Here is a 288,358-nt window from a genome sequence, read left to right on the forward strand (position 1 = left end):
TGAATGGCTGCTGCAGAGAGAATGTGTAAGTGGCCAATAAGCACACGGTGAAATGTTCAGCATCACTAATCATTAGGAAATGCAAATCAAAAATACAAGTACAAACATCACACCCACTAGAACGGCCACTAGCAAACAACAACAACAAAAGCAAACAAACAAGATAACAGGTGTTGTCTTGGGAGTAACTGAAACCCTTGCACATTATCAGCAGCCATGTAAAATGGTACAGCCCCAGTAGAGGATTTCTCAAAAGATTAAACAGAGTTACCATATGATCCAGAAATTCCACTCTGAGTACCTACTCAAACGTATCGAAAGAAGGGCCCAAAAGAGATCCCTGCATACCTGTATCCACAGCAGCATGAATCACAAAGCAATCCAAGTCCATGAATGGATGAATGTGTGAGCAAAGTGCGGCGTACGTGTACGATGGGATATTATTCAGCCTTAAAGAGAAAGTACATTCTGACTCATGCTACAACGCGGACGGCTCTTGAGGAAATGATGCTAAATGAAATAAACCAGTGGGGGGAAAGCAAATACAGTATGATTCCACTCATACGAGGTTCCTGGAGTGGTCAAGCTTACAAAGACAAAAAGTAGAAGCGTGATTCCCACGGTCTGGGGGAAGGGAGGCATGCAGAATTATTGCGGGTAGATGAAACAGTTCTGGGCGATGGTTGCACGGCAGTGTGAATGCACTTAATGCCATTGAACTAGACACTTAAAATGGTTAAGGTGGTACATTTTACGTTACATCTTTTACCATAATTTTTAAAATGAGAGGGAAGTGGGAATCCACAATAGGAGCCTGGCAGCGTCAGAGACTGAATCCTACACAAGGGGACAGAGCTGCATTCCTCATAGGCCAGGATCCTTAAGTTTCAGGCAAAAGAAACCAATCTCTGTGCCTAAGGGAGCTTTGATGGCACCAGTAGATGGGGGCCAAAGGTCAGGAAGGAGATGGAAGAGAAGGGAGCACCTGCGAGGTGTGCACTAGAGGAAAAGGAGGAGGAGGAGCTGGAACCCCGAGCCCTCGCCTTGCGGCAGGCCTGTGCCAAGCAAGCTGCATGCACTGCATCGTTGATCTGTGCAGTCGCCACGGGCAGGATCTGTGTTTTCACAGGCGAGGCTTCCAAAGCAAAAAAAGAGTAGGATTTTCCCAAGTGAAGGACTGGGGAGATGGGAACCCAGGCTGTTTGACATCACAGATGTATGCCTTGGAGTTCACATCTACCTGCCTTCTCAGGGCAAGCACGCCCTGGCACTCCTGGCCTTGGCCCAAATAGACTAAGCCCTTTTTTTTCCAATTCCTTAGGGATTGGGGAAGTGACCAGAGACAATAACCAGCCACACTCTGTTAGGCTGATAAGATGGGAGGTGGGTGTGCGTTTCTAGGCAGGGAGCCTGGAAGGAGGTGCTGTAGCTGGAGGCTCACCCCATCATTGCGGGCGTGGACAAGGAGAAAAGGTCTTCCCATCGGGCCTTATACTGCCGCGCCTGCCTCCTGGGGCCCCTGCTGCAGACCTCGCCCTGGGAACAGGGCAGTGCAGATAAAAGGCCTTCTCCTCTGATCCTCTCTGTTATTTCTGGAGCCTCCATCACTTCTGATCTCTGGCCATGCTGGGAGGTCCAGCCCCAGCAACAACTGATGAAGGTTATTGCTCATCTTCCCTTCCCGTCGCTGCCCTCTGTGTTAGCCCTCCCTGCATTTTTAAGATACTAAAATACTGTATGTCACAGCATTTTCTTTCAATAATAAATTTACAGCAGCAAAATTGGAACAGCCTCCAGAGCACATTCTTTGAGATGAACCTTGGCTTGATGTATTAGAACATTTGAAGCAGGCATTTCACACACAAAGGACTCGTCGAGACCTGAAATGATTAGATACATATGAAAAAGAGCAGTAATGGGGAAAGACAGGCCCCGCTCTGACCTTTGCTTGCCACAGTCAATACTAACCTTATTCTATTTTAATAACACCCAACAGCTCCTGCCTGATGGAAATTTCCCCACGATGAGCTTCTATCAGGAGCGGAATGCACCACAATAACACATACGTCTCTATCTGGGTACATACAGGGGTGTATTAGCACCGCTGAAAGGAAGACAAGCCTTTACAACGACCCATGCTTCTTTTCCAAACACTGATGTTCGCTGTTCCCAATCTGAGTTTTTGTCAAGGGTAGTGTAAGTTATGGCACGTTGGCATCAAGAATGTGGTGCTTTGTCCCTGAATTAATCATGCGGGGGCATCTTCAGAGGCATAGTTCTATATTGCCCTTTCAGTTTACTTTAATATAACCCGTACCATCAGACGTGGGGTGGGAGTGGACATAATCGTCACACTTTTACACAGTTCTCTGGCTGACACCAAGATTGGTGGTCCTCGTGAGCAAGTGATGGTTTCTTAATGTGCTACTGCAGTTAAGGCACCTTTGACATTTTCTAATAACTAATAAATGGGTCAGTTTAGTGAATTGCATCTTAATTGAGACATATAATGTCCAAAAGCAATTTCAATTGGCCCTTGTACAGGCATCCAGCAGCTAAGCTGCAGCAGATACAATAAAAATAAATAAACAAAGGAATGAATAAGTACGTAAGTGACTCGCCCGCTCTGTCTGATGCCAGCGTTCCATTTCAGAACACAGAGTCGTGACCTGGGGCTCAAGGAGGAGTTACAGAAGGCTGAAACGATGCCTCTTACACGACTTAAATTTGGTCCAGGAAAAAGTGATTTTTCACCCTAGTCATCATACCCCATTGAATTTACCCAGCTGCTGTTTCAAAAATAAGGTCTTCTGGACAAGGCTTATTTTAGGTTTGGAATCGTGGGTTCTTTACAAAGATTTAAAGGATCATGCTTGACAAAGGATTCTTCTACATCATGGGGGTTGGGGGAGCTGAAAGACTATACAAATAATGCTGCAAACTCTACTTTTAAAAAATTTTAATTTCTTTCCATTTGGGTGACAATTACAGCAGTATACACCTGTGTCAGAAGTCTCAACTCTACCTTAAAATGTGTGTGCTTCCCCTATGTAAATTCTATCTCAGTTAGAAATAAACACGTATTAGACAGAAGAACTTCAGTTTACCTAGATGCCTGCCCTGCTTGATGATTTTAACGTGGCATCTGCTGAGGAAGAGAGCCGCTAATTGCTGGCGAGGACACAGCAATTTTGCCACTTAATATTTAAAAAGGATCGTTATTATATAAATAATACCTTCCATACTCATGGCATTCACTTTAAAATGAACCAGACAAAAAGGTCTCACATTTAGGGGGGGACATAATTGGAAAACTCTTGCCAAGCCAAACGACATGAAATCACCCAACTTTAAGCCTGGGCGACACGAAAATGAAGGGAAAAGAGAGGAGTGGGGAGTAGGAAGCTGGACCTGTTTACAATGCCTTTAACCAGACAATTAGACTGTTAGCCCACAGTGACAAATTTCCTTCAGAATACCAACTAGCTGCTCCTTGTTAGTGGCACCAATTTTCTTCCAATTTGCCACTGTTTCATAAAGTTTTGTCAATCATAAGCAGTTTTCAGAAGATTGAAATAGCAAGCTAATGGCTTACTCTGAAAGAGACCCACACCGGGAAAAAACAGCTGCGGCATTTAAGCGTCGATGGAGAGCGTCAGCGTAAATGAAGGCGCAAGCGGGCGATGAAAGAGGAGGAACCGCTCCCAGAATGAAATTCGCTTGTGCGGAGTTCTCCAGTTTGTGGATCTGTTGCGGGTCGTCTAAACACGCTCCTCCTGATCAATAAAAATCCCAGTGCCATTGGCACTCCCTCCGCACGTCTCCAACCGCGCATCTGCGAATTCAGCCGAGTTGAACGCATGGAATCTGGCAAACCCCGCATGCCGGTGGGCCGCTCCTGTCAGACTTCGACGATGGTGAATTAAAAAGATGAGACAATGGAAAAAGTGTCGTAGAAGAATTCTAGTCCAGAATTTTCCTGCTGTAGACGTTTTTTTTTTCCCTTCAAAACCTGGAGAAGGATGGAAACCCAATATTTAAGCCTCTCCGCTTGGAAGCTTGGCAGGCTGGAAATAGATTTGGGGAGAAGGCTCTGCCACACCATTGGCCGGAAAAAGGCTTTACCTGCTCTTTACAAACAATAAATTTGGAATCCCTTAAGTTACGAAGTCTGTTCCCACTGGATCAAATAAAAGACTTCCTCTGACCCTGTGACCTCTGCTACCCCAGAGTGCTGGGACATTGGCTCTGTCGTTTGCATTAGCCTAGTCCAGGCAAGGTTTACTCTCCATGATGGGGGCAGACGGGAACTCAGGACTGTGGGTGATGCCTGTTGTTTATTTGTTTTAAGAAGAAACTTCAAGAGCAAACACATGTACAAGCCGCACACATTTTTGTATGAAGTGACTTCTCTTGACTTAACCTGCACAGTATTTCCAAACCCTTCTCATTCTTTCTGTCACTTGATGGTCATGTGTGCATGTGTATTTGCATGCGTCCAGGTGTGCATGCTCTCAATAACAGTTTTCTTCTTAACATTGCTACATTCTGCTATAATACCCCACTTCACTTCTGAAGTAAGATTAGAGTTCCACTGAATTCCACTGCCTTCAGCTGCCCTGGATAAAAAGTTCTGCTCTAGTTTTACCCTTATCTTTGCCCAGCTCCTTGAAGGGACTTCTCGTGTTGGTGAATGAGAGTATAACACTGCACGAGGACTAGTTAAAATAAAGCCAGTCGCGTCCTCTTGGAGTGTGAAGGGGAGGTAGGTCAAAACGTGTGGGCAAGAAGGACAGTCTCAGCCCACAACTAGGAAAAGCTTGGCTGGCAAGACAGTTATAAGCCCCGAAAGCGGATGACTGGGGGTGGGGGAGGGGGCTCTGGGGACCCTCTCAAGGGGAGAACGTGGCACCGGCAGCCCCAGAATGCTGGGGCGCTCGTCTGCATTGGCATAGTGACTGCAGGCTTTATTCTCTGTCTGGGGGCAGAGGTGGGAACACAGAGCCGTGGGTCACATCTGTGGTTTACTTATTTTTAAAAGAAACTTCAAGTAAAATTTACTAGGTAAGCAAAAGTTCTTCACAGACTATAGACTAATGAAAAAAAAAACCTCATATCTGGCACTTTATAGCCTGGAAAACTAAGGACTTTGGAGTCTAAATGTTGAGGTCTCGATTATACATCACGTTGGATAAGCCCACACTCATTATGAACACAAACAAACAAACAAGACCTTTTTCTTTTAGGACTTCAGTCCACGCCGGTCCCTGCACTAGGCACTAGGACACAGTGATGGGAAGATGAGGCCCCAGGGAGGCCTACGGGTTCCTAAGGGAGAGAGTCACTAGATGGCCGTGTGGTGGGGGTGTGGTTTGGCTTGGGCCCTTGTGTATTTGTATTTTCAAAAATCAAGGCATAATCACTTTTTCTGATTGTGGAAGCAGCGCATGCTCAGCTCGTACGCATTGCATCACACCACGCACACGGCGCTCGAACCGCTCCTGTCACTCAACAACATGAGGAGGCCGTTTTCCACCATCAGAGTAGGCTGTGCTGTCATATTTTAAATGTCTGCATGGTACCTCATTGCATGGATGAGCCGTTTCTCCTGGTTTTCAGTTCTTTAACTCTTGAAGCCATAATATCATCCCTCTTTATAGCAGACTTCATATATGGTTCTTTGTGGTTTTACTGTATGATTTGGATGCCCGGTCAACAAAATGTTTGAGAACATTTTATAAGCTATGAACATAGTGCAAATTGTTATTTTTCTGTTTCTTTTCTATTTCAAAAAGAAAAAAAGACTGGTGCTTTTTGCTTCACATAAACCTTGATCAAATCCTGGCTCTACCAGTCAAAAGGCATTTCCTTGTTTAGTTTTTATCTCTATCAAAAATATTTTTTTCCATCCAAAATAAAGATAGTTACATCTCAGTGTCCTCCCAGGGACTAAAGGTGTCCATTCAGGTAAAATGCTTGGTCCTACCCCCGATGTGTAAATGGCCAGTCCATGTTAGGAGTTTCCACTCCTCCAGTGTGTACTCTCCTCATCACTGTTATAATCTGCTCCTATCTGGACTTTCTTCCTTGCCCAGTGAGCCTCTCCTCACTATTGAGAGCTTCAAATGCTCATGAGCACTTTGCATGCATGCATTTGACTGGACTTCCCACAACCCCTTAGGTGGGTCCTACTGACAGGTACTAATAGGTCCTATCGGTAAGGGGAGGCTCAGAGACACTAGATGAATTGTCTAAGATCACTCTGCCTACAGGTAGTCCTCTCTGGTGCTGTGCAGAGCAGTAGGAGGGAAAAGTCACAGTTGAGGCTGAAGAGATAGGCCAGAGCCATTTAACACGAAGCATGCTTCACATTGCCATATAAAACGTGGGTTCAGAGAACTCAGCTCCAGGACAGGAGCAGATAATGGGATTCAGTCAGAAGAAATTATCCAAAAAGGGCCACTATATAAGTCAGATGCAGCATGGAGGGGCGGAGGCTCAAGTCCATGCCCTCCAGCCTTGAACTGGCCTGACAACAGTGATAGTATCAGTGATAGTATTCATTGAACACATTATAAACCAGCCACTGGTAGAGTTAGAGGCAAGATAGCCTACCAGGATTGCGCAGGATTGCAAAGCTCACCGCCTTTCTGAATTATCTCCATATGAATGGGACTGCATCTGTGATTCTAAAATGAAAATGTCCACTGAAGTCCCTTTGATTAGAAATTACTGCAAAAAATGAAAAGAAACCAAACTCCTGGTTATTGTTTGTATTCTCATTTGAATTCATAGACTTTTCAGAAAAAAGAAAAAAACCTTTCAAACAGACCATTTGTTTCCGAACTCTTCAAGAAACACAAGCGGTGATACAGTGCAGTCACACGTATGTGAGTAGCGTGACAGGCAGTAAGGGAAAGGCTATCTATTACAACAGACAGCAGTGTGTGAAGAAACTCCCCTTGCCACGTGATAACATCTGCTTTGATGATACATTAAAACCCAATGAGAACTCTCTCAGGAGGGTGGTCTGATGGGTTGGGGTCGAGGAGAGCCCAGCGCAAGGAGCCATTTGTAGATGAGGTCACACACCAAAGTGGTGTTTCCACTGAGACGGGGATGGCTAACCAGGAGCCCACCTGACAGCGGGATGGACCGGCCCTTCCTAATGCATGCGTGTGAGTAGGGGCACACGTCTCCCGGGGACGCCGTGGAAATGGTGCTGATGTAGCTTCCGAGAAGAGTGGTGCTCCCTTATCAGGACAGCGCCCAAGTTCCAGAAACTCGGCTTCCCACGCCACCCACATTATTCTCATCAAAAAATGCCTTCATGCTTGATTGTGCTTCAAATGAGTGGTCAGAGCTGGGATGAAAGTTTTAAAAATTATACCAGTTTCTCTTATGATGGACATGGTTGGCAGAAAAGCATTCCGTTAATCTGAAGTTGCTTTCTTAAAAGAAGATTCTTTAAAAAAAAGGATGATTTTAACATTGGTGTGGAATGGTGGGCCTTGTAATCCTATATTCCTCACCCAGCGTCGTCTCTGCCTGACACTAAAAATTGTCGTGGCTGAGAAGATTCAAAGAGAGAAGTTAAAACTTCTTTGTAAATCAATTCAGCAATTCGAATACATGCTCATGTAACAACTGTGTGAAGAGCTGGGGATACAAAGACGATGAAGGCCTTGTTCATGCTCTCAGGAAGACCCATAAATTGAGAGTTATGTTGCAATGTGATTACTTCTAGAGTGTGTGTGTGTGTACACACAAATCTTATAGAAATGATAAAGTTTACTTAAAATGCAAAGGATAAAAGGCAGTAAGACCACAGACTATGGAGTCACTGAGGTTTTGGCTAGAATGAACCAAACCTCAGAGCATCAAGACAAGGATACTCAATCAATGTTTTCTAGGACACATGAAAAGAAGGCACATGTCACAAAACACTGAGCAATTTCTGAAAACATGCTTTCCTCTACAATGTGATGCTTCCTGAAAATTAAAAAAAAAAAAACTTCACAAAACACATGCTTGAGTTGTAAAGACACAGGGAAGCTTGCACCCAACCCAAGCAGACACCTAACGTGCAGTGCACAGCCAATGCGACATTCTTCACTGTCCTGCCCAGGATCGTTCCCCCTGTTATGCCGCTGGACCACAGGGAGCAACTAAACCTGGAAGGATGGGTCTTTACCCAAAGAGAGCTGAGCTCTTTCATGTCTTCCCACCCTCCAACATTCCAAATCTATAAAACTCAAATTCTATCGACAAGAAATCCCTTGCAACCTTGTAGTCCACACGTCAGTCTGTCCCCAGCTCACCATGTGCACCACGGAGACTCGCTGAGCTCCAAACACTGCTGCCCCTGAAACGTGAGGCCTGCTACTTCTCCACACGTCGGTTCCAGATGTTTGTTTCCTCGTCAGATTTATAAAATGGACAGACAAATATGTAAAACGGATGTTTCTAGCTTAAAAATATTATCTGTGGTTTTCTTTTTAGCCATAGTTATGATCTTAATAATTAATAATGAATCAGCACTTAGTCGACCCTATCTCAGGGACCTATCGAAATTATTGTAGTATCCGTTGGGACCTATCAGTGTTGACTTGTTGGAAGCGATAGGTATTATCACTTCCATTTTACTGATGAGGTGCCAAATCCAGAGGTAGGAGGTCAAACTAGAATTCAAATTTCTTGTCAACAGACTCCAAAGCCCGTGCTCAAGCATTGTGTTGCCTCTTGTGGCTCTAAATCCCAAACGCTCTCCCAATAGCTTGCCTGTTCTCTGGTCGGTTCCTCCCACAGCATCCTGTGTTGTGTATGGCACCCATGACCTCTGCATTGGTGTTGCGTGTTTAGGGAGATGATCCAGTTCAACAGAGAGATAGAAAAAGAGAGAGACAGAAACAGAGACGGCAGGACAGGTGAAAGGGTCAGGGGCACCACAGAATCTGAAGGTGCCCTCCCTCTCACCTGTATACTGAGAGTGATGTCATTTCATTAAAAAAGTTTTTTGCACACTTAAAAGTAGCCAATCATAGTAAAAAGTAGGCACTTTACCTCTCTACCTAGAGTTATGCAGCTACTTAAGTTTGTAGGTGACTTTGCTGAACCGAAGTAGGAACCTGAGGAATTAGGCATCTGCACCCCCTGGACCCTACTTTTAGACCTTTTGGGGGATGGAAGCACGAAAGTGTTCTATGTTATAGAAGAATCATGTCCCGCAACGGGACCCTTGGTTAAGATTCCATGAAGGAAACATCTGCTATCATTGTAAGAGATTCAAGCCTAAAATCATCGATCCTAAAATATTATCGATCCTAAAATATTATCAATCCTAAAATATTATGGGTAGAAAAATGGGGAGGGCCCAAAGGGCATAAGAAACTCCTAGAATCTTGGATTTTAAAGAGTCCTTAAAAATCCCGTGGGCCCATACCAAAGAATCCCCTGTTGTTTCTAAGACAGTCTTCGAGCATATGCTTAAAAACCTCCAGATACACGAATTCCTGTTAGCTGCCAAGACAGGGCACTTGACTTGGTTGGCAACGGCTTTGTTAGAAAGCTCTTGCCTCTGTTGAGATGAATTTCGCCTCTCCCATTCCAAGCTCACCTGGGAGCAGCAGGGCCCTTTTCTCTCATGACGCACATTCAGCAGGAGAAGGTGGGCACCGGCCTCCCTCCCCTCCCCCTGGAGTGTTCTGTGAAGTCAGGTGGCTGGCTCTCAACCATCTGGGGAACAAACTGCAAAGGGCAGCATTGTACTTCAACGCATCTCGAAGAGAAAAGAGATTCCGAGTCTTTTGCAATTGCTTGGATGGAGAAGCAGCTCAGTTACCTAATCTGATTGCTCGAAGCTGCACAGAAGTGCGTGGAGGTGCTGTTCCTTGGAGGCCAACAGTGATGAGAGTAATGGGCGTTGCTCCGAGGAACCACAGTGCTGATGTGGGTAATGTTTCTCCAGCAAGCACATGCACTTAAACTCCTTTCTTCCTGTGCCATTCTGGTCTTCCATCCATAAATGTTTAATTCTCCATTTTGCCATCAATCAGCTCGCTGCTCTGGGAAGGGTCCGTGGATAAAAGCCACCCAGTGCGGTCTGCCTGGACCTCCAGGGGCACTCGGGCACCGGAGAGATTCTAAAGAGCTGATGTCAGGATGGGGCCCTGGATTGATGGTTTCCTGGGACACTCTGACACCCCTGCATGGATGGCGGAGATAAGAGCCTGGCCAGGGCTGCCAGAAAGTCCTGCTTAGAGGAGTGAGGCCAAGGTCAAAAACATTGGGAAGTCCACTGCAGACTGCAGGGCTCAGAGTTTCCTCTGGGGCACGTGTTGGCCAGGAACAGAGCAAAAGACCATTCTGTAGTCCTCAGAGACAGAGAAGAGACAAAGCAGATGGTTTTAAAGGGAGACCGGAGCCAAGAGGAAGGACCCGCAGATAACTGAGGCGGGAGGCGCCAGGGGATTTGCTCTGGAACTCAGGATAGCTTTCATCAGAGGAGGGACTGTTTTGTGTCACCAGCCTGCGGGTCTGCTGGCTTGGAAGGGGGGTAATATGTTAAATGCAGGAACGCCTCAAATTACAGGACTTTGTGATACATTGCAGCTCTAAGTTTTCAAGAGCTGGAAAGAATGTCTCCACAGAGTGTCCTCACCCAGGAAGGCCCCTCTGGTCTCTTCCATCGCGTGTACGTCTCAAGCCAGAAGCAGGGCTGTCACTGACCAACTCAAGGTACCAGCTCCCAGGGGGGGAGAAACACAAATCTGTCTCCTTGACTCCATCCCCTGAGTGCTCCCCCGCCCCTCTCCCCCCATCAGAGCTCTTCTCTCCATGCCGCCTCAGCATAGGCTCTGGTCACTCACAGCCTGGATCAATGGGGTGGGCCTCTGGCCGCCTCCTGACAGGCGTCCTAGCATCCTCAGAGCCAGGGTCTGCACCCAGGGATCCTCAGAGGTTCGCAGAGGGTGTGTGGACAGGGGAAGGGGGTGAGTGGGGAGAGGAAGGTCAGCATATGGTGAGCATTCTTTAAATGCAATCCAGTTTAAACAAATGTGTACATGTGTGTGCATGTGTGTACATATGTGCAAATAAATGTGTGCAGATGTGTACATGTGTGTACATATATAAAATATGCATTATGCAATATACACATGCATATATAAATATACATATATATGCAATATACACATGCACACATGGGACATAGAAGCACATGTGTATGTTTGGATTTATAACTATATGTGTGTGTATTGATTTTGATATAGAGGGACAGTATCTAGCTAGCTATCTGGCTGTCGCTCCAGTGCACCCTGTGACTTCAGATGCTTCTCGCCATCGTCCTTAGACAACTATAAAAAGAAAGGTCCCAAGCATAGGATCTCCTAAAGGCCTGCCCTAGCTATAAGCTGCTCAGACTTGTTTGTTTGAGATTACATATTTGTCAGAGGGAGGAAATGTTGACCTTCAACTTTATTGCCAGAGGACTGGAATGATAAGCAAGGTCTCATTGTGCATTCATTCATTCATCACTCAGTAAATACTTATTCACAGATTAGGTGCTGCGTGAGATGCTTGAGTTACAATGATCAAGACAATTGAGTGTCTACCCGAGAGGCTCACAGAAGACACAGGCAAACAGATGGGCCGATTGCAATGCAATGGGGCAATTTTTGTAGTGGGGGTCACTCAGGATATGTATCACCCCCACCCCCCAAAACAGAACACACCCTCTTGAATATGCCACATGGGATATGGGAAAGCAGAGACTGATTCTAGGAAGCAGCTTTGTTCAAAGGAAACAGGCACTTAAAAGTAAATTTTAGCAGCAGACAGCTTCAACCAAACTACTGAATGTCTCTTGATCTTGCTTTTGAATAATTCCTTTCTTTTGACTGAGTGGTCACCATCCCAGCTGAGCCTCCCTCCGTTGTAGATAAACCTGTGAAGGTGGCAAAGTAGCTGCCCTTCAAGTGTCCTGAGCTCCCTGTTCAGAGGCCCACGGGTGGTAAAAAACCAAAAACCAAAAAAACAAAAACCCTGTAGCGAGCACACAAGGTGCGGGGAGGGGGCGGTATTAAAGCCTAAGAGAGTAAGCGTGTGATTGTTTACTGCGCCACCGACAGCCACTGCGTGGCAAGGAAAGGCCAGCTCTCACGCATCCTACAGGACACAGCCCCGCCCCTCCGCCAGCCCTGTGGCGATCTTGCTGCCTTGGCTGGAGAAGAACTCCCAGCTCCCACCCCAATGGGGTGACAGTGTGGGTGGGGAGGCAGCTGCCAGCTCACACACAGCACCCATGTTTAACCAAATGGCAGGACTCCCTTCTAGCTCACGGAGGAATAATATTCTACTGTATATCTCTATAACACATCTTTTCATCCATTCATCCACTGGCAAACATGTATATGTGTCCATATTTTGGCTAGCATGGATAATACTATAATAAACATGGGAGAGCAGATACCTTTTCAAAATTCTGTTTTGATTTCCTTTGGATACGTACCCAAAAGTGGGATTGCTGGATCATATAGTACTCCTACTTTTCATCTAGTGGGAACCTCCATACTGTTTCCATAGTGTCTGAGCCAGTTTGCATTCCCACCACGAGGGCCCAAGGGTCCCTTTTTCTGCACACCCTTGCCAGCGTTTATCTTTTGTCTTCCTGAGGATAGCCTTCGCAACAGGGGGAGGTGGTGCTCATTGGGGTTTGGATTTGCATATCTCTGACGACTAGTCATGTTGAGCATCTTTCCATGCACCTGTTCACCGCTTATATATGTCCTTTAAAAAATGGTTATTCGGTTCCTCTGTTCATTTTTAAATTGGATTGTTTATTTTTTGTTATTGAATTGTATGAGGTCTTAAATGTTTTGGATATTAACTCTTGATAAGGTATGTAGTTTGCCATCAAATAACTTCCTTAATATTAATTCTTTGGTTGGTGCTTCAAAGAGCATGAGCATTTTTATGACTCTTGACTTTTGTGTGCTAATTTCTAAAAGGTTTCTGTAGGTTTTCACTGTCTCCCATAGCCTAACCAGTTCACCACAAATTTCAAATGTCAAATTACTTCATATTTCTGTAGTTGGTTATATAACAGATGAAAACATCCTCTTTTCTCATTTCTGATTAGAATTTATTGTGAGTTTTTCTTTACTAACATACCTATTATAAACTGGGAGAGTTTTTATTATAAATATGTATAAATCCTACAGTTATTTTAGATATCATCTTCACTGATGATTTCAAGAACTGTTTTCTGAATCTTAAATTATTTTGTTTTATACTACCATAGAGAAAATTTCATTTTATGAAAGATAAAACAGTTGGATCTTATTCCCTTAAGATTTTTTCTAGCACTTCAAAATTTGCTAGTATTTTCCCCTCAAAAGATCTCCTAAAGTGTTGATTTTATTTCAATTTTATGTGCTTAGATTATGTTATACATCAGCCCTTTATCCATCAGGAACTTTTATTACCACGTAGTAGTAGCAAAGTACTTACTGAAAATTTTATTCCCTCAAAAATTAGTGAATTTTACAAATGTCATTTATAAAGTGGCCCCTTCCCTTCAACTGCACAATGCTATGCCGAAGTCACGTGGGTAAGGGCACGTGTAGGTTTTCCCACGTCTGGTCCATCCATTTGTCTGATTTCCGACAGGATGCATAATAACAGTTTTCTATCCAAAGGAGCTAGCCTCTCTAGTTCTTTATATCATGATTTAACATAGATATGTCCAAATATATTTCATAATAATTTTACTTTGTTACAGGGCATTTCCTTTTGATGTTCTGTTTAGGATTCAAGGGCTATAGGAATTCACTGGTAGACCAAAGATACGTTGAGCAGGTGGCTTTTGTAGACCCTTGGAGCCATCCCATAACACTCACAGCCACCCCTCCGGGCGCACAGGAGAGGGCAGTCGCCCTGGGATTCCACTCGGGACGTCATGTCCATAGCGCTCCCTTAGGACTGAGTGTCTCGCCATCCAGCGGTCCAAGTGTGTGTGTGTTCTGAGGAACAATTGTGAGATTGTTATTTACACTGTCCGCCTGCAACATTAAACAAACAGAGCAATAACAAACCAGCGGCTGACACTGGATTTAGATTTCACCTGCGAACAGAGCGAGCGGCGCCGCGCTGAGCTCGGGCGCGCAGACTGGCCTCGGGAACGGGGCGAGGGCCGAGGCGATGACGCAGCAGCGCGGTCACCCCAGGCGCCGGGCTCTGTCTGCACTCCGAGCAAACATTATTGCTTTGAAATGTCAGCATATCACCACTGTCGGCATGTGCACTTATTAAAACTTCCTTCCTGAAACATTTCAAGTGGACACCACAGAGGGCAATGCATATTTGCATTTTAATCACGACTCCCAGGACAGTGAAACTTTGGTTCTAGCCAAAGTCTTGGTAAGAAGAGAACTCACTGTCACTGGGGGGCTCCCACAGGTGTGCTCCCGCGGCAGGCACGGCGCACACAGCGCCACATGCGGTTCTCTTGCATGCTCTGTGAGGGAGGGATGTTTCTAAATTCCCACGTTACCGCTGATGAAATCAAGCTTTCGATTTGGGTGATGGACATGGGCCCTAAAGGACACCCAAGCCACCGCCTTGCCCATTGCTTGCTCACTGGCATCTTTAATAGCTTGATGACATTGCAGAGAAGCCTTTCTGAACAGGCCCGGACCCCTCTGGAGGAGAAGCGGCTCACGCCTCTTTTCTGAAAGGCGGTTGGGTCTGCTGTGGGGGGGACTCCCATCTGACCATTTAAAAACAAACGAAAACAGCACCCTCCCTGGCAGAAGAGACCCAGTTTCCTTAGCGTTCTGACTGGAGGCTCTGTTTGAATCTTCTTAAGTCAGAAAAGAGAAACTTCTTCTCTCTCTGCTGAGAGACGTCTCTGTGGGCCAAAGGGACAGATCACTGCCACTGAGTGACAATGTCGGCGTTTCATGAGATGGGAAAGGGGCATCGCTGGCGACCACACAGTGAGGAACTCAGAGTGCCCCGTGTCTTTTTCAAAGGGCCACATCCTCATGTGGCCACCTCTGGCTTTTCCCCAGCTGTCAAGGTGTTCCCTAAAAATCCCCAGGCCTCACCCTGAGCCCAGGGGGAAGCTGGGAACTCAACATTGAATTCTAAGACCTGTGTGTTCCACGAACATGTCATCTTTCCTGTTTCTAGAAACTGGAGAGAAGCCAGAGTTTCAAATCACTGTTTGTTTGGTTTTTTTTTTTTATCACCTTTGCAACCTCCCAGGTGACAGCATTTCAGTGTCTTGTTTGATCCATTTTTTGAGTCCCTTGGAGAATGGATGGGTGACATACCCCTTAGCTGGTCTTCCTGAAACCTCATTCCTCTTGGCTGTGCTTCAGAGAGGAGTTAGAGGCCCAGCCTTCCAGGGTTATGCCCCCTAAGGCGGGTCTGCAGTGACAAGATCCAGGGTATGGGGTTTGATATCAGCAACGATCAGCATCCAATCAGTATGGAATTACTTTCTGGCTCCAGCTGACCGTGCACTTTTCTTTGTGGCTGCAACTTCATTAAACAAGGGAGTGAGTTTCCAACAAGAAAAGGTCAACATTTCCATTCGGGCATTCAGACATCTCCAGGATGGGTCTGAGGCTTTAGAGTTCTATCGATTCCGCCATCCACATGCTGCGCACAGAACTCTGCCCAGAATAGGTCAATGGAAGCTCACCAGCGGGGCTATTTATTTTCCATTTGATTCACAGGGCTATCAAATATTGAAGTTGAAGGGGACTGAGGTAATTCCACTTCACCATCAATTTGCAAATGAGACTTGACTTTCACAGCTGATACATTACGGAAGCTAAAATTCAGGAAGAGCACTTTGAAATGACCAGGTTTTTCCCTGTGTTGCATTCGGTCCATGTTTGCCCAACGCCCACCCGCCATGAAAGCGCTACGGTAGAGGTCCCCAGAGGAGACACAGATTGTGTCTAACGGAAACCGTTGTGAAGAAGTGACATAGAACTATAAAGCGCTGTTGATGGGGGGGAGGGGTCTTGGATTCAGGACGTGACAGACTGGTAGCATTTGCACACACAGATGAGGGGTATTCTCCTGGCAGAAAGAATCGTCCATCCATGACTGGTTTACCTAAGTTACATTAACAATGAGAGCGACTCCCCGAATTAATTGCATGCTTTTTGTAACCTTTTATGGCATGCCATTGCATCCTGATAATGTTTTTATTTAAAGAGGCTATTTTTGTATTAGGTAAGTTTCTCCATTCCAGAGCTTAAGTTAGAGGATTGATGTTGTTTATCCATTTTTTTATGAATCCCATATTTTTAGAATTTTGTTTTTTTCTTTGCACTTTCCCTTTCTGATCTCCATAAGGTATGTTTGGCTGTCTTAGTGGATCACACCCACTAGACATAAAACACCCCCCCACAAAAGTATCAGCTTTTCTGATGTCTTAGAAAGCCTGTTCTCCGTGTTTTCCTATGTCTTTCCATTCCAAGATAATTTGCTTTGTTTTTAGACATACTTAATTAGCAGTGAATGTATCAACTTAACAGTGAAAATCATTCAATTACCTATAGTCAAATCACCCTAGTTCAAAGGCCATTTATAAGTCTGTTAATAAAAGCCTTCATTTTCCTTTGTAAATATGTTCACATCTGCAGCTTAATTTACATCTCCAGCACCTTGGTTAATTGATTTCATAGGTTTCAAGTTTGTTTGTTTTTTGTTTTTATTTTTTTATAAAGAGAGAAGAATCGATTTCTCCCTCTTTAAGTTTCCTTCTTCTTCTTCCTTTCTGAACTTTTCTCTAAAGATGACCAGATTTTGACTTCGCTGATTCAGCATTTAATATCTGTGTTTAATATAAATTATATACGCCATCTTTCCTTGAAAACAATGTATGAACATCCAGTGACTATATAAGGTACATGCGAGAAATCACTAAGTCTGCAGAGACGAGAGCCACGTAGCAGGAGGAGGGGGCTCTGGGCAGAGTGACTCCTCTGGTCCCTGCTGTACGGCTGTGGGTCACAGCAGTAACCGCTCCTTCTCCCCTTTGTGTCCGGACACTGGGCGTGCCTAATGCAGCCACGAGCTGGTCTCGACTGCTCCCCAAGGTCATGCTCCAGGTGTGCTCAGGAGCAGGTCCTCTGGCCTTTTCTGCATCTCATCATTTATCTGACCTTAGCTCACTGTGTGGCAATCACTCTGGGGAAGTCACCATTTGCCTGGGCAAAGCTGTGTCTTGATGGTGACTCCATGCATGCCCCCTCCCCCACCCCACGCTCCTCTGACTTTCTTTCCTCCAGCCCTGAGACAAGCTCCTTCCCTGAGGGCCACGTGGGGCTGCAGAGACATGTGAGCAAGTCATGCGAAGGTCGCCCTGAAAATTTTACTACATCGGAAGGACGTGCCGCCTACCTTTCCCCTCTGTGAGAACTCAGAAGATTCCCTCAGCCCGGTTCTTTCCTGCTAAAGATGTCTTCTTCCCAAGGTGCCTGATAGCTGGGGTACACATGGCGTTTCAGGAAACACAGTCCCCACCTCCATCTTCAGCACAAACAACAGGAGTGTGATCTGGCTGTGACTCCCAGGAGACCTCACCACAGTCCCAGACGTCGGCAGGCACATTTCTCCAAGTGTGAGTACTCCGCCTTACACCCCCACACGTGAGATGACCTCTACCCACCCGGTTCTCTCTGTCTCTCCTCCCTGACGGCTTCAGAAGATCTGGATGCCAACATTCTCCTCATCGCGATCAAAGAGAAAGCCAGCTTTGCAAACTGATTTGCTTACTTCATCCTGTCTCCCCAGAATTAGCCAGTGCTCATCTCTCTTCCTACTTTCTCTCTGTCCATATGCCCATCAGCCATGGACATACAAATTACATCTAGCAAACACTGCATGAGTACCTGTGATGCACCTGAAGTTGAGGAGGCACCATCGGTGGAACTGACTTTAATAACAAAGGTCAAAGGGAGGACTGTCCACAAGGAAACGAGTAGCCTACTTTGAATGGAGAAATGTGGGAGGGTGGCATGAAGGTGGTGTCACAGCCGTTGGCTCTAGAATAAAGGTGACTATCTGGAGATAACCACCCACTTATTAATTAGGTATATACCAGGAATAGTCTCTATTTGTACATTATTGATGTGATCTTATTTCCTGTCATCTGATCCCATTAATTCCCACCTAAAGAGTCTGGCATACTCTCTCTGTGTCTTAATATTTATTTTTCTAAGAATTCCCATACACTGCTGAAAGATGTAAGTGGATGAGGAAGTCTTCTTGCAAAGCAATTTGGCATTAATGGATCAAGCGTTTAAAAATGTTCATACGGGGTTATGATGAGCCAGCAATTTCACTTCCGGAAATCCATTTAAATGAAATAACCTAGGACAAGTGGGAAAATAAATACACATAATATATTTGCAGAAGTATGTTCATCATACTGTAGTTTCCCATTCCATTGATATATTAAAAAATAAAAAAAAAAAACCTAAATAGCTTCACTTCCGGGAATCCATTTAAATGAAATAACTTAGGACATAAGGGAAAATAAATGCACATCATATATTTGCAGAAGTATGTTTATCACACCGTAGTTTCCTATCCTATTGATATAATAAAAACGAAATAGATAAAGAAATTATTAAATGATAACATCCATCGGATGGACTGTTATGCAGCCATTAAAACAGTGCCTATGGAAAGCTGGTAACATAAAAAATACATATGATACAGTGCTAGGAGAAAGATGCGAGTGCGGAAAGATGCATAGATTATGATCGCGACCATGTAAAACTTGCACATGGTGAGGCCAGGAGCAAAAGGAGTGAGGGGCGGGAAAGGGGCAGAAATGCGGGCCGTCAGACTCAGGGTGGAGTGTCTACCCCTTTGTGTCCCCTTTCCTGAGCAGTCTGGGAACTCTTGAAGTGGAAAGGCGTTCTTTTTTGTTAAATACGATGTTTACAGTGCATTTTCCAAAATATTTTAATTATTTATTTGAGACAGAGGGGAAGGGAGGGAGAGAAACATCCATGTGTGGTTGCCTCTCATGTGCCTCCACCGGGGACTTGGCCTGGCCCGCCATCCAGGCACGTGCCCCAACTGGGAATCGAACCAACAGCCCTTTGGTTCATAGGCCGGCACTCAGTCCATTGAGCCACACCAGCCAGGGCTGCAGTGTATTTTTTAAAGGCATCTTTTAAACGAAATTTCTCTTCCTCCTTGCCAGAGCGATGTTTTGTGTATGAGACATCCAGCCGGACGTCTCCATTCGCCTCCCTTCATTATCAGGCTGGGCCCTCACTAATGTCGCGTGTGTTTGAGGCTTCTCAGTTCACATGGGCAGCATCAGACACAGAGGCCAGCGCGTTCCCTCGCTGGTCAGGGTCACTTCCATCCAGCCCACCCACAGAATACAGAATCCGGCTTATTTTAATGTACAGTAAACATACATATTTCTGTAACTTGCCCGGTGCTCTTGACCCGTGCGCTGGGCTAAAGAGAAAACTCCAATTTGTTCAATACAAGCTTTGTTCTAATCCAGCTGGTACTCCTGTCTGCCACTGTCTTTGGCACACCCCGTGGAGGCAGTGCTAGCTCATTCTGGAAGGTGTTGTGCCTTCCACGATCCCAGAAAAGCTTTGCATCAGGATTTCTGTAAACGCCTGCAGTGTGTGTTGAGCAGTGAGGGTGCGCTCTTCCCCCATTAGATGGCCTCTTTCTTACCTATAGGGCTGGGGTGCTCGCTGCTGCCCAGGTCTGCCGCCATCTGCAGCTCCCATGCGCCCTGATCATCCAGTATGAGCTAGGATAGTCCAAGGAACTGCGATTGCCCGACAGCCTCCGCCACAGTTTGCTGTGCTGCCTAAGCACGCGTACAGACATAACCTGAGGCTGGTGTCTTTCTGCCACTTCCTCTCTACCTCTTCTTCCTCTGGGAGAGCTCCAGCAAGTTCAATGTCACTGTGTGTAATTAATCATTAAACGGATATGAGTGGACTGCCTGCCACATGAAAAGAATAGTGCGGGCTCTGTGGGAAACTCAGGGAAAGAAAAATGGGTGCCCTCACCCTCGGGGACTGAGTCATCTAGCAAGGGAGATAAGATGGGTTTCTTTAGCACCTAAACCTAAGGCTTAGCAGGTAGGTGCTGCAGGGGAGGGGAGGAAGGAAGGAAAGAAGGAAGACTAAGATCTATTATGTGTCTTTCGTATGCTAAGCACATAGACATCTGCCACAGATAAATAAAGCCAAGGATCTGAAAGAACTCAATAAACACTTGCATATAAAGAACAGGAAGCTAAATGAAAACTGAGTCTGCGGGGGGAGGGGTGAATTTGGAGCAGAGTTGCAAACATCCAAAGTTAGGAGGTAGAAGTGTATGCAGATAAATCACAGTGGTAAGGTAAGCAAATTGAGACAAGTGTGGACGAGGCATCCACCACCACCCGATGTGACAGATTGTGCACTTGCAATGGGGAGACGGCCGTTCCAGGGCTTCGGGAGTGATGGAGTAAGGGACTCCATGGACGCTTTCCCCAGCAAAAGAACAATTTAGCCGGTGAAGTTATAAAATAGGACAAAACAAAAAGCAATTATTTAAAGTGTTTGGAAATTGTCCCAAGGACATTCTCGGGTGAAGAAATATGTATTCACGAAAATTTACTAAATTTCAGTAGGAAAGGCGAGAGTCTGTGGCAGGGGCACCCCAGCCCCACATTGTAGCAGCTCTGCCCTAGGCACTCTACTCCGGACTGTGCACCCAAGAAGGTGCAGGCGCCCCTGCCGCAGCTCACACTGTGGGTTAGCAGCCATCTAGGAGGGGCAGGCTGCCATCAGCTTGTATCCCGCAGCCCCAGTCCCAGAAGCCCTGTGCCCTGCTCCAACAGTGGCCTAGAGGTGCAAGGCTCTCTCCACCCACCCACCCCTCAAGCCTAGGGGGAAGACTTAACTTTAGAGGGGACAGATCAAGAGCACTTCCCACCCTGACCCTCATTAACTCCCCCTCACTGCCCCAGTCCACCCATAGGGAGGAGGTGCATGCTGGGAGAGGCCAGTTGGGAAGACCAGGAGCGCCCACCTCCCCGCTAATGGAAGACTGGTGTCACCCAGGGAAGAGTCGGTCACCTCCCCAGTCCCTGTGCAGTGCCTGGGGGAACAGCTGGCCTTGAGGAGAAGAGCTTCACACTCTGATACCTGGCCTATGGGTGCTGTGGCTGAGTAACTTGTGCCCTGCCCCCAATTCATATGTTAAAATCCTGACCCTCAAAGACCGTAGTCCTAGCAGGTGGGGCCTTTGGGAGGTGCTTCAGTCAGGAGGGCAGAATGGGAGTAGTTCTTCGGAGAATAGGCTGGAGAGAGAAGGCTAGCCCCTTCCACTGCTAAGGACACAGCGAGAAGATGCCATTTATAAATGGGGGCAGAATCCTCTCCAAACTCTGCTGGCACCCTGATCTCAGACTTCCAGCCTCCAGAACTGTGAAAAATCAATGTGTGTAGTTGATAAACTATCCAGTCGGGGCTCAGAAAGACGAAGACACTGACTGGGTGTTGTGAAAGCAAAGGAGGTCTTGGTGGAGAGCGGTTAAGGGGAGGCTCGTAGCTCCGTGGCAGAAGCAGATGGACAGCGCTCACAGAGTTTTCTAGAGAAAACCAAGAGACAGACACGGGAGAAGATCACAGTCAACTGTGGGAGGCAGGAAGGCTACGCACATGCCCGGGGCTGGACCTGAGCCTATTTTCCAAACTGCACACAGACCCATCAACATGGAGCAGAAACCTCTCGAGCACACGGAGCTTAAATACAACCTCTGACCTAACACCGACATGGGAACCGCTCGTAGAAAGCCAGGCTTACGGAGGACACCATGCCCATCCTTGTCAGTCTGGGGGACCATGCACGCCCCTGGCTGTGCCTTCTCAGGAGAGGCCAGACAGGGAACCCCCCACCTGCTAGCCCATGGCTGAATGAGGGCAGCACCGTGAACTCCTTACACTGTGACAGCAGCCTCCAAGCCATACACATCCAGTGGTCAAGGGTGAAAATATAAGTGGGCCGGGGGCTTTAGCACAACCTCTGACCAATAAGAGGCTTATGTGGGTCCCGAGGTGAGCACAAGCAGCCAGGCTAAGGGTTAAGAACCAGGGAAAACATTTGAGCAGGATAGCAGAGCCTGCACCAAACTCTGTTAGTATATAAAAAAAAATCGAGTTGTGTGTACACTCTAAATACATAAATTCTGTATGTGAATTATACATCAATACAGTTGTTTTTGCAAAGCAGGCTATAATTTCTGCTGGTTGCATTATAAGGTGGCCCCATAATTCACTGGGCCAGTGGTGGAGACCGATTGTTTTGGGGAAGGGATGATTAGGAAAAGTAAAATCAAGCACAGCCCTTTAATAACTACGTGTTAGCAGCAAAATCTTGTTCTGAAATCGGGGGGTTGAGACAAAGAAACACTAGTGTATTCCACATTTAAAAAATGTTCATTTTAGGAGAAATATTTCTTCTCACATTAATTATTTAGTTCAATGTCCTCTTGTATTTATGCGGTGGAAGAGAGGAGGGTCTGAAACTGAGGATGCCAAAGAGCACAGAAGAGATTCCAGAAGAGAGGAGGCTTTGGAGTGAGAACTAAAGGAGGAGGAGAAGATTGAGGATCAGGCAGAGACTTAGAACACCCCGGGCAAAGGGATCGGTAGGTCCAAGGACATCAAGATGCAGTCAAAGGAGCCTGGACTAATGTGAGGACTTCTAATAGGTCGGCGTTTCTTGGTGCCCAGAGGGGGATGAGCATGGAGGAGGCTGACTCAAAACCGTGGAAGGTCTCCAATATCTGGTTAGGGATTGGGTTGCATCCCATCCCGCACACAGCGCAGAGTCTTTGAGTTTTAAGCGAGGGGCAACCACAGCCAGACTTGCAATCCAGAAAGTCTCCCTGCAGTACAGTGGGGAAAGGACTGACGAGAATAGACTAGGGGTAGAAATAGTTCAGGAGGCTGTTTCAGCAGTTGCTTCACGTAAGAAAATTATCAGCCATTGTATGGAGAAGAGGCAAGACGCATTTCTCAGGTCAGAGCAATACTTTGGTGACCAATTGTGTACAGGAGGGAGAAACAGGAGAAAGGCAAGGTATGTCCCAAGTCAAAGGCAAGAGCTCGTCATAGCTGTGACCCGAGATCTGATGGACGATAAAAGTGAGAGCTGAGTAAGAAAAAGTATTAAAAGCAGCAAAACTGGAGTGACCCAAATTAGTTGCAAACTCACTGAGGTGTTTTTCTCCGGACATATCTTGAATGTAGATGACAGCAATGCAGCCCACAACAGTGCTTTGTCTCCCTCCACTCCCTTTACGTGTGGTCTCACTCCTCCCTCGCGTCTCTCTTCAACACGCACTGTACCCCATATTCCACACGCACCCCGGTTCCGCCCAAAGAGCCTCATTTCTTTTCACTCTCCCATGCTTCTCCTTGCGTTGTACCTCAGAAGCCTCCAGAGATCAAGTTTGGCCACGCGAGGTCTGCCTTGGGGCATGGCCAAGGTAAAAATAAAAAAATAAAAAAATTTAAAAAAAACCCTAAGTAGTGTCACAGGTTCGATTCCCAGTCATGGCATGCAAACCCAACATGCCTGGGTTGCAGGCCATGACCCCCAGCAACCGCACATTGATGTTTCTCTCTGTCTCTCTGTCTCTCTCTGTCTCTCTCTCTCTCTCTCTCTCTCTCCCTCCCTTCCCTCTCTAAAAATAAATAAATAAAATCTTTAAAAAAAAAACCTAAGTAAACAAAGACAGAACCTATTGACTGACATAGCACGGCACCAATTTGCTTTCACTGCACAGGTTTCGTCACACAGCTGCAACCACCCTCCCTGGACCTAGCTAGTGCTCCCAAGGCTCTGAAAGATGACCTGGGCTGGTCACAGAGCAAAGTCTCAAACTAAATTTAAGAACAGTGTCCACTAAGATGTGAGATCGAAGGCATCAGTGAGGGAGCACCCCTTTCCGCCCACATTAGGGACAAGCAGCACCACAGGGACCAGCCTGCGAGTCCCAGGGACCCCGCCCCAACGGGTGATGGGAAGATGCTTTTATCAACTGCATGAAGGGAGCCAGCAACCCTTCTGCACCCCCACAAATGCCAGGTCCACCCAAGAGTTATGAATGGACACACCAAGAAAGTGTCCTGTCTCACCCTGAGACCGAAGGAGACCTCCCCACTCGCCAGAGGGTTGGCACCGTCCTCAACTGTCCGTTTCCCCAATGTGAGTAGTTAATTCCTCTGCAGGAAGAGTTGGCCTCGCTGCTGCTCAGACTACGAAGCAGATGGAGTGCAGTTTATAGTTCAATCAGGAATCCAAATTAAAGTCATTGGCTTGTTCTTAATGGGATTAATGGGAGTTGAGGACTCTATCCTAACAGCTTGAGGAGCTGCCTGGCGTTGGCAGGAGGCCCGCCCTGTGTTAAGTGTGCCTAGGTACGCCAAGCGGCTCAGTCCCCGCCCGGTGGGGTTTCGGGCCCGGACCGGGAAGCCTGCTGGGACCATGGCACCGGAAGGAGGTGCTCTCCTTCATTAAGGCCAAAAAGTTCTGCAGCCTAATACTTACTTGTCCCTTTATTTTATCAAGCTGTAAGTTATATACAGTAAAATTCACACTTTTAAGTGCATAGTTCTGAGAGGGGTTTTTTTGGAAAAAAAGTACTTCTAGCATCTCCTTTCATGTTTAAAGTGGTCTCAGTTTGGACCGTCAGCTGATTATAAGTGATTATGTTAAGGTCATTGCTTTTCACTCTGAATGATATTGGAAGCCATGGGAGGTTTTAAGCAGAGGGGTAATATGATCCATTTATTTTTACTTTTTCATTTTTAAATTTGTATTCAATTTTTCAAACTAGAAAACCTTCACCCATTTATCTCTCTCCCCCCAACCTTTGCCTCTAGCAAACCACCAATCTGTTCTCTTATCTGTGAGCTTGGGGGGGGGGGGGGTGTATTTGTTTCTTCTTGTTTTTGTTTTTTTTTTAGATTCCACATATAAGGCATATAAGGGAGATCAGACGATATTTGTCTTTCTCTGTGTGACCTATTGTCCTTAGCAAAGTGCCCTCAAGGTCCATCCATGTTGTCACAAATGGCAAGATTTCATTTTTTATGGCCAAGTGTATTATTCATTGAAATAGTATTCATTGTGTATATGGAATATATATATGTGTGTGTGTGTGTGTGTGTGTGTGTGTGTATCACAGTATATACACCACAACTTCTTTATCCATTCACGCAGCAAAGGGCTCTTAGGCTGTTTCCGTATAGAAGCACTTGGCTATTGTGAATAAGGCTGTAATGAACATGGGGGGTGCATGTATCTTTTTGAAGTATTGTTTTCATTTTCTTTGGATAAACACCCAAAAGTGAATTGGTGGATTGTATGTAGTTCTATTTTTAATTTTTTGAGGACCCTCTATGTCGCTTTTACAACAGCTGCACCAGTTTACAATCCACCACCAGTGCACAAGGGCCCCTTGCCCCACATCCTCACACACGCTGGTTACTCCTCGTTTTTGCTTGTTTGTTTCGATGACGGCCATCCTGAAGATGTGAGGTGATACCTCAGTGTGGTTTTGATTTTATTCCTTTGGGAAAATGTCTATTTAGCTCCTCTGCCTATTTTTTAATCACTTTTTTTTCTCTGCTGAGCTGTGTGAGTCCTTTCATGTTTCAGACACTAGTCCATCACCAGACCCATGATTTACGTTACTTTCTCCCGCTCCGGGGGACTGCCTTTTCATTGCGTTCTTAGTTTCTGTTGCTGTGCAGAAGTTCGATGTAGTCCCGCTTGTTTACTTTTGCTTTTTTGATGCTTTTCCTTTCGGTGTCACTTATTTCTGCTCCTTTTGACACATAGAGACAGTCATGTGACTGCCACCATAATTAAGGTACAGAAGAAAATCCCTCCATCCCCCTGTGTAGTCAACTTCTTGCCCTCACCCCCAACCCTTAGCTAACGCCGGTGTCCCAGTTGTGTTTTTTGTACATGCAGGGAGGTCATAGAAGTGGAAGCAAGCACGTGCAGCCCTTTGAGCCTGGCGTCTCTCGCTGCACATAAATGCATCTGAAACTCACTTATGTTGTTAAGTGTATCGATGGTTCAATCTTTTTATTGAATGCACCACAGTTTATCCATGGGCTTTCACATCTTGAAAGAATTCTATAGTTGTGCTGCGACCAGGGCAGACAACTAATCTCTTATCTTTCCCCTTATTCTTGAACAAATAAAGGACGGTGCTTGAAAATTAAAAAGATTATACAGAGAAGATCGGACTGACAGCACTGTAGGTCGGCTAGGACAATGTCTGCGGTGAAGGCTGGTCAGAGCCTCTTCCCGCTGAGTGTGCCTATCTTGTCCTTCCCCTTCTTTGATCTCTTTTCTCTGATAAACCCATTCCATGCAGCCCAGTCGGGGCTGTCCCCTCTCACACCCGCTGTGCAGCCTAGACTTGTCCCACCGTCACCCCCTGCCCCTGTCCCTGCCCCTGGGATTGCTCAGGGTCGCCACATACTCCGAGGCCGCCTGATCTTCTCTTGGATTTTGCTGCAACCACCAAGAAAGGGGGGTTTTTCTTGTTCTCTGACCTAAGGAGTTTGGCACATTATGTAAACCTGGGGGTCTTGCAAGCTTTGATGATTAATTGTATGTGTCAACTGGGCTAGGCCACCGTACCTAGTGTTGATCACGCTAATTATTATTCATCCTTTTATTCATTCAACAATGATTTATTGAGCCTCCTCTGCCAGGCACCGGTCTAGATTCCGGTTGTGTGGAAGTGAACAGCGCGGAGCCCCTGCCCTCATGGAGTTTTCGTGCAAGTGAGACAGGGTGTTGGCATCAGAAACGTCCAAATCCAGAGAGAATTTTTATGAGTTTATTTAAGCCACACTGCTGACAATTGCCGGGAAGCCAAATCTCAACAGGTTGAGAAAATGGTCCAGAAAATTGCAGTTTTACCACTTATTTTATGCATCAGAATCAAAAGGGAAGACATAAAGGGATTACATGAAATCCATCGGAGACATATTAGGAAGGCAGGAGAAACCAGAGGGGGAAAACTCTGAGACTGGATACAAAGTAAAACAGACACCTACTTCTTTTACCTTGGTGGGTGCAGGATGGTTAATAGTCAGCGATGAACACAGTGGCAATGATAATGAGGGGCTCCAGGTCTGTGTTCTGGTGGGAGGTTGTGCCCTGAGGGCTCTGGAAAAAGGAAATTACCCCAACATTCCAAAGTATGTCATCAAAGATGCAAAAATATGATAGACAGGCTCAGTGACAGTAAAGATTGACCTTTGTGAACTGCTTTGAGTTAGAAAGTTTTAATTTCAGACCATCCTCTGGGGTTCCTTTCAGTCTCTGAGTTTGTAGGGCCCACCAGGCAGGCCTCCCCTGAGCTTGTCAGATCTAGAATGTGGCCCCTTTTTGGTGCACAAGGGGGCATGAACAAAAATCAAATGCACAGTGTCAGTGAAAATGTCAGGTAGTGGCGGGGGCAGGAAAAGAAAGAAGGGAGTTAAGGGACTAGACGGACACTCGGAGAGAAGCGGTGTTGTTTTATGTAACGTGGTCCACAAAGGCCTTTCCGAGGAGGCGGCATTTAAATAGAGCGATCGTGCACACGAAGGGAAAGGCGTTCCTACATCTGGGCAGGAAAAAATAACACCTGTTCAAGTGAGAACTGCCTCGCTGGCTGTTCTTGGACTCTCTGGAGTTCAAGTGTCCTAGAACCGAGAGTTGGGTCACAAGTAGGAGACTTGCATTTTCGTTCTAGAGCCTCTTCTTGGTCCCCTGGTTCTTGAAGCAAGTTAACTCGTCTTCTGGGACTTCCGTTCTCTCACCCCTAAACGGGCTCTTCGGGCACCACCCACGCTGCCCACACCCCTAGGGCACCACGGACTTCAGCACCACCCCCCTCCCCCACACACTCAGCCAAATCAACGTATTTGCCTGACACACGTACTATTTATATACTACTACTAACTTATCTTTAAATAGATCCTTTTTTAAAAATCTAAACAGATGTATTTTTAAAGGTTTCTATACCCAACTCCAGTGTGGGGGAGGGGCGGGGATTTCCCCACCAACGAATGATTGCGGGACACCAGCTGGGTGTGCCGCTCAGTTCTGACAGGACTCGGACCTGAAGGTGCCACCATATCCCACAGGGTAAAGGCTCCGTTCTACAAACCTGCCCCTGCCAGTCCAAATCCCGCTTGTCTCCTGTGCCTCTCTCTCCCTGGGAATAGCAGATCAGGGGTTGCAGTGCCCTTCTGCGGTTTGATTCCTGTGCTAGAGCAGCTCACAGAACTCAGGAACATCTTATTTACTACCTACTGGTTTGTTATAAAAGGGTGTAACTCAGGAACAGGGAGATGGAAGAGATGCAGACAGGGAAGGATCGTGGGGATGCCATGCTCTGTCTGTGTGAGCCACCCACTCCCCCGACATCTGGACACGCCCACCAACCCAGAAGCTAGAGCAGGCCAGCCTTTGGGGTTTCCTTGGAGGCTTCCTTGCACAGGCGTGATTGGTAAATCACTGGCTGCTGGTGATACGTGCAACCTCCAGCCCCGCCCCCTACATATCGGTCAGCAACCAGCCCCGTGCACACACGTGGCCCCCGCAGTCAGTGGTCATCGTATTAACACAGCAAGACACCTCCATCGCTCTTGTCACCAAGAGTTTTAGGAACTCTTCTGGAAAGGGGAAGAAGACCAAATATTTATTCCTTATTATAAGTTGCAATATCATAATTTTAAAAGGAATCATTATGTTATTACTATGAGTGGAAAACTCTCCATGATAGTGAAGAAAACTGCACAGATAAATACCTGGGAAGAAAACCATTGTATTAAATTCTAACTAGACATTTGCTGCTGAAGACTTTAATTGTGTGGCCTTATTTTCTTTTCCAAAATGAGAGTTTACACGAACTAGACGTACAGTCCCACACTAGGCCTTACCCAATTGGAGAGAGCAATAAAAACTTTACCAACACCAGTAACTGATCAAAATTTATTTAACGAACATCTATAGCAGGTACACCAGGCTCTGAAATACGTAGTGAAAAAGTGGAATACATAGTGAAAAATAGATTTACTGAAAATAAATTGAAAAGAGAAGAGAATCAGAACGTGATAGGTGCTCTTGTTAAAGAAAACGTCATTCACGGCCCTTGTTAAAGATGGTGGGCAAGGCACGCTTTACAGTCATGTGGCTCTTCTACAGCGGGTGTTCCAGCTGAGGAGAGAGGTGGGACACAACTCCAACCCCAAGGAGGACCAGTGGGGATTTACATCCCAGGAGCAGGTGGGAGTCAGAGGATGCAGAATTACTCAGAGGAAATGTCGGTGGTCAGGGGATTCTTGCTACATTGCCCTGACAGAAGTCTTGCAGAAGGCAGGCCAGCCAGGGTGATTAAGATAAGAGGCCAGAGAGATGCCAAGGGTGGGGATTTTCAGTAAACGGACTTGGCAGGACTCGCGCTCAAACTGGCTGCCGCACAGACCGAGAGGGAAGGCTGAGTTGGAGCCTGCTGGAACAGGGAGCTCAGGGGAGCCTGGTTACAGTGCGGCCCCAGGAGACAGGCCTCGTCTGTCCGTGAAGAATGACAGAGAACAATATGGCCGGCAGGGACTAGGGGCCACCTTAGCAGTGAAATGGATTGCAGACGGAGGGAGAATTGGGTGCAGATTACCTGCTTGGTAATTGAAGAAGGACAAAGGTTTGCCCTGGAAAATGTGTTATTATTCGGTGTCACTGAAAACCATTTCTTCCGACCACCAAAGAGGCAGAAATACACTTTCCACACTTGAAAAACAATAGTCTCCTGAATGAAGACTCCTCCTAGCCTAGGCCTGGAAGTTTCCGTGCTGGCGATGAGACTGCAGTGAGTCAAGGGGCTAGGCTGTGAGGACCGCTGGAGCTGCCGCCCTGACACGGCGGGCTGCAGGACCCACCCCCGAGAGGCAGCTTAAAGCCTGCCTGGCAGCTACGGGAGCAAAGTCTTCCAAGAGGCGAAGGAAGCCAGAGATTTCCTTAAATTTTCTTTGGATCTGAGGTTCTCTTCGGAATTATTTGCAGATGCTAGAAAGATCCAGTTTACAGCAGGAAAAAGCCCAGAGAAACAGCAAAAACAACAGTAAAATCATTCATTTGTGCGGCAAGTTATAGATTTAGTTGTTTTCCTGTTCTAGATCAATCTCTTCTAGAATTCTTGGGGGAGTGCCAGGCGGAGGTTGCCTGTGCCGCTGCACAGATGAAGCAAAGGACGCTCACAGGAATTAAGCAGACTGTCCAGAGCCAGCAAGTCAGATCATCTGATGGCACTCCAGTCTGCCTAGTGCATTGGGGTCCAGCTGGATCTGAGTGTGTATTAGGGGAACATCCAGGGAGGAATGTCCAATCCCATCAAATCTCGATGCAGAGCGTTATAAAGATACCGTCACAGCCTGGGGGTGGGGAGCGAGGTAAGGAAGCCAGAGGCATTCCCATGCATCTCTGGTAGTTTGGAATACTCTACAACATGGAACATGAAATGAAGAATATATTTATCTTTTATCTATTATACCTATATTCCTGCTCCGAGTGTTTCCTCTGCTCTGACTCCATGTTGGATCCCACAGAGGAAAAAAGGAGAGGTGCGTGCTGCCCAGGAGGGCTGATCGGGTCTGTGAGGTCTGCACCGTCGCATGGACCTCTTCACTGATTCATGAGAGAAAGAAATTTGAAAATTATATTTCCAAGCACTACTATTTCTTTCACATCCCAGTTAGTGCTTGAAAAAGAAAAGAAAGAAAATTATCATAGCATAAAATAATTTCCAATTTCCTGAGTGCTAAATGAAGCAAAAATGTGGTTAAATTACACTCATCAGAAATGTTATTTAAAAAGCATTCTAATGAAATTATATGTCTGTCTTCAAATCTAAATATTTTCAAAGAATTATGTTTATAAAAGGAGCACCATTGTTTCAACAAATGAGCAAAGATATATCAAATCTAAAATTCCTTATATTAGAAATGTCAGCGTCTGTGCAGTTCTTGACAAAGTGTAAATCAAAATTAATCTCAGGCTGCAATAAAGAATACAGAGCATTTATTTGAACAGGAGGAGCTGCAGCCCAGGAGACACAGACTCAGGTAGCAACCTGAACTCTTGTTCCATCGAGACCAAGGGGAGCTGCCTTTTCTAGTGAAAGTTCCTGTCCAGGCTCCCCATTAGGTCCACTTTATGTAAATAAGGTATCTAAATCGTGCAGTTCTGATTGGCGGGAGTAGATGCAAATGAGGATACAACCTGTGTCTCAGAACCAATTGGGTGGAACAGAGCTCTTTCTGTTGGCAGACAAATGAAACTGGGGTTTTCCTGAGGTGGCTGACTCAATTATGTTACCTGTTGCCGTGCCACTGTTATTCTACATATCATAGTGCATGTCAGTGAATTCATTGATCTGATCATTAGTTTTATTTAAAAAGAAAAATGTTTTGGTTGCAGGAAACTGCCATTAGCAGTTCCCTGAAACTAAGCTACCATGTGCTGTCGTCTTCTACTGTTGGCTCAGGAGAGAGAAATGGGATGGTGAACCGATGAGACTGGAAGAGGAAGAGGGAGTCAGGAGGTAGTAAATTCTTCCCTTACGTTTGTTCTGCATCCTGGGCTGGGAACAGAATATAGGCACGGACAGTATCATTTTTATCTTATGTCACGTGGTTCGCCTTCCTAGGAACTGTCAGTGGCTCTAGAAACACGAGCTCATCTATTCCTTACCACTGCTAGCAGCGTAGGAACTGTTATTTGCATTGAACGTTTGTGGAAAAGGAAGTTCAGAGCGATCAAGGCACGGGTCCAAAGTCACACAGCGACTAAGTACCAGAGCCAGGCTCCATACATAGGGATGTATTGAATGTGATGCCCAACAAGGGGTGTGCTGCTTTCACTCTTGAGCTGAAGATTTGAGCTCCTCACAGGGCGGACCTTAGACTAGTGTTTTGTGTGTGAGCCTGTGAGAGATGACCAAGTAATGGCAGTCACCCGATTCAAGTGACAGAGAACTATGAATCATGTTTAAAATGTATAACAACACCTGGAGTGAAGAAGGCCCTTTTAAGAAGATGGTAGCCTCTCGTCGTAAAAAATGACTAGATGAGTGAGCCTGCAGGATGCAAAATCAGTTCTGACTCCCCAGCCATTGGGACCCCAGAGTCTCCCGCCATTGACCACATTTTGTTTTTAAAAACACAATTTAAATCCCGTAAAGAAAATGAAACATCAAACTTTGTCTCCATGAAACATAATACAAAGAGCTATAAAATGCCTCATCAGTTTCTTTTGTATTTGATTGTCAACTTGCGTGTTGTGGAAAGATGCAGACCCCAGCAGAAACCAGGCACAGTCCTGTCCCGTGTGTTGCCTTGGACGTGGAGGGCGGGCTGGGCACTCAGATGTGTGATTAGATCTCGTCGTCCAGCTCTGTGAACGGCCACTCAGAAAATAAACTGAACCCACAGAGGCTGGGCAACGTCCATCCCGAGTTCTTACTGCCAGCGCCTCAGTGAAATCACTGACTGTGAAGGATACGCATTGCTGTTGGCTCTTTCATCTAAGTTTAAAGCGTAGGGCCCTTGACCACGTTTGGGGATGTGGGATTCTGGGGATGCTTCTGGGGGCTGCTTGGCCTTACTGGTCCACAGTGTCCTTCAGGGTAACGGGGAATGTAACACACACTCATTCTTGTCAGAAGAATGAGGTCAGTGTTTCGTATACAATACATTCTCTCCTACACAGTAGGAGCTCAAAGAAGTCTCACCAGTTGAAGAAAAGCATCAGTGCATTAATTACATTCCCTCCTTATTTTTCAATGCATTTGACATACAAGGATAAGGTTTATGCTTACTAATTATGCTGATTAATAAAATTAAATTCAGTGCTAGTCTTCAAACCCGGAGGCACTTACTTCTCCACTGAAACACTCGCTTACGGTTGGGGGTGAGCAGCAGAACCCAAGCGGAAACACAGTCACTCCTGAGACTTCAACCGCCATCTGACGCCGCCTACTCCACAAGCCCGGTCCCCCTTCTGTCGTGAGCGAGCAGCAAACCCCCGTTTCTGCCGAGCTGCCCAGCAGCTCAGACTCGCTGTCCCTTGGGCGCCCCCAGTGTACACACCCGATCCAAACTTCATTCACCTTCCTTCCACCAAAACCACTTCTCCATTCAAATTCACAGTCCCAGGTACCGAGATCACCATGCACTCAATATCTCAGCTAAGGAAGCCTAAAAACCCCACTGAAACCCTCTGATCAGTCATCAAATCCTGATAATCCTGCCATCATTCATTCTAGGAGCTTCAACTGTGCACCTGTTGGGTTTCAGGCACCATGTAAAGAACTGGGTGTACAACAAGATCCCTGCCTCTTGTGCTTTTTGGGGGGCCATTTTATAACTTTATTCGGCAATCAGCAGCTAGTTCTCATCCACATGAACTGTGTGTAGATTCTTCACAGTGGTGACAGGTACAGAGGTGACCAATGTTTGGAGCTCGTTTGGTAAATCTTCGTCCTCATCGCCTTTTCTGGGCAACCGCACCCGGATGTGGTAGGGACATTCCTTACTCCTTCAGCCCTGACAGCTGTGCTGAGCCTGGTGTCGGCGCCAACGTCTGGATTCCCGTCTCCTTCATGGTAAACTTCTGCATCTCTCTGAGTGCCTGAGGGGCATGCTTCTTGAAACCCAGTCCCTGGGGGAGCTTGTGGATTTCGATGGTGTATTAATCTCTGGTCACTTCCTCGTGGATGGCCGAACGGCCCTTCTTCTTCTCGCCACCTTTGTTTGCGGGAGCCATTTGGCTGGGCCCCCCTTGGGAAAGCAAGAGCGCGAGGTATTGTGGGAGAAAGCTGATCCCTGCCTCTTGAAGCGTACCTTCTGGTGAGGCCGTCAGACCCACAGACACGGTAAAAGTCAAAAAGCAAAGTAAGTTTAAAGAGTGGTGACTGATACAGGAGAAACCAACAAAGGGTGACCCACTTTGGATGGAAAAGGGGCCGAGTTTTAACTGCATGAGGACCCAACAGACAGCCGTGTGCCTTGGGCACAGGGCTCGGAGGGGAGACTGAAGTAAGATGACTCTGGAGAGGTTGGCAGGGCCCTGGTCAGGTACAGCAATGAAGTAAGAGAGCTGGGATTTACACAGAGCTGTGGGGTGTCAGTTGTGGAGCCGCGGAATCTGAGTTGTGTGTTCCTGTCCCCCCCCCGGCTTCTCTGGGAGGAGAGGTTGGGAGGTCGGCAGCCGCTACGAGGCTGCTTTGGTCTGACGGCAGTGCAGGCATAGAGAAGCCTGGCCTCTTTTCCATCGTCGGCTCACTGAACTATGTTACTCTCCCCTTGTATTGCATTTTCACTTCCATTAGACCCCCACTGCATTGCCTCTAGGTTCATATGCTTCCAGTCTGTCCTCCATGCTGCCTGCCAGGTAGACTTGGCCACTCTTCTGCTCAGAGACTCTAGCTCATTCCTCACTGCCCTACAGAGGTTCTCAAAGTTGTGAAGGGTGCTGCACAATTACCCAGGAGCAGTTTCCAACACTCCTGACCAGGTTCCACCTGACAACCAGAGTGACACTCTCTGGGCATCATGTGTATTTTTAATAAGTTTCTCCAAGGGATGTGGATAAGCTGCTCTCCTACCTTCCCACCATTCCCAGTAGTAATGGCCCGGGGGGTATAATTTAGCTCAATGCAAGATCTCTCCAGGAACTGCGGCAATTGGCCTGCCCTGCATTCACAGTCAACGTCTCTCCATCTCCTGTTGTAACTTTTGTTCCTTCAATCCCAAAGAGGAAATACCTGTTATTACGTTGTCCGGGGAGGCGGGTAACTATAGAGGTAAATAGGTGATTATAAGACAACAGTATAGATCTTTTGGGACAGGTTTTAGAAGATTGAAAGATCTCAAGGAAGGTAGCCGGATTCATTCTGCATCCTTAGGTAATTAGCACAGGGTCTGTGAAATAAGATTTTGATGAATGAATGAATGGATGAATGATGAATGCAATGGTGACAAGCAATCACCATTATTCAAGGACAAGAACAGAGCAGTGCTCCTTTAAGTTGAATTGCTGTCATAAAGCAGTGATTACTTTATATTGAAATGAGGAAGGACCACTTAAACTAAGATCATTTTTAAGGCAATATGTTCCAAATGAAAAAGGACTCCACTAGTCAGAAAAGACATTTTATTTCCAAGCTTCTAAGAGGGTTCTATGAACAATAGAGGCTTAAAATAAAAAAGAGAGAGAAGATAGAAAGAAAAACAAGTATTTTTGACTATTGAAAGTAGACAGCCTTTTTTTAAAAAAAATTTAAACATAAAAATGTGAAAACATATTTGTCAAATCTAATCCAAATACATTTATAGAAAAAGGATCATCCACGGTGACAGGGTTACTTATAGCTGTATACTTGTTTAAGTGCTATTCATACTCCTTTTGAGTTATTTCTTCATTTCAAATTCAATTGGAGAGCTGTGCAAATCTAGCAAAATATTCTTTGGATTACAAAAACTATATAAAAAATGAACAAAACCTGCAATTACGGAAGCATTGAGAATGTGCAATCCTTCACTGAAATGAAAGATTCCGAAGTGACACTGTCCACAGAATTTATCCCACTGGCGTGTTCAGACAATTTGATTTCAATGCAAAGTAAAGTGGAAGTGAGCGCTTTCACAGGAACATTTTTCTTTGTATGCATTTTGACTCAGTCATAAAAATAGTATGTAGCAAGATATCAGGAAATGCTTAAAAGAAATTTCCGCCATAAAGAAAACACATCAGTCTAAAAAGTGTCTGCAATCCAAGAGAAGGCGTGTGCCCTGTGTCTGGGGGAAGCACTGGCTGTAGGACGTGGTGTGGTCTGTCCCCGAGTATTGCTACATTTTGACCTTTGACCCAACTGAGCAGGGGAAATGTCCTTTCCGAGAAAGTCCCCGTCCCCAGGCAGCTGGAGGGGACTGCGGGAGACTGCGGGTGTTCTCACACATCAAACGCATCAAATGGCACTGACCCTCAGCATCCACCATGGTCCCTGCCCTCATTCTGGGCTTAGGGCCCAAAGCATATTGGAAAACAAAGGTGTGGAAATGAATTGCTCTTTCTTTTATCGAAATGTAAAACTCTGCCTCATTTTAAGAGAAGTTAAATTCCGGAGAAAAAGTAAGCAGTTTTAACTGTCAGAGTCACTATGATCACCTGGCAAGATGAAAGTAAGGAAGAATAGAATAACATTGGAGGTCTGATACCTACCCATGGCCAATTTATGTTTTTGACTCTCCAGACTCCCAACCCCCAGATGCTCAGTGTGGGGCGTACAATCTACATCTTGAACTTGAGAGTTCTGATGATTTCATTCCCTCGCGGACTCATCTCTCATAACCACTGAATTACTGATAGACAAGATAAATGCGTATCATATAACAAGTGTTGCAAACTCATAGACTGGGCTGGATCTTCAGCATCCCACTTTCTCAGATGTGTGCGAAGAGGAGCCAGGAAGCCAACACTGAGAATGTACAAGAGAGCTTTACACAATGTTACAGAATCTTATCTGAAAACACATTGGCAAAACAGACTGGATTTTAAATAAACAATAAAAGCAGCAGACTAGTAACAGTTCATAAATAGGGCTACTAAAAGACCACAATATCTTGAATTAGAAATATAAATGGGTCATAAGAAACAATTTTTCCAATGTTAAGAACCAAGCCCAGAATTAAAAAAGAATCTTTTTTTTTATTTCAAAGGTTGCTTCTTATATTGAAGCTCATATTAAAGCAACAGTACAATGTTCATAAAATATAAGTGTGATGCCGTAACATTTCTTACATGTCAGAATACTGATATTTGTATGTATACTAAAATAAGAACTTTAAAATTGTACAAATAGATACATTAAAAATGACATAGAAATAGGGCGCCTCTCACCGCAACAAGACAGTTATATCTGGCACGTATTAGTTTAAGATGAAAGGAGAAGCAAAAAGATTTACAAGAATCAGCAGTAACAAGATCGATGCTCAAGAGACAGAATTGTACATTGTATTGTACATACATCGCATGGGTGTAAGCTGGCTGGATATTATATATTTCAAGTTTAAAAATGCACTACATATAGAGTGTCCATAGTTTAAGGCGAAATTACAGCTCGGAACTGTTGTCCTTTCTAATTTTGTGGAAGCTTCTTTGACAAATTAAAAAAAAAGAAGAAGAAAGAAGGACTCAGATGTTCGTAACACAGAAACAATTTCCCTTCATTGTAAGTTCACCGTTAGACTTTTCCTTCACTTAAATACTTTGTATGCCAAGTGGTTTTCCTCCAGCGAAGCCGATAAACTTCAATATTTGCCTTTCCGCGAGAAACGGTACCTCCCAGTACTTACCACTTTGATGTCCTTGCAGGTTTAGTAAATGTATCCTCTCTGTAAAACTTTGCTTGTTCGAAATGAGCCTTTCCTTGATTTAAAAAAATACCTGTTTACATATCTTCTAGATTCTTCAGAACGCCAGACACAGTTCTTAAGGCCAAATTTGTATCGTTATTGTTAAGAGTCGTCATCAAAAGTGTCTTTGGAACCGTACAAGTCTGCCAGTTTCTTAAAACGAGGTCCCCAGTTCTGTAGGTAGTCGTAGTCCAAGTCTGAATCTGTGGTGGCAGACTCTAAGGAGCTCAGGGACCCGGCCACCGAGCCCCGGCCTTCGTAGCCGTAGATTTGGATGGAGTCATACGGAGGGGCGGTCGGGTCGTTATCCGCCTCCTGTATTCTCGTGTTGATGAAGTCGTCCACGTCCACGCTGTTGGGCGCTGGCCGCAGCCCGGGCCGCGGCAGGTACTGGTACTCGGGTTTGATGTCTTTGCGAGGGATAAATCCGTTGATGCCGTCCGGGTTCTGCAGGGTGGCGATGTCGAAGGCTTCGGTGTCTTCCTCCCCACCCCCTTCATCGTCGTAGGTAATGATGTTCTCTCGGACGTCTTCCTCTTCAAAGACGATGAGCGGTTCTTTCTTTTGCCTCCTCAGGGTCACAAACAAGACTACGATGACTGCCAGGGCAGGAAAGGAGAGGGGGAACAGGTTAAGCCCAGTATTCCCGGACTCCCCTCCAGGGGGAGGCCTGCTGGCGTCAGGCACAGGGCGCATGCGCGCGTCAGGACCGGGGCGGCTCTAGGACCTGAGAGCGTCACCTGGAATCCCCAGCGGGGCGTGGAATGGCCCTCCACCTGCCTCCGCCGCTGCGGAATGCTGCCAGGACGATACTACATCCACACAGACTGGCACCTCGGGGCTATTTTGAGCTTTTTACAAATGCAGCTGATGCTATTTGGAACTCACCTTCCTGGGAATTAGGAAGATTCTAAAAATGCGGCCTGCAGCCTCTTAAAAATGGTAGACGGCAGTTCCTCTGGGCAAAGGAAGACAGCCGCCTCCCCGGGGTCACGAATAAGCACACTCAGTGACCTCGGGTCCTACCTTTCTATAGGAGGGGACGGCCAGCTCCTGCCCAGAGCCCTGGGGGCGGGGTCAGCCTTGACCTCCTCTGTCTTAATAAGCAGTGTCACCATGAGCATGCCTGGACCCCCTTCAAACCACCATAAAGAAGAGGGAAAGTTTATGAAGACCCCGAGAGACAAATCTTCTCTTCTCTGTTTGAATATAGAAAAATAGCATCAGCTGGGACTCCAGATGAAGCCGTTCCGTCTCCCCCTCTCCTGGAAGGGATCCCACACTAAGCTCAGGCAATCTGGGATGAGTGCGCAGAGCGACTTACAAGGACATTTCAGACAAGGCTTTCTTCTTTATCTCTCGCCTCCTCACAGGGGGCTTCTGCGGCGTTCCCTTAGAGCACTCCCCACATGCTCGGCAATGCCGGGCAAAACTTTGGCGGCTGAACTTGGCAAGTGGTCTGAGAGCCCCTCTGGGCCACCATCACTGAGAGGCAGGGGCGAGTGCTTGCGCCTGCCCCGACTGGAGCCGGCCCCCGCGGCTCACCCAGCAGGGCCCTGCCTCTGCGCCTTGCTCTCGACAACATGCTTGCCTGGACCACCGCCTCTCACTTTCCCGCTCATCAACCCTTTCCCCAACTCTGCTCTAACTGCTCCGTAAGTTGCCTGCCCCTGCAACCACCCCCATTCCATAAAATGCATGAGAGCAGGAAGTATCTCTGTCCCTCACATTTTACCCACAGTACATACAGCCTAGTTCTGGTAACTAGCCCGGCCGTGAGAAGTACCCATATCTCTAAAATGGGCATCTACAAGGGCCCATCCTGCAGGTGCCCGGGGGGGGGGGGGGGGGGGTCCCTTACCCAGGAGGATGACGATGCAGGCCAGGATGGCGATCAGCGCCCCCGTGCTCAGGCCGGCGTTCAGGATGTAGGCCTCGGCATTGCAGGACAGCAGCCCCCCGTTCACGTCGCACCCACACACCTTGATGGTGAGGGTGTTGGTGCTGCTCATGGGCGGGATGCCACCGTCGCTGATCACGATGGGCAGGAGGTACAAATCTTGCTTCTGCCGGCTGAAGCCCCCGCGCCGGGCGTACACCCCTGCGGTGTTGTCTGTGGGAAGAGGGGAGACAGGGAGTGCTCTCAGAGTGGGACCGTTCGAATTGCAGCCTGGACATGTTTGCGTTTGGCCTGGCGGATCTGAGGGGGCCCTGGTGCACGCCAGGTTAGCAAACAGGGTCTTCCCCACCTGGTCTTTAGTCCAGGCGTCCTTAGAAACTGCAGTCAGTGGGTGTCACAGGGTCACAGAATCACCTCTCTGCATTTTGGAACAAAACTCAGAGACTGGCTCTTTTTTATCTGGTGGACACACAACGCCTTCACTGGCAAGACAACCCCACCGTTTTCCATTAGGGTGTTGTCCATTTTGCCAAATACCAGCAAGCCTGGGCTTCGATCACATGCTCCGTGTTAGTGCTGGATGTGGATAAACACATAGGAGCGTGTGAAAAAGAACAACAAACCCTTCTTGTCCTCCTTTGCACGTTCCCTACTTCATGACAAGCCTTGGGCCAGGTTTTGTTTGTTTGTTTTTTTTTCAGAGATTTCCTGTCCACCTTCCAACCTTGCCCAAACTATGAATCCAATCACGAGTCCTAAAGGAAAATATCTTCTTTAAGAGGAAATGTCTTATGAAACCCAGCAGCAGATTGCTAGTTTCTCTGGAATTCAAGCACCATCAGGCACCTAGTTGAACACGCCACAACCTCCTGCTTAAAACGGTTCTGAGTCTGCTCTGCGGCCCACCCCCAGGCCCTGCCCACACGCCCCAGACCAGGCGGGCGCGCAGAGGGACCCCTGTCCCCGAGCACGGCGCCCCTTCCTAGGCCCTGCCTCTTTACTCACTGCTCCAGTGCCTCCAAAGCCCTTCTCCTACGCGGCAGGTGAACTCCTCAAGCCGCGAAATTGAATCCAAAAGTCATCTCTTCAGGGAGGCGCCTCTAGACCTTTCCCATCACCTCCTCTGTGACCCACATGACACCGCATACTCCTGCAGAAATTGGCAGCCCGCTCTTCTGTCATTATTTGACATCTCCTAGACCGTGAGCTCCCGGGAGAGTAAGGGGATTTTCTCTGACTCATCTCAGCTCTCCGGCGCTGGACACACAGCAGATGTGCCATCAGCAGTTGCCGAGCACATCTGGTCACTGTGTTCCGGGAAAGGCTTAACCAGAATTCCAGATGTTGGCTCTATGCACGTCTCAGTCTTCCGTAACCTATGCCCCCAAATGTTTCCTCATCACCATTTCTGCATATCTCTACACACCAAATATATTTTTCCCAGGCCGTATGCTCCAGAGGACAATGGAAGACATTGGTATTATAAAACAGTTGACATTTTGAATGTGCTCCATCAAATTCCACCCCCCCGCCAGATCCTCGCTGTGGCCTGCCTCCACTGTGAGTGAAGGGTCAGGCATTTATAGCACTGTGAGTTATCGCCAACACAATGGCCCACGAGCTAGGAAGCTCTTGGGATCTTGCTGTGAATAGGGAGAAGTATCTTAGAATCTCTCAGAAATTATAATTGACATATTTTAGATGAAAGGCAATGTAATATGTTCTCTGTGAGAGAAAATACACATATAAAAGTCAGATTCGGTCTCCTTTAGGCGTGAGCAGATACGTCGAGTAGCGCAGAGGGTAAGGTATATACCGTATTTTTGGACTATAAGATGCACCTTTCTCCCCCATGCCCCCCCCCAAATTTGGGAGGCATAATGGTTGTTAATGCTGCTGTTGAGTTCTGTTTACATTTACATTGGTGAAATATTATGTCATTCATGTTATTAAGTATTTTACCACATTTTTTGCTTCAAAACCTTTTTTCCTATTATCCGCCTCTAAAACCTAGGTGTGTCTTATGGTCCGAAAAATACGGTACGTGCTGCCTTTTGCGAGCCTTATAATGGCAGAGTCTCTGACTTCGCTGCAACATCTCAATCAGAACAAGATGGAAGGACCAGCCCTCATTTCTGTATTTTCTGACTTTTGTGTGATTGACATCTATGGTTCTTATCACCAGAGAAAAACCATATATACTATGGAAAGTTGTGAAAAAATAAAAATAAATGGGCCAAGTAAAATGGTAACTGTAAATTCAGTTCCCCATTTTTTATGTGTTCTAGGCCACACCAGTATTCTACGCTTAACAATTAGAAAATAATCTACTTATCTATAATAAATTATTTCAAAATATGTTATTTTTTTTTCGTTCTCATAAATTCTTTGGAGTTCTGTACGACTTCCACAAATTAGAAGTTACGATATCAACCCCCGTTTTAATGATCTGAAATGCCACGAACAACATCATGAATAAAAATGAAAAGGAAGATTTTAAGAAGGAAAGCAAATTAGTAAGAACTGCTTGGTTAAATATCCGTCCCTGATTCAGATGACATCCCCAATTTATCCGCGGGCCCCACCCTATCCCCCCCGGGGCTGGTGTGGAGGAAGTGTGAGCGGAATGTAGAAGCCGTGACTTAAACTCTGTCTGTCCTTCAGCGCGCCGTGCGTGCGAGACGGCACCTTCCCAGCACAGCGGGCTGGCTGCCACGTGACAGCAAGCGACAGTCAGGCGCTGAAGGAAAACTCGGATCTGAGCACGACACCAGCCGGGGGGATTCGCCACGTTCCATGCCCCGAGCAGCCGAGTCCTCTCAGCCACGCTGCGACTCTTACATGGGGGCTCATTAACGTGCCCAGCTGGCGGGAGCATTTACCATCTCTGAGGGAGACAGCAGTAGCTTCTCGAGAACTCTCTTAATCTCTTCTCGTCAGAGATGCCTTACCTGTGGGTTTTAAGAGAAGCTCAAGAGGTGGGGAATAAATGGACGGAGGGTCTCTTCTCGAGCGGACACTAATCACCTGCTTTGGAATGAGTCACTGGTCCCCTCCGGAGCCTCCCTTGTTCGTTTTTAAAACGAGGGCGCTGGTTGAGATCAAGCACGCCTCCTCATGGGATTGTCGTTGGAACCAACTAATGTAACAAAAGCCAGTGGCTGTTCTCCATGCTGTGCTTGCAGAGGGCTCCGGAATCCTACCGGAAAGATTCATACTAGCATGGAGACCCTCCGGGGCTGGGGAATCGGTGAAGGGTGCCCGTGGGGCGGGAAATGTGTGGAACCAGCCAGGCTCAGCACGAGGTGCCTCGGCTGTTTCAGCGGATACAATACGTTCCCTCTAGAGCCACGTGGCCCCAGCACCCAGGGGAGGAGCATTTTCTTCCAGGATGGACCCTGAAGAGGATCCAGGGCTGTGGCCTGTGAGAGTCTTTCTAGTGGTCCACTGTGGCCGCTGACCTTTCACGCATCAAAACGGTCACTATGGGCAGGCACGTCATGAAAACCAAATGGAGAAAGAAACAAACTACCAATAATAACAAGACCTCTATTCGGGAAGTCAGTTTTGCATTTTAAGTTTGATGACCGAGTCCCTTTCATCTAAATTATTTTAATCAGCCAGCCATTGTCTCTCCTTATTGAAGAGAGTCCCTTCACTTGGGACATGTACATTCCTAAGGTTTATGGATGGCCGAAGGGAAAAGGGAGGTTCCCTGGTGACACATTTTTAGGGACATGCAAACTGGCTCCATGGTTAATAAGATCAGGCAGAGGAAGAAAAATGTGTCGAGTTTTACATTTGCATCAAGAGATTTCTTAGATCCTTCTCTTTATAAAGCTTCCAAAGGGCAAATCTCTTAGTATTTAGGGTCTGGCAGGCCTGGGTTTGAGGCCTGAATCATCTCCACATTAACTGTCTTACTTTAGACACATTAAGTAAATGCCTCGAGTTGCTATATTCTCACCTAAGAAAGTAGGAATTTTAGGGTCAAATTGGATTATATTCATACAGGTGGTTAGCACAGTGCCTGACTGTTGGAGAGGTGCAGTAAATATCAGTTCTTTTCTGGAATCTCTCCTTTCAGAGCAGCTGGCGAATGAAGGAGAGAAGCCTGTTGGCAGAGAGGAAAGTGAATTCCTGGAAATGTCATCGCAGCTGGGAAAGCAGTGAGCCGCCCCCGCAGACGGGCTCGCCATCCAGAGGTAAGAAAAGCCCTCGCCCTTCAGTCCCGGGCACCGCATCTCCTAAGGTAAGAGAAGGCTTCTCAAACACCTCGGTTTTTCCTCGTGATACCCAATGTGCTCATCCTTGGCTACAGGCAGGTACCCACTTCTAAGTCTTCCCCCCACTTAGGCAAAAACACGCCAACGGGGCCAGGAATTACTAGTGTATGTTGTGCACAAATTGTAGTGTTTTACTCAAGGAAAATAAATGCAAGATTCAAAATGTTATGCCTGCAACCTGCACCCCTAATGGCCGCTGTTTTCACCTGTGCACTTGGTCACTATACTAACAAAATGTAAGGGTTCCTGGTGATGATGGCGCCATGGTACCAGTTTGGGGGTAAAATGTGAGGATTACGACGATGATGTGGCCCAGTGGAAGGATGTGTGCACCTGACTTAACAAGGGAAACTATGTTTGAGTAACCTGGGGCCTTTTTGTGATATAATGATAAGTTTTAAAAAAATGAATGAAAATCAGAACATTAGTATCATGGTTCTTCCCCCCGTCTTCAGAACTTTCCAATGTTATTAAATTTTACCAAGAAATTCATCAATTTCTCTACAATATAACATTCCACTCGGGTTCTTACATTGCTTACAGTTGTTTTCAACTCATATATAAGGGTGACATAATTTGTTTTTTACTGAATGGTTTCAAATTTCAGGCTCTTTTCTGAGGTAATTGTTTTTTATGATTACTGGTTCATCGAATATGATCTTTTATTATAATTACTGGTTTCTAGGATACAACCCTTGATATTAACTGCCAAGTTGGTCTCCATAATCCACAAAGGTTTTTAAGGCAATATCTTCCATTTTTCTTAATGTCCTTGGTTATTAAAAGTCATTGGTTATTCAACAGATTTTTTAAAAAATAAATTGATTAATTAAAAGGAAAATTACAGTGGGGAAATAGCCCTCAACTGGGTACCACACTTCTGTTAGCAAAAAATAAAGGGGGGGGTGGAGCAGAGCGAAATGGACCGTACGTGGTGTGTGGGCACAGCCCCTGTGTGTGAACAACTTGAAAGGAGGAAGCACTGCTACAAAGGCCTGGTCCGCTCTGCTCTGACCCTGAGGTCAGGACGGAGGCTTGACCCAGGGTGGAAAGCTCCCCTAAAGCTCTTAAAATGCCCTTCCTTACCACCTCTTCTCCTCCGTTCTTCTCGGTCGGGGCTAAAGCTCCCCCATTGCTGGACCTGATCAGACACTTGAGCCTGTGGAGAAAGGCTCTGGGGGCCCCTGGCCTGGGCCCTTGTTTGGGGCCCTGAGAGATCCGAAGGGTCTAGGCCAAGCCTTGCTCTTTTCTGGTTCACTTCTCGCCTAATCTACCGACCCCACCCTCTCCACGCAGACCTCGAGACAAAGTAGACCTGTCTTTATGAGCCCCCACACCCTTGAGGATAGTTAGTTATGCCGTCACCAGCAGAATAATCCTTATTTGATTACTTTCTCTGGGGCCTCTCTACTTTCCCTAGGAATGCAGCAATGCATTAGCAGGATAATGGAAAATATATATATATAAGCACAAATGTGAAAATATACACATAGTGTGTCTGCCCCAAAAGTCTTGGTAGAGTTTTAAGCTTTAATAATGTTGACAGTAGACATGCTAAACAGTGACATTAGATATTGTTGGGAAGTTTAATTATTTAGAACTTTTTATACTCAGAGTTGTGATGTTTGAAAAAATTAGTGTTCACTTTTGATGCCAATATTGGCCATCTTCAATCTGAGGGACAGAAAGATGTCAAATAATATGTTTCAAGTTCGTATTATTTGTACTTGACATTACTAATGGTTAAAGATGAACATAACGGCTTGGGTAGATACCTTTACTTTCTCGCCTTTCGGAACAACACGCGAACTCCCTGTCTGCCGGCAGTCCCTGCGCAGAACCGCACATTTCATTCTGTGGCCATTGTCTGCGTGCCTCCCGCCTTCACCCGACAGTCACCTCTGGTGACTGGGCAGCAACTTATCTCGCTCGTCGTGGTGCGTTTAACAGTGTTTTGTGCGTACGGAATGAACAGCTGAATGGCAGGCCTTCCACTACAGCTCAGCGTCAGCCTGGCTTTTCCGCAGTCCGCTTTCACGGATTCCTGAGCACACAGCCACCTCCCAGTCCCCACCCCTCCCCCACTGCTCACTCCGAACCCAGAGTGTGTGGGCCCACGCCTGTATCATGGATTGTGTTCCTGCTCCATGCATGCATCTGTTTATCTCCTTATTCTTTTTCGTTATTTAGCTTGAGTCAGATTCCCCTAAGCAATATTTATGGAGCTGCTAATATGTGCAAGCCTTAGTCCTTGTTACTTCTTCACACCTTATCCCAAAGATTTCTTGAAACTGTGTGTAGAAAATATAACGACCCTTATTTTATAGGAATGGGCGTTGAGAAACAAAGAGGAAGGCAGTTACTCACAATCATATGGAAAACACAAAACTAGGCATGAAACTCCTCCAAATCTCATGGCATTCTTGTTAGCATATATCCGACCACAGAAACCTGATACTACAGCATGCTAGTTACATTGGTTCTTTTTGTTTTTCACCAAACTCCCCCACTACGGTTATATAATTATTTGGGCCCTATAGGAAGATCCAGGTAGACTCAGGTCCCTGATAAAGAGCTGCTCTAAGAAACTTAAGAACTTTATGGCAAAGACACCTACATTTAAGACCTCTTCCCACAGCATTTCCTAAAGCACATGCACACCCCCCTCAAAAACAAACCAATAGGCAAGAGCCAAAAAGAAATCCACTATTTTCCCAGTATTTTGCAATGAAGGAGATGCTGCAATGAGGGGAATTTTGGAAGGGGCTAGCATTTGCATGTATCATGAGGCAAAGTGTTTGACCCGAGACTCTGACAGCTGGAGTATCTCCCCGCCGAACCAAGGATCCGCACGCTACCGGGGAGGGTGATCGTGACCTTTTAATTAACACCTTTGATATTGAGGGGTGGGCAACACACGAAATACAGCAAACAGCATCGTAGGAGCAATCGCTCACGTGTTTGTGGATAATATACCTCAGTGTTGTGCCCCGTTTGTTGGCATTCATAGATTTTTCATTGTTATAATCTGCTACATCCCTTGGAATCAACTCTCCCTCCACTTTTGTTTGGGATCGATTTCTCCTTGGTGACAGGGAAGGAGAAAGAAACATAACTGCCTAACTATTTCTTGCTTTGAAACCTCTAGAGAATTCAGTGGGATATAAACATTCAGGGTCTTTTAAGTGAGTTGAGAAATCCCAGGAGTTAGTTAAGTCAGTGATGGGAGGAAGCCTTGAACGAATAACGTGTCTGATCCTTCATTGGTTGGGCAGGGGGCGGGTTCCCAGATAAACCGTGCTCCGTGTCGGGCAAACTGCAGCAATGAATTCCAGGCAGAAAAGGAACATAATTATTTACCCAGCGAAAATGGCAGGGCATTAAAAGACATCTGCCATTTTGATCTGCCAAAAGCAATTAAAGGGGAAAAATAGTTCCAGAGAAATCTGTTTGGGTATCTTTAAATTATAAAAGTAAAAAACCAGAAGCAGATTTGAATGTCATTTGGTGCTGCTCATAGGGGAGAAAAACGTACTTAGTTTAGACAAAAAGAAAAAGAAAAAGGGGAAGAAAAAAAATATGTTTTCCAATTGGTTCAGTTGGGGTGAAACTGTCCTGACTTTCTCCCTTACACAGCTAAATCTGCTTTTCATGTGAACTTTTACTTTTTGTTATGTTTTGTTGTGTGTGTGTGTGTGTGTGTGTGTGTGTGTTTTAACAATTTAAAAGAAACTTTGAATGTGTCACATATCAGAGCTCTTCTGACCTATTTGCAACTGCCCACCTTAGAGAATATGCTTGCAAAGTGAATGCCTGTGACAGCCATCCTTTCCTGCACCCAAACCCCAGCTCCCAGGATAACTCTGTGGGATAATAAATAATACATGGGTGGAAGGGGTGGCCGATGTGACAAAGGCTCCCTCAGAACATTCCAACAACAAAAGATGGGTTGTCTTTTTCAGCCTGAGGCTTATGTCACAATATAATCATTTTTCCCATAAAAATAAATAATCCCTGACATTTCTGAAGCACACTGCATGTTTTTTTCCCAGCCACTCTTTATTTTCATTCATGTGTTTGGTCAACCCACTGTTCTTAATGTTGGGATAACGTCCCCACAGAGCTCACATTCTCGTGGGGGACACACAGGGAAATAATCGCTTGGAGGGCAGAGGGAAGAGAAAAGGACCGAAGGTTAGGGGAGCATTCCCAGAGCCCAGAGGAGGGTGCGTCTAAGATGCACCGGGGCCGGGGCTGCCTGGCCAGGCCTCGCCTGGGAGGCGTTATTTACAGTAAGACTTGGACAAGGAGGAACAGGCAGGGGCACTTTCCCATCCGAGCCGGAGCCTGGACACGAGTGAGCATGGCATATTTTGGGGAGCAGAGGTGGTTTGAAGATTCTGGAGCTTAAGGTTCAAGGTAGCAAGGAAAAGGAGGTAAAGACAAAGTCTATAGAGGTTGGGGCAAGAGCAGGTAGGTCTATAATTCCTTGCTATGAAGCATCCATTTAACCCATAGGAGATGGAGAGCCAGAGAAGAATTCTAGGAAGAGAGACATCTTCGGGTATGTGTGTCAGGAAGGGCCGATCTCAGTGGTGGCGAGGCTGGGGTCAGACAGGCCTGTTTGGGGGCCGCCCTGGGAGTCCCAGCTCTGCTTTGCACAGGTCATGGATAGTCGTCACCCAGACCAGCTGTGCTTTCACAACAGAATTATTGTAACTTGGCCCCGTGTGCCTCGGGGAACTCCCGGCCATCAGGGACTATGTCTTAGTCACTGCAAAAGCCCCAGTCTTAGGACACTTCCTGGCACACGGGGCATGACAACAGCTCATTTGTCCACGATCACGGAAGGATGGAAGGAGGACACTGCGACAGAAGAACTAGGAAATACCGAGATTACAGTGAAACTCGCACTGGCACTGAGTATGGCAGATACATCAAGGGCAGAGAAGGTCAAGTGAAATAGGGAAGGTGTTTCAAGATGTCTAAAGGGCCAGTTACACTTTCGATTTGTTGACTTAAAAATCCTAAGAGTATTTATAATAGAAACTTGTCGCACCCTCTAAAAATTGCCCTCTGCTGCTCAAATTAATAAACAGTGTTCTAGTAGCCAAGTAACGGCATGGGCCTTCAACTTCAGGTGGAATATATTTATTTGGTATCGGGCAGCATGCAGTCCGGGGGTTCTGGGAACTAGGGATGTGTTCCAGTTCCGCCTTACCGCTCGAAATAGCGGCTCCATCCATGAATTAGAAGTGAGGTAATAGTTGACAATTTTAAAAATGAGACAGTACTAGAGTTAATTATGTGCCAGATATTCATGTATTCATATTAAGACTGATCCCCTTCCAGGATAAAGAGTGAAGACACGCATTTCATCTCGAACCCTACCCCTTCCTCTCCACTTTGTTCATCACTGTTCAGTGCAAGAGCTTTGGAAATTTAAAACATTGGGTTCAATATTCAGATGTTTCAATTTAATTACTTTATCAAATCATTAGCTTAAAAGACAAAATCATATTATCTTATTGTTAGGATCCAAAAGTTATAGTAAAAATTGGACATCCATGTTTTAACAAAATAATGCAAAGGAAACTCCCTCAGCACACACAGAAACACATATATTCCACAACACAAATCTTAATTTTAAATGGTGAAACTCTAGACCAAGTGAATAAGTCCATGGTCATTGGTGTTATTTAATATATATTCTAAAAGTGCAAATTTATCCAATTAGACAAAATTGTTCCTTTTGTTCCAGAGTTGGCTAGAAGGTGAGGGAATGGGACCTTACCTACTTAACTAATGGTCATTATAAATATTTCTGCTATTATAAATATTTCTAATGGCAATTTGTCAATTAAAGTATCAAAAGCTTTTGATCCAGTAATTCCACTGTAGAAATTTAGCCTCAAATAGCAATTAGATATTTGGCAAAGGTATGTGGAAATGAACTTATGCAACAGTATTCAACTGGTATCAGATATTCTTAAGGTAGAAATTAGGAAGCTGTTTAGAAGAAAATGTTGAGAAAAGTGTATGAGAAAAACTGGACGTGTTCATTATAACTACCTTTTTAAGATCAAAATATGTGTCAGGAACGAGCCTGGAAGAGCATGCAAAATAGCAGTGCTTATTTCTGGACAGTATATTATAGTCATTTTATTATTTTAAATTTTATTTCCGCTTATCTGTACTTTCTGCTTTTCCTTTAAAGAATGTGTATTAATCATACAGTAGGAGAAAACTATAAAATTCTTTTCAAATGTATTTTGCCACAATTATGATAGCTGTGATTAACATTGAAATCAAAGTATCATTTGTCCTGCTCTGCCCACGCTTTCCCTAGAAACCTAGGTTGATGAATTCAATTGAATTTCAGGTTTTTCCTCTTCTGAAGACAGTTATTGTTTGACTACAGGATAAACAAAGATTTCGCAAAAAGAATCAACTAAAACACACGAGCTCGATGTTGACGATACAGTGCATTACGCACAGGAGGCAGAACCCTCCCAATACTCCGACTTCCTAGCTGTTTCCACTCACTGGCAGCAGGACCTTGGGCAAGTCTCTGAAGCGTCTGAGGCCTCCCATTCCTTCCTCGTCTAGAAAATGGGGGTAAAAACATTCAGCACGCCCACCTCATAGGGCTGTTTGCGAAACTAAGTGAAATGATGGCCGTGAGAAGGTTTTATAAATTAATTAAGAACTAGCGAGGCGAGAGCGGCTAATTTCGGCATTTCTGTTTTCTGGGCACGCTTCTTTTCCATCACACGTTTCTTGTGTCTTTAGAGATGCCACTAAGTCTGATATTTTCAACGTGAATGCATCTCAAAACCTGGGTGGGTTAGCTCTTCCTCTGCCCAGACAGCTCCCTCCTCCACATCAACAGTCTAAGATGGGCTTAAATGTCGGGGAGCCGTCCAGCACGCTCCTCTCCTGCCGTCTGCAGACCTGTCTTGGAAGCCCGGGTTGTGGGATGGAATCAGATAGAATGAACTGAGAGATCTGTGTGTATGAAGGACGGCTTCCTCCCTTACATTTCTAACGAAAGACAAGTACCATATGATTTCACTAATGAACAAAGTAAAAGAAAAAGGGAAATGGGCCCTGGCTAGCATAGCTCAGTGGATTGAGCTTGGGCTGCGAACCAAAGTGTCGCAGGTTTGATTCCCAGTCAGGGCACATACCTGGGTTGTAGGCCATGACCCCTAGCAACCGCACATTGATATTTCTCTCTCTCTTTCTCTCTCTCTCTCTCTCTCTCTCTCTCCCTCTCTCTCCCTCCCTTCCCTCTCTAAAAATAAATAAAATCTTAAAAAAAAAGAAAGAGAAATGGAAACAGACTTGTAGATACAGAGAACAGACTGACAGCTGTCAGAGGGGAGGGAGTTTGGGAGTCTAGGTGAAGGGGTTAAGCTAAGGAAAAATCTCACAGACAGACAACAGTGGGGTGATGGCCGGAGGGAAAGGGGGAGGGAAGTAGAAGAGGGAAAAGGGGGCATAAATGCCAACGGAAGGAGACTTGACTTGGGGTGGCGAACACACACGATGTATTTATAGAATTGTACACCCGACTCCTACATAATCCCATTTACCAGAGTCACCCTGATACGTTCAACAAGATAATAAACTAAAGATGCCCAGTGCTGATGCCAAGTTCAGGCAAACACCATCCTGATTCTTTCCACGGTGTGAGGGGAGTAAACACGGAGAGAGGAAGAAACCTGATGCTTGTACTCAGCACTCTGCAACCCATTATCTCATATTTTCTATGGAAAACAGCCTCGGCCGAGAAATTCGGTAACTCGGGAGGCTATTAATAGGATGTGGAAAGTGATTACTCCTTTTGGATTACTTCAATATGTAATTACTTTTAGGAGCTCGTAGAAAGAAACGCTATTAAATGATAATTATAGGACCGTATTTGCTTTAAGGTTCTGTAATAGCTCTAAACATGGGAGTTTTCATTAACTGTTTGCCATAGTTAATAAAGTCATTCTTCTTAAAAAGTAGCAATTTCCTGCAGAAATGGTGGCTCCAGTGTAGGATTAGCCTCTTACAGGAAAGGGCAGGGATGCAGATCGCGCAGTAGGCTGGCTCCTCCACGGTGATACCATCTCCTTGAAAACATAGATGGCGTCCTCGCAGTACTGTGACAGCGTGGCATCCTTATCACTCCCCAGAGAACAGTCTGTCTGGGTATAATGTTTCAGAGGGTCAACAGCGACTAAATATTATTGCGCACATAAAAATAAAGCAGACGAGGCTGACGAGGGAGGTGACGCTGGCACAGTGAGGAACTGGGGACTCGAGGAATACATGCAGCATTGAGTCTCAGATCTCAGTTGTCGATAAATACGAACACACGGATAAATGTGGGGCCACAAGCACCAGAGAGGACAGATCATAAAGGAGGTGGTAGTGTGAGAGGCATGTGAGAACCCCAGAGCTTTCTGGACAGCCAAGTAGATCATCTCACTATTAATAAAACTAGTTGTATGCTGAAATTTTTGGTTACAAGTATTTTTTTTCATCATAAAACTGACATCAGCCCAGGCTGAAACAATGTAGCCACCCACCAACCCACAGCAGATAGAAAATAATTTGGGAATTAGGAAAATTCCAAGAGTGGAGGCCGGGACTCTCGTAAACTCAAAGATGCACATGTATCTTGGAAAGTACTGTGAAAGCGCTGTCTATGCCATGTCACCCAACTCGGGGCAGTAAACACTCATGTCCGCTCCTTGCCGGGGTCTCCCTGCTGCAGAGAAACCAACCTTTACAGAGGGAAATGCCTACAGTACGTTTGTGCTCCGTGGAGGCTGGGAACCGCTCACCTGTCTCAGGGCTTTGCAGATTTCTCTTCAAGGGGCTTAAGGCCCCTTGCACACGTGTACGTGAACCAAAGCCCACGAGTACAAGAGAAATCCTCGATTAAATGTAAAATTAAAGAGCTCTGAGTAATGCTTCTATTTAGAAATGATCAAAATCATTCACTAAGTGAATCAGAGGTTGTTTCGTAGGGTTGCTTTAAAATACATTTCTCTCCCTGTAACTTCCTGCACACCCAGGCTTTCAAGACATCGTCCACTGCAGAAAGCAAGGCACCAGGAGAGAAGATCTCTGTTGTAGCACCTAGGATGCTCTGCCCCACAGTCGCATTTAATATGTGCTGATTAAACCGGTCATAATTACGTGCTGAAACCAGGACAAGAAGTGGTAATAAAGTAGGGCAGGGCATATCCCTTCAAACCCAAGTGGTGTGGGGACCACTCCTCCACTTTCGTAATCAACCCAGACCGACAGCGACCAGAGTGGGTAGGGAAGGGGATAATGCTGGGAAGAAAGGGAAGGAACCAGACAAAGACCATGAATGAATGACCCACGGACATGGACAACGGTGTGGGGACTGACTGTGGGAGCAGGGGGTGGGCTGGGCGGAGGAGGGCAAAGGGGGAAAACAGGGAGAGCTCTAATACAATAACAGTAAAAAAAATTAAAGAAAAGATCAACCCAGCAGTTAAGGTTATAACCTCTAATCTCTGAGTGCCTAAGTTTAAAATCTAGGGCTAACTCCTGTTTAGCTGATTGACCTTTAACTTCTATTTTCCAATTACAGGTGACATCCCATATTATTTTGCACTAGTTGCAGGTGTACAGACAGCACAGTGGTTGGATGATCGTATACCTTACAGAGTGTCCCCCTGATATTCCCAGTACCCACCCGGCTGCATGCACAGTGGTTACGATATCGTTGACCCTATGGCCTGTGCTTTGTTTTACATCCCTGGGACTATTTCCGTATCTACCAAGTTGTACTTCTTAACCCCTTCACCTTCTGTAGCTGACTGACTGACTTCCAACAAGTTACTGGAGAATTCTGCACCTTATTTTCCTCATCTTCAAAGTGGGAATGATGACAGCCCTTAGCCAGGGTGTGTGAGAGCATTCAAGGGACTGAGTATGGGAAGAAGACTCTTGGCTGGTGTTTGAAACATAGCTGTTGGCACTGATGATACTTACTGGTCGCAGTGATAGTGGTGGTGAGGAAAGTCATACCACTTATTAGATTAACTTAAGATCCCATAAGCCTGCTCCCAGTCACCAAGAAAGCCATCAACCTATCACCTAGAGCACAGTTGCCACGTGGCTGGTGCAAACATATGCACCCAGGAGGACCAGTGTTTATTCCTGCATCAGGTGATGGCACTGTCAGCCTCTCCTTACAGACCTGCACGCTCACGGGTTTATAGGAAGAGCTGCAGACCAAAACGGTCTTCCCTGGCGAATCTGCAGTGGGACTCAGAAAGCACTTTACTCTCCCATGTTTCTGGTGGCCATAGGATGCTTTCCTCATGCCCGTCGGGCAGACACCCTGCAGGCACCCTCAGGTGCCGGGCTCTGTCAGCCACGGCGCATGCCAACTGCACAGTGGAGGACAGTCCAGCTGAAAAATCATACCGCCTTACAAAGTTGAACTAATCTCCTTTAACGCTCTACTCCATATCAATATTCATGAAGCCGCGCTTCCCCCCAGGGGTTCATCAACCTCTTTAAAAAAAGACAAATGAAGCTGTTTGCATACTGACCCCGTAGGCTTCCCCACTCGGTTCCCCACTGCTTCATGAATATCAAAGCCGACAACAACAACAACGAAAGGTAAAATAAAATGAGACCCACTTATGCTCAGGCGCCAAATGAACCCCTGTCTCAAAATAAAGATCGCATTATTATTTCTTGTTTGCGCTGTGCAGCAGAAAGGCATTATTGAGATTAGGGAAAATACTTGTGCTCCGCAGTATACAAGCCGTTCACCTCCCATTCCTCCTTCCCATCGTGACGTCCCCGAACGCGCAGGACCCTCGGTACGAACCTCTGTTGTCTCTGACTGTGAAGTTTGGATTGTGAATGATTTCGGGGGGCAGACTGAAGATAAATCTTGGTCCATTGGCCGTGTCATCCTTGTCATCTGCACTAATTGTAACAATTGGCTGGAAGAGAAAGGTGGCCCATAAATAAATCATGCTGACATCGGCACATCATTTGTTTTAAAATGTCCTGGCTGGCTAAGAAACCTGACTGGAATTAGAGGACATGGTTCCAGAGCTCAGCTAGGGCTCACGAGCTTTCTTGGGCAGTGGGAGGGATCACCAGGTGACGCTCTCAAAATCAAACTCACTTCCAAATGACTTTCCTGGCTCACGGCCGGGGGGGCTGGGGCCAGGGCCGGGGAGAGCACGGTTACCTGGCTAGAATGCGGCTTGGTCTGGTCGCTCTCACAGATGAAGCCTTCATACGGGGCGGCAAACTTGGGAGCGTTGTCATTGACATCCAGGACCCTGATGGACACTGGGACTTTGGCTTCCTGATGCCGGTTGTCTGGAAAGAGAGACTTCAGTCATTGCCGGGGCGGGGGGCAGTGGGAATTCACGTGAGTCCAAGGTTACTCTTAGGAAACGGTGAGCTCCAGCCACTCCTCCGGGGACCATAGGCACGGCTGGCACAAAAGAGCTGAACTACACAGATGTCAACATTAGACCCGTGAGAACTAAACTACTTTTCCATTTCCACCGACTGGAATGCTGAGGTTATATTGCAAGTGCTGATAACAGAGCCTGGCACCCCTGAGTGAAGTCCATAGCAGTGGTTCTCAAACTGGGGTTCCCCAGAGCAGCAGCAAGACCAGCTGGGAATGTGTTGGAAATGAAAAGGCTCAGGCCCCAAACCCGAATGCACTGAACCACAAGCTCTGGGAATGAGATCCAGAAATGCTTGATACGACGAGCCCTCCTTGATGTTCCTGCTGGTGCATGATCAAGTGCATGAGAACCACTGGTCTCCAGGTACACAGGAGCCGACAAAGCTCGGCTCTGGGTTTAACCAACACTGAGTGACGGAACGCAGGGGGAAACCCTTCGGTGACGGCCATGGGTTCAAGCTTCGGAGGGTGCTCAGCTCACTTGCCGAGTCTGTGCCCCGTTCTGCCAGAGAAAACAAAAACATCTCTACGTTTTTACATACATGATGTCCTAGACAGACAACCAAAAATACATGTTTAAAGACTGAACAACATGTTTCACACGGAAACATTTATTCTCTCTCAGCTGTCTGTCACTTCCCACAATGGAGAGACTCCGGAAGAGTAAGATTTGGTGAAGCAGAATCAAAACCCTGAGGACACTTACGGATTTCCGCGGCAAACACGGAGATGTTGAGCCAGGCTGTCTCCTCTCTGTCCAGAGGTTTTGTCGTTTTAATAAAACCATCCTCTGGATTAATAGTGAAAAACCTGTCCAGGTCAGTGTGGCGATCGATCGAATACCTAAGCAGAATGCAAATGAGGCCGTTAGAGGAGACCTTCCAAGCAGCTTAATATTTAACTGTTTTCTCCATGCTATATTTAAAAGCAACTTTTTCAGTGAGTTTGCTTGAGCTAGGTCTTCTTTTTAATCAAATTTACTTTTCAAACTTTGTACATGAATCTTTTATAGAAATCATTTTGCCACACTGGAATTCTTTCTTCGGTACAATGAATGAAAGGGCTGTTTAGCATATTTGATTGAGAAGCGTAATAACATGTTGCATATTTCTCCATACTTACTATAATCACCCACCGCCTGAATATGTATGAAGTTGCATTGGGGAAGTTGCTTTGCCTTGCTCCCAGACTATTCAGAGAGTCATAACTGTATCAGACCTTGGCGAGGGTTTTGCATATGAGATATCAAATAGTTTCAGGTTTATCTAAGTTTATCATCAAGGATCGTTTATGGTCCTAAACAATCAGTTTTCTCCTTATTTAAAGAAAAATGCTAACTACGTTTTGAGTGAATTTATCTAGTTTATGAACTTAATTTCAGGGGCTCTCGTGGTAGCTCGGTGGCGAATTCCAGGACGAAGTGGGCAAAGCAGGCTTGGCCATTCCCGGGTAGTGCCTTCTCCCCACACTTCGACGGCTCCAGGCTGTGCCTGACATCACAGCCAAGGGGTTTTAGCTACTTCTGTCCACTAGAGAATTTGCTTTCTTCAAAGAAAAGACAAAATCATTTCCAAAATGTTACTGGAGTGTATTTATGGTGAGGTGAGGTGGGGACGGGGCAAGAGGAATGCCCTTACTGAGGTGCAAGGTGAAGGGACTTGCCCAGGACACGCAGAGTTGTGAGCGGCAGAGTCCTGGCCTTCAGGAGTCTGTTGAACTCTAAAGATCCTTTGCTTTCACTCCGCCGCACGGAGTCCAAATGGAGAACTAGCAAGGATGCTTGTGTTAATGCAGGGAGTGGGCTGGGCTTCATAATTGGGGGTTTTTCCTGTTCTTTGTTTTCCTAAAGTTTGCAGAATACATAAGCCGTAGGCTTTCATTGAGGATCCTAAAACCAAATATTAGAGGTAGCAAAGACCGTGGATGTCACAGGGTTTAATGTGCTCAATGTACAAATGTTGGGTGGTCTGTGTTCTAGTTTCTGGGGGAGCCACTATGAGACCCTGGATCTCCCAGTTCCAGATCCCGTTCTTTGCAGGAAAGAGGGACCGTGTGCAGCAAGCAGCACCTCCCAGTATGCAGACCATGAGCTCGCTCAGGCTGTCGTCTGACTTCGCAGCTCCCGTGGGAGTGGAATGACCAGTCCCTTCTCCAGGGGGAACTGGAGATAAACCATGACGTGTCTCATAAATGTCAGTGGAGGGCCAGTCTCTGAGCCCTCGGCAGACAGCCCCACGTGCAAAGGCAGCAAAGATAATAGAAGACCTTTTGTCTTGTCCCCAGGAAGTTTACTATCTAGTTCACATGACAAGACACACTCATAGGAAGAAATATAATAATTCAAAACACTGTTCTATAGAAGTGACTTGGTCTTGTAAAGTCTTAGGTGTAAATTCATGTTCTTTGAATCTCAGCTTATTTATCACTTTTAGCTGGAACATGAATAGTACCCAACTTTTGGGTTCTCTGTGAGAATCACATGACATAAGACATGTTTAAATATACAACCTAGTGCCTCCCACGCGGCCAGCAGTCCAGCCTCCATGCCGTTGTCACTGCTGTGACACGCTGTGGCTAGATCATGGGGACTCTCAGACCACTCCACGGAGTGGGGCCTTCATCCCACTGCCAGTGAAAATCACGGAAGGCTTTTGATCAGAGGAACCAATAAACAGAATCACGTTATCAGGCAGAGGAATAAGGGAGGGTGGGCAAGACAGCCTGAGCAAGGAAGCGTAGAGGAAGGGACAGAGGACACTTACAGATCCGACCCAGGATTTAATGAACGAGGTGAGAAGAGAGTTGGATGTGGGACTGACAGAGGCAATCAGAGCTGATGCATTGGAGAGAGAACCAAGAGGACTCAGATGGTATCCGATACCTGGCGGAGGCTGGGAGAGTCAGAGAGAGTTTCTAGGCCGAGTGTCAGAGAGAAGGAGGCCACAACAAAGTCGACTTAGCAGGGACAAGGGGCTGAAATTTCACGAGGGGTATCTTGACACTCGAACGGAGCAAGGATTCACCTCTGTGCCTGGGTTCGGAGTCAGAGGAGCCAGGCTTTGCTGTAGGGATGTCACAGTCAGTGTAAGCTCAAAGTTTTGTTTTGAATGAGTGAGCAAGCCAGTGTAGGAAGAAGCAAGTGAGTGACAACGCACACGGCACCCCATGGAGAAGCCCAGAGTTCCATCAGGGAGAAGGTCAGCCTGGAGCCAGAGACTCAGGGCACAGATTCAGTCCAGTGATGCCTGGGGGGAGGTCTCCACACGTGAGTGGTCAGAGAGAGAGAGAGAGGTCAAAGTCAAAAGGCTGAGCCTCAGCGAGGGACAGGGACCAGGGACCAGGGACCAGTGACGACACCAGGGGTGTGTGCTGAGACGTGTGATGTTCCTGCCGACAGTGCTAAGAGAGAACATTTCAGGAAGGCAGTGGTGAACACAAGTGTGTCGAATGCTACAGAGTCTGGGGGAGAAAGGATACGCAAATGTTCATGCAGCTGAGAGTTTAGACGACACTATCAGGTCTTGCCCGTGTGTCCAAGAACACCGGCTCCTTTAGAGATGAAGACAAGAGCAGGCAGTGAGGACAGGAGACCCAGTGAATAAAGAGACTGAGTGGGTGAAGGACAACACACAGTCTGGGGTGTCACGGTGATGTGATATGCCATGGTGAGAGCTGGGGTGAGGGGGGGTGACACCTAAGTGCCGTGTAAGCAAGGTGGAAAGACAGGGGGACAAAGACCCGGGAGGGAGGACATGTAAAGGTCCGGAACTAGGAGGCAGCTGGTTCTACTTCAGAGGACAGGCGGCAGCCCAGTCTCACTGCCACGGAGAAGGGAGGGGAAGACACACAGGGGAAGTCGGAGACCAGCGGGGCGTCAGAGCCGCTGGGGGAAGAGGCTGGAGCAGCGGCCTCAGGCTGAGAGTGCTGAGATTGTCTTAGGGGGAGTGGTCACTCGGGGACAACTCAGTCGTCGATTGTTTTGTTGCTGTTTAACTGAGTAGGAGGCGATGTTCGGCTGCTTTAAACCGACCACTCGGGACTACAGGATGGACACAGGAGAGGTGGGGGGAGACTGGAGGCAGGGACACCATGAGGAGGCGGAGAAAGGAATTCGGCAAGAAGAGCATTAGGGACACGGCCTTGGGAAGAGCAGCATCTGCCAGAGTGCAGTCCAGGACAGGGTTCAGCGACTGAAGTTCCTGTCCCGTGCATGTCCCGGACCTGTGGCTCGGGCCTCCTTAGCTGCTTCATCATCTGCTCATCGCTCATTAACTCAGGTCGGGACGGGGCTTGGGGGCGGGGGGCTGCATCCTAAATCAGCTTTCTAGCTTGCTCTTCTAAGTCACAAAAAACGTTCATAATAAACAAAGCACCCTGTATTTGCTTGGCCCTTTGTTACCTCTCCTAAGCGCTCAGCAGCAGCTAGACACACAGCCTGTTACAGCCTCCTGCTCACTGGCCCAGTCCTTCCGGGCAAGTCACCCTGCCATACAGCACCCGGACCTCCCCTCCCTTTAAGGAGAACAATTGCCATAAAAAAATGCAGTGAAGGAGATAAATGAGACTGTGTGTCTGCACACCCAGTAGAGTAACTGCAGCACAGGAAGGTGTTCGATGAGTTATAATTACTATACTTATTTTACAATTAGTATTTACACCTCCCCACAGTTCCCGGAGGGACGCAGACCTGGTGAAGGGTTACGTGGCTGGGGAGACATCACGTAGCTTTAACAAGCCTGTCCGAAAAGGGAGCAGCAGATGTGAAGCCGACTGGCTGTCTTCTAAATCTTAATCCTGTTTACCCTGCTTCGGACCTGATTATCTTGGGCCCTTTGGAAACTCAAGGATGTGGTTTCTGGTTTCTGCCAGGCTTTCCCCAAACCTCCTGCCTCTCTGATTCCTCGTCCAGGCTTTTAAAATAAATCTCCCGGTACCTTATCGGGCTGTTGGCAGCATCGGGGTCTTTGGCATGGACTCTCCCGACCACGGTGCCAGCGGCTGCATTTTCTTGCACTTCATGGATGTAACTCGGGGCCAGGAACATGGGGGGCTCGTCAGCGTCTTCTACTGCGATCTTGACCGTCACGGTGTCCTTGAAAGGCCCGTTGTTGATGAACTTGGGGTCAATGTGCACGTTGGCTGCCTCGACCTTCAAGCTGTATGCTCTTTTGGTCTCAAAATCTACGGGCTGACAGGAAGGAAGAGAAGACTGACAACCAATTCCTTGAAAGAAAAATGAAAGCGAAAGACCTGTTTTACAGGGCAGAGTGTGCCGTTCCTCGAAGCGAGAGAACCCGTGTCTATTCAATATCCAATTACCTGAGCCATTTGGTCAGAAAATCAGACAAATCAGTTGCTGACACCTGGAATATGCTTCATGGGGAATTCCAGGAGCACGCCAGACACAGAAGGACCTCAGGGCCTACAACGGACCTCCGTGTGAACACCACCACTAAGGCTGCCCAGAGCCCCTACGCATCTCCCAAGGAGGAGAGGGAACTACAATACCACACAAATAAATGTCATCGACTGTTCCGTGAAATACTGAGTTATCTCGGTAAGAAAAGTAGCCCCTGAATTTCAGCCAGAGGTGTCTTATCAGATGATGGCTCCCCTCCACACCCACACACACACCTGGCTTCGTCATCTGACAGCCTCACTTTGAAAGTTTCTGACCGTGTAGCCTTTTCCAAAGTCTGGGACCCTGACCAGCAGTGGCCCATTAAGATGACTTAAGGCGGTTCATGGATAGTTTCGGTGGGTGGGTTTATTGAGTCACATTAACTTACTTATTGACACAATTATTCCTTCTCCAATCCTGCCACTTCTGAACACATCAAGAGTATCTCCGTGTGGTGCTGATTTGTTACATATCTGTTCTGCTTCTTAACCTCCCTTTTCAGAGGCTGTGCTACATAGCTCGCTAGTCAGATTAGAATAATGATATTTTGTTTTGATTGTGTTCATTTTTAAGATACCCTCTATAGCAAGTGACAGGGAAATAAGAATAATGCCTCCTTGTTATAAGAATATGTAATATGTAGCCCTGGCTGGCGTAGCTCAGTGGACTGAGCGCAGGCTTCGAACCAAAGCATCGCAGGTTCGATTCCCAGTCAGGGCATATGCCTGGGTTGCAGACCACAGCCCCCAGCAACCGCACATTGATGTTTCTCTCTCTCTCTCTTTCTCCCTCCCTTTCCTCTCTAACAATAAATAAATAAAATCTTTAAAAAAAGAATATGTAATATGTAAAAAAAAGTCCACTTAAAGAAAAGCAACGATGAACTATATAGATTTTACACAGATATGAAACAATGGGAAGTAGCTTTTGAATGGCTGCGGTTACTGGGAAATGGGTGGCGAATGCCCCTAATTCTGAACGAGAGGCGCATCAACGGGCAACGGGTGAAGAGCCAAACTGCAGCAGAGAAACGAGTCCTCGTGCCCAGGAAACAGAACTTTCCAATTAGCACTCTGGGTGACTCGCAACTACCAGATGTTCGGGAAGACTCGGTCTTTCGGGGCAACCATCTGCCCGCCACGCTGTCCTCGTCTGCCTGGCAAGCGCTTGGTTCGAACCTTGGACGCCACCCTAGGGCTGAGTCTTGCTCTAAGTCTACAACGGCAGGGCGATTCCGGTTTCAGGAACGTTAAACACATCCGATGCCCTTGACGTGTTCTCCATCATCTTCCCACCCTCACGCTCCCCAGAGTCGGGGGACACTCCCGTTTCCTGAAGCAAAACCCGCCCCCAGTGGCTCCCCTATTCTAGAACTCCCCAGAAGTTTCATCCTTTGCTGTGTTACGAAGCAGCAGAAAGGGATGATGTTTACAGGCTGAAGGTACGAGACTGCTGAAGTGTCTCAAAAATCTCTGATTATTAGATAAAGTTAAAACCTGAAACTGGACTCTGATCATCCTGAGACCTGGTCAGTGGAGAATTTCCACCTTCAGGTGGTCTGAACCTTCCCAGCGCACAGCTGCTCTGACCTTGGCTGAGGCCCGAGCCCACAGCCACGTCCCCAGTGGAAAGCCCCGTTCACATTAACCCTACTGCAGTGCTCGTCAGATCTCATGCAAAAGGGCCCAGATCTTGGCCCACATTCGTCTGAAATGCCCTTTCCTATTTTGGGGAGGTTTTACTAAATTTTCTTGCAGCCACTCAAGCCTCGCCGCCTTGGAAAGTCCTCCTCACCTCCCCCCGACAGTCAGTGTGGTCCACCAGCTGCCCCTCTGCAGCCCCCCATCTCTGGCCCCGGGAGGTGGGGAGCATCCCCAAGAACTCGCCCGAGTCTTGTTGATGCTTGCTGACCGTTGCCTCCCCGATGCCCAGGACTCCCTGTTCCAAGTGGCCATTCTGACCAACTGGGAGGCAGGGCAGATGGGTAACATTTAAACAGGGACCTAAAACACATCCCCTGCCTCCTTCCAAAAAAAGATTCCAGGTCGTCTCCCATGTGGACAGTTACAGCCGTGTTAGGAGTAGTTGAAATAAAAACTAAATGAGGCAACACCATATAAGCCATAAAAATCTTTTTAAAGCCCCCTTGGTAACTGATCCCACCTCTGAGAAGCCTCCCTGAGGGACGAATTCAGGAGAATACCAAAACAAACAATATTCAGAAATGCACGGTGTTTGTTGCGTACGGCAGAGGGCTGCCTCTAATCAGGGAAACGTACACACGAAACACCGAATCCAGCTGTGAGATTTTATTAAGGAAATAATGGTCCATCCACAAGACGGGGCGTTATGTAGTCATTAAAAATGATTATGTATATTATGTAACAGCATGTCCAATGTTTACGATGTGACATTAAGTTAACAAATCAGATCACCCCACGATGGCAGCTGTGTTGAATGTGATATACCCACATCCATAATCGCGTGGCCAAGGAACGGAAAGAAATAATTAGACATAAAAATGACTTTATTAAAATGCAGAATATTTAAAATGTTTTCTAATGCTGCTCTCACGCTGTTTTACAAGGAGTTTATTGGGTGGGAAGTAAATAACTCAGAAATGGCACCAGGGTATCGCTACGATAAGTGAGAGTCCCACTTGGTCAAGGATGTTTATGGTGAACAGGTTGAATTCCCCTCCAACCGTCAACCAAGCCAGCCATACGTTTCATCCTTGTTGTTCTTTGGTTCTTCTTTGGCCGACCACACAGAGGGGGTCTGACTATCTGGGGGGCAGCTCTCTCTCTCTCTCATGCACCACCACACACCCGACACCCCCGGGGTCTCACACAGAGCCAGCACTCAAATATCAGTTGCTTCCTCGGTTCTTCAATAAACAAACAGCTCTCCCTCCTCCGTATCTCTTGAATTCTCCATCCTCTCCTTTTCTTCGGTTCTTCATGACTTCTTCCTTGAATTCCAACAACAGTGTTGCAGCTGGTCCCACTGCCTCCACGTCAACACCCTCAAGACTGAACGTACTCAGGTTTCTTAAAGCTCTCCTGTTTCCACTGATGCCTGGTTCCACGGCGTCCTTCAGGAGCTCTTTCTTCCTGCCCTTCCTCTCCTTCTCTGTCTGGTAAATGCCCACCCATCTATGGGGACCCAAGAACTGCCCCCGTAAGAAGTCACTCACGTCCCTATTCACAGATGCCATCGCACTGTGTCATAGTTGGTTCTCAACTGGGGAGTGATTTCGAGTAACTTACCTGGGGTGTAACTAGCAATGTGCAAGCTATTTATCGTCACGATTGGTGGGGGGGGCCGTGTGTAACTGGCATCTGCCGAGGCGCAAGTGAGCAGTCTGCTGCACGCCGCCCGGTGCACGGAGCAGCCCCCACCCCTGTGAGAAAAGCGGTCCGGCCTGAAGTGCCGTTCGTGCTGGGGCTGAGGAAACTGCTTTGCTCAACTGTCATTTCACTTCACTGTCCTGTTAAATTGGGATCTCTCAGTGGCCGGAACTGTCTCTTCAACTTTTGATGTCCAGCCTCTCACAATGGGCCTGCCTGACAAATAATTACTCAATAACTCTTGGTAGAAAAAAAATGAGTTAATAAATAAAGAAGAGAGTGGGAAAAAACTACATTAAAGAATATGTTTAAAAGACATACATATTTCCATTATTCCTCCATGCCCCTTTATGTTACTAAATCATATATAATGACTCCCGCCAGGACCCATCTTTTCATTCTGTTAAAGTCACCTCTCAATTTTTCTTTCTAATGGACATTTGGAACTTTGTGCTGCAAGTTTAAGAAATGAAACAACATCTTACTCTGTTTTAAAGCTAAGCAGCAGTATTTTATACACTATGATCCTTTTGCTCGGAATAAACACACCGAACTGGGGAGAAACGTGCAAATTCATCTTCTGCAGGGAGCTCATTTGCGAAGTGTGAGTCCCACGGGGCGATTTAAATGTTTCAGGCTTTCAGAGACACGGTGAGTGTTTATGCCCTGAATACCTGAAGACAGGTGACAACCTTGGCATGACCAGCCGCCCAAGGACGTGGACAGCAAGGACAGGAGGCTGCTGTCAGTGCTCATGTGTCCCTGCCAAGCACGAGGGACAGGGATGTCAATGAGGGTGCCGCGATGACGGTTCTCTGCACACAGTTCACACAGCAACCTTTCCGGAGGAGAAGCCCAGGTCTTGGGGCTGGTGGTTAGGGTTCCGTGGCCGCACCGTGCATGGTCACTACTGTTGACCTTCCCGCGTGTCTGAAGCTCACCCCAATTCCATGTCCTCGTACAGCAGAATCACCCCTCTCTTCTCTCTGTTCCGTGTTCCGTCATATTTCCCCCAAACCCAACAATGCTTTCAGGTGTCGGGGCAAGTCAGCTTCCCAGAGCACGCCTCTCCCTGCCCACCTGTTACACAAAGATTTCCCCCCACCCCACCCTTGCTTTCTCCCCAGCTACTGGCCTCTATTGATTCTTCAAATTAATTTTTTAGCAGTGTTGCAGCCCTATCTTTTCCATCACACGGAAGAGCTTAATATTCATGCTACAAAACCAAGTTGAAAATGAATGCTTGATTAAAACCAAGGTAATCCCATCATCCAATTCAGATTTAATGCTCCATACACTTTGATGATGGAGAGATGTTGATTTCTCAAGTGGTAAGGCGGGGGGCTGGTGGAGGGGTCGTTGTAGAATACACTGTGGCTGTTTCTTCACTTCAGCGAATTCCATCTGGCGCCCCTTTTCAAGCCCTTTCTGGCCCAGCGTTTCTCAGGAGTCTTGAGGGGCACGTTTTTCCAGCATTCTCTACATTTGGACTCCCTGCCCGTGAATTGCTAGCTGCATGCCTGTGACAGGGGCAATTTATTTAATGTGTCTGAGTCCCAATCTCCTCATAATTACATTGAGGTCTCACTGTCCACAGGGATCACGCAATCCACCTTTTATGCTTTTCGTGAAAAGTAAGCAAGAGAATGTTTGGAAGAGGCTCAGGCTTTCTCAGGCCAACATTTAGTATTGGGGAAATGTTAGACTTTAGAAACAAAGCAAAAAAAAAAAAAACCAATAAACTCCCCATTGCTGTGGGTTAATCCCAAGGACCAACTGTCAGTGACAGTTCAGCTGACGATGGGAGAGGGACCATTATTGCTGCTTCTTGGGTTCAGTTTTGAGAGACAGTCACAGCAACGTGGTGGGACGTGAATGCTGGAGACAGGGAGAGTTCCGAGCAGCCTGTGTTAACAGACTAGCCTGGTGAGGTGCAGGGGGGGGGATGTCCATGCCTGCTCAGGGCCGCTTCTCCAACATCTAGACGTATCCAGCTGTCTGTCCGGCCATGGCAAAGCTGCACCAAGAACTAACTAGCAACCTCAGGCAGGCACCGTGAATCTCTCTTGCTGGCTGCCCCTCTGGAACACAGTCCTACTCTTTCCCCAGAGTTCCGAGCTCAGCTGCAAAATGAGATCGGCCCCCAGATGCCCACATTTGCATGTCTGAACCTTCGGTTCCCTGCTTCGTGCAGTGCCGCCCGCCAGAGCAGGCCATACCACCGACGCCTCGGACTGCTCAGCCTAACTCACCTTTTTCAGCTTCACCACGCCCTCCTGTGTCTCATAGTCCGTTGTGATTTCAAACAGCTCCATGCCATCTCCATCCACAATGGTGTACGTGACGAGGCCGTTCTCCCCAATGTCCGGGTCCTTAGCCTTCACTCTGCCCACTTCCTCCCCGGGGACGGCCGCTTCCGACACAGACATCTGGTACACGCCTGAAAGCAGAAGACACCTATTTTTATTCCCCCCTTTATTTGTCGGCTGTAAGGTGGTATATTCCATTGAATCCCCACAAATTTCTCAAAGGGTTTGAGAGTGAACTTTCTATTGACTGAAAACATGAAAAGAAGAGAACGGGTGGGAGGAAGATCCCGCACGGCCGGCTTGTCCAAGAAACGTGTTCTACCCAAGGACGACGAAACAGGGCTGGGGTCCGAGGTGATGTGGCAGGGTCACCTGCCCCGGGGAGGGAGGAAGACAATGCTCGGTTGCATTTCCCATCGGCAAGTGAGGGAGGGCCACATCCTCTCCACACATTCAGGCAGCCAAGTCTTCCCTCACGTCTTTGGGATGGTCCAGGGGCATGGCACCGCCAGATTCCCAAGGGGGGGAGCAAAAACCCCAAAACCCTTCTGTTTAAAAGCCTGCCGCTGCTCCATGTTTATTTTAAAATCAAATGCAAATCTTTATCTTTCAAGATCACGACTCTTCTAACTCCAGCTCCACATCTGTCTTTCCTCTTCACCTCCTTCACCGTGTGGTCAAACACTAGCTCACCTGGGAAGATTCCTACAGTGTGACCCTCTCAGACATGTGCATTTGATATTTTATTGGGAGCTTAATGTGTGCCGGTCACCGTCCTCGGAGACTGGACAGTAAATGAAATCATCAAGACCTCGCCCTGAAAACACGACATGCACACACACTCTGATGTCACTGCTGGGAGAAAGAAGAAGATGCTAGGATAAGGGGCAGATGGTAACAAGGTGTGCTGTGTGTGTAACTGTGAGAGAGCAGGGCGTGAATGTGTGTGTGCGACTGTGTGTGTCCGTGCGTGCGGCCATGTACACCTGCATTCCATAAGTGTGGGTGAGAAGGAGAAAGCTGGAGAGAGAGAGAGAGAGAGAGAGAGAGATTGACTCTGGCTAGGGTGGGCCAGGAGGACACGCCTCAGAAGGAGGCACCTGAACTCCCTAGAAGGGGCTGAGAAAAGCAGGGAACAGTGAATGGCAGAGACCCTGGGGAGGGAACACACTGAATACACACAGAGCAGCAAGAAGACAGGTGACTGGAGCCTTCGGTGAAGAGATGAGGGTGCAGAGGTAGAGGGGGCTCGACTGTGTTAATAAAAAGGGCACAGCGGGTGCATTGTAGGAGATGCCCTACAAGCTTTGTTTAATCATGGTGGGAAGCTGCTGGAAGGTTTTCAGTAGGGAAGTGAGGCAGGAGATGATCTTCCCGGCATTTCCACATGTTAAAGGACATTCTATATGACACACTATGGTATGGAGAAGCAAGGATTGGAACCTGAATGGTTTGGGGCAAGTTTCTCAACCTCTGAAAGTGTGTTTTCCCTCACATCAATTTTTTCTGTCCCGGGACTCTGTAGATAGGTACATCATTTGCCTTTGAATACATTCAGTTTGGACCCATATTGAAGCTCATCAAGCCACGCCCTCCCATTAAAGGACAAAGGGGAAGTGGTAGTCTGTAGATATTGGCCAGCGTACGTAGGAGGTTTAGAAACCCCTGCTGTGAGCTGGTTTCCTCCAAATCTCACCGGCCTTCATGGCTGTGAACCTGGGGACTGCACGGCCATGAGGAGCCTTTCCTACTCGGTGGGGTGGGGGTGAGGGCAGTAAGGGCCGCCTGCTCATGGTCCTGCTTGGCCTTTCCTTCTAGCACGTGGGACCGGCACGGTGCGGGTGGTGGAGTGTGCGGCTTTCAGAGTGCTACTGAGCACTGAGCTTATTGGAGGTGCTCAACCCTGCGTCAGGTCGGGCAAAGCAGTCTTTTCTCATCTCTTGGGATTCCAGGACAAGCGGTGCCTGTAACCCTCCATCTCACTGTCTCCCTCGCCCAGAGGGTTGTCTTTGAAGGCAACCGTGTTGCCTCTGTGGGTCCATATTGGGTTGCCTTCTTTGCTCGCTCATTTGGGAACAATGTCACCTTTCTGGTGATGCACTCCCAGGCTCTACCGGCTGCTCTCCGAACCTGTGCAGGAGACACCTACACAGCATCGGTAGCACCTGTGGTCAGCACCAGCACCAGTGTGACCACACTGTACCTCTGTCTACCCCTAACCATACGGAAATGGATTTGTGTTCACATGCTGGCTCTGCTGCGTTCTTTGGGCAACTTCTGAACCTTGCATGGAACCCAGTTTTACCTGTCAAATGCCTGCTGTTAGGGAGATTTGCAGTAGTAGTGACTATTCATTAATGATGGTAATTGTAGTTATAGTTATTTATAGCAACCTATACAAATCTTTTTTTCCTTTATTTCCCTCAGCAACCCTATAAATTTTGTAGAAGGATGGGCCGTAATCCCTCAATTCAATACTAATCATGGCTAACATTTGTTGACAACTTATGCCAGATATCACTGTTAAGATTTAACATCAGCTCTTTTAGTTCTAACAACATCCTATTAGTTAGGTCTTAGGAAAGACTGTTTTCTCCCAAAAGGGCCAAACAACATCTCCCACCCCCATGCTTGTTCTGTAACTTGACTTTGCCCATCCTACTACTGAAAGGCAGGGTCTACGAGCACCCGCTTAAACTCGGGTGGTCTGAGCACTACAGTGAGAGCGATGCACTGGGTCACAGCAGGCAGCACGGTTCCAGCTTGGTGTCCCCGGGGTCTCCCTTTCGGAGCCACCCAAGCCACTCCATGGAGAGGCCCCAGCGGGGAGGAACCGGCAGCCTCCACCACCCCGCCAGCCGAGTGCACGGCAAGCACATCCCCCAGGTCCAGCCCACTGTCCCCCTTCGATGCTACGGAAACAGAAACAAGCCATCCCCTCCACGTTTTGTCCGCACTGCAGACTCATGACAAAAATAAACCCTCACTGTTCTAAGCCACAAAGGCTCTGGGTGGCCTGCTGTAGGGCAATCGATGACGGACCCAGGTCCTGGTACACCCAGGTTAGAAAGGGGAACGCTGCGTCCGAGATGGGTCCGTCCATTCACTGCTGGAGCGCGTCACTAGCATCTGGTGCGACCCCTAGCAGGACAGACTTCCTGTTTCCGGAATTGTGGGACTTTTTACAGTGCCTGTTTCCCCTGCTGGGTCTATTCTGTTTAAACTTGTTTGGGGTTTTTTTGTTTGTTTTGTTTTATTTGTTGTGGCTGCTGCTGTCTTGTTTTTGCTTGTTTTGCAAGAATGACACAGAACCTCCATTTCCCTGGATTTTTTTTTTTCTTCCAAGTGGAGTGGAGCAGGGACGGAGCCAAGAAGGTGCTGGCTGGGGTGCCGCTGCACAGGGAAAGCCGAGCCCACCTACTTACTCTGCGGAAACTTGGGCGGGTTATCATTGACGTCGGTCAGGGTGATCGTCACTTTGGTTGTCCCTGAGAGTCCACCCATGTGTCCCCCCATGTCCTTGGCCTGGATCACCACGTGGTACTCCTCCTTGGCTTCCCTGTCCATGTTGGGAAGGGCCGTTCTGATGATGCCTGGCCAGGGAAATAGGAAATGTCACAGACACTTATTTCCAGCAACAGTTGAACAAAAACAGTTCCAGGCCCAGGGATCACAAAGGTGAATGAAACAGCACCTTCCCTCACAAAAGAGTTACTCCAACGTGATCATGACAACCCAAGGCAGCGACGCCTAGAGCATCATGGAGATGAATTTTCCAGCAAACTGGCATAATTATTAACATAGCATTAAATTTTATATGTTTTATAATGTTATATTTTTAAATGCAAGTATAACACTTACAGATCCTAAATACTGAAGCATTTGAGAGACTGCTACAAGGGTGTCCATGATGGAAACCACGCTTTTGCACATATAAAAGTCTGTCCCTGGCCCTGACCAGTGTGGCTACACTGGCTGGGCGTTGGCTAGCCAAGTGAAAGGTTGGTGGTTTGATTCCTGGTCAGGGCACATGCCTGGGTTGTGGGCTGTCCCTGGCCGGGGTGCACACGAGAGGTAACCGATCAATGTTTCTCTCACATCGACGTTTCTCCCTCTCATTTTCTCCCTCCCTCCCCTTCTCTCTAAAAAATAAATTAAATTAAATTCAGACCAGACCAGTCTGGCTCAGTGGACTGAGGGCTAGCCTGAGAACCAAAGGAATCACCAGTTTGATTCCCAGTCAGGGCACATGCCTGGGTTGCAGGCCAGGTCCCCAGCAGGGGCCATGTGAGAGGCAACCACACACTGATGTTTCTCTCCCTCTCTTTCTCATTCTTCTCATCCTTTCTGTCTAAAAATAAATAAATAAAATCTTTTTAAAAACTTCTTCAAAAATTTTAAATTAGGAAAAAAAGTCTATCCCTGCATGCAATCCTTAGAAACATTTCTATGCTTCATATTAGATTAAAAGCAGAAAGCATATATTTCATACAGTACATTAAAATGTTAAAATTAAAATTTAGAAGCGTATACCAGATGGGTTAAAAATATACACAATAACAATGATAGATTATTTAATTTGACACGATCCCTGATTTATATAAAAACCAGGCTCACTTAAATCTCTTGGGAAGATGTGCCAGCTTTTCCTTCCTGTACCCACGGCCACGTTTACAATGGAAGTAAATGTGAAGGGCATGGTGGATGCCTTGAGCCCTGATCCCGCCCCCCCCCCCACAACATTTTACATGTTTCTCAGAAACACCCTCGGACTCACTGGGCCTCCCTTCCCTGACCTGTCAATAATTCGGCAGGTTCACATTCTGAGTCTCCGAAACAAAGACAGTAGCAAGCAGAGTCCCTTCACTAGTTCTGAACATCCAAAAAGACAGGCTCAAGCCGATGCTTTTTATGGAACCAAAGCAAGTAGCCCCGTAAATCGTGATCTGAAGCCAAGTGGCTCCAAATAAATGATGACACAGGTAAGCAGAAATAATACCAAGTAAATGAGCAAAACAGCTGATCAGTAGTCTGTGTGTATAATATAAGCAGAGGTATCTTTGAGAATATTTTCACTGGAACAATAAATGTGAATTACTTGTAAACATCTGGCAAATATATGGGGCATACTGCAGAAAAAGGAAGGGGCTTGGGGGGTAATACTGTGGACGAGCAGTTTCACAGGATTTTAGTGTATATTCTAATAAAAGGATCTTCGAACCAAAAATTGATATAAACGAAGCGAAACACTTTGGGTTTGGTTGTTATATTTGTCCATTCTCTGGGTTTGCTATTTGTTTTCTGTAAGGAGTGAGCAGAAGCTTCCATCCTGGACGCTAAGGCCCTCTGGGCTTCTGTCAGCTCCTCGGTGAGACTGGGAGTGTGGCGAGACTGGGAATGCGCTGCCTCCCAACCCCCCTGAGCATTATTAACACCCCGCCCTCTGCTCTGCACCGAGGGCTTTGGGAGCTGCCGGTTTTCACGTCGGTCCTCAGGTTCCGTGGTCTCTTAATTTGGATCCGCAGTTAAATCTTATGATAAAATGTAAATATTTTGAGATAAACGCTTAAACTGAAGTTGACATCTATGATACCCTTTTAAGATATAAGTTGTGTTTTAAGATTACATTTGTTATTGGGACATGGTGTGAAATACAGATGGAGACAATAATCAATATGGCCCACCGGATGTCGGGCTCGTGTGTAATGTCCAGTGTTTGCACCCACCCTAGGAGGCGGCCCTTTTCATATCTGAGAAAGCAGGGAATCAACTAGGGTGAGTGGGCAGGTCTGGGCTCCTTATCCAACGGTGTGTCTCGAATCACAGTGACACTTCACGGTACCTGTCTGTGCTTCCACCGAGAAGTAGGGCTGGCCTTCGAGGATACTGTACACCAGCTTGGCGCTGTTTCCGTAGGTGGGGTCGTCTGCGTCCGACGCTGTCACCTGGATCACTGACGTCCCTTGAAAGTGAAATAAATCCGTTAGCAACAGTTCCTCGGCCTCTCACCTTCTATTCTAGTGTACAGAGTTTCATCTTAAAATGAGAAACTGAGGAAAGATTAGTTAGCGTGCGTTCATTCTCCTGGGTTTGAAATGCAAAATAATCTCCCTCCCTCCCTTCCTTCTTTCCTTCCCTCTTGATTCCTACACCTTAAAAATGAACTTTTTGTATTCATACATCCCGTTATGCTTGGTAGTTAAAATAATACTATGCACATTATTGCAAAAACATTCTAAGACCCATGCAATTAAAATGTTCAACCTATCAAATAATTAAATAAAAATCTTCCCAAAGAGCATAATAAAGGATAATTAATGATGAATTACTTTTCTTGAAAAGGCAAAATACAGTCTTCCATCTGTAGCAGAGCAATAAATACATCATTTTATTGTTGCTTTGCACGGAATAAAATGGCTGCTAATACCACATTTTAATTAATTTATGGCTATAAATATCATACAGAATGCCGTTCCCTCCTGGCACGACAGCTGCGTCTCCCCGCCTCGAACGGCCCAGCAGCCGCACAGCACGGCCCTCCAGCAGACATCTGCTGAGGTGCAAGGTGCGCGTTGGTGGGTCAGAAGGGAAGGAACCCAGGGAACTGAAGGAAGATGGGATTGTGTTTTTCCTAGAAAAAACTTCTCCTCCTTGACGGTCCCAAGAATCAGAGGGCGGGAAGTGCTGGGCCCCAGATGGGGGTAGAGATGCCAGCCGGACCAAACCAGCGATCCTCCAGTTCCTGGGTGCAAGGCGCTGTGTGGGGCACGCCCCACAGGTGCTGCCGGGGTGACCCGCTCGGCACCGTTTCACGCCCACTGCACTTGTGAGACACTGGGGGTGGGACGTGTGAAGTTTTGCAACCTATTTTGAAAACTGGGTTGTTGCTGGTGTCGAGGGTCTAAGCCCCATCCGGCAGACAACTGAACCCCAGTTCCTTCCGTGGCACGTTCGGCAGAGGGGCAGGGCTGCACTCCATGCAGGAGGCCGGGGCCTGTGGGCCAGCCTCTGAAAACCCTGTGACACACAGCACGGCCAGGGGTTCCCCCACCTGGTGTAAAGGTAAACCTCACTTTCTCCTGAGTCCTCTCCTGTGATTCATTTTTCGTGCAGCTTTCCTGAGCCCTCCCCACAGAGCCAGGCCCGATTCTAGCTCCTGTTCCAGGCAGTGGAGATTCATAAAGGAGAACAGGCTCTAGTTGCTGCCCTCCTGGTACAGCTGGGGAAATGATTATTCTTTTCTGCTTTATTTGCATCTAAAACTCCGCTAAATCTGTTACAACTCTCTGTATTTTGCATCTATGTTATTTAACCCTCACTATGGTTTACGTTATCCTGATTTTATAAATGGTAAAATGAAAGCCGAGACAGATACAAGAAATATTCCGGGTTCACCAGGCTGGCCAGAGGCCTGACTGTGGTGCACACCCAGTCCTATCTGACAGCACACGCCTCTCACAGGCCTTGAGGGGAAGCTGGGTGTCACTCCTTAGCATCAAGGAGCCCCCACAGGTGGACACGTGAACATTCCCCTGGAGAACCCTTTATGGTGACCCGCCTTTCCCCCCAGCTCAGCTGCTGACACTGCTGTCTCCTCTTTACTGATTTCATAGTTGTGCCTCCTGCTTCTCATTTAAATCCCCAGGAGACTCTGGCAAGGCTAAGGGACTGGGCAGGACAGAAAGGGAAGAGAAGGTGGCAAGAAGGGGCTCAGCCTGGCTCTGGTAAAGTGCGGGGAGGTCTGACTTCACTTGGAAGAGGAGAGGGAGATTATCCGAGCTACCTCAGGGTGGCTTGACCCTGAAGACCCTTGAACTCATTCACCCTCTTACTCAATCTCTGCTTCAGGGAACCAGACTCTGTCCCTGATCAGAACAGCCCTGCTCGCCGTCTGAAAGGGAGACCATTCTTGATATGAGACGTGTTTCCCAAGAGACCACAGCTGCAGGCCTTCTGCAGAGTCCCAGGGAAGTCCCAGCCGGGAGAAGGCGGCGGGCTGAGGGGCCCTGCAGGGAGTCCGGCTGGAACACTGCAGGGCCTCGATGCAGGATGACAAGACACGCCTACTTCAGAATCACTCTAATCGACAGTGACAGTGTCATGGTTAAGAATGTGTTCTGGGTTCACCTACTAGGTCAGGTGACCTTGGATAAGCTAGTTAACCTTTTTCTAGCTTGGGTTTCTCGTATTCCTGCAAAATATGTCAAATAGGACCTCCCTCACCACAAAGGTGAATCGTTGCAAAAATGAAACGCGGTACTCCATGCATATATCATTAGTTAGCACAATGCCTGCACGCAACCAGTATCACCGCTGCTGATGCTAACTGAACGTCAGCGCGCGCCTGTGACTGACGCGTGTATGGTCTCCAGTCCTGCGGGACTAGGGATTGTTATTCCCGTCCCACAGAGGGGGAAACCCAGGCTAAGGGAAGAGGCCATCAGACAGCTAGTAAGCTCCAGAGCCAGGATGACCTGGATTCAGTCATCTTCTTCCCCCTCCTCCACACTCCCTCATATTTTGTAAGTTTAGATTTTCAAATCTCATGTCCACCTTAAATATCTGAGACTACACACATAAAAATTGTATCTTGTTGTTCCGCCACTGAGACTATAGCGTACATTCTGCTTCCTGATCTGGGAGCATGGGCACTGGCCCACCCAGCCCCAGAGACACCCGCCTGGTGGGCAGAGTGGGTCCCCCCCCGGCCATACGCACCCACATTGGACCTCTCGGGCACGTTGGCGTGATAGGTCTCGTGCAGGAACTCGGGGGGGTTGTCGTTAATGTCCTGGACCTTGACGATGAACTCCGACGGCGGCTCCAGCGGTCGGTTGGTGTCCCTGTCCACCGCCTGAGCCATCAGCGTGTACTGGGCTCTCTCCTCTCGGTCCAGTGTCTTGGTGGCATGAATGTTCCCTGATTTGTCATCAATCACAAAAATGGTTCCGGCTCCTTCACCTGAGAGAATGTATTTAATGTTCCCATCACCAGAGTCAATATCGGAATGAAGCTAGAAAAGGAGAAATTGAGATTTGTAATTCCATGAAGGCTGCATGGGGAGACAGAGAGCCACGTATGTGCTGTTTGCCACAACACGCTGTGTATACGCACATGCACACACACATGCATGCACACACACATACACACAGGTACGATGAGGGGGGACGTGCCCACCCCGTTTCACCAATGAGGAAATGGAATATTAGAAAAGACAGCCGCCTTCGCAGCTGCGAAGCCAGGGCTCAAACCTGAATTCTAACTTTTTTTAAATTCCAGGTTTCACGCTCTCTCTCCCTCCTCCTCACGTACAGGCACACATACGTAATACATACACACACACAGCATTAATGGAGTTATTTTGAAAAAAATATGTGCATGTTACAAATAACTAGAAACGATGTTTCTGCAGGAACAAGTTGTCTCAGCTCCGATTCCCACTGCTTCGACCCCCACTCACTCGCACATGGCTGCCTCTCCAGCCTCCTGTGACCCCGCCACGGCATGCCCTATGTGTGTGCCCCAGTACCTCTGCAGACACACACATACGCCTTGTTTATTTGTGTGCAGTAAAGTGCTGCAATGCACACACCTCTTTTCACCCCTGTTTTCCTCGAAGGAGGCCCCATTTGAGGGACCCTTCCCCACGAGAATACACTGACTGACCTCACCTATCTATTCTATGAATATTGTTATTTCTTTTAGCAGTTGTCTTCCCCAAACACTAACTGTTTCCGGGACTTTGTTTCTCCAAACAATTCCCCGACTAGACCTTTCCAGAAGACCCGCTGTGTGGCACCTGGGGCTGAGGAAACGGCGGGTGGGACGGCGGAGACACAGGCAGCCTCTCGGGCCACAGGAAGAGTCTTAGACATCCTTAGTTCCCCGCCCCCACATCCGTGGACACAGCCCAGGGGAATTGTGGTCCCTGCCTAAATCCACAGTTGCCAAGGCCAGGAAACTATCTCCCTGCCACCCCTGTGACTCTGCTCCGTGTTCCCTAAGACGGGAACCCCCCAAACGGCATGTCTGAACTCATACCCCTTCTTGCCCAACCTCAGTTTCTGCAGCTTTCATCCTAACCTGAGCTCCTCTGCTCTCCTCATGCCCCTTGTGGGAAGAGAGAAGCAGTCTTTTCACCCTGCTCAAGGGTTTCAAGAGCAGTGGGCAGGGCAACAAGCCCTGGGCTCTGCCGACTACACGAGACACACACAAGAGAACCCAGTATCAACAAAAAGGCTTTAGCTCGTTATTACATAATAACAAGTTATTATATTATGCTAATTTACTTATTATCAGTGCCATTTTAATTATTATTATGGAACCAAGGCCTCAAGAGCTTGCTTGTCCAGAGTCACAGAGCGAAATTGAACACAGTGCTTTTTAAAATGTTCTCTAACGATTCAGTTTTTCAAAAAAACCATCTAATGCCGCAGTGAAGCACCCACTATTTCAGCTCAGGGGGACACCTGTAGGTGCATGTGAATTTGGCAAGACTCTCGGGAATTAAATAACGTTATTTCATGATCAACAAACTGAACAGATTTTAAATATACTGCTCATAGTTTTTCTTGCTTTCCAATTTCAAAACCACAAATAAATTCCTTCTTTCTTTTCTTGCTCACAAAGACGACCCATACAATTGACAACGGTATTTACTAGGTTTGACACAAAAAAGCAACTTGGGAAACCATTCAGTGCTACTGGGGTGGGGCGGGGTGGGTGGCAGCTGAGGCGAACACAGCCAATTCCCGACTCGGAAGACTCATGGCTTCCCCTCTGCACAGCGCGGCGTGGCGTGCTGCGTGCTTCCCGCAAGAAATCCGAAAGCCCAGGCTTTGCAAATGCCACCTTCTCAGAGCATCTCACATCCCTCCACCTTGAATGTCGTCAAATCAAAGCTGTTAGGGAACCAGTCACCTCGTCTCTTCCCCCTGTTCATGGGAAACTGTAGATCGGCAATGTGTCGAAAGGAAGAGCCATGGGATCCAACCCCTGGGATTGCTTCCCCCCCTTCCAGCCTGACATCACACTCATTCTTGGGTGCCTAGATTTTAGACGCCACTCACTGCTTCACTCCCCACCCCCTTTTCCCCGTGCTTCCCTTTAGTGGGCATGACAGCCGCTTGTCCCAGAGATGCTGGGATGGCTCTCAGGTCCTCCTGTCCCTCCCGCAGCAGCCCCGCCCCCGAACACACACACTGCTCTGCATGGCAGAGGTCCTGTTTTCCCGGGACAGCTCACACACAGCATTCCCCGTCACCCAGTCCACACAGCCCCTGCCACAGCCGCAGCCCCTTTCCTCTCCGGGCACCGAGCCCACCTCCTCCACACAGGGAATTCTACGTGCCAACAATTTCCCTGGGTCCCCGCTTCCCATGCCGGCTTCTATTTTGGGTATAATCGTTCCATTTAGGGTATAGATGAATGAAATTCTTTAGTATATCTCTTTAAAAAAAAACTCTTTCCCAAACCTGGACAATATTATTTGAGACAATAACATTGACCGCCTCCAAATATGTCCATTTTGTAAGTAGGGACGACTGGATTTCGATGTCGAGGAGCAGCCGAGATAACTCGGCTGGAATGTTCGAGGCTCAGAAATGAACACCCTCTCATCTGTCCTTGTCCCTTTGCCCTCCTGCCCATCTTTCGGGTCACAAGCTATTGTCACGGTCTCCATGAAACCTCCCTCCCTCCCTCCCTCCCAGAGGTTACCATGTAAATTCAAAATCACGTGTGTGGAGTTTCACCATTACCCTACTCCTCGGTTTAGTTTTTATTTTTGGAATTGCTCAGGTGAGACCCCTTTGAGGTCAGGTACACCTGACCCTCAGGTGTCATTTGCCTCACTCCGCACCTGCGCACGGTAAGCGGGTTTTCCGTTCTCAGGTGCATGAGCCCCTCTCTCCTTGTGGTTAATGCCCCTGTTCTTGGAAAGACAGCTGCATGTTTTGCCGTAACTGATAGCAGGCAGGCAGTTTCTCAAACACGCTCTGGACTCTGCGCTGTTTCAGAGGAGGCACGCAGAGATGCTGAGTCTGAGTAGTGCTGGGAGTCCCCAGCCACCCCCTCTGAGTGTTGCCCTGCCTGAGCCAAAGCGCATAGAACCCCACCCCTTCTTGTACATCCATTAATCCCATCAGACATTTGCAGAGGCTTCCCCGAAGCTGGGCTTCAGTACCAGGTGCTGGGGGCCCAAGGATGACACCGTTCCTGTGGCAGACAGCTTAGGCTCCAGTGAGGGAGACAGACAAATAAGTAGACACGTGTAATACAGCAAGGGAAGCTGGGATAAACAGGGTCAGAGGGTTATGAGAAACGGCATCCAAGTGGGGTGAGGTGGGGGGTGGTTGGGGAAACGCCCCCAACTGGAGAATGGTTGAACAAATAATCACCATTTCATTCAGTAGACTAGTGTGCAGCCATTAAGAAATGTAGCTATGATGGTGTGATATTAAGTGGAAAACAGAGGTGTTCTCCACATGGATGAGTCTATGAATGTGAAAAGGAAAGGCTGGAAGCATGTGTGTACAGTGGTGGCCAGACCATCAGTGCCTCCCCTCCTAGGTTTTTTCTCCATGATTATCAACCACTGGGGTGGGGGGAGGGAAATCTGCACGGAACACGGCAGCTTACCCTGCCCACGAGCACGGGGTCCGGCCCGGTGTACTCCTCTATCACGAAGAACTGGTTCCAGACCCAGCCCCGCTTGGAGCGCTGCAGCACCTGCCCCTCCTTGCCCTTCTCGTGGTGCCCGTGGAACGAGGGTCGCAGGTGGCTCCTCCGCTCGGTGCTGAAGGCCTGGCTGTGGCACAGCATGCCCAGGCACACCAGGGCGGCTTGTAAACAGTAGTTCTCCTTCATTTTTGGTTACGTGGTAGGCACAGGAGAATGCGGCTGTCGCCCCTTCCGCCGACCGTGCGGCGGCCTGGCCGATGGTGGCCTCCCAGATGCGTCACACAGACCTCTCCTGGAATGGATTGTCTCTGCTCGCCGAGCACATCACGTCAGGGCTGTCCACTCCCCTGGGCGGCTTCTGCAGGCAGAGAGAAAGGTCGCGTTAGCCGCAGGCTCCATCCCCACCTTATCTCTACTCCAACGCTAGTTGTTACCCACAGTGGACCATGTGAGCACTTCACTCTGCGTGCTGAGGAGGCAGGCATCAGAGATAGTCCCTCCCCTCTCACAGCTTACCACATGGTGGGTGGGAGGAACACACACACATAAAGAAACCCTCAGGGCTGTACGAGGATGAAACGTGTGTGCTGTGGAAGCCAGCTGCCCGGATCCGCGTGTCAGCGTTACCACTCACTGGCTTGGGGTTTGGGGTAAGCTAACCGACTTCTTTTTGCTCAGCTTGCTCATCTTTGAAATGGGGATGAGACTTATCATGCTCACTGCAAGGTGGGCAAGGGGATTCAGTGAGTCGAGGTCCTAAGTGTCAGCGTATGCCTGGTACACAGGAAGCACTCCATGCTCATGTTGTTATTGATCATATTTGCGCTTGGGCATGTGTTTGCAATAGAAAAACCTAGGGCTTCATGGGAGTCCAGGAGAGGAACAAGTGACTGGTGGGGACTGGGAATGGAGATGGTAGATGGTGGAGATAGTGAAGAGACTTCCTAGAGGATGGGATGGCTGGGCTCAACCTGAGTGAGAGTTTCCATGATAAGGAAAGAAAGGAGCAGATGGGAGGTCCGTACAGAAGCAGCAGCATGTCCTGAAGCCCCCGAGCTGGTCCCAGCACAGCAGGCCCCGAGACACCCAGCACCGCTGCAGAGCACAAGGAAGGAGGGAGGCAGCAACGGGCCCTGGTAGAGAAGGGAGGTCAGGGAAGGTCCTACAAGACCACTGACAGTCACTACAGCGTTTGTCAGTAAAATCAGGGGCTGGGTGCTCCATGATGGGCCCTTGAAGGCTACTGTGTCAATCCAATGGACAAGAGTTGCTCTTGTTGGTCAAAGCTCCACCCAAGAAGCTGAAGATACTACTCGAACCAGGCAGGTATCAAAGATACTTTACAAGCTCTTTCCAACCACGAGAATCAAAGTAAGACAGTACACCCTACCAACTGATCCAAAAGGCTTATTCCTGGCACCCAGCTGTGACTCAGCAACTTATCAATAGGAAGGATGAGCCACTAACACCTTCCCATGACCCTTGTAGGTTTCTGATCAGTGGTCACTGCAGTCCTCCCCCCATCGCTGTGGTGCTTCCACGAGTTGCTGACGTCTGCTTCAGGTTCCTGGGCTTCTTCTCTGGGCTTGGTCTTTCTGGTTCTGGAAACTTAATTCTCCCCCAAGGAACTTCCATTGCTTGTGTTCTTCACCTGGCACCCCACTCTTTCTTCTGGACAATCATCATTTCCCCCGGGAAAGTGACACTCAGACTCCAACTGGAGTCTAGTTCCCAGAGCCAGACAGTCCCCACTACCAGCCCTGCCACCAATGTGAGGGACTCTCAGAAAGTGGTTGGGCATGGAGGATGACACATCGATACTGAGGGCGACACTTCATTTCAGCAGGGGGGTCATGGGAGTGGTTACATGAAAGTGGTGAGATCCCTGAGTACTGTACAAATAGAAACCATCACCTGATTCTTTGTTGTCTAGGTCAGATGAAGTGGTGGGGGGAACAGGAAAAGGAGTGTGGCTCTTAGCATAGTGGGACATTTGGAAAGCAGATAAGCCAGCCTGGAATACCATTTCTCTGTCTCACCATCTGGGTAACCCTGGGCAGCTCATCCGGCACTCTGCGCCTGCGTGCTTTCGTTGGAAAGCAGACCTGACGGGCACTCCCGCACCCATGCGGGGTGGACACTGCGTGGGCACTGGGCACACACGGGATCTCCTCCTCTCTTCCTAGACGGCCAGCCTCCCTCAGAAGAAGGAGATGATCTTAACTTGTAGATGAGGAGGCCCAGAAGAAGGTGATGAAGTGCTTTCCCTAGGAGAGGAGCTGAGGAATAAGTTACATGGAGATACCGCAGCCAACTGGCCTGGGTTGTCTAGAAAATAAGGGAGTTGGTGGACTTCTAACTTGTTGGTGCAGAACGCCTTTCCCTCTAATGGTCTTTAACTTCAGCAACCCAAGCCTTTCTGCTGCTTTCTCACTGGGCAACGTGGTACCTGGGGAGGCCCAGATGTGCCGATAATTTCTAGTGCCTGTCACTGTCCCCAGTACCACTCTATGATGGGTTATGTTAGTCTCTTTTCGAGGTATGAGGACTTTAATATTTATTGTGACAGACACTTCGGAACGTGTAAATGGTTGTGTGGAAAAGAAAGATTTAAAAAGGCAATGTCATCATTTAACAGCCTCACCCTCAGAGTCAGGCATTTAGTGACATACCAAATGCTATTCCTTGTGTCAAATGCCATTCCTTGCAAGCCAGACTGGCTGTGTGCAAAGAGTACAGAGAGGGACCCAGGAGGGGTCACATCTTAAAACGAGGCAACGGGAAGCAACAGGAAGCTCCCTGGGGTTGAGTCTGGAAGCTGGAGGCAGAGTGGAAAATCTGCCACTGGCTTGTCACAAGACCCCACTAATTCCCCTTTTAGGGGCCCTGCCTCATTCTCTCTAAAATGAAGCCATTGTGCACCATCTTCTCCACGTGGCCTCCAGTTCCATATTCATGGTTGGAGCTCTGGTAAGAGACTGTGGGACATCCTTCTGATTCATACACCGTCTCCTTCCCAGACTGAATGCATCTTAGTGGTGAGATTTTCTCTTATTCGTGAGTTTATGTCCAGTGAGTGAGCGCTTCAAAGCAGGCGGTTCATAAAAGGATGAAGGATGATTTGAACCACACGCTTCAAGTTCAAACTCGATTCTGCCTCCTTAGAATCTCAAGAAGAAACAGAAAGAAAGGAACATATGGTGCAGCAAGATTCCTGCCCATTTTCCACCCAGTATTTCCACGCCAAGTATTAAGTGTTCATTCACATGGTGAGAAATTATTCTTGCATATAAACTGTGAAGTGGCTTTGAAGGAAAGGGTTTAATTAAAGTTGATATTTCTGCACCTCTTTCTTCTGGCTGCCATTTTGCTGTAAAGCACAATTATTTCTGACACTAAAAGTGTTGCAACGAGATGACAACATTTTTTCTTCTTCTTTGTAAAAAACACTCTAGCTTGATACTAATGAACTTAAGAGCTTCCACATGACCAATAAATAATAAACCCTTTGTTGGAAACGTGAAATTGTCTATTTTCCTCTGTTGGAAATACCAGCAAAACCAACTTGCTTTTAAAAGCAATTAACCAGGCCCATTATTTGTAAATGCTTATATGACTATGTGATATATAAAGTTATTTTAATGATCAGTCTCATATATGTGTAAGATTAATTGCAATACATGATTTTTAAAATTTATTCAATTTCAGAATGTAAAATTTACTTAGCAAAACCTTGTTATGGCCATTGATCTAAAAAGTAACTACAAATGGTAATTCACCTAATTTATATAACAAACTATGAATAGGTACTATGAATATTCTTTTTTTAAAGATTTTATTTATTTATTTGTTTGTTTGTTTATTGAGGGAAGGGAGGGCGAAAGAAAGAGAGAGAGAAACATCAATGTGCGGTTGCTGTGGGTCATGGCCTGCAACCCAGGCATGTATCCTGACTGGGAATCGAACCTGCAACACTTTGGTTCACAGCCTGAGCTCAATCCACTGAGCTATGCCAGCCAGGGCTGAATATTCTTATCTTAAAGGGTGAGAAAACTGAAGTCTAGATAAATTAAGCAACTCGGGAGAGGTTATGTTTCTGATAAATAGCAGAGCCAGAACTTGAACCCACGACAGCTGGCTCTGGAGTCTGCATTCCTAACAAGTGGTCAACACCGGCTCTTGCTGTTTGTTGGAGGTTCACCAGGAAATGATATGGACACTGTGATGGAAACAGCAACCTAGAAGCCACCTAAAGTAAACCAAGAGTAGGACCTGATGCCCATTAAAATATGACTATGATGAGATAATAATAATGAATGAATGATACTCATTCATTCATTATTGTCTGCCTAAGAGTCTCCTAAGTGCTTTCAATGAGTGGAGTCATTAAATTGTCACAATGACCCTACAAAGGAGCAGGATCCCCATTTTACAGGAAAGGAGTGTGAGGCACAGAGAGATTAAGGAACTTGCCGTGGTTACAGAGTTGGCGGGTGAAAGGGCTGGGATATGAGCCCAGGACGGCTGGCTCCAAGACCTGCAGTCTTACCCCTTGCAGCCCTAGTATAATGGTGCCCCTCTAAGAGACAGCTGCATCTCAACCACAGACACACATCTGCATACAACACACGCAACAGTCTTAAGATGAAAACGATTTAAGTTTTGGTGACACTGGTGATGGGTGTGGGGTGAGAGGGCAGGAGTCATGCTGTAAGTAAAATATTAAACACAAACCAGAAATAGGGAGATAAAGTATTTCACAGCAGTGATCAAACTGAAGACGAATAGAAGGCACTCACGTCAGCCCATCACAACACAGTCACCGTGCAACCAGGTCCTTAAACAGCACCATTCACCGAAAGCTAATCTTCACTATTTATCTTTAAACTCATCTCAGAATTTATAAATGTATAGGTTAAAAACAATGTGTACAGTGAGAGTCATACAGGGCCTCCTTCCTAGACTGAATGCATCTTAGTGGTGAGATTTTCTATTTTTTTTTTTAGGAATGCTTCTAAAATCTAAAAACCTGATTGATGTGTTCAATGGTAGAGAGTTTGCAGGAATCACGCATAAAAATTAATAGGAGACCACCCTCCTAAGAAGACCTTGACATTGGTAATAATTAGGGAAATACATCAACGTTCTAACTGGGTTTATTAAAGACCCCCAAGGCGGTTCTTGAATAACCCTTCCATTAAAGCACTTTCTAACAGTATGCCGGGATGCCTAAGCATTGGGGTTCCACTAAAACATATAGGGGGACTTTATTTTATGATTGGAGCATATCGCTTGGAAGGAAAAATAAATGTTGCTGAAAGTCACGGGAGTAATAACACGATGGAAAATGGATTTGCAAAACCACCAGCTCTTAGTGGAAGGCTGGCCTTTCTATCTTGAGAGCAGATAGCCCATCATAAGCTACTGTGCCTTGAGCACAAAACTCTTGCTGTGCCTGCTTTTGTCTCCGTAAAAGAAAATGACATATATGGGTGTTTAAGTATATTTGGACTCCTGGTGGAAATTGTTACCCGGCACAGAAAGACGAAAGTGCTTAGCAGAAAGCAAGTGGCTTTGGTTCTACAGCTTCCTCCTCCCCACAGAGCTGGAAGGATCAGACAGGCTGACCTGTTCTTTTTATTTCCAGTGAGCTAATTTACAGTTTAAGACATGTTACCATTACATTAAGAATATTACTGAGGCCCACACCAGAACTTGAAAATCCATTCTGCATGTGCTGCATCCCCTTGCTGGGAGAGCTAAGGGGCTCTGGTCTCCACTTCAACAAACACAGCTTTGTAACCAATCGGATTCTATTATGCAAATTAATTCAAGCATATTTTATTCCCCGTTCAGATCTCATCACTCAGCACTGAGCCAGTCTCTAGTTTCGACTCAAATCACAGGAATTATGCCATGTCTGTGGAAATCACAGAGAATGGGAGAGGAAGTATTAAAAGACCTCCTGAATCACATTTCTTTTTCTCCGATTTCTACACTTGGAACAAAGCATAAGTTTGGGATAATAATCACTTCTGCTCAGGTGCCAAATACACAGCAGAGACGCCAGAAGGGTCCTGGCATATGTGCTGTGTGCTCTAATATCAAATTCAAATGTTAAGATATGCGGCATATAGGGTCTCTTATTATCGATGACCACGACATTCTCTTAGGTGGAAATTTTAAAATTGCTCCACCGTAAGTTTGACTCTCAGCTTCTGGAGAAAGGGAGAGCCACCAGAGGTCAGCTTGGAGGTGCAGAGTTCGCTCATTGCCTGGTGTGGGGCAGACCTGGGTCCAAATCCTGGTCCTATCACTTACAAGCTACATAAATTAGGCCATGACAGTAAGGATTATCCTTGACTTTTCGAGTGCTGGACAGTCTGCTCAGGGTTTGGCACACACCTTTTGTTGTATTTTCACCGCCTCCCCATGTAAGCACCACCCATGTTTTATGTAGGAGGAAACTGAGGCTCAGAGTAGTTAAGTAAATCACCCATGGATTCACCCTGACTCACTGCAAAGGATGCCATTCAAATTCAAGTTTATGTGGCTGTAAGACCCATGCATTGGCTTTGCCTGGCTCCCAAACTCCGGGATCCATGTTCTCATCTTCGGTACAAAGAGACTTCATGATCTCCAAGGACCATGTCAGCTCCAGAACTGTCTTGGGTGCTGAGTATATCACTCCGTTAGGGTGTGACTGCCATTCTCAGGCTCTCGTGGCCACAGAGGACCACAGGAATCCCACTGAAGTCTGCAGACCCCAAGATATGAAACCAGTCAGTGGTTATTTATTTATCTCTTCAGATAATTAAATCATCTTCCAATGATAAGATGGTTAAATGCAACATGTGTGACTAAGAATTCATTATTTGTGCTTTACTCAACCCGTAAGTACATTTTTCTCACCATGATACTTTTCAATGTTAATCATTAAAATGAATGACATATACCAATGCGTGCAGCAAGCAATGCTGTCAGCAGCGCCATCTCAGACTAGGAATAAACACTCTCTGAATGTGTGGAAAGAGACGTTTGATTTTCAGTTTTTCTTCTGCATGAGCTAAAACACCTGAGGCAAAACCAGGGGGAAAAATGTCAATGATAAACAAGTGTTCAACATAGTGAATCGCCATCCGTGCCACCAGAGCCTGGATGCAGATTTCCCTTTGTCTCAGAGCGGTGAATATCCACAAAGCGTTCTTTGTTCACCTCTTTATTCAACAATAGCTTTCCACAGAGCCAGGCCTGGGTTGGGTCTTGGGGATTCATGGCCACCATGAATCCCTGACCCGTACACTTTGCTCAAGCAACGACGAGACAGCTGTCTAAGCAGATGAATGGCAGGATGGTATGACCGGCACAGAGAGGACTGTGGACAAGACCACAGAATCAGTGGCCGTCTCTGCAAGTGAATCTGTACCCTCCAATTCCGGGTTTCCAGTACGTGCTCGCTCCAGCCTTTTCCAAGTAAACAACTGTATCACAAGCTCCAGCATCTAGTCCAATGATAACCAAGATTTAAACTGGCCGCTGCTTTGTTTCGACCTCTGTAACCTGGTGCAATGTGATAACCTGAATGAGCCAATCGAGAACTTGGGGGAAGAGGAACTGGGCAAAAGGGAAAAGGGACTCATGGACGTGGACAACAGGGTGGTGACTGTCCTGGGTGGGGAGGGGAGTACAAGGAGACTAAATGGTATTGGAAAAAAATACAATAAAAAAAAACTTAAAAAAAAGGAACTTGAATGAAAAAAATAAGCATTTGCCAGTTGATGAAGGAAGATTATGAGGTACCTGGGGGAATGGAGTAGCCACAAAGTTACATCCGACAGCCAACAGTTCAGAGAAATCAAAGTTCTGAACAAGCCAGCTGGAAACCAAACAGAACAGGCATGGCCTCTGTCCCACGAGCCGTGTGAATGGCAGGAGGCATGGCCTATTGCCTATTCTCTGAAGACCTTGGCAATCAAGGACTGCCCCCCACCCAGTGGCTGTCACCGTGGGGCCCAGCCCCACTGATCTTCTGCCCTAAATTTCCATGCCATTGGCAATGTCCTATGCACCGAATGACAATAACCCTCCTGTAGAAGCGCTAACTCGATTGCTCCCTTTTATCATCCAACAGCAAAACTGGTAGATAGACTACGATAATCAGGAGGAAAAAAGTTAGGTGGTTCTTTTGGCCAAGGGCGAACTACTGTAGCTGTGGAGATCATGTGTTCGGATGTAGAAAATGCCTTTTTCTCCTCTGACTTCCCAAGGGACGCTGGGGCACCAGGGAGATCCTTACAACAGAAGTCAAGAGACATGTGTTCTGGCAAAGGTTCCGCCACCGAACAGCTGTGTAGCCCCAGAAAAAATACACCTCCCTCTGGGCCTACGTTTCTCCTTCTATAAAAGAGGAGGCTGGCAACACCTTTTTAAAGGTCCCCCGAGTCTACAGGAGCCTGCGAGTGTGTGCTGTGCTGAGGAAGAGCAGCCTTCCCCGGATGAGGTTTTCACCTCATTTCCTGACGGCAGGTCTGGGTGCCGCTGGCAGGCCTGCTCCGTGCACAACTCCAGGAGGCCCATGCCTCCTAGATACAGTGGCCATGGTGTCCTATGTGTCTAAGCAGCACAGAGCCCTGCTGATGTGACAGGTCTGAATCCCAGCCTCAGGCATCAGGAATTCCTCTGATGGATGACGGGAATCCACTGAGGACTCTGGCCGGGAGACTGATGGAGTCCGAGCTATCAGAGGTATATGGGAGAAACTGACTTGAGAAATGGCAGTTCTGACAAAATGATTGAGAGCACGAGCTCAGGAGTCAGATGGACTTAGAGGGTTAGAGCTCAAGGGTCACTACTCACTAGGCCTGTGACGCAACTTCCCTGAGCCTCCAGGCTGCCGCGTTACAAATGGGAAGAACCCTGGGGCCGGTCTGACCGAAGGAGAGCCGCCATGAAAGGGGAGGGTGCGAGGAGAACGCTCGGCACAGCCTCGGACTGACCTCACACACTGTGGGTGGTCAGGAGGGTAAGTGAGGGGGTTTGCTCCTTCAACAAGAATACCAAAATGTGTACTATAAGCCCTGGATACAGTGATGTAACATGCAATATGCATACAGTATGCAATACAACATGCAACGTGCAGTAAGGTACGAGCCTTCCCCAGGACTCCAGGAGGCTGTCCCTTGAGAGGAGACACGCAAAATAATACTGTGACAGCAGTTGCTAAGTGCAATGATATAAATATTGGGGGGAGATAAGATACAGTAGACCAGTGTCGTCCAACAGACATATGAGTCACATGTACAATTTGAAATTTTCTAGATGCTTCGTTTTTAAGAAGTTTTTAAATGTATATTTATAGTTAACCCATTATGCTCCAAATCATGTCATTTCACTATGTAATCTATCTACAAATTATGAGATACTTTGTCTTAAGTCTTGAGAAGCTGGTGTGTACCTCAGACTTAGGGACCGTCTCGGTTTGGACTACCACATTTCAAGAGCTCACTCCATAGCCACAGGAGGGCTAGTGGCTGCCGTGGACGACGGCACAGAAGCAGAGGACTCTAGAGTATCTTTGAGAGGAAGGCCTGTGGTCAGGGAGATTCCTGGAGTTGTTGCAGTCACTCAGGTCAACATGGTTCTGAACTAGAAAAATGAGCCTCGGGGGAGAAACCGGGGTTCTCCCAGGAACCAGGCAGATGCGGGGGGCCTTGGGAACTGGATGGGTTGGAGGGGTGGAGGATGAGGCTGCAGTCACAGGAGGCTGGGAACACAGTGGTGCTGCTCTGGGCCTTGGAAGGAGAAGGGGCCGGTTTGGGGATTAAGAGCATGAGTTTGGTTTAAACAGGTTGCGCTTGGGAAGCCGACGGACTAACACGCAAGTGGAAAGTGTGGCAGAGAGTTCCGTTCCCACGTTCTGCCAGGAGTAGGCACACCGTTTCCATGTCAAGTCTGAACAGGTCGTGGCATGATTCCACGCCAGCATCTCAGCACTGGATTAACAACCCGACGTCCTTTCACAGTTAGTCCCTCTCCAGTAGATAAGTGGGAAAACTGAGATACAGAGATGATCAGTAACTTCTACAAAATAACAGAGGAGTGAACAAAACCAAGACTCATTCTATAGAGGAAAAAAGGAGGGGGAGGGAAAACGCATCAAGAGTGAAAGATACTGAGTATAGCATCTACCACCACCACCACCACCCCCCCCCAAAAAAGAAAAAAAAACCTGCTTTAAAGCAGTCCTCCCAGCCCTGGCTGGCATAGCTCAGTGGACTGAGCTCGGGCTGCGAACCAAAGTGTCGCAGGTTCGATTCCCAGTCAGGGTACATGCCTGGGTTGCAGGCCATGACCCCCAGCAACCGCACACTGATGTTTCTCTCTCTCTCTCTCCTTCCCTCCATTCCCTCTGTAAAAATAAATAAATAAAATCTTTAAAAAAAAAAGCAGTCCTCCCTTTCAGACTATTTCTATGGAAACAACCAGTCCAGGTTCTACAAGGGAAAAGGCGTCCCTGAGGAGGGACCTGAGAGCTCTCTTTAAAGCCCACCGCTGGGGAGACTGGGAGAGCGAAGATAACCTGCCACCCCGCAGAGAACCACTTTCCTCAAAGTCTCTTTTTCAAAGTCTAAACATAAAAAGAGGAATTATCCCCAACGTGGCCTTAATAGCTGACAAGGGCTTGATGTGTTTTTGGCTGTGGTTTTTGAAATAATTACTGAAGCGAGGGCAGCGAGGGCCTCACATCATCACCACCGCGGAGCGCTTTTAGAATTCTGAGAAGTCCGGCCCGTGACCCCAGGCCCGCGAGGTCCCTACGCAGCCGCCCAGCTTCCTTGGCCAGCGAGCAGGAGCGAGTGCAGGGAGTCGAGCGTTCCCTGCCTGGATTTCCACCAGGCTGCCGGGGGGGGGCGCTGTTCTGGAGGTCCCTTCCTCATGTCTGTCTCCCCACACCAGCTCATCGTGCTGAGAGTACACTAAACTCTGTCCCATTTTTAAATGACCTTTTTAGTCCGCATCTCTCCGACACCACGGAAGGTCCCCACCTTGTTTTAGAAAGAGTGTACCGACAATAGCTTCCTCTGACGGTCTCAGGGTGGTTTCAAATAATCCCATCTTTGAAGCCTAATTCTTTCTTTTTCTGAGGTATTAATGTCATTGATAAAAGGAATGGGATTTTTAAAAGAAGTTAAGCATAAAAGAAAAGTAATGGGATACAGCGAACTAGTCAAGTGCCTCCGTGCTTCTGCAAAGCGTGCTTCTGAAGCGTGTGCCGAACGCTCTCACACCGGCAGGCCTTTTGTGGGTCTTAGATAATACGGTTCACTTAATTAGATTTCCCGTAATCCCAGGTTAATCCTATTGTGCATTACAGATGTGAGTTTTGACTTGCCTGGCAGAAACATTTGTTGCAACAAATGCATTTCTGGAACAAAAACATACCTTACTTATAAATCATGACGGAAATATCGCCACAGCGAGACTCTGTCTCCTTCTCCCTCCCCTAGATAGAAATGACCAGTGCCACTCCTTTGGGTCACATCATCCTTTTAAAATACTTAATAAGGATCCTTCCTCTTCCCCAGGAAATCTGAAGTTCTCTAAGACTCGGGAACATGGCCAACTCCTCCCTGAATTGCTCACCAGTGAATACAGTCCTACATACAGCCGGCATGGCCCCTGTCCCTCAGGGAGCTTACGATGTAGGCCAGTGCCTCTGGAACCCGACTGCTCGCTAGAATTAGCTGGGGAGTCTGAAAACCCCATTGCTCACACTTTGCTCTAAACCAGTGAAAACCAGGAGTCAGTGTTTTTCAAATGCTCCAGGTGGTTCTACCTTCCAGCCTGAGAACCACTGCTCTAGAGCCATGCTCTCCAGTATGGCAGCCACCTAGACACACACAGCTGTTTAAATGTACATTAATTAAAATTAAATAAAATGGAAAATTTACTTCCTTCACATGCTAGTCCCCTTTCCAGTGCTCAGTGGTTATCTCCATCACCGTGAGGAAGGTTCCATTAGTCAGCGCTGGTCTTGGACCCCGAAACGTCCTCACTGGGAGCATGAATCTTCTGTTCAGTGGATGGAGACCATGGTGCTGGGCACTGGAAGAACTGCTGTGAACTCATACAAGGTCCAGTGCGCATCGAGACCTCCGTTTTCCTCTCTGTGAAGTGCAAGACTGAATCGGGTGGGCGGCTCTCCAGATGTGAGCAGCAGGGTGTGCCCAGAAAATAAAGGGGTGAAGGGCTGTAATGCGGGGGGACAGCTGCACTGACGGGTCCCACACCCCACAGCAAAAAGATCTGGCAGAATAGTTCTTTAAAAAGCAGTGTGGCCACATGAAAAACAAACACACACACACAAACAACCACTTCTGAGATCTTCACACCTAACAGACTGGCCGTCTCAGTCCAGTGGTGGGCCAGGAAGTTCCTGCTTCAGCGCCCACAGTCTCCCGGTGTAGGGCGGAGGCCCCACCCAGCTCACCAATGAGCGATACCTCACTTGCCCTCTGCGTCTGTTTTCTCTCACAAACAAAAGGATGAGTGATGCCCGAGCTCCCCGGCTGGCTCCCAAGTTAATGTGAGGGTCGAGTGAGATAATGGGTTGGGAAGCCCTTCGTAAAAGCATCCTGTGGGGGCTTCCCAGGTGAGGGGAAGGACGATGAAATGCTGGCGGCAGTGGCAACAGGCATTTCTCTGGGTAATTATTAAAATGTTGGCCTTTGACCTTTAGCGGTGTGGGCTGTAGAGAAATGTAAATGACCTGCTATTACTACAGAAAGGAGATTCAATTTCACTCTCTCTCTCTCTGAGAGGGATATAAAATTCGCCAGGTGCTGCAAACGAGTTCCTTTCAGGTACCATCAGGTACATGGGCATCCTCTCGCTGGCCCATGGACGCGGAGGGATTCTGTGCAGGCGCCGACCTCCGGGGCAGCTCCTTGGCTGGGGAATGGTGCGGTGGGGGAGAAGGGGGCATGGCTGATTCCAACCAAGGAGAGCTGTGAGAGTGTATTAGGGCTCAGGCTCACGAAGCGTGCAGACCAGAAGCCCCTCTCTGCAGGGGTCATGATGTGGGACAGGAATGGAGCGGTCACAGGCAGTGTGGACAAAGCTGCCAGGCACCTGTCACAGGAGATGGCCTGGGCTTTCCCGACCGGGTATGTTCCAGGCCTCTGCTGACACAGCTCCGGGATGGGGCGGGTACCTGAGTGCCTACTATTTCAGGCGTGCTGCTCGGTGATTCACACGCGTTCTTCAGGACCCCTTTCCCTGCAGCATACCCGGGACTTCTGTGTTGTCGCCCCCACTGCGCAGATAAGGAAACAAGGGCACTTCCCTTGCAGAGCGTTCGGTTCAGCTCACAGGTTTGGTTAGCGCCGGAAATGGGATTTAAGCCCCTCCGGAAGCTCTTGCCTTTCCACCTCTCCTGTTGAACTCCTCCGTGAAATTCTCCCGTGGAGGTTCTAATTTTTCTTTTCGGGGATGCACAGAACACTGCTAGGTTTTACTCCACACAGCAACCATTGAAGAAGCATTTGGGGAGACGAGGGTTTCTGCAATAGTTAAATGCTGTGAATTTAGCAAAACATGTTCTTTGCCTCAAGGAACTCACAGTTCCTGGAATTTTTAGAAAGCGGGTGTTGCACCCAAGGGTCTTGCATTCCGCACTTCAAACATCCCCCGTCCCTTTCATGTTTCCTTAGAGGAGGTGCCCCTACCCTTCCGCAGGTGTTCTCTTGCCTGCCCGGATCTTCCAGACAGTCCTTGAGTGGATGAATCACGATTCTCAAACCCTCTCCCTCAGAACGTTTCCCACGTTGGAGCAGGAGTTTGCTCCCCATCCTTCACCGCCTCAGCCTCCAAAGGTGCTAATGAGCAATAAAATGCAAGCAGCAAGCAGGGAACGGCAGGCAGGCAGCGAGACAATAAACATCTTCTAACAAATGGAACCAGCCCCACAGGAGAGACGGCTCTGTGAGATCCCGTGAGCTAAGGATTGTCGAGACAATGAGCTCGGCCACTCACGAGAGGAGGCGTGACGTGGTGGTGGGGGCAAGTCCCCCAAATGAGTAGCACTCCAAGGGCACGGAGGTTAAGGCCCAGAATGACTCTCTGACAGGAAGTGCGGCTCTGACCCACCGCTGCTCACACTGGCGGGCAGTCCCTTCGAAACCCACCCAGCTGAGGGGATCCAGTCCTGTTTTCAACGGCCAACGAAAAGGAGATGCCTCTAGCTTGCTCTTGTTTACTTGTTACAAAATTACATAAACAAACAAAATGATATGAAACTTTAACATCTGTGCAATAGAGTGCCAGTGTGACAAAGTCCAGCCGGATGGTCCCCGGGCACGCCTCACGTCTCTCTAGGAAGCAGAGGTACAGCTGTGGATAGGCTCTGCTCTTGCTCTTACGTCTATCAACCAAGTACCTCTTTTCAAAACGATTTTGCTGGGAAGGCCAATCTGCAATCCAGTGTACCACCCATAAGGGAGAAAGCACTCTCCAGCACCCCTCGGTAAGGAAAAGTCCCCTTCGACTACAGCTGCCCCAGGCAAGCACGGAGCAGACAAAGAGAGAACAACAGGGCAGTTACTGTAGGTCATGAACTTGCCCGTCCAGGGCTGACTGGCTTCCTGGCAAGATGTCTGCGGCAGAAATGCCTGCTCTCACATCTCAAGGATCACTGCCCACGAAGCCACAGAAATGTGGCTGAGTCTCCTGGTTCGGAATCTCCTTCTGCTTCTCAATCCAACCATGACATTCAGCTTGAGTCCTCCATCCCCAAAGTCTGAGTCTCCATCATGCATCTCTTCCAAACCTAGACATTTTAAGGTCTAAACTCTGGTCCTGACCAGCATGGCTCAGTTGGTTGGAGCATCATCCCATACACCAAAAGGTCGCTGGTTCAATTCCTAGTCGGGGCATGTAGGAGAAGGCAACCAACCAATGTTTCTCTCTCACGTCAATGCCTCTGTCTCTGTCTCCTCCCCCCCGTCCCTTCTTCTCTCTTTAAAACACAATGAAAAAAAGTTATCCTCAGGTGAGGATTTAAAAAAAAATCTAAACTCCAGAAACCGGGATGAGGCGGCACAAACTACTAGTTACAGAACGGCCACAGGGATGTAGATCGCCTCAGCATGGGGGACACAGCCGACGACACTGTGAGGGCTACGCGTGGGGGCAGGTGGGTGCCTGGGCATCGGGGGCCCCTCTGTCAAGTACATGATTTTCTAACTGCTCTGCTATGCATCTGAGGCTAACACAGAGTAATACTGAATGGAAACTAATGCTTAAAAATTAAAAAAAAAAAAAAACACTCCAGCAACCTCATCAAGCCCACCAAGAGTGACAAGGTGGGAGTGGGGTAGAGGAGATTCTGTATTTGAAAGCTAGTGGATTTGACAAAGGTACCCACTCAGAAAGCAGCTCATAGCTCCAGACCCAGTCAGCCCACTGAAACCAATGAAAAACAGGAACACTATACTCAGGATGGCCTGGCCACGTCACAAAGAGGCAGGATAGGACCTAGACTGGGAAGACGACCAGTAGAGCTTGAAAGGCGAAGATGAGTGGATTGGCACAGCAGCCTCCTCAGCTCTCCTCTGGAGCCATGCTCTGCACACCCCAGGTTTACGGCCCGTTTCCTGGGAACCTGCCTGTCTGGTCCCCCGCCACACCCCCCGGCCCCGGGGTGCTGCTCTTTCAGACGCCCAGCTCTGGACAGCCTCGGGCTTTGCGGTTCCACCTGGGCCAAGCCAGGTTATTCTTCCCCCGGGTCCCGCCACCCTGCCTTCAGCATTTTAACCTCTTGTTGGAGGTCCAAACTCCAGGTGGGCCGAGGGGACCGTGAAGGATGCTGCCTCCTGCCTGTGCATCTAGCTGCCTCTTTGGCGACTGTGCCGTTACCCGAGATGGACACTCTTTGTGCCAACTCACATCCAGGCGTCTGAAATCTTACTAGTTTCTCCCACCTTAGAGTTATTCCAGCGATCTCCCACAACCCACACAAACATACGCACCCGTGCCTGTGCCTCCCTTTCCCCACTTCCCCATCCTGCAGCTGAGAGAGTCCCGCAGGCGCCATGGCTGAGTCTCCGCCAGGTTCTGCCGAATACCACTTTGCCCTCTGGCCTGCTGGGAGTGAACTGAGCCCTTAGCTGCCACATGATTCAAATGCTTTTCTTATATCAGTATTTCAGTAGCTTGTGCATCCCCTTCAACGGGTGCCCAGCCCTCAGGGTGCTTGGGTAACCAGTATGATCCTCCTGCTGAGGAGCAAAGGTTTAAGTGTCACATAGGGTGTGTCCTGGTAACGCTGTTTCTACCCGAAAGGGGGAGCACCGCTTGAGATTGCGTCCTGCATGTGTTTCTGTATGTGTTTCAGTATGACATGAGGAGGGGGTGGGGGTTTCACTCTGACAAAACTCAAGAGTGAAACGCTGATGGCACCTGGAGCGGAAGGCAGAGAAAATGTCCCTGGGGTCATAAAAAAAGCAAAGCAAAGCAAAACAAAACAAAACAAGGGGATGTTTTATTGAACGTACTTAAAAAGAAGAAACGTCTCCTTCAATTAATTACGAATCACAAACTTGGCGCTGAGATTGAACTTAAGGCAGGTAGATGAGAAAAGATACCTTTTTATGGAAACAGTAATGAAGACTTTAATACAAAGATGTGAAATCTTTTTCTAGTGAAACCATCTTGGAATAAGAAAGATGATAAAGAGGAGAAATTGAGATTATAGCCTAATAGCGATAATTCTCTCACTCACACTGGGTAAAGAATTTTAAGCCAGTTCCTTAGTGAGCATGGGGAATGGAGAGTTTATAGGGGAGACCAGCAGACGTCCTGTTTATTGTCTAAACAGACAGCTTCAGGGTGAACTGTTTTCCTCCTTCTATTCTATGGCTTTGGTTATCCCCAAAACACCTTCTCAGCATCCTACACGGACAAAAAGCTGCAGCATTTTTGTCTGTTTGTTTTTAGAGGGGACCTGGCCGCAGTGGCAACTCACCTGGCTTGCACAATCAGCCATGCCGAACGGACAAAAACGATGTCACAATTACTTTCAGTAAACTGCCTGACCTGGGCTCATTTCCCTTGAGTTGTGTTCCTTGTTAAACCAACTCTGGATTTGCTAAGAGAGTGCAGGTTTCTACGAATAATCATCACAAACTTGTCAAAAGCTCTTGGTGTTCGAGTAGGAAAATGCCCACTCCTGATCACATGGGTGAGGAAGGCATACCGGTCTGGGCTCCGGAAGCGTGCGTGATGTTTTAAACCCAGTCATGCCCCTGGAACCATAACGAGCAAGTCATTAACATTAGCAGGAAGTAGGGTGCTAGACTCAGCAAATGGAACTATAGGAAATAAATGTGAATTTCAGCTAAACAAGTGTTTTTAGTATAACCATGTCCCATGCAATGTTGGGTGATATACCGTATTTTTTCGGACCATAAGATGCACCTAGGTTTTAGAGGAGGAAAATAGGGAAAAAAAAATTGAAGCAAAAAATGTGGCAAAATATTTAATAACATAAATAACATAATATTTTACCAATGTGAATGTAAACAGAACTCAACAGCAGCATTAACAACCATTATTCCTCCCAAATTTGGGGGGGAAAGGTGTGTCTTATAGTCCAAAAAATATGGTACTTATACTAGGAAAATGATGTATTGTTTACCCGAAATTCAAATCCAGCTGAAGTCCTACATTTCACCTAAGTAGAGACTCATCTGTAAAATTAAAGAACCGGACTTCAGCTCCAAGCTTCAAGTTAATTCCACCCTAAATCCCCAAATATCTTCTCTGTGAACTCAGAACGCTCTCCCTCGTCCCCACAGAAGCAACATCTCTGGGCAGGAGAGATCACATTTGGGGAAATTTTGACAATTTGAGAACTTTTAACATCAATGGAGCTACGTTCAGAGAAAACCAAGGAAGGATGTTTGATTTCCCCGGAGGAGGCAGGCTAGGCCCCGGAATATTGACAGGCGACCTACAATGTAAAAGGCCTAAGGATGAAAGGCTTATCTGCAGTGCTAATTGACTGAGGAATTAGGAATAATGTTCTCGCTCATCCTCTGAGTTCGGGGAACAACCGGTACTGAAGTCTCACAGTCAGGACCATTTGTATTGGGGAGCCCGTGCCGTGCCGGATTAGTAGGCATCTTACAAGGTCCTTTCAGAATGCAGCACTCACGGATGTTTGTTCACACGTGCATGCGCGCACACGCACACACACACACACACACACGAATAAAGTGCATTCACCAAACATGCCGTTGGCCCGAGCTGGGAACCTGGTGCTGAGCAGGGGCACTAACAAGAGGAGGCTGTCGGGGTCCTCAAGTCACTGAGAGTCTAAAGGCGTTTGTCAGCCGGCTGGGAGGCAGCCCAGGAAATTGTAAATAAAATGTGATCGGACGGCAGCTCCAGCAGCTGAGCGAGCTCAGAGCAGGCTCATGATGGCCAGCATGCGAGGGTGTCCCAGGGAAGGCTTGCATGATAAACCTGAACGAGATCTCGAGGTAAGGAGGGACTCAGATGTTCCAGGGTAGGAACTGCAGTCCGGGCAGAGGGAACAGCAGGAGTGGACATCTAGGACAGGGAATCAGCTCCTGTGTCCAGGTGACCACAGGAATTTGAGACTGAAAACTCAGGATTGCTCCAGAGTGAGAAGGGGGTGTGGCAGGAAATGTAGGCAGCTGGTAGACCACACACACAAATAATAACTAATAGTCTTCATAATCATAACTTACTCTTTGGCCAATGCAGGGGAAGAAAATGCCTGTATTCCTGTCTACACCGCTGCATGCAAAGATGGGAAGTCATTATTAGCAAGTCAGCCGGTCATGTAGAAATAGCCAGCTTTCCATAATCTGGGTGTCCGTTGGGCAACATAAATGGAGTCAGCTTCAGATACTCACTTTCCATCCGGATGCATGCAGCCCTTAGAACTTTCAGAAGCTGCAAAGTGCCTAAGGCTGCTGCGAGGAAAAACCAAACAAAAACCACCACCCCTGTCCCGCCTTCCAAGGTTGGTGGGTGGGGGCAGGGAACAAAGGGGAAGAGCCTTCCACTGTGTACCTACAACATTAGACTTTGAACTAGAGCATGAATGATACTTATTCCTTAGTCTCGTGAGGTCGACAAACGAACCCAGAATCAGAGAACTTTAGTTCCCCAACTTCTGACACCAGACAAAATGGCATAACCTAAATTTGACCCCAGCGACAAGAAATAAGCCCAAATACAGGTGCCAAATAAGCGTTCTCTAAATCTCAGCAAAAACAGCCAAAGAAAAGCGGCTCGTGATGTAACAGAAGTGGTGTCTATGCAAAGAAGGAAATTAACTTCTCCTGATTTCCCCTGATCTGTACTGTATGCACCAAATCACAGCCCTCTTTGCAAAATTAAGGGCATTGGTTATCTTCCCATTCAGTCGGAGTGGCATTATACTTGCATGCAGACATTCCGGCTACGCTGAGGAATATCAAGTTTTCACAAAATCATTCATCAAGAGGTGAGACCTCACGGTGATTAGCGTTTCAATAAGAAGCTTGGGACTAAATGGAGAATAAGCGCACTATCACTGCGGCAATTAGGCATCTTCTAGACAGGCACGCTTTTGCTAACACCAATCCAGTTAAAGCAAGTGAAAAATTTTTTGCCTTTCTTTTTTTTTTCCCATGCTGTGAAATGAACTGCCTTAAATAACTGATGAGGTGACAGTAAACCCGTTTAAAAAAAGTTTTCCCATTAAGTGAAGCTTAATTAAACAGAGCACAGGCTAATAGTTCTTCCAGCTAATAAGTGATGCCCCCTGGATAAATCACCCTACTTGCAGGGACTGGTCTGGGAGGTCTGGGATGAGTCCCCACCAGTAAACTCTGGAAGAAAAAACACATGCAGACTCTGAAAAATCACAGGCCGCTTTGCAAAGCCGTGGATGAACTGGAGATGTACACAAGCAAATACAGCTCATCAAATATTCATGTTTCCAGTTATCCTCTCTTTAGATTTACCCAGAATGATAAAGCTACACATTCACTTATCCCGTAGATGAGGCATTGGAATTGCTGATAAAAGGCTTAGCTGCGGGACCATGAGGGTCTAGGGACTGAAATTCCCCAAGTGCCTCACCATCAATGCCCCATGATGATGGGGTCCTGCGATTGGTTCCTTCTCTTGCCTGCAGCAGGCAGCACCACGGGGAGCACAGAGGAAACAGGGGGGGATCCGAGCTGAGGGAATGTGTGGGGAAAAGACACGGGCCACATTTGTGTCTGACTTGGTCACATAGAGAAGGGCTTTGATGGTGTTATGGTTTAATTGTGCATCCCCTGCCCCCCGCCGAAATGTTAAAGTCTTAATCCCTCACCCAGGACCTGTGAAGGTGACCTCATTTGGTAATAGGGTCTTTGCAGATGAGCAAGTGAGGTTGAAGTCACGAGGGTGGACTTCAATCCAATGCGACTGTGTCACAAAACAAGGAAATAAGGACCCAGGAGGAATGGCGCTTATAAGCCAAGGAATGCAGAGGCCCCGAAAGCTAGGAGGGAGGCAAGGCACGGACGCTCCCTTGCAGACCTCGAGGGAAACTGACTCTGCTGATGCCTTGATTTTGAACTTCTGGCCTCCAGAGCTGGGGGACAATACCTTTCTGTTGTTGAGGTTGCCCAGTCTGTGGTGCTTTGTTACGATGGCAGGCCCAGGGCACTACTAACACAGGGCGAAGGCCAAGTGCAGGCTGAGCCAGGCTGGAGAACAGCCCACAGTGATAGGTCAGTTCTTCCTGGTCACCTTCCCCCAGGCCTTTTGTGCCCTGGGAGCCCGGGCGGTCTGCTCTGGCCATGGGTACTGGGTTCAGAGCCAAGCTCTGCTCTTCCTTGTCACGTGGCCTCATCTGAAAAACGAGGGTACTAGTGTATCATTTCTCCTCGGGTGGCTGGGAAGACTAAGTGAGATCAGACTTGGGAAGTGCTGGACACCTCTTTGAAGCTATAGTAAGTGCTCAATAAGTACTACCTGTTACGATTGGCCCATAAACATAATAGTGTTGAGGTCAGTGTCACATTTCTCTGGTTTGTCCTGAAGGCAGTGTGGACATGGCTTTATCGGGACTGTCCAAATGGAGCTGGCTGGTCACACAGGGTCCTGGAGTCCAGGCGGGCCCTCGCCTTGTGAGGGACACGACCAGGAATTCGGACTGATCACATTGGCCTGAGCAGGCTGTCTTCCGGGCCACCCCCAGCCCCAACCACAGCCTCCCACACAGATTTACGGAGGAGAGGTGGTGGGGGCTGCGAAGTCCTGGCCGTGTTGGCACTGGCTTGGAGGCCTGAAGGTCCGCAGTGAGTGCAGTGCAGGGAGCACTGAGCTGGGACCGCCGAGCTGGGGTGGCAGTGACCTTGGTGAGGCTCATGGGAGCCCAACTGACAAGGAGGGCTCTACCCCGATGACGGTTTCAGTGGGGGGCTCAGGTGAAAGAGAAAACACCTGTCAATCAGAGGGGTGGGCTGGGCAGCATTAGGAGGTTTCCAGGCCCCCTGAACCGGGTCACGTGCCCAGGGCTTTGTGATCATTATCTTATTTACTCCTTACAACAGCTCAGTAAAGGTAGTAGGTATGGCTATCCTTATTTTACAATTGAGAAAAATAAGGCCCAGAAGACCTTGGAGAATTCAGGGCAATGCCACACACCCAGCGGAACCGCGGCACCGTCACAGCCAGCTCCCCTGCCTCACTGCCCGCTGGCATCAGAGCTGAGCTGCCCCACCGGGATGTCGCTCTCACCAGGAGGCCACGAATATCTAAGTCAGATTGAAGGCAGTCTTATCAAACCCATCTGCCGAGAGTCTACAGCTATGTATTTAAAAAGGCATAAGTGCCTTTGGAAAACCAATAGTATGTGTCCCTCATTTTCAGCATTGTTAATGAAATGCCCGGAGGAGAGCAATTACAATAATTCATATTTTATGGCACTCTGTCATTTACAAAGGACTTCCGCAAATATCGGCCCGTTGTCCACTTCAGCCACCAAAGGCAGGAGTTACCGTCGCCCCTGCTTTACGGATGGAGAGCGAAGGAGTCGGTCTTGCTCTTTCACGGTCAGAGGTATTTGTGAAGATGAAGGCTGCTCTCTGGAAGGCTGGGAATCCTGCCCCGAGAAAGGGAAAAGCTCCCTCGAGGGGGAGCACAGTTTCCATTGGCGAGCAGACGGCTCCCACATCAGCCCCAGCGGGGTGCGCCCAGGACCCAGTGGGTTAATAAACAGTGGCTGGTGAGGAGGATGCCTCCCATCGCTGGTGTTTCTCCCACGCCGAACACTGCCCTAGCTTTGTCAACCCGCACGCAGCCCTGGGGGGTTTTACACATCACCCCCACTTTCTAGACGAAGACAAATGGAAGCTCCAAGGGGTTCCCCTGCCCAGGGTCACACAACCAGGGACTCGAACCGTCTGATCGTAGAGATTTCACTTTCTACAGCTCGGTGCAGAGGTGCGCTGCCCAATTCGTACAGCCTTCTTCACAGAGCAAGATGTTCTATGGTGTGTATTTTTCCCCTCCACCCCCAGGGCCTCTCTACCCTCCTGGTGGGTGCGCCAGGCCAGGAAGGTGAGGTAGCTTCATTCACAGCTTGGCCTCACTGGACTCGGGACTTAGGGGCACTGAGCCTGTCACTGCACCTGCTCCCAAGGCGCCTGCCTTCTCTGTTCCTCCTCCTCGGGGACCGCATTTTGCAATCAAAGAGACTGATTCGGTGTAAACGCCTGAACCCAGGGATCCAAACGTCCCGATGGAGAAGTGTCTGAGTCGCCACAGAAATGCAGACCCGTCTCGTCAGAGCTGCAAGTCGCTGCTTGACACACACAACCCACGTTCGATGGTGTCACCGCCTCACGTTCTCCCTGCCTCTGACCTCTGGGTACCTTGGACGGGTTGCCAGTATCCTCCCCAGACAGTGTGCTTGCAATTGTAAAAATGACTCAACATGCAAATGCCCCAAAATAGCTCCTGAAAGATCACCGGTGACAATGGGGGGGACACGGGCACTGTCCCGAGTGTGTGGGGCGGGGGGCCGGTGGACTCTCGGGGGGATCAGGGTCACTCGGGAGGCTGAAGTCTCCATCTGTTTGCGATCACCCACTACGCTCGTCTCTGTCTGAAACAGTCTGGAAATCAGGGAATCTGAGAGGAGGAGACAGAGGGTTGAAAGGAGGAAGGCAGGCCGGGTGGAGACGATACTTGCTAGAACTTTGGGTGGAAGGGAAAACGCTGAAACAGAATCGACTGAGGCCTTGGGTTTCCACCCGTCAGGGAGCGAGTGGGGACGTCTGGGAGCACCCACGGTGGTGTGCGCCGTCGGGTGGACTGGAGGCCTGAGAGCTCGGGCCCAGGCAGGGCCCGCTGGTCCGGCTACGAAGCTCCGTTGTGGATCTGAAGCGTTAATTCAATTTCCCTCTCCTCCTGCCACTTACCAGCTGTGAGGCATCAGGCAAATTACTCGATTTTTCCCTGGCTCTGTTTTCTCATTTTTAAAACAGACATAAAATGCTCGCCTGCCTAAGACAAAGTGGTGGGAATTAAATTACTGTAAAGGCAGCAGCCGGCACATGCCTGACACGTAGTAGGCTGCTTCTCCCTCTCACCTTTTTGTCTTCAATCCTGGATCCAGGAATAATGCCTCCAAGACAGAACAATCCAGCCCCTACCTTAAGCTTGGAAGCCTGGGCTCACATCCTCACCTGTCTGCTGAGCTTCCCATAACAGAAAGTGCCCAGCACCAGCCTCCCACACACGTCACCACGCAGCCTAGGCCGAGCCAGAAGCACCCATGATTAGGATCCCTTGTGTAGGCTCGTGGTGGCTGGAGAGCGTGAGAGGTGTTCCCGCCGCTGTTGTCATTTTGCAATGGGCAATCTTCCCTGAGAAGCCAGTAAACAAACCTTAACACCAACAGGCACATTTGTTGATGCATCTGTGATCAGTGCAATTGTAATTCCTAGATTTTCAATGGAAAGCAGAACCCTGGAGCCCAGCTCCTCCCCCTTACCCTGTTTACAAGTAAGAAAGCTGAGGCTTAGGAAAGAGGCAGACCGTGGCCAACCTAGCCCTGTGGGAGGGAACGTCATTCAGACAAAACTGTCTCTGCACACTGGCTTCCTTCCAGGGCTCAGAGGACTGGACGCCTCCAGCCACTGCCAAATAGGGACACTGGTCCGGCCAGAGTGCAGAGCTGTGGAATGACACCTGCGGGAATCCCCAGCTCTCTCCTGGGGGCATGCAAGCAAATGGGGTTACCTATAGTTCTAAGGGAGAGAAAAACATTTATTGAGTTACTACTATGTGCTGGGAACTGCGCTAGGGTATGGGTATTCCACATGCATCAGCTCATTTCATCCTTACAACAATCCTATGAGTAAGAAGAACGCCCCCTACCCAAAGATGTCCACATGCAAACTCCCAGGACCTGTGAATATTTAAACATATAGAACACAAAGGACTTTGCAGATGTGGTTATATTAAAAAACAACCAAACAAAATATGAGCACGAGTGTGTTCTGTTCAAAGCCACACAGACAGAGGTAAATGCCAACCCAGGTCGGCTGGCCCTGCCCATGACGCCGGTGCTGCCCACGCACTGTGCTGCTTCTGCACTATGAGGGGCATTTTCACAGGCAGCCCCCTTCTGCAAAGAGGAGCGCCCTGCCCGTGGGAACCAGCTCGGGGGCCAGCAGAGCCCCAGCAGGACTCAGGGGGAGGCTGTGCCTGTCGCCACCCTCACGAGCTGGTACGCAGGCGAGCTCCGCAGGAAGTGGGCTCTCGGGTGTGAGGCTGCACGCATGTGCTGCCAGAGCCTGGCCGTGACCTGGATTCCATCAATCGCTGTGGCCTCTGTCTCCACAGCCCCGCATCGGAGACACCTGCAGACCTGACATTGTAGAGACTGGAGCATCGCCATCGCCATTGCCACCGCCACCCTGAGTCCTGTTCAGGGAGCCCTCTTTATAGGACAGGCACCGTCTAAGTGCCCTAAAGGTGACGATACCGCCTTTAGTTGTCACAAAATGCATACAGAGTAGACCCTGTATTGGGAGTCCTCTCATAATCTGAAAGCACTGATTTTTTAAAAGTGTTCTTTTAACTCCTTTAAAGCTAACAAAACTGTCATGAAATGGGAAAGAGGGTGTCTGTGGCTTGAGAAAGATTTCCATTTCATGAATCCCAGCTCCTTTTCACTCCTCGAAGATCTAATTTTATTTACGCTTCCTGAATGCAGCCACCCGGCGGGGCCTGCCCGGATCGGGGCTCTGGCGGGAGATGGCACACAGAGCCTTTGTCTCGGCTCCACCGCTCAGGTTAGCCCGTCCCGGGGGCTCCACAGGCTGTTTCCCAAGGTGCTGTCATTCCCCGGTCCGCTGGGGCAGAGCTCGTCCCCGTGACCCTAAATTAAATGCAGCAGCATTTACAAATCCTGAGTCAGATTTCCATCCTGCCCCACAGGATGAGAATTTGACCCACCGTTTACACAGCAAGCTGAGAATGACATCAAAAGCGCTCTTATTAACCACAGGGGCTTTCATCAAGACATGTGCTTCACAATGGGAACTAAGTATCAGCTTCTACAGAGGGGGAAGAAGCAACGTTTACTTCTATAAACTGAACAGACAGTACACATTGTTTCTCAATATCCCTGGACCCTGCATCTCTGTGGCTTCACTTGGGCATTGCCCTGGGAGAAGAGGATAGGGACAGAGCCCCAGGTTGGGGTGGAAGCGCCCTGCATGCGTGGAAAAGAGAATGCAGCCTGGAAAATGAGAGCCGGTCGCCTTTCTCTGGGTCCCTTCTCTCCTAAGATACACCCGCTTCTGCAGCTGCGGGCACACACCCATGCTCATCGTCCCTCCCAGCGAGGCTCGAGAACAGATGAGAGAAGGGGCGGGGACATTCCGCACAGACAAATAAATCATTGTTTCTGCTGTCATTAGTTATTCCTGCTTTGCAGGGTCTGGTTTTTTCTGGGCACCAGTCGGCTGGGGTGGGTGCATCTGAGCACTGGGGTCCGAGAGACTAGCGATGAAGTCCCAGCCCCATTAGTCAGCAGCTCTGTGGCTTCTTGAGCAAGGCGTGCACGTCTGACTCTCCATTTCCTCATCTGTAAAATGGGTATGTTTGCTCCCTATCGATGTCAGTCCGCCGCCCTTCTCTGTAGTCCGACTAAGCCTGATGCTCTGAACATGTAATAGAACTTGCTATAATTTAGCCAGGTAGAGTTTGTAGAATACTTAAAAAAAAAGAACAAGTTTGAGATAAAATTCACATGTCATAAATCCCACCCTTTTAAAGTGTACAATCCAGGCCCCGGCTAGTGTGGCTCAGTGGGTTGGAGCATCGTCTCTAACAGGAAGGTTGTGGGTTCGATTCCCAGTCAGGGCACATGACTAGGCAGCAGGTTTGACCCCGGATCCCGGTGTGTAGGATCCAGGTGTGTATGGGAGGCGATCAATCTACATTTCTCTCTCATATCCATGTTTTTCTCTTTCCTCTCTCTCTAAAAGCAATGAAAAAAATCCTTAGGTGAGGATTAAAAAACATTAAAGTGTACAACTCAGTGTTTTTTAGTATATTTGCAAAGCTGTGTATCAGTCAGCACCCTCGCATTCCAGAACATTTTCCTTACCCCGCTCAGAAAGCAAGCTCCTAACCGTTAGCGGTTACTATATTTAGAAAGGTTTACTAATCTCCATCCCTCTCGTCTTCAAGGGCTAAGAAATCTGAAGTCCACACCAAATTACTCCTGACCTTAGAGTCCGTACCAAGTGTCAAGCTTTTGATGGAAGCCCCCGTGTGGCCCTCAGATTGACAGCTGAGATCTCCCTGGCGTTCCTGAACGGACGGTGTGTTTTGGAGGGAAAAGCCCACGGGTTTCACCTCGTCTTTCCGTCAGCACCTCAGCTCACAGCCGAACACACCGGGAGGGGCCTGGTCGATGCGCGGCTTCTGATTGACCGATCGCCACTCTCCCAAAGCCCCGCGTGTCCCTCATCTGTCTGCATCTTCGAATGCCGATGCCTCCACAAGCTGCCGTGCCCCATGATTATTCTCCCCCAAACGCGTGCTGTTGATTTTTCATCTTAATGCACTGTCCCGTCGAGTTTAGCGACAGCAACAGGGACAGAAGCACCGCAATAATGGCTCATGCCTTGCTGTTTTCAGAAACCTTCCCCCTGCAACCCTGGCACATAATGGAAATCAAGTCTCTCAATGGTTCCAAACACCGTTTGTCAAGAATAAAGTGGGGTGAGCGCGATTTCAAACATTCACGCGAACGGGCTTTGGAAACACGGATTATTGGGACGCCCCTCCAATGGATGCCTGCTCAAGCAGTTACGTGCAGAGCTGTTATTCTCCGTGTTTGCTCGGGTGAGACCACGTGGGGCACCACGGTACACGTCAGTCCCCGTCTCCCAGAGTATTACCGATGCAGGTTCTCTCCTGGCTGGAGGCGGGTCAGGGGAGCTGGAGCAGGATGAAGGGCCCATGTTTGTGTCCAGAGGCGGCCACCAGGCAGCTGCTGGCACCCCAAGAATGGAGTGCCCGGGAAACCGACACCACTCCGATCTGAAGGAGGGCCCAGGAGGAGCACAGAGGGAGAGAGTGAAGGGAGGATGAGGAGTGGGGAGGGAGATGTTTAAAGAGCATGCTCAGCACAGTTACCCAGAGGAGAGCCCCTGCTCCAGCCCCCCGCGCCACGCTGCTCTCTAAGGCAGGCCACAGGGAAACCATACGGGAAACATTCGAGCGTCAGGTGTGGCTTAGCCGTTCACTCAGGAAATATTTTCTGAGCTACAGCTAGTGTGGACGGCGTTGCTGTTGACATGGAGGATGTAGGGGTGGGCAAGGCACACCCCTGAACGTGTCTCTGAACCTTGGGGGGCTTAGACTCTCATCAGGGAAACAGAAGATACAAAAAAAAAAAAAACAACGGGAAAGGCAACAGACATGATATTCACAAACTGCGATGACTGGTGTAAAGGATGAGACCAATGATAAGGTGTCACATAACTGGGCTGGTGGCAGGAGGTGTGGCTTTAGGTGTTGGGGCATCAAGAATGGCCTCGAGGGGGCAGCGTTTAAGCTGAGCCCTCCAGGGTGAGAAGGAGCTGGGCAGGAGGGGACTGATCCTGAGGGAACAGCAAGGGCCATGCCCCCGAAGCCAGCAAAGGTCGGGGCACTCAAGGGACAGAAAGAGCCGGCCTGGCGAGGGCAGAGAGGTGGGCAGTGACCACCCAGGAAGGGCACTGGTGACACAGGTAAGGTCTGGGCTTTATTGTGAGTAAGATGAGATGCTGTTACGTAGTTTTTTAAGTAAAGGCAATTGCAAATAAACCTCCATTTCAGTCTCTGGTCTCTTCCTCCGTTCTGCTGCAGATTGAATCTGGACCCGTCTCCCAACCGTGTGATCTTGTACCTCGCTCCTCCTCCACCTCGCTCCTCCCTCCTTGATACTCAGCCCTTCCAGCCCTGGTTCTGCTGCCCCAGACCCAGACATCACCCCGGGCCCTCTGAGGGGGCCACGCCAGGCTTACAAGGGAGTCCCATGATGGAGGAAGGCAAGGCCACTCAGACATGGTCTCCAGCCTCTTGGGAGCATCACTTATTCTGCAAAGCAATCAGCAGGGCTCCATGAGAGAATTCTCTGGTCCTGCACCCGAGTGCAGGGGCCGCCAGGTGCTCTGGGAGAAGCACGGTGTGAAAGCAGACCCAGGACTAACTCTGTTTCCAGAGCGGGAGAGATTGAAGTTCTGTGTCCAGAGGTCATTCTCCATCCTGGTCCCTCAGTATCTTGGTACATAGCGCAGTGCTAAGCCCCCAGGGAATACACATTCAGCGAAAACAACGAAGGAACACAGGAATCTCATGTTTTCATGCACAGACATAAGAAGACTTGTTGCAAAATATTCAACAGAGTTTGTGGCAGGTTGGACTCTCTGGGAAGCCAACTCCAGGACGGAGTTTCACATGGGGATGTTATTAGGAGGGGCCCTTGAGAACAGCGTGTGGGAGGCCAGCAGGGGAAGCAGAGAGGACACGTGCAGGAGGTGAGACGGGATTCAGGCCCAACAGCAGCCTCAGGCCGCCCTGCACGGTGCTCTGGGCTAAGGATGGCCCCTCAAAACGACCTCACATGGAACTGAGATGGCCCGAGCTTTACTGATCCGTCAGCAGGGGTGGGCTGCCCTGGGAAGGGGCGTGGCCTGGGCTGGGGTGGATAGCTGCAGGTGAGGCAAACCCCGAGGGGCCTGAGAGCTGAAGGTTCTCTGCCAAGAGCACCCCCCCAGTAGCTAGGACCACCAGTCCCCCCGTGCAGGGGGACCTGGGGGCTGGACTGCAGGGTTCAGTTTGGAAGCAATCCCACCTACACTGGGGTCCACTGATTCTAACAGGTCTTGGCTCTTCTAAAAAAGTTAGAGGGAAATGACATAATCTTGACTTCATTTGGTTTGGCAGCTCTGCGGTTTGATGAAAAGAACATTGGCATTGGTCTTCATGGCGGGGGGACAGGGGAGTAGAATCATGTGTGACCCTAAGCAGGAGACCACCTGGTTTTCTAGATTCTGCTCCACCTGGAACCTCAGTTTATGCTCCCAGAGACTGAGATGGGGAATGAGCACCGGACGGGGTCCAAGTGGATAACAACACACAGGGCGGCTCTGTGAGAACTCCAAAGGGCGGTGTAGAGAGTGGGAGGGCAGGGTGTCGCCCCTTTTGAAAACGGACTTGGCCCAGAGGGCACTGGCTCATCACTGTGCCTGCTACAGCTCGGGGAGCAGGAGGCCGGGTGGGTGGGGACCAAGTCATCTTCCTGCGGCGCCGCCTGCTTACAAAGCGTGCACACGCACCCCACACACGGTGCCCCAAGACACGACATTAAACATCCAAATTCTGTCCATAAGAATCTTGCAGACTGTACACAGATAAATGGCAATGAGGTCATTGGCAAAGGGCTCAGGGCCCACAGCTCTTCTAGGGACTCGCTTAAGATACAATTAATAGATAGCATTATATTTCAACTATACAAGGGGGGCCCCCAAAACCTGTAATTATCATCTGGAGGGCAGGCCCCTGGTAGTACAGGCTTCCCCCGCTAGGCGAGTGTTCTAGTAACCCATCTGTATCCGTATACTGGCTGGCATTGTTGTGAGGGGCTGTGTTCAGCTTCAGTGAACATTTTGAAGACCTTTTCCCCGTGTCTGCCCCTTTCATGGGGGGTGAGTTCCTTACGAGTGCGCCTGCTCACACTGCTGTTGAGTGCTCAGCAGTGTTTGACCAACGTCAGCATGACCCCAGTGCCCCGCCCTCCCCATGCACCTGACCTCACCCTGAGCAACCTTGTTTTGCTTCCCTGGATGAAAAACGTCCTCAGAGGGAAACATTTTGTCCATGTGGAAGGGGCAAAACAAAAAACAACAGAAGCACTAAAAGGCAGGGAAATCTGCGAGTTCGATGACTGCTCTGAGCAGCGGAGAACATGTCTCGACAGGTGTGCTGCCTCAAGTCGGGAGTCCTTTGGAGGTGACTTCAGTTTAAACATGGAAGAGTAAACACATAAATTTTTATAAATAAATTCCATCTTGGGGTCCCAACATACAATAGAATAATTCAGTATTTGTATATATTGCCAAACGATCACCACAGTAAGTCTAGTTCACATCCGTCACCATGCATAACTATCATTATTCTATGGTAAGAACTTTGAAGATCTACTCTCTTAGCAACTTTTGGATACGCAATACAGTGTTACTGAACACAGACACCACGTGGTACATTGCACACCTAGAGTTTATTTCACGACTGGAAGTTTGTAGCTTTTGACCAGCCTTTCTGTCTACCTTCACGCCCCTACCTCTGGCGACCACCGGCCTATTCTCTGTGTCTATGCAGAAGTCTGCGTTCATGGCTGGGTTTGGTTTTTTTTTTAAGATTCCACATGTAAATGATAGCATACGGTATTTATTCATCTTCCTCTGACTTATTCCGACTTATTTCACTTAGCTCAATGCCCCTGAGGTCCATCCATGTTGTTGCCAATGACAAGATCTCCTGAGTCCCTTCTTTCTTATGGTTGAATAACCTCCCATTCTTACGTGACATATCACACTGTCTTCATCCGCCCGTCCACCCATGGACACGCGGCTTGCTTCCGTGCTTGGAGACTGTAAATAGTGTAAATAACGTTCCTGTTAACATCGGGGCGCCAACACCTTTTCAAGTCCGTGTTTTCGTCTTCTCTGGATGAGTACCCCGGAGTGGAAGGGCTGGGTCCTGTGGCAGTTCCAGTTTGAATTTCCTGAGGACCCTCCGTTCTGTTTCCCACAGCGGCTGCACCAATGTGCCTTCCCACCAGCAGTGCACCAGGGGTTCCCTTTTCTCCACATCCTCACACGGGAACGTTCTAATTTCTTTTAAAGTCAGAAGGAACAGCATCAACCTTTTAGGGTAGAAAATTATATTCATCTTCATACCAAAGCAATCATAAAAATGTAGCATTTAATTTTTTTAATGGAAATATGAGCTCGTGCAGGTGAAGGGACCCAGGGCCCATGACGGCACAATGGCCTGAGGCACCGGGGGTGGGGGGGGGGAAGAAGTGACGGAGCCAGGGCCCCCCACCTGGAGGAGAGAAGCCTCCTGGGCACGCCCAGAGGGGGACGGAGCAGGAAATTTCTCTTCCCGACTCATGCAGAGTCGTGAGGGGACTCGAGAGTGGGGCCTCACAGTGTGCTCTGGACCAGGGGCTCCCAGAGATGAGAGGAAGTGGGCGCTGGGTCACGTCAGGGTCAGAAGCCAGGCAGAGGACCCTGCAATTTCTCTTGCAAGGGATCACTCCCCGCTGAAGCCTGGGGTTTAGATGGAAGCAGAGGAGTTGAGAGACATTGTGCCGTGGCTGCTGGACACGGCCTGGGGAGGAGGGCAGGGACCTGGCCATGCCCCCACGACCCTGAGCCCCGGCCACCCGGCCACTCCCACTGCCCTGTGTGAGAGCAGGTTGCCCTGGCGGTGGGGTCCAGCTCAAACCCTAGACAAGAGTGAACCTAAACAAACCACCAAGGCTTTTCCCTTCTCGACCCAAAGCATGATGTAAACGATTTAGGGGCCGTGAATAACAATCCCCCTGGGTCCGTGTGTGAAGCAGGAACTCGGAAGAGAAATGGGGACGGCTGAGATGTCCAAAATAGTATCTGTCACGGACAGAAATATGGGACCGCAGGAAACTCGCGAGACATTCATTTAGAGAGGTACCTTCTCGCTAGCCCTGGAGAGTATGCAGACGGTTTTTTAAAAAATCGTTTCCTTAGGAAAGGAAGGCTAAGAATCGTTGCTATGGCAACCGAACGGCATGTGGAGGAATGGTGCTTAGATTCTAAAATTCAGAGCCTTTTAAGAAGGCGAACTTATTGGCCCCTCCACACTTTTCCTAAAGCTTCCGAATGGAAGCCCCTGCCAGGAACCTGGCCGCAGCCTTCGAGAGCCTCGGCAGACATGATTAATTTGAGGATGTCTCGTCACCTCTCCTTCTCTGCTCCCTCCAGCCGCCTTGAGCTCCGAGTCCCCCACAGGGCGCGGGGTAATTCGGGTTAGGAGCCTCCGGAGGAAACGGTGACTCTGAGGCTCAGGGATCCCATGGAGCCAGGGAGGGCTGGCGGGCAGTGGCCTGATGTGGGCCGGAAACACCATGGCAGCCACTGAACCTCCCGGCCGGAGCCAACTCCAGGAAACAGGTGGCCCTAGTTGGGGTCCAGGGAGAGCCCCTCGCTGGCACGCGAATTCCGTGAATGCAGGAGCTCCAGTGGTCTTGTCCACAGGTGCACGTGTGGGTGCAGCACAGAGCAGGCAGTCCACGAGCGTGTTCAGTGTGTGAGTGAGAGGGCGCGCGCACGGCCGGGAAGTCGCTCCTTGGAGATGTCACCCCACCTCTCTCTGGTTCAACTGCTCTACTCAGCCGAGAGCCGCCTCCATAGATCTGGGGCTCCGGCCTGCAAAGAGCACGTGCCCATCTTGGCACAAAGCATGCGAGAGTGCCACCAAGACTTCCAGGAATTATTTGGTGGGTGAGCGAATGAGTGAAACCCTGAAACCAATCCTCGTGGGCCCAGGAGCACTGGGCTGGGAAACCGTATCAACACGGCCTTCTTGGGTTACTTCCTGCCTGTCACAGGACTCCCGGTCCCTCTCGCGTTGACTGTGAACTGTCCCTTGCAGGTCGTGCAGGCAGGAAGTATGCTGATAACTTGAGCAGTGCTCAGGGGCTTTGAACTTTCAAAGGAGGGAACCCTACACCGGCCTTTGAGGTGCCGGGCGGACTGACACGCAGAACAGAAGAGGCACACTATCTAAATGACCGGCTGTCGGAAATGAAGTGATCCAATTTCAGTGGGGGCTGTCTGTTCCCACCGGGGACCACGGGGCCCAGAAGGCAAGTGCAGGGAGCCTGCTCGCCCTGGTGAAGACGCCTGCTTCCCACTGAGCGGGCGCTCAGAGAGACGGGGGAAAGCCCTTCAGCCTCAAGGGGAGCACAAAGTGGCGATGAAGTGGCCGCTTAGAGGGGTCCCTCCTGCCATCGCTGTCCTGGGGGTGGGTGTGCTGCTCCTGGCATCTCAGGAAAACTGTCACAGACAGGACTGTGTTCCTGGGTGCAAGTCTGCCTGAGTTACCTCACTAAATCCACGCTCGGGAGAGGAAGCTCCTCCCGGTCTCTGGGTGACCCACAGCCCCGCTGTACCTCGATGAGGGGCTGGACTCAGGCAGGTGGTTGCTTGGAACATGCCGAGATGATTTATAAGAACAGTGACTCTCGGGGAAGGGTTCAAGTTCACGGTATTATCTTTGCAACTTTTCCATACACTTGAAATGTTTTAAAGTATTTTTTTAAGTTTAAAATCAAGACAGCAAGCACAACAAACAAGGGGGGAATAAAGTTTTGTTTTTAGACTCAAGGCACAGAACAGCGTGTACGGCAGGGTTTCCAGCCAGACGTCAGGTACATGCACGGATGTGCTGGGAGCGGTTACGTGGATGTGTGTGGCTGCAGCTGCCCAGAAACCCTCTGGAGGGTCCCACAGGAAACCAAACATAGAAGGAAATTCGTGGGCTAGATCAGTGATTTTCAGTTTTTTCCATCTCATGGCACGGCACACATAAACTAATTACTAAAAGTCTGTAGCACACCACAAGATACATTTTTGGTTGATCTTACAAAAAATAGGTATAATTTTGATTCATTCACATCAAATAGCTATCGTAGAGTTGCCTGTTATTAGTTCTTTCATGTAACAATCTACGGGAAGAGAGGTCAGTGCCCCTTTTCCAGTAGTTGAAAATCACTGGACTAGTGAACAGAGAATGACGTAGACTTAATTCTCTGCACCTTCTGCTCGTCAGACTATCTTCACCTCTTTAGCTGTCTTACCCAGTTAAAGATAACAGAAATGAAAACAAGCCCACCTCCTAGTCAGGACACACACGGGCTCAAGGATTTCTATACTGTTCTCTTGCCTGGAAAAGCCTTCCTAATCTTCTGGTAAATTCCTACTCATGCTCCATGTCTAAACCCAAAGGTCACCTCCTCCCTGAAGCTCACCCTGATCTCCTCTCTCAGAGTGAGCCCCTCTGTGCTCCTGTGGACTCCCAAAGGTGTTGTCCAGAGGAAACTCCACGCCTGTGCTGCAGTTACTTGTCTGCTGGCCTGGCTCCTCCCCCAGAAGAGGGAGGGGTCTCTAAAGGCAGGGCTTTAAGTTTCATTGTGGTCTCCCCAGATGCATGTGTGTTTGCTGCCTTGTTGTAGCTGCGGTACCTACTCCAAGGGCTAGAGCAGGGCTGGTTCTCAAGGGACAGTTGACGAGTGAACACATCCAGGGTTCTCTTTTCCTCTCCCCAGCGTCCCTTCTCCCTCAGTGTAGACATTTGGCTGCACACTGTGCAGTAACCAGAAGTGTCCATGACTCCTAATAAACACTCCAGTGGCGAGTTGGGTCATGGCCACACCAGAAGAACTGTAATATAATTGCCCTCCGATTTGGTAGAGACTGGAAGGCAAGATAAAAAAGAGTCGGAAGACAAGTGCTTAGGAATGGCGGCCTTGGCTCTGCCCATTGTGATTCACGCGGCCCTGGGCACGCTTATTAACCTCTCCGATCCTCAGGGTCCTCCTCCACAAAGGAATCACGACGACTGCGCATACCAGTCAAAGTTCTGGAGACATCAAACAAGACCCTGAGTGCAAAGCACAGAGCGGAGTGCCGGGCACGTGAGCAGGCTCGTTAAATGCCAGCTCTCATGGTTAGCATCGGGAGTGGTCTCTGCATTTTATTCATAATTAGTTCAATAGACCAAGGTCAAAGAACCGCCACTTCGGTTCTCTGAAGGTTCTCCTCAGGTGCTGATCTGAGCGAAGGTAGGACATTCACGTTGCCTGGCACGTGAGTGCTCCCTGTAATCCTTCGCTGAGTGCACAGTGACAGTCACATCAGACACACGGAAGGTCTGCCAAGGAGCCGGCAAGTGAACTGAGTGTCTGTTCATGGTGCCGCTGACAACAGCTACAGACAGATACTTGGCCTCCTTCTGCACAGTGGCCTACATCCCGAAATAGGAAGCGTGCACGCACAGACAGACCCAGCAGGCCCAGGGGTTAGCAGGCAGGCTGCCTGCACTCCGAACTGTCAGGGACGACACAGAGCCAGGTGAGCCGTCACCCGGTGGCTCTTCGGAATTGACTTCTATGCAAATGAAAGATAATTGGGTAACTTGTGACCCTATGCCCCTGTGGATGATCACTCAGGAGGGTCTCAGGGAGTGCATGCTTCTCATGAGCATCAGGACAAATAGTCTGTGCTCCAGGGCCCCACGGACAGCCCAGCAAGACAGCAGGCAGCAGAGGCCCTAGCCTGTGGCCCACGCAGATGATTCCTCCCCGGCTCCGAGGAGCTACCCAAGTGAGAAAACTGTGCCACGAGTGGAGGCTCAAGTGAACCCATCCCCCGAAATCAGCCAGAGAGTGAGCTAGCCTGTAAGCCCAAACCACTTCCCCGCCGTTTGTTAGCAGTCGTCCTGTTTTTTCTCTCCCCACAGTGCTCTCTCTCCCCCTTCCTACTTGGGTTTTGAGTGCTTTACACAAAGCAACTTGACCGGAAGTTCTTTCAGGGAGGTTCTTTCTTCTATGTCCGAGTGTGACACGTCACAGGGGCCTGCTCCAGAGACACGGGTGTGGTAAACTGGAGATCGGGAGTCTGGGTCACAAGCCAAAGTTGTCAGTTAGTTTTGTTTTGTTTTTTTTCCAAAAACCTTACAGTATGATAAAACACAAGTCCTTTCCTTCTTCCAGGGGAAAAAATTCCTCTCTGTAAGATAAGAATCTTGTCCTGAAAGATCAAAAGGCCATTTCATCCATCCCATGATGTGGTTTTCTGTTTTGTTTTTTGCTTTTCTTTAAGGGTCCTCCAAAGCATTACGAGGGTTTACCTTCCTCTCCTTGAAATGAAAGCTATGCAGAACTCCTCAAAATAGGCTTAATTTCTAAGTAGAAAAATAAACCTAGCAGATTTCCTAGAAGAGAAATCAAATTCAAGTACTTTCTGTTCCACCCCTGACTCTGTTTCATTGATACCTCACTCTAATTGTCCCTATTATCTAGAAAAATAGGGAGTGTCAGCCGCATGTCGTACTGAGGGATTGAAAGGACTGATGAAATGAAGAGACCCATTTGGCTTGGCAGAAATGAGATGCTCGCCATTCACAGGCATTGCCACGGAAGGGACTCATTGCATCTGCTGAGCCCGGCTTCAGAGCAAATGAGTGCAAGACATGCTAATGCAGGAGGAGTCAGCCACACAGTCTCCACATCTAATTGGCGCATTTGCAGGGAAGTGCGGCTCCGCTTCCGTGAAGAGCATGTTCATTCACTGGTTTATTCCCGTCACACACACTGAGCAGAGCAGGGAAGAAAGGCCAGGGGTTGGGGGGAGAATCCCTGGGCTGAACTTCTGTCCCCAGACAGACCCACATTAAAAGTAAGACCATAGAACGCCCAGGGCATCCATCCCCAAGGGCTCCTGGGTCCCAGTCACAGGGATGACCACCTACATGTGTGAGTGTGAGCGGTAGCAAAAGCCTCAGGCCTTGCGTAGAGGAAACGGTTTTTGTCAAGAATGTAGCCAATTCATTCAGGGAGAAGGCAAGAGAGGGGAGTGATAAAAGATAGAAGCTCAAGTCAGACTTTCCAAGAATAAAAAATTTCTTGGGGACAAAATGTGGCCGTAGGCAAGTGCCTCATCTTCTCCAAAGCTCGGTGTTCTCATTGATAAAATCTCGGATATTAACAGTGCCTGTCATGTTACGCTTTTGCAAGTATTAAGGGAGGGGATATCTTTTAAGACCTTCTGTGCCTCGCATACAGTAAGCACTTAATGCCTGCTAGCTGCCACTATTGTGACTTTTCCTCTGTGGTAACATGAGTACCCCCTTCCTCATCTTGTGAGCAAAATATACTTAAAGTCTATTCATAGGTTTAATAAATATTTGTTGAGAGCGCATTCTGGGTGAAATCCAGTGCTGGCAGCTGGGAGCACGGTGGTCCCAGAGTCAGCTCCTCCCCCCACAACCTGCAGGTCTAGCTGGAAAGACAGACAACTAAACAGACGATTACAGCCCAATGTGGAAACTGCAGTAAAAGGTCTGATCTCTGACTCCTGACGTGTTGTCTAGCAGACACCCAGAGCTCAGCCTTAGGGATCAGAAAGAACTTCTTAGAAATAGTGAGGCCCATGGTAAAATTAAAAAAAAATGAGTAAGACTTAGCCTGAAAGGAGAGAGGCATACGGGGTTTGGGGCAGTGGCGGTGGTGCCGTGTGGTGGATCCTACAGCCGTGCATACAATGAGAGTACAGGGTGTGCAGAGAGTGCCTGAGAGACGGGCTTGGGCAGCAAAGTGTGGCCCCATCCTTGCAGGGCCCTAGGTGCTGGCTGAGGATGCAGACCTCTGTCGCTGAAAGGGACAAACTGGGAAAGTAACGTAACATCTGGACTTAGGGACATCGCCAGGTCACACATGGAAGACAGCTCCTGCTGGAGTGGACGAGGCAGCAGTGACCCCGAAGCAAAGCAGACCTGTTAGGTGGCCCCTGCAGGCATCTGGGAGGAAGTGGGTTTGGTTTACATTTGAATGGTGATTGTGGGGGTAGAGAGAAGCAAGAACATCTCAGAGACAGTCAGAGAGCAGAGTCACAAGGAATCAGTGGGAGGAGACTGCTGTTGGAGGTGAGGGATTGAGAGGCACATGGGATTCCTGCCGTGTGTCCGTCTGATCTGGGGGATCAGGACACGGTGAAGGTTCCGAGGAGGGAATCACGACTTGTACTTGCAATCAGGTACTTGAGGCACCTCTTGGGCATCCGTGTGGGAATGAGCTGCAGACATTTCGATGGGTAGGTCTAGAACCCTAACACCTGGAAAGTCATGCTGGTATAACTATTTCTTAACTTTTTATCCAGAAATTTGGACATTCTATAAAAATAGCTAGTTACCACAGAGCAGAAGAAGAAGTAAATGGATTCACAGATGCCTAAAACATAAGAACTGTGAGAAAGCCTAGTCCAGCCCCATGTGGCCCAGGGAAGACTTCATTCACCCAAGGGCGCACAGACAGGGACCGGCGCAGCTGGGCCTCGTGGCTCTCGGTCCATTGCTTTGTCTTTTGAGGTCCGATAGGGTCAGCCTGCTAGCATCCCTTTTCCTTTTGGGATGGAAGCCACCTTGTTCATTTTCTAAAGAAGTCTTTTCAAAAGAACGAAGGGGGCAAATATCGACAGGGTCCAACTAAAGAATTACAATCCCTTTTAGTTCCTTCCTCTCTGAACCTTCTATAGTAGGCTTTCTACTGGCATATAATAAAGTGTTCAACAGAGAGAACCCAAAACAACAGTAAATAATCCCATCCCTCCAAGCCCAAGAAAGGAGGCCTGGTCCTCTCTCAGATTCTGTTTTGGATTTGGTGAAGGTTCGAACCAAGGACAGACCTGGAGGTTTGAAGGACAGACCTGGTAGGTATCTGCCCTACCTCCATGTACTTGGCAACATTTGAACCGTTCAGTAACATCGGCTCATCTTACCTTCTTCACCCATTGGACACTTGCTGCCAGTTTCTGAAACGCACTCCACCCATCTGATTGGTCACGCAACAAATGGCCACAGGAATGATCGTCACGGGGCCAATTCACCAACAATACAGTAATGTCTGCAAGAAAGTGAAAGGGTCATTAGTAGCCTAGATTTAACACTAATAAAGTGATACACTACAAGACACAGGTGCACATCAGACAGAGTTTTCTCTTAGAAGACAACAGCCCGGGTGTGGGGAGAGGGGTCTAAGCAAATTGTCACAATCGTGTGCAAAGTGGGTGAAACTGGCCGTGGATCTGAAGGTGCCACAGGGTGGGGTGATTAGCCATATGTGCACTTGGTACTTGAGTTACAACAATAAAAGCTGTCACACGCCCAACTCCTTATCACATGCTGTGTACTTCACATGCATTTGCTACACAACTGGCAACACACCTGGAGGGGGAGATGAGGTCTTAGAGCCTGTCTCTGACAGACCCCCCATGTTATCAGAATCCAGATGAAGTACCTTCCTTCCCGCAGTGGGAAGGGCCCTTCCGCTACTGCCAGCTCCTTGTGGAATGACAGGCTCAAGGGCAAGGAATGACAGTGGTGACAGCGGTGGCAGCGGTGACAGGAGATGCTGTGCCCGGGCTAGCAAGCCAGAGCACTGGGCTGAGGGAGCTACAGTCCTTTATCGAGACTGCACCCCCACTCCCGGCGCTAACCCTGACTCCGGAGCCTGCGTGGGGGCTGTGTTCCGCCTGGATGCTGGTCTGAGTCATCTTCGTACCTCCCCATGTGTCTAACACACTTCCTAGCCCAGAGCAGCTGCTCAATGTATATCTGTTAAATGAATGAAGAGAAGAACACGGCGTGTCGGAACAGCTGCTGTCTCTGAAAACTGAGGCACTGAACCACGGGAGGTGGCAGCTGTCGTAGCTTCCCTGACATAAGCGGTAAGGATTTCTCGAATGTCCTTCATCTCTAGAGCGTCTACCTTCTAGGATCAGCTCCGCCTGCATTAAGGGCTTAAACAGCTTCTTGCTTTGACTTTATTTATCATAACTGGTTTTTTTTTTCAAAATCCACTTTCCCTTGTCTCATCTCGGTTTCACCTAACAGCCCCTCACATAATACGGTACCTTCTCCAGAACAATGACAACAAAACAACCCGGCAGTGGCAGCAGCAAGCAAAAGCCCTTCTTAATGAAGGGCTGAAGAAGAATTGCGAAGTCCAAAGCGTGCTCGTCACACCGTGCTTCTGTGGCTGAAGCAAGAACAATGAAACCATTCTACCGTGGGCTAGCCCCAGCACGCCAAGGACCGAGTGGCACAGAGCTTACGTCCCGGTGCACAGAGTCACTGGGAAGAAGCCGCCCGTGCTGCTCACCCGGGACCGAACCAACAAGGACGGGCCCTGCTCCGCAAACCTGGGACATGCTGTCGCCGGTGAGCCACACCCCTGGCTATTCATACCCTTGTGCTGTCCCTTAAATGGGACTCTGAGCTGTCCCCAGGGAACCGATGAAACATGGCAAAAGGGACCCAATAGGATCTCAGAGGCTGTGTCTTAAGAACCCCTGTAGCCTGTCTGGTGCTCTCGGAAGACTTGCTCTGGGAGAAGGCAGCTGCCACGTCAGAAGTCTGAGTCCTCCAGCCCTCCATGCTGTGGGGGTGCTCAGCTAGCCTCGTGGAGAAGCCGAGCAAACAGAGAGACACCCAGTCACCTGTAGCCATTCCAGGGCATCCCAGCTGGGGTGCCAGGTGCAGTGTGAAGACGCCGTCCTGGACATTCGACCCCTTCAAACCTTCATGTGACTGCAGCCGTCTGACCACCCAGGCTGACAGACCCTCCCCAGATCCACCCCAACGAGTTCACGCGACTCAAGCATAAGAGATAATAAATTGTTTTTTGATAAGCATTTTCAGGTGGTAAGTTACTCAGAAGTAAATACCTAAAACAGTACAAGGCGAAGTGAAACCGACATTCTGTGCTCTCTTTAACTACACATAACCACTCGGAGCATCATTGAACTCCATCTCACAGCTCCGCTCCGCTCCACGGGGTAAGACGCTTGCCCAAGGTCAGGAGTTCAGTCAATGACAGCCAATCAGAGTTCAGCAGTGCAGAGGTCACAGTCTGTGTTTCTTCTGTTTTCCTTCTCCAGACAGTTAATAATAAAACTGTACCCGTAGCCAGTGTGTTTTTAGAAGTTTGCCTTTCAAATCTATAAAACCTAAAGGAACTCCCACTTTGCCTTGCATTCTTTCCCTCCCTGCACGTTGTTTCTTTATAGAATTCCTCTCACCAAAAGCCTGCGAAGACAATTAAGAGCTTTGGAAGGAAGGCGAAGCTGCGTGGGGGAGCTGTCTGGGAGCTCTGCAAACGCTGGAGAAAGAGGAGCTGTGGGTTCTGGGGAGAACAGTGGTATGCAACGACACCATGTTTCTTAGGGAAAAAACGAGCATAAGAAATCTAAGCTGTGTTTGTGCTTTTAGCAGAACTGAGGGGGAAAAAAGAGATCATTGGGTGTCTGCAGTCCTTCTCTTTCTAAACAGGCATTTCTGGTTGGAACGTTCATGTCCGCTCTTCTCCCTGCATCTCACGACTCCCTGAGACCTGGAGTCGGGTGTTGCCTTCTGGGCGTGTGACTGTGGCAGGCTTCCCTTGCTGGGTTCTGATGCCGTGAAAGGCTTGGCACACACAGGGCTGGAAGTACACGCGAGCTGGATCTAGAAGGTCCCCACCCCACGACTCCCTCAGGGCGTGGCTCAGGGTCCTGAGGCCACGTACCATGTGCACACTGCTGGTACAGGTGTGACACAGGGTGACGGGTTATAAAGGAAAGAACTGCCCCTGAGGGGAGCTGGGTGGCCCAAGGACACAGTGACAGCTTTGTTTCACAGTTGGAGAAACTGAGGCTCTGTGGTGAATGCCCCAGTGTGTACAATGGAAGCACTGCAGCTGGACCGAATTCCTCACTAGTCCTCCCCCACCCTCTCCCACCGGCTTTCAGAACCCACCGTCAGACCCACCTGCCCGCGTAAAGGCATTTTGGTATGGAGTTGACTGAGAAATGATCACTACATATGTTAACTATTAAGAAAAACCAGTGAAACGCCAACTTTTTAAAACTTCCATTAGGCAAAGAAGTCTAGCCGCGGCACACACGTCTCCATCGGCTGAAAAATGCCGAGTCATTCTGCTGCGTTGCTGAGTTTCCCTGGCTCAGCAGACAGACAGGAGGCAGGCAGCAGGCGCAGGGGCGGCAGACCCCGGGCGTCCTGCAGGCGGGGGCTGGTCCTTCTGGGGGTGTCCCACACTGCCGATCTTGTCAAAGGGGTGAGTAAGCCCAATTAATAATCAGCACCGCATGTTTTTCTTGCCAGTTACCAAAAGCCATATGGTGAAGCATATTTTGTGAGAGAGGTTTATAGATTACAATGTTTTGTTTCTTTTTGTTTTAAATGGGGGAAGCAGTAAGCTTTGAATGTCAGGGAGCAGGACTTAAATTCCATGCTTTGCCTCTTCCAAGCCATGTGGCTTTGGGCAAGCACGAACCCCTGGTGCTTCTGTTTCCCCACTATGGAAAGGGCATCGTGACTGTTTTTGCAGGATTATTGGGAGGCACAGGGAGAATACATGCCATCCTGCACCCCGACGAGGCACTCCAGGATCAGTAGCTGCGGTTACGGAAAGACACAGACTGTGCTTTTTCTCATTTGTGCATGCATAACACGTTACTTTTACCTTTTATTGTATATTTGATACACAGGCATTTACACAGAATTAATATTCACGTATTTGCCTGTACTCATATGTAAACATATAATTCATCTTAATGTGTACGTATTCTCCACACCATTCTTTTTCCCGATGAGGAAACGGAGCCTCCGAGTTCACCAGCTCAGCTCAGACCTGTGACCCCCACTAGGAAGCGAGGGGCTGCCGGCTGCCCCGGGCTCACGCCTCCCTGCCAAACCTCCGAGGCCCGCTACTCACGGTGCAGGCGACGCCAGAGGCCTGCCTGTAATTACAAGCAAACATCCATAAAGAGTTTCTGGGCTCCAAACGGATCTGACAGAGTGGCCCTTTAAGTCCAACTCTTAACACGATTATCTCTATTTCTCTGCAGTAGTTTCTCTAAGTAAGCCATGCCTTTAGAGGCACCTAATGCAAAGTGACAACCTTCGCCAGTTCGCAAAGCACCAAAGGACGGAGGACGGGCGGAGGGGGAGTCCATTGTCACCATGGTAATTACCGCACAATACCTGACGGCTAATGGACAGTCAGGAGGCGCAGGCAGCAGCTGAATCCGGCATTGTCCGGGCCGATAAAGAGATGAGAAGCCCTGAAAAGGCAGGGAGCGGGGTCTCACAGCTCTGTGGCCGGGCCCTGAAAGGCCCATTGTCCCGCCACCATAAATCCTGGGTTCCCCGGGCACTTGACAACTGAAGCTGGGCACAATGGAATTCCTGTGTCCAACACCACACTCCTTGTCCGACGCCAGTCTTATCAGCCGCATTTACAAATGTCTCTCGTTGTCCCCACATAATTCCCTATTAGAAGAGCTATTGGGAGCAGAACTAAATAAATATTCACAGCCTTTGTCATATCTTTGGGAAATGAATAAACAAACAGCGATCTAGCAAGGGAGCAAGCCTCCCTGCACTCTTGGTTTTACCCCCGTTTCTCACCCACACGAGGGGGTTCCACGGTCTCCCGTTCAGCCCAGCAACAGTCGCAACACTGGGAGGCTGTGGTTTCCTTTGCCCCCTACGACGTACCCCTCGATCTACGCGGCCTCCGTGCTTCTTGCGTGCAGTTTTTAAAGACGAGCCTTCCCCACGGCCCTGGGAGAGGCACGTTCTACTCCGTGCCTACCTCCTAACAGAAGGGCATTACACCTCGGAGAAGTTCAATCGCTTGCCCGAGATACCAAAGTTAATGAGCAGCAGAGTGGGAATTCAAATCTAGATGTCCCTTGCTCCAAAGGCTCTGCCTTTTCACTTTGCCATGACGATTTCTCTACTAAATTAAAAAAAAAAAAAAGGACACAATGTCAGATTAAGGGGAAAAATCTAAGCACATCCACTCACAAAAATAGACCGAGTCTATTTATATTGTTAACAGAACCCGAGAACTCTTAGAATAGAAGGAAAACATAAAGCCTTTCTCCAAGAGAGGATATTTTATTTTTGTCCTGATATGCCAAAAATTTTACTTAAGAAACTTTTTTTTTTTGGAAGGGGGGTTAGGTGGCAAGCAAACAAAAATAAATGTAACCAGGTAACCAGGCCTCGGGGAAGTTTCAGGGGTGCCCACCGCCGCTCGGTCGAGTCTGAGAAAGAGTTTCTGGGGTGAACAGCGCAAGCAGGGCACACACCACCCCAGGTGCTCAACGATGCCTACCCCCTCTCCGTGATTTATTCTGCTTCACCTGCTGTCTCCTTGCTGTGTGTGAGCAAATGCCTCAACAGTTGGCCGCCATGCAGATGGACAGACAGAAACTCCCTTCCTCATGGGAGCCAGCTACTAGATCGATGGCTACCTCTCCTTCCCATTAAAACATGTGACAATATTAAAACTGTAAACGGTTCCCTGTCAGGTCAGGAGAGGTCCACACACCTTAGCATCGTGCACGCACGTCCCCCTGGTCTGCCCCAGCCTCACCTCCTGCTGTTCCCCGAGCCCAGTGGGCAGGCTCCACACCTCCAAGTCTCCCTGCAAGAACCGCCCCCTCGTGGTCAGAGCTCTCCTCCCATTCGCTGTCAGTCTCCCCGTGGGGACCTGCCCTTATGCCCAGGTGTGGACTCGGAGGACTTCTAGATCCCGCTTAGGGTAGCACACCCCCCTCGGGGAGAGCTCTTTGTCATTACTGATGTCAGCCCCTTCCATGCTACATCCAAGGAAGCGCTAAGCTCTTGGGAGACAGAATTCACATTTCAGACCCATTTTTCACTCGTCTGGGTCAGTACACGGCTAACCCTCCATAGGGCTTGGCTTGTTAGAGAAATAGATGAATGATGGTTGTTAGACAGACAACTACCACAAATGTGTATATTTTCAATTTTAACACATAGGAAGCCTACTGCCTTTTTATCTACTTGATATCAATGGGCAAATGTAAAATGTGTAATTTTGTCATTGTATAACGTGTAACATTTTTAAGGACTGTAATGACATACGCACTTGGCCCAAATGATTCAGCCTCGATAAAAGCAATGGCGAGCTGTCTGGTTTGTGTCCTAAGTTAGTTAAAATCAGTACAACAGGCTCTCATTTTGCAAACCACTGGCTGTTAACAAGCCTGGGTAACCTGTCAGTACTCTTGATGGACCAGTGTTCATGCAAGCACGGAGTCTGAAAAAGGGTGACCGATATTTCCAAATACTTCAGATGCCAGGGGAGGCATTTAACCACCTTCGAGGATTTATGGGCACGGCATTAGCCACGTGCACATGAGGCTCACTCCGGCCACTCTTCCGCACCTCCAGGAGCTGGGTGTGGATCCACACAGGCAGGAACAGTTGCTAACATGACTGAGAGTTCGCAACGTGCCGGGTCCTGGGCTAAGTACTCCCCTGTGATGTATAATGTGATCTTCTGACAGCCGTCTGTGTCAGGTGGCGTGATTTTGTTTATCTCCTAATTAGGAAACTGAGGCTCAGGCAGGGGCAGTGCACTGGCGGAGCCATGCACAGTGAGGCCGGGACGCGGACACAGCAGCTTGAACCTGTAGCAGTTCATCCGGTAGCTACTCTCCACTGCTTCCCGCAGACGTAAACTGGGGCACTAATTTAGGGAAGTAGTCCAATGATTTTTTTAAAAAAGACGAAGGATGACATCACTTTACCAGGCTATGAACCATCGGGAGAGAGGGTAGGGGGAGGGGGGGGAGAGAGAGAGAGAGAGCGCGAGCACACTACTGAAGTACCCCTAAAGGATATGAAGAACAGCAAAGACCATAACCCAGGATCTAAAACAGTATTTAACATTTCATCAAATCTGGCAATGTCAGCCCTGGCTGGCATAGCTCAGTGGATTGAGTGCAGGCTGCGAACCAAAGTGTTGCAGGTTCGATTCCCAGTCAGGGTACATACCTGGGTTGCAGGCCATGACCCCCAGCAACTGCACATTGATGTTTCTCTCTCTCTCTCTCTGTCTCCCTCCCTTCCCTCTCTAAAAATAAATAAATAAAATCTTGAAAAAAAATCTGGCAATGTCCATAAAACCGAGACATCAGCCTGTTTGCAAATCTCCATGCTCACACAGGCAGAGAAGTATTCACAGGCACACACACACACACACACACACACACGGTGTTTGCTGCGAGCTACCAATAGGCACAGCCTGCTAATTTCTTCTCACAGCAAGAAGAGGAAGCTTCACCGTCCACAGCAACACGACCCACTCATGATATAGCAGGAGAGGGTTCTCTCCGGGAGCACTCTGCTCGGGAAGAAGCAAACCCAGGTTTCTCAGCACTAAGTGGGGCTGTCCACTGGCCATGGGAAATTAAGGGAAAAAACGCCGTTTTCTTATTTACCTCTTCTTAGACACTTATTCCTCACAGGCTCCATTGAATTCAAATTGCCTGGAAAGCCCCACCAGGGCAGGAAGCATGAATGTTTTCCTGCCTGTCGGGTACCAGGTGGACAAAGGCACAGACTAATGCGCCCAAATAGCTTCTGTACAAACGAGCTGGTAACAAGTGAGTCCTTCGCAAAGGCCAGCAGTGAGTGGTGACGTGCAGTTTTCTTCAGGAACAGATGTGAGCTTGGCCACCGAGGGGCTGATGGGAGCCAGAGCCAGCGAGGGAGCGTGGCGGGCGGGCACGCCGCGTCCCCATCACACCTCATTACCTCCACTGGGCTCGTTCAAGGTCGGCAGGGGAAGTGGGCCAGTAAAACCTTTCAGTTACAGTTTGCTGCTCTTTGTTGGTAGAATAATACTTTGCTCTTGCACGCACAGATTTTGAGATTCTTGCAGATCTGGGGGGAAATCAAGGGCCAAAAGCAAGATACTAATTTTTTTGCAGGAAGATTCACTGAGGCTGTTCCCCCAGGACTCACCTCCCAGAGACAGGCAGACACACACACACACACACATTCAGGTGCATTTCTTTCTTTCCTTTCCATCTTTAAAATAAAAAATTTCTCCAGTGGTTAAAAGTGAAGTCTGCTTTTACCAGTCCCACTGATATAAACCGAGGCTGGAGAGAAAAACAACCCTGTCAGCAGCTGCACAGAGGTGGTTCGTCACCTCACAAGACTGGGCTTGGGTCACGGGTGGGAGGCGACCGGCACATGGTCCTGTTTGTGCTCAGGCTGGAGGTGCTGTGAGGTTCTCCACTGCAATGCCCACTTAGCAAATCTCCATCTTAGGGCTTCAGCCGAGAAAACCAGGTGGGATTTTGAGACAGGTTTTCCTTGTGCCTCCTTCTTTTTGCTCCCCGATATTCCAAGAGTGTAAGTTACACACACGCACACAATTCACATGTTGCTCACTCGCCTCTGTAACTAGCTGAACCACATTCCTTATGCAGCCCTTGATCCTGGGTATCGGGGTGGATCGGGTGGTCAGTAAGGGTCTTTCCTGTTCTCATCCATAGAACCCTGTAACTGAAGTCATTGGGGCCCCCAGCCAACAGCAGCCCACCTGCCTTCTGCAGGGTACTGCGCACACTCGGGGAGACAGCGAGCGGGAGGATCCCTAGGAGCCCTCCCCTCTCTGGTTTTCCACCGGAGTCTGGGATTCCACGGGCTATCGCTGGTGCCATGATGAAGACGGCCTGTGAGAGGCCATCGCAGGTGTCTCGTTAGCTCTCAGGGTGAAGTGCAGGCATGGCGCGGTCTCCCAGTCCCTGCCAAGATGTCATGGGGGCCTGGGGAAAGCCAGATGACCCTGTCGAGGAGCCAAACTGAGTGTGCATGTCACCGAGCAAGTGGGGAGAGAGCAGGAGGGCACACTGTGGAAGGAGACCGGCCTTGGGGAGTACAGCCCCCTTGGGGTGTGGGCCTCCGAGGCCAGTGGGCTGGCGTGCCCGTGGGGTGTGACTGCTCACCAGCTCTGTGACGTTGGCCTCCCTGTCTGCGAAGCGGACACTGGGATACCTCACAGGGCTGGGCGGGGGTGAGGACAAAGGAGATAGATAATGCGTGCAAACTGCCTACGCCATTGTTTCTGGCACAAATTTACTGTTCACCAACAACTAGTCGATGTCATCGTCATCAAAAATGTATCCGTTTTCACCGTGGCCAGGTGGCTCGGTTGACTGGAACATTGTCCCGAACACCAAGAGGATGAGGATTTGACCCCCGGTCAGGGCACATGCGGGAGGCGACCTGTAGATGTTTCTCTCTCACATCGATGTTTCCTGCTCTCTCTCTCCTTCCCCCCACCCCTTCCTCTCTCTCTAGAATCAATAAACATATCCTCGGGTGAGGATTAAAAATAATAGTATAAAAAATATTAGTTTTCCGTTACAAGGGTTCAATGTAAAGCAGTGCATGCGATGCCTGATACGACAGCAGGCCAAACACGACTGTTACTCTCATTAGTATCGGCGTCAAGTGACAACAAATCAGGTGGGGCCTCGTCTGTTCTCTCTCAATCCCGACCTCAGCAGAGACGGAGTCTCTGTCTGCGGGGATTCCTGAGCGAACCTCTCCCTGCACAGAGAAGCCAGACTCGGGCTCAGAGGAAACTCAATTGCACTGTTTCCTTTTAATTGTACCCATTTGGGGGTCAGACAAGAAGCGCTAGTTTCTTATCGATGATACAGTTTTCTTCGAAATACTTAAGAAAAGCAGAAAGAGTCAACAGAAAACCGTAGGTAAATAACAGCGTGGGTGGTGCCCAGGTCTGGTGAAGCCAAACTCGACGGACTGAAGGGTGGGGAGCACCGACGCATCGCACTGTAATTATTTCAGAGGCGGAGAGCAGAGGGCGCGAGGGGAAGTGGGCGAGGAGCGGGGCCCACAGAGCCTCTGGCTCCGGTGTCTCACGGTCTCTCCGAGGTGCCCACATGAATACCACGTGTTATTACCCCTCACTCACCGGTGAGTGAGGGGACTGTGAGGAAGGGCCTCTGTCCTCTCCCACGGACAGAGACAGAACTACACGGGGAGCCCCGTGTCAGTCAGCCCCGACGTGGCGATGCAGGTGGGAGCTGCGTTTTCACGGAGAAGGAACTAGGTTGGAAGCTCACCAGGTGAGAATCCACCTGGTGCCTCTCCCAGCAAGCCCTGCCATGCACCGTGCGCACGCTTTTTACGTTCACGTGCACCCTGTTTTATTCCAAAGGCCGCCTGCAAAGATGTGCACCGCGCAGACACAGGTGGCCCTGCTTTACATAATAAACGTGAGGAAAGGAGAAATGCCTTAGGCCATGCGCAGCTTCCTCAGGGTGAACAAGACAGAAGGAGAACTCCTTGGCATTGAGAGCAGCGGGGCACAGGGCGGACTCCCCGAGTCTCCGGCAGGTGAGGGAAGGGGCTGGGGCCGGTGCAGGCCGCACAGCAGCGTCTCTCCCAGGGGGATGTGAGGGCCACAGCCCCTCCTCCGCACACTGCTGCGTGCTCAGCCTGGACCCCGGGGCTGCTCCCGCCACTCCTGGTGTCCAAGCTCCGACCGTCTCTTTGGGTTGGCCTCTTCTGTTTTTAACAATAACCGAGCCCCCATTGTTCTAGGTCTTGTGGTTAAATGGATCGTCGCATCCCTTTGAAAGTGGAGAACTCCAAGACAGAGGATTTGAGTGTAGGGACTCAAAGCCAGGCAGCTGACTGAGTCCAGAGCTTCGGAACCTTGCGCCCCTGCTCCCCCCGGGGGAGGCCCTGCGTGAGGGAGCTCGGCTGGCTTTCCGCTTCACCTGGGGCAGTTCCCTCAGAAACCAGCCACTTTTGCTCAGCTCCCCGTGTTGTCTCTCTCTTCCCTACCTTTGCTCTTACGTTTGCCTTTGCACAGAATTCACGTTCCTGCTTTCTCCTGTATACACTTCTCCTTGTCATGCAAGGCCCTGGCCAAACTGCTACCTCCTGATGACCCGCCTTCCTTTCCCCATTTCTCTTTCTCACACACCCCCCTCACCACGGTCATCGCTCTCACCCACGCGTCCTGTCCACCCGGGTTCCTGGAGCGTCTACCATGTGTTAGATACTGGTCAGGCACCAGAGTATCCAACGGACAGGGCCGCTGTCCCCCCCCCCCCCCCCCCGCCTGAGGGTAGAGGGTAGCATCAGACAGTGAACAGAAAGGTGAACAGCAAACAGGAGTGTCTTTTCTCAGGACCTCCTGCCAGCAGCGCACACGTGCCCCGCACAGAGCCGATGCCCGGTCAGTACCTGATGGAAGGGGAGACTCTACCTACTGCTCACACATCCTCTGTCAGTCACTTCGGCCTCAGGTCCTCAGGCATCAAGAGGCTTTAGGGAATCATTTTCCCAGCCGTTTGTTTGCCCTGCACCCCTACTCCCCAAGAGCCTCCAAAGAACAGGAGCCCCGTCATCAGGATCACTCATGGCTCCTACAGCACCTTCTGCCTAGTGTCTGCATTCGCCGTAAGCCGTAAGCACAGAGACCCAGACTTCACAGTGGAGGCACATCACACGTCACAGGACGTAAGTGCCCAATGGAAACTCAGTGGTGATCTAATCCAGTGACTCACTCACTGAGCTGGGCAGGGGCCGTGTATTCTGGACACCCCAAAGGCTGCTATCAGGGGCCGTGGCGGGAGAAGGCCAACGTCGGGAGGTGGCTCTGGGATCCCCACCTCTCCTACTTCCCTGTACTGAACCCACACGAGCTCAGTATTATTTGATTAGTGCATATTAGGGTTTAGGGGAAGGTCTTATTTATAAAAATCTACGTAAAATTCACGGAATCAAGAGGAAAGAAATAATGAATCCAGGAGCTAAGTGACTCCTTTGAGTTTTCGGGGAACCTCGTTCTGAACAGCTGTGTGTGGTGAGGTGGGGACAGATGTACACACAACAGCAGACAGCGGACTAGACGGCGCGGAACACACGCACGAAGGGAACGGATTCCATGTTGGCAGGCGCAGGTACCAGAGTGTGGGCGGGAGGGGCATTAAAGCACGAATGGGGGTACGCCTTCAAGGGAGGCCGAGGTCCTCCCAGCCCTTCCGATACAGAACGTGGCCTTCTCTGCAGCTCTGACCATCCATTCATTTGCTCCTCCTCTCACTCGCTCAGTCATTACGTATTGAGCCTGTCTGTGTGTCCGTCTCCCTGCAGTAAACATGAAGCATTGGCGGCCATGTGGAAGTGAGACAGAAGGAGAGAGAGGGAGGGAGGAGGAGGAGGAGGAGGAGGAGAGGGTGGAGACACGGTATAGTAATTTCAAGGCAAAGCCATCAGCTGAGTGGGGGTCCTGAAAGTTTTGATCTCCCCTATCCCCCCAAACACATAGGGGACCACGGCTGATCCACAGCCAGTGCAGCATCCCAGAGGACGCAGGCGGGTGAGGAGGACGAAGAGAGCTCCCAAAATAAGACGAGACTAAAGAAAACGAAAGGAGAGGTGATGGCATCGCTGGGTCTGTGAGACTGCCTATTTTTAGCATCCTGAAGGAGAGTCTCTGTAGTGTGACCTTGCCCAGTCACGGTGCAAACGGAGTTCACGAGCGCTCTCCCAGCCTCCTCCTCCTCCCAGTCCGTGCCTCCCCCAACTATTTCTGCAGCCACATCCCCCAGAGCCCTGGAACCTCAGGAAAGGACTGACCCAACGGGGTTTACTTCAGCAGCATCCCGCCTTTCTAGCTGTTTTTCCCGAGGAAATTCAAGGGCCCGGTTAGCTTCCCGAAGCGGTTAGTCTTCAACTTCTGCTGCTATTGTTGCTTCGTCTGCCAGTGAAATGCTACCCCTTTTCAGAATTGAGAAAAAGGCTCCCAGTGGTTAGGCGAGAGGCTCGCTTTGAATGTCATCTGAATGTTTTAACTAAAAAAAAAGAACCACCCCCCCCAAAAAAAATAGAATCCTGATGTTGACTAATCCTAGGTTCTTCTAGGTGCGTTTCAAGTATTCTTTTCTCGATAGAGAGCTAGAGCGTTCAAGCTCCAGCGAGGTGACTCACGTGCAGTAACTGACGTGAGGTACAGAACCTTCTAGGTCTCACAAATCTTCTGTAGACCCATTCTACCCACCCAGATCCCCAGTAAGAACTATATCCTTTCACTCACAGAGAGCCAGGACTACCTGGCTGTAGCAGGAGGGCGTTCAAGGGAGACCCGGCGCGCAGCCTGCACGGGATAGCAGGCCTTTCCCTGAGTCGCAATTACGTGGGTTGTAAAGCAACGTGGAACCTATTGGGATATTTCAAAGTGGTTCACTGTGAAATAAAATGTAAAGAGTTTATTTACACTGGATGTAACTCCAGTAACGATAATGTAAAAATATTCCTAAACTGAGTGGTGTCAGGGAGGAGAAAAATAAGGACGATTTCTGAGTCGCCGTGAATGAACCGCAGGTGAATTCTTCCCTCGCTTTTTCCTCATTTCTTATAGATGCATATTTGTAATGTGTGAAGTGTCATCCTACCCCTGGAAGTGTCTCTGCGGCACAGGGGGCATGCGAGCCAGCCACGTGCAGTGAGAACCGGTGGGCTGACCAGTACATGCCTCCCGTCACCTTCCCGTGTGGCCATGAAACACCCTACTGTCCCGAGAGATGCCAAAAGAACCACCCAACTCACTCCAAAATAGAAACAGGAAACTAGTTTATGATTCTAAATGACCTGAGTCACCCAAGTGTCAAATGAAATAATGATACCGTCAATTTGGCGCTCAAATACCCTCTGGTGTGGGCGAATCTGAGAGGGGCGGTGGGAGGTCAGCAACCCCCAAACACGTGGCAGGAGTTCATCCCCGGGGGCCCCTTCACCCCCTCCACTTCCTTCTTCCAGCACACACCTGCCAGCCACCTGCAGCGAACCTGAGGCTGTGCTGGAGCCTGGGGACCCGGCGATGCACCAAATTAGACCCCTGCCCTTAATGAGCTTGCATCCCTGTCTACCTCTGGTGGCTCCAGCCTGGATAGAGTTACCCCGAAGCTCTCTGAGCGTTGCTTCCTAACCCGGAATTCATCAGCCAGTAACAAGTTAATGTGCTATGACCAGCACAGCTGGTCTGCTCGTCAGGGGTTCCGAGTTCAAGCCCAGATGGATTCTGTGTGATCGCCGGCAAATCCCTTTGCCGCCGAGAGCATCAGGCTCCCCATCTAATCATCGGGAGGTGAGTTGGCTGAATACCTAGAAAGCTCGAAGTGCCATCATTCTATGGGACAACAGGCTCATTGGTACTCGGGGTGGACAGACACTTCAAACTAACCTACAAACAGGGACTTACATATTTGACAGTTGCTAAGAGAATTGATCTAAAAAGTTCTCATCACTGCCCTGACAGTGTGGCTCAGTTGGGTGGGTGTTGTCCCTCAAAGGGACAGGTCGCAGGTTCTGTTCCGGATCAGGGCACATACCTAGGTTGCAGGTTTGGTCCCCAGTCAGAGTGCGTACAGGGGGCAACTGATCAAAGTTTCTCTCTCTCATCAATGTTTCTGTCTCTCTTTCTCCCTCCTTTCCCCTCCTCTCTAAAAAAAACAAATTCTCATCACAAGAAAAAATGGTGTAACTGCGTGAGGTGATGGATGTTAACTAAACTAATCGTGGTCATCACTTTGCAATATATACATAAATCATGGTGTTGTACACGCTGGACTGATATAGTGTTACATCTCAGTAAGACTGGGGGGCGGGGGAAGAAACCACAGAGGGCAGTCTCCTGTCCCACAAAGCAAAACCCTGTCTAGTAGGCGGGAGAGGAGGGGACGCAGGGAGCTGGGGACTGTGACCTCCATGGCAAGAGTTGGACAATCTGGAGTTCGATTCCCACCTCTGCTTTGTGGTTACGTGTGTGCCTCAGAGTGGGTGACCCAACTCTGCCAGCATCAGCTTCCTGACGTAAAAGTGGTGACTCTGTTGCCTAACTCACTCGGCTGCTCAGATGACGGAAGGATGCGATAGGGACGCCAATGCAGACACACACAGGGCGCCCAGTACAGCGTCCCCAGATGTGAATGATGCGTTAACGAGAGTAGGATGCATGGGAAACTCCTGCTCAGACATCACCTCGCTCGCTTTTCCGTTCCCAACACCTGGTCTGGGTCAGTCACATAGAAGATGCTCAGTAAATAAATAAACGTTAACTCTGATTAACTCCTACTGATTAGAAGCCCTGATTGGCAATTATGTACCTATGATTAATTAAACATGAGAACACAGATTGGCTATTGCTCTATAAATATAGTTTGTTTGGGGGGGCCTATACTTCAAAAGGCAAGGTAAAACGGTGCCGCAAAGGTCGCCAGCCTCAGGTGTGGCTTCTGAGATCAGCGGAGGCGAAAGCCAAGTGTGTGGGTCGTGGCCCAGCAATGCTGCAGCAGGGACTGTTGGAAGCACGTCTGTCCCGTAACTGTCCCCACTGAGCTCTTCCTTCACTGACCCAACAGTCCAAAGGCCCTCCGAGTGAGTCCGCTCTGCCCTTTGGCAGAAGAGAAGCAAACAGAGCCGACACCGAGAGCAGAGCACGTGAGCACTGGGCTCCCGGGGAAGGGCTCCAAGCAGGAAACAGAAGGAGAGCAACGCAGGGAACTCAGCAGAGCCCACCCACTGAGCCCGGGGACTGAAGCCACAGGACCGGTGCCCAGAAGCAAAGTCCTGACACAACAGCGGAAAATGGCAGCCTCGTCCTACATACACACACAAACATATATGGAGATATGCATGCAGACACATGCATGCAGACCTAGGTACACACACATGCACACATGCATCGACACACACATGCACGCACTCCAGGGACTAGAGATGACCCCACAACCACAGAGCCCACTTGGAACCGCAGTGAACAGGCTGTTGTGCTCCGTCTGTTACGCTGAGCGGGGGGCAGCGCGGCGGCTCTCTGAAACTAGGTCAGGCACCAATTGGTAGTCAAGTCCACAGACCCAGGGAGGTTGAATGAGGAGGAGACCGGCCGAGACAGAAGGTGGAAAGGGTGCCCAAGCGTGTGTCCCCAGACACCACAATCTGGCAGCGGGGCCCAGCCCCTGCCATCTCTCTCAAACACACACTCAGACACTCTCACTCCACATGGGAGCCACGGTGAGGGCCAGCAGCGGCAACCAGGCCAGAATTAGAAACAGACCCTGAGTCAGATGGAGATCACGACCCGAGAATAAAGTTCAGAGCCAGCAAACACGCACAGAGGTACGGCTCGGGCAGGGTGTAAATAAAGCAGCACTCCCAACCTAGAGCTTATGTCCACGAAAGCCAGTCCCTTCTGCCGGGATCACTGCACCACCCTTCCCACCCCCGTCCAGGCTGGGCAGTGTGACTGCCACCTGCACTCACACTGACAGATGGAGAGGCCAAGCTCGTTAAACCCCGTGCCTACTCACTCCACCGTCACGCAGGTCACCAAGCAGCAGTTGGCCGCCTAGAGTCTTCCCCAGGAGGCAGGATGCGGCCTCGGCAATGCCGTCTCCTAGAGCCACTGTCCCCACTCCGATCTCAGGGCACCTCCTGTGGGCACACCAAAGGCTACAGGACGATGAAGGGGTTCGGCCCAGCTCTGTTCTAGGCAGTCCAGAGCGGCAGCCCCGCTCCCTGGCACTGCCGGCAGCCCTGTGAATGAGCCGCTGTGCAGAGACACACAGCCACTGCTAATGAGTCCCACACACACACACACACAGGCCAAAGGGGCGAGTGTGGGGGCCGCTGCCAAGCAGGCAAACGGGGGCCAAGACACACACAGTGGAGCCCCGTCCACCTACCTGGGCTTGCAGGTACTCCAGGCACCCCGGGGGGGGGGGGGTGCCCAGCAATGGATGTTTCCCCTAGAACCAAAAGCATCTTCTCCCTCCCCTCCTGGCCCAATTAACAAGAAAATGCGGCCAAAATTCAACATACATTTCTAAGAGGTAACTACCATCGTCTCTTACTCTCATTTCATTGTTTTTGAGAGCATTTTAACACAGAAAGTGTAAAAAGGGACAGATTTTCGGAATAAAAAGCCTGGCATCCGAATGCTCACACACTGAAGGGGGAGAAAAAGCGTGCATACATTTGCTTTGGAACGTCGGGTCCCATGTAAATTCACTCGGTACCGTGTTCACTGTCTCTTAGTGAAGTCGGAAAGAGTGCGGAGTGTGGGGCGGGCGGCCGGAGCTGAGCGCTGCCTCGTGTAGTTCCTAGGAGCACCGCCTTCCTCACACAAGTTCCCTCGCTTCGGAACGCTGCTACCTCCTCCTCTCTAACAGGAAGATTGCAATGGCACCTCCCTCCCAAGGTTCTTGTAAAAATTAAATGAGCTCATTCCTGTCCTGCACGTAGCACAGAGCAAGCCCTGGATCGATGTCAGGTGCTGTGGTCCTCGTCCTCAGCACTGGTCAGGACCTGTGTTCGGCAGCTGAGCGGGACTCGGAGCGGAAAGGGTCAGGCTGTAAATGCTAGGTCCTTGGTGTATAATCGCAGCGTTTGAAAACCCAGTACTATGGAGGCATGCAGACCAAAATGGAAATGACTCGATGCAAGTTCACTGGCAGAAAATTTGGAACATTTAGACAAAAGAAGAAACCAAAGCTCCCAGACCTTTCCTAGCAATTTCTCCTGCCCTTTCCCAAGGATCCAGAAAGGAGAATATGGCTGACGTGCAAACCTTTGGATGAAAAAAAAGGGTTTTTTTAATATAGCTTCATTGCATTAAGTATTGCTTACGTTGCCCTGACCAGTGTGGCTCAGCTGACTGCAGCATCCAGCAACACGAAAGGTCACAGGTTTGAGTCCTGGTCCAGGCACTTGGCTAGGTTGCAAGTTCGGTCCCTGGTCAGGGTGCATGCGAGAGGCAACCCATCAATGTCTCTCTCGCATTGATGTATCTCTCCCTGTCTTTCTCCCTCCCTCCCCCCTCTCTAAAAATAAAGAAATAAAATCTTTAAAAATAGTGCTTCCATTGATCACTGCATTTTTTGGCACTCTTAAATTTTGGACACATGGGAAGTGACTCATGTACCTCATCCCGCCCCTGGCCCTGCTAGGAGGGGAGTCCTCCTCTTTCCCAGCATTCCTAGGTGTGCAAGTCACCTGGGGACCTCATTGAAGTGCAGGTTCTGCTCCCGCAGGCCTGGAGCTGGGGGCTGAGGCCCAGCAAGCATATCAAGTGGGTGCCCAGGAGGGGACTGTGATACTGAGGCTGGGAGCACTGGGGAGAGGCGGTAAACACCTGAATTTCATTTCCGTGTGTCTCTTTGATGTCACGGTTGTTTTCAGACAGCGTGGAAACTCTTTCATTATTCATGGAAACCGCTGTTGCTTAAACCTGCCGCTAAGTCCTTGGACCCAGAGGCAGGAACATTTGTTGTTCTGTTTTGTTCTAAATCAAACGGATAGGAAAAAAACAAATACCCAGTGACTCCTGGTGCCTGCCCTTTGGGGAGTTCACTTAACTTTCTGTCCCCCTGTTTCCTTTGCCCGGTGTGGAGGCAGGGGCAGGCATGTCACAGAGCACAGGGCTGCATGGTTGGCGGTCAGCCGCAAGAAAATGCTCAGGCTCCGAAGGGAGCAAATGGCCCAAGAAGGCAATACAAAGACAGGGCCCGGTCAATATACTTGAATTAGCTGTTTCACCGCCCTTCAGTAAAAGTCCAGGGAGGAGCAGAAGTGCAGAGCTTTGGACACAGGGACCCGGGGTTCAGATGATCCCATCACTTACTCGCTGTGGGAGCACAGGCAAGCGACTGTACCTCTCTGAACCTTCGCTCTCGATCCGGGACGGGATCCCAATGGCGTCCACCTTATAGGATGGTTGCCATGAGGTAACTCATCTAGACCTATCTAAGGTGCATGAGACATGACATTGATTTCCCTCAGTCCAAAAAAAAAGCGCCCAAGACGTGGCACACTAACAAGAAGTTCCTGCGGGTGCACCTGCGGGTGCACCTGCATTTGGGACTTGCCCTGCTCCTTCCACGCCCAAGCCTTTCTCAGAGCGTGTGCATCTTCAAAACGGCATTCTTTTTGTAACAACACCTTCCTAGCTATTGTACAGAATAGCGTAAAGTTAATTGGGGAAATATTAAATCGTCTTCCATTCTTGGGTAGGAGAAACAATTAATATTTTTATTAAACTGCGTGTACCTGGGGATGCCCTTGTGAAGGGAAGAAGGCATCCCTAAACACTCACTCCCAGTTTCCTGTTCTCCTCCTCCTCCTCGCAGCCCCCGCCCAGTCCAGCACGGAGCACTGTGTCTGGCCCAGGGTGGGCCCTGGCAGATAGGAGCAGACTTACTCCACACAAGGAAAAGCTGGTTCGGCTGGTGGTCTGCTCACCTCTGCACCGTTTTGGGGTGTGCACTGCCAAGCTGGTCTGCCAGCCAGCCTCAACTAAAGAGACAAGGACAAGGAGGTGGAGAGACCTGGCTAGGAGCTACGCTGTTGATTCGCACCAAGGTGCGTGCAGGGCAGGATCTCAGACCAGTTTGCTCGTCCCTGAGAAAGACACAGCAACTCAGGCAGAGGATTACAGCAGCGCCATGTGTGACGGCGACCCCTCGGGCGCTGGCCAGAAGCCCTTTCCCCTCCCTCTGGGTGGGGTCAGGGAGGCTCTCCATCAAATCCTACCGCTGGGGCCCCTGCCCCTGGACACCAGCCCCTCTGCTCTCATTCACGCATTCTTGCAAATGTCCCTCTTCGGGGCATGGTTGCTCCAGGCTGCGGGCTGCTGCAAAGAACCCTTCTTCCTTGAGAGATTTCTCTGTCTAAACAGGATTTATAGCGACCCCTTGGCAAGGATCTTCGAGTCCCTGGTTTTCACAGCACAGCAAAGACTATTCCAGGAGAGTCCACCTCTCATAAGCAACACATCCCTGAGGGCTTACGTGTTTTGATGACACTGGCACAGCCCGGTGCTCCCGGGACGCTGTCCCTAGGCAAGGTGCGGCTGCAGAGCCAGCTTAGATAACCTGGCATCACATGGACCAACTCTACCCCAATGGCTGTGGGACCCTGAAGCAGTTGTTAAATGTCTCTGAACAAGCTGCCTCTTCTATAAAATGGAAACAATGAGTCTTCTTCTTAGAGCTGCCATGAAGCTTAAATCGTTGCCATGAGTTAACACTCATATATGTACGCTTGCAAATAAACAAAAACATCCCTTTTCCCAAAGTCCAAAATTGGCACCCAAGAAGGTGAATGGTAGTAAGAAGTTCCATGGGTGTACCTGCGTTTGTAAGTTTCCCCTGGTGTAATCAGGTACCTGGAACAAACCCACACCTGTTTGTGGGTGAGGCGTAACACACAGCCCCTGTTATGTTTGGTGAAGCAGGTGTGACGAGGAAGAGGTGGCACTGAATGGCGGCCTAGTGCTCTCTCTGGGGGCTGGGGGTGGGCACAGGCCCCAGGCAGGACAGGCAGAGCAGGCCCGTGCCGCCGGGAGCGGGCCAGCGAGCTGCCTTCCCCCTCGGGTGGCAGTAATTGTGTTCCAGCTCGAAGAGCACAAATCCTTCCTCGCCACTCCAGCACTTGTTAGGCTCATATTTTGTTTGTACCAATTCTAGACAATTCCCTTCGATTTATCTCCTGCAAACCCCTCTTCCGACTCCCGCATCCCAGCTTGAAAGGCGGGGCTGCCTGTGCCTGATCTTTTCTCTCGCAGACGCAGACGGAAGAGAACGCCCTCCGTGTGGGAGGCTCACCGAGCTGCCTCTCCACCTGGAAAAGCCATCAATAACCTCCACCAGAGGCTCGCAGCCTGAACCATCCGAGGAGGGGTGGGGACAAGAACAGCTCCTGCTGATCCAGCCCATCCTGGGAGACTGAGCTATTTCTAATCCTACAAACACTGGAGGGAAGAAAAATTCTGGTCAACCCTCCCCCCTTTTTCAAGAGGCAACTAAGACTCGAGAGAACCTCAGCAACTCCCCGAAAGTCGTCCAGGGAGTGTCAGGGACAGAGATGAACCCAGGCCTGCCCGACCGACCACACGTTCCGTAAGCTGCCCATGCATGGCACACGCTGTTTCTAAAAAACCCACGGGCTCGCGTTCATTAGCAAACACCCGTGCAAAGCCCACAGAGAAGTAAAAACATCGCCGATGGAACTTCCGACTCTGCCATTCTCCCACATGAACACCTGAACATCACTTAATCTCTCCATGTCCATTTGCTTCTCCGAGGGGGGAAAGTGGGTATGAGCATCTTCACTGAGGGCGCACAGGGACAAGGCCCGAGGATGGAGCAGAGAGCCTGGCGTGATGGGAAAGCCCATCACACGTGTGTCTCTTCCTTTCCTGGCTCCAGGAAACAAACAAAAATTATTGTAAGGCTCATGCAGCAGAGAGGTGTAAATTTAATGTAAAGAGAACAATTAATAGCAATAGAAATGAGCACATTGCAGAGTCTAATTATACAAGGAGCACTTTAAAAGCTCAGTGCCAACTGAGCAACAAAAAAGGAAACATAAAATGAACAAATGCTACCCTTCGCCCACACGGTACCCTTTGATATGCCCCTGCATTTGGGACCAGGAAAAAGTGAACCACGAGATACCGTAAAAGGAACTGTACAGGTTTTACAACCAACAGAAGACGTTGGAAGGAGGAGGTCCTTTTAGATGGAACATTGTCATTATACGTTGCCAGAACTTGGCGATACCAAGTTTCACAAATATTTGATCGGATGTGTGAAGACAGCTTTAGCATCCTACAGTTCGCTATTCTGTTCATCTTCAAGACTTTGTAGCATCCTATCCCTTCCTCTCAAGGATAAACCTGACTCTTCTCAAGTACTTTTGCTTCTGCTTATGTTACAAAAGCATCTATCTGCATGTCGTGTATATGCTTCACACCCGTGTTGACTCCAATCACAGATACTGAAACACGGAGACGTTTAGTTTGTTTCTGGAGCAGAAGGTGGCAATTATGTTGCTTCTCGGCTTCTCGGACTCTAATCACTGGCTCTTGCCGCCACCACCTCACCCCTCGGAGATGCAGTATCAGCGAAAGCAAATTATAGCATCGTCTGTGCGCGCTTGTGGAAAATTTCTTTCGTGTATAAATATTCTGACAATATATAAAAGTCAAAGAAATCTTCCTGACACTGATAGTGAAATCTAGGCGCTAAATCCGTGAGGGTGTTTGTCTACAAGACTTTACAGTTTCTTGCCCTAGCTCTGCTCTTCCCATGTGTAGAAAAACAATTTGCAGATCCTGAACTCGTGAGTAAATACGCATGTATTTATTGAGCTGAAAACCTGCCTTGTGCTTGCGACACGCGATGCATTAGTGTGGCTGGTGGCAGCAGGCGCATTTAACATATCAGTGGCCACAGCATGTCTTCCACATCAGCATCCGGGAAAACACGATTTGGTACCACACAGTGACCCCTGAGAGGCGCGGAGAGTCTTCCCAGGGAACCATGGACTCTCGCGCTGAAACGCAGCTGAAACACACCGCCAGCACCCTGCGAGAAACCAGTATCATTTTCCAGAAGCTTTACAGGACGCTGTTGGCAATCTCACGATATGAAGAATTCTAATCTGACAGACGTTTGGATCAATGTGTCATCAGGCACGTATCAGGCTCTGCTTTCTGCTGACCTCTGCACCGGAAGTCACGAGATGTGGCCGGTGGGAAATGCAGGGTTCCGGCATCGGGGTCCTGGAAACCAAGAGCTCGCACTGCCTGCAGACCCCCCACGGCGAAGGGGAGAAAGCGGAAGGGACAAAACGGAACTGACTACCATTTGGGGAAGGTATGACAGGGGCCAGACGAGAACCCAGGGCCGCTGACTGCCTGGTGGTGAGCCACGGCTCTCCCAGCTGTTCTTCGCCTCCAGGTTGAACCACAAGTTCAAAATGAACAACTCTTAGGTGGAAAGTGTCACCGCCCCAGCCCGGTGTGCCGGTGCTGACTGCTAGCCTAGGAGTGGTCTGAGTCCCGAGAAGGTAGAGAGGTCACTGACTTTGTGCGTCTGGACACAGCCTCTCCCATGGGGGGGCTTGGGGAAACTCACCCAGGGAGAAGCTCGTGATGAGCACGGACTGTGTCGTGTACACGCATGATGGCACATACAATAGACCTTGTCGGTACGGAGTGTACAAGTCTAGTTGGTGGTCACTACAGGTAAAAGGTGGGGAGGGTCCCCTACCACAGGGCAGCTGTCAGGACAAGCCTCTCCCATAGAGGGAACTGAAGGGCAGGGAGCTGGAAGGACAGGAGTCGGTCATGAGAAGAGAAAACGGTACTTTTAAGAATGTCCACTTTCTGTCCTGCGAGGGTTGGCTTTGAACTTTATCATGGAGAAAACATGAATTCCCCTCCCCCTCCGAAGATGTTTTCTGAAGAGCATTTACAAGTATTTTTTTATGTTTGCTTTTACTTTGATTCTTGGAACGCACGTGACCTTACTTTGTTGGTGCGTGCACAAGTGTGTGGGCGTGTGTGTTTTCAGCGGGGAGTCTCCCGGAGTCTGTGGCCTCGTTCTGACGCTTCGACCCCTTAGCGCGGCCTCAGAATGGAAGGCCTCTCATGCCGCGGTGTCTCTCGTCTCCCTTGATCCAGCGGAGCCCTCTGGTCACATTGGACCGAGCTCACCCCCTCAGCAGGCCTGGGATGTGCACGCCTCTGTCACGCACACAGCGCATGCTCCCGAAGGTCCCAGGACGACCTCCTTCCCCTCGCTCACCTGGGCAAACCACTCCCCCCACCCTGACGTCCACCTCTCTCCTCCAGCCCCGTCGGCCTGGCTCACCAAGTGAGATCCACCGGCCACTCTCCTGGAAACCTCTCGTCCCTCTGGTATGACGCTCACCTTTCACTGCATTCTGATGGCCGGTACAACTCTTAGGTTTTATTTCTTCATGTTTTTCTGATTACCAGAGATGCATAGTCACTAGTCACTGTAACAATTTTGGAAAGTGAAATGTGTAAATGAGAAAATAAACATTTCCGGCCATTTTTTGCCCCTGCCCCCACCATCTTAAAACAACAGAGACCTTCTATCATCCCTAACTCAGTCCGTGCTCTGAGCACACACCACCTCCCAGCAGTCTCTGGGGGCCCTGCTCCAGGAGTAGCTCCAGTGCCTGCCAGGATGCACAGTGAACAATGGAAGCCGTCCAGCCCCTTACTGTTGAGCTACCGGGCAGCTGAAAGTCTTTCCTCTTACAAGTAACAAAGCACCAGACTTAATTGTGCATTAATCTCTGTCCACGTACCTGTTTATTTCCTTAGACTGGATGCTGAGAAGTGAAATTACTCGGTCCAAGTAGGTGAGATTTTAAACATCGATGTACTACGGATTGCAGATTATTTTCCAGCAATGATGTTTTAATGAACATGCCCACCAGCATAATAATGGAATGTCCATGAACACTCCCCCGCCCATCCTGCTAACCATCCCTTCCCCCACAGATTAGAAAGGATCAATGCCTTTTGCTTGAATTTCTCTGTAGTTTTCTTTCCTGTGAGTGGGCGTAGAGAGGGATGTGTGTATAGTCACGTGACATTCTGGGAACTGTATCTTAGGTCCTTCCACTCTTCTCCACTGGGGCGGTGATATTTTTCTTATGTTTGTAAGAGTCTTTTCTGAGTATTTCTCGGATCGCTCTTTTGTCCTAATTTCGCTTACGGTGTTTCTGAGGTACCAAGGTTGACGGCTGCAGGTGTCCGTCCTTCTCTCTGGGGCGTTGCCCCTTTATGGCTGTTTCTTCATGTGCCTGGCTGCTCCCTGGCGCAGGAGTGTCCACCTCATTCACCTTTGGGTCTCCAGCCTCTTACCCAATGGCGGTGCTCAGAAGCTGATCACCCCTTGGTCAATGCCGACCGTATGGTTGCATTTTCCTAGTAAAAGTCATGTCTCACAGGATGTGCTTTTGTATGTTAAAATGCATATATTTGTAATTTATACATATCGAGTGTATTTGATATTGGACCATACTTCAACTATCTGCTTCTCTATAGTCATTATTTTAATATTTCTCTTAAATATTTAAATTGGCCGATCAAACCACACATTCTGAGCATTGGTATAAACATTTGCTGTCCCAAGAGTGAGCCGCTGCACGTAGTGGTGACGACAGAGCCGCTCACACATGGCAGGCGGGGATGCCCGCTGCCGGGGACGACACAGTGGAGCCCTCGGAACGCGGCATCTCCCGGGCGTCTGTCGGAGTGTGGTGTTACTGCTGTCAGTGCCCCGCACCCCGAAGGGAGTCTGAGTTTGGGAGTTTTGTTTTTTTCTTTTGTATTCTACAAACCATAAAGACATCGTATCACTCAAAAATCTTTGCTCCAAACGCATTCTGAAATTAATCTTACAATTTCAAAGAGCTATATTGTCGAGTTCTGAATCAGTCTGGGTGGGAAAGCGAGGTGGGACTTGTAGGGCAGACACAGAGTGAAGTCCAGGAAATGTCACACGAGGTCTGTGGCAGACACCCAAGAAGGGGGTCGAAGGAGAGAGAAGGAGCTGACAACCCACCCCAGCCCCCGCACAATGCCAGGTGCTGCTGCCCCCCAACCGGGCTGGGGTCGGCCCCACAGTCTCTCCCCTTCCCGCCTGGGGGAAGTCCCATCCAGGAGCCCTGGACAGGAGACCCCCCACTCACATCCTTTTCAAGAGTGTTCAGCTGCCTGAGCTGTGACAGGTTCAATGCCTTCCAGTGTCACCCTGACACCTGGCCAGGTGCAGGGCTCAGCTGAGCTCTGACCGCCAAGGTGCCAAGGAGGAAGCTCACACTTTAACAGGTAAGAGCTGCACAGAGAGAAAAAGGCAGGGCCTCAGGCCTCGCTGAGCTGCCCACAGGGCTGGGTAGACTCGTGAGCCCCTGCTCACAGAGGGGGACCAGTTGGGTAGAATGTCCAAGCAACGTCTGAGCACAGGTGAGGAACACGCAGGCCACACGACGGGACAGTCACAAAAGCCAGACTGGACGGCTGCCATTCCCCTTTCCCCGAGGTCATGGCTCTGCTCCCTCCTGCCCCCACCCACACGGGCAATGCAGCAAAGTCCGGATTCAACCGACGTCCAGGAAAAGGGGCCCTCTGGAAGGGAAGAGTAATTCCCAAAAACTTCTAGATTTGTTCTCTTATATCTACTCATGTGGTCATTCATTCATGAATTCATTCAAAGCTTAACACCCAGTCAGAGGCAGAATAGAATCAACACACATCAGTTTGGAAATGATGGACAGGCCCCTGCACTCTGGCTGGTGGGCAGGTAGAAGTCACAGCTAGAAAATGGGCATCCTAGCCCTGGCTGGCGTAGCTCAGTGGATTGAGCACGGGCTGCAAACCAAAGTGTCACAGGTTCGATTCCCAGTCAGGGTACATGCCTGGGTTGCAGGCCATGACCCCCAGCAACCGCACATTGATGTTTCTCTCTCTCTCTCTTTCTCCCTCCCTTCCCTCTCTAAAAATAAATAAACGAAATCTTTAAAAAAAAGAAAATGGGCATCTTGTACCATTCCTTTCCCATTCAAGCCGTACTGGCAACCACATCATAGCTGAGGCAGGCTGCTCTTCTCATGAACGTTCCTGCCAATCCGTGACAAAGGGGAGGCAGAACCGGCACGCCCACCTTCTGCAACCCCCTTCAAAGGATGTCGGCATGGGACATCACAAAAAGAGAAATCACCAGCGTCCGTGCCTCCAGAAGCCGTCCCACTCCGCCACCCGGGAAGTCGGCTGAGCGATGACTATAAGACAAATGCAGACACAGACCCTGAACGTGACCAAGACTCCACTCAAGCTCCAGCTTCACTCGACGACGAGGACAGAGGGACACCCTGCAGCCACGGTCTTGATCGGAAGCGACTTGAGCCCCCGGGGGGACGTTTGGCACTGCCTGCAGTCGTTTCCGGTTGTCCCACTAGCGAGGAGGTGCTGCCGGCCTCGGTGGGCGCAGGCCAGGGTTGCAGGCCAGGGTCGCAGCTAAACGTCCTGCAGCGCAGAGGACAGCCCCCCGCAACGCAAAGCCGGCCTGCTCCAAATGTCAGTACAGCAGAGGCTGGAAACCCTATTATTTGTTTTAACAAATAATCACATTTTTTTCAATAGGAGGGGACAATGGGACCACTTAGAGATCAAAATACACTTGAAAATTCTAGCTAAAGAGAAAAAGAAAAAGGAAACAGCAGTCTGTGGCCAGGGAGGTTCTGCCTCCTCACAGGGGCGAGGGGTCAAAGGGCGCACGCCTCCAAATAATAAGTTCGGCTGCACAACTGTTTTTACGTACTTGCTGTATTATATCCAACAAGAATACGGTTTAAAATGGCATTCACAAAATTAAAAGGCTCTCCTTACTTTGGCTAGGAGCTCATTAGCTTATAGCTATTGCATTCACGTTTTAAAAGAATTACTGATTTATCCAAGTGCATAATTTTTTTTTGTTCAGTATTTTCCCCAGGTGCATACAGAGTTATTTCTAACCTTGCTCATGGCTGTCGCTTTTTGCTAGAGATGACCAGCCAAAGCCACGCAGAGGTTAAGGCAGCCTGGCGGGATAACACAGCCCAGGAGCCCCGCGGCCAGATGCCCTGAGCTGGCGCCCTATTTCTGCTCAGTCAATCACTGCTGCTCCTCCAGCTTGAGGTTGCTCCTCTGTGCCGTGAAATGAGTTACTGACATGAGCCAAACAATGTATATAACTTGACCCTGGAACAGCTCTCTTTGTAAAATGTAGCTATTGATGAATCGCTCCGTGCCTGTTCCCCGAGTGCCAGGCCTGTGCTGCAGCCAGTCCCTGGAGGCTGGGGACGCAGGCAGGTCCCGTGTCCGTCCTTTCCTCTTTCAGAGGAAGACCTCTGGGTCTACCAATTCCCTCCCTTCTGTCTCATTACTCAAAGTCATCGCTCTTGGGCACTACACTCGCTCCCAATTTAAAACGAAGGGACTAAAGGTCAGAACGCTGGGATGCATACCCATGGCTACGTGCCTTATATAACATCCTTGGGGCACTGGCTGATTACCAAGCCCTCGGCAAACTTTCCATTCATTGCCTCATTTAATGCTCAGAGCTGCCCTGTGAAAGGAAGACCCTATCATTATACTCTTTTTCAGGTATGAAAAGCGAGGCTCCCAGATCATCTTTAGCTTTCTCAAAAGCTGGTAAATGTCAAAACCCAGGCTCAATTGGGCTAGTTCTAACTCAGGAGCCTGTCGTCTGATTTCAAAGCCAGTGGGTCTTGTCATGCTATTTTGATGCTGCTTTTAAGACACCTAACCATTACCTTGCTGGTAGGCCCATTACCTGTGGTGAAGGCACAATGTGCCTGTGACATTGATTCTAAAAAATCCCTTCTCGACCTTGACGTCTGTGAGATTCTCTAAAAAGAACTGGGGTCTGAGGGGAAAAAAACTGCCTTCTCCTTCACAGAAGCCGCTGAGGGGAACCTCTTGAGCGAATGGGGGCGCAGGCAGCTGGCTTCGGGAGACTGAAAGCCGTTCTTCAGACCAGCGGTTCTCAAACTTGATGCGCATCTGACCCACATCCTTGGGGTGGCTTCTGAAAGCCATCCCCAGGGTCTCCGATTCTCAAAGTCCCAGGGTGGGCACCCCCCGAAGGCATTGCTGACATCCCTGGGTGATATGGATGCTGCTGGCTCAGGGAGCACATTCTGAAAGTCTAGATGCATCTCTCTCGGCTCTGTGGTAGTAGGATGTTTATTTACCCTTTGTGACTATTCCTGTGTCTCTGTCGAGAAAGCTGTTATGAAAAGTAAAAAACAGGATAGCTGGGGTGAAAGCTTTCCAAAAATGGCAAGGAGTGAATGTCACACTTCTCGAATTTGAGAGCGACCCAGAGGCGTGTAATGAACGGAGCTTCTGGGAGCCCGCCCCCTGCTGCCCGGGGCCCGGGTCAGGGTCCTCTGAAACAAGGTTCCCCCGGGGGACCTGGAAGTGGGGGATGTGCAGACCACCTCTTACAAAACCCCGTAAAAACAAAGACAAGTCCAAGAAATAATCCTCACAACCAGGGTCTGGTCTGGAGATTGGGCACCCCACATCATTTTATACTCTTCGCTATTCCACAACAGAGAGGAAGGGAGAGAACCTGCATTAAAAATTTTGTTTTCGTGGAAACATCTAAGTCAACTATTTGACTTGAGGACCTTCAGAGTGAATTTGAAATGAGAAACAAACGTATCGTTTGAGATGAAAGAAAACCCTAGACCAGAGTGCTCTGCGATCTTTCAGACTGAGAGCAGGCAGGCTTCCCAGCGTGGGGCGGTGGGGGGGGGGGATTGGAAGTGTCCCAGAAGATAGGTCCCCAGTCATCAGAGCTATTACCTTTTGCACCCGACACAGTGTCACTTCCTCCACGCAGGACAGCCGCACAGTTACCGTGTCTTGGTCCCTTTCCCTTTCTCCCAGAATCCAGGGGATTTAGTCTAAGTCTTTACGCCTTCCCTCAGGAACTGGGAAATGCACGCTACCAGAGGGACTCCGCAAGTGGCTTCTTTGTGTAAGGACTGTTTCCTGCAACTCAGCAGATCGTGCGATTGCGTGAACAAGTGGCAGGAAACGCGCCTGCGTCCTGGCCTGAAACCCCAGGCTGAGCCTGTGAGAAGGCATCAGGCAGCAAGGCCTGGCTTGTTGGTGCCACTCACTGCCCACGCGCTGCCGCTGTGAGCAGGTGACAAGTTCCGTGCTCTTGGCACTTTGATTGCCATCCACACCAATGACGGAAATTAAAACCCCACGGTCGGGTACCTGTAACGAAGGGGATTTATGTCTGTTGACGGCATTAGGTAGACTGTGATGCAGCCTCTTCCACATGATATTCTCGCAATGATGGACAAAGTGACCCACTAATGGATTTTGTCAATCCTGTTGAATTGGGTCCTCTTCCCAGGAAAGGGCTACCCTTGGACTAGGGTCTGAGAATCTACTAAAGAGTGTGTGTGTGGTGATCCTTTAGTATAGCCAAGATGCCTGTGTATGGGGACGCCTTACTATGACCTTTATTCGCGCTTTTTAGTGATTTTTAATAGTAATTCATCCTCAGAAAAGCATTTTGAAAATGCAGGGATTTAAAACAAATGAAAGTTGACTGAATAAATAAACAAAATGATTGCATAGTGGACGGATGGATAATCTTATCACCCTACGATAACAATCATTAATTACCACATTGATTTATTTCTCATTATTTTCATCATTTTTTGTTTTTCAAAGTAGACTGTGGTTTATACAATTTTTATTGTGCATCTGCTGATAAGTACTCTATTTCCGTATATGGAAGTATTTTTTCCATATTATGAAAAGTATTTTTGGGCTAGCCAGGTTGCTCAGTTGGTTGGAGCGTCATCCCATACACCAAAAGGTCGTGGGTTTGATTCCCGGCCAGGGCACATACCTCGGCTGTGGTTCAATCCCTGGTTGCAGCGCATACAGGAAGCAACTGACCGATATCTCTCTCTTGCATCAATGTTTCAATGTTCTCTCCCTCTCTCCTCTCCTCTCTCTTTAAAAACCAATAAGCATGTTCTTGGATAAGGATTTTAAAAAACTTCACAAATCTAAAGGGTGACTTCTCAAAGTTAAGCCGTATGAATGAACTGTTACTAAAGATTTCCTCTAAGGGGGTAGTCATTGACTACATTTTCACTTTTGGCTCCAATACATAGAAAGGTGATGAGCGATTTTTTAACAGCTTTATTGAGGTACAGTTTAGGCACCACCACAAGAAGTCACCTGGGAGAGTACTGTGCCGGAACTCAGTCCGGGTGTTTCGGAGTGTCTCCCGCCCCTGGTCGTCCAGAGGTAGCAGGACTGAGGCCAACGGGCCTGTGGAGGTCCCGCTGCAGAAAGGCTCTGCCCAACAACGTGCTCCGGCATCGATGTACCCCCCCCCACGCCGCCATGCAGTGTGAGAGAGCTCCTCCCACTCCTCCCTGGTCAGCACGGGTGTTGTTTAAGGTCCTGTCACTTTTAATGAAACAGTCAAGATGTCCCCGTATGGTTCAAAAATGGAAACCGCATTTTGGAACTCTCATTTCCCTGCCAGTGCCCTTGAACTGCTTTCGTCCTTTCACTCTTGGTTCGGGTAACGGGTGATTCACGTGGACCTCCCTTAGAGAGCTTCTTGTTAATAATTAGGGATGAAAGGGAGACTCTGAGCGACGTGGGGGCGGCCCAGATAACAGCCGTGCCCACACCGAGACACCGGGACTCCAGCTCTGGGTTCACAGTCATGAGCTGCGTTACCCTCGATGAGGATTTCACCTCTCTGGGCATCGTTTTCCTCCTCGCTAAAAAAATAAACAAAATAATAGTTGAAATAGAAGATGATAATACGAAGGATGCAACAGAAACTTAACCAGACAAGTAATGTATCTCCAGTCCTTGTTTGAGACTGAGGGTTTCATTCTTGAGAAGGCATGTTCCATTTATATAACAGACACCCAGAATCAAATTCTCTCCACAGCCGAAGCTCGCTTTCAAAGAAGTGTTTGTCTGGGCACACCAAACAATTCAAAACACTCCGAATCACACAGAAAAGATGTTTAAATGCTCCTCCTCTGCCCTCTAGTCCTGAAAGCCCTTCTAAAAACTTTTTTCTTAAAGCCAACAAAGAGTGGTAAAATAATTATGCATGAGTTACTCTCATGACTCACTCCATTCTACTGTGGCACACTGTGTGTGTGTGTGTGTGTGTGTGTGTGTGTGTGTGTGTTTCAAGGAAAGAAGGATTTGTAACTCTTGGTTATCAGGACTCCATGTAACTTTTGCTTCAAGTAACAAATCGTATTTTGGTTCTGTGAATTCATTATGGCACGAAATTGCAAAGGAAAGAAGCCAATTCTAATGAATTGTAATCATAGTTTCCTTCGTGTATCACATATTAGAAGTGGGTAGTACTTTACATTATGGTACACACCACAGCATATAATTAATTCTGAATAAAAGATAATGGATTCTTGCTAAATACGAGTTATTTTAAAATCTCTTAATGAAGAACTGAGCATATGCCGCGAAAATGTTTAGCATATGTGGTAAGAGCCAACATTTTGCATTTATTATTACATCTATTTCCAGTAATAATATATTATTTTAAAATGAACACACAAAAAAAGTTAATCACTAACATTCCAAATATGGAATATTTATGAAAATTATGGGAAACTTCTTGGCTCCCCGTAAGTTGTCACTCGATAACTTTTTGATGACATGGTAAGATTGCAGTCTGTAATAGAAGGCGAAAAATGGAAAAGCCTGTTACTTTTTAATCGCAGAACATATGCGCAATGAATTTTAAAATTTAGATATGGAAATAAACATTTCTATTCTAAAAACTGACACGTTCTTAGTTTTCATGGAATGGCAAAGCTTGAAGGCAGACCTTCAACCCCACCTGCTTCATTCAGTGTGGGGTTCACCACTGCCTTGCTGACACCGCTCTCCCTCTTCCGAAAGAGCGTGTCCTGGAGGTTCTCCACCCTTATGGTGACCACACTGCCACACTTGAGTACGGTCTCCCCTCCTTGGTTTAGCCCTAAACACTACCGTCACCGTTATCACCAACACCACTATCGCCGCCACCAACAGAACAATGGAAATTAGACCCAACACTTACTTTAGCCTTATTCTTCCGATCTCCACCAGGATGATGCTTTCCGTCCCAGTAAAGCGGCCGCATGACCGGGACAAACCATCCCTCATCTTTCATCCTTAGAGCTCTCAGCTATAAAGTGGTTATGCTAAGGTCCTTTCCCTTTCCAATACATCTGCCATCCTTCCGCCCCGGCTCTTCGCAAGTGCCAACAGAAACACACAATAAAACCAGGTTTCCCAAATTCATGTATGCTTCCTATTCTTGCTTCATTTAAGTTTGGAGAGGAAAAAAAAATGTGGACAGTAAAAATAAATGGCAATTAGCAAAGGCTTAGCATTAAAAGCAAAATGTAAAGTTTATTTTTAAATTCAAGGTTGAGCGTCTGTTTCAGACGAATAATTCATCAGAAACAGATGGAACTGAAAGGAACCACTATTTCCACTCTTCTCCCAAAACCCAGGTTTGAACTTATTTCCCATGTGTTTCCTTCCTCAGGTGCACTAGTGTGCGGTAATAAAAAACTGAAAAGGAATACAATTTAGGATAAAATAAGGAATCATGCCATCCCTTCATAATCGCTGCTGGTATTTCAGAACAGTTCTTGCAGCGTGCACATGCACAGAGTCAAAGTCACACTGAATAGATTAGTCAACGGCCCACTTTGTACCTCGTAACATTTAACCGTAAGCATATGTCTGTGCAGCTACAGCTCCTTAGCTAGCGCTCCCAGTGACAGTCAGAGTCCACCGTCAGGATAGGCCGTTATTTACCAGCTGATCTCCACGAGATGCTGAAGTGTGCTTCTATATTTTGTGCATCTACTTTTTTAACGTTTCAAGTTATTTCTTTAGCATTACTTCCAAGAACTATGAGATTAAAATTGTAAAATTTCAGCAGAAACAACATCAATGCTTTTAAATTTTGGTGGTTTATTTTTCACCTAAATGCCCGTCTTTCGTGTTTTGTGTGAACTGTTTTAATCATATTTCAGCAAATCAGCCGCATTACCACGGTCCCCTTGGACTTCCCAAATCCCTCCTGGCCACCACTGTTCTAATGGAAGATACTTCATTATCTTTCTATCTCATGATCTAATAGAGCTATTTATTTCTGTTTACCTCTTCTCCCTCTGGACTAGGCTTCTGGAAGATTGTAGATAATTAAACACCCTACCCTCAGTTCCCTGCTTAAGCTCAAGCACATAGTAGGTGCTCAATACACATTCCCTGAAATGCCCGATGCATCTTAATTCTCTATCAATCAGGCTCAAATAAACTCTTATAAAGTTTTTAAATAAAAATTTAAAAAAGAGAGTCTGCCAAAAAAAATTCTCTATTGAACCCCAGAGCTATAAATGCATCTTTTGCTCAAAGGACAAAGATCTTTCTCTGTTTTCCTTTCTTTCTACCCTGGCACATTCCACAAAGAACTTAGGGCAGGAGGCCTCTCTTAAATCAGTTCTGTCTCCTACTGCTGTGGCTGGGGTGGACTTGCAAAGGCCAAAGCTATTCTTTCAGACGTCATCTCAACTGTTTAGTTGGCAAGGGGGAAGAGAAAGATCAAATAATGTCACCTCCTCAGAGAAGCCTTCCTGGGTCACCTCTCTATTATGAAACTTCACTTATGTCCTGTATGACAACGACCCCAGCCTGAGGCTGTCCGATCCTGGGTGCTCTGCCTCTTCCACCAGAACTCTCGATGGGTGGCGTGGCGGGGTCTGTCCCGTTCACTTACAAATCTCTGTGTTAACACTGTGAGAAATAGCGCCACCTTTCACAGCTGGAAAGGTTCTTAGAAGTCACCAAGTTTAGCTCCACAATTTCAAAACAATGTAAACAGATGCCCCATGTTTAACTAATAAGGACAGAACCTGGATGAGAATTCAAAATGTCTGTCTCCCAGGCCAGTGTCCCTTCCCACTCACCCAGCAGCACCCACCTCTGGGCCTGGCACAGAGAGGTAAGGAGCCAGCGGGATAGAGATGCTTTGGGCAGACGGATCGGCCCCTGCTGCCCTGGCTGTCTCTGGCCCTACCCACGCCTTGCCTAAGTACAATACCATCTTTGTACAGCTGTTTGCACATCAGCCTTAATGTCGATGGGGCAGCTGTCATTACCAGGAGGGACACCTGGAATACTCGGCCACAGCTGCATGACCAAGCCCAGACCCAGTGCCAGGTGTCCACTCACAGGGTCCACACACGCGTCTCCCGAGTTTTCCTGTAACTCAGCTCAAATCACAGGCTCCTGTCCCTTCACACACTGACCCGTTGACCATGGGCACTGTGGTGCCCCATCGTGAGGCTCTTCCTTAGAGGAAAAGAAGTAAATAAAGCGATGCCACATGTGAAATGATGTCGTGAGCTTTGCAAGAGATTCTTCAAACTTCCAGCAATGACAAAAGCCAGACGCTCCCATTTTCTCAGGCAGTCCTGGGAGGCCAAAGGCCAAAACCTCGCCTCGGATGCTCTACCTTTTATTTCCAAGCCCCAAAGCCCAGTGACCCACTGCCAGGAAGGCAGATGCCGCGGGCACAAAGGGAGACGCCCTGTCTGCAGTTAGTAGAGATGCGGAGTGACGGAGGTGCTGGGGACTCAGGGCTTTCGGTGGCTCTGAGCCCACCCAGCAGCTCTGGTTCACCTGATGGCACCCCTCTGTTCCTCGCTCATGTCGTCGTGGCTCCCGTGTTACAGGAGCATGGAGGAGTGGGCAGGAGAGTGGCTGGGCTGAGACAGGACCCTCTCGATTCCACGAGAGTCACTATCTAAGAGTCTTGATTACTGAGTGGGACTAACGTGCTTGGGCCTTTGCTTTACACGCAACCCTAGAGATGCATCTGTAGAGAGAACACATCCTTGTGTCTGTGCGTAAATACAGAGGGGCCCTGTCTAGTTTTCTGTTCGTGTCCAGGTGAGTGTTGAAAGTGCTTGTCTCTTCATCAGGTTCTTTGGGAGAAATTCAATTAGCATCCGTGTCGGGGAATGTTTTGTCTCACCTGGACACAGACGCAGTTCTGTTTCGGGTGGTCACACAGCTCTCGGGGTTTCTGCAGGTGCCCTGGTTGCTGGGAAACGATGCTCTGTGTCATAAATTCTGGTCCACTTTTCAGTGAAGTCCTTCCCTACGTCTTTCAGCCTTCCTCCTACCGTCCACCATCCCAATTTCTTTAACGCTTCCTTTGTTGAAGTCTTAACGCACTGCCGGTATTCCTGAAGGCCACTTCAACTCCTCTCCAGGACGGGAAATGCCATAAATCAATGGGCAAGTAAACAGGCCACAGTGCTGGAGCCCTTTACGTGGCCGACCACTGGGAATCCAATCACCTTTCTCCCGGCAGCCTGCCCGGGGCGTCACCTGAGCCCTGACACACAGCAGATTCTTTGTTAAGGCAGAGCTTGTCCCACTGTCCACCCAAGCAGCATATATCCACAGGACGAGACTTCCAGGTGATGGTCTTTGCTTTGTTATTTAACACTGAAGAGACAGTAGGGTTCTCAGTGTGGGCGCCTATAGGGACATCAGGGAAACTGTCTATTTAATTCTATTCTCCTCCCCCCAGACTATTAGCACCTGGAGGGTGGGGACGCTGATAGTTTTATGTCTGCATGTCTAGTGCCTAACGCTGAGGCACGGGAAATAGTAGAGTTTGTTGGATACTGGGCGCTCGCTTAAAGAACTACTGTATGCATGTGCGTTTGCAACATATAAACACATGTATCTAGGCATGCATGTATCTGTGTTGCTGTTCACTGCACAGAGGTCGCTCGAGAGAACCTCACCCAACCTCTGAGGCAGCGTGTCGTGATGTCTAGCACAGGTACCTCACAGACACACTCACACGGCTCTACAGGGCAGAGCCGGGCTTTGCGTCCAGGTCAGCCCCAGCTCGGGCTCTTTCCCGCCCGCTGCCTTGCTTCTCAGTGTGGCCGCCCAGGGTGAGTCTCCAGACAGAATCCCAGCTGCTGGTTGTGTACAGAGATGTCCCCAAACACAGAGAACTGACGAGATCTAGAGAGCTAGGTATGGCCAAATGTATTCTTATACTTTTAAAAAATTTTTTAAGATTTTATTTACTTATTTTTAGAGAGGGAAGGGAGAGAGAAAGAGAGAGAGACATCAATTTGTGGTTGCTGGGGGCCATGGCCTGCAACCCAGGCATGTACCCTGACTGGGAATCGAACCTGCGATGCCTGGTTCGCAGCCCGCGCTCAATCCACTGAGCTACGCCAGCCAGGGCATATTCTTATACTTTTAAGAGAAATAGAAGGTTCTACATTACCTTATACTCATGCATTTTTTTTACCTGAGGACACGCTTTTGGATTTTAGAGAGAGAGAGGAAGAGGGGGGAGAGAGAGAGGGAGAGAAACATCAATGTGAGAAACATCGATCTTCTCAATCGAGTTGCTTCTCGTACGTGCCTGGACCAGGGACCAAACCCACAGCCTAGGCATGTGCCCTAACTGGGAGTTGAACCTGCTACCCTCTGGTTTATGGGACAATGCTCCAACCAACTGAGCCACACCAGTCAGGGCTCATTATACTTTTTGATAACCAGTGTTGGGGCTAAAGATCAGAGGGCTGTGATCCAAGAAAGGAAGCAAGAAGAGAAATTAGGAGAATAAGGATGAATCTTCAATCTCAGAAGAGAAATGACAAGGGGCAAAATTGAGACAAAAGCAAAATCAGGAAAGCGGACACACTGTGAGAGCCAAGTCAGAGATAAAATCCACAGTAACGGGCAGTGGACCGGATACGAGGGCCCAAAGACGAGGCCCCCCGGGTCGGTGTGTCTTTGCTCATTTGCCTCTGTGTGGATGACCTGGTGGACAGTGATGGCACCCCTGAAATATGGGATACAGGAGGAGGATCATATTTAGAGGTTTGCTGAGGCACATTTGGAATGCAGCCCGAGTGGTGGCCGCGGTTAATTAAGATGGTAGATGATGCTATAAAGTTTCCACATCATCCCCGGGAACCAGTGTAACAGGAGGAGAGATGCCTGGAAGAAGGCACCAAAACCCTCCAATATTTCAGGGAGCAAGTTGAGATGAGTGAGTGGCCAACGAGGGAAACTAAGAAAAGGTTTCTCTTTTCTGAGAAAGAAGAGTATCTCCAGAACAACGAAGAGACGGGGACGTCCAGGAAGTTGGAGGGAGAAGGCACCCAGGGGGGTTGCACGCCTGAAAGGCACTTCCCGGGGATGTGCAAGGTGGACGGAGGGACATCCCTATGCTTAGCATCCTCGGAGGAAACAACTCCATGCCCTCCCACTGGAGCAGACACGTCCTCTCAAGGGAGGAAATCCAGCTTTCACAGAAGCTGCATGACCACAATGAATGTCCCCTGATTCCCTTTTCATTCTGATTGGACTATGGGAATATTTTAAATTACGTGTGTGGCGCACATATGTGGCTCGTGTTATATAATATGTCTACTGAACAGCACTGGCTTAGAGAGCTAGCGTGCTGAAACTTCCATTATAACCACACAGAAGCTCAAAAACAAAGGATTTGGTAGAGAAAATTGAGTTCTTAACATCCTCAGAGCTATGCAAATAGAACTCCTGCTGAGCATGAGAGCATTATTTATGTCGGCGTCTTTAAAAGTGAAGCAGGGAAGCTCCATAAGCAATGGAAAGCTATGCTCCACCACGTCCAGGTGAGGGTTTGGTGTGGAAGAAAGAAACAACGGCTTATTTTAGTAAATTTTAGTAAAGGGGATGAAAAGGAACACATGGGGTTGGAGTCCTTGAACTTGGATACGAATTCCACACTGTCACTCACTAGCTGTATAGCCCAGAGTAAGACGTAGAAGTTCACTGCACCTCTATTTCCTCGGTGCAGAACAGAAGTAATACTGATCATATACCTCTCACTCGCTAAGGACTCACTTGGGTCCCTGTAGGTCCCAGCGGGCGAATGAGGAAACGGAAGCATAAAAGCCGGCCACACAGTGGAAATTCGGCGGCAGTGGGAGCTGAACCCGTGGAGTCTGAACCCCTGTATCACCTGAGCTGTCAGTCTCCGCTCCACACTCTGGTCAGCCTCTCCCTGTCATCAGGAGAACCGAACGAGGCAATGAACTTGAGGCATGTGCCAAGGTCAGCGAGGGCCAAGGTCAGCGAGGAAGGGCACGTCCGTTTAGTATTATTGTTGTGAAGGCACAACAGAGCATTGAGGAGAGACAGGGTTTACATCACTTTGTGTCCCATTAGCTTAAAAAAAGGGGGCGGGAGGGGCTGAAAGATGAGGAGAAACCTGAGATGACTTTGGAAACTCAATGTAGCCATGTAGCCGTGGCATTCTGGATCTTGTAAGAACTGTTGAGTGTTTGGGGGAAATGCATTCCAAAGTTAACCTACGAAATATGAGGCCCAAAGAATCCTGGCCTCACAGATAACGAATGGGGTTAAAATCACTGTGTACACATTCACTTCAGTGAGTGAGTAAGGTCTTCCCAGTTCTTCCCCAAACCACATTGGATACCCAGGCCCAGCTTCGCAGACCCAGCAGACTCTGTATTTTTTGTTTAAGGTAAAGCATAAGTTTCGTAGAGAATGAACTAAACGTCAAATTCTTTTTATTTGGTTTGGTCTTGTAAGGAAGGGTTCCAGCAGGGCACAGGGAATGAGGCAGAGGCTGCGCCAGATGCAGCAGGAGACGGAGACTGTGGCCAGCCGGGGCGGGCTGCTGCCAGGAAAGGCCCCTGGGAGCTCCCCGGGGGGCACATCACTGGGTCCGGCAGCCTGGATGACCTCCATCCACACATCCCCACAGCACAAGGTCACCTCACAGAACAGCAGTCACATCTCAGTAATGATCCAGCCCAGCACACCTCGGCACTACACATGATTGTTTCCCACAAACTCATTTCTTGTTCAATTCGGTATGAAAATTACAGCTGCACTGGCACAGTCCCTCCCAGCGGAGTGGCCTCCCCCGTGCTCTCCCACGGCAAACCCCGCCGGGCCTGGGCAGGAGGAACAAGAGTGCAGGTAAAGGTGCTGTGTCCCCCGTAGCTCCGCTGTGCATCCCAATCAGCCCTGCACGGGCAGGGCCTGCTCAGTGGGCCAAGCTGGTACACTCCACAGGAGGAAACCATCTTCAGGAGGAAAAAAAAAAAAAGCTAATTGAATAGTTTCCCATGCAAATGTGAAAACAAGGGAAACAATACAAAGATAGCATCAATATTTTCAACATTAAGCAAAGATAAGCAATCCTTGAAGGGGGATGCTATTTCCATGAATTTAATCAATTCACATGCCTACCCACAACGCTTTTGTCGCTTGCTTTGTTATCACAACTGTTCATTTAAATGAGTCGGGAGGCAGGTTAGGGAGGCTCTTTGCCAGGACTGCCACTTACGTTCTGGGTTCTCAAGAGCCTCCCGTCAATTTTGTTTGTATTGTCCAAGTAACAACGGGAACCCCAGGGGAGATGTTGCGAGGAGGGTAATACACGTATTCTCTGGGTCAGGCAGGGTGATCAGAACTTCTTCTCAGACTTTCTGAACAGCACTCAGACATTCTTCCAGATCCCGCCTGTGGGGACACAAGTTCCCACTCGAACCCTCGCCCACGAAAGAGGAAACCTGACCCAGGCAAGGGAAGCCAGCTCCCGCTTGCCCGCCAGTGGGCCCAGGGGGCCGGTTGACAACAAAGGAATGGACAGGAGGATGGATCAAGTGCTGGGCACATGAAAATGCTCCAGGGATAGTAGAGCAGAGAGAGAAACACGAAGCACAGGGACCCTGTGGCCTTTGTGTCTTTGAACGAGACCTTGCCAGGCTGGCGTTCGCAATTACATTTGCTTTGAAGTCCTAGCTTCAAGCGACCAATGTGGTCCTCCCAAGGTCCTCTTAAAATCCAACGTAGATGGTTCTCTTGTATCTCAGAACCCCGGGTCCTTCTTCATAGGCATCAGAGCTGCCATGTGACTCTGCCCCCACCCTTTGGATACGCTGTGCAGGCCGAGGTGCTGTGCAAGGAGGCAGTGCCCACTGGTAGACAAGGACTGAGTTTGCAGATCTTCTGCCAGCACTCCCTGGGCATACACGGTAAACCCAGGGCGCAAAGGAAATGTTCTGATGTGACACTCGTGGTGGCATCTTCAATTCCTCTATGCCAGGGCGGGATAGGAACCAGAATTTCAAGGAAGAACATGGATCTTGGAAACACATCTCCTTTTCTGCCTAACGCACCCTTTTAAAATTGAAGTCGTACGTGCACGTGAGAGAAAACAGAAGACTCTCTCGATGTCATCTTTACATCCTCCTAGGTAAAGAGAACGCCAAAGCCCATTGACCTTGGATGCAGAGCTTTCTGGATCTTCCAGGGCCTGGGTTCCAAACCTTTGAGACTGTCCATCCATGTGATTTTGGGGGCTCCTCTTTCTGGGCAAGGAGACGGCCTCTGGAAAGCTCGATCCTGGGCACTCCATACACTTCACAACATGTCCACCCCCGTTTCCTCTTCCACGGTCAGTGGCACGTATCACGACCCTGCCCCTCGAAGCCTCTGAATCTGTCTCCCCATGCATAGCACTGAAGAACGGGGAGTCTCTCTGTTCAAACCCCCACTGGTCCCTTGGTTAGCTGTGCAACACCAGGGAAGGCTGTTTAACTACCCTGAATCTTGGTTTGTACGTTCCATAAAGGGAGATAATTATGCAGCTTCTACCTCATTGAGGTGGTAGGGATGAACTGAGATAATCTGTGGGAAGCGCTGAGCTCAGTGAGTGCTCAGTACACACAAACTATCACAGTAATGATACCACCCTCGTCCCAGCTCCAGCAGCTCTGCCCTCCCTGCCGGCTTCCCTGTTCAAAGTCCCCGCCCCTTTCTATCAGTTCCTCTCCACGCTGACCCGGAAATCATTTGATTAAGTATCGAACACATCAACCCCCTGCCCAAGCTCTGCAAAGGCTGCCTGGGACCCAGGGAATGAAGTCCAAAGCCCTGAATCTGGCATCCAGCACACTCCACAGAGCCACAATCTTACCACCCTGCAGGCATATTTTGCTCAGTATCTGTGCAGCGCATTTGGTTTGGGAAAACCAAATCTGTGCATTCGCATACCGGTGATTTTGTCTGCACTCATCTCTAGAGTGCTGAGACGGGATGGTCGGAAAGCACCAAGCCGAGTGATTTGTGGAAGCAGACCTGAGAGCCAGACCATTTGAGAGCTGGAAAGGACCCAAAAGGCCACTTTACAGATGAGGAAACTGAGGTTAATTGGTTTGCCCGAGGCCACACGGCTATTTATCAGCAGCGTCAGGCCGGTCTGCCTGGAGGGAGGGAACCACAGGGCAGCCTATTAAGGAAAATTTGTCAGCAATTGGCCACAAACTTGCTGACAGGCGATCTTTCTCCTTGCGTGAGCGACGAGACGGAAGTTAAGCTCCTACTGACGAAGGAGCACAAGGCGTGCCTCTCTCTGGCTCGCCCTGCAGGGCACGGCGGGAACGGGGTCGACGGGGAGCAGGCAGCTGAAGCGATTCCCCGGGATCCGTCCCTCTGGCGGCATCAGTCTCCTAACAAATGCTCCCAAGTGCACTGCCGAGATCTGCTGAAGTTGAAGATTCTCGGCGATCTTTGCAGTGGGAACCATGATGAATAAAACACAAGAATCACCAATGCATTACTTTGAAGGCGCATGTGACCAGGCTCTAACTGCTAAATTGCAATTTTTCTCCTCTAAGATAATAATACTAATAGTGACAGTTCATTGATAGAGTGCTTCTTGGGTCCCAAGAATAACAGTAAAAGGGCCAACGATACTGTATTACCGCTGTGTCTATCCATAAAGCACAGACTGGAGAGAGGCAGTTCAAGAGCGACCTCCGTGACTGCTGAGATATTCTGTGGGCCAAAGTGCTGTGGACTGCGATTGTTGGCATAAATGAACCCTGATTTTCAATTTGGGTTTGGAATTTAAATATGGTCTCGCTGATACTGTTGATGAAATATTTTATAGAACCTTTAAATACGTTGTTAAATATTTAAAACCTTTAAATATGCATGCTTTAATAAGCAGACCATGGAAAGTAGGTAACTACCGATCCAGCCGCTCAGCCCCCCTCACCCACGTTTGGGGTGGTCATCCTTGGCTTGTGGTCTGGATTTGTGTCTACTGTGACCCACTGGAGAGCATCACCTAGAAATTATAATGCACGGCTCCGAGAGTTTGGGGTCGCTCCGAGAGTTTGAGGAGGCTCCATCGACCACAAAATCAAAGCCATCCTACAGTTCCGCTACCTGGCTGCTTACACAGACTACCGAGACTCAGAGGTTCTGAAACCCTGAGCTTCCCCCGGAGACTTCACTCACTGGGAGGGTGGGGCTGCTTCCTTTCACCCGTGGTCAGTAAGCTGTCCTGGGAACCCGCTGCAGGGAGGGCCTTTCCCTGTCTGTCCTTCCCTGTCTGTGCTGCTCACCCAGCTGTCAGCACTGCCAGCTTTCACCTGATCACCCTGTGCTTGGGCCAACCCGGAGGCCACACTGCCAGGGACTGGAAGCTGTCCCCGCCAAACACTAGGATGTAACTGGGGGCCATCTGCCCATTCTTAGGGAGGCATCTTTCATCAATGCCTGGAGAGCTCCTACGTGTGCCAACCTGGCTTCCCCAAGATGTTTGGCTGCGAATACTCCTTTCTAGTTGGTTACCCTTGGACCAGGATCCAATTTGGACTCTTGTCCCTGCATCTGGCCTTCGCTTGCTCTGCACATTTTTTGGAATTTTGCATTGTCTTCGCAGCCAGTATCCATGGGCCCCTTTCCCACACAACCTGCCCTGTGCCTTCCAAGAAACCACTTGCCCATCACTCACCTCGCTGCTATGTCGTCTGCCGTAGCTGCCCATGCAAACCCCACCTCCTCTACGGAGCTGTAGCACTAGGCTTTGGCTGGGGTCCTGCATCCAGCCCAATTCTCGCTCAGCCCCAACGGGACTCATCAGTGTTTCATGAAGGCTCCCCTCTCTGCGTTAACTCACACCCCAACATCCCGCTATCTGACTGTCATCACTCCGTTCAGCACCTGAGAGGAGCTCGAAGGGACACAGCCACACAGCATCGCACTGGGTGAGGTTTCTCACAGCGGTCTTGCAAGGGTACGCTGGGGATTGGAGTCTTCTTGGTTTCCTAGTTCAAAGCGACGGAAACAGGCAGTGGGCAGCACAGGTCTCGCAGGAAGACTAGAGAAGCAGGAGAGCGAGGCGCCTGGGCCATCCGAACCACACACCAGGACCTGCCACAGAGCCAGGCGGGTTCCGCGGGCCCGTGACCATGGGCGCGTCCGTGAGTGTTAGGAACTAGTCCAAGTTAAAACACCCGGGGAAGGTGGCGCCGAGTCGGCGTTCAGCTTCCAGGAGAGGACGGAAGCAGTTCTCTAGCCCTGCTGGCCGCTCAAGCAGACGGCTGGCTCTTCTTTCTATAGAGAATCCTACTGTGGGGGGTTCTCCAAACACGGGAAGGGGGTTCCTATGCTATGCAGCCAAACAAACAACAGAACGACAAGTAAGCACCACCAGTACCACGCAGAACACTGTGTTCCAGAGTGTGGGACCCCACAGAAAGGCGTGTCTGGTGTGCCCGAGCCCCATTCTGCCCCTGACTCCATGCCGATAGTCTGGTTCCGGCTGTTGCTTTCTTCTGTTTTTACCACGCGAGGTTGGTGACCGCATGTGCCGACCCGTAGCACGAGAATGGGAGTTATGAAGGTATTCTAAATAGCAGGCTTAAAAATGTTTTGGGGGACTGGGTCAACGGACTGAACCCAGTGGTAGGATATACAACGGAGATGATAGTAACAGCCAGCGCATCCCGTGCACCTTTAAGCATGTTCACATATCAGTGTCGTTAAACATCAGAGCCGCCCTGCAAGGCAGACTCGGCGTGACAGGGACACTGAGAGAGAGAGAAGAAGTGGGCCGCCCAGCTGGAGAGGGGCGGACCCGGCTGCGGAGCCACTGAAGGTGCCTCCTCCTGTCTTCCGTGCACAGGGACAGGTGGGGAGATGTGACTTAGCAGCGGCACACAAGGAAAAACAAATAAACAAATAAAATGTGGAGCGTCAGTCCTCTGGGTGATGTGGCTGGCAATAAAAGCTAATGTAATGTCGCCTGGGGCGGCAGTAAAAGACGCGCGTGGAAGGGAGTTGATAGTCTCGAGTCTAGCCGACTGGATTTCTGTCTGCGGCCCCTTCGAGGAGGGCTGGAGCAGAAAACAAATGGGGCGTTCGCTCTGGAGGTGTGAAGACCAGAAAGCTTAAACACCGAGGAACGGCGCTGTGGAGGAAGAATCACCTCCAGTCCGCAGGACGTCACAGGCTTGTATCAAAGCCTACGACGACCTTCGGGGAGACGGGCTTCGGCTCAGTCCAAGCAAGCGTTTCTAGTCGTCATAGTTCCCAAGGCCTGGGCGGTTGGCGATGCTCCAGCCGTCCCCAGCACACAGCGGCCACCACCGGAGCACCAGGATGCATGATGCCCAGGTCTGGGTGGCCTCTAGGGCCCCTACTTAACCATGCGGGAGTGCGATTCTGTCATTCCTTCCCCAAAGCATCCTTGGCCACCGGACTGGACGGGACTCGTCCTTCCCGTGGCCCTATTTGTTTACGCCTCCCTCGGCTCACTTCCTGTGGGCAGGCTGAAGTCTCACGGTCAGACCTGGTATCTTCTGTACCGTTGCTACAGTCAGCTTCCTGAGGGCAAGCCCTGTGACCTGACCATTCCGACTGTTCTACATGGCCAGGTGGAATTCTTGGGAATCCGAGATCTGAAGTCGTTCACTGAGGCGATGAGTCGTTCCAGTCAGCCTTCATTTAGATGTGAGGCTCCAGGGACGCAGGAGAATGACAACTTGCCCACAACCATGTGACAATTTAGGGGCAGGTGGAATGAGAATGGGACAGTCTTGGCTCTCAGCTCAGTCTCTAACCAACCACCATGTGCGTGCAAAAGGTGTTTGTTTGAGGGCATGTACCCGTAGGCTGATTTTTACTGGAACATTTTGGAACATATCACTAGCTCAAGTGTGTGTGTGTGTGTGCGTGTGTGTGTGTAAAGGTGTGTCCTGTGTGTTAGGAGCAGTTACATCCTGAGACCTGAATTTTGCATGAGTCTCTATGTGGAACAAATGGTCAGGAATCCAGTGTCGTTTGACATACTATTTGATGATATTTTGCAGAGGGTTCCATTCAACCCTGGTCTTCAGCTCTGTCTTCCTTGACAGTCACCCACCCTCGACATCTCCATGCCGGGTTCCACTGGTAATGGTGTAAGAGTCGTGTCCTCACCTGGCCACCCCTGAGTGTTCACAGGGTCTTCGGGCAGGTGTGGGTGGGACTCAGTTTCAGACCCCTTTCTTTGTCGTCTGCTTTAACGAAGGGCCCTGTGCTGGGCACACGGCCTTCCATGCAGCCCTCGTTACAGGGAGGAGTGTGCGCCACCGCCATGAAGTGGTTATTGTCTGCAAAGGGAGCCTGATTTAAGAAGCCATAGTGTGGCTAAGAAGCCACAGTGTGTTAAAGGGGACAGTGACAAAACAGAGTGGGAGCGGACAGGAGAGATGAGGACAACCAGAGGTCTAGAATGGTAGCTCCTCGGCTTGGCTGACACACTGAATGCTGGGGCGTCCTGACACCGGGGTCAGGTTTGGTTCCAGGTGCCTGACTTGGAGTCCCAGTTTTGCTGTGGAACCTGGAAATGTTCAGTTGGCTTTTTTGGGGGGTGAGGGGGTCATTCCTCTGTAAGATGCTAGCAATAATCTTACATCTCACAGGGTCACTGCAAATAAGTCTCATGCGACACAGAATGTTCTCAGCACAGTGCCTGAGACTAGCTCAGTGCTCCACAAATGCTGGGTTTTTACTCTAATCTGACACCAGCTTTCAAATACGTGTATGTCGAAAAAAGTGATGGGGAGCAGTGACAAAGGGCAACGAGTAGGAGAAGGTTACAAAAGAGGGGTCTGTCAGCTCCTGCTTCAATGGGGAGTTGAATGAACGGAGTTGAAGCACCACCTCCAGTGTCCTGGGTTCCCCGAGGGGTAGTTCGCAGGCTGTCCTCAGGACATTAAAGATGCAGTGGGATGACTGGCAAACAGGAAGCCTGTTGACCCAAGATCCCCGAAGCTCCCTTTGTGGACGAGATCAGGAATCTCGCAGGGGCACAGGGCGGAGCAGTCTCCCAGCTCTCTGGGTTGCTGCTCTTCTCCAGAAAGCTGGGGAAGCCCTGGCTTTCAACGTGCATGACACTTAGGAGAAAATGGGTGGAGTCACGGGCCTGGGCACCCTGTTCTCCTTCCTCCAGCCTCAGGAGCTTAGACCAGCATCAGTTTCCCCACTCATAAAACGGAGAGGACAGCTCCTTCGTCACCAGGTGACTGCACAGGATAAATGAGGTGTCAGGTACAGCACCCAGCACAGAGCGGCATCTTGGAAAGCTGGCTCTCTCCTCTCCCTTTTTCCAGACAAACACAGGCAGATATTTCCTGTCATTGCAAAGTGTGCTCAGATGACACAGGACCCCTGCAGATGGGACACAGCAGGACACCCTGGAAGGTCCAACAGCCTCAGACAGCCCAGCCCGACTGTGATATAAGGATGTGAAAACAGTTGGGAAACCACCGAGGGCTGCGTGGGGCTGAGGGTTGCTACTATTTTCAACACGGCCCAATCGCAGCGCTGCTCTGCGGGGGCCCGAGGAAGACCACGGACAAGGCAAGCCCTGACTCCTCCCACTGAAGCGTCTTCAGGAGCCAAAACTCATCGCTCAACCCCCTCAAAGTCCAAAACTACATTTACCTGAAAAACAAACAGGAATAGACTTGAACTGGTGATGATCTATTGAGAGACTAATTATCATTTAAGCTGGTCTGGAATAGTAATGAGTCCCCCTTTCAACGAAAGCAAACCTTGTGATGAATATGTCATCACTCACTTAGCAAACTTTCCCGGTAAGATGGTACTTCCAGGCGATGCATCACAGAAACCCATATGGAACACGGGTGAGCAGAGAGGAAATGAAAAGGTAGGGACCCGGCCCCTGTCAAAAGCCATAATTATCTCTAAAATCTCAACTGCCTCTTGAATATTTTAAATGGAAGAGGGAGGGATCACTTAAACTTATAAAATAATTTTTAAAAGGGCAGGCACTAATAAACCATTCATCCTAATTGGGAGAGGCCTCTACCTCAAAGCAAATGCTCACGCTCATGCAGGATTTCAGCCTCATCCTTCTCAGGAAGAACTGCTCCCGGCCAGCGGTAGGCTGTAAAACAGAACCCTGGAGGCCTGAGCATTTATTGGGTGCCTATCATGAAGCAGGCATCGCGCTCACTTCTCATGCTGCCTTTACAACAGTCCTAGCACACAGGTATGATTATTAGCTCCATTTTTTCAGGCCAGGCACTCAAGCTGAGAGAAGTTATGTTGCTGATTCTTGGTCATACATGAGGTTGTGGGGCTGGGGTGGAGATGGATCAAAATGCCAGGCAGGGCTCGAACCAGGGGAGCAGGGGAAACACAAAATATAAGGAGATACCAAAAAAAAAAAAAGAAAAGAAAAGAGAAAAGAAAAGTAACAAGCAAACCTCAGTAATCAAGATGAATAATACTGTAATGCTGTATTTTAAAGATCACGCTGAGTGGGAGAAAATCCAAGAGGAGTAAAACGCAACCCTTTAAAGAAAGCCAGGATCGAACTCTGCACTTGTATGTGTGGGTCTCACTGTCCTCACCCTAACCCTGGCTCTGCCACCGGGCATTGCTGCCTCCGGGTCTGAACAGCTGGTCCAGGTCTGGGGGAGGATGGGAACAGGCCTGAGCGCCCAGGACGGGATCACCGGAGTCCCGTCCCCAGAGGCCTGTTGGCGGGGCTGGGCGGGGCGCAGGAATCAGGTCCGGTGTGTCTGCGCTACATCCGCGCATCCATAACAGGCACGCTGTGCTCCCTTCTCTCTGCCTGCTCGCCCTGACGGAGCCTAATGAAGGCTGGAGAGAGATCTCCATTCGTCTTAAACCGAAATCAGGGTGGAGCTTCCACCACTCCTGTCGCCACGTGAAGTGATCCTCACTCACGTCAGGGAAGAAGCTGAGCCTGAAGCCATCATCTTTAAGGCAAGTAGAGACGTCACCTTAACTTGCGACATCATGCCAGGGCAAAGGACCGTGCCGGGAGGATTTTTGACAAATAAGGGAAATCTTGGATGAAGTGAAGGGAGACTTTTCTCCACCTGCACCAGCCAGGAAAAATGGAGAAGAGGGCAGGGCTTGTTCACAATACCCTTGAGGAGTGCCCGGCGCCAGAAGGCAAGAGAAGATGACCCTGGCCACCGCTGCCGGGGGGGGGGGGGGGGGGGGGGGGCAGGGTGGGTAAAGCTGTTTACGTGAACTTTCTTACGTGATGGTCTAAATGAGACAGACAGACAGACAGAGCAGGAGAGACCAGTACTGGCCCTGCCATGGGAAACAGCATCACCGCCAGGTCTCACCCCTTTCCCTCCCTTCCCTCCTCCACTCTCTTCTTCTCTCTCACGCACCTGTCTCAGGGGACCTCCCAGCGCGCCAGGTGCTCTGCCTGAGCGGAAACCCTGGCCACAGAGGCTCTGAGAACAGTGCTTTATCTCCACAAGAATCCCAAACTTTGCAGCCGACGGCGCCCCATTATACCATAGAACAATGAAAAAAATTTAAAGGGAAACGACCAGTCCGGTGGTAAGTGAGCACTGGTGTACGCACACTCTGTCCTACTTTCCCCTGAGGGACCGAATCCTCCCTCCCTGAATCCATTCACATGGATCCCTTCCTTATCAACCGCCGGAGCATTCCAGCACACTCGAGGCTGCAAAGCACTCCTCTGCTGATTCGTGGGGGAGGCAGCTGCACTCGGTTGGGAAAAAAAAAAGACAAATAAGAATCCACTTAGGACAGCACTTATTTTTAAAATAGAGATTTCCCCCTTAATTATAACATAGGCTTTTTTCATGCTTCTTCTGAACTTTCATAACAACACTATCAAACAGTAACAAATATAAATTTGTGCAGCCTGAACTATGCAATTTAACCATAAGCAGTAATTTCCATATCACTGAGGAGGGGAAGAAAAAAGTCAAATGATTCAGCTCCGGTGCACGAGGACCCGTCTTGAATTAAATTTTATTCTCTGCTCAAGTTACGTGTTGTATTCCAGTGTCAAGAATGGTTTAGAGATAATGGGAAATCATTTACTGTTACATTAAAACGCCATGCCCCAAAGTGTTTACCAAAGAGCAAACTGTTCACTCTTTTTTTGCAAATTAGAAATGGCTTTTGGATGTCTTCAAAACCCCTTGAAAACGCAGACAAGGATACCACAGCAATGTCACTGATATGTCTCTTCTTCATGCATTCTCTTCCCTTCGGAGTCTGAAATGATGCTCTTTCCAGCACACACACACACACACACACACACACCCCAGCAGCCAGAAAATCCTCCCAGATCACTGCCTCAGTGAGAGCTGACCTTGTTTATCACACAGCCCCGCCCCCACCCATCTTCTGCTCCATCTCAAGTTACGAGGTTTCCCAACTTTCCAGTGAACTCCAAGGTGGGAAGAAGCCGCCGAAGGTAACGGGACCCACCGACTAGAAAGATGTTAATCCTGACAAACTGCTCGAGCGAGCGGTAGCCTGAACCACAACTAGATTGAATTCGGTCTCTCCTGAGAGGGCCCGACAAGGCTGGTGGTAACAAAGCGGCTTTTCATGGTGCCCTCCAAAGCAGATGGGCCCCATGCAGAAGGTTGGAGAAGGGCGCCATTGCCCTCTAGTGGCCAGAAGTGCAATCTTCCGCGCAGGAGCGCATTTCCAGAGCCGCACAAGGCTCTCAATGTCAGAGTAAAATTATAGCAGAAAGATGTCTAATTATGCTCCTCGAGTGTTTTCTTTAGTCCTTCCTGACCATTGAGGAGGCTGTGGATGGCTCTCACAGTAATCCGGACGGAATAGCTGATTCTTTCTCTGGCTGGTGCACCAGAACTTGTCCAACTCTCTCCAGCTGGTTTTTTTTTTTCCTTTTTAACAGACCTGTTGATGTTCTTCCTCCAGTCAATTAAACCACACATTTATAGAGACCGACGATCTGTATGTATTTCAGAGGCAATAACTTTGCCTTGCAAAGGCCGACAACTCACAATGCTTGGTAAATCTAGAATGAGGCTTCTTGGCACAAAATTAGGGAACTTTCTATGAAACAATCACCAATTTCATAAGGAGGAAACACATCCCAAACACATTTCAATCTCTCCAGTCCTTCATTGGCTTGGAGCGTTATACACACACTGGTCCGATTTTCTAGGGAGAGAGGCCTAGGCATCCAGTCATTCTGCAAACTTGACAACTAAAAAAAAGAGGTTTGCTACCTACAGTACTTTCAAACTCTATAAGCCACTGTTCTATTATGTATTATTATTATTATTAAGTATGCCTATGATCAAAGTGGAAAAATCAATCCTGAAAATAAATGAAATGCTTATGCCTCTCGAACATCTGTCCACACACAGGGGTGGGCAGAGGTAGGCTGACAGTCACACACATGCAAACCACCGTCGATCAGGCTGCCGTGACCGTCACAACGCGCACCTCCCTTGCCCTGGCGAGCCGCTGTAACCCTCCTTCCGCCCGCCCCCGACCACGGACGGAAGGCGAAGGAAGACCGAAGTCAGAGCTGCAGATCTGTTTAGATGGCTCTGACAACAGATTTGCATATCACAGGTCAACGCTGACGTCCAGTGTCAACGTCACACATCACAGGCGGCCACGGGCTCGGTTGGGAGACACACTGCGCGCTGGCACTGTAAATCCGGCCCTGAGGTCCGCATCACGGCGTTCCCCGTCCCAGGGCCCCCAAACCAGGATCCTTACGAAGCAGCCCTGCATGCTGTGCAGAGTGGAAGAAACACCACGACGTACAAAAACAGGAGCGTTCAAGGGGCATGACACGGGTCTGGACTCCCCCAAATCAGGGTGCGTCTCTGCAAGCCTGCCCCGCCTCCTCGCGCAAATAAACAATATTAGACGTACCAGCCCACAGCCACCACCGCACAGAGAAAATATGAATTCTGGGTCATAGGAAAAAAAATAGGAGCCATAACTTTTTTTAAAAAAAATACAAGATTGCATCTTAATTGAAAATAGAATTTAGGTTTCTAGTAATTTTACTGTCTGGCCTTCTGATAAGAATGTTGAACATAAGGGGAGTTCTGGAGCGCTATCAAGATGGTCCCCCACTTCCACTCAAACTGTTTGAAAAGCCTATTTTTTCCAGCCAGCAAGAAGCCCCGTTTGAGCAAAGCTACATGTCTGGGCCTCAGCGGAGCAGTCTGTCTGTCCTTCCAACGCATCTCCTCTCCCTTCGCGGATGGGTAGGGCGGGGGCTCTTTCTTCCTTCCAGCAATGCAAGAAAAGGGCCAGCGCATGCGGGCTCTAAAATAACAATGCAAATAGTGATAGAAATAATTGTTAATAATGAAGTGTGGCTGCCAGGCGTGTTTGATGCGTTCGTTTGCCAATGTTTCCAAAGCAAGATGTAAGACAATTCTCACTCCAGCCAAGTTCCCCTGCCTCCCAGATGCCTGTGTCTGGTCTGCACGCGGAAAAACTCCTCACAGTCCTTTGTGCGAGGCAGGCCTTCGGAGGTCTGAATTCCAGGGCCCACCGGCCAACTCCAAAACTTCGCATGGGATCTCCCCACTAATAAACTTCAGCGACCGGGAGCCTGGGGTCCCTCTGGTACTGGCCACAACTCTGGCCCTTTGTTTCGCAACTTTTGTTCCTTTGTTCTACTGAAGGAAGACCAGGCCCCCTGCAGCTGGGGCTGGGCAGTGGCTACTTGTGGGTTCTGATGCCTCTGTGGTATTTGCAGAGAAAAGAATCCCAGGATCCATGCAGTGAAGGTCAGCCCCATTTTCTCCTCCTTCCCTAGCGCTCACAACCCAGCCGGGCCCAAGGGGGCTGACGCGAGGCTGGCGGGTCCTCGCTCTCAGGAACAGTCCTCACCCCCATCCCCGGAGAACCCAGACACCCCGCAACACCACCGACGCCTGCCGCAAGCGTAAGTGATAAAGCAATTGATCCAGCCTCTCGCCAGATTAATTATCCTGGCTTCTCTGTGATTACACTGAAAACTTACTCCCTGCCTCATTTGAAACCAGTAGGAATGATCGGAAAGGGAAAACCAGGGAAGATAGCAGAGCCCCCCGAACGCGATTTCCTTGGGGGGAAACGGGAGGGCGGACTCCAGGCAGAGACCCACCTTCATCCCCTCCTGCGGCAGGGTTTCAGAACCACCCTCCACGCCCCCCCCCCAACCCCTCAGGGACGCCCCGTCATCCAGCAGGGATGGTATCATTAAATAATTAAAAGATGCAATTTCTTAACAGCAGTGCAATGGCCCGTGAAATTCCTGCTGCATTATCAGCAAAAGCAACAGGGCCCTCTCTCGCATCCAGAAAACCTTTCACCCGGGAGAGGGAGGCGCGCGGCGCCCCCCCCCCCCATGCCCGGCCACAGCAGGGCCTTGGCAAGAAAGGGATAAGGAGAAGCGACTCGGGGGCCTCCCGGACCCCACTTTCCCTGGGGACTCTTTCCTTCGTAGCGCGAGGCGGGCTCTCCTCCAGCTCCGCCGGGTGGAGGGGGCGAAGGGGTGCTCCCCCAGCCGCCCTGCCCATCCTGTGGGCTACAGCGCGCTTCCCACCCTCGGCCCCCAATTCCCCGACAAAGCCGAGAGAGGGAGGCCGAGCGGGCTAGAGAGGCTTGGGGCGCTCCGGAAGGAGGCGCAGGCTTCGGGGAAGGCTTGGTTTGCAAACTTAACGTTGACCCCGGCAGGATTCGCCAGCCCCAAGCCGGAGTCCGAGTGTGAACCGCTCACAGACCGCCCGTGGGGCTGGCGGGAGCTGGGGAACGGCCCCGGGGCTCCCCAAGAGACTCCGGCTTGAGGGCTGGAGCGCGCGCCGCAGCCGGCAGCCGGAGCCGCAGTCAGCGGACCCAGACCCAGGCTATTAAAGTGCGGGGGAATCGCCGGCGCGAGCCGGGTTCCTTCGGGTTTCTGGGGCCTCCCCGGCAGTCTGGAATGGAGGGCTGCGCCTTCGGGAGCGTTCAGTGGGCATCGGGGGAAAGGGGTAGGAGCCGTGCGGAGTGGGGTCTCGCCGCCGCTTTCGGAAAGAGGCGCAGCGCGGGCGGGCAATGCCCGCGGGTGACTTTCCCCAGGGACCCGACCGGGGGGCAGTCGGCGGGTCCGGGGCGCAGCTCTGCAGCTCCTCGCCCGAGCTGGGGGCAAACCCTCCCTCCCGCGGCCTCGGCGCGGAGTTCAGAGGAGGCCGGAGCAGGGGAGAGAGGTTGGAGCGCACATCTGGCGCCTGTGCCCCCTGCGCTGCCCGTGCCCACAGCCGGTTCCCTTCTCCTTTTTATTATTTTTAAACAAATCTTCACTTATCTCCGCCACCCCCCCGCCCCATTTCCTTGGCGTGAATGAAACCTTCTCTAGTCAGACCTCATCCCCAACACATTCTCATCCAGAGCACCCCCCCACACCACACACACACACCCCTCCGGCAAGAGCCAAGAAAAGGCACAGCGGCGCGCCTCACCTGGGGCCCTGGAGGGTGGGCGCGAGCTCCGGCCGTAGGTCCCCGGCGCTGGGCGAGCGCAGCGGTGTCAGCCCCGGTCCCAGTCCGGGTCCCATTCACAAGTCCGCGGCTGCTGCGAGCGGCCCCCGCGGCATCTGCGAGCGACTCTCCCCTCGGCTGGCGGCGGCCGCGGAATGAGCCGCGGAGCGCGCTAGTGGCAGGAATGAGAAACCAGGGGGAGGTGGCGGGCGGGGTGGGGGTGGGGGGACGGAGGAGGAGGGAGGCCGCCGCTGGGAGGAAAGGAAAGGGCGGGGGGGCGGAGAGGAGCCGAGGCCGTGAGACGCGGTGAGCTGGGCCTCGCGGAGGCTGCGGGGGCCCGACCCCGTCCGCGCCCCTCCCCCTAGGGGCCCCAGAGATGCCAACCCCGGGATTCGTGGCCGCCCCTCCCGCCCGGTGTCGTTGCACTCCGGCTCCTTTGGGGCTGAGACAGAGTCTAGAGCGACTGAAGTTGGGCTCCAGGGACGCACAGCCAATCAGGGAGGGCGGCGGAGGGAAGCTGGGGAGGGGGTGGGAGCCCCTTTTCCTCCCTTGCCCAAATCCGCTCCAGCTGGCCAGGCTGGGCTCTTGCCCGGGAGGCCTGGATGGTGGGATGGGGGAAAGCATCGGCCAAGTGGGGGAGGCATCGGGAATTGTGCCACCCCACCTTCGGTCAACCCCTCCACGTCGGCCGCTTTCGCCCTGCCTCCGTCCCCTATCCCCGGCAAACTGTGCCTGGGGCGCGGGCGGCGAAACCTGGGGAGGAAGGTTTTGGATTTAGGAAGAGCCACGTCTCGGTTCTCTCGGTTCTCCTCCCCCGCCACCCCCGCCACCCCCGCCTCCACTGCCTCGCGTGCGAAGCTGAGTGCGGGGAATCGTTTGGTCTGGATCGGCCTGGGGTTTGCCACCACTGTGCCCCAAAAGGGTGCCTTGGCCCCCCGCCAGTGGAGTCACTTGTTGCCTCAGCCCCCCCTCCCCAGTTGCACACCCGCCAGAGCTGGAGGGTGAGGTTCTGCAGGAGAACGGGCCTGAGGGCGCCGTGCCCCCCGTGTTCTTCCTCCATCCTATCCCCTTTACCCCGCCAGAAGGACCCTCCGGAGGGTGGGCGCCCCGGGCCCGCTTCCTGCCCCTGCGGAGGCGCGGGGAGGAAAGACTGGCGCGGCGGGGGCTTGGGAATCGCGCCGGGGTTTGGGCGGGGCGCTCTATGTCCGGGGAGCGGAGTTGGGAGGGCACATTCCGCGGTCATGGAGGGCAACAGTCGTGACCCGGTGGGGAACCCCAGGTTAGAACAAGTTTCTAGGGTGGGGTGGAGGAAAAAAAGAGGAGGGGCGAAGGTGAAACACAAGTGCTAAAAGCGAAAATGGAATCTCGGGGGGTAGAGGGTCTGGGGTGAGGATGGGGAAGGAGGGGAAGGAGGGGAAGGAGGGGAAGGAGTTGCCGGCCCGCGAAGAGCCGTGAAGAGGAGGCGGAGGGATGAGCGGAGGAGGGAGAGGCACCAGGGAGTTAACGGAAAAAGGCGAAGAGGGAAGAGAAAGCCTCGGACTGCACGCGGGGAAAGTAGGGGGTGGCCGGGCGCAGGCCTCAGGCTGGGGGCCACGCCCCGCGAGTCCGCGTGCCCCCAGGGCTTCCCGGGTTCGCGCGCAGCGCGGCCGAGGCGCGCGGCGGGGGTTGTGGGGGGGGAGCTGGGCGGGGCTATCCGGGTACCGCACCCCACCCCAACCCCACCCCCGCGGCGCGCCAGCGCTCTTCCCCGCGACGCCGGGATCCCGGGGGCGCCGCGAGCCCTGCGGAGCCTGCGTCCTGCGCCAGGCCGACGCGCCTCTCGCGGGCCGCGGGGCCGCGGTCTTCAAACTGAGCGTTGCGCGTCTGGGGAGAGGGCGCTGCGACTCCAGCGTCCCAGTTCTCTTGCTCCTGTGCTTCCCTCCCCCCAGGCAAAGGCCTCCAAGGTGACAGGCCCCTCGGCACCAGGTCCACGAACCTCACGCCTCCGCAGTACACGCGGGTGCGAGGGACTGTCGAGGCCGACGAGGCCGTGCCCTGTTCCCGAGAGCGCGGTGAGTGGGGGGCGGCGCCTGCCCCTTCTACCCCCGCAGGTTGGCCCCTGACCGGACCCCTCCCTCACTGCGCCGAGTGGCCTCTCTCTCCCCCTTTGGCCTTGTCTTTTCACATGCGGTGTCCGTCTACTCTAAGCCCTAAAACTCGAGTTGTCCGAGGCCACCGCCAAAGGTCTCCACACTCCCTCTGACGGAGCCTAGCGGTGGTACTGGGGAGCCGGGACCGCCGTCTCCCCCTCGAGATGGAGTGACACCGGAGGGAGGGCCCCACGCTCCCTCACAGATACTTGGTTTTCTGTCCCTGTTTGGCTACTGACTGTTGTATGGGTTTTCTCTTCTTTTCCACGTGGGCGTAAAGGGAACGTGGAGCGGTGGGCAGTCTAATTACACGTGCGCACCTGTGCGCGGGATCTGGGAGGGCTGGGACTTCGCTCAGGGCCCACCCACAAGGCCACTTCAGGAGTTCCACTGGGGAAGCAGGTCCAAGGTTGCGCCTGTGTGATCTGCCATTGGCTGCGATTGGTCCGTGACTTCCTGGCCATCTTTTCAGAATTCATCCAATGACAGTGGTTGTTTTTGTTGGTTGGGTTTTTTTGTTTGTTTTGTTGTTGTTGTCATTGTTTTATTTTGTTGATGGCCTGGTAGGTTTCCACGGACATTGCACGTGCGAATCAGATGCGCCCCGTGAACAGCAGTGGTCAGTCCTCCTTTGCGCGGCCCAGCCATTCGGAGCCTGGGGTTCCACTCCAGAACACGGAAAACGTATATCCACACGAAGACACGTACCCAAACGTTCACAGCAACCTTATTTATAATAGCCAAAGTCTGGAAAGAAGCCAAATGTCTATCAGCCAGTGAGTGGATGAACAGGATGCGGTACATCCATGTAATGGAATAGTATTCGGCATTAAAAAGAAAAGAAATACATGTGTTCCATAATGAATGAACCTTAAAATAATGTGTTAAAAAGCCAGGTGCAAAACCACATCCTGTACAATTCCACTTATTTAAAGTGTCCAGAAAAGGCAAGTTTATACAGACAGAAAGCAGATCCGTGGTCGTCCTGGCTACGGGTGTGAATGAACAGGCATTGATTACAAATAGGCATGTAGGAACTTTGTTGGGCGAGGAAAATGTTCTAAAATATTCTACAATGGTGATCGTTGTGCAAATCCATACATGTACTAAAATTATAGAATAGTAACCAAAAAAGGCAGAAAGAATATCTTTTTACACCTCTATTCCCAGGTTACCTGTGACCTGTAGCTGAGCCGCAAGGGAAAAACTTCTTGCAAGGCAGTTTTAGAGGGAGAAAAATGTTAAAAAAAAAAAAAAAAACAGAGAGAGAGAGAATTCTAGTTCTTTTGGAAAGATAACTATACTTCTATTCAGCAAGTTCTATTTCGATGACTGTTTTTGGAGAGTCTTGTAAGTGTTAAAGCAAGTTAATTCCCCCCTTTCAGTCTTCTAACTGATTAATTCCTGGGAACCAGAGTTAGGCATCCCAGTTCGTGACATTTTAAACACACCTACACATCGACACAGTACAAAGTGCACATTGCCGAGGGGATTTTTTTATGACTATGTTAGGATCTGTCTCAGAAATCCATATCAAGCACTTGGGTGGAGCATTGGGTGATTATAGTTTAGATTAAAAAAGGAAAAGAGGGGGGAAAAAAAGAACTCACTGACAGCTTGAATTAAAAGATTCAGATCATCGAGGCAGCCAAAAGTTTGGGTGTTCCTCTTAACTTGCCTCACCTTTCCTTCACCTTCTTCTTCCCCGGGAGGGAGGAAGCCTGGGTTCAAGGTTGCTCCCGAGTCAGGACTAAACAGTCCCTGCTGCTTCCTGCCGGGTCCAACGCAGACAAAGATGAGGCCCAAATGGGCTTTTTCTTGTCGCTGTCCTTGTCGGCACCAGGCTGATAATTTCCTGTTGGTGCCTCCATCAAAGGTATCAGGCTCCCAGCCCTTTGAAGTGCCTGTCCCCAGACTCTGACGATAGCCAGAGCCTGCTGAGTCAGTTCCTTGTTGCCACTTAGCAGCTCCCAGCTCCCCCAGGCCTTCTCCAAGCAGCTCGGGGGCCTCCTTCCTTCGGTGACTGGTGTAAAGAAGAGAAGCAGGATCCAGGAGGGGGACGGCTGGATCCCAATGCGGAGAACATCGCAAATGACGGGAGGGGGATGTCAGTTTTTGAACCAGACATTGGAGATAGAGCTCCCGCCCCTGAGGCTGCAGAGGAAAGTGGGAGGATCACAGGCCTTTGATCTGGGTCCCACTCCCGGCTCTGCCACTCCGGAGCTGGGTGGCTGCGGGCAGAGGCTTTGTCTCCAGGAGATTTTGTCTCCAGGTCTGGAAAATGGGGATTAGTACATGCACTTGCAACGAGGACTAAATGTGCTCGCATACCTAAAGCCATGGGCCCTGTGCTTTGAGGGGTGGCTCAATAAGTGAAATTTATTAATTACTCTCATTAGTTATGAGGTCTGATTAGTATCACACCTTGAATGGTGTCAGCAAGAAAGGAGTCATGTTACAGTTGTGAATGGTAATGATGATGGAGATTAATCTTATCTTAACTGGTGGTAGTAGTAAAACCTATGGTCGGGAGTGTTAGAGCAGTTCCAAGTATACAGACTCTGGAAGGCCTGTTCCGGGTCAAATGGGGGCAAGGGCTGTGGGTTCGTGTCCGAGATCTGCCACAAGTGCACTGAGTCACTTTGGACAACTCGTTTGCTTTCTCTGAGCTTCAGGTGTCCTAGCTGTAAGCGAGAGTTTACCTAAGATAAGTTCTGGGGAGGATCCTCCCGGAGCCTTAAATTCTGGAGTTTTTATGTCCTTGCTCTTCATTGAAAGGAAAGCATCACACGGATGCAATTCTCCTTTCCGCCACTTGGAGCAGTCAGTCAATCGTCTCCAGCCCGGCCCTGACTCCCTGCATCCTGTCTCTGAAACAGACCCTTTTCAACTCCATCTGCAGCATTTCTTTGTCTTTCCCTTTCACCGAGACTGTCAGTTCCCCAAGGGCAACAACGATACCCATCTGGTTTGCGTACATCTGTCCCCCCAGTACCTGGTGTATTAAACACAGAAGTCCAATAAGTATATTTAATTGATCATTTTAAGTAATAAATGTTTTGATTAAGTTAAGGTCAGTATATCAGTCAGATAGCACCACGATAATATTAGGTTAGGAATGACCCCAGCACTAAGTGGCTTAACATAACAATTACTTCCTCTCGTGTATCTGTGGGTTGCTGAGGCTGCCTGGTCTGGATGGGGCGGGGCTGGGCGAGGCTGGGCGGGGCCAACTCAGCTCACCTTCCTCTATGCGTGGTCCTCCTCCTGGGAACACCTTGGGCATATTCTCACGACAGTGTTAACTGCACGTGTTATTAAGCAGAAATAAACACAGCCCCTTGAGGTGTAGGTTTAGCACTGGAAGATTCTTTGCTTACATTGTTGGCCGAAGCACACCCATTGGCCAGATTGAAAGTTAAGGGGTAGAGACATATAACCTGGTTTTTTCTTTGTTTGTTTGTTTGGTGAGCAATACTCTGGAGTTGCATGGGAAAGGGTGTGAATACAGGGAAGAGTAGAGAATTGGGGCCGTTAGCATACTCTCCCCAGGCAGAGAGAGTTTTCCCTCGTGCCTCCATTCCCTGGGCCATCTCAGGTTGTCAGGCCCTCCGGGCTATATCCGGTAAGCATGAAAACAATATTCTGGAACAGTAGAAGAGACAGAGGACCAGAAGGCAACTTCAGTCTCATGCTAAGCCAGTATGAACACGCCCTTCCTTTACTTTGAGGCTCCAGTCGGAAAGGAAGAAAGCGAGAAGAAATAATAAAGTAACAATGTCAATCACCAGTTTACATAGAAAGCTAGAGATTATCAAAACATTCCCTCAAAGTATGCATTATTACTTCTGTTTTACAGATGAGAACAATGAGACAACAAGAAACTTGCACGCACTGTCCAATATAATTCAATTCGTAAGTATTAGAGCTGGGATTCCAACCTGTTTCACAACTTGCCCCACTGGCCTGCTTTTCAGTGGAGAAGCTCACACAACACATTCTGGTCTTGATCTCATGGGGGGTGGGTGGGGGCATGGGAAAGGAAGAATGCCTTTCACTACACCCAAGACAGAGGGCATCCATCAGATCTTCAGGCACGGTGCCTGGAAAGCAACAGGTACACAATGTATGTTTGTGGAAGGGTGAAAGGTGAAAGGAAGGAAGGGAGAGGGAGAGACTGTCACGAGCAGCAGAGAAGGTAAGAAAGGAAGGGCAATGTCATAGAGAAGATATAAGCAATGTTGATCTCTTTGGGTAAACCATCTCTTTCTGCGGGGAGCAGAAATCTCTGGACTCTGAGGGTCATGCCTTCCCTGCCCCTCCTGGTGCTAAGAGCAGCTGGCCCATGCAGGCCTGCCCGCCACACTTACCTTCTTGCTGCCGTTCAAACACAAGGGTGCCTCAGCTTCAGAGCCTTTGCATTTGGCTTTTTCCTCTGCCTGAAGCAACCTGCTTCTAGTCTTTCTTACGGCTTGTTCCCTCATTTAGCTTATTTAACCAGGACTTCCCTGGCTCTCCCCCCATCCGCAGAAACACCCATGCCACACTCCAATCCTCTGTAGCCCATCACTTTCTATCTCCTTAGACTTTTATATTCATGTTCATAAGACTTAGGGGGGTGGGCAAAAGTAGGTTTACAGTGGTGAGTATGCAAAGCAGTTTATTCTTGTATTATTTTTTATTAATTATTGTATTATTAGTATTATTAGCCTCCTGTTGCCCACCCCTGAATATCCACTTGAAATTGTATCGCATATTTTCACTTCCCTATTTTCACTGGGCATCTCGCTCCATCCACTAGGGTGCCAGTTCCAGGAGAGCAAGAGCAAAGCACATCACCTCGCCTGTTCTTCACGCCTGGATCCTGAGCATCTAGTACAGAGCCAGGCATGTGGTAAGTACTCAGTAAATATTTGTACAGCGAATACATGAATACTAAGTGCACGAAAAAATGCAAGCTGAATGAGTGACTCCTAAAACCAAAAGCAGATGGATCATCTGCTTGAGGCTAACCATGGTGCAGTGTCCCTTGTTTACAAGGTGAATTTAATGATGCCAGGTATTCACGTCACGAAAATGGTTGCCCACCTTCCAGACACTTCACCTGAAAGCTAGTTAAAACAGATACCTTCTCTCGTCCTTTTAAAAATAAAATCCAATTTACAAAATCGTGGTATGCAAACACCTTTTCTAGAACATATACATTTCCCACAATGAATCACAGGTACGCCTAATGGCTGCTGCGCTTCTGATTTCTGATTCTGGTTTGTTTGTTGTCTGGACTAAGGGGTTCGCTTATTAAAACGCTTCACAGAAGGCGATTTCAATATTCGTATGTGCATATATTTACATTCTTTTTTAAACTTGTGAATAGGCACATTTAAATGTGTTTGCACTCCAGGAGAACCATTGGGGATGTTGTTTAAGACTGGTAGTGGCTCGCTCTGCAAATAGTCTGCAATTTGAACAAGAGGATTTAAGAGAGCTCTGTGTTCCAGTTTTCATAAACGTTGAAACGCTAACTCTCGGTGCTGAGAATGGGAAGGCAGGAGTCATCCCTACCCAAAGGAGAAAGGTTTTTTAAAAAGTCTTCCTTTGGCTCCCTTAAGCTTAAGATAGATGAATTTACACAGCTGTTCAGTGCTCTGCCTCATTGTTGTGTGTTTCTGCTCCTGGTTCAGTCGCCTCCTTAGTGGCTAAGAACTAATAGTGATGTTTCCACAGAGCGCAGGTAGGGCAACACAGAATGCAACATTATGCACAGGTAGCTCAAGAGCTTTGGTCTTGGAAACCCTATTCCAGAAAAGGCTCTGTAGTCTGATTGACAGTTACCTTAGTTCCAGCCAGAAGCCGTTATTGGTTCCTCATTGCACAGAAAATTGTTCTGGACATGGATAGAATTAAAGAATAACACCTTTAGTGTTTTCCTTGAATGCCTGTTAAGTGCTTTCATTCTAATCCTTACAACTATCCTACAGAGTAAGTATTCTTATGCCCATTCTATAGGTTGAAGTTGGGAAAGCTCAGAGAATTGAATAGCTTACTACTAATTAAATTATTGAATGTGATTTCGTTGCTTAGAGCCTACAAGGGAATGTAACTGGGAGGCTAATGTACATGGGAGAGGTGGTTAGAAGAGGTAAGTGGAAGTCCTATTAAAGGTATTCCTTTTAAGCTGAGATTTAAAATATGCAAAAGGGTTAGCGAGGATAAGTATAGGGAGAGAACGTTCCATAGAAGAAACAGACTCTCCAAGGGCATCGAGGCAAGATGGGGTCTGAAGTATTTGAGGGGCTAATGAAGATCCAGAAGGCTGATGCTCACTGCGTCGGAGGGAGTGCAGAGACCAATAATCCAGGGCTTTGTGTTGCAGGATGAGAAAAGAATACCAAATGGTACCTCCAGTGTAGTGGGCAGGTGGGGACTCTTTGTTTTTCAAAGAAGGAGCCATGTGATTGCATTTGCTGACCAAACGCACGGCAGGATGGATGCGCGAGGACCAGGAGATGGGCTGCTGCCCTGGACCAAGACGGTGGCAGCAAAGAGCGGGGGCACGTCCCAGGTGTGTTTTGGGAACATAAGCAGGATTTGATGTTAAATCGGTGATGGCAGGTGAGAGGGAGAAAGATGTCAAGGATCGTCCCCATGTCAAGAGCTCCAGCAATGGGGTGGATGTGGGTGCTTCTTATTAACTAGGACAAGCCTGGGGGATGGCCAGGGGTGGGAGCTACGGCTCCCCAACCTGCAGTTTTATTGCGAGCCTTTGCTTTCCTGTGTTCACAGATATCCCCGTGGGTCTGGAAGGCAGTGCGGTCTCATGTTTAATTAATTAAACATAGAAATCGCTGAACTCTGAGCAAGAGACCTGGGTTCTGGATTCTGACTCAGGACAAACACTTGCCTCCCCCGCGGCCACTTCTTGCCTAAAAGGAGGAGGAGGTGTTCCAGGTGCCCGGTTCCCTCTCGAAGCCCTGATGACGGGTTTCTGTCACTGCAGGCACACTTGCCCCAAACCACGGCATTGACATCGGTCCTGTGTCCGTTGGGGTCCTGTCCCAAGGCACAGGTGAAATAGGACATGGGCCAGCGGTGATGGCCGCTGCAGGGTTCAGGGTGAAGGTCAGCCAGGTCCCCTAGGGTTGCCATTCAGGACCATTTGTCAACCATTTGTTGCTGTTCTCATGCCAGCCTAACACGTCCAGACCGTCGGTCATCCCCATTTTCTCCTCGGCTCTCCTCCGGTCGGGGGAGGGAGCAGAACTCCAGGGCACAGAGAATGGGCTTGGAAATTGAGCTGCTCTAGTTGCCATTCTGGCTGTGGCCCTCACTCGCTGTGGGTGGACCCTTCAGTTCTGCGAGCCTCAGTTTCCACATCCATACAATGGTAACAGCGTCTGTGCTACTTGAGGGAACTATTGTCAGTTAGAAAGGCGGCAGTTCACAATACCCAGAACATAATAAATAGTCCGTCAATGTTTTTCTCCCTCTGCCCATCTCTCTCCTCCCAACTCCTCCTCATCATCATTTTCAGAACTAAGGGATCAGACTTCTTCAGAATATGTCCCCTGACCTCCCCCTTCCCACAGAGAGTCTTGTTCATAATTTCGTCTCATCGCAGTGTATATCATTCCACATGCGTCTGTCTCACCCCTGTGTCTCTGCAAGAGATATCTAGAGACCAATAGTCATTGATGCCTCATCACTGTATCTCAAGTGTACAGGCATATGGTAGGTGTTTAATAAATACGTGCCACCCTTTGCTGCCAACGAGGAGGGTTGAAGAAGGAATTCTGGAACAGGTTATCAGCACAGAAAAGAAGGGAAAGAAGTCTCAGGTGTTAATGTCAGATCCTGAAGAAGGATCCTGGTATAGAATCTGAAGGAAAAAACGGAGTAAAATCAGAATCCATTAGCTCGCCCAAATTGCATTATTAACAGCTCTCTGAGATGTGACATATAGTCGTCACTTAGTCTTCAGCACAAGCGATTCTTGATTGACTAAGGAATGTGTATCAAAAGAGGCAGAATTTACCACGTACTTACAGGCTGCAGTGCCGTCTTCCTACAGCTTTGCTTACATCAACGGAAAGGGGAAAATGCAGGCAGACAGTCTAATTTCTTTAAGTCAGATGAGTCACAGAAGCAAACATAGGAGGATGTTCTACAAAATAATCAATCATCTGATAAAACTGTTTTGGATGTGGCAGATGTATAAAATAAAGTAAGACCATTTTTTTTCAGCTAAAAGTTGGTGTATGTACAAAAGATTCTGGTAGAAGAAGCAGAGAGCTGTAGCCAGACCGTCACTTAAAAGGGGGCGGGTTTCAAACGCAGCTGAAAATAGCAGTCAGTCCCTCCCATCCCCTCTCCCCTAACCCTACTTCTCACCCTCATGCCCAGCAGCCAGTAACTGTTCCTCCATGATAAACATCTTTCACTTTCTTTTTGTTAACAACGTGGCTTCCAGACTTCTCATATGTTTTGTGTGGCCAATGTCCTCCTTGTTAAATATCATGTTAAATATGGAAATCAACAGCAGGAGTGGCAGCAGCATCCTCACCAGCTACTGGAAGGGAGCTGCCTTCCCTGCATTTCTGCTGAGTGCCATGACACCCCCTCTGCTGCGGAGACAGGACAGTGCCAGGTGACAAGCTGTATAGGTCCAGGTTCCTTCTGCCCAGACACTGTGGAGCTCGGGTGCCTGCAGGTTGCTGTCTCGTGCCTGGTATTTCTCAGATGTAAACTGACAGGCATCCAGTTTGATGGCGTGATAACTTCCTGTAGGCTGCACATTTAACATCTTGCAGTGCATCTATATCCTGAAGCCAAATGCAGAGAAACCTATCAAACTCCGCCCGTCTCCAAATGCCCTTAGCGTCATCGTCTTTGCACTCGCTTTTCTGCTGCTAAGAATAAGCTTTCCCCTTCATGCTCTGGCTAATTCCAATTTATTCTTTGAAAATTCTGTGCTCGGATGTCCCGTCCCCCAGAAATATTTTCCTGATACATCCTCGCCCTCCTGACTCTCTGCAGCGCGGATGAACGTAACATCCTTCGTTTGCATTGTGTGCACCACACCGTGTGCCTGGTTCTCATATACTACCTGACCTGTTATTTAAAAGTGTTTTTTTCTCCCAAGGCGCTTATTGCTTTAAGGGTGAGAGCCATATTTTATACATCATGTGTATCCCCAGAACCTGTCACACAGCCCTTGGCGAATGGGCTGTACCAATGCCTGCGAGGGTAACATAATAATAACCAGCGTTCATGTTCATGTAATGCTCACGTGGGTCAGGCACCATTCTCAGGCTTCGTGTGTAGATTCATTTAATTCTCATAGTATACATGAGGGATTGAAGCCGTTGACCAGGATCTCTTCTAGCGTGACAGAGGGAGAGGAGGAGGGAGAGAGGGAGGGGAGGAGGGAGACAGAAGGGGACGTGTGTCCACAAAGGCATGTACCACTTACCTGTGTGCGCACGCACACACATCATAGATCTGGATGTTGTACTTAATTGTACACATGAGAAGTTCCAGCACAAAGAGATGGGGAGCTGGTTCAGCTGCACCGGCACGCCCCGTGCAGGTCACAGGCGGCTCCTCTGCCCTCTGTGTTCTGCCATAGACCGTGCCAGCGTTTTCAGTCCTGGGTGTCTCATTGGCACTCAGGACATTGAAGGGCTTGGAATGCGAGCCACCACGAGAAGTGATTGGAGGATGTGTACTTCTGAGAATGCTCTGGGTGGGCAGGGGGTAGGTCCTGATCACGTCCTTCAAAAATCTGAAGGGCTGTCCTGAGGAAGGGTGGTTAGATTCAGTCTGCTTGGCCCCAGTGGGGACAGGACGCGGACTAACGGGTGGAATCGAGGGAGGAGGGAGGATGCGGCTAGGCCAGCAGAGTATCTGGCCAGAAAGGTCTTTGCCTTTTGACCTGTGCTCCTCACGGTAAACAGTTTGGGGTCATTTCAGGCATAGGGATTCAGACTGTGTGTCCATCGGACAGGCTCTGTCCAGTTTCACAGGGGACTTCTGCTGTGACTAAGAGAGTACATTACAGGACCACCGTGGTCTCCTTTAAGTGTAAATTGTAATGGAAATCGTAACCAGTCTGGTTGGAATAGCATATGTGTTGGACAAAAGTTTATTTCTACTAATATTAAAACTATTATCACTCCCACCACTACTAAACAAATACTGTTAATAGTCATATAATAGGTACTATTTGCAGGGTAGCTACTGTCTGAAAGATACATATTCCCTCTGGTAGGCATTTTGCGTACATTGTGTCATTTAACCTGCACTGGCAATCCTGAGTACTGGGTGTTATCCACTCTGTTTCACCGTTTTAGGGAGCCGAGACTCTCGTAGGTGAAGTAATCTGCTCATTGTTATCCAGACAGTAACTCAAGCCCGTGTGCGCGTGATTACAAATCAGTTCTCTCTGTTTTATGGAGAGGGTGGGGGACGAGAAAAGAGGAAAGAAAGAGAGGAGAGGAAATCGAAGGAGCATAACATAAAATAGTCGTATACATTGCTTGTTGTATAGATTATCATTATCAAAGACAGATGCATTTGGTTGATTCTTTCTCTGATTAATCTATTTAATTCTGTGGTCATTGCACCTTTCACAGGAAGACCACCTCACAATTGCATGAGAACAGATCAGTTTATGTGTATGGTTCATATGCTGTATTTTGCTGTGTATAATACTCACATTTTTGGCCCAAACTTTCAGGGAACAAAAATCTTTCACTTTAATTTTTTTACTTCAATTTTTTATTTATATATAAAACTGATTATCATATTCCAGGGTATTATTTTGCATATGGATATTGTCCTTGCTTTCTAAGGTTACACTTTTAACACATAAACATAAATTAAAAAATGAAAAACATTTATATAGATATGGAATTAGTACTACCCACATGTAATGTGCATCCTTATTTTTCCCTCAAAAATTTGGGCAAAAACTTGTGCGTTATACACAGCAAAATAAAGAACATCTCAAAAAGACTTAGGGGGACTTAAGCATGATAAATAGAATAACTTGAGTAGGAACTGGGAGACCAAGGGTAGCAGGAAGATTTGGGGATAGCATCATCACATCCCAGCTGTTCCTGACCGCCATGCCACCTTCAGTGCAGTAAGTGGATGGAAAGCATATGAATCGTGGTTGTGCCCGGTTTTTCACACACATTGTCCTTTTTATGTGTCATTCATACATTCTCCAGCCATCTTTCAAGACCTAACACTCTGAAGTCTTTTTTCGCTTCTCTGCTTCCTGGGTTTTCTCTCAAGGTCCTGTAGAAGTTATCCTCTGCATCCCAAGATTAGATAGAGTCATACGCTGTCTTGTATTAGTGGATTTTTTTTTCTTTTACATCTGCTTTCTTTTCCCATGCAAGTGGGAAAAAATGCACGTGGCAAGTTGCATCATCACTAGAAATGCCCGCTGGAGGCCTTCAAGTAACTTCACAGGCTAATGTACCTTGAATACCCTGAGCCTTCCGCTTTGCAAGTCCAAGAGCTCAGTCTTGTGTGAGCCCCAGAAGTGATGATGGATGAGAGCGTCAATCATATTTCCCTAGCACTTGATGTATCTTAACGTTGAGTGGAGGAAATCTGGAAAAAAGAGAAGCGCAGAATCCCAACTACCTGTAAGACAATGAAGACAACTTCATTCACCAGAATTTCTCCTAAGAGGAGCCCCATGTGCATTTTGAAGAAATAAATAATATGTGGAATGGATGGTGAGCAGCAAGAAAATACTCAAGTGGACAAAAAATGTCTCCCAAATTGCCTTTTCAGGGACACAATAGCCCCAGGAGAGTTTTTGGGTGTGACAGAGCACCTTGATTGGTTGATGCATGAAAAATGGTGAGTCAGAGTTGAGGTAGATTTTTTCTTCACTTTTTTTAAAAACTCAAAATACAGTTGGCACGCAATATTATTGTAGTCTCAGAAGTACAATACGGTCATTCTACATTTATAGACCTTATAATGGGATCACCACAATAGGTCTAGTAACTATCGTTCACCTCATAAAGTTTTTATGATATTATTGATGATATTCTCTGTGCTATATGTTATATTTCCATGACTTACCTATGTTATAAGTCTTAATTGTACAAGGCTATGACATCACACAGCCTCAGGTGGTACCACTGATGTCAAATTCAGGAGGTGACAGTGGGGAAGGGCAGTGTCTAATGGGTATTTTTTTTCGTAAAGACAAGATGTAAGTCCTCTAAGTCCTCTATTGTTCCTGTCAAATATGTTCAGTCAGTTTTATCCTATTTGATAATGCCTTTATGACACTGGATGTGTGTATGTGTGTGTGTGTGTGTGTGTGTGTGTTGGGGGGTGTGAGTTAAGAATCTGGGTGGCCATTGGTGAAATAGTACTTTCTCTGCAGCTTATAAACTCGCGGAGGAAAGGATGTTTGGATTACACATAATTATGGGATAATGATATCTTGCTTTGGGGGCTGTTAAGATTAAACAGCTCTGGGGCATTCGTTGGGGCATCATCCTGTAAACCAAAAGGTTGGGGGTTTGATTCCCAGTCGAAGCATATAACCCAGGTTATGGATTCAATCCCAGTTTGGGGCACATACGGGAGGCAACTAATCAGTGTTTCTTTTTCACATCAATGTTTCTCTCTCTATCCCTCATCCCCTCTCCCTAAAATCAATAAAAATTTATTTTTAAAAAGATTAAACAGAAAATATAAACTGTATGGAAATAGCAGATACTTCACATGCTTACCGTCTTCTTAGGGGAAAGCCAACTTCTGTGAACTTCTCATAAGAAACCAAACTGGTCCACGAAGCTGGTAACAACGATAGGTCAAAGTGTATGTGCTGGGAACTTCAGGAATGGACCCGTTACAGTTACAGATCTGGGGGAGCCTCACTCATGAAGAAGCAGAGCTCAGGGAGGATCCTAGGCGTTGGCAGCCTCGCACTCATAACCCGCGGGACACCCCTGCAACGGGAGAGATGTCAGAGGGGAGCGAGGCCCCCGTGGGTGCATCTGACCTCTCCTCCCCCCTGCGCCTGGCTGGGACACGTCGTGAGTCTCTCTCATCTCCAGCTCCTCCTCCTTTTGATAGCCACACTTTCCTTCAAGTATGTTAATATAAGCAGTTTTGCTACAGCCAAATCATTCTGTCACTCAGGAGTCATTTATCTCTTGGTGGCGATCATATCTATTATTTTATTTTAAGGTTTTTAGTCTCAGAGCTTGTTGTTATTATTGTTGCTGCTGTTCTGAATTCTGGAGACAGGAGACTGGCAATTCATCAAAACCCAACTACTACAGGCAGCATCCCCAATGTGAAGCATGGATTCCTTAGGAAAGGAGCCTGGCTTTTCTCACTGTCTGCATCCCCAGGATTTCTAGCACAGAACACGGCATAGGGCAGAAGCTTAGTAAGTGTGTACTGGGGTCCTCTTGATGGAAGAGTCTGTAGTATTAACACTTCATACACTTCTTACAACAAAAAGTCTTGCCTTATTTATAACATCTGTTATTTTTTAAAATATATTTTATTGATTGTGGTGTTGCAGTTGTCCCATTTTTTCTCCCCTTTATTCTCCCCTTTCCTGTACCCCACTCCCACCAGCATTCCCCCACCTTGGTTCATGTCCATAGGTTATACACATAAGTTCTTTGGCTTCTCCATTTCCCGTACTCTTCTTAACCTCCCTCTGTCTATTTTCTACCTACCATTCATGCTTCTTATTCCCTGTACCCTTTCCCCCATTCTCTCCCATCCCCCTCCCTGCTGATAACCCTCCACGTGATATCCATTTTTGTAATTCTGTTCCTGTTCTAGTCATTTGCTTAGTTTGTTTTTGTTTTGTTTAGGTTTGGTTGTTGATAGTCAGTTTGTTGTATTTTACTATTCGTATTTTTGATCATCTTCTTTTTCTTAGATAAGTCCCTTTAACATTTCATATAATAAGGGCTCAGTGATGATAAACTCCTTTAGCATTACCTTATCTGGGAAGCACTTTCTCTGCCCTTCCATTCTAAATGAAAGCTTTGCTAGATAGAGTAGTCTTGGACATAGGTCCTTGCCTTTCATGACTTTGAACACTTCTTCCCAGCCTCTTCTTGCCTGCAAGGTTTCTTTTGAGAAGTCAGCTGACAGTCTTATGGGCACTCCTTTGTAGGTAATTATCTCCTTTTCTTTTGCTGCTTTTAAGATTCTCTCCTTCTCTTTAATCTTGGGTAATATAATTATGACATGCTTTGGTGCATGCTTCCTTCAGTCCAACGTTTTTAGTACTCTCTGAGTTTCCTGGACTTCCTGGAAGTCTATTCCCTTTGCCAGATTAAGAAAGTTCTCCCTCATTGTGTTTTCAAATAAATTTTTAATTTCTTGCTCTTCCTCTTCTCCTTCTGGTAGCCCTATGATTCAGATGTTGGAACGTTTAAAGTTGTCCTGAAGGTTCCTAAGCCTCTCCTCATTTTTTAAATTCCTCTTTCTTTATTCTGTTCTGGTTGAATGTTTATTTCTTCCTTCTGGTCCAAACCATTGATTGGAGTCCTGGTTTCCTTTCTGTCACTGTTGGTTCCCTGTAGGTTTTCCCTTATTTCACTTTGCATAGCCTTCACTTTCTCCTCTAATTTGTGACCGTACTCAACCATTTCTGTGAGCATCCTAATTACCAGTGTTTTGAACTGTGCATCTGATAGGTTGGCTATCTCTTCATCACTTAGTTGTATTTTTTCTGGAGCTTTGATATGTTCTTTCATTTGGGCCATATTTCTTTGTCTCGGCATGCCTGTTACGTAGTAAGGGGCAGAGCCTTAGGTATTCACCAGGGTGGGGCAACCCTTATGTTGGGGAGGGGTCCGAGAGGGAACAACGCCACTTGCTCAGCTCTCCACCAGCTTTCAGTCATTTTCCCTGAGACCCACAAGCAAATTGGGCCCTTCTGGTGCTGATTTCCTTGTGGGTGGGTTTGTGTATGTTCTAGGACCCTGTGGGTCCCTCCAGCAAACTTTCCTGTAAGGCTGAGAGTTTCTCCTGCAGACTCCACCTCCACAGGTGTTTTCAGTTAGAGGTTTTAAGGCTTTACGTCCCTGCCCTGGAACCCTGGGTTGTGCGGTCTGTCTCACACGCCAGTTCTTCCTCCTTGTTTATCTGCACGCAAATGTGGGATCGCCCACTTGCCAGCTGCCACCTTGCCTGCACTGGTCCTCTAGCTGCCGCCTTGCTGGGAGTCCTCTACACCCCAGCTTCCCGTCTCTGCCCCTCCTACCCGTCTGGATGAATGTTTCTTCTTTAACTCCTTGGTTGTTGGACTTCCATACGGTTTGATTTTCTGGCAGTTCTGGTTATTTTTTGTTCTTAAATTTCTTGTCCTTATTTTGGTTGCTTGAGGAGGCAAAGTGTATCTCCTGATGCCTCCATTGTAGCCAGAAGTCTAAAGTCTGTTATAGTTAAGTACATTTTTTTAGGGTTTTGGTAAATTAAAATTTGTAACAAATTAATCTGGCTCCCTGAAAACACATTTGTAATGCGTGGTGTTCTTTATCCTGTCGTTCTCTGAATGCCATATATCACTATACTATGTTGCATTTCTTAAAAAGAATACCTATGGAAAGTGGTGGTTTTTTAACAGAAATCCATTATTATTATGGCCTATAGCAATTAAAGCTTGAAATTAGAATTAAGGATTGTGAATTTTGATGTAGGCGACCATATAGATATATTAACGTTGAGGCAAGGTTTTTCTTTGCAGGCACAAAGTTGTCATTAGGAAATATAATACTCATTTTTTGCTTGATTAATTGTTACAGAGGCATAACAAAATATATACTGCATTTGGAGCATGCCCCATTTACAAAATTATAAGTCATGGATAAGCTGAGGTATGAATGCAAAACATTCTGCAAGAAACTTGCAGAATAAGTATGAAATTTGCTTTTTCATGTTGTCTTTTTGGTAAAGAGAAATCTATGCACTTAAAACATGAAGAAATACATATTGAGACAACAGTTTAAAATAGTCTGAGTTTTTATCCCATCTTCCAAAGCTACCATGGCTTTAGGTATGTTTAACTATGGAAGATATTCTGATAATGATACATAGTGAGTAATGCATAACACATAATATAAACATAATAATAGCTACTGTTTTCTAATAGTAGGTGGACGCCCAAAAGATGCCAGATACCATGCTAAGTATTCTCCGTGGTTATCTGATTTTATATTCACAACATGTCTGCCAAGTAGGTATTATTTTTATTATCATTGTTATTATTACTGTAAAACTTATGAGATGCACGTATCTTAGCTATATAATTTCATAAGTTTTGGCAAATGTATACATTTGTCCTGACACTCCACTAAAGAAAATAACATTCCCACCTTGACTAGTGTGGCTCCGTTGGGCACCATCCTACAAAGTGAAAGGTTGCCAGTTTGATTCCTGGTCAGGGCACACGCTTGGGTTGCAGGTTTGGTCCCTGGTCCAGAGCATACAAGAGGCAACCAATTGATGCTTCTATCTCACACTGATGTTTCTCTCCCTCCTTTCCCCTCTGTCTAAGAATACATTTTTTAAAATAAAATCTTTTTTAAAAGATAACATTTCCATCGCCCTAGAAGTAGATGCTATTTTTTTAGCTCTAATTTCCAGATGAAAAAAAAAAAAGTAGGCTCAGAAGAGGTAAGTGATTTTCCCGCTTCCATACAGTGTAAATAACAAAGCTGGTAGTCCAGCCCGTGTTCCTTAGCATGCTGTGTAGGCCACCCAAGGTTTAGCCTCAACATTTGTGGATTTTCCTTCCTTCTTTCTTTTTTTATGTCCATAATGATAGCGTTTGCAGAGGAAACAAAGTGGAAGGCCGAGTGAGACTAGCTTAACAGTGCTTTTCAGGACTGCTGACTATTAGAATATCTTAGCTTTGTAAGGACAGAGAGATGCATACTGCCTCTCTAGAAGTTTGCTTTCGTAGACTAAGGTGTGGGCGTGTACTCGGTATTTTCTGTGTGCTTCCTGGGAGACCCTGGTGCCGTGTACTTACCAGGATACACTGTGCAATGCAGTGGTAACAAAGGAGCCACGAATATCAGAAACCTGTCCCATTAAAGTTTATTCTTACAGGTACACTGCATGGGTGACTCTGTAAGGAAGATGTCTTCTTTATTTTATTTTATTCTTTCCCAGCTTTATGGAAATGTAATCGATGTATAACATTGTATAAGTTTAAGGCGTGCGACATGTTGATTTGAAACACTCACCTATTGGGGCACGATTACCGCCATAGGTTAGCTAGCACCCCCATCACGACACGTAATTACCACTTCTGGTTTTGTGGAGAGAGAACATGTAGGACCTGCTCTCTTAGCAGCTCTCAAGTATCCAGTACAGTGTTATTAAGTATAATCACCGTGCCGTACAGTACACCTCCAGAACTTACTCCCCTTACACCTGGGAGTTTGGAGGCTTTGGCCAGCCTCTCCCCATTCACCCCACCCACAACCCCTGCCCACCGCCATCCTCCTCTCTGCTCCTACAAGGCTGGCCCACTCGATTCCACAAGGATGTGGAGTAGAGGGAACCCTCATGCACTGTTGCTGGGAATGTGAGTTGGTGCGGCCACTAAAAACAACAGTATGGCAGTTCCCTAAAAAAAATAAATAAGTGAAAATTAAATACGGACCTACCATGTGACCCAGCAATCCCACTTATGGCTATAGATCCAAAGGAAATTAAAACAGGATCTCGAAGATATATCTGCACTCCCACATGCATTGCAGCATTATTCACACTAGTCAGGATATGGAGACAAAGTAAGTGTCCATCAGGAGACGAATGGATACAGAAGAATTGTATGTGTATCCTATGGGTACATAGGATACACATACAATGGGATACTATTCAGAAGATATCCTGTTTGCAGTAGCAAGGCAAGATACTCTGTCTTGGGATCTACCCTCGAAACACTTCAATCCTTGCAGGGAACAAAAGAGAGTAGCTGATGGGTCATGCACTCAAATGGTCGGAACTCCCCACATGGCCCTCTAGGAAGCCAGCTGAGCCACATGGAGGGGGACCTGGGTTTTGGAAGTAGAGGGAGTGTCTTTGCCGAAGGCGGGTTTTGAGCATCATTCACCTCTAAGTGCCTTTTCTTCTTTGGGCGTTCGTGGATGTGCTGTGGTGTCGATAGATCGAATCTTCTGTCTTCCTGGGAGGTAACACCCTTCCAGCGAGGGCTGCACTGTGCCACAGAGCGCTTGTCCTTGTCTTCCCTCTTCGCGTGACTGCCACGCACACGAAAAGCGCGACGCTCTTCCATCGGTGCTGGTGGTCCTGCCACCGCTTCTGTGGGCTGTGCTCTGCTTCCCTGGAGACGGCACTGTGAACGCTGGTGCTCGCCTGCGCCGTGTGCGTTCCCGCCTGAACTTGCTTCCGGCCGGGCGCCAGCTTCGTGCCCGCTGATGTGAACAGGCGGAGGTTTGACGTTTCCAGCCCCGAGTGGTTATGAGCCAACTCAGGTCCGACTCCTGGCCCGAGCTCCGCTCTTTACTAGGGAGGTGAGTTTGCTAAGTGAGTTAACCCCCCTGACCCTGATTTCCTCCTGAGCAAAACAGGGGTGATTATCGTTTCTTCCTCATAGGACCGTCATGTTATATTAAAAATGGTAATCCACACAAGAGCTTTATTTAGCACAGGGTCTGGCGTATGGAGAGCAGCCAATAAACTTTGCTCGTTATAAGAGGATGTCTTTAAGACAGCTAATCTGCCAAGATAAAGCACAAAGAAACTCCTCTTTATTGCCTCACCCACAGAAATGGATTTCACCATCATAATGCTGATAGAAAAACCTTTTCTCATGCTTTCAAATTAATCAATTTCATTTCCCCACCGCCTTATAAAGCCAGCTTTGACCCTGTTTTTCAACTCTAAATGATGGGGGTTTTTTTACGATTTTATTTATTTATTTATTTATTTGAAAAGAAAGGAGGGAGAAATACAGGGAGAGACATGTCAACGTGTGAGAGAAACTTCAATGTGTGGTTGCCTCTTGAACGCCCCCAGCTGGGGACCTGGCCTGCAACCTAGGCGCATGCCCGGAGCAGGAATCGAACCAGTGACCTTTCCATTTGCAGGCCAGTGCTCAGTCTACTGAGCCACACCAGCCAGGGCTAAATGATTTTATGAATGTTAAAATGAAATGAGCAGCATGGTACTTCTCTGTCAATGAAAGTCTATCAGCTATGAAAGGGTCGTGAACAATAACTCACAGTTCTCCTGCTCTAGCCTCCATGAGGCTCGATGTTATCTAACAGCAGGAGTGTGTTACATCATGGGCCATAAACGTGCTGCTCCCCCAGACTGGCAGGTGAGCTATTTCCAGTTCTCTGCTGTGACACTATGTTTTAGGTTATGTCAGCATGCCTGTTATCATTCCCTGGATGTCTGAGTTAGGCTGTCTTTCAAAAGGTGCTTTCTTGTTTAGGTATGAGAATACTGTGGGCTCTTCCTCCCTCAGAGATTCATAATGTGTATTGACACATCGCCATACATGAGCGTGTCCAGCATATGTTCCTAGACATTCTCAAATACTATCTGTTTAGCTTTGATCAGTTGACCACTAGCAAAACTAATTTGGCCATGCAAAATTTATTTTCACACACAAAAAAGAGTATTTCAAACAATGATATATTTGGCAGGAATATAGGAAGGGTTGATGATAACTTAAGCTATGGACTTTAGCCTGACTCTTAGATTTAGAAAGATAATAATACAGGAGCAATTGCTTGGTCTGATCCACAGCTTATCATCAAAAGCAGTCAAACTCACAGAAAGAGAACGTAGGAATGGAGATTGCCAGGGTTGGAGTGAGGGAAGTGGGAAGCTGCTATTTAAATGGGCACAGAGTTTCAGTTTTGCAAGATGAGAAAGTCCTGGAGATGGGTTACATAGCAATATGAATGCACAGTCAGCCATTCTTAACACTACTGAACTGTGCACTTAGAAATGGTTGGTATGGTAAATTTTATATTATGTGTAGCTTATCACAATTAAAACTTTAAATACAAGAAGAGGAAAAGGCAAGGACCAGGGACAGAGAAGCACACCCTCGAAATCAGAAATTGAGAGCAGTGATAAGGAACCACGGTGCCAAGAAAGGGGGGAGGGAAAACAGGGCGTGCGAGTGGCATGGGTAGACGCAGGGCTTCTGTCCGTCATCGGAAGTGGGGTGCGTCAGCAGTGGGGCTGAAACGCGTTTATTCAACCTCAGGTGTTATTTCGGGCTCTTCTTCTTTGCTTACTTTCTAGGGGAAAAAAGCATATATATATATATATTATATATATATATAATATATATATTTTTTATTAGAAATCCTGTGTGTTAACATACACCTTCACAGCACTGATGGACCAGCCAAAATGTACAGCACATTTTGGATGCTTTTATAGAAAAGCTAAGACTTATTTTTCTAATAACTCTTTCATCTGCAGGATCTAGTTTTTCCATTAGGAAAACTAAAATAGCTTGTGGGATTGCTTTTTGTCTTTCTACAATAACGGACCCTGCAGTGAGCCAGTCACTATGGGATATGTGCAGAATATGATGTGGGTGCAATGAGGACAATCTCTCTTCGCGCCACACCTTCTTGGCAGAAGGACATTTTTGATATCTCTTTCATGTTTCTGGGTCAGAGACCATCTTCCCTAGTGTGCATGGAGGAGAGATCATTTATAACGACATATGCTGAAATAATGGACTGTGATCTCTTTGAGGGCAAATAGCACCTATAAATAATTTTAATAACTCACAAAGAGCCATGGTCATACTTAGATTGTAATTAAGCACGGTGTTTTTGTTTGTATGGTTTGCATTTTTTTCACCTAGACACACTCTAGGTGTTTCTTTTGGGGGGGATTGGGTAGTCAGGGCAGGCTAGATTAAACCATAATAATGTGTCCCCAATGCTAGTGACTCAAAAATGGGGGTTCCTTGTTCTCTCATATGCTGCATGTCCACTGAAGGTCATCTGTGGTTCTGTCCTCTGTCATCTTCACTCTGGGACCCACACTAATAGAGAAGCTTTCCTTTGGCTGTCCTGACCCAGCGTACAACAAGACATGAGTGACCAAGCTTCTTCTGCTTGGAAGTGAGTCATCACTATGTCCACATTGTATTGGCGTAAGAGATTCACATGGCCCTCAGGGTGTGACAGGGTAGGTTGACTCTTCTTTTAGGGATGGGATGGCCGCTGCAACAACTACAGCTAACTGGAGTAGCTGGCTGAGAGGAATCATCTACCGGTGGTTGAACCAAGGGAAAAAAAGAGCAAATATCTCTACAGTTGTCAAAGAACTTGATATACCGTTCTCATCCAGTTGTCATTCAGTCTTGACCCCAAGCCGATAAAATGCATACTGCTCCTTTTACCTTTCTTGGAGGTGAGGGAGCTGAGTGTGGGCTCACTCGGCGACCCGCCTACGGTCACAGAGTTAGTGTGTGTGAGAGCTGGGGATTGAATCAGTGTGCGGCAGCCTCCAAGCCCGTGTTCTTCTCAAGACAGCATAGTGCCTCCCACGCTCACGGGTGGGCCAAGGGAAGCCCACAGCCGTGTTGTGACCACTTTTCAGTAATGCAGCCCTCGTATGAATTGATTACGCACAGCACAATAAATACGGAAGAAAATGGTAAGTTCCAGAAGCAGAAAGGTACTGAAAATAGCAAGGTTACCTCACATCATTCATTTTCCACATGAAAAAAAACAAAACACCATGAGTCTTGCTGACTGTCAAAATAAGGGCAATCAGGGTCCTTCAAGAAAAAATTTTTTTTTAAAAAATCACCATGTTTCTAGAGCAATGGAAATAAGATTTAAAACATGTATTCTTAGAGATGACTGGAAGAGGAAAGTTAAGAAGAACAAATTCATTAACAAGACAGGAAAAGTATCGACCAAGACAATGTGGGGTCAAGTCAGAGGCCATCCCGGGAGCCCCATGTCGGAGCACAGGCAGGTTTAACCTTTCTGGAAGGCCAAAGAAACAAGCTTTAAAGTCTCACTCGGAGAACTCACCTCCCCCTTCTGTTTTTACCTGGTTCTAAGGGCATTATTTTAAAATAGTACACGAAATAGTACACGAGAGAGCACACGAAAACAGGAGGCGAGTGTGACTTGAAGGACTGGGGGGTGGGGGAGTCAAAGGAGAGGAGGTTGGAGGGTGGCCGTTGGTGGTAGGGCAAATTGTGAGCCTTGGAGACAATTTTCAGTTCTCTGCCTGCCTTCCCTCCCTCCCTCCCTGCTTCCTTCCTTCCTTCCTTCCTTCCTTCCCTCCTTCTCTCCTTCCTTCCTGTCTTTGTATGTATTTATTTTTACTGAAAGAGAGAAAAACTCTTGCAGGACTCTGAGCTCAGGTGAGGCATGATCGCACTTAAAAGGGCCATTCTGGCTACTCTGAAGGGAGTGGATCAGGGCAGGGTGAGGAAGGCAGAATCAGGTGAGAAATCCGTGGGTTGGAGTTGGAGACAGCAGTACCGGCGGGGAACCTGAGAGGTGTTTGCATTTAAAACATTTCAGAGATGAGCCTGGCAGGGCTTGCGTGTGCATTGGAAATGGGACCTGAGGACAGAACAGGACTCCATCGTGGTGGCCAGGCTGGTGCACGGAGACACCGTGAGAAACCGTTAGATGCCGAGGGAAGATTGTAGATGGAGCCGATAGGAAGGTAGGAGGGGAGGGAACCAGGAGTTTGGTTTGGCACAGATTAATTTTGAGATGTTTAGTCAAATAGATAGATAAACACAAGAGTTCAACATTCAAAGGGCTGAGTGAGATAACATGGGGATTAAGTACAGGGAGATAAGAGTTCCAAAGATCAGTCCCCTTATTTAGATCTGGGGAATAAGAGGGAAAATAAGAAAAAGGAAATGGAAAAGTGATGACCACTGACATAGAAAGGGCTTGTTTTCCTAGAAGCCAAGTTAAGTTTTTAAAGAGAAAGGAGGTTTATGTCACTTGTCGCTGATTTGATTTGTGTGATGAAGACTAATAAATGACCGCAGTGTTTGGCAACAGAAATATTTGACAGGGGTGGTTCCAGGGGAGGGGTCAGCTTCCAACGCTCACTGGTGTTGGTGCCCGGGGAAAGGGGATGAGGAGAAGTCAAGACAGTGAATGTACATCTCGTTCTGGGAGTTCTGCCGTAAAGGGAAACCGAGATAGCGGACAGAGGTGTGAGGAGGTCATGGGATAAAGGGAGAGCTTTTGGTGAGATGGAGAATATTACAGTGTATTTGTGCCATGATGGGCGTGATAGAGTGAATAAGGGAAACGAGTTACTGCAGGGGAGAAAGAAGATCACAGGAGAAGAGGTGTCCCTGGCGAGGTGAGACAGGGCCTGGGGAGAAGCGGGCCTGCACAGGAAGCTGCGTTCATGCAGCATGACAAGAGCAAAGACGCACCCTTGTGGGTACAGATGCAGGGGCTTTGGTCTATTCGGTGATGGACGCAGGTGGGATTTCTCTTCTGATATAGCTTCTATTTTCTCAGCAAATCAAGAGAAATGATGTTCTTTTCCCAAGTCACATAGCAATAAATCACAGAGCTGTCTGGATTCCAGATCCCAAACTCTGTTCTCTTCCTGACACCACAATGGTAGCCTAACCTTCTTCAGCATGAAAATGAAAACTTATCTACATTTTAGACGTTCTCACCTAGTCTCTTCAGAATACTGCTAATATCATTAATATTCCGAAGTGGGGGTCATCATTCAATTACTAAAGCTTGAATTGGAACCATCGTTCCTGGCCAGAGGCATCCATTGAACTTTCCTACTTATCCAACAGTAATCTCCTCACTGATTTCTTAAAGTTTCCAAAGCTGAAGATTAATAATAATAATAACCTAATCTCCATAGAAGGATTTTGAGGTCAGTATTAGTAGCACCACTTTGCAAAGTCTTAAGTTAAAGCAGAATGAAGAAACTATATCACCATTGTACCCTGCACTTCTAGCAGAGCTGATAGGGCGCGCTAAGTATTTTGTGGATGAAAGGAGGTCACTTATCTTGTGTCTTTTATTACTTAGTTGGCTTTCAGTTGCAATAATCAGAAAGCGCATCTGAAAGTGGCTTAAATGATACTACTGCCGTGTCAAGTCCAAGAGAGTTTAATTCAGTGACTCAAAGGCATCCCAGCAGACCAGGTTCCTGCCAGCTTCACATTGTGCCACCCTTCACTTGTAACTATCCAAATGGGGCAGCCTGGCACATGCAGCTGGCACTCCTACCTAGAGGCTGGTCCTAGGGAACATTCCTGACTTGTGTTTCTTTAAGATCAAGGAAAGTTTTCCTAGAAGCTCTCCCAGATCCTGATTATAGATTCATCCAGATTTTATACCTACACATGCCTCAGCTATTTAATTGGCAAGATCAACAAGACTACCGCAATGTGATCTTAGATAACAGTTTGGATCAGGAAGTTGCGGTGGGCTCAGTCTCTCAGGGATGCGGCCATTGAGAGGATATTGAAGACAACAGCAAGAAGAGCAAAGAAGGGAAACAGGAGTGTCTGCAAGTAAGCAGCCAGTCATCTCATATCCAGGTGGAGGGGCTGGGATTTGAACCTAGACACTTGATATCTCCTCCTCCTCCTCTTTCTTCTTTTTCTCTTCTTTTTTCCTTCTCTCTCTCTTTTTTTTTTCTCTCCCCTCTCTCTCTCTCTCTCTCTCTCTCTCTCTCTCTCTCTCTCTCTCACACACACACACACACACACACACACTTTTGCTGAGCGTTCTAGAAGCCCATGCCAATTAGTTAAACTTAATTCCTTACATAACATCTTAAATTACCCCATAAACCATAGTGCCGAACATAGTGTAGTCCATCTAGGGCTAGTCTACGGTTACCTCCCTTTCAGGACTTTATTGATCTTGATTGCAAATTAATTATTTTATCGAGTCATTAAAGAACAGATTTTTCCACAAACCCGAATCTGCATAAGAGACTTACATACAGGTTTGCAGAGATCAAGGAGTCCCTTAGCGGCCCCACTGTTTACCTGATGATGAATCTATGTCAGTGAGACGAGGAGTGATCTATTTAAGTCAAGCTCTTTTTTAAAAAAAACCCTGAAACCTATGGAACGGGAACCAGTTGTATGCATACACCAAAGGTTTCCATGTAGCCTTCAGGCTCTGTCTGATGGGCATCTCCCTCATCTGGCTGCTCCTCCGCCCTCACCTGCTGCCACCCGGTTTCCCTTTTACACATATAGTCATGCTCTCTGGCCTTTGCGGTAACCGATCCCCTGCCTGGAATTACATCACCTTATTAGAAAGCCTTCCTTGACCACCATTCATAAAAGAACTCCCCTTCCGTCCAACCACTAGCATTCTCTATTCTATTTCCTGGGTTGTTTTCTCCATAGCAGTATATAGCACCAGGGACACCATCTACCTATCTGTAAAGTTGTCTCTGTCTTTCTTCCCCCACCAGAAAGTAAGCTCCAGTAGGCTTTGCTGTGTTGTTTTCTGTTGTATTCCTTATTATACCCAATTGCTCAGAATAGTGTGTCGTGTTTAGTAGATAGTCATTGCTTCCAGAAAAATGAATAAATTATCATCTTTGCTTCTAAGAGGCTCTAGTCTATTGAAAAAGGCATGCAAACCAACTAATCAACCCACCAACCAACCAACTAACCGACCAGCTGACCAGCGCAGCAGTAACGCAACCACCCACCGAATGGGTCCTGCTGTACTCACAGCATGAGACTTAAGAACACTGCACAGAGTTAAGCTGGCTGAGATCCATTTCCGCCCCCCCCCCCCCCCCAAGTTCAGCCTCGCGTGTTTACAAAAGTTTCTTAAGCTCTCTAACCCTCAGTTCCTCCTCCAGTGAGTGGATTTTTGAGGGATTAGATAATCTCTGTAAAACACTTTACATAGCTCCCGGTGTAGAATTTGTGTTCAACACACATGCAATTTTATCGCAAATAAAAAGAACTAGATTCAGTGAGGGCACAGGTGAACTTGCCTGGGGAGTTCGGAAAACAAAGAGGAGATGAGCCTAAACATCGAGTTCTTTGTAGACGTTCATTCATCATTTTTAAAAGGGTGAGTGTTTGTCAAGTTTTTAGTTCCCTCAAACTTTTTAGTATAGAGAGACACACCATTCTTCTTCTTTATCTCTGATAATCAATTCATGCTAACATTGGAGTGACTGGTTTGAGAATAATCACTTCCCAGGTGCTTAAACACTAGTAAGCGGGGGTGTACCTAATGAAACACATTTTGATTTGTTCTTCACATCAATTTTCCTTTTGTTTCACCTGCACGTGTGCAAAAACAACAAAGTTCAAGAGTTATAATTCAAATTAAGTGTAATATTATGTAATCAGATATAAGGAAGTTACCTATGTGATGACATATTATGTAGGCGATTTCTATAATATCAGTATTTCTATATCATTTTAATGTGTTCTTTGCTTTCAAGGTAGAAATACAATGCATTCTTCTTCTTAACTGTACATGTGTAATATGTAGATTATTAGACCATGACTTGCACAGAGTTGGCACAGAAAGAACATTGGCGTTCAAACTATGAACTGCCATGGCAATTTGTCTTTTCAAATAATATGCAACTTGTGTCAAAAGAAGAGCACTATACATGTTATTTAATTTAGTAACAATTATCTGGGAAATGTTGCTTTAAGATGCCAGGTCCCTTCTTGTCTTCATATCATAAAATGGGTCTGTAATGTAAGCCCTGATGATCCCAACCATGAAAATGGCTCAAAGTTCAATTTTTGTAAAACTTTTTGTGCAAAATGGGAGCAATTCAACATTCTAGACCAGGAGAAACTCCAGATAAATGCAGTTACAATATAAGAGGCAATAACACAAGCCTAACCCTTCCTACAAAATTCTGTCTTCGCGGGTAGTCAGTCATGTTAGCTCTGATACGCAGAGTCCTGGGTTCTAGTACTGCCTCTTCTGAAAAACCTTAACTAGGAAATATTAAATATGCCTCCTGCTTTCTTTAAGGTTTAGTGTTTGCATTTTAAAAAGAAGGAAATATGTTTTTAAAAAATATTTCCTAGCTCTTTCATTACGTGAAGGGACCTGCTGTATTCCATTGTGAAGGCATGGTGTGGGAAGGGGAAGAATTTGTCACAGTTCCACAATCCACCACACCACATCTCAGGGTTGATATGAGAGCATTAGAGAAAATGAGGTATAAAGTGCCCCAAAAAACCCTCTGTAGATGTTCAATAAGTTTTAGGTCTTATCACAGATAAGTATCACACATAAGTATTTATCTCTAATAATATAATAAAGCACATAATAAATTAAAAGTCTGCATAATGCATTCAATATCTCTTTCCCCTATATTGATTTTTTAATAACACTTCTCTCCCCTCCAGAGGCAGGAAAGAGAAGATAACTTCTTTGTAGTCTGTGTTAGGTGCCTTACAACATTCTGTGCTAAGGAATTGCCCTCAAATCTCAACAGTTTGCAGCCAAGTGTTATCCCCACACACTCTACATGACCATGACTTGGTGGTAGTGTGCACCATGCCACCTGCACGTCAGAACTCGAGCTGGGAGAGAATTTCTGTTGGGAACACTGCCAGTCTTATGCCAGAGGGATTGTGCATGTTGGGACCACACAGTGACTTCAATATAAACATGAACATATCATTTCCATTTCCATTTTATTCACTGTGCAAGTTACATATCCAAACCAAAAGGCAATGGAGCCAAAATACTTAACCCTTGCCAAGACAGACACAGTAGATATTTAATCATCCCAGATCAAAGCAAGCATTAGAGGAAAGAATTAAAGCACATGAAGATGACATCTACTAGACAAAATCATTTGGCACCAAATACCCATACGTTGGTCCCTACTCTGTCACTAATTTTCTGTGTGATCTTAAGCAGTCCACTTATCTTTCTACAAATGACACAATATTTTATTTATAATAGAAATACTAGACTCTCTGCCTACCTTCTGGAATTGATAATAGGAAGGGATTAGGTATGAAAGTGTGAAAGTGTTTTGCAAATCAAACAAAACCCAAGTAAACAAAAGTCTAGTGGGATCCAGGCATGAGACGCCCCCGTGTACTCACGGATCGGGGTGGTTCTAGATGGGAGGACCCACCGTGCTGTAACCTGGCAGTGTCTGCAACATGGAGCACGAAAGTACGTAAAGATTTGCTTCATCTTTTGTGCCTTGGAAGAGTTTTAATTGACATGACTGCTTTCAAAGAGATGTCCAAATGTTTAAAAGAGGATGTCATTTGAAATGTAAGGGAAGTCTGAACTTCTACGACCAGCCTTCAGACTTGGGGGTGAATTGGGCATATTCTCAAGAACGGTCTCTCCACTAGGTCTGAAGTCAAGGTGTTGGCCAGGCCATGATCTCACTGGAGGTTCCAGGGAAGAGTCTGCTCCAGGCCTCTCTCCTGCTCCTGGTAGTTCCCTGGGTTGTGGCTGCATAACATCTCCATGTGGAAGTCTCCCAGGGTACACCTGTGTGTCAGTGTCTGAGATCCCCTGCCTTTTTCTTAGTAAGCATGTCCCTCATGTTAGATGAGGGCTCACCCTAATGACTTTGTCTTAACTAACTACACCTACAAGGGCCCTGTGTCCAAATAAGGTCACATTCTGAGATACCAAAGGCCAGTTAGGACTTCAACATAAGAATTTCTGGGGACACAAGGCAGCCAACCCATTGCAAGGCCTAACTTAATTTACTGTGTAATTTTCTTTAAATAGCATTTATTCTCTGTCCTGCAACAGCCATTTCTTTAACTTGCTGTCTGTTTTGTCAGAAAATGTCTACAATCACCCTGAGCTTCAAAACTCTAAGATCTAAATTGATACCAGATTCTAAATTAATTTCACAGAGAATTAAACCAACCTGGGTGACCCAAAAGATACTTGGCCTGCTGAGTGAAGAGTCCACAAGGGTTACTGTTCTCCCTCAGGAACCTCTGGCCTAGGGAGAAGATCATAAAATGACGAGCTGAAGGAACCGTCCATGGTCGTTGAGGGGAAACTTCCTTCCCTGTCAAGGGGTTTTCTTGCCTGCACATGAATAGTTCGAGCAACGGGAAACTCATTACCTCTAAGGCTGCCTCCCTCATGGTGGGACACTGTGGGTTGGTCGGTGGCCAGGCATTCTTCCTAAAGTCAGGCCGGTTGCGCTTACTTATAGGTTCACACTGAATCTGTGACCAGACCAAGTTAATATCATTCATCTACTGATATGAAAGCCAGGGTCGGCTCTGCTCCTTATTTTTGACGCACTTGGGATGAATATTTGAGGCTACAGCGTCCAGGGAGAGAAGATGGGCCTGGATGTTCCCGGTTCTTTTATTCTTTAGTCTAAATTCCACATTCTTTAGCTCTCAGTGTGAATCACACAAAAGCAAAAATAACGACCCAACCTATCCAGTGTTTGTACTGCTCGTTGAACCGAGAGGAAGACCAGACACAGAGTTAGGACGCTCTCTCAGGTAAACACGGGCTGCGGCACATTCACCGGAGCAGTGGAAGTCATTTAAAGAAAAAACACGTTTGCATTCCATTTAGGAGGACAGATTAATTATGACACGCTCAGCAACCATTAATATGTGTGGATGCCTATCAAGTAATTGTCCAAACCCACACGTTCGTAAGAAAAATAGAAAGGTTCCTGCTAGAAATTTACATATACAAATTTGAAAAAGTTCATTTCTAAACTCGGCTGTGATTTGTACTCCCACATTTTGATCATTTGAATTATGTATTAAAAACATACTTTAAAAATACTTGTCATTATAATATGCTTTGCACAACAATGTGTTATGTTTCTTGCTGGGAATTCATTATTAATATATATTTATAGGACACATTCAAATGTGTCAAGAAATGCAGATGCATTTATTGGTAACAAATGAAATTAATGAAGCATCTGTGAATGAGATTTTAATTTACTGTTACCTGAAACTTAATAAAACCTTAAAGCCTGATTTATAAATTCATCAAGATACTAAAAATGAGATTTTTTTTAAGGATCGGAGAGAAGGAAAATTAACATGTTTCTACTTTCCTCTTGGCACAAAGCACAGTTTACTAAATAGGAATATGACATTGCAGTGACCTACAAAATAGAAGCAGTCAGAATCGAGCCTAGACAGCCCACCAGCAAAATTACATATATGCCACACACACACACACACACACGTGATAGTTCAAGGCAGCACACAGAGGTGAGACAAAAGGGAGATTATCAGAGAATAAAAACACAGAGTATAAAGGATGCTAATTATGGTATTATTTTAAACACCGTATTATAAAATTTCAATGAATCCTAATGAAGCAGAGGATTTATTTGAACCTAACAATGGCTAAGTACTTCTGAAAATGAAATCAAGAAGAATAAGACACAAGAAAAAATAATAAAGGCTCCATCTTGAGCTTAAACTTCAGGAAATGAAGACGCATGGCATGTGGAGTCAGTGGAGAACCTGCAAACTCATTCTGATTTCGCCAGTGTATTTAGCTCTCTCCAAAGCTGGGTCTTTGTTTCAAAGTCAAGTCATTAGACTCCACCCTTAGCAATATTTTCTCAGCCACTAGCTCTGCATTCTGTTATTTATTTCCCTTTTTGCCACATTAGAAATGGAGACTTAATAAAAGCATATTTTATTTTCAACCTGCTATTTCATGGTTCTTGCCCTGATAATCATGACTCCTCTTTATTGCAAAACAATTTCTTTTTAAAAAGGCATGCATCTTAAATGACCATATTTATGTACTGGCTATTCCCTAAATAATAGCATGTGTCCCTTTAGCTACTCCAGCTCTTCTCTGTGGGTTGGGGACAGGGATGGATTGAATGATTGATGGGCTTCATTGGTGAGCAAGGCTCCTGGTTTGACTCCCTCAGGCCAGAGCTACACAGCCTAAGCAAAATGGAGGGTTGATAAATTACTCAAATATTCTTGCCCAGGTTACCCTTGAAGCCCCACAACCCTAACTAGATCTGAGAACAGAGGGAAAATGCTGATGGGATTCCAGAGAACCCAAATCAAGTTGATAGCCCCATTCTTCTCTGAAGCAGAATAATGTCCTCCTTTTCCCTCTCCTCTAGAAAACTCTTGTGGTCACTGCCAGGAGACGGGATCAAGTCTAGGCTCAGCTCTGTACCCCCTTTAACCTCTCCCTTGCACATTAGTGGTCTCACCTGTAAAATGTGAATTCACACTTTCACTTAACCACTGCCCAACGCACGACAGTCGTGTCGCCCTGCCTTCACGGATGAACCAGTGAGCGTTTGTCCCCAGGTCGTGTAGGTAGCAAGAGGCTGAGCCAGAGTTCCGGCCCCTTTTGCTGGGGTCCCAGTACACAAGGCTGCCTCTCCAGGGGGTTGGTTCAAGTTCGGAAGTATTTAAAAATAACCTCTGCCTGTCCAGGGCTTTCTATCCCCTTCCCTGAAAATGTGCTTTTTGATCATTGCTGGAACAATCCCATTTCCTGCTGTCTATACCCATCGAAGTTGAACTTGTTTTCAGTTTGCTGTTCCTGGCGCGCCCCTACCTGGCCCTCCAGTGACATCTTGGTTATCATTGCTGCCCCCTTGAACTCTCCTGCCAAGGCATTTGATGCGGTAGAGCAAAGGAGGGACAGACGAAATATGTTCATAACCACACATCAAGGATTATGGACAAGAAGAAGATGGAAGTCACATCAGCTCACCCTGAGATTAGATTTCACTCTCCCACAGTTTTTATTCCTACATAATTAAACACACAGACATGGACCGGGAACCTGGCTTACGAGAAGCCATGTGTTTCTGTACTTTCCTCAACCTTTGGCCAGGCCAGGCCGTCTTCTGTATCCTCACCCAGAGGAGGCGTCTCTCTCCCTTTTACCGCGTGCGATGGCTCCCAGAGCACAAACAGCCACCACGGAAACTACTGTGAATCCATCTCCCCGAGTGTTCCCCTGGCGTACAGCATGGAGGTGGAAAGAGCCCGGATCCCTATTTTGAAATCCAAGTTTGATCTCTGTCAAATATTTTATCAACATCTAGTTCAGACCATATCTCTAATGAACAAAAGTTTATTAGTTTCGATCTGCGTGTTTCGTCTGTTTGTTCCTTTGAAATCTATCCAAGCCATCAAAGCTGTATCTCCCCCCGAGTTCCATACCTCAGTGAACGACCTCTCTCCGTACTGCAGAGCAGTGCCCCTGGTCAGAAACCTGAGGGTCAGCTTACCTCTACTGCCCCCCACTGCCACTGTGGACCCCAGCATCGACCCCTCCTCTTCACCCACATAGTTTCTCAAAGAGCCTCGTGGGGTCATCCTAGGTCTCTGTGTGGGCACCAGAGTGGCCTCTTTGAAACGTGACTATGATCTTGATTTTTGACTGTCTACCAGCCTCCAGTGGAGACCTGGAGTTTGGCCCTCACCCTTGTCATTCACCCACCGGTGCCCACCACCCCACAGCCACGCCCCGGGAAGGGGCCTCTAGATGGAAGGCCGCCCTCGTTCCCGCCATCTCAGCAGTCTGGACCGTCTCCTTCCCTGCCCTTGCCCGCCCAGGAGGCCTCGCCTCATCGCTCTGACTCCGGCGTGTGTCCTCTCGTCCGTGGGGCAGTGTGTGTGTGTGTGTGTGTGTTTGGCACGTCAGCTGACGCGGCACATTGGAGACCCCGCTCTGAACTCTGTCATGGCACCTCTGTCACCACATTGCATCATCGGTGTAAGGCTTGGTGTCCTCCGTTACACGGTGATTTTCTTGGGGCAGGGACCGTGCCCCGTCTAACTTTGTATCTCTAGTGTCTAGCACAGGGCTTGGTGTTTGGAAAGCATCAAGTAACCATTGGTGGAATAAATAGACAGAAGCACAATTTACTTTCCCAATCTCCTCTCCTCCACCTCAGAACAACCCTTTTCATTGTCTCAGATTTTGCAATAACTCAGACATCCTGTCTATAACACTTATTAATCATAATAACTTTGAAATGATTCCTCGGCGCAAATATTCGGGGTCTCATCCATAACTAAGTGAAATACAGTCTAAAATAATCAATCATTATTTTCTAAACCAAAGACCCTGTAATTAAGGAGTCTATCAATGCGCCAACAACTTATGTGCCTAGAAATTAATTTTGTTTGTTAAAGGACCTTAAAGATAATGTAACAGGGGCCCATTGTGAAATGAATCACTGAATTGCTTGTGTCATTTCACTTGTTTTCTTGATTTCTCTTGAAATCCCACAGAAAGGAGAAAAGTCGTGCAGTTTTATTCCTGTAACACATGATGTAACACATTTTTTTTTAGTGGAAGGAATCATCATTCCACTTATCATTCTGTTTACTTGTGTTTCGTTGTAACATGTGTGGAAGAAGAAAGTGAATACCTGAGCAGTTATGTCAGAGAACATGTAGATAGGTTACATTATTTCATTTTCTGTAGAGTTCCTTCAAAAAACGCATGTTCAGTGCCGTCTGTGGGTTATGTGCACATCGATCGCCCTTTGTCTTTTGGAGACAACAAAAGCCGCAGCCCCGAGAGTGGGTCTGAATCGCCCCCATGTCACTGTCAGTAACTGGCAGCACCAGGAGCAGAACCCCCATCGGACACCAGGCCTGTGCCCATTTTCTCACACCTTTGGTCCATAAGTGTTTGATTCCAAGGCCATCGATTTATTGTTTGGAGTGTTTTCTCTGAAACAGTTAAAAGCACGTTGAAGGAAAGCCCAGAGAGGCCAACGTGCTTATGAAAAGATCCGTGAGACGCGTAACGAGAGCACTTCCAAGCCGCACAGGGGTTCGGTGCCCGTGTCACCCGGCCCTTTCTTCGGAGAGATGGTGAGCAGTGGCTGACACCTACCGAGATTCATCTGCTCGGCTGACAGTCGTGGAACACCCGCTGTGTGAGAGACCGTGTTGAAACAATAAATACGACACTGCAGGTTACGTAAGCGAACATTAATGAGAACATTGGCAAAAGCTAGGGACGTTATGCGTAGCCCGTCAAAGGCTCTGATGAGGAGTGATCAGCTGTGTGCAACGTGCAGAGGCAGATCGGCGTGCAAAGGCAGATCGACGTGGAAAGGAACAGAGGCGGGTACACAGAAGCAAGCCAGCAGACCTTGGGCAGCACAGGGAAAGAAGCCCAGAAAGAAACTTCAAAACAGACACAATTGCCCCACGACGGTGGTTGTTGATGGGATTGAAGAGTTCCCTCATGAATAAGGCATTGAAAGTTTCTATCTGAAGCTCCGTTGGTAACTCTTATGGGATGTCTTACATAATTACACTTGAGATAATGGTATAGTAAATGATATGCACTTCTCATCCCAGTTTCTTTATCAGTGCAACTAGTCCATCGTTTTAAATTGTGTGCTACCCATCAAACCCTGGGGTATGGCAGCGCGCATGGCTGATGCAGGGATTTCCAATTGGTGAGCGTCACGAGTTTTTAAAGCATGCACTGCCTGCGTCTTTCATCAGGGGGACTGACCTCTTTTCCCTGAGACTGCCAAATTAAAAAATGACAACAACCAACACAACAATAGCCGTCTGGTGTGAACAAATCAAAATTATACCCATTTTATGGGTCAGATCAGCAAAAAATACACCTTTTTTTGAAGAGTGTTGCAGACTTTCAGTCATTAGCTTATGTGTGCTGTGAGATGCAAGCCGTTGAGGATCACTGGACTGCTGGTACAAGTCACTTTTGGCTAAACGACTTATCCTTGTTGCATATGCATATGAGTCCAGGAATTCGTTAGAATACTGGTGAAGATAGGTATTTGTGTTGCCAGGACCCTAGGTCACAACCGGAGCCCAGATTGGACAAAACTAGTTAAGTCACCTTGCTTTCAGAATGCTGCCTTCGCACAAAGCCAGTGTCTTGTTGGGATGGGCCAGATGTTACCATTTCTCATTTAGTCTTCATATAATTTCTCCCTATGACAGCCAGATTTATCTTCCAAGGTTCATTTGCATTTTAAAATTATGATTTTATTTCTGATTTTAAAAGTGAGATATGTTCACTATAGAAAAATGTAAAGTACAGATAACTTCACAACTAAGAGAAAAAAATCACTCTTTTATTTTCCTATGTTTCCAGGATTTTCTATTAAAAAAAATATATATATATATATACACACCATATTTTGGGGACTATAAGATGCACCAGACCATAAGACACAACTAGGTTTTAAAGGAGAATAGGAAAAAATTTTTGAAGAAAAAAATGTGGTAAAATATTTAATAACATAAATAACATAGGCTGCCCCCCCCGCCACAGTGAGCCAAGTAAGCTACATTCAGACTATAAGATACACCCCCATTTTCCTTCCAAATTGGGGGGTGAACCTTATAGTCTGAAAAATACAGTGTGTGTGTATATATGTAAGCATATATGTGTATGTAAACACATGTAAACATATGTAAACATATATATGTATATATAACTGGCTTCTGAATATAGACCTCAGTATCCTTTTATCATTTACTATGTATGTTCACATGTAATCATCATTCCTCAATGGCCTTGTATAGTAATGACACCGTACTTAATGAACACTTCCTACTTGCCGGAAACTGTCCTAAGCCACTGAAATTTACTAGTTCTTTAATCTCCACAACAAAGCTATGAAATAAGTCCTTTGTTTTATTTTGAAATTGTCTTCACTTTACAGATGGGAGGATTACCACAAAGAGTAAATAAGTGGCCTAAAGCCACGTAACTTGTAGGAGGTGGAGCTGGACTGGGAGCCCGGACACCCCAGCCCAGCGCTGACGCCCGGCCCGCCAGCACCTGCCACTCCAGCGCAGTAGCCTGTGTTACGGATAAGTCCTGCTGCGTACGCACAAGCAGAATTTGTGCATACTTTTTTTAAAACACATAATTCTGTAACGCAGGCGACAAAATCAACAATTCCCAGCTGAAACCCTCCCCCCCTTATATTTCTAACAACTGCTGTCAAATCTCCTGGCTGTTTTCACTGAGTATATATACCTTCGTATTTCTAAATATGTGCTCATACTCATATTGTATTTCTTCATTTTTAGATTTCCTCTATTGACTTCCTGGCACGAAGATGAGATTCAGTGCTGTTATAGCCACTTCCCCTTGTCAAACATTTCATTTCCCTCTCCCTCTCCCCACATTCCCGAAAAGCTGCATATAATATCTCCCTCCATCTCTCTCTCTCTCTCTCTCTCTCTCTCTCCTTCTCTCTCTCCCTCCCTCTCTCTCTCTCTCTCTCTCCCTCTCTCTCTCTCTCTCTCTCTCTCTCTCTCTCTCTCTCTCTCTCTTTCCCTCTCTCTCTCTCTCCCTCTCTCTCTCTCTCTCTCTCTCTGTCTTTCCAGCATTCCAGTAATCTATTAATCTATTTTTCCCTTTCTGTTGAGCTGGTCAGCTTCCTTGGTAAAGAACCCTCACATTTCCTATAATTCTAAGACATCTGTCTCACCAAAATTACAGGAGCCAAACAAGGAAAGGGGGTTGGAGGTGGAGTGTCACCTTTCAGTCTGTAGACACTCACTTAACCTCTTTCTTTTTTATATGTTTACTTACTTAAACCCTCATCTATTGCCTCCTGGCCTCGAGGCTGAAGTTTCTGGTCCACTCTCTGCAGGTATTAAATTTCCAGCCTGCTGAAGCGGGGAAGTGGGCTTACCTGGCCCCACCGTCTGGAGGCTGTGACGGGAGGATATGAGCAACCTCATAAAGACACGGAAGAAACCTCCTGAGTCTGTTCTTGCAGCTCACTCGCCTCCTGACACAGCAGGAGTGTCTGATTGCAGAGCTTTTCTTGAGGCCTTAGACGGGGCGGCTGGCCTTTGCTGGTTCCCCAGCTATTATTCCCTCTCCACTGAGTCAGTTTTCACTCTCCCATCTGCTTTCTAGCTTCCAGACCCGTGTTTCCATTTCCTCTTTGAGTTCTTCTTGCCATTTTAGGCTTGTGCCTCTTTCCGTCTTCTGCTGTCACTGCAGTGGACCGTTGGGAGGGATCAGAGACAAACTGGTGTGTTCAGCCCGCCATGTTCACGTTCAGCAGGGAGTCCCTGACAGCAGCTCCAGGTAGAGCCTGTGGGTCCAATTTTACAGACAAGGAGATTAATTTATGGAGAGGTTATCGTGTACTTGGGTCATACAGGATGTGAATGGGCTTGTGAATGAGGTGCTTTTCTCCAGGGACTCACTGACTCTGGCCCCAGACCTGAGTCCTCCTGTCTGCTTTCTCCACCTCCCTTAGATCTGGCCAATCCGGCCCTTTATTTATTAGTCTGCTCCAAACTCTAAAGAAAGAAGACGGATATACGTGATTTCCAGCGCTTCACTCTCACCCCTGCAATGTGTCCTTAATTTATTTCCTTGAAATCCAAATAAATAAAATATTGTATTTGAATGATGTCATGGCTTCAGGCCAGAGCTCCCTGTAATCCTGCTACAAATCTTGAGTTGGTTGTTTCCCTGAAACGTCCTTGCCCATTCCTCAAAAAAACACACATAAACCATCATTAATCTCTCAATTTATGAGTTGTGGTATTATCTCAGCTTGATGCATAAATATTTGGGTAAGCGTACATAGAGAGAGAGACCACGTGGCTGACCTTTACTGGTTTCGTTCTCACACGGAAATATTTTACGAAGGTTCTTTTCTATCTCTCTTGTAGCAAGACATTGTTATGTGAAGCGTAGTGGATACTTAAAAATAAGTTAATGGAGAAAATTGAGTTAATGCTGATTATCAGAGTCAGGAGGGATTATACTGATTGCTTTGTTTGCATTTATGCATTCTTTGGTTAATCTTTCCCTTCCACCTTGTATTTTCTCCCTGACATTTTCTTATAAAATTTTTCAAATATACAGTCAAGTTGAAGGACTTTCACAGTCAGTACCTGCATACCTACCACCTAGCTTCTACCATGAACATTTTACTTGTTTCGTTCGCCACATATCCATCCATTTATCCATCCCTCTATCTGTCATCGACCCATCTGTTTTCTACACATTTCCGAGTAAATGGTAGACACCTGTGCAGCTCCCCCAACTACTTCAGTATGTACCACTAACCAGCGTTTAGTGTTTATTTACACTATTTATCTTTCATGTAAGAATTTATATAAAAAAATCTGAAGTATACATTTATGGAGATTTTACATGGGCGTTCCTTTGCTGGTCTTTTATTTTCTCCTGGGGCCTCTGCATACTGAGAGGTTTACCAAACATATCCTTTGTGCCGAACATTAATAACACATTAATATGATGTATGCCAGACAGAGAACACAATGGCTAATTCTTACAGTGGAAATCTGGGAGTGAAGTAACATGGAAAGAAGTGTTGCAGAAAACATGTATCATGAAGAAACCCATGAACCAAAGCACAAAGAATGAAAAAACACAGTGTTCAGGGACCAGATGAGTTGCCTTTTGTATCTGGAACCCAATGAGAGTATGCATGTGTGGCTAGGGGATGGGTAGGAGACACGATTTTCTAAATCCAAAATTCAAAACTATGTGTATTAAATCAGCGATAAATGAGATGCTTAATGCTGTAGCACTGAGCTTAACAGAAAGCCTTTGCTTCCTCAGTTGGTCATTCCTGGACCAGAAATGATCGCTGACAACTCAGATTTCAGTCTCCTTTGTTTCTCTGGCCAACTGCTCAGATTAAGCTTCACTGTATGTCGATATCTGGCAGGCTACAAGTTTGCTCCCCAAATGTCTCCCTATAAATACGTCTGGGGAAAACAACTGAGTGACTATTCTAAATGTGAAAATATCACTATGTAAAATGCTTCATTATTTAACTAGAAGTATAAATGCATTTGCTACAAATTGGGGGGAAAGAAGAAATGCGAAGATTCAAGAGAAAGATTTAAAATAACAAGGAGAAGAAAATAAACTGTGCTTAAATGTGTGGATTTATTACTTTGGACGTGACAGGGTGCAGACCTGCCATCTTTGTCCTTTGGCCCAACATGCTGTGATGACAGACCCCTGAGAGGGGCTGCGTGCGTGTCCCTAACTACGTAGGGCACTATTTTCTTGACTGTCCAGGTAACTCTCTGACTTCCCTGCCACTGTTGTAGCTCAGGGTCTCACTTCAGGTGAGATCCTGGTCTTCCTGCATCATAACATTACCCATCCATCCTGAATGGATTGCTAAAATATGAACCTCTTTATTTACTTACTCGTTTATTTAAAAAAGAATTTAGCGAGCATTACTACATATCTTCTGCTCTCAACACATCTTGTATCTTCTATGGGAATGGCTACCATATTGTACTGCCGTGAAATATCTTAAAAAGGAAAACAAAATTCCTAAGAGAAGAAGTGAGTTTTGGCCATGTTTCTTTAACCTTGAAGTTATGATACACTCCCCACACAAAATATGTGAACAGTGACTTTTTCTTACCTTGAGTTCTGTTATTCAATCAGCGAGTATTGGATTGGTTTAGAATGCCATAGACTGTTGAAGACAGAGTAATCTAAGGGAATTCTTTTGCATCAAGAGGGATGGGTGGGGTTTGGACGGAACCAGAGTGGCGGCTAAGAAGTCACAAACGGTGAGGACTGCACACGTGCAGAAACAGAGATGCTCCTGGGTGTGGAGCCTCTGTGGTCAGCAAGGCTGAGTCCCTTCTCCCTGGTGTAACTTTATTTTACTTTGGTTCCTTCTTCCCAACCGAAGGTACAGTTTAAACCTCAGTGTATCTCCGGTGCTGCAACAGAAGGGGCAGAAGGAAGGAGTCAGGATTACTGGACACAGGGTTCTGTTTTCCATCAAATACGGCCATCCACTCATAAATTCATCCGTTGTCCTCATTTATTTTTTCAAACTGGTTTCCCATCCAGTCAACCTTGTGTGATTTAGAAATATATTTGGATGTCAGACTCAGCTACCTATTTCCAGCATCCGGAAGAACAAAGGACCCCTCATTTAGAAGGGAGTGAAAATACTGTGTCCTGGCCAGAAGGTGAATTGAGAATTGGAGACTTCATCTTTGAATTCAGTTCATCTTCGGAAAAGGTGGTGTGGAGTGCCTTTCGCAGCACCCAGTGGAGATGCCCAGTTGTTGGTTGGATACACGGCCAATCCGAGAGACAACATCTGACTGAGACAAATTGAGAAGATGCCCCATAGAGATAGATGAAACCATGAAAGCTGACATCAAGAGAGGGCAAGCAGCATAAAAAGATGTGCATCCTGAATACTGAATCTCATGAAACAATAGGATTATAGTTTTGGAAGCAGGATGGGAGGCTGCAAGGAAGACATGTAATGAGTCTTCAGGGAGACGTTAATAGAACACATAACATGAATCATGAAAAGACGCAGAGGTCAGAAAGAATACATAAAAAGAATGATGTGCAAGTGTGGGTGGGTGTATGGAGGTGTGGGGGCTACACACCGCACAGCAAAACTTCCCAAAGTGCTCTCCTGTGGAACACCAGTCCCATGAATTAGCTCCCTGGAGGGAAGCTTGTGAGGAAAGATACTTAGGGGATTTCTTGAAGTTATGACAGCTTCCTACAGACTTAGGATAAAACACCTTATTTAGGGCTCTCAGAAATTCAGCTGTAAAGTAAGTTGTTTTACTCAACATTTTAGACATGTATTTGGATATCACACTCAGCTACCCTCTTCCCTGTGCAAATATCTTTAATCCAGTTGGTGTTCTGCAGGACAGACTTTGCAGAATATTCCCCGCGTGATCGAATCCAGGGAAGACTGAGAAGAGACCCAAGCGTTGCCAGAAACCTGGCGGAAAAATAATGAGAATGAACTGGTAGGAGGGAAAGGAGATTGGAAGTGATAGCATTGAAGAGAGAGAGAGAAACACGGAAGGCACATGTAGGCTCTTTTTCATAGGCGGGAAGAAAACAGGGATCATTTGTACAGATACTATGCTCAAGGGGATTTTTATATTTAACTTTTTGTTTTGAAATAATCATGGACTCACAGGAAGTTGAACATATGGGAAGGTCTGATATGTATTCTTTTCCCAGTTTCTCCCCATGGTGACATCTTTTATAGCTATGTGCAGTATCGGTGTCAGGAAATCGTCACTGGTGTAATTCACAGGGCTTCCTTGGGCTTCCTCAGTCATCTGTGTGCATTCCTCTGCGCGTGCATATAGTTCTGTGCACTTTTGCCATAGGTGTAGGTTTTGTGTAACCGCCACCATAATTAAGTCGGAGTACAGACTGTTCCATTCCCATGAGGCTTCTGTGCATTATCCCTTTATAGCCACACCCACCCACCCCCTACCCCCAGTCCTAAGGCCTGTCAACTCTAGTCTCTCCTCCAGCGCTGTAATGGCGTTACTGCAAGAATGTTACATGTCATGTTTTGAGATTTGCTTTTTTCACGCAATATAATTCCCCCAAGATCCATCCAACTTTTTATGTGTATTAATAGTCTCTCTTTTTCATCTCTGCATAGCATTCAATGGCATAGACGTACTACAGTTTGCTTAACTATTCCCCTGTTGAAGACCATCTGTGTTGCTTGTAAGTTTAGCCTATTGTGAATAAAAGCTTCCGTGGACATTCAGGTGCAGGTTTGTGTGTGAACACGAGTGTTCATTTCTCTTGGCTAAATGCCCGAGTGTGATTGCTGAGTTATATAACAGTGGCATATTTAGTTTGATAAGAAATGGCCAAACCGTTTTTCAGAGGGGCGATACTGTTTTCCAGTCCCACCAGCAATGTATGAGTGATCCAGTTTCTTTTTACCGTTGCCAGAATTTAGCATTTTTTTTCTATCTTTTATTTTAGCCATGTTGACAGGTTGTAATAATATCTGATTGTGGTTTTAATTTACATTTCCCTAATAGCTAATGACATTGAGTACCTTTTTATATACTTATTCGGCATCAACATATTCTCTTTGGTGAAATAGCTCTTCATGATTTTTGTGCATTTTCTAATTGAAATGTTGTGTTATTTTTTCTCTCTTGAGCTTTAAGAGTTCTCCGTATATTCTAGAAATCAGTCCTTTGCCAGATCTGTGGTTTGCACACATTTTCTCCCAGCCTGCAGCTTATCTTTTTACCCTCTTCTCAGGGCCTTCCACGGAGCAAATTTAAAACTCTTCTGAGGTCCAATTTCATGTATTTTCCTTTTATGGTTCATGCTTTTAGTGTCAAATCTAAACATTTTTGTGTAGCCCTAAATCCTGACGATTTTATTCTGTTTTTTTTTACGTTTTATAGTTTTATACTTTTCATTTAAGGTTGTGATATGCTTTTAGTTAATTTTTGTCCAAGCTGTGAGCTTTAGGTCAAGGTGCGGTGTGTGTGTGTGTGTGTGTGTGTGTGTGTGTTTAGCCTATGGGTATTCAATTGCTTCAATACCATCTTTTGAAAAGGTCACCTTTTTCTCAGTTGGATATATTTATATGAGCCTGTATCTGTTCTGTTCCATTATCCTGTGTCTATCCCTCTCTGCCAATATATACCACACTGCCTCGATTACTGAGGCTATACAATAACCCTTAAAATCAGATAGAGTGACTCTTACTCTTTTTCAAAACTGTTTTACCTGTTCTAAGTCTTTTGTCTTTCTATGTAAATTTTAGAATAAGTTTGTCTATGTCTTTAAAAAAATCTTGCTGAGATTTTGATAGGATTTGCATTAAACCTATAGATCAATGTGGGAAGAATTGACATTTTTACTATGTTGATTCTTCAAGGCAATGAGTTTATGTGTTTTCTTTTGAACGGGAGAATTCAGTAGAATAAGGGATTGGAAAGGGGTGTATGTAGTTGAAGCAGGGCCATTGAGGAAACAGAGTTGAGGATGAGGGCTCAAATGTAAGGGCTCAACTACAAACCCAGGACCCCAAAACCAACATAAACAGGGAGGAAGAGACCCCCAGGGCACTAACTGACTTCTCAGTGGTGAGGAGGAAGAAGCCATACTTCCGACATTGAAGCCAGTTTCCTGGATCCAAAGGGCGATGTAACCCCATCTGGAAGACCACATTGAGTTCTCACTTCCAACCCAGTGAGAAGAGGATGTGGGGATTACCTGGGGACCCCTGTGGTCTGGTCTCTGCAATAAAGGAGAAGCAGCTTGAGAGCGCTGCTTGCAGAGAGAGAGGGTAGGTGTCAGGGAAGGTTCCTGCTCAAGGAGTTAGATCTTTGGCTGTCACCTCAGAAGCTGCTCCATATTCCTGCTCTTCTGGAATTACGCCCCAGCCCTCTCTGCTTCAAGAGATCAGAACCCTCCATCTTCGGGTCTCAACCTGCTGTCTTTCCTGTCCGGGTTCATCTCCCCAGTACTGGTGATCACGTGTCTGGTATGACCATTTCTCATTCTTTTTTTTTTAATTCTCATTCAAGGACTTTTTTTTCACTGCTTTTAGAGAGAGGTACGGAGCGAGGAAGGGAGAGAGAGAAACATCAATGCAAGAAAGAAGCATTGATTGGTTGCCTCCCATACATGCCTGTGCCCAGGCCGGGTACCAGGGATCAAGGATCAGCCTGCAACCTAGGTATGTGCCCTGACTGGGAATGGAACCCACACTCTTTTGGTTATGGGATGACGCTCCAACCAGCTGAGCCACACCAGCCCAGGTGCCTTTTCTTATTCTTGTGCCATCCTTCCTGATGGCTTCCAACCAGACCCACCTGGCCTTTGCCCTACACAAGCTGCTTAGTTTGTTGGCTGAACTACTGATTCCTAGATCAGAGCCTAGACTACACTCATCCACCATGGTAACATACTGAAGAGTTCGGCAGAGACATGACTGAAACACAGATAGTGAGACACCAATCCAGCATGCATGTAGAGTCCACATGGTAGACTTTCTGGTGGGAACTCATTCTTGTGTTGGTGTGTGTGTGTGTGTGTGTGTTCCACGCACGCACACGTGTGTGTTATTTATGTGCTCTGCTCCATTTACATTAGAGTCAAACCCCCAACCCCCATCCTAAGTTACAGATTGCCATCTCCAGGTTCTTCTCTAATTTTTTCTCGATAGATTTGTCAGCCCAACGCCACCAACCTGTTTCTTCTCCATCTTAATTTCTGGGTTTCTTATGAGAAGTAAATCGCAGCTTGTAGTGGCACTTAAATGTCCCCTGGTATCAGCAGACCCTACGGTGAGCAGCCCCCAGTGGACAGGCTCGGCTGAGTTCTGAAGTGAGGTCCTCTGGCTGTAAACCCCTGTTCTGCCGTTCCACGCCTTTGCGATCATTGTCACTTCGGGTCCTTGAGACTCCGGGTTCCCCTCTGTGAAGAGTACTACATGTGGGATTCAGTGAGATGGTGTGGAGGAGTATTCTGAAATTAGGTAGCGGTGATGGCCGCACAATATTGGAGTGTTCTGAAAACAAAGCCACCGTATTGTAAGCTTTCCAATGGTTAAAATGGCGAATTGCATGTTATATGACTCATCGCTCAAAAGAAAAGTTTTTTTAAGAAGTGTTTCACCCTGGCTGGCGTAGCTCAGTGGATTGAGTGCGGGCTGCGAACCAAAGCATCGCAGGTTCAATTCCCAGCCAGGGCACATGCCTGGGTTGCAGGCCATGGCCCCCCATCAACCATACACTGATGTTTCTCTCTCTTTCTCCCTCCCTTCCCTCTCGAAAACTAAATAAATAAAATCTTTTTTAAAAATTACTATTAAAAAAAGAAGTGTTTCATGCAATACAACCCAGTTGGAATGTACCCAATAGGTCTCTTTACCTTCTCCTCAGGTTAAAAATTGCAGTTCCCGTTAGGAAGTCAGTCCTCGAATCCACAGAGGACTGGAGGGGAAATAACCAGGGGCAGAGATACAAGCGCCCTGTGTGTCTGCTGATCATTAGTCAGCCCCTGCGGATGCAGAGGCCTCTTTGGCTTGGGTTTCCCCAGCCGTCTGCTCCCTCCCGGCCTCACCTCCGCTCGCTCACAGGACTCCCCCCTCGGAGAGCACCTCCAGCAGTGCAGGGCGGGCTTGGCTTTCAGACCTCGGTCTCCAAAGAACTCCAGAAGCAGCTGGAAGATCTCATGTGGATGGTGATTGTTCACACTTAAGCCCATAAAAAATAATAATAATAAAGCTAAAGCGTGGGAGAGGAAGGGTCAGTGAAAATAAACATCTCTGGAGGACATCCCGCAGCTGCGTGCTGATGCAGCACAGCGGTGAGGTTCGGGAGCATCCGGAATGCATCGCTGTCATTAGGCAGGAGAGAAGCCAACTCCCCCCCACCCCGCTGGCCCTCCCTACCCCTCCACGGTGGCCACAGCCCAGGGATTTTCTCAGTGTTCAGATTGGTTAAGGGAACTCTTTTCAAAGATGGGAGGCTACCAGCTAACTCTGTGGCTTGGCCTTGGAAGCTGGAATTAGACAACATGCTGGGGTTTGGGGTCAGGAAGGCTGTACACATGAATCATGGTTCCGCCTCTTACTGGTGACCTTGGTCGAGTCACACGGTGTCTCAACACCCCAGTCCCTGAAATGGGAAATGTTTGCCCTGATGTTTTCTCAAGAAGATGAGAGAGTGTGAACAGGAAGAACACAACAGTGTCTGCCCCGTATCACCAGACCCAGCAGGAATGCTGGTCCCTTGCCCTAGTTCCAACCCTTTGGAACTAGGTTCCGTCGTCTTTGCTGTTTGTTACAGTGGAGACGCTCACAGAGAGGCAGGCTTCTCCCCAACTGACGTTCACTAACCACGACAGGGAAAGGGGCACCTGGTGTCTGGCAGGAAACCAGATAAGAATATGTGCCATTTAAATGTTGCAAATAAACCTCTGTGGAATAATAACCACCATAATGATTATTGTGTTGTTGTCAGTGGGAAGATGCCACTTCACGATACTTGTCACCCCACCCAGGGCTTTCACTTTCAAAGAAACATCATCAAAAAGACTTGCCCACCATCATTACGGTGTGCTTAACGATAAGCCAGCCCCTGCCTCGGAGACTTCCTCAACAGCTCCCCAGAATACAGAGTCCAGCGTGAATAATGCCCCCTTTTTATGAGCTGGCCAAATCTTTTACTACAAAATCATAAGCATGTAGTTCTGTAACATAACAATATCACACGCAGGCCCACCATAGGACATTTTAGGTGAAATGTTCTAATTGCTCCATCTCGTGCGAGACGTTTCATGTACCCTACCAGCCACATTCAGTGGCATTACTTCTGCTGGCCCCTGTGCATCTCTGTGCTTTCCCCTGAAAAGACAGGTGGGACCCAAAGAGGAAAACCCGGAGCTCACCTTCAGTCCCACCCATGCTAACTTGAGCACTGTAGCTGCACCGCATGCTCAGCATTACTCTGGAAATAAAATCGTCCCCACCACAAAAAGGAGCTCCGATATTCAGGAAGCCTTAAGAAGAACCGCAAATCTTAGGGGAGGTAAAAACGAAATAGAGATAGGTGGGCTGGGTACCAGAACTGCCAGAGCGAGAAGGCCCAGGAGGTGGGAAGGGGTGAGGAGCCATGCCCGGCAGCGGGCTGGCCCAGGTGAGATCTGTAGGCCGTGGCTGCGAAAACACAGGCCTGCAGGGCTGAGTCCCTGCAGGTCTCTACCCTGGACACTGGAGCTCACGGAGGAACGTGAGGAGCCCTGCACTGGACCCAGAGCATTAACAGAAGTGTCCCCTCTCCTATCTCCACCCTCTAAATGGGGCTTACCGGCATCAGCCAGCTAGGCAATGAGAACAAGCCCCACACCCTCTGTTGGGGGTGCAGAGGTAACCCTTGTGACTCTGCCGCCCTTCCAAGGTAAATTGGGTTAGCAATGTGAGGTACATTCTTTGAGGATTACAATGCAGCCTAAAATTTAAAAGGATTCTCCAAGGCATTATAGTTCACAGGGTTAAATTCCCAGAAGTGGAATCGCTGGGTCAAAGGCAGTTCCATTTTTAAATGTTGTGAGATAACTCCATACCGCTTTCCACAGTGGCTGCAGCAGTCTGCATTCCCACCGACGATGCAAAGGCTCTTTCAGTCTCAGAGGAAGTCGTCTAAGTGGACAAAGGCAAGATTGCGGGAGTAAGAGTGTCCTTGAGGAGGAGAATTTTCTGGGTCGTAGAAGCAGTGTCTGTAAAGGGTGGAGATAAACAAGGGCCAGGGAGGTCCCTGCGTCTGAATTCCAGAATGGAGAAGATGAGGTGGGCAGGGTTGGTGGACAGGGAAAAGGTATAGAAGAATCTAAACTTCATGCACTCCCGGGTGCTCATGATTGATGAGCTCTGGAAAAGTTGTGCCTCATCGACTTTCTGATATGGGTTCTGTATGGTAGGTGCAGCTGTCCAGTGGAGAAGGATTTCCCAAAGGGTAGAATACAACGTACTGAGGGCATGACGGATGCTTGTTCATAGTGGCGTGAGCACAGTGACAGCGACTACTGCCAGTGGTTAAAGTGTAACTCGTTCCGTAATCGATCAGTTCATTCAGTGACTCCATTGGCAATATGCCTGTCTCTAATATCTGTTCAAACTTGCCAGTCCCGTTTTACACAATAACAACCACAGAAGACTAGGCGTGGGGCCGGGAGTCTTCAGGGAGCAATGATATGTAGCAAAGTTTTGTTTGTTTCATTGTTGTTGTAGTTACTTTCACAACCTTTTACTTGTGGCAATTCACACTTGGGTTTCTGAATTTGAGAGAGACATGCATTTTTTTTTCAAATTAAGACCGATAAGTCATTTTTTAATCACGGGATTATGAGGAACACCCAGCTAAATGGGGGGAAGTGTGGGAAATGGATTTTGCAATGATTAATCAATTACCCCTGCATCTGCCAACACTGATGAATGCAACTTTGGTTTTGCTGTTAAAATTGTTGAGTATAGGCAGTTCTATGCCTCGGTCTAATTCAGATGAGTCTCCAAATTAGGTCAGCCTAAAACACATGTGACTCCTGAGTTGGGGCATGGAGCTTACTACACAAAAGTGGTTGTCCCCATGTCCCGCTGACAGTGGCCACAGCCTCGGAGGAAGCCAGCCTGGGTTCTGGCCATGAATTTGAGAATCCATTCCTGGACGAGGACGACAATAAGTGGGCATGGTGTGACCACTGGGGCTGTAAGTCCAGTTTGGAGGTTGGTGTACCAAACTCAAAGGGTTTCACCCAGCCACAATAAAAAGGTTGGAAAATTCAGGTTTGCCAGTGCCCTTTGGAAAATGAACCCAAGAATAGCTTCACTGTAATGACAGCATATCCCCAGCACAAACATGTGGCAGATGCTCGAAATCTGAAGATCAAATCCAACATTCCAGATGCACATCTTTTTTGTATGTCAAGAGAGAGAAAAGTAAGCCCAGCGCCGGCCTGGTGTGACTGGTTATTTATTTATTTCTTCTAAATGCCATAAATGGAACTGTGCATTTAGGAATTTTATGTTCACATGTAGTATTTATAGGTTATCTATAATTCCTTAAGATTTTAAAGAGTTATAGCTCTGCAGCTAGGCTTTCCAAGATTTTTCCCCCCTCTCTTTTAAATGCCAAATAGGCTGAAATCTATCCTGGGAAACGGGTGGGGGTTAGAAATTTTTTAGGTCAGAAGTTAAAAGATTCCTAATACTCACAGACATTCTATGTCTAGGAATGTTTGTTAATGTGAGCCCCTTCCCCCCCCCCGTGTATATCTTTAATCTCCCAACCAGCTGTCTCCCATAAAAAGATATTTCTGTTTTTAGTTACAAATCTGTTTAGAGATAAAACTCACTCATAAATACACAGCCACATGCAAAGATTTTTTTCTGCTGACAGTATAGAAATAGCTCCAGATGAAAAATATTAAAGTTTGTGTAGAAATGGAAAATGCGTTTTTGCCTCCCTCGACAGAGGCCCATGTTTTAAAGATGTTCAGGGTCTTTTTGGGGTCTCTGTGCGAACCTACCCTGAAGAACACGGTCTTCTGTTACTTCTGTGAGGTAGTCCTTCTCTGAAACACTCAAGGTGACTGGGCTGTTCCTAACTGAGGAACGCATGCCTTGCAAAGGCGAGTGTCAGGCACGGAAGGAAGAGACAGCTAAGACATCGGTGTGGTGCGTCGCCACCCACATGCTCGCCCTCTCTTGGAAGGCCGGTTCACCTCCCTGCTCGCATTTGCCCGCAGGTTGCTTTCTGAGGAAAGCAGGCGAGAGTTGTCTTCCCTTCTTTCTTCTCCTGCTTCTTCCGAAGCCTAGTACTGTGTCTGCCACATAGTGTGTGATCAATGCTGCAATACATTGTGCGTTCTTAATGGAATTATTATGATCTTGTTACTTGAGAACAATATTTAGACATCGTTTCTTTCCCAGTGATTTAGAGCTCAGGCCTCCATCTTTCCTACATATTCATCATTCGCGCGCACACACATATTCATCACCGTTTGACTTGGTTAAAAACAGAACGTTCATATTTTTTTTTCTGTCCTCGATTAGCTGTTACCATGCTCTGCTTCCTATTGAAGCTCATTCAGTAAAAGCTGATGCCATTTACTGGGACTCTGTTGAACCAGGGTCAATGAAAACAGATTATTGCCTGCATATACGTCACCAACCAATTGAGGTGGCTACTCTTGGCTCTGTTTTACAGATGAGAAAATTGAGACTCAGGGAACTTAAGTTACTCAAGTTTATAAGACAAGCTCCAGTCCTTTGTGACTCCAAATTATCATATATTTAATGATGTGAGGCTGCCCTGGCTGGCGTAGCTCAGTGGATTGAGCACGGGCTGCAAACCAAAATGTCGCAGGTTCGATTCCCAGTCAGGGTACATGCCTGGGTTGCAGGCCGTGACCCCCAGCAACTGCACATTAATGTTTCTCTCTCTCTTTCTTTCTCCCTCCCTCCCCTCTCTAAATAAATAAATAAATAAAATCTTAAAAAATGACGTGAGGCTAACCAGAAGAACGGAAGGGATAACTTCGGGTGAGCCTCTCTCCCTATTAAACAGTATGGTGGTCATTTCTTCTCACTCTTTGTCATTCTTTCCTCGCTGAAGCCTGATGAGACTAGTATTAGTAACCGCATCTAGAATTCAGGAAATGAAGGCTGAGGCAATTTGTGTAAATTAGCTAAGGGCACAGAACCCGTTCATAGATGCATGTTGCAGAGAACTCAACATCTTGGGAAACAGCATCTTTGGTTGGATCTCCATTTAAATCGCCGAGGCACACGGAGAAGCCGGATTTACCATCCCAGGTCATGGAGCTATTGTGTGTCCTTATCCTAGTCATCAAAGGTGCAACAAACTCTGATGGAGCAACTCTGGTTTTTAAATATTTGCATGTGGAGCTTCATGCTAAAAATTGAAATCACCAACTCCCTTCCAAACACGCAGCTGCTGCTCGCTGACCAGAAGGCCACCTCGGGCGTTGTTGTGGTGGCGACGGAGTTTGCATGTTCTCCTTCCATCTAAATCCCAGCACAGCCCTGCTCTCCAACCCGCCGGCCTTACAAACGGCAAAATGAAGATGCTGCCGGGAAGGGCATTTGTTTAGAGCGTCCTTTGTGATCATTCCTTTATACCCCCTTGGACATACTGACCTGTAAATGAAAAACCTGCTCTTTTCCCCGTTTCTTCCCACATCCCATTGATTTTTTCTTAGACTCGCCTTCTCAGTTTAATGACCGTTCTCCATCCTCACTGTGACTTCCCTGTTTAAGCTGTGCGTACACACCCGCGTGTACGCGTGGTCAGGCAGTGGTTAAGATGTTCACGTAAGGCAAAAATGTATGTGTTTGTCAAACAAAATGTGCTTATCTATAATTTTAATCATATATGTAATTATAGGTTATATTTGTATATAATCATTTATAAGTATTATGTTGTATATGTTGTGTGTCATTCTATTTATATTTTATATTATATATCATTACATATTTATTTTATAGATATAAAACTTTTAAATCTGGATCACTTCAAACACTGCTTCAAGAGAATTTAACTGGTGTTTTGTTCACCTGTGTCTACGTTGTCACCTCTCTCCCTCCTCCATAAAGCCAGCAAGGGTGAGAGTGGCGTTTCATAGGCGTTATCTGACTGTGCCGACACTCCCATCACGTGCCATCCCCGTGGCTTCTTAGAGTAAGAAAAACCCCGGAACGAGAGGAGCCCTTTGATGCCTCTTTCCGACACTTGCCTGACCATATCCTCCGTCACCAGCCCTTGAACTCCCACGGCTCCAGCTCCACTGAATTTCCAAATGCTGTCTGCACCCCTGGTCCTCTGGTTCACTCCACAGCTATGCACGTGCCCCTGCGTCCCCTTCAGAGGCAGAGTCAGGTCCAAACAGTGTCTCCCGGTGCTCGCTGAGTCCTTTTGACTCTGGCACTCGAAGCAATGTTAAAAACCAGGAGTCTGTGGAAAAATGCTGTGTGTGTTAACCAGAGTGGGGGGCAGCCAAGACCATTTGCCATTTCCAGAGTTAGAATCTGCAAGTGAAAAATGAGCTGACAAACTTAAAACTCTTTGCAGAAGCCACTGGGAGAGGCTCTGGGAGCTGAGCAAGCCAGGTGAGCACCTGCACTCCAAGGTGTCCGTGAGCACCCTCCGCTGCAGGACTCAGCTGTGAACCGCCATTTCTGACGTGGGACCAGGTGCTGGCCCAGCCGCCCCCGCCTGGCAGCCATGGGCAGCCTCGTTCTTCCAAGCCCTGTCATCCACTAGGCCCTGGGGAGTCGCTTTTTTCTATTCTAGGCTTTTTTTTTCTTTTTTTAAAGCATCCATTGGGTTTTTCTCAAAGCCTTAGAGGGAACAAGAACAAAGGCTGGTAGCCAGGCTTGGCTTGGCATCGAATCTGCTTTGCTTCACAGACGAAAATTCCTGTGACATTACTTTGTGGTCGTATGTCAGGGTTTGGGTTTCTTCAAGTAATAGCTGATGAGAATCACGAGTCATCGAAGACAACAAAAATAGCGCTTATTGTACTTTATAACGTGGACGTTTTACATGCATTATCTGACGTACCCCTGATTTTTTAAAAACGCGTTCAACCTTTCCAGCTGAGGAAACTGGTGGTTATAGAGGGTTTACATAACTCAGTCAAGGGGATGCAACTGGCCATCAGCACAGGCAGGGTTTGAACCCTGGCCACTCTGACCCTCGCTCAACCCTCATTCTCCCCACTACACAAACCTCTGTGCCTCCATTATAGTTTCCTGTAACAAACTGGGGGTCTGAAAGCTTTCGGCTTGCAGATCAGGGAGATCAGAATGTGAGAATTCAAATGATCGTAGATGTAACCCTGGCTGCCCCAGGAGGCCCCCGGGCTGCTTACCCAAGGTTCGGTTTTCTCGTTTGGGCTGGCTCACAAAGCATAAAGTTGCATTCTTTAGTGGGGCCCATCCAAACGACCCTCCAGTGATTCGCCAAGGAGGAAAACCTTAAACACACTGGTGATGCCCAATATCTTTCAAAGGTCTGGCCGAGAAAAAACAATATTCTTGGAATATGGCTTGGTATAGATAGAGGCCATCAAGTCCTCTGAGAGCTACCAGTGAACTCTGGGTTAAGCCAGACCATCAGCCATCAGCAGTGTACCTACAGAGTAGCACATTCTGTCCACCTGTCACCACCATGGCAGGCTCTGGGCCAGCCTGGGAACTGAGCGGAGGACAGGGCCCAAGACCCTAATTCCTGGTTTCGCCGTTGGGATGACATCAACGCACGTTTTGTTAATTTTGGTGGACCAGGATTTGGAGTCACTCTCAAATTCCGCCCCAGTGGAAGGATCAGAGATGGTTATAATATTTGTGAACAATCGATTTCCTCGCCAGTGTATATACAGTCTTAGTGGTCTTCCTAACGCCCCTCTATCATCAGGCGGTTCTAATGTTGATCCAAGGTTATCTAACTGATATCGTGGGAAAGGGCAGGACACAGAAATCTTTGAACATACAGTATATTTGGAAATGTAACTGGTAGTTTACAGAATCATCTGCTCACCCAATGGTCTGGAAAATTTAGCCTTCCAGGAGTGGAGCCCTGGACCAAAGGTGTGGTTTCGGTGTTGAGCTATTAAATTGTCCACATTGGAGTGTTGTGTGGCATGTCTCGTGCCTCGTTAGGGCCACCCGGAAATAATTTCTTACACCAAATGGGCCGGGGTTTCTCTCTGAGGCTCACCTGTACCTGAGTCATTTAGGGACAGTTATTGAAGAAGTAAATATCTTGGACTTGCCCTAGACCTACAGAATCAAACTTTCTGGAAATGGAGCCTTCGCATGTACTCCATGAGTGATCTTCGTATAGTTTAAACTCTTAGCACAATTGCTGCGACCACCTGCTCATCCATCCATTCAACGGTATTTATTAAACCTTCATTGTGTGTTAGGAGCTGTGCTTGGTGCTGGACATATATGTAGTGATGGGTAGCTAGGTTTGATTCCCGCCCTCACAGATTTTTTCAATCTAGTCTTTTGTCATTCCTCTCCCTCCTCCCCCAATTTCACAGCTTGCCTGTAGGTGCCTTTGACTTTCCTAGTTTCCAATAGCTTCAACGTTCTTTCTATATTAGTTACCACCGTAGGTTCAATGGGGTTTCTGCCATGTTGAAAATGTAATCACATTATTCACTAAATCCCAAGGGATTTGGTCTGTCAAACCCTTATTCATTCACTGCTTTATTTATTCATTCAGTTATTTTTTTCACTTATTTATTAGCCCATTTACCCATCCATCCTTCCATCTACCCATCAGTGCTGGCAAAGCCGTCCTAATAAAATAAAATAAAAATTAATTTCCAGTCAATGACATAAATGAAATCAAGTGGTTTTCCTTATTGTGAGGTTACGAGAGACATGTCGGCATAAAGTCTCTGTCTCTTGGATCCCATCCCAGGGACAGGAATGCAGACCCCAACAGGCCTGTTTACTTTGCTGAGTGCGTTATCCGGGCCCCTGATGGGAACATGCTGCTGAGAGCGTCCAGTTTCTGGGAAAACACACGTTTCGCCCGTCGTCTTCGGTGTGATTGACTTGCTCTTGCTTAATGATGAGTCCACCATTCCTAACGACCCGTGCCCTGCCCAGCTCTGCAAGGAATGTCAATTTCCTTGAAAACAAGGCTCCGGTTTTATTGCCACTTACATCTCCTAACTCCTTCCCGTTGATGATATTGGTCCTAATGAGGATTAAACGGTCTCACTCCTGGCCAGGAGGACTGTAAGACTCTTAATGGTGCTGCAGCCATTTCATGCATGTCTTAGTTGCTAATGTTGCCATTTTTTTGATTGAGACACTTTTGCAAAAGATGGAATGTGGGGAGCTTTACTGCAGTGAGCTTTCCAATGAGAGAGAGAGAGAAAGAGCAAGCTCGAACACTTGTACTAGGCATTTCATAGTTCACAGACAGTTTTCACTTTTATGATCTCATTTGCAACAGCCAGGGCAGGAGGTACAACGTGGGGGGCGTATGTTTCTCACATGGCATGTGGTGTTTGAAGGTCACATGAAGGAGACGGTGAAACAGATGGTGCAGCTCACCTGAGTCCAGCCACAGTGCTCTTTACAGCCTGGGCGTTCCAAGTGTGGTCCGCGGTCCAGCCGCACCTGCATCGCCTGGGAGGTTATCGGAAATGAGAATCTCCGACCGGACTCCACATCTGCCGAATCGGAGTCTGCTTGAGAGCTACTGAGATGTTCTGGGCAGCCTCACACGTGTGAAAATAGGAGTCGCACTGTGTTTAGCATATACTGCCGTCTCCTGCTCCCTGCCCTTGAAATGACCTTGTCACGGACACTCGTCCCTGAAAATAAGTGGGGGGAGAACACCGCCTTTTCCCCATCCTTAAGAAATAGCGTTATAAATAGAGATGTTTTTAGAACACTCTAAATATGTAGTAAGAGAGATTGAGTAAATTATGTTACCTTGGTATGTAATTTTTGATGCTCTTGCAATGTGTTAAATAAAAGGTTTTGAATAACAAGTGGAGGTGCACGTATCTAAAATAGCTGAGAAAGCATTATATAATAGGTACATATAACCTAAATCAAAGTGTATGTAAAATAAGTAGGAAAACATTTTAGGGAAATGTGAAATAATTTTAGTCATTGTTTTTTTTAACTAACCTTTTTACTCTAGGATAGTTTTAAATTTACCCAAAATGTACAAAGACAGTATTCAGAGTTCCAATATGCCCCACCCAGTCTCCCTTAACAGGAATACCTTGCGTCAGTCTCGTACATTTGTGACAATTAACAAAGCAATATTGACATGTTACCATAGCTAACATCTACATTTTATTCAGGGTCCCTATTTTTTACCTAGTGTCTTTTGTGTGTCCCAGGGTTACTAAGGATACCATCACATATCTAGTTTTTGTTTCTGTTCAGGCTCCTCTTGGCTGTGACAGTTTCTCAGAATTTCTTTGTTTTGGATGATCTTAACATCTTTGAAAAGTACTATTTAGGGGCTTTGTCAAATGTCCCTCAGTTGAGAATTCGATGATGTTTTCCCTCATAATTAGACAGGAGTTGTGTACTTGGAGGAGGAGGACTAGGGAAGTAAAGCACCGTTTTCGCATCACATGGTCTGAGGGCTGTGTGGTCTCAGGATGGCTCATCAGTGTTGCCGCCCACTCAGTCACCTGGCTGAGGTCGTGGTGGTCAGCTCTCTCTGCTGCGGGGTTCCCTCTGTGTCCTCCTTTGCACCCTGAGGGAGGCCGCTGCGCACAGCCCACTCTAGAGGACGGGGGTGGCAGCTCCTCTTCCTGTGTGCGGAATGCCTACACAAATCACTTGTAACACTTTTGCACGGGAGGCCTGTCTATTCCCCCTCACTGACTTATCCACTCAATGGTTTATTTGTGCCAGTAGGGACCCATTGTTGTTTGCTTTCTTCCAAGAGTATTAATCCGACGCTCCATGACTTCGGGGCTAAAGTTGTCCCAGCTTCGGTTGTCGGGAGCTGTTTCAGTCGGCTCCTGTGTCCCTTCGACACACCCCCGTCACTGTCCCAGCTCATCTTGTGTGTTTTCCACCCCAGTCCTAGAATAATCCATTTACCAGGGAGTCTTTTTCCCCCTTTTATTGGTGAATGGTGTTAGACACCAAGATCTGGGAGCTGGGTGTGCTCATGGTCACGAGGTGGCATTGCTTCTAGGCCCTCTCAGCTGACAGAGCGAGCGAGCAGGGGAATGTATGAAGCCTGTCTGGAAAAAGTCCGGCCATTGTTAATATGATGAGAACCTTTTATGTGACACTGATGTAGCCTGGCATCCAAGGAGAGAGGACTAGAATGTGCATGTGTGAACAATGACGACTTCACTGTACTAGTCAGTGGGGGTGGCAGATGCTATTGAGTGAGCATGTGTGCTGTGTGGCTATTGCATTCAAAATGACTGAGCAAGTAGAGCAACTAATCTGCTTCAAATTTTGTGTTAAACTTGAACATTCCTCTGTGGAAACTATTTGAATGAGGCAGAAGGCCGCAGCTCTGGGCCACTGGGGATGGGCAGCTTCATCACAGCAGTGCACCCACTCATGCATCACGTCTAGTACAGAATGTTTTGGTGAAACCTCAAATCACCCAGGTGATTCAGATTCCCTACATCCCAGATCTGACGCCCTGCAACTTCTGGCTTTTCCCAAAGCTACTCCCCTTTGCAAGGGAAGAGATGTCAGACCGTCAGTGAGATTCAGGAAAATGTGATGGGGTAGCTGACGGCAACTGGGAGAATTGTGTGAAGTCCCAAGTTGCCTACTTCAAAGGGGACTGAGGTGTCATTGTCCTATGTACAATGCTTCTTGTATCTTATATCTTCTTCAATAAATGTCTGTTTTTCATAGTATATGGGTGGATACCCTATGGACAGACTTCATATGCTCATGCCTATGTATCTATAAATATGTCTGTATATTACCATCTATACCTGTATTGAACTAAGCACGGATTCACACTACCTCCAACTACTAACCCGTTACCACATTAATCGTTCTAGCGCCTTCCCCTTCCTCCTGTGTAACCTCCACGCAACATGAGAACCCGGCTGCTGCCCTTCACCACCATCTGCTTGATTGTTTAGCTCCAGGGCACAGGTGTAGCGATATGAGAACTAATCACCCCTCCCCCATGAGAAACGACTTCATCAATGAAGGTACAGAGCTCGTGTGCAGCCCTCTTTGCCTTCATCTTACAGGCTCCACTCATTTCCAAGGTTAGGTTACCATCCTTCCCCTCCACCCCTCTCAGGGAGGTTGTTTTATGTGTTTGTGAAATGATTAGATTCATTTATCACACTAGGCATTTCATTCCGGCATCCCCAAAACTCCTAAATGATCGTTTAAACATTTACATACGTGAAGGTTCACTCTGTGCTGCGAAGTTCTCCTGGTTTTGGCAGACGCACCTGGTTCACTACCTGGTGGGCAGTGCTACCTGCTGCCTTACTCACTCCTGCACCTGCTGACATGCTGAAGGCAGTAGTAATGGCCATTTGCTGAAGGTCGCACAGCAAGAGTCACTCAAACAGGGTAGAGAAAAGAGATATAGCCATTGTCTTCCAGTGTAAGGCCCAGAGAATAACTTCCTACATTAAAAAAATGTGGGTTGTTTCAACACTTACCAGGTGCTGAAATAGAGTCTTGATACCAGCTGTGCTGGCCAGATGTTCAGACAAGGTGTCTCTGGGCTACAGGCCTGATGTCATCATCGTGACTCAGGGTCTTGACTCAGCGCTGTGAGTTCAGAAACAGTGGCAGAGCGCTCAGAAGTGAGTGGCCACCCGGGACTGACTCACAGTGACCCAAATCACAAGAGATCAATGTAGAATTCAGAGGCCAACATATTCATTTACAATTATGTATTTGGAAGCTACACCTTGCAAGTGATCAGAATATATACATATGTAATTCTAAGTAACCCACATAGGACTTTTTAATTATTCCATCGTGAACAGGAATCGGAGAAGAAAGCAATGAGTCATGTTGAGAAATATACTCTCTGGAAGTGGCGATAGCTGTTGAACTCTGGGTAGTGTCCAGAATATGGGTGCATGTTATATTTAGTATCTGTTACCCTGGGGAGTTCGGAATCAACACTGATACAGTGTTCTACCGTTATTTTCCTTGGATGCAGAAACCCCCCCCTTTTTAAAAAAACATAATCTTTTATTAGATTTAGTAGTACCATTGACCAGGCTACGGGATTTTTAAACGTGCTGCCAAGCCATGACTGAATTTCTAAGCACATCTATTCTTGCCTTTGAAATGGGATAAACCTGGTCCGTAAAGAAAACCGCTCCAGGGGACTAACCTCATGAATTTTGTAAGTTGATTTCTCACAGGACAACGCAGCCTCCTCTTTCAGGACCCCGATCTTTAACTACACATTTCTTAATTACCTCGAATCTTTCCCTGAATCAATATTTCCTTATAATGTCTACCAACCGAACCAATTATATTTCAGTTCATTGATAGTTCTAGAAAACATGACCAATTTAATATGCTCATTAACCACCATAATCATTCCAAGATCATATTCTGGGTCCGTATTCAATGTCACGGTCTACACTCGTGCCCTTTAGAAATCTGCCACATGTGGCCACAGTACATTATGTCCTATAAAGGGAGAAGGCAAAAACCAACAGACAAAAATAACTTGAATACCAGCCGTGACACGGACCTCACTTTCTTTGGAAAAACACTTTTCCTGGATAAATCCAGTATTCCCTTTGGCCCTCTGACAATAATAGTGCACTGGAGTCGGATGGCACTTTGCATCTATTGATTGATCTGTTTCTGCCTTCCTTAACCTACTCCCCACCTGCCAAAGGAAAACTGTGATCTCCATGTGACCAGTGAAAAGCATCATGCTGTAGTAGGAAACAGAGCATTTGAGTCCGTGAGACCGGGGGGTACACATACTGTATTGTCTGTTACTGATTTTATGATCTCACGTAAGTGAATCAGACCTTCTACATCTTAGTTTTCTCACTTTTGGGATGGAATGCAAAGGCATCTCCTTTACATTTTTTTTTGGAAGGTCCAAGGGAGATAATGTTGAATGCACCTGGCCCTGCGCATCGTCCCTAGTGGATTTCCTAGATGCTATTTTGCTCGTCCACTCCCCTGTTTGGTGTGTAGCAGTAAATATGTAGCATATTTACTGGGTGTCTCCCCAGGGAGGCGTCCATGATTGCGGAATGACTAAGCATTATGCTTACAGTACCCAGGGGTCTCCAGGACTGGTCCACCACCAAGGCGGTCATCCTCCCTGGGAATCAGCTCTGACGGCATCCCCACAGCAGCCCCACAGCTCCTCACTTGTCTCCCGCAGTCACTGAGTCCTCCCACCCTTGGACCTGGCATCCGACCTCTCTGTCTTTCTCATGAGACGACCTCTGCCCCCAGCCCTTAGACTGGGAAATGATGCTTTCCACTTCTGTCCCCTCCACAACCCACAGTGCAACACCTGACATTGAAGGTGTTAATCAAGGGTAATTGAATGAGACTGAGGCCAGAGTTGGACAACTGTTTTCATTGGCTTTTAGACTCAGTTTTCCAGTCCTCTCTGGTCGTTATCAATTTGTCTGACGGGTTTCTGTTCACACCCTTCTCCCGAATCCAGGAACCGTGCATTATCTCATTTCATCTTTACTCCAGCCCTGGGAGGGAGATGTTATTGCTGTCCCTGATGTGCAGGCGAGGAAACAAGTTCCGAGACATTTAAAACACCTCACCCCCCTCCAGGTCATTCATTGGTGGTGGAACAGATGTCAAGCCTAGGCAACCGAACTCCTGAAGGCGAGGAAGGATAGTTACCCCTCCACCCTTCTAGGTTCTTGCCCGAGACCCCATAGTAAGAAGACAGGTTAACAGGAGAAAAGAAACAGAAGTTTAAAACTTGCGTTCCTCCTGCATACGTGGGAGATACACAGGGAAACCGAGCAACGCTCTGAAATAGGCCAAGTTGCCACGTTTAATACCTTCAGCAGCTACAGCTGAGAGAAAACTGTTGGGAGGAGAGGGAGGCCAGTCATGGGAGGTCAGCAGGAAATGCCTGTGAACGATGGTAGGGGTGTTATGCAGATCTAAATTCTTGCCTTCTCCATTGATAAGAATTTCCAGAGATTTAGTTATCCTCCTTTTTCTGGTACAGGAATATGGTACAAATGGAGATTTCCCATATGCCTGGAGATGTCTCTCACAAAACGGTAACTTCTACTCAGTTTTCAGAGCTTCTCCTGTGTCTGCTCTTTCTTAAAAACAACCAGCTCAGTAGAATCATAATGCGGAAGAGGCGTGTTTGGGGGTGACAAATTTGGCTCTCCTTCACCCCACGCCCAACGGTGCATACACTGGGATGTTACCATTGAATCAAGGCTAACATTTGTTAACCACCTACTCGTTACCCCACATGGTGTTACCTTACCTGGTTCACTTGCTTTCGAGGGTCTAACGGGGCGGGGATACTGTGTCTGTCTGGTTCTCTTCTGCGTCTCCACCACCTCACACGTTGCCAGACACAGAGGAGCTGCCAGTGTATATGAGTGGAGTGACTAAAACATTATTCACCGTCTCTCCGACACAGATGCTGTTTTTATCTCCATTTTCCAGCTATTGGGTAAATAACTGGAAACTGAGAGAGGTTAGTGGCTTACCCATAGCTACGCAGTAAGCAGCAGACCTAGTATTTGAAATGAAGTCTGTTTGACCAAGTACTTGACCTCCATTATCCTGCCTAAAGAAACGCAGGTAAATATTTATGAGCAAAAAAAATTAAATTAAATTAAAAAGGCAGCATTATCATATTCCGTCAGCTCGGGGTATGGTTACAAATTCTTCAGCAGGCAAAAGAAATAATGGGTCATAGAGCATGTCTCAACTCTGGCCCCTCACCTTTCTTTGTTTGTATGTTGCTACTTTCAAAGTCATTAAGCCTGTGCCTGTTCCTGGGGTAATTCTGTGCCTGTGACAATTGCCTCTGAGTCAAAAGCTGTATCCCAACAGTTTAAATATAACAATGGTAGGTTCTTTTCAAAGGGTACATTTTCCCTCACAGCTGCCAGCTCTGCTTTCTATACAAACCTAAAAATAATGATCTTTCCATTATGGGAGCACTGGTATTGTCGCTTGCCTCTTAGCTTATATTAGTGCTTAAATAATACACCCCGAGTCTCCAGGGGGTTTGAGCTTGGCTGGGGGAACTTTTCCTGAGGCCAAACAGTGGCTTTCGCTCCAAGCACCAGGCTTCTCCTGCAGCCTCCTGCAGAGCCCGGGGCAGAATTACAGTCCCCAAATTGGCTCCAGCACCATTGTTTGGGGGCCACGAAAGGTGACTGATAAAGTCTTTGTGGGCAGCCCCAGCACACTCTGCAATGGCAGCCACTCTCCTCCGTCTAACTGTTCTACTCATTAAAACCAGGCACAAAGTGACCTCCCCCTTTGGCAACACTCCAAATGCAATTTCTGTGCACGTGCTTGAATGCAGGCCTTGTCTTTAAAGGTTGTAGGTGCACTGGTGCTGTTTTCAAAAGCATGAGAGCAACACCATTGTTCCAGTGCAGGCTGACTCTTGCTGGGGGAATGAGATGTGGTGATCAGGTGGGCGAAAGAAGCTACAAGGCAATAGATGATGCAGCGAGTGGAAGGTGAAGCGGTGGAAAGGAGTGTGGGGTAATGGGGCATTGGAGGGGCGAGAGAGGGAGCCACAGTGTGAGGGTAGGAGAAAGGCATTTGCATAATCTAGAGAGTTGTCTCCAAATGGTCGTCCCATAACATTCAGGATCTGAGAATTAATACAGATAGACTCATAGTGATTTCCCCCCCTTCAGAAATGACAAGGGGAAATAGTAAGTTTATTTTCTTGTTTTCTCCTTTTTTTCCCCTTAAATGTTTGCATCTATCATTGCTTATCTATGGGCAAGTACTGTGTTGGGTTATCACGCATCTAGGAAGGAGCTGCTGAAGATGTTGTCAGCGTGGGGCTTACAGTGTGCACGTGACTCTTGACCTTCATGGTCAGTTAGGGTTCATTTGGCCTGACTCCCTGTCTATAATTATCTCTGGAGGAATTCTTTAATCCACGACTTCATAGAGACAACAGGGTTCACTGAAAATGATCAAACCACACTCTGGACTGAGAACCAGACAACCTACCACGTACTGCTAACTGAAGCGTGAGTGCGTACGACATGCTACAGATGGCACCCTGGGGTTTCCGGTGCTGATTTCTAGTCCTCCTTCACCATGGAACTGCTTAAAACGGAAGTCTGAAGGTTGATCTTAGGCTCTCCGTCTCCTGAGGATTCCCTTCCTTACATTCCAGGTAAATCTTAGCCCACGTGTGTTGGTGCTGCCGTGGTTGACTTCTGCAATCAAATTTCATTTGTAAGCCCTGTTTCAGAGCTCATTTAAAACCCCTCTTTGTTCATGACATTGCTGAGGGGACTTTGTTTCCCTCTAACATGCTCTGCAAACGAGGCTGTTGCCATCCACTCATCTTGGGAAATGGCTGTTCTCTCTTCTCTCGGTCTTAAAGATTTCTTTCTCCCATTGGAGAACTCTGGATTCTCTGGTCTCTGGGTCCTTCCAGTGACAGCACCAAAACTTTAACATAAAGAGTAATTTTAGCCCTGGCTGGTGTAGCTCAGTGGATTGAGCTCAAGCTGCAAACCAAAGGGTTGCCAGTTCGATTCCCAGTCAGGGCACATGCCTGGGTTGTGGGCCAGGTCCCCAGTAGTGTGTGTGTGAGAGGCAACCACAGATGTTTCTCTCCCTCTCCCCTTCTCCTCCCCTCTCTAAAAGTAAAATACATAAAATCTTTTTAAAAAATAGTAATTTTAAAATTGGATCCAAGCTGAACTATGTCTTCTCTTGGACACATGTGTGGACATATGAGCTTTCTTTTGACACATAGAAAACCCTTCCGCCTGCAGCCTCTCAGGAGCCTCTTCTTTATATATTCCACAACCCATTGTGCTACAGTGGGTTCCTACAAATATCCAAATACAGGCATATTAAGGAAACAAATAATATAAAGATTCAGAAACTGTTAATTAGGCTTACTTTATCATCCTCCCCCCTTTAATGAATGCGTTGTAGGTAAAGAATACAATTGTGTGTGTGTGTGCGCGTGCGCGCACACACATGTTTCTGGGACTATTCTTGGTTTACATGAGGACAAAACTACGGTAATATGTCGTGATGTTCTACAAAGACTGCCAAGAGTTCCAGATTTCCTACCTCTTGAACAGCTTGTAGAATCGCAGATCTATAGATCTGTGTTCTATTTATAGATTTGAATTCTCTTCCTGGGTGTTCTGTTTACTTACTGTAAGCCCTTATATAAACGCTTTGTTCTCTGTTAGCTCCAGCTTTCTAGCTGTACAGTGAGAGGAGAGAGCTGGAAGGTGCCTGCCCAGTCTTCTCAGCTCCCTTTCTGTACCATGAGCTGCTACTTGTATTGTTACCATCGCTCCTATTATTATTACTAATATGACCACCACTACTACCATTATTGCTAGTACTGCCACCCTTGCTGCTGCTACTATCTCCACTACTACAAGCACCACTGTAGCTACTTCATGTTTGCATAAAGCTTTCGTTCCCAGAGTTTTCCTGTAAATTTTCTGGTTTAAAATTGCAAATCAGATGCAGTATGGGTCCTGAGGGAAGAGCTGAGCTGTTTCATAAATAAAAGGCGCTATCTATTTTCTTATCAGCAACATTTTTATTCCTTAATCAGCCACCACCTCAAGACACTATCCTTTGACTGAGCCAGCCCCTGCATTTCTACAGCTTGATTCATCTTGATTAAACATAAAGTTCATTTGATCCTGCTGGGTTTCTGCATGTCCAACACTGAGAGAATCAACTCAGAACTGACACTGGCCACTGCCACTCCAGCAAAGTATCATATTATTTTTAAAAATGTATTGTTTTTCTAAATTCAAATATTTCTACCTGGAAGTGGTTATATTTGAATATTTCCTCTGAGGGACAGATATGATTGATGTCACTTGCCCTCTCGAGTATTAATGGGAATTTTCCCATAAGCCCCCATTCGTCAGAGGGAGACGACAGGCTGAGCAGCCAGGTTGCTGTGTTGCTGGTTCCCACGGCAGCCCGCGCTCCGGCCTCATTAAGGAGTACGTGGCGATCCAGATTTGCCGTGCGCCTCTGATGTGTTAGGTATGTTACTTAGGATCACACAATCATTTATCACTCTAGTGGATTTATATTTTTATGTCACCCATAGTATTATTCTGACATTAAAAATATCAGTAAGAACAGTAAACATTTCTTGGTTCTGAAACAGGGACGTCTTTGGCTCATACAGTCTCAGACATATTTCTTAGCCGTATAAATGCCCACTGATGACACAGAAGCAGGCCACGTGGCACCCTAACCATGAATCAAAAGAACGCATTTTTCTCAAGTCCCAAATCCTTTTTTCCCAATGCAAAGTTTGTATAACATTTCTCTGATTTTGGCTGTCTTCCAACACATACCAGTCCCAGTTCTGTGCCAAGAAGTTGGGCCATTCCTGAGATGAGTAGGAGAGATACAGTGCAGCCTTCATTTATGATCTGGAAATCTCAATCCTTAGTGATCTTGTGACGTGTAGTACAAGTGCTGGCCCATAAGCACTGAAGTACTTTCAGATGAGTTCTGGCATGCCTGATACCTTGACCCCAAGGACAACGGTGCTTGACGCCTTATTGTCCTGTGGGCTTCCAGCTAGCCAGCATCCACTGACCAAACAACTATTATAGTCGGATAGTTTCTGCATATCAAACAGGAAAGGGAAAGGCAAACTATTCTAAGGCAAAAGAGACCGGCCATGATCTGTGCTAGAAATGACACAGTCGTACCTGATCCCGACCTGAACGTCAGTGGAACGCCAGCGGAAATACCTGTCTGGACAAGTTAGCCTGTGACCTGGCCGCATAGAGGTAAGAGCCTAGTGTGGTTTGTACCGATTTCACGAAATGTCTCCTTTATGCCTCCACAAAAATCAGTGTGCCACTGAATCGCTGTGAGAAACGGGAATTGCCAACCACAGTGAATGTCACAGGGGAAATGCTGCAACAGTGGCTGCTCCCTGTACAATTGCCCTACGCAGGTCGGCTGAAAACTGTTATCATTGCAGATGGAAGCAGTACTTCCTTCTCTTTCTTGAGAAGGGCGACATGGTCCTGAATGGCATTTGACCCGTCAAGTTTTTCAATTTGTGCACAAGGGAAGCTATGGCAAGAAGCCTTCCCTGATGGCCTGCGGTGGGCTGGGGAGGGTGAGGAGCGAGCGGGGAGCAGTAAATGAAACCCCCCTGCAGCTGTGAGCAAGCGCCGATTCTGGCAGGCTGCGGAGAGTTTGACAGCTTTTCAGAAATGGAACATCTGAACTTTATGTGAACACCTGGAGTTGTCTCTGTTCTCTGCGTCACACGGAGAACTCTCCTACACAGTGGTTCCGCGTGTTAGCAAAACACTGGAATCACACAAGGCTGACACAGCCCTATCCAGGACTCCCCCTGCGAAGAGGGGGCAGAGAAAGACTTTGACAGGATTATAGACAGATGTCCCCAAGAGCATGCAGTGTGCCAACAGCGGACATAATAGTTTTGAAGCGGGACACGGAGGCTGCAGGTTGAGTGCCCTGGGCCCAGGGTTCTCCTGCCTGGTGCCCCACGATGGAGCCATGCGCTGTTTCAACAAACTCTGTCCGCACTGTCTCTCTGCCCAGCGAGCACTGAATTCCTGGCCCCCTGCGGGACTCACCTTTTTTAATAATCACAAGAACCAGTCTCTCTCACACACCACTTTTCTCTTTTTTAGAAAGTCAGGTAAGAATATTGAGATTCTAACCAAGTTTTTAAATTAAGATATATTCAATATACCATAAAATTCATCCTTTAAAAGTAAATAGCTAAGTGGGATTTAATCAGTTTTAAATCAATCTGGGCTATACGTCTGCAAAATAAATATACTATAATGTACTTATATGTATATTTTTATCAATATAAAACACAGTCCTTAAATCTCCCTCCCCAAGTTTCTCAGTGCAGTAAATGAACTGCCATCTACCCAGTTACTCTGCCCAGAAATCTGTGGGTCATTCAGGAATCCTCTTTCACTCTCTCTTTCAGTCTGTTAGCAAGCCCCAGTGAGCCCTGCCTACAAAGTGCATCCCGGTTTTGTCCGTATCTTACCCCCTACCTTCCACCACTCTATTCCAAGCTGCCATGCTCTCACGTGGACTGCTGCAAAAACCGCCTACATAGTCTCCCGTTCATTCTTGCCTCCCTGCGGTTCACAGCCACCAGCTCCTCCAAGAGTCCTTCCTTAACACTTCTTCGTGGAGTAGAGCCTGTTTGCTCTCTCGTTCCCTTGTTCCCTTCCCTTCCCCTAGTTGTTTTCTTGCCCTCATTGTCACGCGCAGCCATTCATTATTATCCCTGCCCTCACTGGAATAAAGACCCTTGAAGGCAGTCTGTATTTTTTGGTTTAAGATCGTACCCTAAGAGCTTATAATTGAGTGCCTCACAGTAGGCACTCAATAAATATTTAACACATAAGTAAGTGGTTGGGTATGAACATTGTTGTGTGGTCACCACACTGAGGATTTAAGTATTTTATCACTGTCCATACATATTTTATGATATATTTGATATTTTAATCTGTGCATTTTGGAAATGACATCATTAATTATGACAATTAAAAATAAATCTGGCAATAGTCGCCGTGTGCTGGCTGGAATGGGAGCATTTCCTTTAGATGTAGACCAAAGAGGCTCTGACAAGTAGACATTTTTACTTGAGCTCCTCTTCAGAGTCGTGCTTTGTTTTGGTTTTTGAAAATCACAAGTTCACGTTGAAACCTGAATCATTTTTACATGTGAAAGGGTTGAAATGTTGATCATTTGCTAGTTTGCAACTGATAGTTTCATGTTCTAAAATACTGTTTTAATATGTTCTTCTTTGTGATTTGGTGAGGAAGAGAAAACCCAAGGGATTTGCTAGGAAATGGGGCTCTGAGACCGCCTGCTAGAAATAGGGGCTGTCTCTCCAGCCCCCTGGGCTTGCTTCCCGTTTGTCAGTTGGGGCCTCCATGGCCAGGACTTCCAGGACGTGTCTAGCTATGTTATTTTCATGTTTTTAGGGGGAAGGGAAGTCTGCCTCAGTCTCATCAGTGTGTATCTCTGAAAGCCCCTTTTTGCCCTGAGCTCCTCTAACAGATAGATGTTTTAGAAGGAAAGGAAAGGAAAAGAAAGGAAAGGAAAGGAAAGGAAAGGAAAGGAAAGGAAAGGAAAGGAAAGGAAAGGAAAGGAAAAAAGAAAAGGGAAGAGAAGAGAAGGGAAGGGAAGGGAAGAAAGGAGAGGAGAGGAGAGGAGAGAAGAGAAGGGAAGAGAAAAAAGAAAAGAAAAAAAGGAAAGGAGAGAGGCTGAAAACAAAATGAAAGAAACAGAAAACCACTTCACCGAGCCGCTGGTGTCTTGGTGTTCCCCAGTCCACGTCTCCACCTCTTAGGAAGCGCAGAGGGAGGGCAGGGGGCTGCCTGTCCTTGAAGCTGCCGGGGTTCCCTGAAGCGGAGCCCAGCGCTCCAGAGTCAGTGCTCAGGGCAAGCTGGTTGACTGAGGGTGATTGCCCCGTGTGCTGAGAACCCCGCTCTCCTCTGCCAGCTTGATGGGCGTGCATGACAGCAAAAGTGAGGAGAGCAGAGAGACCCACGAGGAAATTTTGAAATGGCATGAGTGAGGTGTGGCATGGCAGTGAAGAGGCGAAGGACAGAGCTGTGCCCTGCGATACATCTAAAGGATGGTAGAAAAGGAGTGAAAGGAGGAGCTTAAAATGGGGCCTAAGCTAAAAGGAATTAGAAGGAACAGACCAAATAAAATAAATGCTTCCAGTATGGCCCCTGTACCACTGTAGCATCTGTTTGGTTTTCTTCACTCGTTCTCAGCTGTATCTCCAGGGTTCTCCCTTATTTTTTTCTTGGTCATTCCATCTGCCATGGCATCCGCCGACAACAAATAGGATAACCCACTGACTTATTTCGGCCTTGTCCCTTGGCAAGCACCGCTCATGACGCGTGGCTCTGTATACAGAACCCCAAAGTCGCTGCATGCCCCGTAACTGTTTCTCACACGGAACACACCCTCTAAGTCGGTATGGGATACTTTTGAAATGCAGATTCCTGGGCACTACCTCGGATTGAGTCAGCCAGAATTTCTTGGGCCAGGGCCTCCCCTGTTTAAGAAGATCCCCAGGTGTTTGGCGTGGCCCTTGTTTGTTCCTGCTGTCCCAGCCATGCGCATTGAAGTTCCTGAACTGGGGTATGGAAGGAAGCAAGAGAGAGAAAGACCATTTATCTCTGAGTGTGAGAGGATCACAGGTGATATAATTAGATAAGGGATAAATTCATTAGAGGCCTCAGATTCAGGTCATTAATTGTAAGATAATGATCAGTACCTGCTGGTGAGCCTGTAAGGCTGGGACTTAGAGCCTCCCTCTGTTTCCCCCACGTGTGGCAGAGTGCGGGCAGAGCCGGCAGTCATCCAGGCCATGTCCAGTGAAAACAAAGCCAAACTTGGCTTCCTCATCTTGTGCAAATGCAACCTTGGATGCTGTCAATGGTAGAAAAATAAAATGAGAGTCAGTAAGGCAATTCCTGGTGAATATTAAAAAACACCAAATTACATCAAATTCAATGATATTAATGTTGATGACAGTTTAGTATTTATTGAGTGCTAATAGCCAATTTTATTTTTTAAACTTTATTTTTTAATTCATTGGTTTTAGAGAGAAAGAGAGAGGAAGGGAGAGAGAAACATGGATTTGCTGTTCCATTTATTTATGCATTCATTGGTTGATTCTTGTATGTGCCCTGACCGAGGCTTGGACCTGCAACCTTGATGTGTTGGCTACTAGGCTCTAACCAACTGAGCTACCAGCTGAGCTCCCTGGCCAGAGCCTAATAGCCAATTTTAAATCCACTCTTTGTTCAGCAGCTGTTTACTGAGTGCCTACTATTGTCCAGGAAACATTTTAGACATTTGGAGTAATCACGGGCTAAAGCAAAGAGCCTTGCTTTGATGGTTTTCATATGCTTTGTGGTAGTGGAGAAATAAATAAACATAAAAAGAACAAATTAGTGCATTCTATAGTACATTCAAAGTAATGAGTATCATGGTAAAAAGAAAAAGCTGAGCTGAATAAACTGCTAAACTACAGAAGGGGATGGGTTATAGTATTAAATAAGGAGGTAAGTGCTGTATTTTCTGTAGGCTGAATGACATAGGCATTATAATTATTCCTATTAGAGTCATGGTTTAAGTTTTATACAGATCTGTGAGTTTTCCCATGATCATACTCATGAATCTGGATTCAAACCCAGGTAGGTTAGACTTCTGAGATTTCCAAATTATACATTCTTTCTCATTGGCAAATGATGTATATACCACTTGCATTTAAGGGTCAGCTGCACTGGCCTTCCAGGAGTTCAAGGGCAGGAATAAGCAATTCCAACTTTCATCATCACAAGCTTAATTACCCAGTGGGCACCAGGAGCCCTCAGTCACCCGCAGTCTTCTGTTCAAACAAGATGCATGATTCTAATAAAGAATCAATAACGTAAGGGCCGCTGCATATTTTCTCACTTGCTGCAGTGGGGAGGGGCTCACTGGGGATAGCACACCAGGGTACAGGAGGAGGGGAACACATAGAGGGTTACATGTTTATTTTTAGTTTCAATTAATAATTTTTGCCGAGCCATCAATTTTGGGGGAACTTTGTAAAATCTTGCAGTATAATTAGTTTCTCATTGCTGGAGATGACTAGACATCTGAGTGCAATATTCCCGTAAATTTTTAATCGTAAAATTATTGGACACTGTTTTACACCCTCTGACACTTTTGTTATTACCTGAGAGAAAGAAAATGATCTTAGGACCAGGGACTGTTTGCATGAAAGGAGACCTCCGAGATTGCCTTGCCCAAATCTCTCATTTTAGAGATGATGAAATTGAGAGGCTCTGAGAAGGAAAGCGCCATGCCTGGAATCCCTCCGACAAAGTCGCGGAAGAGAGGCCTCATTTAGAAAGCAGTAGATTATTAGCAGTGGGAATCATCTATCGCTTTTCCCTCACTCCCTGGATGAGGAAAATGGATCCCAGCGCAAGCTCCTTGACTTTCTCACTGGAACCCTACTGCCTCCAAAACATTCTTCATAGAACACACTGATTTTCTTTCATGCAAATATAAACATGTCACTCACTTAAAACACTTCAATGATTTTCTGTCTTCAGAATGAAGTTGAGTTTTCTTGCTATGCACAAAAGAGTCTCCATTATTTTCCCTTTACTCTTGCAGATACATCTCTTGAGGCTCTCCTGTTGGACTTGTTTTGTACTCTGCTCTCCTCCATGCCCCGACTTTGACCTTCATCTTCTATCTGCAGGTTTCATTTTAGGATGCTCTTATGTCATCCAGGATGCTCTTTCTGCCCCCATTACTTTTCCTGTATAAATGCCCCTTTTTGGTGCATTCCTTTTTCTTTCAGTTATCATGTATCACTAATGATTTGTTGGGGTCAGTCCTTGTCATCACGAGAAGCCTGACTAGGGCAGAGATTGCATTTGTATCATCACCCTTTGGTATTACCGTGCTGTGGGCATGGGTAGCCTGCACTGAGTCCTTGAAAGAATAAAAGAATGAATAAATAACAGAATGACTTGTGGGTTGGTAAAGATTATGGATACTTAATAAGATTTCCAAAAGTGTTTTTTCAAGAAGAAAATAAAAGGTAAAAGTAGTATCTTGGCCTCTTATTGAAGATTCTCAAGTAAAATATATCCTTGTAGAGTTTTATAACATAGATATAGAATTGCAGATGATTGGCCAAAAGACAGTCTGCAAAGACACTCTGTTGCTGCTCTCTCTCTAAGCCTCAGTTTCTCCCTATGTAAATCTGGGCTCAGTGGTTCCCCACAGGTCCATATAGTTGGAACAAACTTGATCAGAATTGCATATGTTGCATTCAGCATTCTTGACTCATTTTTAAGACAGTGATTGAACTTATACTAAATTTGGCAATATGCTCCAGGGAAGGATGAACGCGTAAGTAAAGTTAAGGGAGCTCATATTCTAGGGAGAGGGAGAAGCACACAGAGTTGGTTTTATCCAAACATATTGTACCTGATAGCCAATTGGATATTCAGAGGACCAGGGGAGTTCGGAAGGGGTAAAAGATTATTTCTATTTGGGGATGCTGGGAAGACTTTCTGAAAAGGAACCATTTGAGGGAACCTTGCAGTGCATTGACAGGAAAAGACTTCATTGATCCTGTTAATAGATAGAAATTCTCAAAGATATACTGGGTTCGTCTTGGAGCAAGATAGTGCCATGAACTCTGCTTGGAGCTAATCTTATTGTTTTTATGGAAATATTTGGTCTTGATGATCTCAGGAGTACTAAGGATGAGTTCTTAGTCTTCCAACAGATTATTTTAGAATCAAGGAAGTCAGCAGGTCCTGGCTAGGTAAATTTGCCTTGGGTGGTAAGACCCAAAGGGTAATTAGAGTTAATAAAAACATTGAATATAGACTCTTCATTCATTCAATAAATATTTACTAAGGACCTACTATGGGGCAGGGTTACACTATTTTGCTGAATTTAGAGAAATGAAAATGTATCACTTCTAATCTTAAGAACTTAAAATCTAGTGAGGAAACATAGCTAAAATCTTGTTTCCATAGCTAAAATCTAGCTATGGAAAACTTATTGAACTTATTGGCAATATAAGTGTGCTTCTCCCTCTTCCTAGAATATGAGCTCCCTTAACTTTACTTGCCATAGCTAAAATCTAGCTATGGAAACAAACAGTAATAAGGTCATAACATAATTATTTTTCTAGAGGTATGCATGACTGTGAGCATTATAGGAGGTCTCCAGAGTGGGTGTTAGTTGATCTGATTCTTGAGAGATGAGCAGATGTTTGCCAGATAGTCTGGAGTAGAAATAGAGACAATATATATTAATAGGCACAGAAACAGGAAGAACAGGGAGAACACTGTGTGTTCTTAGATTATTTTTAAAAAATGTAAATGATCCCCTTTATTTGCTTATTGGTAATAGCACTTTTTTTTTCAGTGGTTTGATGTGTCTAATAATTATCTTTTACTTTATAAAACAACTCTTTCATGTTCCCTTCTGTGGCCTTTGTGCTATTGTTGTCATACATTTTACTTTTATACATTTAAAAACTACATAATCATTTTTTAAAAAATTGTAGTTTTTAAAAACTGAGCAGTTTGGCTCAGTTGGTTGGAGCATCGTCACATAGACCCAAGGGGCCACGGGTTCAATTCCTGGTCAGGGCACATACTCAGGTTGTAGGTTTGATCCCCAGTTGGGGCATAGTCAGTGTGTACAAGAAGACAACTGACCAATGTCTCTCTCTCTCTCTTTCTCCCTCCCTACCTCTGTCCGTCCCTTCCTTCCTCTCTCTCTCTCTCCTTTCCTCTCTCTGAAAAGCAGTGAAAAATGTCCTTGGGCAAGGATAAAATTTTTAAAAAATCTATGAGATTTTTAGAAATAGGAAACCAGTCTTCTATATTTACTCATATAGAGTCATTTCAGGGGTGTTTTCATTCCTTTGTGTAGATTTCTATTCTGATATCTTGAATATGAAGGAATTTCTTTAACATTTCACATAATGCAAACCCATTGCTAATGGATTATTTCAGATTTCGTCTGTCCAAGAAAAGGCTTCATGTTTTCCTTCATTTTTGAAAGATATGGTCCCTGGGTATAGCGTTCTTGGTCGACACCCACTGCCCCCTAGCAAGTCACGTAACAAGGTCGAGCCACTGTCCTCCAGCGTGCACTCTCTCTCACGTCACTCTTGTCTCTGTTTCTCCCTGTTTATGGGGCCCCTTCCCCCTCTCTGAATGCTTTAAGACTTTTGTCTTTATCTTTAAGAAATTTGATGATAAGATACCTCGGTGTAATGTTCTTCTTGATTCTTTTACTTGTAGGGTTTTTTTTGAGATTTTTAAATCTGTAGTTTAAAAGTATTTTTTAAATTTGGAAAAAATTTAGCTATTATTTCCTTAAATATACCCTTCCCCGCTCTTCACAGACTCCAATTATATGTGTACTATACCATCTAAAGTTTTCCTACAGCACTATTGTTTTTGTTGCTATGGTCATTTTGTTTTGTTTTTTTCTCTTTCCATTTCATTTTGGATAGTTGCTGTTGTTATGTGTTCAAGTTCATTACTCTCTTAATCAGGGTCAAATCTCTTAAAGTCATTCAGTGTATCTCTAATCTCAACTAATACAAATATTTTTACCACAAGGAATTTGATTTGAATCTTCCTTTTTTTTTTACCTTCTACATCCTTCCTTAACATGTTCATACTCTCTTCTACCTTCTTAAGCTTATGAAATCCATTTATTATGCCTGTTTTAATTACCTTATCTGTTATTTCTGCCATCTGTTTAATTCCTAGGTCTGTTCTTATTAATTGATTTTGCTCTTTATTTGGGGGGATATTTGTTTGCTTCTTTGCATGCCTAGTATTTTTTTGATGACACTGTGAATTTTACTTTTGTGGCTGTTAGATGTTTTTGCATTCATTTAAATAGATTTGAGTTTTCTTCTGAGATACTTTACTTAAAAACATTTTTATACGTTCAAGGTTGCTTTCCGGCTTTGTTAAGTAGGTTCAGAGCAGCATTAAGACCACAGGGCTAACTTTACCCCACTATGGAGGCAATACCTTTTCTGGGTTCTTTACCACATATAGTCTCATGGTTTTACTTATTTTCTTTTCTTTTACTCTGGCTGGTGGAGGCACAGATTATTTCCGGCCTTGTGTGAACTCCAGTGATTGTTCCAGCTGTTTCTTTCATGTGTCATTTTTTTCACCAGCCGCCGGCGGTTTCCCTGCATGCCGGCACTGATCAGTACCCACACGGAGACTTGAGAGGGACTCTTGTGTGTCTCCAGGGCTCTTTTTCTGCAGCTTTCTCCTCTCTGCACTCATCTCTGTGGTGCTCTTGAGTACTGCCCTGTGAGTTCTAGCTGTCTTGGGCCCCTCAAACGCTTCATTCTATCTTATCCTCTGCATTAAGGGAGGCCGAGGCTCTGTCTAATCCCCCATTGCCCCCATTGTGGCCTGGAAACTCTGCAGGTAGTAAACACTGGGCAGTTGTATGGCTTACCTCATGTATCGTAGGAATAGTGCAGATAAAATGCCTTCTGGATATAAGCCTAGATAATGATGGTAACCATAGAGTAGACAAATGTAAGACACTTGAGTCTCAGAATAATAATACATGTGTTTGAGTGGCAGGTAGCTGTTGGGGTGGAGAAATGTTTTTAAGAAGCCATTTAGTCCCTGGCTGGTGTGGCTCAGTGGGTTGGGCATCATCCTACAAACTGAAAGGTCACTGGTTCGATTCCCTGTCAAGGCAAATGCCTGGGTTACGGGCCAGGCCCCCAGTTGGGGACGTGTGAGGGGCCACTGACCGATGTTTCTCTCACACATCAGTGTTTCTCTTCCTCTCTTTCTCTCTCCATGCCCCCTCTCTAAAATAAATAAATAAGAAGCCATTTGGGTTTAAGCCCTAGATGAGCCGACAGATGTGATGTCAGAGGGCCAAGAGAAGAGGGACCATAGGATAGGGAACAAATATTGTAGAGAAGATGATTAATTCAATTTGGGGCTTAATGAGTTGAGGAGCCTGTGGAAAACTCTAGTGCAGAATGTCCATTGGATACTTGTGCAGAGGGAGAAATGCATTGATTAGAAGGAAAGTTTCAGGGTGCTTAGTGTTAAAGTGGTAGGTGAGGCCGTACACTGAATAACACCTCTCACCCCGTAGCTCCCATGAACTATGTCATTGTTCCTTTAAGATGGTAAGCACTGGGGCTGTCTACCCATAGCCGCTTTTCCTTACTTCCATTCTTCCTGACTGGCAGAAGCTCACTTTTTCTTGAGAGTGAACCATCTGAAGAGAAATGATCAGAGGGACAGACAACAACCCTAGTCTAAGGTATGGGTCCTATTTGTACACATTAGTCCTGGAGATCTTAGTCGGTGGTGGTCTTAGACAGGGGAGAGAAGGGCTCAGACCATCCAGATTCAAATCCTAGCTCTTACGCTTACAGATTGTGTGACATTTGGTCAAATTACTTGAACTGGTTAAGCATCAGGTAATTGACTCATATAATGGGGTAATAATGTTATTATAATTCATGAATTTCCTCAAATCATTGACTGTTCACTCAGTTTCACACACACTGCTAGATACTGAAGAGAGAGAAGTACAGAAAGACCCAGTTCTTGCCTTCAGTGAATTGATCACCTCTCAGTGAGCACAATATAAAAAGTAATGACAATAGAGTGGGAAGGGTAGATAGATAGATAGACAGTTAGATAATAAATAAGTTGAGCAAAATTAGCTATTGGAATTTATGTCTATCCTAAAGGTTTAAGGATCAAACCAGATAATGTGTGGACACCTCCGAGCCTGGCATATGGTAGTTACTCAATAAATAACAAAAACATTGCATTGAGAGGTGGTCAGTTGTTTCAAGAGTCATTGTTGAAGGAAAGGGCATTAATAAAAGTCATATATTTATGGGGTATGTGACAGAGATGGTAATCAAGAAATTTGATTGAATATGAGTTAAGAAACAATTTAGCTGGTTTGTCAATAGAGCTTGACATTTGGTCATGAGATTTTTCAATGACAAGACGCTCTTTGGCATAAAGAAGTTTTGTACGCAACACACACACACACACACACACACACACAATTTTGCCACTTTCCCTTAGTTTGATAACTTTTACAAAGTACCTTTGATCAATTTCTAACCAGAAGTGTCATTGGTGAATAATGCCATGAGAGTCACTTTAAACATATCCTGCATAAGTATATCCGGAGCAAAGATAGAGTGTCGACAGGATGATTGAGTTCAGTTTGCAAAATTGATTATTTTACTTCCCTACTCTCTAGCCTTTAATTGAAATGGATAGATTTGACAGAGCACCCTTGGCCTTGGCCATGGTGTCTGGCAGAGCCTGAAAACTTACACCCTGACTTCTGAGGGCACTGAGCCAAAGGTTTCCATAGGTCAATTCTCCCTCCCCATTCCGTCCCGCTGATGCGGATGGGATCAATGGGAAATTGGCCAGGTCGCCACGCTGACGCCTTCTATCCTCAGTGCAGGGAAATAGAGCTTACGGTACCCCAACAGCAGGAAATAAAATTAGATTTTAGTGCACACTAAATCTTTAGTTAGTGCACACTAAATGTTCTACCACCCATCAAAATCTCCCCCATCAGGGGAGAAAAATATCCTTCCTGAATAAAGGAAAATCTGGGAATCATTTCTCCAAGATAATTAACTCATTCCACTCTGGCTAAATTGGGAGCAGTGGGCAAGTGATCCTAACCTCAAAGTTTCGCGCCACGTTTTCCACAATGGCAGTCTTTTGAAACACCAGGTGAATTATATGGAATGGCCCAAGGATCTGCATGGTATAGACTGAATATGCAGAGGCTGGGAAGGCCACTGCTTCCATTACAAGACATGGGGCATGACAGAGAACCAAAGAGTTAACTAGACAGGTTCCATGTGCTTGAAAAGCCACCTTAATGATCTACTGTGGAGAAGTTTAACACAGTGCACCTTTCCCATGTGGTTTGTTGGTGCACTTTTATAGGTGTGTCAGCGTGGCTTGGCTTAGTCTTTGAAGCAAGCATAAGTCCCTGGCAGGATTAGCCCAGTTGCCACACTTGCCTAGTAGAAAAGGGAACCACACTCTTGTTTTTACTAAAGGTCTTACTAGAATTTTACTGAGGAGAGTGTGACTTAGGAGAAAATATATATGTGTGTGCAATCTCCACTATTATTGCTTATAAACTACATTCTTTTTTCCTTTTTTTACTGAATTCATTGGGGTGACATTGGTTAGTAAAATTATATAGGTGTCAGGTGTATAATTCTATAATGCATCATCTATATGTTGTATTGTGTGCTCACCACCCTTTGGATGGAGACTTGCTTGACTTAGGGTGGTGTATGCTACATTCTCAGCACCACTGAAAATATAAGTCAAAGGTGTGAATGGATTGATTGGGATTGGTTGCTCCTGCCCTCTCTTTAGATATTCCATTTTCTGTTCTTAGAGGGTCTTCAAGACTGTTAAGAGTTGAACACTACCAGTTGCCTTCATCAACATTCTAAACACTGTCATTTTCTTTTCCTTACAAGGCTGTGAAAGTCTTTATCCCTCCTCATGATTTTATTTGATTGTTGCTTCCCCTTCCCCCCATATTTTTATGGAGAAAGAGTGATTTCTAGTGTTGACCCTCTTGAAATTTTCTCCCTCCAACAGTTCAAAGACAACTCCCCTCCCCAACATCAAAGCAAACCCATGTATTGCAGGAGCAGTAGACACAGCTACAGAACCAGAAACACTGTCCTCCTGCTCCTTTAATTCTTTCACAATGACTTGGAAAATCCTCCCTTAGCCCATATGTTTTCTTCTAATGTTTAATGTTCCTGAGAGGGGAAAAAAATTTTTTTTCTTTTTTTTAAATTTTAATTGTTGTTCAAGTACAGTTTTTTGTCCATTAGAAAAGACACTATTACTCCCATTAGAGGGAAAAATATTAATATTTTCTGAATTCCTCTGTGCAAATATTTTTTAAATTTTACCTATTTATTTTTAGAGAGGGAAGGGAGGGAGATAGAGAGGGAGAGAGAAACATCGATGTGGGGTTGCTGGGGGTCATGGTCTACAACCCAGGCATGTACCCTGACTGGGAATCGAACCTGCGACACTTTGGTTTGCAGCCCGCGCTCAATCTACTGAGCTATGCCAGTCAGGGCCCTCTGTGCAAATTTTTACATCAGTTGTATATATAGGAGCAAAAACATGGAGATGTGGGTACAACAAGCACCTCCAAATGTAGTAGAGCAGTGAGTAAATTACAGTGCCTTTAATAGACGGAATATTATGTAGCAATTAAAATGATGCATATGAAGACTTTCTGTTGATGTGGGGAAATGTTTATGATATAAAACTAGGATAAATCATATACAAAACTGCATATTTATCAACACAGAAAACACACTGCATACTTATCTGTGTAACTACATGAACAAAAACATAAAAAAGCCCACATAAAAGTTAAAGCACCTCACCAAAAGTTTAATAGTGGTTATTTTTTAGCTGAGAAATTATGAGTACCTTTTTATTCATGCATTTTGATATTTTAAATGGTTATTCATAGAATTTTAAAATGAAAGGAAACCTGAGCCTTTTAAAAACTAGAAACAAAAACACTTGTCTGAAGGAGAAAACTATCAGGTGGTCCCTTAGTCATCAAATTCACTGACCTTTCTTCCTAAACTTCAGGAGTTCATTACTGTTATCCCAGCATCCACTGGGAGAGATTCCAGGTTTCCTAGAGGGTGACATGATTTCCTAGAGCAAAGCAGTGACTTAGTAATGGGGTCAGTTCTGGGCCTTACTCACAGACACTGAGAGCTGCTGTGAATAGTTTGGGGACTTCTGCTTCTGCTGTTCTGCCAGCTGTTTTATGTTTTGTGACCCATGGCTCAACAGCAATTGTAAATATCTGCCTTCCTCTCCATGAGGGACTTTTATTGGAAGCATTAAGGACCCTACTGATAGAGCTTACTTCATGACATTTCCCCAAGTCACAAGGAATATGGCATGACATTTTACAAGGTTGTGACTTTACATACATTTCTATGAACCACCATGGAAATTTCTCATTAAACTAGGCTAATTTGACCTGGACCACTGGTGGTTCAGAAGGTTTTTTTCTCCCAATCCAACTCAGTGCTCCAGCTCTCCCTCTTGGGAGCATGCTTGCACCTTTCCCGTCCCTCCCACCATGCCCCACCCCCATCCCAGGCACATTACCTTTACCTTTCTCTCTCCTAAGCTCCAGGGGCCCCTCTTGCCTCTGTAACTTGTTCCTGAGCCCATTTCTTCTACCTCTGTGACTTTCTAAACACACTTTCTCCTATTAAAAAAAAAAGACAAACTCGGGCTCCAACTTCTGATTCATTCATTTACTTTTTGCATAGCCTTGGCTGAACTATGGAGGCAACTCTGCCTTAGAAGCTAATGCCTTCAAACTTCTCATTACATTTAAGGAAAGCCAGCTATTTGTACCAAGATATATGTTTTTTTAAAGAAATTTTAAAAAGAGCATGAACTCTTTGAGTCTAGAAAGTCCTTTAAATTTTAAAAAATTCGCTCGAACTCTAGATTTACTAGTAATGAGATTGTATGAACTATAGATGGACCACTGATTTAATTATATAAGTTTACAGCTAGGTATTTATCAAAGGGTGCCCTGTGAGTAATAAGCATTACATAAACAAAAGGATGTTACTAACTGCATTGGGGAACTATTGGGTTAAGTGAAGATACATACATTTGTTTACTACAGAATTTCTCAGGATTCTTAATTCATCAAAAACAAAAAAATATCTTCCAGGAGAGGTCTTTTGGGCTATGGTACCAGTTGAGGTTGTCTTCCCTGTAAGTTTTGTCTTCTTACTCTTTCAGAAAGCCAGCTCTGTCTCCTAAGCCACAGGAGTAAACACATGACTAAGACTAGCCAATCACAGAGTCCATGAAATTTCTTCAACATCAGTTATTCTAAAGGGGTGGGCATATGAGCCATGCTAGCCGATCAGAGCCTTCCATGGGATTCTATAGAAACAGTGAAAAAAAGATATGTCCCTGTCCTCTCACTCCCTCCTTTCTAACTACTTTCCTTGCTATATATTTCTCCATAGCATTTACTATCATCTTGCACATTATGTATTTTCTTGTTTATTTTATTCATTATCTGTTTCCCCTTAGTAAAGCATAAGCTCTAAGAGGACAGGAATTTACGTGTAGTCTGTTCACTGATATATCCAATGTGTGATATATAGCAGATGCTCGATATTTGTCGTTTGATCCTGACTAGATCAGGAGGCATAGACCATATGGTGTTTCTCAAACTTCTTTCAAAACTGAAGATTTATCCATAAGGCATTGGAAAAATTAGCTGTCTGTGACACACTGTTTTCATAAGGGTCCTAATAAAGTGTCTATTAAGGAAACTGAGACCCAGAGAGGTTAGGTAATTGACCCAGAAGCCCATGCCCTACTTCAAGTTCTATGCATTCGAGTCCTCGATTCTCCCACCTCCAGTGGGAGAGAATGCCACTGCTACATGCCAGGCTCCCTGGTGGGTCTGCCTCCTCTGGCACATGTCCTCACCGAGACATCAACATCATCAGGTGAGTTGGGATGGAATCGCTCTTTTGTCCACAAAGCTGAGGGTGTGATTCCTCCAAGGCTATGCAGGCATGCACCCCAGTAGAAATGAGGCTATTCCCCGGTTTGCACTGCTACCGAGATCTTCACCATTTGAAAGGCCCCGCTTTCTGCAAAAGCTGTGGTAAGGCAGATGTTCCATGTTGTACATCCAGCACCCCTTCAGCCAGTATTTGAATGCCTACTATATGCCAGGTGCTGTGTTAGGCACAAGGAGTAACAAAGCAGAATCATGCCACCAGTGTGAAGTTCAAACCCTGTGGAGGACACCAAGAATGGTGAAGCAAACAGGCTTTGATGGTCGTGATATATGCTATAAAGGGGGAAACAATAAAACATGGCTAAGAAGCTGAATTTTAGATGGCCTCTCTGAGAAGTCTGCTACTCTGCTCCTACAAAATGCATAGATGCTGGATGCCACGCTCTAAAAGAGGAAGAGGAACTCCATCCATGCTAACTACCCCTTTGGCCTTCTCGAAACCAGCACTATGATTGATTCTAGAGTCGAATTATTTCCTTTTTCCACTGAAGAACTTGGCAGCATCGAAGAACCCTCCAAAAGGACCCGGCTCTCCCACCAAACAGATTTTATGCTGAACTGGACCTCAGATTAGATGGGAAATGCTGTCTTGGAGGCAGATGCCAAGCGCTTTATGCACGTAATAGCACTGTTGTTCTTCATTATCCATTATTTATCAGCCTGGGGAGATCAGAGGAGAGAGACTGAGACCCTGAGTTTAATGTGAGGTCTTTATCTTTCAGCTCTTTAAGCTCACACAGGCCAAGAAGAGCTGTTGGGTTGCTGTCAGGGAGCACACACATCACGGGCCAGCCTGTTCTCAGCCTGAAACGCCCAACCTCAGACATGAAGGCACCTGGAAGCTCGGTCAAGGTCTTAGGGAGTTGGTGTTGGCAGGGAATTTAATTCTGCACCCCTGGGAAAGGGGTGAGAGGTGGGGTTTAGGACAAATGTTATTCCTCTGAACTATTCTAGTTCTTTTTTTTTTCCCCCGTAGAATGGTGGTTCTCAACCTTAGCAATAAATTGGTGTCACGTTGGGGAGTTAAACAAAAATGTTGATGCCTGAGTCCCACCCCTAGAGAGTGTGATTTATGTGATCTGGTGACAAGCTTGAGCACGGGGATTTGTCAGAGCTGCCCAGCTGACTCGAATGTGCTGCCAGGGCTGAGAGCCGCCTCTGTAGAAGTGAGTGCAGTAATGATGAACAACTCAGGTATGGGTCAAAGGTCAGCTATGTCACTCCTGTCTTGCCAGCTTCCACAAAAGACTAATGCAGTCAGGCAATGGGCAGGTTTTAATCTGTTCTCATGCTACCCTTCTGGCCATTTTAAACAAAATTGTCAATTTACCTGCATTTAAACAAAGAAACGGTAAGGTTTGGAAGGTCATTGACTCCATAGGTAGATTTTCTTTCTCTTTTGGTGTAAGGAGGCAGGATGGCCAAATCAGTGTAAGGAGGAGGAAGGCAGCCACCACAGGTCTAGCCTGGGTGCTCGGCCGGAGGGCAGAGTGGCCAGAGGAAGTAGCAGTTGGAGGACATAAAAGGGGCGGAAGGATGAATGCGAAAAGGTGAGGAATCTCCAATGCAAAGGATCACAAAACTTTGCCCCAGGAATTTATGTGCCCCATAAATGTGATATTGGAAAATTTTCCTTACAAAATGAATGCGTTTTCCTGCCAAAATGTTTCATCGTAAGCCTATCTGTCTACTAAGTGGAGTTTCTCTTCAGCAGGATATAAGCACTGATCCAGTTCCAACCCAAAGCAAAGAGCCTCAGTGTTGACTTGGATCTCCCACAGGCGTTTGCCTCAGTGGGCCCATTCTGCCATGCTTCCCAGAAAATGGAAAGTGGAGGATAGACTCATGGATACATCCAAAGACCACAGGGGGTCTAGACACCCCTGGGAAGAGAGAAGGGAGCCAACAGATACTAATCACCTACAATGGGCCGGGCACTTTGCTGAAAGATAGGTATCACGGTACTCATTTTATGGATCAGGAAGGGCCACGAGAGGTCAAGTTATGGTCTCACACTCCCAGAGCAGTGAATGGAGTTGGGATTCAAATTGAGTTCTCCATCTTTCTAGGCTATTTCCCCTACACCACGCTAACCCCTGTGGGAACGTCTGGATTTAGACTTCCATCAGTGAGAGCGACTGCTGGTTGGCCCCGAGGGAGCCACTCCTATTGAGTCTTTGAGATTTCCCCCACCCATCTCCGAGAATGATAGGCTGAGCTAATCGGTCCCATTTGGAAGCTCCTCTGGCTTTGACCCTGGATGCATTAGAGGCTGCTCATCAAGAGAGGAGCTCTGGCTTCAGAGTGTCTGGGATGTATTACAGCTTCCTTGCTCACCAGTTACACTATCTCAGGCAACTCACCAAGCCCTCCAAGCCTCAGTTTCCATCATCCGTAAAGCAGGGACAATGATAGTGCCTATTACAGGAGGTTTTCTGTGGGGATTAAAAGAGATAATCACGTCCAACACTTGGCACAGCCCATGGTGAAGTACCCAATAAAAATTACCGTTATCACCATCCCCACCTACGAGGGCCTGAGTTGCCACATTGCCTTCTACTGGCAGATAGAGGAACCCATCATCCCTGACCATCCCCTCTGAGTTCCCCTGGATTCCAGGACCCAGCAGCTCAGCCTGAGTGCTGCACCGCAGCCATCGCCAGCTCAGCTCCTGCCTTCCTTCTGCGTATCGATCCCATCGCCTCCCATCCCCAGCCTCCATTCATATGGAGGTAATGCAATTGCTTATGTCAGAGTGAGAGTGAAGAAACCGACTCCTCCTCTTTGAAGAATGTCTGGAAACCCCTCAATTTTATACTGTGTTAATCAGGCCTGAAAGAAGTGACAGAAAACCAATAGCCAGGCTTGGAAATCTGCGAGAAAAATACCTAGGGAAGGCTCATTGGTTTCTCAGGCATAAGTGAAATTCTGGATTGCTTCAGAAGCTGCTGCTTTGATCCCTGTCCTAGGCAGAGCTAGACAGATGGAGACAGGGGTCCTGGCTCAGACCCCACCGTCTCTGCCTCCTCAATAAAGAGGACGACCAGCTTACAGCCTCAGGTGCCTGGAGCCTGTGCCCTGCGCCCTGCGCCCTAGAATGGCTTCCCTAGAACCCATGCCCACCCACGTTCACGGCACCCGAGTCCTGCTTGTGTCTCAGCATCACAGTGCCTCTCCACACACCGTGGCAGTTAACTTCTCATGAAGATGCCCTAAGACGAAGTCAAGGTCTCAGGCATCTACTCTTTCCACTATGGACTCTGGATACCAGCAGTGTCTGTACTGCCCATTCATTCCATGTGTGAAATGCATGTCTCTGTATTATCTCATCAGTAGATACAGCAATGCTGGGGAAGGGGTATCTTTACTCAGATAACCGCCATCCAGTTATTTTTATTTGATTTGATTTGATTCATAAAGTAGGAATCATAATCCCTATTTCACAGGCCTGCTCTAAGGATCCAATGGGGAATTTTCTAGTATATAGTAACTATTAAATTATATGTCCATGGAATCTGAACCCAGGGAAACCAACTTTCTTGGAAATCTCCCATTCCAGGGGTGGAAAAGTCAGACTTGAAGCCAGGTCTTCAGAGTTCTGCTTATCTTAATCAGAGAGCCAAAGCCCTGTTGCGATTTCTCAGAGCTAACGTACATGTTGCTTATACAGTCTGTAGAGTAGATCGGGCTGGCCTCAGTGCTGGTCTAGCACGTATCAATAAACACGCATTTTTACCTACTTGGGTCAGGGCCTGTGCCTACAGGAGACAGGTCTGCCGCAGGCTCCACCCTCAAGGAATGCTTGTCCTGGTGGGGAGGCAGGCCTAAAACCAGGGGATTCACACTGAGGTCTGCAAAAGGGGCTGTGAAACACTAACGAGGCAGAGCCCTTCCCCAGGCATGTTGCATGGTGTGAGGTCAGAGTTCATCTAGGAAGTGTTTCAGAGTGGAGACCGTGCTCTCTGGATCCAGGTTTAATTCCCTGCACTGCCACTTAACAACCCTGGGGCCTTGGCCAACTCACTTTGCTTATCTGGATATCAGGTTCCTCACCTATAAAATGGGCTTATGCACAGTTATTTGCAGGGCTCCGGGGAGGGTTAAAGGAGATCCAGCATCTGCTGGGCGGCTCGCACACCAAGAACACTGGAGCATCGCCAGCTGTGCTTTAATGTTAATGCACATTGTTGTCTCCAGATAAAATGCACTGTTCGAGGACACGCTAAATGTCTTATCAATGAGCCTATTTAAGCAGGGACTGGACTTACATCATAGAGAAGATTCTTCACGATATTTGCCAATTCAGGTCAGACTCCACACAAATCTGAAAGCCAGAGGTTTTTACCTGGGAAGAGGGAATCCTGGCCCCAGACTCCTGGAGGGGATGGTTCTCAGGGAGGTGAGCAAGGCCCCGTAAGATGAGCAGAGGGGAGGGAGAGAGCCCTGCCGGAGCAGGGCTAAGGACCAGGAATCTCGTGCGGGGTCCTAATCCTTAGGGAAGAGTCCCACGTGCATTAAAGAGAATGTTCCTTCGTGCTCGCAGGTAGCGGGTGGGGAGCACCATTTAGAAGCAGTCCTCTTTGTTCACTTTCTTTAAGATTAAAAGAAACTTCTGCCTGTCTCCAGGAATTATAGATGTTAAAAATGGTCTGGCTTAACCTTCCTGATTGAGACAGACAGACATTTTCCCGAAGCTTCAGCGTGCACAGCCTTCGGCACGCGCAACACCTTATCTGTTCCTTGGTAGGGACCTGCGTTTTCCACCGTGTGCCATCCCACCAGGCAACTTATCTTCTCGGAGCAGACACTACCCACCCACCCCCTTAAAAAACAATAACAGCTTCTTTTTATTTCTGCCTCTCTGACTCTTTCAGCCTCGTTTAAATCGGCTTGACCAAGGCCCGCGCCCCGAAGCCCTCCTAGCTGGGTTCGGTTTGGGGGCTGTGCCGTGCTGTGAGGGAGAAGAGAGCCCCCCACTGCACACCTCTGAGGAGGCCCCTTGGAGCCTGGGCCTGGGGGGTCTCGGGAGCATGGTGGGAGAGGAGCAGCTACTTGCAGGGTCTGGGTGCTGAGTACAGCACTGACTCAATCTGAAAGGAGTTGCTGCTAGAATGAAATATGTGTCTGTGATTTCACGAAGGCACCAAAAGCCAAACCACACCCCCTGGGGAGTTGGTGTTAAGGATCCCTTTAAATTTATAACCTGCCTTCTGTGGATAGATCCATGGTATCTGGGCACAGGGAGGAAAAGAGCGCGGGGGCGGGGGGCATGCCGAGAGGGGAGAGAAAATGAAACTCGACAGAACCATGAGAAACATAAGGAACCAGACAGAGAGGTGGGGGTAGAGGGGAAGACATAAAAAGAAAATACGCAGTGAGACAAAGACGGAGAAAGAAAGTCTGAAACAAAGACAGAAGCAGAAAGAGGAAGGGAGAGAGAATAAGCAAGACATCGAGAGATGCAGACAGAGAGGAAGAGACCAAGAGAGAGGGGGAAGAGTCTTCAGAAAGTATAGCTAAGGAGGAAATTAGAGGTGGAGAGGCAGAAGGAAAAAGTGCAGAGAAAAAGAGACAGAGAAAGAATGGGGGGAGAAAATAAGAGATAAAAAGAAAGGAAAGACAGAAAGCAGCCCAGAGAAAGACAGAGAAACAGAGTCAGTAGCAGAGAAAAATCACAGTCTGAGAGAGAGAGACCAGGTCAGAAACCACGAGCCTGGGATGGAAAGAAAGAAGCAGAGGCACCCAGAGGTCAGGAGGGAAGGAGGGTAGGGATGAGTGGACGGCAAGAGAGAGACCCAGACAGGTCAGGGACAGAGAGGCGGGCAGAGGCAGGGAGAGAGGTGCACAGGCAGAGACACACACACAGAGACCCCACATCATCCCCACAGAAACGGGGGAACCCAGCACTGACAGCAGAGCGGGGCGGGGGTGGGCAGCCGCTGAGACCTGCAGCGGGTTCCGGCTCACGCTCCAGGGAGGAATGGCCCGTTGGCAGCAGGATTCATTTGATAAGAAAAACCTCCAACTCATCAGTGGTATCTGCTAAAAGGGCCTCCTCTGCTTTCTTGGAAATGGAAGTGGGAGTTACTTAATATGGCTTTTCTGAGAAACAGGTATGTGTGTCAAAAAATGGCCCTCTCTACCCTGTGAAAGAAAACTCCACACATTTTCCGCCTCAGATAGTGTTTTTATTACAACGGCTCCTCTCGGAGCGGATGTGTTCAGAATGTCTACAGCAATCCTTTTCCCATTAGATCTTTGGATAACACCTACCACAAGGGAAATACACTTTCTCAGTCTCTGAATTGTTTATGTCCTCATCAAAATATATCTTTAACGGCACCCTGGGAGATGATTTTTCTAAAGAATTTTCCAGTTGGCAGACTTTTCAAAATCCCCGTCTAAACTCTTCCACTCTCCGCGGAGGGGGCAAATGACACTGGTTCTGGAGCATTTAGCTTATAGCATTCTGTGCTTTGTTTAATGTGCATAACAATGTTTACTGTTTGTTGAGCTGTGGTGCTGGCTCAGAAAGTACCGAAGTCAACCTTTCTCACACCCTGCAGAAGGTATGCTTATCCCTGTTTCACAGATAAGGAGACTGAGACTCGGAAAGGTTAAGTCAATTGCTTAAGGCTAATAAGGACATCTCTCATGTATGCAGTACATAGTATTACATGTAGCACGTATGTGCTTGTTCCCTGCATCAGCGATTTTTCAGGCAGTGTGCCGCAAGAATTTTTAAAACTTTTAGTAGCTGTGTAGTCAGGGGCAGACCTCTTTTCTTTTCAAGTGTCAAATACAAAAAATAATGACAACAGCTAACACAACAATAGCTGTCCAGTGTGAATGGCCCATCTTAAGCCTTAACTATATAGATTATATAGTAGAGTTGCATCTTATTGGTCATGTTGCATAAGAAGCTTGTGTCTGATTGGTTAATTCTTGGTACCAGAAGTCTTTATATAGAAGTATAGGCACCTGATTTTTTTCAAAAGTCACTTTGGAGCAAAACGCGTAGGTAATTGCTGTTTTTCTGTGTGAATCAGTCAAAATTATGCCAAATTTTCGTCAGATTGGCCAAAAAAATGTATTTTTGTTGTGCCAAAGAATTTTAGTCATTAGTTTATGTGTTCCGTGAGATGAAAAGGATTGAAAATCTCTGCTCTAGATCATGTCACGTGCCTTCTGTAACAGTCCTTCCAGAGAGCTCTGAGGCCCTTACATTCTCTTGAGTTCTGGTGCCAAAGCCTGTGCCCTCAGTCACGGCGGTTGCTGTCTCTCCTTGATCTTGCCAGACATCTCAACATCTCTTCGGGTTTGAGCTCAGGGAAGGCAAGGGCTGCATTTTAGCCACTAGTGTGCCCCCCCACCCAAAGAACGTAAGTTCCATCAGAGCAAGGACGGGTGTCGCCAGTAGTGGTATCAGCGCCTGACCTTCTGTGCAGGATCGATAAATAGGTGCTGAATGAATGAGTCTCAGAACCCAGCTCAGCTCTGAAGCTCCTTGCCTGTTAGTCCCTCATCCTTCCTCCTTGAAGCTCAGGGGTCATCAGTGTGCTGACTCCCACAATATTTTTTACTGCTCAAGGAAAATGAACAATTTCCATGTGCAGCACATTTGCCCTAAAGATGCAAATCATGTGCCTTTCTGGAACAATAGCCCACACTGGGCTATTATGAAAACCCTCACTTGAGAAACTCCTGCTTTGAAAAAATGGTGCTGTGCTTCCTCATCCATTTCTTTGGGCTGCTCGGAGTTCAGCATCATTTTTAAGTTTCCAACTGAGGAACAGGACTTTGACCCATGTTCACCGCTCTGCAAAGGGGACAGGGACACAATGGTTGCTTCATTAGGAGGTGGCTGTACTCAAGTCTGATTTACACCTCAGCCTTGTTCTGACTTTAATTTATAGGGCAAAAGTTAATGTAAGGTAATTATACGGGGGCTTTTGCAAACTGGTACCTAAGAACTCTATGCAGACTTTTGGTTCATGTTAAACGACAACACTGACCCTACCAGCCCCAGGAATGAAGAGTGTGGTGGCGCTCCCTCCTGAGTCCCTAATTCTGAGAGCTATTTCTACCATGGCTGGAAGCCAGATTCTAATTGTTTTTTATTTATAATAAAACATACTTTAAGTTAGGGACAGAATTATTGATTAACATTTCCTCAAGATGATGTTTCTTGGATATATGCCCTTCCAGCTAAGAGGTCTCTACTGACGTGTCACGATTACTTGCTCCTCCAGCTGTTTAGCCACATTGGTTAATGACAAGCCAGCCAACAGCTTGGCGTCGTAACCGTCAACTTGGGAGTTGTTCTTGACTCTTCTCACTCTTATACATTGCCCATTTTCCATCTAAGTCTTCCTTGGACACCACCCCTTTCTCTCATTTCCTGCCACGTTGGTTTTATTACGTCTTTCAGGGAAGATGGACACCACCTTCCAACTGGTCACCTGTGCTTAGATTCTCCAATCCCAGGTCCATGAATAGGAGGGTACTTCTAGTAACTAAGGCTCTAGGCATCCTGTAGTGTGATGGGAACAATAGCAGCCAGACATTAGCATTTACTCTGTGCCAGGGTCTTTATTTAATGTGCTGTAGAGAGTACTTAATAACCACAAAACTGGGGGGAAGGTGCTTTCATTATCTCGATTTTACACATAAAAGAACTAAGCCTTGGAGAAGTTGACAAATTGCCAAACATCAATGAGCTGGTATTTGGTAGCAAAATCAACCTGGCCAGGTACCCAGTGCCCTTGATGACCCTCCTGTTTGCCTCACCTAGCCCTTGCATAAAATCAGTGTGGTCTGGGAGCCCAGCTCAAAAATATGCTGACCCATTGACCCTATGGCCAATGTAAGCAATTTCAGTTTCTGGGACTCAGGTCCCTCATTTATAAAGCAGGCATTATAATATTTATTTGGGGGATTATTTGCTAGGGTTAAATGAACTAATAATGGCTATAAAGTCCATAGCTCCAGGTCATGCACCTAGCATGGCTAAACAAAAGGAAAAATATAAATTGGAAATTACTGAAAATACTTTACCTTTCCCCTAAAAGGAAGATTTGACTCCTTTTTCACTAACTGTAGTGAAAAGATCACTTCTTGACTTTGTGTATTATACATAGTCACATACGTGCAGAAAGGTGCTGGGGTGCACGCTGTATTCATCAAAGGAAATTGGGATTTAAAACCACATTTCTTGACTCTTTGCTCTTCCTCCCCACAAAATATGGCCTTTCCACATTAGAAAGAAAAATCACCACCAAAAGCAGTCTATGAAAAGTATCTCTCTCTATCATCCCATTTATCCTAATGCTTTTGCTCAAATTTTCCTGCCCACTGCCTACAATGCAAAGTAACCAGCCCTCTTTGTTCTAACACCGCATCTAGATGCTGGGGTTTCTTATGGGCTATTTGAAGATGGCAAATGATGATGGAATGTTCAATCACACACTGAACTGCCCTCCTGGAGTGAAATACACCACACAGTGCTTAACTGTTTCCCTGCTGGTGTTTACCAAGGAAGCAGTGTTAGTGCAGGTCTAGGACAGGTAACAGAAGGCAGACTGCAGACTAAGGTTTCCTGCTGCCTCGGGGAGCGGTGCTATCAGTTTACCTTTTGATGGGTTGTTTTGTGCATCAATTAACAGGGTCACCATAAACCTCTTCAGCCCGGAGCAATCAGCCAGCTGTTGTAGTGGAAAGAAAGGTGAGCACAATACGGGCTCCTGGCTCACCTGGACCAGGTCCAGCTGTCCCTTCAGAGAACTGCCAATGAGTGTTGGGGGAAAGGAGGAGGAGGCAACTCGGATATGCACCCTGTTGCCTCACAGAATTTCTGGGAAGGGAGTCTGATTGCAGCCACCCTGAATGCCTCCAGCAGCCAAAAGCCCCGAACCTCTTAATTCCAACCTTCCTGCCCCTGCATCTGTTCCCCAAAATCTCCCATCTGTTCTTTTGTGAGACCCTCAATCTGTTACTCCTCCCAAAAGGATAACACACAGGGGTCCCCCTGAAGCTGAGCAGACCATTTTAGCAGACTCTGTATGCGTGCATTCACTTGCGGTTCATTCATTTGTCCATTAATGCATTTATGTACACTGAGCGCGTTGTTCTTGTGAGGAAGGGGAAGGCACCGGGGAAGCAGCTCTCATTAGAGCTGTTAACACAGAAGATCACCTGTGCGCAGTCAAACTGTAACCAAAAGGCCAGGATCTGAAACAGATGATCAGGTGAGCAAGCAGATGGAAGCAGCCCCCTCCCCAGAGCAGTTGGTGAGCCCACGGAGAACTGGGCAGCCAGGACTCCGGCATCTCATGAGCACTGTCGGTGCTGGCAATGAGATGATGAATCCATCAGTATTTCTGTCCTCAAGTAGTTCAGCGCCCCACCCACGCTAGTCTGCGAACAGTGAGTGCACAGACAGGTCCACAGGGCGATGATGAGAACTTTGAAGAGAGTCAACACACATCCATGCACCTCAGCTTCCCATATCAAATCAACTTTTGAACAGGGAGGGGGTACCAATGACAGCCTAAAATTTAAGGGATGAAGTGGTATGAGCCAGCCGAGACAAGCATGGGGGGATTAAATGGGGGGGGCAAATATGGGCACAGGGCAGCAGATTATCTCCACCAACAGGAAAAAGGCAAAGACATCGCCACCGTGGGCGATGCAATCTTGGAAGATTGGCTAGATGAGGAGGATGTGGGCATGGAACACAGGGAGACGTTTTAAAACAGGGAAAAGGAAGCCAGACAAGGACCAGAGACAAGGGAATCAGGCCTCGGGAGTGAATTCCCTGTCACTCAGTAAGCATTACTTCTTCCTCATCCAAATCTGAGTAAAACAGAGAGAAACTAAGTGAGCTGGCCTGTTGTTTTATTTGGGACTGATTGGCTTTGAACTCTGAAACAGTGGTGTGAGGGGCAAAGACGGGCTGTGTTCCTGGTGGCCCTGGATGCCGGGTGATGCCAGGCTCTGTCAGACCACTTCACCAGCCAGGGGTCTCCACTGCAGTGCCTGGGGCATGCACGCGGGGGCAAGTAGCAAGATAGGTGGCAGTGTCATAAGTTTAGACAATTTTGGACAGTAGGCTCCCAGGCAGAAATTTGACTTTGATATACAAGGCAAAGATACCTGGCATCGCAGCTATGAGGCTAAGATTTAGGACAGGTCAAAATAGCAACAGAACCGCTGAGGAGGGAAATTGAGGCAGAAGGTCAGATCCAACGCCACCTCAGAGGAACAAGGGGAAGACCGGGAGAAGATTTGATGTCTAGGGTTTCCCAAAGCCTTGGAGAGCTGGGACCCATAGCAATAAGACACCTACTAGTGTGGCAGTGACAATGATACTGGTTAGGGCTATCTCAGGGGATGAGCAGAATGGAGGGCACAGGTCAAGATCATCAGCGGTGGCACTCAAGGGGGCCCTGATGGAAGAAGGCCAGCTTAAGAGGCTGCGATAATAACTCTCCGGTGTCCCGACACCGGAATACCAGGAAGTGGACAGCAGAGGTGACTCTGGGGGAAAGACTACCAACACAGTGTTTGAAGTCCGTCAGACCTGGGTTTGATTTCTACCCCCGTCATGGTGATGGTGGTAATGACGCTGCTGGTGATGGTGTGTTTATCGTTGGTTACTGTGAGGGTTAAGTGAGATATTGAATTAGGAATCCTTTGAGCTTGGTAAACCATCAATACATATCAACTCTTCCTACTAAGAAGACATTTTCCTTGTACCAACTACATTCCTACCTCTTTCCACGCAGCTGTTTTCCTCTTGACTTCCAAGCTCCAGTGTCCTCCAAAATCACCACCACAGTGACAAGAAAAACAATAGCTAACAGTTTTAGAGTGCTTATTATATGTCAGTCATTCTAAGTGCTTTTTAAAAAATATCTCACATCCTGGTCAGGTCGTCCAGTTGATTAGAGCATCATCCCAGTATGCCGAGGTTTTAACAAAGAAAAAAGATACAATCCCTGGTCAGGGCACATACAAGAATCAACCGAGCCCTGGCTAGTGTAGCTCAGTGGATTGAGCGCAGGCTGCGAACCAAAGTGTCGCAGGTTCAATTCCCAGTCAGGGTACATGCCTGGGTTGCAGGCCATGACCCCCAGCAACCGCATATTGATGTTTCTCTCTCTCTCTTTCTCCCTCCCTTCTCTCTCTAAAAATAAAGAAATAAAATCTTAAAAAAAAAAGAATCAACCGGTGAATGCATAAATGAGGGTAACAACAAATTCACGTTTCTCCCTACCTCTCTCCCCTCCTCCCTTCCTCTCTCTTCCTAAAATCAATAAATTAAAATATTAAAATAAAAAATTATCTCATTACATTCCCAAACACAGTACAATGAGGCAGGCACGACTAGCATTATCTCTACTTCATAGGTTTGGAAATCTAAGGAACAGAGAGGTGCATGGGCCTATCCCAAGTCACAAAGGCAGCGCCCCACGATTCCTGAGGCTTCCCCTGAGAAAGCCTTGTCCTCCAGTCTGGTGCGGTTGGAGGCCCAAACAGCCCCTCCGTGCGGCTCAGCAAACTGCAAGGATCCAACTCCCTGGCTCTGCTTTTAGAGTGGGGTGGGGAGCCCTGGCCAAGAATGCTGCATAAATCTCAACCTTATGACCCGGGAGCCTCACTGCAAAGCCATAACTCCACATCCATCAGGCTGAGGCCTGGGAGTGTTATTAGAGAAAGCACTGGGGATAATTCCTTCCAGGAAAGGGCTCTTTGCTCTGTGATTCATTAAGACCCCCTCTCAGGGCTGCCTCTCGCTGAGGTGCCAGCAGCTCATTTTCACAGCGGTGCGAGAACATTTCTTTGTCCTCCAACAACAGGGGTTCCAGTGAAGACTTTTGATTTCCATTTTTTCCCTTTAAGAGGAAGCCTTGGAAGCAAAATTCTCATTAAATATTTATTGCTTCCTCCCCATCCCTTTCTCAGTATGTTAGACCCCAACAAACCTCCTTAATCACAGGGCAATCAAGCCCGTAAGAGCTGCAAGTGCTGGCTGAGAAGGAGGCACTACAGAGGAGAAGGGAAGAAGACAAAGGGGTTTCCTCTGACATGGGAGAGAATCATACACTGGCCAAGCGACCATGAATGTGACTTGGAATCGAGCAGATGGGAAATTCTGCAAAATAGAGGGCGAACTCACCCTCCAGTAGCCACAGCTCCCTGACACCGCCCCTGCCTGCCCTCTTCCATTGTTCCCCTCGAGTCACTTGCAGACTTTGTCATCTGGTTCTGCTTGATCACATCTCTTGTGGATTCTCCCGCGGAATCCAGGTTTCAGTGACTGTCCCAGACAATCCCACCAGCGGCTGTTTCATCGTAGGTGCTGAGAGCTCAGTGACCTATCCGGTGTAGAATAGGTGTGCTCCCTCTCTCCACCTTGGACATCCCAGCTCTGCCCTCTGAGATCTATGCTTTGCTTTATCCTCTTCGGGTGTGACAGTCTGTGGGGAAAGCCGGGTCTTTGGCCTGTTTCATTCCGGCTTCCCAGTCGAACCTTCGATCTGGATGCTCCCTACCTCGCACAGTTGCAAGAGAAAGAATTCCTCTGCCAGGGGAAGCCTCGTCGAATCCCCCCAGTGCGACTGTCTCCGAAGAGATGTGAGAAATGAACCCTATCGTTGGGGTTGGGGGGAAAGCTAATTTTTACTGAAGGGGCCGGAGAGCTTGTCCCTGAGGTTGAGAGGGCAGTAACTGAACTGGGGAGGCTGCTTCCCTTGGTGGAGGCCTTCACCACCTCTCCCTCTTCCTTAGATGGACCTGATCCCGGCCCCCGGGGCCTCATCCCCAATCGGAGCCCCTCGGGAGTGAACTGGTCTTCCCCGTGGCTGACTCGCGCCCCACCCCCGCCCCCAGCCTCCCAGGACATGTTTTGCCCAGCTACTCTGGAATGAGATAGAAGGAACTGACACGTTCGGTATTGTGTTTTAGTTTGGGGCAGTGGAGTTCAATGTTCTTTCTAGCTCTCAAAATCAATTACCTTAACCTTCACAAAAGCCTACCAGGAATCTTTATTGTAGATGGAAAAGTGGAAACTCTGAAGGGCTAACGCTCTCATTCATTGAAACAGCCAGTCGACACAAGCCTGCAAATGGACCTCAGCCTTCCATATGTAGTCCACAGCAAAGGCTTTAAAAATCGTTCTGTTTTGTGTTTCCTACATCCTGTCTTTTGGTCTCTTATCAACGCTTTTGGAAAGAGTGTGTCTAGAAGAAGCTGTTTGAAATGGTGAAAGCCATCTTTGTTGCCACCACCCCTGCCAGATGGATGGAAGTGCTCAAGGGAGCGAAGAGGCTGAGACACCAATTTATCAGTTGTCCTGGAACTGAGGGCTACTAGACCCCCCAGTGATTTAGGAATCAGTTCCCTGGAAGAGCATCAGGAGGCAAAGCTACTTTAATGTTAAATAAGTGAAATTTGCATGTCAAATTATCACCTGCTGCTTCTCTCATTCTCTGTTTGTGTTTTTAACCAATCTCAGCCATAACAAGGCAAATGAAGGATGCATAGCTACAACCTTTGGGATATTCCACCGAAATCTGCAGTCCTGAAATTCAAGGCGGCAGTGAGAGAGAATGGAGAATTTTAGCCAGGAACAACAGCGGAGAATATCCCCAAAGGGCCTCTTTAGTGTGAGTAGCACTGGCTGGGAGGCCCTCCTGTATTCCTGTCTGATGAGTCACAGCAGGCGCGTTCTGTAGGCTGGCAAAAGTCTGCCCCAAAGAGTTGGGTAATGAGAATCTCAGTAGGCTGCCGGGACTGTCCTATTTCAAATGGCACTCACAGAGGCTTAGGAATAAAGGATGGAACAATGGTTATCATTTTTAATAACGGCTAAGTTTTATTTCAGAGAATTGTAATAAGAGGTGATAATACTCATAAACCAATAACCCAAGGGACAGTGACAGTGACAAGCTGCGTAACTAATCATCAGAAACCAATGAGATTCTCTCTTTACCCAATTAACAAAGGAGGCAGTAAGAAATAGTAGCCAGTTCCCTGGAAAGAGTGTCAGGCAAAAAAAGACAGAATCGCCCAGATCTACCACTGGCTCACCGTGCGCCCGTGAGGAACTCGCTTTCTTATTTTGGAGCCCCAGTCTGCACCTCTGAGTAACGAAGAGTCTTTATTAACAGTGTTCTCTCAGCCATTTCAACTCCGAAATTGTACCAGTGCGTGAGAATGCAGGCTGTGTCCCTAGTTCACCAGGGTAGTCAACTTCTCTGTCCTTGGAACACCTTCTAAAGAGTCACTGTGAGTTATGTAACTAGTGCAGTTTTCCAGATTAGACTGAAAATTGAAGTTCCCACAGTCAGCACTAAGTCATGGCTCCAGAAACTGGAAGTCTCCCGAGACTGGAATCATGTGCTCAGGGCTGCTCCGGAAGGGCCTCGTTGAACGGTGTCCCCAAGACAGACCGGCGTTCCCCCGGGGACTGACTGAATTCATAACCAAGCCAACTGCCTAAAAATGTCTGGCTTTTGCCAAAGACATAAGGAAGAGATTGAGTTTCCCTTTAAAAATCTTTCTCCAGCTCAAGAGGAACCCATAAAGAGAGACGCTCTGAATTGGGTTCTGAGCAGTTGGAAGAATTTCTGATTTTTTCTTTTAAAGAAAACCTTTGGATTATGAAAAGGACACAAACATTCAAAGCACTGTATTTCCAATCACTGTAATCGTATAGTGCATTTTCTAGAGGCACAGACTCCAGTAGTGACTAGTGACCACTCTGCATTGCAGATGCAGAAATTAAGAAAATACCGCCCCCCCCCACCCCCCCCCGGCCCTGTACACCGGCAGGTGGAGCTCGCTTTATCGCCCTGCCCCTAACTGGGCTTTGCAGACATTGCACTTTCATCGGCATGGAGGCAAGACCCTCCACCGGCAAAACCGTTACAATTCACTGAAGGCTCTGGTGATGATTAGTGTTTTTTTCTGAAATAATGTATTTTTCAATTAAGATATATAAATTGGGGTTTTTTTAAACCTAATTGTTTCGCTCAATGGATACTACAGTATACTATAAACATAATCTTCCTATGCCTTGGGAATCCAAAACATTTGCGTGACTCATTGCAATGGTCTCTTTATATTGGTGGTCTGGGTTGGATCTGTAATACCGGAGGTACGCCTGTGTTGATCTTTTCTTCAAATGAAAGGGTAATCAGGCATTTGATCATACTGGAGAGAAGGAGACTCTGCATCCTGGCTCTGTCTCTAGGTTGACATGGGCCAAGCCAGCGACCTTCTTTGGACCTTTATATCGCTATGTGTAAAATAAAGAAGTTGAAATCCAGTGCATCTGAATTTTATTTATTTCATGTATCTTCTATTAGTTAGGGCTCTTTTGATGGTGCACTGGGGCAGAACCCAACCCACTAAGTGGAACATAAAACCATTGGCTCAATGAACTGAACGGCCGAGGATGGACTTACATTTCGGCACGGCTGGTCCATAGAACAAAAATGATGTCTCCAGAGCTCAGTACCTCCCACCCACCTGTAAGCCCTTTCTTAAGGTGTGTAGGTTTCTGTTCTAATTACTATGGCGGGGTCAGACGAGCACGCGAAGTCCAAAGTTCCGTCTAGGAAAAACGTCTTTTCTCAACAAACAGTTGAACCCAGCATTCCGTGCCTAAATCTTACTGCCCTGAATTGGGTCACTTGGCCGGTTTAATCCAATCACTTGGTCTAGGAAAATTGAAGACACCGGTATCCTTATACTAAGTAATGTCTTCCCAGGAAGACAGGTCACCTTTTATTCAAACCGACAGGCTGAATGTGGGGAATGGTTATTTCCTGAAGAAAATTGTGAGTACTTTTTTACTAGAAAAAAATGTTGAATCATAGGCAGCAATAGCAATAAAGTTTTAACCACAGATATTCCCAAGAATATGATGAAACCAAGCATTTTCCTAGGAAATAAGCTTGTAAACAAAGCCAAAACCAAAAACCAAAGTTACCCAAGAACTCAAAGGAGTCAAAGACGCCATGAAAGTTGTCCTCAGATTCCAGTTACTGTTACAAAATACCTCCTTCAGGGGTTGTTCTAAAATGATGCTCATGTTGGTGAGAACTCACCTGGCTGGACAAATGAAAATTCTGGGGCTCTGTTTGGGATCAGACAAACGAGGAGCCCCTCATTTCATCCCCTTTAACTGTCGTGCCCTCCAGTTGAGGCTCTCATGTGCTCCACAGGCATTAAATTCTGGCAGATGCAGACAGAGCCACAGGCTTTTTGGAAGGCAGTTTTGCCCTATGTATCGGGAGCTAAACTACCAATGTCCTCTGACTCCCCAGTTCCATTCCGAGAATCTAGCCTAAGGAAGTCACCAGAAATACAAAACAACCTGATGCACAAATAGGCTGTCTGATTTGTATAGCAAAAATGAAGGGTGAATTCTCTTCAATGGCCAGTGATTAGGTGAACTGTGCAATACACATTTGCTGAGCTATTACACACTTATAAAGCACACTCTTCAAAGAGGTTTACACAACACAGGATATAATATTCCAATGTTGAAAGATAAAATTAAGATGTGAAGTTAAATAATATGTGTAATATTGTGTATGTACAGTATCGTTCAATATAGTGATTTGTAAAGCTATTTAAGAAATTTATAAAAAGAATGGAATTAAGCTGTTCTTGAGGTCAGGTACTGAGTTTGTGTTTCTTTGCCAGCTCTATTCTCTCATTCTCTCATGAGCATGATTTACATTACAATGAAAAATTACTTTCTTGAAATTAACAAATAAATGGTACATGACTGTACAAATTAATATGTAAGCAAAGCCTTATGGATCCAGGAGGTAGGATCCATAGCAGGATACCCAAAGCAGGTATGGGGAGAAGGCATAGAAATGAGATTATTGGGCCCATTGAAGGAATTTGAATGTAGACTATAAATTACGTAATAGTATGGTCTCAGTGTTGAATGTCATCATTCTTAGTAAAAACACATTAAATATATAAGGGTAAAGAAATAAGTTGCCTTCAACTAAATCCCAAAACATTTGAGAAAATTGTATGTATTAAGAGCTAGAGATAGAGAGCAAGGTGGTGGGGAGAGAGGGAGAGAACATACAAATGGGACAATACAAAATAAAGAAAACTTTTTATTGAGTTGTTCTTTGTTGAGTGAAGGCAAAGTCACTCTTGGCATGTCACAGCACTAACTTTGCATAAAATAAATGCATTAATTACACCCGTCTGATGCTAGCTGAAGCCCGGGTTGAGAAAGCCATTGTAGAGTTCAGTGAAGTCGGGGCGGGGGGCGGGTTATAATTTGTACCTCGGATGGAAGAGCGTTGTCCGTGGAAGGGCCAAGTCTTGGAGTGGCATTTTTGGGGATGTGGCCTTGGCAGGCATTGTCTGGGTTTCAAGGAGCCACAGTATGAGAGGTGAAGGGGACCTGGAGGACATTTTGTGCAACAAGTTGCATCCACCCACTCTGTGCTTTTATATATAAAATACAAATTAGAAAGTGTTCAGGATGATCCTCGTGTACCCAGAAACCTAAATATCATCACTGACACTGCCTTCTAGGGTGGCCAGTCACCCCAGTTTCCTGGGACTGAGGGATTTCCCAGGAGGCGGAACTCTCAGTGCTAACACTGGGACTGTCGGTCGGTCACCCTACCTGCCAGTTCATCATCTGATGCTTCTGACTTCATGCCGCATCTCCTGCCTGCCCACCCACACCTTCATTCCTCATCTCTTCTCTGCTCTACTTCACAGACCAGTCTCCCCACACCCTACAATCTGTGCCCACAACTTCATCACGGTGCTGGTTTCCCAAATCACATGTGATCACGTCGAACCCCTGCTTCAAAACTCCCAAAAGACTTCGCACTGCTTGTAGGACAAGGACACGCATCCACTCCACGGCTCAGGAGGTGCGTGGTCATGCCCCTGTCTGCGCTAGGTCTCCTCCCCACTCCCTGTTCCCCAGGCATTCCCCACAGCCACCCCGGCCTCCTCTTGTCTTTTTCTCTTTTGCATCCTCTGGTGGTTATTTTTATGTGTCAGCTTGGCAAGGCTGTGGTTCTCAGGTACTTGGTCAGTACCAGTGTTGTTATTACTGCGAAGGGATTTCTTTATATGAGATTAACATAATTTAATTCAGTAGACCTTTGCGGAGAGCAGATTGCCCTCCATCATGTGGACAGGATTCGCCCGGTCAGTGGAAAGTGGTAAGAGGAAAGACTGCAGCCCCCTGAGGGAGAGAGAATGCTGTGTCCGGACTCCCTCGGAACTCATCAGCTCTTCTCTGGGCCTCCAGCGTGCCAGCCTGGTTGACAGATTTGGGACTTGCTCACCCCCACATTCTCATGAGCCAGTGACATCAAATGTCTCTTTTTCTCATACATCTCATTGGTTCTGTTCTTCCAACTCATACGTGCTCATTCTCCAGGAAGAGGTTTTCCCATTTTAGTTATTCCTGCCCCCTCTGACTAGCTCAAACCTCCATGCTGCACTCTGTTCAAGTACTTCTACCTTCTAGACATAGCCATAGTACAGATATATACAACTACTGAAAGATGCCTGTCTCCTCCATGAGATGTTTTTGGCTTACCATAGTAGATGCTCATTAAATATTTGCCTTATGAATGAATGAATCCTCAAGGAGTTATGCTGTATGTCTTGGTGGAATAACCGCTGAAGAACACTGATGAATCTACCCCTTTTATTCTTATGGGTTGGGAAACTGAGGCCCATAAATTGGAGGGTGTGCTGAGACGACACCAACTGCTTTCGCAGTTATATCCAATTATTACTTTGGTGCTGTGAACTATCTTATAAAACACACAGTGCCTCAGGTAACCAGTAGTTGTCATTCCTAACTGCTAAGCAACGTGAAAAATGCAATTATTCAGACTCATCCGGAATCACTCTCTTATCTTCATTCTCTCTTCCAGCGGGGGGGAAAAAAGTGTGGTCTACAAAGAAAGAGAAAAAAGAAGGCTGATTAGTAATTTTTTCCAAGACTAAATCCTTGGAATACGTATGAGCGGAAAAATCTATGTGATTGTTCTTTTGCCTGTGTTTAAAAAATGAATGCAGAAATCTATTTCCCACTTACCGATGGCATGTATTCATTCATTCAGACAGGCATTAAAGCAAATAATTACAGAATGCCTACTGTGTGAAAGGGCAGAAATGAATTAGGCAATTACCACCTTTAGGCTGCTTGTAATCCCTTGAAAGTGATAACATGTGTCCAAGACAAAACAGAGTAGCACATTCCAATTAGGATTCCACGTCGTGGAGAGATGAGGGAATCCTCTCCCTGCGGGTGCTGTGGAAGGGCATGACGCAGGAGGAGGTTGTGGAGCAAGGTTTTGAAATGTGAGTGGGATCTTGAAATGCAAAGTGAAAGAGGCTATTTAGTGTCGAAATGCTATGCAAACCAAGCCTGGAGGCAAAAAAAAAAAAAAGACAACAATGACAAAAAAAAAACAGCTACTAAATTTGATCAGGTTTTGTTTTATGGCCTAGAGCAGAGGCGATCCTTCCCTTTACTAGCGTGTTCATTTATCTGTCCATTCGTTCAACAGGTGGGTACTGTCGAGTGCTAGTCACTGAGTGAGGTCCAGATTTCAGATACAGGAAATCTCCGTTTTTATGGTCCCTACTTCTGGAAGGTTCCAGTCTAGTGGGCAAGATGGACATCATTTGATATTTTCCCTCCTGCTTTTGCAATTACAGGCTGAAGCAAGGGTCCTTTGAGGACAGATAGCAGAGGGACTTGAGTAGGTGGCCAGCATTGGGGAGCAGCCCCTGATGGTGGGATTGGAGTTAGCAGGGTAAGGAGTTCATTGCGTGGGGGAAGGGCGGGTAGAAATGGGGAGTGATGATTCACCTTGAAGGGAAAGCACATTTAAAGGCTCTGTGGAGGGGGGTGGTACCACAGTGGCTATCACCCACCTCGCTTATCTTAGGGATTTTGTTTTTGGCCTGTCTGTGGCTTTACCGCTGCCAAAACTGGGTGTCTTTCCCCACGTAGCTGTAGGTTTCTAAATTCACGATAAGGGTGTGTGCGTACTTTTTAAAGGTAACAACTGAGACTCCTCTCCCGATGATTCTGATTGAATTGGTCTGAAGTGCCGCCTGCAAATCGGCTCCCCGGGGGCTTCCACTGCGCAGCGGGGTCTCAGACCCACTCAGTTAGGAGGTGGTCCGTTCACCCACTTATGAACAGTTTAGCTGCTCAGAACTGGGGGGAGCCCTTGAAAACACAGAGGTCGCCAACTAATCAGCCTTGTTGAAACGCACCGTTGGATCCTGTGCTGCACTTCCTGACTTTGTGCTAACCAGGAGGACTTGGTGATTATTCCGAAGTCAGATCTCTGGAAGCCAGACATCAACAATAAGCAATCATGATAGGATTCGCCTCTCTGACCTCCCTAGGAAGAGTGAGTCACTTCCTTTTATGTTTCTCACACTGCTTTGGCCTATCGCCCTTGGCATTTATGCCTTTTAATTGCGCTCTCTCTCTCTCCCTCTCTCTCTCTCTCTCTCTTTCTTTCTCTCTCTTTCTTTCTCCTGTTGCCCCTTTGACAACCAGAACCCTTCTTAGTCTCCTTCATGCCTTTTTCTAGAGCTCAACACCGATTTCTGTACTTAGCTGACGTCGCACCACGGTGTGAAAGGCAATGAGTTCACTGAAATCTGGGAATTGCCATTCTTTGACACCTACAGCACACGTTCAAAACAAGGCGTGGTAGCCTGGGATGTGCAGAGTGAGACAAAGGCAGGTCTGCGTCCATAGTCTGACTCTACCGCTTATTAGTGGGGGGACTTTATTACTACTTATCTGCTTGGAGCCTCAGTCTTCTCATCTTTCAAATGAGGACAATCGAACTTAACTGTGGGAGAAATTAGGGTTTTTAAAAAGACAAACTATGTAAATTACTCTGTACAGGTCTGGCAGTTTAGAAGGTTCGTGGTGAATGGGTAAGAAAAGCTGCTAATAAAAATAGACAGCCGTTACTAAATTCAGGAGGCATCACACTGGCCTAAGTTGTGAGCCCCCCAAACTCTCACCAGAATCTTCCTCCAGGAAAACATAGACTGTCCAGCTCCAGGCTCGGTGACCCTCCCCCACACGCTCTGTACTTCTGCTTGTTCATGGGTCTCCTCTCCCGCCCACACTGGAAACCCTGAAGCACAGAGACCTTGTCCGTCTTATTTCCCACTGGCCCCCGCCCCGATCCAATACGGAGTGTGGTCCATCATCAATGCTCAGTAATAGACTTTCTTCATCTGTAAAATGGTGGCAAAAGCATGTCCCTGATTGATGGAGAGGGTCAGTCTGCTGCCCACTTGAATGTCGTCCCTCCCTGAGACGTGTGGGTATTGGAAAGTCACCTGGCCTCCCCAAACTCTAGTCTCCCATGTGATCAGTGTGGAATCGAGTTGGCTCATCTCTGTGGACCCTCCTCCTAGCGTCTGAATCATGGTCGTTCAAGAGCTGTTCTTTCTGTACCTGGTATTATGGACCAGACCCACAGAAGAGATGGATAAGGTGAATTATTTTGGGCTTCATTTACCAGACCAAGGTTTCTTTTATGAAATTAACTCGAGCCCATCAGTTTCTTCATGTATACACTTGTATAGTCATTCATGCAATATTTATTGAGAATCTGCACTGTAATGTTCCTTTTACTACCTCTTGTAAATACAAAGAGGAATACAGCACAGTCCTGCTCTCCAAAGGGCTATACGGTCTACAGAGGAAGACACAAATGCGAACCCGCAACTTCAATGTGATATGAGGAGCGTTCTGATATAGATGTGCCCAAGGTATAATGACTTCCCTTGAGAGAGAGGAACTAAACTATTCTCATCTAGATGAGTAGAGTGTTATGGATTATAGGTTATGGAGGACCTCTTAGAGAAGGTGCTGTATTGAATCAATCTTAGAGAATGAATAGACATTCTCAAATTTTTTTTAAAAAGAGGAAGGAGAAAGAAAGTGGCAGAAGGAAGCATATCTAATAGCACAGAGCTGAGAAATAGCACTGAGAATTCTGCCACCTATAAACACAGCTCTTTGTGGCTGCCAAATACAGTGAGGGTGTTGCAGGAGCAAAAGCTAAAGTGAGAGTTAGCCAGGGGTCAAAAGCAAAGGGGATCCTGTCCCCTCTCAATGCTGTGTGGCTGGTTTTACAAAGACCAAGCCTCGGCCAGGAATCAGGAGCCCTTTGAAAAGGGAAACACGGCCCTGATTGGTGTGGCAGTTAGTTGGGCGTCATCCCACAGAGTCACAGAACGGAAGATCACTGGTCTGATTTCCGGTCAGGGCATATGGCTGGTCGCAGGCCAGGTTTCTGGTCAGGGCGTGTGCAAGATGCAACCAATCAATGTTTCCTTCTCACATCAATGCTTCTCTCCCTCTTTCTTCTTCCCGTCCCCTCTCTCTCTAAAAAAAAAAAATAGGGAAACACAGTTTGCGCCCTTGGATCTGTGCCTGCCCTCCCACACTGTGTGAGTCTCCAGGGCTGGCTCTGGCCTGTGTCTGTAGTCTGGTTTGGGTGTAGCCTTCTTTGTAACACATTTTCCAGCTCCTTATCGCAGCTTCTGCTCTTGTTATGGCAGCGGCTGTGAACGTCTCCAGTGGGGTGGGCCGTGCCCCTAGATTAGTTATCTCTGCTCCATTGCTCAGTGTTGTTTCATTTGGCTGGACGGTGCCCTCATCACAGGGAGATGAGGACGGGATTGCTACTGAGTGTCAGCTAACCTTCTTCCCTCACTAAGATTTCAGAAACAAATATTAGCCAGCTTTAAGCTGGGGTCTAAGGCTTGTATTTGATTCCTCGTGATCTTGTGTGTCCCAGACAAATCAACAGGCAGTCCATCAGTCCAGACCCGATGGTCACGAGGTATAATGCCCTGTTACGAGCTTTGAGAGTCAAGCAGACCCGGGTTCAGATCCTGATTCCGCTACTTCCTGACTCTGTGTCTTTACAAAGTAGTTAATTTCTTTGGCCTTGACTTTCCTCTTTTGTGACATGAGGACCATAACACTAAACTACAGAACTTATTGTGCAGACTCAACAGGGTGAGCACTCGAAGCACCTTGAGAGCCATCTGATGACACGGTAGTCATCATCTTCACTGTCATTGTCATCATCTAAAATAACACATTCAGTCGAGCTGACAGTTCACAAGTCTGACAGACACGTGCACCTAATTCTAGCTTTGGCTCCTCCCCCCCAGAAAATCATAGTGGATTTTTTATAGATTACTGGACCTCGTCTGGCCTTACTTCCCTGCCATGAAAGATGAAGGGGGTAGATCCAGTGGTCTGTCTGTGGACATGTTTAGTTCTGATAGCCCGTAGTTTCTTGAACAGGGCTGTCTACATACACACCACTCTTTGCCTGTGTCACCGCCAGTGACTGCTCTGTGAAAAACACAGTAACAGTGGGCTTTATTAAATACTTTGAAGGTTTCAGATTAGATTACCAGTGCTTGTTCTTAATGTGTTTGGTAGTGACTTTTCTCTAACTCCAGCTGAGTGTGTATGAGTGTGCGTGTGTGTTCGAGTGCCCTCTGCACAGCACCGCCAGGTGTCCCGACGACCCCCTTCTGGGAGGCAACGCGCTTGATGTTTTTCTCCCTTTCTTCAGCCCCTAGCCCCTGGCATGACCCATGGTGAGTTATCTGCATGCAGATATTAGTTGAATAAACCAAAACAATGAGTGAATAAGTCAGTGAATGTGTGAACACACCTCTCATTGTTTCTAAGGTTTGCACGGACTCAAAAATATGGATGTAGCGAATTTCAGGACACCATAGCACCTCAGAGACAAAAGGGGTTTGAAGTCTCTCCCTGCCGTGGTGCTGAGAACCTTCCTGTGCTACTCTAACCACATGTGTCTATGTCACAGGTGGGAACCCAGTGCCTCCCCAGGCAGCACATTTCACTTCGGGGCAGCTATGACTGTGAGCAAGCCCTTCCTCCAGTTCTGAGCCTGAGTCTGTCTTCTGCTGCCATTAGAAAAGGCAACCAGTATGCAATTGGCCATAGAGAAAAACCACCCAGAGTGTGTGTTGGGGGGAGGGGTGTACAGGGGGTGGTGTCACGTGAGGGGATTGGCAAGGCCCAAGGAACTGTGCTTGGCTTTGGGATGGCATTCAGAGCTGCCTACACCCATGGAAGTAACCCATGCCAACCAAGTTTACAGGACACCAGTATGTGAATTCGATCATTTTGACCATGGAACCTTCTTTATACATTGCTAAGACGCTCCTCCATACTATTTCAGGTGCGTGAGAAGCCAGCCTCAAATTCAGCAAGCAGTTCAGTGGGGTGATTTTGAGACCTATTTCTCCTAGGCTCTTGAGAGAGGCGGGTGAAATGACTCTCCACCGCATCGGAGTGTGTGTCTCAGGTGATAGAGCAAGGTGGGCCCTCCAGGTCAGTTTCGCTCCCATGAGAGAAACCCACCACATGAACTGCCTTTCCTTTCTTCTTCCGCTCTCCGTGCAGGACCCCTTCTGCCTGTTGCAGGATGTGGGAGCTTCGTACAGTCAGTGCCCCCTGGAGTAAACCACGTCAATGGGTTCTGCCCTTTCCGTCCGTGATTGAGTTAGGCATTCACCCCTGGTGATGACTCACCCCGGAGCTTGTGTTAAAAGTTTTGGATATGCCAACCTGGTTATGTCATCCTCAGATCCACCCTGGTATCCTTGATAAACTCATACCTTCCTGCATTCCCTTCGCCTCCCACTTTCTGACTTTTCCTTGGGTTGGGCATGTTTACACAGGCACGATATCACTTATTGGAGGATTTTATCAGGGTAGCTGTCAAAGAGAGGGGCAGGAACTGTAGGTTGGTTACCTCAATATTCATTCTGTTCCCCTTCTCCCTACGGACTCCATCTATTCTATCGATACTTCCCAGCCTCCAGTGGAGGTAGCGTTCTGGCCAATGAGTTATAAATGGAAATCTTCAGCATTCTTTTCTCCTCTCCCTTGAACTCTGTGGCATGGCCACACACATTCAAAACTCAAGCCCACAGGATTTGGATCCATGTTGTCACTTGAGGAGTTCCACGCTCCTTCCTCTTAACTTTGGGGCCCTCCTGGCCTCTCACGTACAAATCAGCCTCTGGAACATCCGAGCTTCTGTCTCGGCAGCTGCTGGAGTTGCCACCTTGTGGGACCTGGCCCTACTCTCTGAGAGGGGAACTCGGCAGGTGTTTCTGCTGGCAGAAGAGACAGAGTGTGAAATCACGGATCAGGCAATGCGATGGCTCGCCCAGCGTGGCCGAAGCAAGTGGAATGACTCAGTAATGTAATTCCAGTGAGAATAGTATACCGAAGAGGAGAGTGCCTGTTCTTCCTAAAGGCGTGACACTCTTCAGGTCGCTTCCGAAGGCAGAGTGCTTTCGAGAGCAGCCTGTTGTGGAGTCAGATCAACTTACGTTTGAGTCTTGGCTCCGGCTGTGTTCCTCTGGGCTCTCAGACTCAGTTTCCTCTCACGTTAGTCAGGAATCACAGAAGAACCTACTTCGTGAGGTTGAAGGGACTCAGTAAAACAATACATATAGGGCACTCGATAAATGAGGTAACTTTTCTCAAGTGGGAGATGATTCATCTTGAGCCCAGTGCCCTGATACAGGAGCCAGGACAGTGTAGGGAAGTCGGTTTCAACACCAAAAATAACTTACACATAAGCTGGGACAAGAGATCCCGGCGTTCCCCATATGGCCCCTCAATACCCCAGGGGTAAAGAGTTTCCTCTGCCTTAGGAGAACCCCTAAGGCAACCGTGAGTGTGACCTGTCTCCACTCTGAGAAGGCCACAGATGCCAGCCAGACACTCGTAGCATCCGTCTTGAGGAAGATGCACTGCAGTAAGGAAACATTTTGGGGTCAGAAAGACCGGCGTTTGACTACCTCTGCCTGGCCGCACGGACGTGGGCATGTTACCCGGCCCTCCTGTGCCTTTATCTTCTCATTTGAGAGATGCGTGTGTGATTCCAGCTGCTTTCCAACATGGCTTATTGCTCCAAGAATCGGATGCTGCTTTTGTTTTGTTCTGTTTTGGTTTTGGCGAGTGCTTCTTCTTCTTTAAAAAAAAAAACAAAAAACTAGCCACGCCTGGTGTGCTGTCCCGGGACAGCCGTGTTAACACAAAGGGAGGGATCTGGCCCTGACTTCCTACCCTCACAGCCACAAACTCTTGGGTGGTTTCTGGTTCGTTCTGGGCGGGAAGAGGTGTGTCTGAGTCCTGGTTTCTATCCCATTTGGTCCTGGAGGAAAGTCAGCTCTTATTTTTGGAGTTTCTTGGGCAGGCGTACAGAAAGCTCGGAGGGTGGGGGAAAGCCCAGGCTTGTTTAATCACTGCTTTCCGAGGCAGTGCACCCAAACGCTCCCCTCTCAGCACCAGTGTGTCTCTCGGGTTCTCCGCTGCACAACAGCGTTGTTTCCTCCGCCTCTAGTTTTCCTGTGACAGCTCTTGTTTCTTCTCAGCAGTGTGGCGAGTGATTTAATAATTTCTTTGTGTGTCATGAAAGGCTCCCAGAGATCAGTACCTCACACCATATGCTTTACAGATGAGACAACTACGTTACAGAGGCCTGGCTCGTCTTAAAACTCATAGTTCAGTTCATGGCTGAGGCAAGACTTGATCTCTGAGAGTCCTGCCGGTGTCCCCATGCCCAGGTGAAGAGGCATCTGGTCTAAATATCATGTTATGTGAAAGGAGTCTTCCAGTGACCAAAAAAAAAAAAAAAAGGACAATCTGCCGATTTGTGGCTGGCACACAATTGGGGTTGCAGCCTTGGCCAAATTAAGCTCTTTGCTTATTGTCTCCATCTGGGCATTGTTCTGGGTTAAAGTAAGAGTCAGTAAGAACACGTGGGTCATATGCCCAACATCTATCCAGTGGAGGAGCCCATCCAGGGTTTCAAAGGGAGTTGGTCTGACTGATGACTCTGGCCGTAGTGGGAAACACATTGGAACAGACAGGGAGGGAAGGCATGAAGGGGGGCACTGCAGCGATCCAGGGAAGAGATGCTGATCTGGACAAAGGCAGTGACTCGGCGCACGGAGACCAGTAGAGAGGCCTGACTGGGAACACAGAGAGAAGGGCGCTCAGTTCCTTTAGGGGGGATCTCACCGAACTTTCCACAGACTCCCTTCTGTGCCTTCTGTGTCAGTTCTGCTTCCCCAAAGTTCATGGCTTCCTGTTGCGTCTCCATTGGGTCAGGCACTGTGTGAGAAGATCAAGTCAAATACCCAAAACTCCACGGTGGATTGGAATGGAAGGCCAAGGCAGAATTTGGTGATACCAATAAGTAAAGAAACAGAGGTTCTTTGGATGAGAGAACATTGGATAAGAAAACCAGGTCTGGGGAATGGACCTCGAGTTTGTTTTCGGTCGTGCATAGATGATCAGGGGGGCATTTCAAGTGAGCAGTGGGAGCGTCCGACTCACACCAGGTACCCTCAGCGTGACCTGAATGGACTGCTTGCTGGTGATGCTCCTGGAACCCAGTGTCTCCATCTGTAAAATATGATGAATGTGCATATTAGTCATACATCTAAAGACCGACATTGGGCTCACCCGATCTCTCTGTCAGAGCACTCAGTGCATACAGTCACTAGCACCCTCTAAGTGTTTAAGAACCTGGAGCGACAGCATTAGTCTGCCGGGGGTAGTTTCTTCCGAGGCCTCTCTTTTCGGCTTGCAGATGGTGGCCTTCTGGTGTCTTCACGGGGTCTTCTCTCTGTGCACAGGCCCCCCGTGTGCCTTTTTGTGCCCAAATCTCCTCTTCTTCTAAGTACATCAGTCAGATGGGATCAGGGCCCAACCTGAGGGGCTCACTTTAACTTAATCGTGTCTTTAAATGTCTTCTCTCTAAGCACAAACCCATTTGGAGGTCCTGGGGACGAGGGCTTCACGTGTGAATGTGGGTCGGCCTCAGTTCAGCCCAGAACAGCCGTTGTTTCATTACTCCACGTTTTACTCAGTCACTGGAATCAGAATTTGGGCTCAGTGTCATCTGTCTCCTAAACCTTTAGACATGTCACAAAATGTGTGCTTCTCTAACTTGAGAAGTTTGTGGAACAGAGCACCCCTTGGTCAGGGTGATGTGGCCTTGAAGTCAAACTTAGAGGGAATTTCCAGTGAGAAAGCCCACCACATACGCAGCGTGCCCTTTCTTCATGCGTTCCTCCCTTCTCTGCATGAAGCAATACAGCCGAACGATTCTGTCGCCAGTAGAACTTGCTATGCCCACCATCTACTCTCTCTTCTTCTGCTCACAGAGATGGTTTTTTTTTTCCCCCACTTGGACCACTCTTTTCCCTCCTTCTTGGTCTGTGTGGTTTCTGTGGGCGTGGCCTCGCTGCAGAACCCAGGAACAGGGATGCGAGCCAGGCACGGCCTAACGTGAGGACATCTGCCTGGATTCCACATTTTGTTCAGAGTTTCTCCGTATAGCCCAAAACTTTGCTGAAGCAATAAGAAAAGAGAAACTATCATCTACTGATTCTAAGCACTTAAGGAATAGCTAATTTGTGTGCCATCTTGACTGCTTTATTAATAGAGTCCAGCTGGAAATGGAGCTGACAAAAAGAATGTGAGAACCAAGAGATGAGTAAGAAACATTATGTGAGTGGCTACATCGAACCACAGCTAACATTTATATGAAACACCTTGACTTCCTGAGTATATGAATAAATAAATCCTTTTATTTTATTTTATTATTATTTTTAGAATCTTTTTAAAAGATTTTATTTATGTTAGATAGGGGAAGCGGGGAGAAAGAGAGGGAGAGAAACATCAATGCGTGGTTACCTCTCATGCACCCCCCACCAAGGACCAGGCCTGGTCTGCAACCCAGTTATGTGCCCTGACTGGGAATCCAACCAGCGACCCTTTGGTTCGCAGGCTGGTGCTCCATCCACTGAGCCACACCAGCCAGGGCCCTTTTTTTTTATTATTTTATTTGAAAATAGTTTGAGTTATATGGACTCCCCTGCAGTAGAAAGACACTTGACTGTAGAAATTGGGCTGTAATCTACATTTGTTTGACCCAAAGGCTCCAGTTTTTTTCATGCATATTTCAGGTAATGAATGATTGCTTCTGCCTCAGGACAGGATTTATTTTGGCTCAGTTGCCCCACAGTTAACCTCAGTGAAACCACAATGTCAACATCCCGTCACAGTCTGAGGTGGACACGTGTGTGTCTCCTCTAGACAGTCACACTTCTCCTCCGTCCCGTCTCCCCCATCATTTTGTCCAGTTTTATAGTTGTTTACACTGGGAAGGTGAGCCCAGTGTCTGTTCACTACCGTGGGAAGAAAAACACTATCCTTTAAGAAATAATGACTGCACGAGTTTTGCCGATTTTTCTGAAATATCATCAGTGAAAACCTCAGTGTGCGTTGCATTACTGTTGTCCAGAAGAGGCTTACAGAGGGGACGTGAGAAGGAATTTGAGTTTGCAGACGTGCATGGCCAAAGCCCATAGAATGTAAACATATTGTAAAAGGTGCATGAGAAGTTGCTGGGGGTGCCACCGACCACCCCTCAGATCTTGGGGGAATCCCTTCTCTTGTCTAAATTTCAGCTGCAAGCGGATGTTGTCATGCTGATACTATACAAAGAAAATAATAACGCTGATGCTATACTAATATTAATCCTAACAGCAATTTTCATTCTAATGCTAACAGTAACACTAGTAGCTTTCTTTTACTGAATGCTTACCATGACCCAGGCACATGCTTAACTTTACATAACACGATCTCTCTTAATTCTCCCAACCGTCCTGTGAGGAATTCTCATATCACTTTTTCTGAGCGGGGAAAATGAAGGGCAGGTTTGCCTCAGTCACACGATTTACAGTTGGAAGAGCTGCTGCTTGAATGCAGGTCTGTTGGGTTGCAAAGCCCATGCTCTTTATTTCCACACACTTCTCTTCTGTAATTATTACACGGCCTCCTGGGGACCACATCAAACCCAGCAGAAGAAGGTACCCTTCCTGGTGGGAAGCATTCCCCTCCTCTGCTGTTAACCCCTTCCCTCCCAGCCGTGCAGGGTTTGGTGAGAGAGGCTCACACACTAAAGTTGTACACACCACTCCTGCTAACAAATCAAACCTTCAAATGATGGCTTTTGGTCCACTGTTACTTTCCCTGATAACGTCTAATTCATACATTTCTCACAGGTTCTGCAGGTTCATTTACCTGGGGGGAGAAAGAGTGAATCAGAACCTATTAGTCTTTTTTTTCCCTGCCTCGGAAATTATAGACTTAGGTGTTCCTGTGAGGCAACATTAATAATGCATTTATCATTTCAAGCCCTTAACCTCTGAAGTTCTTCAAACAGAATTAAAAGAATCCTGAACTACTAAATAATTGCATTATGTGGCTGAACGGGGAGAGCAAACACCTCTGAACTGACACTTGTCTGTTTATCTTCCTCCTCACAACCTCGCCCCTCCGAATGGGAATGGGCAGACCCCGGCACTCACGGTGTCCTCGGGACTCCTCCCCGGTTCGCGAGGGGGCGTTGCCCTTCAGCCTGCGCTGCACTGCCGCCCGTTTCCCCCGCAAGCATAGGCCGTGCAAATGGGGAGAGGGCATGGCCATTTATTTGCACAGCTTCTCTTTGTAAGCATGTCACTCTGGTTTTTGTTTTGTTGTGTTTCGTTTTCCTCTTTTCTGGTAGTTGTTTGAGGACACGAGGAGATGTTCGTATGCATCAATGTTTATAACTTTGTCCATGGCTCCGTGGACCAGTCTAGAGTGGCCGAGTTTCAAGAGCTGAAGACCCTTGGGTTCTGTCCCACGCGCTCTTTGGACCAAGGCAGATCAAGGCTGAGAAGGTCCTGTGAGACTGGCGCCACCTTCAAAGGGGGTTTGGAATTAGTCCTCCTACCCTAGCGTGTGTATGGTATCTGGGCAGGGCAGGAGGGCATCTCAGCACTCATGCGTGTGCATGCTCTCACAAACAACAGCTTTGTTTCCCCCCTTTGGTCTCCGTGACACCTTCTAATCCCAGTCTTATCTCTGCCTGAATAAAGTCTGCTTGGTATAGCCTCCCCTTCCTAAGCAGTTACCAAGCCCTGGCAAGTGGGGGGGCCATCCCTCTCATCCATTTTTATATCCTCGTTGATTGTAAGGCACTCTATTTTATTCATTCAAAAATCGAATAAATCGAATGGATGAATGCATGAGTAAATGCCGCCCTACCCAGATGCCCTACCCAGTGATGGCTGGTATACTACCTGAGCTTATGAGTATAAGCCCAACTCTCCCTGGGGTTCCCCACATGGAGTACAGGGCCGCCATTGCTGCATTTTATTCTGCTGATCACCTTTTCAGAAGGTCGCCTTACCATTGACCCAGTTCTGACCATCTGGCCTCTCCCCTCCCCCAGCTGCCTGCCTCTTTGGTGGCTGAGCCAACGGCTATTATAGTAAATTCTGACGAATCCCTTCACGATACCTAAACATTTGGGCAGACATTGCTGGTGTGTGTGATTAGCAGAGTGAGAAATTCATTAATAGCTGAAGTACATTTTTCTGTTGCGCGTGGGTCACCGGCCAGCAGTGACCATGGAACGTTGTGGATAGCTCGCCGAAAAACATGCAAGAAACAAACACACATGCACAGAGACAAGACTAGTTTCTGTGGGGAAGTAGGGACAGAATAGCCACCCCCCCTAGTGGGGGGCGCCCTGATTTACCGTCCATACCTGCTTTTATTGGGCTCATTTTGCATAATAATTCAGGCAAAGTACAGTACTTATCAGGGGGAAGTAAGGAACTATAGAAAACAAGGAATTCTGCTGGTCTATTGAGTGGGGGTCAAAGAGCTGTAAGACTTTGAGGAACAAACTTCCTCCTTGGACCCTTCTCATTCAACTGAGAGCATTCTAAACAAAGAAGGTTTCACAGTAATTTACATGTTCTTTCTTAGGCCTGATCACCCAGGGAATCTGCCCTTTTCCGCACCGAGCTGCACCACCCTGTCATTGTTTCAGGCTTAGCACGGGAACTAAGGCAATAAGGAGATTTTCTCCCAGATGGTGAGAACTCAGGCTATGTCAAAGCTGAGGAGCGACGGTCCATCACCCTCTTTTGCTGCAGCCCCCCAAGTCCTTCTTTTGGGGGGCCTCCCAAAGTGATCGTGCCTGGCTTAGGTCGTTCCCCCAGTGGGGAATCTTGCCTGCCTTTGGCTAACCAACCAAGCTTTTTGGGGTTCAGTTATGAATAAAGCAGCAGAAACAGCATTCCTGCCAGGGAGACAAGCCCTTGTCTCCTTGCTGGCTTACGGTTCCAAGGGCGTTCCCTTAGCCTTAGCCTAGGCGGGGGTTTCAGCTTCTGATACCAGTCAGGGCAGTTCCCAACATTTTTCATTCACAAAGAATGTAAGAATATATGCCCTTTTATATTTCCCATAAATTAACCCCTCACTCCATACAG

The 288,358-nt window shown here is 47.5% G+C and overlaps 1 protein-coding gene and 1 pseudogene across 1 annotated transcript; both read right to left on the bottom strand.

Annotated features, from left to right (window-relative positions):
• Positions 1-33,527: 33,527 nt before the first annotated feature.
• On the bottom strand, positions 33,528-33,944 carry LOC114488457 (annotated as a pseudogene).
• A 2,885-nt stretch (positions 33,945-36,829) lies between these two features.
• On the bottom strand, positions 36,830-172,834 carry CDH11 (cadherin 11). The gene is made up of 13 exons (XM_028501686.1): positions 172,395-172,834; positions 118,151-118,275; positions 78,924-79,323; positions 75,003-75,297; positions 72,127-72,246; positions 69,710-69,877; positions 66,228-66,415; positions 60,159-60,412; positions 55,931-56,067; positions 54,991-55,124; positions 54,619-54,736; positions 39,418-39,669; positions 36,830-38,155 (listed from the first exon to the last, which is right to left on the bottom strand). The coding sequence occupies exons 3-13, from the start codon at positions 79,149-79,151 to the stop codon at positions 37,659-37,661; spliced, it is 2,391 nt and encodes a 796-aa protein (XP_028357487.1). The 5' UTR covers positions 79,152-79,323; positions 118,151-118,275; positions 172,395-172,834; the 3' UTR covers positions 36,830-37,658.
• Between the last annotated feature and the right edge of the window lie 115,524 nt (positions 172,835-288,358).

The sequence above is a fragment of the Phyllostomus discolor genome, chromosome 12 (assembly GCF_004126475.2).
Source record: "Phyllostomus discolor isolate MPI-MPIP mPhyDis1 chromosome 12, mPhyDis1.pri.v3, whole genome shotgun sequence".
In the NCBI taxonomy this organism is placed as follows: Eukaryota; Metazoa; Chordata; class Mammalia; order Chiroptera; family Phyllostomidae; genus Phyllostomus; species Phyllostomus discolor.

Coding starts and splice junctions, on each gene's coding strand:
- CDH11 (XM_028501686.1), bottom strand. CDS start 79,151: ATGAAGGAGAACTACTGTTTACAAGCCGCCCTGGTGTGCCTGGGCATG. Junction 54,737..54,990: donor CCAAGCCGCATTCTAGCCAG/GTAACCGTGCTC, acceptor TTTCTCTTCCAG/CCAATTGTTACAATTAGTGC. Junction 39,670..54,618: donor CACAGTCAGAGACAACAGAG/GTTCGTACCGAG, acceptor CTCTTCCCACAG/ACAACACCGCAGGGGTGTAC.